Source organism: Hyperoodon ampullatus (genome assembly GCF_949752795.1).
Source record: "Hyperoodon ampullatus genome assembly, chromosome: 2".
NCBI classification, from domain to species: Eukaryota; Metazoa; Chordata; class Mammalia; order Artiodactyla; family Ziphiidae; genus Hyperoodon; species Hyperoodon ampullatus.
Genome location: NC_136915.1, coordinates 122,613,205 through 122,848,311, shown reverse-complemented (window position 1 = coordinate 122,848,311; position 235,107 = coordinate 122,613,205). Strand labels below are relative to the sequence as shown.

The 235,107-nt window shown below is 44.9% G+C and overlaps 1 protein-coding gene and 1 pseudogene across 2 annotated transcripts; one reads left to right on the top strand and one right to left on the bottom strand.

The window, feature by feature from the left end:
• Positions 1–27,936: 27,936 nt before the first annotated feature.
• Positions 27,937–177,670, top strand: LMX1A (LIM homeobox transcription factor 1 alpha; the record flags this gene model as incomplete). Its single annotated transcript, XM_079697864.1, has 8 exons — positions 27,937–28,016; positions 30,262–30,444; positions 132,746–132,978; positions 169,396–169,568; positions 172,499–172,576; positions 173,328–173,397; positions 175,350–175,520; positions 177,510–177,670. The coding sequence occupies 8 exons, from the start codon at positions 27,937–27,939 to the stop codon at positions 177,668–177,670; spliced, it is 1,149 nt and encodes a 382-aa protein (XP_079553990.1).
• Positions 102,439–132,737, bottom strand: LOC307048600 (small ribosomal subunit protein uS10-like; annotated as a pseudogene). Its single transcript has 3 exons — positions 132,718–132,737; positions 131,789–131,896; positions 102,439–102,828 (listed from the first exon to the last, which is right to left on the bottom strand). The product of its transcript is annotated as a small ribosomal subunit protein uS10-like (transcript).
• Positions 177,671–235,107: the final 57,437 nt, after the last annotated feature.

The window sequence follows — 235,107 nt, the reverse complement described above, 5'->3', positions numbered from 1 at the left end:
TGGTAATTCTATTTTTAGTTTTCTGAGGACCCTCCACACTGTTTTCCACAGTGGCTGCACCAACTTAGATTGCCACCAACAGTGTAGGAAGGTAGAACCTGGTTCTTGAACTCTCATCCCTCAACCACCCTCATCTATTCTCTCCTATACTTTACCTACTTACACCTTCCTGCTTTTGAGAGTTCATGCAATTTGAAACCCAGATTGCCATCCTTGGTTTGACCCCCTAGAAGCCATTTCAGGCCCCATAGAAGCCATAAATATGTATCCATAATAATAAATACCCAGCCCAATCACTGCAAACTATAATCCTAAAATATATTACTCTACATATGGAATCTAAAAAAAAAAAAAAGGTTCTGATGAACCTAGGGGCAGAACAGGAATAAAGACACAGACGTAGAGAATGGACTTGAGGACACGGGGAGGAGGAAGCATAAGCTGGGACAAAGTGAGAGTGTAGCATTGACATATATACACTACAGGTATTGAAGAAGGCTAAATGTAATAAAATAGATAGCTAGTGGGAAGCAGCCACATAGTACAGGGAGATGAGCTCGGTGCTTTGTGACCACCTAGAGGGGTGGAATAGGGAGAGTAAGAGGGAGATGCAAGAGGGAGGGGATATGGGAATATATGTATACACATAGCTGATTCACTTTGTTATACAGCAGAAACTAACACAACATTGTAAAGCAATTATACTCCAATAAAGATGTAAAAAAATAAAATAAAATTGAAAAAAATATATATAGTACTCTAGCTTCTTATAGAAATATCACCACAAAATGACAATTTATCATTGTTCTTTCTAGACAAGTCCCTTTTGGTGAAACTAATTTGGGAGATACTATTTCATCATTCAGTGATATTTATACAAAGATCTTGAAAATAAAATGTTCTCATCATTTCAGAGGTAGGAAATGCTTGTCTTTCCACACCATCTCTTATATTTTCTCTTATAGAAAACTAAGGACATTGTAATGTACCCTCATTCCTATTTTTTATGTTGTCCATCAGGATGCTTACGGTCAACTGTGGGAACACCTTCCATTTGGTCTTCTGATACAATCACTCTTCTTATCTCCTCCTTTCACCCTAGCCTTCTTCAATACCTGTCCCTTGGCCTCCTTCCTTTCTCTTAATAGTTTGATGGGTAAAAATGTCATTTATGGTACATCTCTTCAAATTCTTTTTGGAGGTTGACAAGATGCAGAAACTAATTAAGTGGGTGATGAAATCAAGTTTTGGTACCATGATGGGCAGATAACTGAGTTATTTGAGATCTCGGGCTTCGTCAACACTTCTCAAGTCACACCACAGAGGCAGTGGCCAAGATATAGGTGTGGCTTGTGGCACCAGGACTGTGTCCAAAACATGAACCTCCCTGGCACTGTGTAGCATGGAGGAGATGGAGGTTGCATGAGGTTGCTATGCCAACAAGGGGAGCAAAGGCATCCATTGGCTGATGGATGCCCTAAGTATCTTCAGACAAGAGAGACTGGCCTTGGAGAGAAAGACCACACTGCTGATACCACCCTGGATGTTCCTGGTGTGACTCAGGAGCCACAGGGAGGGATGTGGAGCCAGGTGAGGCTTTTCCTCTGTTATATTATGCAACACCACCTGTGTTGATGATGAAGTAGGTGTTAGCCTTTGGTTGCCTTAATTGGATGGCTAATTTGCAGCATGATCCTACTAGACTCCTAGGAACCAGAATATACTCACACATCAAAACAGCCACACACTCTGCCCTCCACTGTGGGGTCTGGCACTAGGGCTGGGCAAGTACCCAGCAGCTTGGCTGTGACATGTCAGCCAAGAGGCCACCCTGAGCTCTGCCAAGAGGCTGCGGGGAACTGGAGGTTGTCTCTGCTGGCTCACTGGCACTGCTGTGGTTTCTCCTCCAATGAGCCCACAGCTAATGCCCCAGGTGTCAGGAGGACAGTTGTAAATGCAAGGAGGCCCTGGAGTAGGGCTCTATCGAGAGGCAGATCTGAAGAAGCTTGGAGGTTGGCTGCTAGTTCTGTGTGGGTCAGGAAAACATGGCCTGGAAGATGGGACTTGAGAGTGAGAGTGATGTCCAAGGCAGGAGTGCAAGGACCATCTTCATGATGAAATCTCTCTGGTCCAGAAGCATCACCTACCATGCATGTTTAGGTGCTATCCCCAGGAAGCCTTCTGCTTACTAACATTCCTAGCCCCACCAGGTCTTTGTACCCAGAAAAGGAGGCCTTGTTCACAATGGTATCACTTGAGAAGTGGGTTTGGGGCCCCTAGGAACCCCACTGCCCTTCTGGAGCCTCTGACTTTGAGTGGCCCCCAGAGTTCTGATGGACCTGTTACTCCCAGAGGTCTGAGGTGGACTCTGGAAATGGCTGGAACACATTTGACCAAAAACAGACCCCAACAGTGCTAGTCCAGTGGCCTTTCTGAAATAACAGAAAGGTGTCCTGGAATGATCTAGTCCGATGATACCCAAATCTGCCCATGTATCAAGTCCTTTAAAAAAAAAAAAAAACCTTTGAAAACTATGTAGTCCTGTGTGCTGCCCGAGCCACTGAATCATAATCTCTGAGGGTGGCTGGATATTTGTCTGTTTAAAGCTCCCCAGGTGATGCTCATGTGTAGGCCGTGTTCAAATCCAAGATACTTCTTCCACTTCTGGGCAATGGGCCCAGAAAGGTGACTCACCAAGACTGGAGGGGCCAGGCCTGGAGCCCGAGACTTCCAGCACCCAGGCCAGTCTTACATCACCCGTGACTCTCAGGCTGCCCTGGCTGAAGCCTGCACGTCCACCCGCAATGCACCCTCAGGGTCCCCCCTGACCAACCCCCCAACCCCACTCAGCTGAACAACAGTGCTCTTCCATGGGTTCGTGCTGTGCCTGCTCTTTAACCTGCTTTTTAGGAAAAAAATGTGTTTACTTGTCTCTCTGATTCCCTCATTAAATCACAAAGTCCATGAGGCCACAGACCACAACAAATCAAACTCTAAGTCTTCGTTCCAGGACAAGGGCTGAGGACCCCATGGGGTCTGGAGAAATATAAAAGTTGACTCTCCTCCAGAGTAGGAGACGTCATAGTATTGTGGAGGGGGAATCAGCTTTGGAATCAGTTTCTGAATCTGAGCTTTGAATCCCGGCCTTGCTGAGCTTCAGTTTCTTCAAGTGTAAGATGAGGCTCAGAGGGTTACGGTGCCATCACAGGAATTAACGTAGGTGGAAGCATCTGGCTTATTAGGTATACGATATTGGTCAGGATAGGCTAGGTTTGCTGCTACAACAAAATCTCAGTGCACAAGACAAGGCTTTGTTTCTCTCACACACTACCTGCTCAAGGAAGGGGAGGTAGATGGTGGGACTCTGTTGATGGTAGGCACTCTGGGACCCAAACTGGCAGGGTCTCCACAACCAGCTCAACATCAGGCTTTGGGGTTCACAGTGGCAGGGAAACAAAACACGGAGAATCACACGTCGGCTCTCAAAAGTTCTCCCCTAGAATTAACATACATCATTCCATTCGCATTTCATTGGCCAAAGCCAGCTGCAAACACACATCTAACATTGAGGGACATATGCTCAGAAGGGGAAGAGAATCTGAAACCTTGATGAGCACTAGTAATGCCCACCCCTGTATGGAAGGACTTATTATTGTCCAGGTAGCAGAAAGAGACGTGACCACACTGAGGCTAGAGCCCAGCCTCCAGGACTCTCTTCAGAGGCTGACTCTCATTCCTAGCATCACACAGCTGTCAATGGGCAGTTTTCTGTTGCACGAACTCCTCTCCCTTCTGAGTCGTTTGCTTCTCCACTAGTCAAATGCCAAAGAGAAACATTTCCAATGCATTACCAAAATGTCTGAGCAAATAGAATGAAATTCCACTGTCAAGCCTTCCAGTTCAAGGATTGTTCCTCCTTGCAGGGTTCATAACTCCTGGTCATATTTCTAAATGGCTTATGCTTGTCAGTAATAGTCCTTCCTCTGTAAACAGTGGAATTTGAGGTATGACTTAACAAAAGATATATCGTTTTTCAATACATGCTTTTGACTTGGGGTGTAAGTTTACATTATGGGTCCCTGAGCAGTCATTTGCAAAGACTTCCTCTTACAGCCAGCGTCCTCCAGAAGAATTGTCATCATTCTCACTGGGGGAGCCCTGAATTTTGGGGGGTGTCCCAGCTCTGCAGAAGCTGCTCTGACAGCAGGTCCACTGAAACACTGATGAATTAAAATAAAATCAAAAAGCTCAGGGGGAAGAGGGGAGAGATTCAGCGACCGAGACTCTCCCAGCTTACATAAGATTCTTCCCTAGGAATCACAAACATACCTGGAAGTTCTTTTAGTGACTGATTATATATGCATATTATATTCTGCTCCTGCTATAAGTCAGCTTTTGATTTAGATTTCAGGATGTGCCAATGAGTGAAACAATTCTCTGCTCTCATGGAGTTTACATTCTGAGAAAAGAATAGAAAAACAAACAGGGGGACCCATAGGTAAAGAATTCTATTTTATGTAGAGTCCATGAGGAAGACAATAGTGCAAGGTAAGGGAAGAGAGCATGACCTGTGTTGGGGGAGGGCAGCGCTATTTAGACAGAGTGGCTAGGAAAGACCTCCTGAAGAGGAGACGACTGATCAGAGAGGTGAATGAAGAGAAGGTGCCAGGAATGCTAAGATATGACAGAGTATTCCTTTCAGAGGATGTGTGTATGTAAGTGTGTGAGTGTGTGTATAAGTAGCAGTGGTCACAGGCAGGGCAGGTTATAAGCCATCATATTTTGTGCAGTTTGGCACATTCTTGGGGCACTAAGTTGTACATGCCATACAGACAGGGGTGACAGCAAGTTTCAAGGCCCTGAGGCAGGAAGTAGCTTGGCTTGTTTGAAGAGCAACAAGAAGGTAACAGTGACTCAGTGACCTGGTGAACAAGAGGAGGAGAAGGAGGGGATGAAGGGCCACATTGAGGGGAGCGTGTTGTCCGTGGTGAGGCTCAAATTCTGATGCACCAAAATGTAGCCCTTTTCAAAGCCCACACAGACCTTCATCATCCAGCACCACTCTGCTGTACAAAGCAGCACGGTTGCCATAAACAACTGGGGAGATTCTGGTCATGGCTGGCCTTAGGGTTCCGGCAGGAGAGAGTGGAGCTCCATGAAGACCCTCAGTGTCTCCCGGAGGCATTTTAGCATGACTCAGTGGCTGGCGTGGGAGGAAGGCAGATCCCCTCCCCACTCTCCTCACTTCTACCTACCCCATTCCACCACCCAGCCTTACAATTCTCAGTGTTTTTTAATCTACTTTAACTTCTGGGAATTTTCCAGGGCTCTTACTGAGCCCTGCTAAGAGCTTGAGGATCTGAGGGAAAGACAGGAGCCTCTCCCTCTTTGGATGGATTGTAGGACCCTAGACCTCAGTAAGTGGGGAGCTCTGGGAGCTTCCAGCCAAAGGTCCTGCTGGTCAGCCCTGAGGTGGAACGGGAGTTCAGAAAACAATCCCATATCCTTGTCCAGCGCATCCTCATCCACCATCTGCTGACTGAGCTCCATCGGCGGCCCGGTAATTGTTTATCTTGGCATTCCGGGGTAGTAGGTCAGGTTAGATTCTTTTCTTTCAGATATTCTCCTGACATCAAAGTGGAAGGGATGTAAGGTAAAAAGAAATAAATCGGGGAGGATTCCACGTGCTTCACAACTGCTTTCATGTCTGGGATGCGCAGGAATGCCGGGGTGGGCACAGATTCTCTTATCTCCCCCAGTTCAAGGAAGGGTGGTGGGTGGGAGTGTGGTGTCCAAGGGGAGAAACGATCTGGACAGATAGCAGGGCAGCAGGCTGCATGAAAGCAAGAGTCAAGGGCAAGATTTTTCAAATTGAGATAGCGCGGTGGATAACACAGGGCTCAGGCTGAGCCATAAAGCATGCAAACTGGTGGGAGGTGGCCCATGGTAGGAGGAATGCAGAGTGACTGGGAATGTCGATAGAGGGGGCTCTATGGCTTATGTGTGACCTCTGGAAGGGCCCAGCCCCTGCTGCAGCCCCCATTTTCTACCTGTGAAGTAACATCTTTAAGTATGGCATTTTCGTGTATTCAGATCTTCTTGAATACTTCTGACTTGGGGACAATTAATTCTCTTCCAAAACAGCAAATGGTTAACCAAAGACCTCAAAGCGAGTTCATTTTCCTAGCTTAGTTTTGGTCTTGGGCCTCAGAAGTTTACAGTCTGATGGAGGAGACGGTGGGAGCATGTGGCAGAGGTTGCAAAAATCTCAAGCTACACACGGTGAAGAAGCAAAGTGTTCAGTAGAGAAGGGTGTTAAAGAAGGGTTCCCTGGAGGAAGCCATAGAGGATCTGTCTAGGAATACTCCACGGAGGAGGAAACTTTTAAGAGAGGGAGGGAGCTTGTGGAGAGAAGGCTGGGGAGCAGCCAGATGACAACATTTGAAAGGCTGGGAGGGTTCACTTCTGTCCCTGTTCCTGAATGCGTCTGTGACAGCACTGGCACACAGAGCTCAAGGCAAGTTCAATTTTTAAAAAATTTCTCTGTACCTCCTCCTTCCTTTAAATGAAATTTATACAGTTTTTTAAAAAAAAGTGCAACTTGGCAGTAGCCTCAAAGAACTTCAAAATGGTCAAACCACTTCACCGGAAAGTTCTACTTCTAGGAATGTATTCCAAGGAAATAATCAGAGTTAACAACTACCTAGGTGCAGGCATGATCAAAGCAATTATTTTATTATAATTTATTCTTTATTTAAATAAAAATTTTTTATTTTGTTCTCACAATAACCCTATATGGAAGATACTATTATCACCATGCTGTGTGTGAGAAGAATGACATCTATGAAAAGTTAGTTAATTTGCCTAAAGTTATAGTGAACAAGTGGTAAAGCCAGGATTTGAATCCACATCTGAGTAATCCAAAAGCCTATTTCCAACCTCCACAATTTTCTCCCTTTTTAGGGACAAACACCATGATTTATGTATAAGGATTGATTAAACCAATTATGGTTCATATGTCATATATTATAAAGACGTGAAAAATGGCATTGTGGAACACTTTGATGTCATGGAAAACAATGTATAATATGTTATACTAAGTAAAAAATAGGTTATGAGACATTGTGCACAATGTGAGTCTAATTTTTGGAAAAAACAGAACAGTGGTTAGATCATAATAAAATAAAATGATATTTATTATATGTTAATATTGGAATTGTGGATGATTTTTATTTTCTTATTTATGCTTTCTGTAGTTGCAAAACTTTCTTAAAAGAAATGACAGAAAAGGTAATTTTTTTACCTTTATTTTTTACTTTTTGATAACTGTTATCACAAAACAGTTTGTTTCTTTATTATAAAATGAATATGTGATCAGTATTAAAATCTTGGAAACTACCTAAAAGCAGAGGAAGGAGATAGTTACCCTAATCTGGATACTTAGCTGTCCAGGGACAACTATATTGGTGTATTTCCTTTCAGTCATTCATCTGTGCATGTCTGTTTAATGGTTTATTTTACATAGCTGTGCTTAGGTTTAAATATGAGCTATGTCATTTCAGTAGCAATTGGGAGCAAGAAAATTTCATTTCTTTTTTTTTTTAAACTCTGTAGTGACATATATATATATATATATATATATATATATATATATATATATATATATATGGTCTTCATTGGTACACACGGGCTTACTCTAGTTGCAGTGAGCGGGGGCTATTCTTCGTTGTGCAGGCTTCTCGTTGCGGTGGCTTCTCTTATTGCAAAGCACAGGGCTCTAGGGCGCAGGCTTCAGTAGTTGTGGCACGCTGGCTCAGTAGTTGTAGCACACGGGCTCTAGAGTGCAGGCTCAGTAGTTGTGGTGTGTGGGTTTAGCTGCTCCGCGGCATGTGGGATCTTCCCGAACCCGTGTACCCTGCATTGGCAGGTGGATTCTTAACCACTGAGCCACCAGGGAAGTCCAAGAACATTTTCTTTCTTAACTGTCTTGCTCACTTGACCCTACAGTCTGTGAGGGCGGAGGTGATTTTTTTTTCTTGTTCTTTATTGTATTTGCAGCCCATAGTTCAGTGTTGTCACTTTGTAGATGCTCAATAAATACCAACCAAATGACTAAGTGGTGGGACAGGGGAGGGAGTGGCTAAAAAGTTTTGCGTAATCGGAGCAGTTCTGCATTGGAAGAGTTTGGAGAGAGGGCCTCGAGGTGGGGCAGGCAAGATGGGGAGCTGTGGAGGAGGATCTGAATGCATGGTTAAAGACTGAGACTTGACATATAAGGCCACTGGGACTGAATCCGATCTTCCACGTGGGGATGTTACAAGATCAAAATCGGGCAACGGAAACGCGATTCTGGCAGCTGTGCCGTGGCTGGAGGGGGAAGGGGAGCAGCAGAGGGAAGGAGGCTGGAGGCAGGGAGGCAGAGAGGCTGTCCTCGCTAGTTCTAGCCAGAAGACTCTTGCCCAGATCACTGCCTGAGGAGGTTGGGCTGGGACTGGGACTGTGAGAGCGTGCATGGAGAGGAAATTTCACTCTGAGCTCTGCTTCTCGGGACCCGTCGGTCTGAGCGGGGGAAGGAAGAGTCCAAGAGGATGTGGGAGGGCGGGGCTCAGAGCTGGAGAAGCTCCGGTGCCAGCAGCAGAGTGAAAGTGCCGTTTAGGCAGCACCCCGATCCCCCCACCTCTTTTGGCTTCTCGGTTGCCTGGGTGTACAGAGGAACAAATTTGTGGTGTGGAAGGATTCCAGGCCAGTCATCCATCATCCACAGTGAATACTCACTGAGCGCTCATCACACACTCTGCAGCCTCACCCTTTCCAAGAGAGAGTTCTGGAAGTGGTCCAGGGGTCTGCCCAAGGTGACTCGCCAGATTCTCCCTTGAACTTTGCTCCCTCTCTTGCTCTGTTCCCCGGTTTTCTTTTAATTCAGAAAAAGCAACAACAAACAGTTCCCAGCGCCCTCCCTCCATCGGCCTCGTCCCTCCCTGTGGTTTGGCAGGAAAAGCGCCTTGGCTGTCCCGGAGATTATCTAACGCCGCGTGCTAAGGGCTGAGCGGCTGAGCCTGCGTGGCGGGACCCGAGCGCCCCCGGGGAGCCCCGAGTCTCGCCAGCGCCTGCCCTCCACGGGGCGACTCCTCCCTGCAGCGTTCCGGGCCCAGCGCAGCGGGAGAAGCTGGGCTGCCTGCACTGGCCACTGAGCGCCAGCCGCCCTGAGCAGAGGGGAGGAGCGGGGCTCAGCCCACCAAAGGCAGATCGACAGCTCATCCAAGCCTCAGTTTCTTGATCTGTAAAATGTGAGTGATAGAACCCGGCCTACTTACAGGTTTGCTGTCAAACTCGGATGCAGGAAGACTTCTTGTAAGCGCTCTGAGTACTGTGATTTGTATTAAACAAGTACTAGTTTTTCATATTATTAATTATAAGTGGGAGTGTGCTCAAGCACTACCTTGAAAAGTAATATGAGGGGTGCAACGGGAGATTTTCTTCTCATCCATTCTTGTAATGCTGTGCTGGCTTGTCCTGACAATGGGCTCGCATGCTCCCATGTCTTAGAACTTTTTACGGTGATGTTTTCCATTGATTATTTATGCACTATTATGGACCGATCAAATAAAATATTTCATGTTTTAAAAAGCAATCACATTCAAAGCACAATAAAAACCCATAAAATTAGAAAACCTTGCTTAATGGGCTTATCAAATTTAACTCAATAGACATATGGGACAGTTGAAAAATGGAGATATAATAGCAAGGAAGGGGATTTAACACAAAATGCTAGAAGGCAAAGCCATGCTTCAAGGATTCCATGAACAATTTTTTGAGGGTGTCATCCCATGCCACTTTGGGATGACTGAAAAGCACACCTGGCTGGGTCTTACTTGGAGGCATCACCCTATGCTCCCACCACACCTGTGTCCATCTTGAAGTACCCACTGCCCTGTTCTGAAACCTCTGCTTTCCTTGGCAGTCTCCTCCAGCAGTCTGTGGGCTGCTTGGGGGCAGGGAGGGGCTGGCATGAGGCAACCTTGCAGCCAGCTGGGAGCCATAGAAAGTGCCCCACCAGAGATCAATTTGCATACTGAATGGGTGGATAGGCGTGGCCAGCGAGTACAGTGGGGGTGGGGCACATTGTGGAGGTGGGTGGGATGAGAGGATCTTTTACCCAAAAGGTCCCCTCTCCTCTCCTTTCTTCTCTCAACACGCAGGAAGGCTGCAACATCTCAGCCACATCAGGTAAATACAACAAAGGTGAGATGTTTGCTAGTGCGATTGACTCAAAAGGAAACAAGCTCTAACTGTTGCCAGGCTTATCTTGTGATCCATTTGGGTAATTTCCTTTTGGAAGGTGATTAACTTGTGAGCGTTCATGAAATATGTTTTCAGCCCCTCTCCTGTCGGCTGATGGAGCCCACCCTTGATGACTCTCAAGGGAGTTTGGGAAACATATCAGATGATCACAGCCCAGGGGGATCTGTCTTAAAAGATGGGAACAAAAACCTGCTGTCAGTACTTCATGAACTGGGAAATCCAAGGGCATTCCACGCCCAGTAGCTGGGTTTTCTCACCTGAAAAACTGAAACTACTGTGTCTGGCCTTTGTGCATCTCTCAGGATGAGGGAAAACATGAACTTACAGAATTTCCCATGGGGAGCTTTATGGACAGAACATGCCAAGTCTCAGGCCTGTGTGCTTTGCCCTGCCAGTGACAGCCAGCCAGCCAGGAAAGGGAGAGAAGGTGCCGCCCCTCCCGCTTAGGTGGATGGAGGCGAGCAAGTCTGATGATGGACATGCGCAGAGCTGAATCACGGATCTTCCAAGTAAATAGGCCAATGTATGAAATATCAATATCTACTCTTAAATAACACAGACTTGGAATAAACCATTGGACATCTCTAAAACACACACGGAATCAGTTCATAGCAAATCTAAACCCTATATATTTCTTTTTACTAAGGAAAGTTGTTTTTCTTACTGAAGGTAATATGTACACATGAAAAATTCGTGTTCACAGAAAAGTAAATGGAAGGGAAAAAAAAATCCATCCTAAGTCGTCTAACTCAAACTTTAACCACTGTTAACCTTAGGCAACCGAAGTCATATGCAAAAGTGTTGGAATGCTGCAAAACGTCACCAGCGTGATCTCTAAACCAAGCCTGAACACAGGACTTCATCTGGCTCTGTCTTTTGGAGGCTGGAATTCTTTGGGGGTCCCCAGCTGAGTCAGCAGCACTCTGGAGAATGAGCTAGATTCTCTGGTCTCTGTTAGGCCTCCTGATGAGGACAAGCAGGTTTGAGGGCAAAGGCCATCTGCTACTGGAAGGGGTGGTGACACCCCAAGTTCCAGTCCTTAAGGGGAAGGGGGTTTGAAAAGAGGACATAAGCCCCTGGAAACATCAGTATACATGGGCACCACGAGGCAACCGAGACTTTAAATATCCATGACTTGATTTGGCTCCAATGGGGTGGTGATGGTGGGAGAACCAATCCTAAATCCTGGCTTGTGATTGGAGAGGAGACTCCAGTGTGCTATGAAAATGACGAGGCCCAGCTGGGCCCCTGCAGCCCTTAGCGATCCTGTCTTACTACAGACCCGGTTTGCTCTTACCCTTGTCCTCCAAGAGCAAAGGGATACATTTTAGGCTTGGGGTCTGCCCTGACATTGAAGTACTCATGACATGTGTGGGTGAGAGGCTTGGCTTACATAGGGTACTTTGGGGCCACACTATAAATTAAGGGAAGAACTGAGACTAATTTATGAATAGAAATAATAACTGAGAGTTGCTTCACAAGTTACTCAAAGAAATCTGGAGGGGAAAAAGCAGTCCTGGGCAAGAATGTTTAATATGCCGTGGACCAGATGTAAGGGCTAAAAGGGTTTTTTTTAGGGATTGTTTAGGACACTTCCCAGGAATTGTAGGCTGTGTATCCCATCAGCTCCGTATGAACAACTTGGAAAGAACCATGGCAACCTAGAAAATTTCACTTGTCCTGCTTACAATTCCAGGCTGAGCGTTGACAGATTTTATGTAGGAGTGGCAAAAGTCCACTTGTCATGCCCTAAACCTCCAAATTACCACCCACCCCCTGCCTCTGCTTTCTCCCAAAGCAATGGGGAAATTCACTTTTGAGGGTGGTTCCTGCTTGCAAGAGCTGATATCAGCTTTTGTCAGAGGATTCTGGACAGCCCAGGTTTGCGGGAGAAACACACACACACACACACCCAGTCTCCTGCATTCAGAGTTGGTGATCATGCAGAAATGTTCCCACGTGAAATCCACCTTCACACTGAAAAAAGAAAAGGAAATACAGGTGAATGGCGAGAATAAAATTATGGAGATTGCTTAAACTACTTGAGAGCAAGTAACATTCGAGGCATTTTAAGGATATTCTTTGCATAAAATAAAATGTATTGGTTACAAGAATTCAAAAGTTTAAAGCAGCTCCTCAATAACTTGAGTTGTCAACACATCTCGCTGAGAAATTGTAGACAAGTAATATTCTGGATAATTGGTTTATGAAAATTCAAACAAATTGAGTACCCTCTCACCTTAGTAATCACTCTGGAGGTTTTATGGGAGAGGGCTGACTTAGAGACTCATTACTGACCTGTCCAACAGAATAGCAATGCCCTTAGAATTACTGAGGGGGCCGGACACTGAATGCCCCTCTTCTGAGCTTTCTGTGTAGTTGATGTATTCAATTTTCTTCCCCTCTTGGCCACCTGTGTTCTCCGTTGTCATTTCCTTTGATTGACAATGTGTTTCTAATCTAAATTGTCATTTCAACCTTTGTAGTCATAACTATCTAAAATTTGGTTCCTTTATTTTCTCTTTTTTTCCCCTTAATTGCTATATTTTGTGCCTCAGTGTCCTCATCTGTAAAATGGGGACAATAGTAATACCTATCTGATTTGGTTGTTACATGGATTACTTATGTAAACTGTAAAGCAGTTGGAGTAGGGGCTGTCATTTAATAAGTTCTCAATAAATATTAGTTGTCAATGTTGTTTGATGTTACTAGTATATAATTATTATGATATTTATTTCCTCCTGCTCTTCTTGATTTGGATGCTGGCAGAGTTTCACTTTATAGGCATTGACAGTCAGTGAAGCCCCCCTTTCTTTTGGTTAGCAAGATAACCAAATCTCAGCAAATTTCCTGCTTTTGGCTATTTGGGGGTATTTTCATTGCTGCTGATGCCTGAAGGACTCTTTGATTACTTCTAGGTTTGTGGGTTTTCTTGGCAGTTGAATTGCATTAAATTGAATTGAGAGATTAAGTGTCTGAGTGCTGAATAATGAGTGTCCCTGAATTTGAAAATAATAACAAAAATATATTTCATTAAGAACTTTAATAGTCTGGACTTTCCAGTAATTCACTTATGCCTTATTTCCAGGGTAAGAATGGGACAGGCATGAAGAGAAGCAAGTGCAAGGGCCCTGAGGTGAGATTACATTCAAGAACATATGGAAGGAACTAAGACACCCACATTTTCAAAAGGATGGGGAGGGATTTGAGATATCTACAAGGCCATAGTTAAGCAGATTTGGAACTCAGATTTGGAATAGTGAATGTACCAGATGACAATAAATCACACATTTATGTTTACATTTATATTTTAAAATAGGCCAAGATCAGCGAGAAGGTTTTATCTCATTTGTCAAATCCAGCTGATTAGAAGTGGCTGTGTGGAGCTCGCTGTGGAGCAGCGAGTGCATATCAGCTGAGTGCTGTGAGCATTTACTTGTGTGTCTGTATGTGGGTGGGTAGGATGGAAGGGAGGCCTCGTATTTGCCATCCCGGAAGTAGGATGGTCTCAAGAGAAGGCATTTATGTTATATTCAGGTTTCCAAGAGGTCTCTTTGTTAGCTGACACTGGAATAAGAGCTGGGAGAGATAAATACCTACAGCTATTCCTGTCCTTTCAGCCCTGACCGTGTCCACCTCACCCTGATCTGGCCACTGCACACACCTGCGCCCTCTAATGGGACAGCCAGAGTGAAGAGGGAGAAAGGAGGGCAGAGGAAGATCAGAGAGGTGCTCAAGAAATATTTGCCTCCCCCAAAACTTCTTGGGAAGGAGACTCAAGCAAGAAAGTTGAATTCTTATTGTTCATTAGAAAATGAATTCTTGAAACAGGGATCCATACCTAAGTCTGCTGGGGATGGGTTGTGTTTACCCAGGCACATACCTCTTCAGAAGAGGTGAGAGTGGTTGACCAGTTAGCTTCTCTGGTCGGTCCTAGGATCTTGGAGCCTGAGGTCAGCTGAAAAGTGGGCCTGGGATGATTTACCCAATGTAGTTTCAGTGCCCTAGTCCCTAGGGTTGGTTGTCTTCTTACAGGCCTCTAAAACCTCCAATAATACAACCCCTCCCATCAATGACCCAAGAGCTACTCTTGGTAGTTGTAGGAGCCAAGGCTTGGCTGGGTTAAGTACTCAGCCTTCAAACAAAAAGGGGACTGAGGTGGGCCAAGCAAAGCAGTGGCCAGATGGAGAAAAAGCTGGATAGAAAAATCAGAAGGAAGAGGGAGACGAAGATGCTAAGATTTGCTTAACTCCATAGGAATGTGGGAAAAAAGCATAAAGATTTGGGTAAAGTAACTTTCATCTTCAGTGCAGCTGAGTGCTCCAGTGGGCATGGAGGCTGGCAAGATGGCCCTCATGCCTTTGCGGTGATCTGCCACCAGGGGGCGCTCTAGTTCACAGCAATGTCCAGTGCTGCTAGAACCTGGGTGGGAGGCATTCTGGGAAAGGAGGGGCAAAGACTTCATTAAAAAGAACCCAGTAAAGTACTTTGGTTGAGTCTGTGCTTCCCAGCGAGGAGGTTCTGTTTTCTAAATGCCATTGGCAACACTGTCTTTTCAGTGGCTCCTGAAGAAAGGGTTTGACTACGCTGGTGGAGTTGATCTGCAAAGAGCCCAGCTGGGTTTTAAGTGGAGACACATCAACCATGACCTCCCTTTCCTGCTCAGTCCCTGCCGGCCTCCTTTTCCCACTCTTCCCCCGGCACTGATCCAAATCTGCTGCCAGGCATTGTTATTTCAAGTTTTATTTTTCACTGGAAAATAATTTTTAATTGAGATCCTATCCGCTCTAAAATCTGCTCCTGGCATTAAGCTCCTCCTTCCTTTGTAGTCTGGTCTTTCTTAAATGGTAACCACTAGACAGGTTTAGTCAGGTTTGAGCAGGTAGGGAGTTCTGTGCCCCCTTCTCCTCTGCCCAAGGTGGCTGCTTGCTCTTTTCTCAGTTATGGTGCTGCCTGGAAGGAGCCATGTCTGAGAATTAGGGCTCTCTGACAGACCGGAAACAATTTCACAGCGAAAGATCGACTCTCTCGCACCAGGCCATTGTGGGGCACTGGGTACTTTTATTTTTCTGGGTTCCTTTGTCAGGATGGTGGGGTTGGGTGGGCTGGGTGAGCCTGAGCAAGAGGGACAAAGGCCAGCTAACCTGCATTCTTTAACTCCACACCCCGCCCCCCCGGCACAGTCACAGAGCCGTCCTGCTGGACAAGGGCAGAGAGAGCTAGGGCCCCAGGCCGTGTGGAGGGTCCCAAGAGTATGAGACCTCGGACACCCTGTGGTGCCCATTTCTCAGCTTCAGGCCCCGTATCTTTCCCATGTAGGTGCATATTAGGCATTTGTAGACTTAATTTTTCGGGTGAGCCTTAGGAACGTCTGTGATCTAATAATCACAGTTAAATGTCTTGTTAGTTTTAGACCTGAGAAGAGTTATGTATCAGTCAGAGCCAGTTAGGACACAGAAGCCACCCCAGTTACTTGAACAGTGAGAATTTAATATAAAGAATAGTTAACTAGACATCACATTGCTAATTACATCACTGAAGAGGCAGGAAGAGAACACTAGGTTATCACATATGTAGCAGTTGCAAGAAGCTCTGCCACCCATAGGGCTCTGGGGACAAAGGGAAGAAGTTGGAACTATAAAAATTAGAACCTTGGAGGAGAGGCCTAGGGAACCCAGGCCCCTGACCTTGGAGGATGGGGCACGGCCAGCTGGTTTGAGTGTCTCTGAAGTGGACACGGGTAGCTGGCTCTGTGATGTGGAGAAGATGCAAAGTGGATTCTGCTGCTCTCAGGGGAAGGCATCATTACTACCAGGGTGAGGAAGCATTGCTGGGGCGTCCCTTAGAGCAACACGGAGGAGAAAGGAAGCCCAAAGAAGCAAACTTCTAAGACGAGGTGAATCCCTTCTTCTACTCTCCTGACCTAGCAGAGCCTAACATGGAAGCACCTGGAAAACAGAAATGTGGTTCTCAGAGTCCTGGCCCCAGCATGACAAGGCTGAGTTTAGATCTGAGAGAGAACAGCCTAAAAACGGGTACAATGTGCTTGACTGGAATAGCAGAGGGGGGTCAGGAGTGGGCAAGATGGGAGAGGGACTCAACCAGAATTTTTTTTTTTTTTTTCGTTTCCTTTTTTTATTTCTGACACTTCAAGACCAACAGGTTTGATGATCAACCAATAAGATGTCAGACTGGCTGCCTGGGGCCAGGAGGCTTATGTGGGTTCCTGCACTGTAAGATGGCCCCATTCTTGACCATCAACCTAGAGAAAGTTCTGTGGAAGCTGGCAAGGCATTGAGGTCTCTGAGGGCTGCTCTCCAAAGCTGGGAAGGCCATCAGAAATACTGCAGACAGGAGAGGGCCGCCCTCTTGTGGAAACCTGTGGTTCTGCAGGAGGGTGCTGTGACCTGTGGTCGGCTGGCGACTTCACCTTCCCATCTTGAACTCCAGGAAGGACCAGCTGGGAAAGGTCAATTTGATCCCCTGATGCAGATGAGAGGAGCGCTCACCACTGATTCATGGTGGCGATGCCTTTCTTCAAGAGGAATAAAAGTCTCATCACTGAGATCTGGATCTACTGCCCAAAGAATCTAATGGTCTGTTTGTCCAGGTATAGACACTCAAAACTGAGAGAGACAAGACCATCTCACACAGATGTCTGCTTTGGGTCTTGGAGCATCTTTTAACACAGAGGTTGGCAAGCTTTCTCTCTAAAGGGCCAGATAGTAAATACTTCAGGCTTGCGACTATACTGTCTCTGTCTCAGCTACTCACTTCCACCATCGTACTGTGAGAGCAGCCATTGCCAGTCACCAAATGAGAGAGCAGATTGTGTTCTGATACAATTTTATTAGGGAAACCGAAATTTAAGTTTCATATAATTTTCACATGCCACAACATATTATTCTCCTTTTGATTTTATGAAATTATTAAAAAATGTTAAAACCGTTCTTAGTTTGCAAGGCTTACAGAAATAGGCAGTGAGCTGGGTTGGGCCCATGGCTAGAGCTGATGGGTCCATGACTTACAGTCTTTAACAAGTCATTCATTGGGTGGTGCCATTGTGAGCTAAACTCACTGAAGCAGCTTCTGTGTTACCTTGCAATTCTAGGAAGTAGCTGTGTACCAACAGGATCCGGCTCCTGGGGTCCCATGGGCCATGGGGCCAGCCATCTCTTGGTCCCCTGTTTAAAGGTTTGAGGGGGCGTCCGTGGGAGAGACTAAATTTTACCCTTTTCCTGACTAGACTGAGATCCTCATTCTCCTTGAAATGTGTCTCTGGGTTCTAACAAATCGAGCTGTTAACAAAGCGGAACCTAATATAGTTTGAGAAGTGCCACAGTACTCAATTTCCTGATTGATAAGAAGAATCACACCTGGATATCTTTAAACAATATACCCCTTAACCAAAAATATGGGTTTAATGACAATGTGATTTTTATATGGTTTACTAGGAACTCAATCCTTTTGAAAAGCAAACTGCACCTGTACTGTAAATTGCATTAAACGTGTGGTTTTGTTTCGTAGCTATTGAAACCTACAAGTTGGAGATTTAAATGGAGACAGGATGAATATGAAGAGCTTTGAAAGGTTTAAAAGGATTTCTTGGTGGAAAAAAAAGTTTCGAGCAGTATTACCTTTTAGGTAACAAAGGGTGGAGTTAAGGATCTGTATCTGTGTTTTGATGTACTTACGTAAAGCAACTCTGGAAGGATACAGAAAAACTGTATATCTGATAGATGTTGGGGAGAACTGTGGGAAGGGTGTGCAAGGGCAGCCTCCCTGCATCTGTTTTTATTCCCTGATTTTTGAACCCCATCAGCATCTGCCTTTTCCATTCTTCCTCCCCACCTGTCAGCAGGGCCTGACTCTGCCAGGCTCTGAGGACACAGAGCTCCATAGGACACAGATGTGTGTGTTTCCAGTGAAGGAGGCAGGCATCTAAAGAAAAACTGGTCATGTCATATGATAAATGGGAAACAGCCTGTGAAGGGACCCAGAGGAAGTGCTAATTACCTGTCGGAGAGCATCAGAAGTAGCTATTCAACAGGCCAGAGAAGAAAGCTGGGTGGAGGTGTTCCTGACTGAGGACACAGCCTGCACCCAAGCACAGGGATGTGCTGGGGTGATGTCCGGGCAATGTCTGTCTGAGGCACGGGTGGAAGCAGAGAGTTAGTGCATGGAGTTGAGTGGGAGAGGAGACAAGAGAGCAGGGCAGAGGGAGAGATGATGCTAGAAAAGTTGATTGGGGCCAGAGAAGAAAAAACTTGAGACTTTTCTTGGGATGGGGGATGCATCAGAGGACTCCACGTGTATGTCTGAACACCAGTGATGATGGCATGGGGCAGCGGCTGCAGCCCGGAGGTGCCCTCATCTTTGAGGTGGGAGGTGGGACTCGCTGAGCCTGGCGACCCTTCCTTCAAGGGCTGACTTTTCATGACTAGGTCAGTGTTTCTTCTGTTTATGTGATTGCCAACCCTGTCAGCTGAGGCTCTGCCAGGTGCACGCAGAGCCCTCTTGTTAACGCCCTACCTTCTCAGGGCGTGAGAAATACTATCTGCCCTGGGGCTCCGGGGAGAAGATGCAGCCCGGAGTGAAGCCACTTTGCTGTGCCTGGGAGTGAGTCAGTGATGAAACCGAAGCCCGCTACCCAGTGGGAAGAAAGATGAGACGCTGAAGAAACTCCAAACTCTGATGGCTGTGCTCCGCCCTCCCCACCCTGCCCAGATGTTCTGGGAGACTCTGGCTGAACTTTGGGGCACACCCATCCGTTTTCCTGGCAAGCATGGCAGCCCGGGGTGTTTGCACTACCTGGCTTTGAGCTGCTGCTGGCCCAGAACCAAGACGGTGGCTTAGTCCTGGTGAGGACACTGGGCCACCTGGAATGTGTCCGGCACCTGCAGGTAGGTGCCCTGCTGTCGCCGTAAGGATCCGAGGCCAAGGTTTGTCCTTGAAACTTGGCAGCTCCAAACAGGGGCAGCGTAATTTTTCAGGCTGACGTTTAGGGTGGGTCTTACTCCACTTACATATGAAATCAATGAGATAATGAATGTGAAAACATTTTGAAAAGTCACCAAACTTCTTATTGCACCCCATCCAGCTGCTTTTCCTCCTGCATTTCCCACTTCTGTCTCACCATTACCCCAAGCTTCTTCCATTCCTTTTCTCCTTCCTTCCTCCTCACCTCACAATTAAACAGACACTGAGCTTTTCTGACTTGGCTTCTGAGATGTCTTTTACATTCATCCCCCCACCTTGATTTCATGTCTGCTGCCCCTGGTCCATGCCCTGGATTTCTTACTTATACTAGAGTAGTAAAGTGTATCTGTCTACCTCCCCTTTCTTTTTCCTTTGAATTATCAGCCACACTGTTACCAGATTTAGTCATCTTAGACTATATGCCTAAGTGTTTTACTCCACCAGTCCCAAACTTTCAAAGGCTATTACCTACAGAGTAAGAAATTCTAAGGTCCGGTATTCAGCCCTCCTGGCTTGCCTCACTTCCCTGTGTTCACAGAGATCTTCCAACTCACCTTGGCTTTTTGGCCTTTGCACTTTTACTCAAGCCCTGCCATCTGCCTGGAATGCCTTCATTTTCAATAACCTCCTGACAAATTTCCCCTCTACTCTTTAAGGTTCAAAAAGGATTGTAGATAAATTATTTATGGGATAAGAAAGGTGGAAATGACTATATTTTAGATGCATCAAATAATCTTTCTTTTTAATGGTCTTGTTAACATATTCATGCAGGAAATATTCATTTTGTGTAAGAAACTGTGCTGAAGATTAGGGTGGAAAGTTTCACTGTTTACCCACTTGGGCACAGGGATCTAGAGCTATGAGGATTAAGGTTACAAACAAACCCACAATCACAACTCTAATACTGGTGCAAAAATATCTGTAGAGTAGCTGTTTCCCTTTTTGCTCTAGCTACCAGGAAGCTCAAAGGCAAATTTGACTCTCAGTGTTCATTTGCTCATTCAGACAGTCACACATAACAGGTGCCAAGAATGTACTCAGAACGATGTTAGATCAAACTCGGTGAGCAAGACATAGACATAGCTGCTGCCGGCAAGATGTGACCATTAACTCATATTCAGCATATCAGCATTATCCATTTTCTCTTCCCAGTCTTGTAGTTCTATTTTATTTGTTTGTTGTACACAGCTTCAGTTTTATGTTAAATTCTTTTCGGAAAAAGGGAGATACAATCAGTATATAAAGGTAAAAATGTTCCAGCACTGTTAATAAGGTCACAGATTTGATCTCTATTGCCATGAGCTATATAGTTTTGTTCTTTTATTATAGACTTTCTCCTAAAGCCAACTAGACATATAAATATAATTGATACACAGTTAGATGTGATCAGAGCAATTTTGTAGGGCTTTACTTTTCTCTGTTTCGCCTAGTAAACTCAAAGTGACATTTAACATTCTATCACGATCAAAATATTAGCCCCGGGTTATTATTTTGGGGGTGATTTGCTTTTCTGTTCCCAGTTTATAATTTTAATTTTTATAAAATCCATTTCAATATTGATAGTATTCATATGCAACCTCAAATCTTTTTTGGAAACCACATGGGATATATTATGTAAATAAATTAACAGTTCAATAAACAGGGCATATTCATCAGAAGAAATGAGAGAGTATGTAGGCTAAGGGGTAAGGGGTGTCCTCAGTGTTCTGGCAGCAGCCACTCTGGCTTCATATCCTTGATGGGTGAAGATGCAGGTGGGGTCCCTTCAAAATACCTGTAAGTAGCTGGGGTCTTACTCCTGGGTTGATGGAGGCGGTCTCTGCACCTGCTTATTGCAGAGCTGCCTCTGGGCATTGCCTGCCTGAGGGGCTTGTTCAGAGCTGTTGTACCCTAGCACTGGACACCCCAGTGCTGCAAAAGGCTTTAGCCAGGCCCCCCAACTGTTCCCCTGGGCCTTGAGTCCAGGGCTGTCCTCCCAATCCACATACACATTCACCATTCACTGCACACAACTGAGGTGAGGTGGGCAGGGGAACCAGGCACAGGATGCTAACAGACACGTCTCTTCACAGATCATTCTCTATTTAGGTGCCTGGGGAGTTTACTCCTTGTAACCCGTCCCCCATTACATCCAAGTTCCTGGTACCTAGTGTGAAGTATCACATGTAGATGTCAAGAGGGGGCTTGTCAGAGCCCAGGAGTGAGAGGCTTATGCAGGAAGCCTGCAGTCTGGGGGCTTGTTAGGAGCATGTGGGATTGTTGCAAACGAAATCCCTTCTCAGACTGTAGGTGGAACTGAGAGCCAGACAGCACCTGAACTTCCCTCAGGGCCAAAGACTGTCTTCAATTGAATTCAGTATTCAGTTCAGTTTAATTCCAGTCATATTCTTTGGATACCGCTGCCTAAGTGCTAGGTACTAGGGCCACAGATGTATATAAAACACAGTCCTAGAGATGCTTGTTGTCTGATGATGGTGATGATGATGGCAACTGAAATTCACTGAACTCTTACTACGTGCCTATTACTTAGGTTGCATGTAGTTTTCATTTAACACACAGAGAAACAACTCAATTATTTTATCAGTTTATTAAATGGGGAAACTGAGGATTGGAGAGATGAAGAAACTTTGCCCAAGGTCGTCCTAAGTGGCAGAGTCAAGGCTCAGTCTCAGGTCTGTGTGACCCCAGGACTCATCCTGTAACCACCCTTGCATCCTCCCAACCAGAAGGCACAGCCTACCCCAGGCACAGAAATGCCTCAATTACTCAGTGACAACTATTGTCATTAGACACATGGGCTCTGTCTAAATTCTGGCATGTCTCCTGTTCGCTCATGAGAACAGGGCAAAGCCAAGATAATTTTCCTTGAGAAACTATATCTGCTCATTCATGGGGAGGTTAAAGCGAGACGGAGAGGATATCTGAACTTCAGGTTAACCAGACAGATAGTTAGATGTTTCACATCCATCATCTCTATTAACTCTTGAGGAATATTTTATTCCTTTCCTTGTACAGGTAAGGAAATTGGAAAATGGAGAGGTTGGGTGATTTAAGATTAAACCATTTACAAATGTCCCAGCGGGGATTTGAACTCAGACCTCTCTGTTCCCAAAGCCCAGGCATGTTCATTCCAGTACACCCAGTTATGCCATGGAGTAGACTAAAACTTTAGGGCATTCCCCATGGAGTCAACACATATTCATTGGGTCTCTTTGGTATGTAAAGCATCTTGCTGGGCACAGGAGAATCACAGATGAATCCGACATGGATCCTTTCCTGAAGGAGCTCACAGTCCAAGAGGGAGATGAAGTGGGCACATAGATGAATCGACTACAAGATCCAAAGAATGTGGTGCTTTAAATGGTGCCTTTGTTAGCCAGGATGAGTCTCCTCCGTGCCTCGGGCTGTCCTTGTCACGTTGGTGGGAGAATCTGGCATAGACATCGCCTGATTTCCCTCCTTTTCAAGCAGCTGGTTTGGGATACCCCCTTTCACCCCAGAAATCCCCAAGGCACCTTGTCCTCCAGTTCCTTCGAGAGATCTGAGTGTCAACACAGGGCCAGGAGGTTCCCGGGAAAAGAATCCAGAGGTCAGGAGAGTTTGTACTCCCAGTGTGTCCCCCGCCACACGAGTCTTTAGCCGCCCCCGTTAGCGTACTGCCTTCTCTGTCTAGGCAGTAATGTGTCTGCTTTTTTTCCTCTCGCTTGAAATGCACTTTGACATTTTTTAACAAATAACACAATTTTCCCTTTGTGTTTCCCTTAATAAAACACAGAAATGAGAGCAAGAAAAGGAAAGTAAAAAAACATGTTCCTGTCATCTCCACTCTGTAGCAGGACGTCCTTTTCCCTCACTTTCTGTCTCCCTCCCACCAAGCATCGGTCTTCCCACCCCTCTCCCCAAATCTCAGCCACAAAGATTCATGAGTCTGAGGGTGTCGCCTCTCTGTTTTCTGCCATAGAAAAGGGGTAGCTCCACAGCTGGTCTACATGTCTCGCCCGCCATCTTCCACAGATCGCTACTTGACTGGAGACAGATGATGGGAGAGAACTTGAATGGGATCAGGGCGCCTCCCACTTGAAGAAGTACCCCCCCACCCCCAGTTACGAGGTCCCTGCACACCCTCTTGGGGCCCCATGGTTACTGCTCATTCGTTGCCTTTGCCTGTCCTCCCACGATGGCAACTTCTGGACCAGCCTGACAAGGACTCTACATTTTCTCCTTAAAGCAGAGTACTAGGCTTAAGACACAGTCCCTGGATCTCTTGGAATCTGCTTGAAGTTGCAAGATTCCTGACGTTTGGAACAGCTGCCTATCTCTTACCAGGGATAAATGGAAGTTTCCACACTTGAGGCCAAACACCAACTGTATAATTGCAATCTGGGGAAGATGTGGCCTACCAGCAGCCCGTGTGAAAAAGGACTGAGCAGGTTTTGTTAATAACATGTACAATGTGAGTCAACAGCGGCCAGCCACCGAAAATGCTAACATAAAATCAGACCATGCTAATGAATGTTTTATGGCCAGAGAAAGGAGAGGAGGCCCTGAACATAGGATCACTGGAAAGTTGCAACAGGTCTGGCTGCCATAATTTATGAGAGATAGAGAAAAACTGGAGCGGGTTCAGAGAAAAGTGAACAGGACAGGGGAGGCTGCTCTGCCCACATCTGACAGATCTTGGAACTAGGATTTGACATTGTGAGTGTCCAGCCCTGAGCAATCAATGGACCTGAGGTGGCAATTCTAGGGGAATGAACTTGACCATATAAATAAAATAGTTGTACCAGATGAGCTTTAAGGTCACTTCCAATTCTGAAAGTCTGTAATTTGGGAAGTCTCTCCTACAGCCTGTTTACCTCGCTTCCACAAATTCTTGGAATAAAATACTTCTTTCTGATAAAAGGGAGAACACGGCTTATTTTTCATAAAGAGCTTCTGGACGGTGGCTCTGTGGTAACTTTTTTTCATTAAAAAAGGTAAAATAATGGTGTTTGAGTTAAAAATGGAAAACCATGAGGCATGATCAGGAGGATTGTTCACAGATGGAAATATGCCTGTTCACTCATTCATGTCACTGAGTTGACTAAGGGCCAAAGTGAAACAATAAGGGGTAGGAGTGGGATTCATGATCCCTAATTCATTGGTAGAGGTAAAATAAATCATAGAAGATAAAACTCTGAATAAACAAGGTGTATCTATATTGGTTTAGACACATCACTTGGACACATCAGCTAATCCACACCCAGACAAATTCTGCAAAGCACATAAGGATCCACTGGTTCTACTTGCTATCCCATTGTCCAAAGGAAGTCTGATTCTACAAACTTTAGACTGTGGGGGGACTTACAGACCATATAGTATAGCCCTGTCATTTCAGAGAGGAAGTATTGCTGCCCAGAGAGGTGAACGGATGGCCTGACTGATCCAGTGGCAGAGATGGGAATGAAACTGAGGTCCTTTGATTCCTGACACACTGTGTTTTCACCTTTACTGCAGTGCTTCCTCCCTCCCCCCCAGACAGTGAGTGCATCCCTCATCCATCAGTTAAGTAAAGGGTACTTGTTGATCACATATATGTGCCTAGCTCTGCACCGAGGACCCTATGACTTATAATGTATCATGAGATACAACTCTGTCCTGGAGGTGCCCAAGGGCCAGCTGGGGAAAGACATTCCTACCAAACCCTTGTGTAATCTACACTAATCAGGCTGCCTTCCAGATGCAAGGACCACTGGAAAAAGTTGGGTCCCAGCTCCAATGAGAATCTACCCACTTTCAGGATATTCTCTAAAAGAAGCATTCTCACTACTAGTTAACACATTGCATAAATTCAAGACCTTCAGTGAAACCAAAACTCTGCTGGACATTTAAAAATATTCTTTATGATTGTATTTGCCTAACTCTTTTTTTCTTGCCTAACTTCTATTTTATGTATTCTCCTAAGAATACTTGTCATTCATATACATTTTCTTCACACCCTGCTCTACCTGGGGTGACAGAAAGGACAAAGGACAGGTGTCAGGGGACATGCCACTAGCCATCTGGTCAACATCAGAGAAATCTCCCAGCCCTGCTAAGCCCCCCAAAATCATCTGAAACAATGGATAAAACTATTTGTTCTGCCTACCTCACGGGTTTATTGTAAAGATCAAGCAAAATCATGTATGTGAAAGTACCCTGAACAGTATAAAGCAGCGTTCAAATGTAAAGTATTAAACTCTTTGCCCTTTTCCCTTGTTTCTCTGAAGTGATATTCAGTGCTTGGCTTGTGCTTGCTGGCATAAAGTACTGAAAATGGGGTCACTGCCCCTAAGCACATTGCAGCAAGTGCTGCCAGTACTTTTTCTTTAAAAATAAGCAAGTGGTCCTGTCCTTGGAGCAGGTAATAGAAAACGCTTGCTCTGTGGCATGTCCTCTGCTCAGGTTCACCTTGCCAAAGTGCGTGGGAATTCCAATTCACTTCTGTTCGGTTCAGGAACTGAGGGGCCCCCAGAGAACCCCAGAGAACTGAAACTTCCCGTAGTATTCAGGTGCCCTCTGTGCTCTGTTTGCCTCACCTGTAATATTGGGATAATGTCTCCACCTCATAGGGTTGCTGTAAAGATTCAATGAGTTAACTATGTAACCAAGCCTGGAACAAAATAAATGTTCCATAAATGTTAGCCAGTGTCATGATTTTTTTTTTATTGAGCCTCCACTTGAAGCCCAGGACAGTGGTAACCTCCTGGGATACACAGGAGACCCAGTTTCTGCTCCTGCAGGGGCTAATGTTCTATCACTGGAGGCTAGGGTTAGGAGGTGTAGTGAGTTAACATTTCCCCCCAGATACTTTGCTCCCCTTAGAATGTCCCCTTAGATGACTTCCAGCGCAGTGTTACTTCGAGCTCACCTCCTGGGGGTCAGATCCCACCAAGCCGCTACCAGGAGCCTGATTCAAGCTCTGGCCTTGGATCCTAGGCATCTGCAACTGTGAACGGCTTTCGAACTGAAACGGTGAACGGGGTTTTGAGGCCAACGGAAGTTGGAAACTTGCGGGAGCCCTGGGTGACCAAGAAGGGGTTTGAATAGCTCGGAGCTGCTGGGTCCCGCAGCCACGCGCGGCAAGTAGCTTCTTGGCCTTTCCGGCGGCCCGGGTGAGGTTTGCGGTGCTTTTATCACTCGCAGTGGTTGGAGAGCGTCCAGGGAACCAGGGTGCCGGCGCCGCGGTCCAGGTGGCGTGGAGATCTCTGCGAAGGCGCAGCGGGGACTCGGGGCCGCGGGCGGCATTGGGGCCAGCGCTCCCGGAGGTAGCGATTACACGTGGAGGGGAGGAAACTTTGCGTGCCCAGGAGGTTGCAGCGGCCGAGGGGCGCACCCGGTGGTGGCCGCGAGGTTGGGCTGCTCAGCCAGGCTGGGAAGCGAGCACCACGGGCCCTCCACGGGACGCGCTCCCAGCCCCCTCCCTGCGCACCCCACCCCCTTCCCTCCGCCGCGCACGCAGCGCCGCGGCCCCTGTCAGAAGCGACCGGATCCGCCCCAGCCAAGCAGGGCCCGACTCGCACCCAGGACCGTGGGCCTCCGCCTTCCCTCTAGCCTGGGAGAAGCATCGGGCCCTCCCCTCCTCCCGAGGAGCGACGCGGGCGGGCAGGACGTCCCGAGAAGGCCGGCCGCCCGCGGCCACGTCCCGGCCCGGCCCGGGCGCGCCGAGGAGCGGAGCCAGGGGCCGGCGCTCGCTCCGGCTCCCTCCCGGGCGCGCCGGAGCCGGGGGCGGCCGCTCTGGCTGCAGCCTCGAGGGCCTACGCCTCCCCCGGCCGAAGCTTCCCGCGGCGCTCGGCAACTTCATTCGGCTCCTGCCACCGGGAGCGAGCTCACCCATCAGGTAAGGAAGACTGCCTGTTCCTAGGCTCCAGCTCGGGCGGGCGTGTTTCTGAAAGTTGATTTGAAATGCATCCAAGAGTGAGCAGGGCCAGCCGCGGCTCCTCCCCGAGGCGACTTCTTTGCTCCTGCAGACATTCCCGGCACCGGCCGACCGGCGGGAGGACCTCCCCGCGCGCCCAGCACGCCCGCTCCTGCGCGCCCCCAGCAGATCCCAGTGCCCTGAGTCCGGGAGCTGGCGGGACGCTCTCCGGGTCGCTTACTCTGCCCCTCCTCGGTCGGGGCAGGTGAGGGACGCAACGCGGCCGGTCTGGGCGCGGGCTATAGACCTCGTAGTTCCGCGTGCCTGGGCCGGGCCCCGCGAGGGAAAACACCCACTCTTTTTAATCTCCATCTTACCCCAGTAGTTGGGTTCCCGCAGAGGCGTCCCTAGGGCCCCCACTAGTATAGGTTGGGGCGGAGTCGGACTCGGGATGGGAAACCTGGGCTGGGGACCGGGTGGAGGGGGTTGGGGGGCAGGGGAAGGAGAAACGCAGTTGGGGGGCGGAGGCCTAAGTACTTAACGCGTTGACTTCGAGTGAAATCAGATCAGTCAGAGCAGTTCGCTGTGACTCGTTTCTCTCCTCCCACCCCACATTTCTCTTGGCTGGACTCTACCCTCCCAGCTCATTCTGGTCACCCTGGACACTCCCTCCGTCTTTTCCCAAGAGTGCAGCGGCTACGGGCGCCGCGTCCCAGAGAGCACAGACGCCTAAAGCGTCGTCTCCTCTCCTCTACAGGTCCTCCCGGCCCGGCCCGAACATGCTGGACGGCCTGAAGATGGAGGAGAACTTCCAAAGCGCCATTGAGACGTCGGCCTCCTTCTCCTCGCTGCTGGGTGAGTATTCAGGCCATGCGCCTGGGCGCACCGTCTTTCCGCCAGGCCCCAGCTCTGGAGCCCAGCTTGCTTGGACCCGGTCGGCAATAGGGGAGCTAGCGGCCCGCTTCATGCACTCAGTTGAGCCCACTCCCTGTCTAGCCGTCAGTTTCTGTGGGTCCTTCCTACCCTTAACCGACAAGCCACCCCAGGCCTCACGCATCGGGCACCGAACTCCCCAGAGCCGCGAGGGGCGGGCGAGATTGCTTGCAAGCGTTTGAGTGGCAAATGATTAAAAATACCCAGGACTGGGTTTTTAATCACAGAGCTGATCGACGTCTCATAAATGCCGCCGTCTTCTCCGAGGCTTAGGGACCAGCACACAAACCCCAGTCACGGAGCACCCAAGTTCGAGGCGGCTTCTCGCCTCCACCAACTCCAGCCCCAGTCTCAGCCTCAAGCACCGCGGAGAGGCTTTTCCGGGCCGGTGGGCAGAGCAGCGCGGGGATTAGCCCGCGCGGCAGGGCCCTTGCCTCGGCTTTAATTAACTGGAGCCGGATCTCGGGTCCGGCGTGTCGCCCTCCCTCCCGGGTCTCCCCAATCTCTTCGCAGTGACCACGGAGGAGCGGCGAGCCCAGGGCCTCGACTCACACGCGCGTCTAACCGAGCTGAGGCCAGGGATTCCCACCCTCCACCCCGCACCCCGACCTCGATGCTTTTCAAGTTTGGTGAATGGGTGTTTTAATTTTTTTTTAGCGGGAGGGGTTTTCGTTTTGTCAGTTAAACCTCTTGCCTCTTTCCCTAACTCGGAACCGCTAGAGCGGGGTGGAGGCGGAGGATGAGGCTGCTCGGCTAGAGAAACCAGACTGAGGGAGGAATCCTCCCCAGCTCCCCAGATGAAACGAAATCGCGTGCACCGCTTTCCCCTTTTTCAACCGCCCTTTCGGAAACTTACCGACCCAATACAGCCTCGGAAGATCCAGGGCGTCCGAGCTGGCCCAGACCTGGCGCAGGGCGCGCTCGAACTTCTGGCGTTCAGCGGGCGTCGCGGCTCGCCCGGTACTCCCTGCCCGGCCCATGTCCGCTCTCTGCGCCCGGGTCGTGGCCCTACACGCCGAGACCGGGCAGAAAGAATAGGGAATATTTTAAAGATCTCGCTACTTCTAGTCCTCCCTGCCTGAGCGCCAAGGTGACCGGCCCCGCTCCTGAGCCGGTGGCTGCGTCTCCTGAGGGGAAGGCGACCGAGTAGCAGGGAAACTGGGAAGGGTCAGGCCCTTTGGGACACCACGCGCAAAGGTATTGTTACCCGGGGGAATAGGCCTTCTTTAAATAGCTGTGAAACGTGCCGACATAGCGACAAAGGTGGCTGAGCATCCCACCACCCTCAAAAAAAAAAAAAAAAAAAAGCCCCCGCACACTCAAACTAATGGGACAAAAGTGACACAAGTGCAAGGGTTGGGACAGAGAGGAGTCCCTTTCGCGCTGAGTCGCTTTGGGTGCGGTTTCGCCCTCACGCGTGGCTGCTGAGCTCGCCTGATTCCTGGAATCCTGGCCGGACACTCCGCGGCGTCTCCGAGTCCTGCTTCTTCCTTTTTTTTCTTTTTTTTCTTCCCTCCATTTTGATGCTTCTTAATTATGAAAAAAAACCATCTGTAATTTGCGCTCCAGCCAGCAGTTTGGGGTTCATTGGTTTGAACAATACTTAGTTTGCCTAGAGCGAGAACAGTATTTTTCTGCACGCACGGGACTTTTTAGGAAGCAAAGAAAATGTAAAGTTTTCCTTCAAAAAATAGAACAGAATTGCGTTTTAGCAAAAGACAAAACCAAACAACAAAGTAGAAAATTCTTTTTGCACACTCACAGTTTTAATAATAGACAATAGAGACAAGAATAGTGAGTGATTTAGTGATTACGTGATAAACCTGGGAGCACAAATTTATTTGCAGGCCGATTTTACAGGATGTGCGCACGTTTGCACGCATACCAGGGTAGGTTTGATCATTAAAGGCCACTTATTGATTTCTACCCCCTCCCCTGGTAGAACTGAAACCTTCCCACATAGTCCCTGTTTATTAGAAATGCCATTTGGTTTGATTTTGCTCTGCTCTCCAAAACTCAGCTTGGATGTTTTGCAGGGGGCTTCCCAGGGTGGGAGGACGCGGGGGTAAATCCGTGGGTGTGGAGTGATCCATAGCTGGTCCGGGCCGGGTTTGGACGGGATGCTGGGCCGGCTCGGCTCACAGGCGGACGTCTGTTGCTGCTGTAGGCAGAGCGGTGAGCCCCAAGTCTGTCTGCGAGGGCTGTCAACGGGTCATCTCGGACAGGTTTCTGCTGCGGCTCAACGACAGCTTCTGGCATGAGCAGTGCGTGCAGTGTACCTCCTGCAAAGAGCCCCTGGAGACCACCTGCTTCTACCGGGACAAGAAGCTCTACTGCAAGTATGACTACGAGAAGTAAGTGCCCGCGCCTCGGAGCGCGTCCCACACACTGGATCAGCGGGCGAGGGAGACTTTGTCCTTCTTCACCCCCTCATATGCTTCTGGAAGGAGCAAGAGGCACCCGAGTGCCCAGATAAGCAGGTGCCCATTCACCCGCATCCTCTACGCTCCCCAGGGCGGCAGAGGACTGCGCGGGTGCACGCAACAACGGCCCAGGCCCCGCAGGAGCGCAAGGGATGGCTCCCGCTGTGGTCTGCTCGCCCAGTTTTCCCGACCTGGCCATTCCCCGAGGACACTCCTTTGTGGGTACTCCCACCCCATCAACGTTGTTTCTCCCCTCCCTGCTTCACGGGGGTGCCCTTGGGGGCGGCCAGTGGCTCACCTCTGCTCGCCGGCTCCCCCTCTACCTTACCCACCTGTCTGCGCCACCCACGCGCTTATGCGCAGAGCTGAGGTGGTCCTGATTCCATAGCTTGGGTCCCCTGTGCTCCTACCTCGCTTGGCTTTGTCCACTGGGGTCCCCAACAGATTGGGCTCAGAAACACCGCTGCTGCCCCTCTGATCTCCGCGGCAGCGCCCACCCCTTTTGCTTTTTCTCTCAGTGTATTCTCCCCAGCCCCTTCCCCGTTGTCTGCAAAACCCTCGGGCCATAAGAGCAGTTAGGCCAGGTCCTCCATCCTCCGCCTCCTCCCTAATTCCCATCTGGGTATGCGTTTCTGCCACGCCGCAGGTTCAGTTCCCTCCCGTCGACGCGAACGTTCTGGTATGTTTTGAGGAGAACTGGGAGACAGGTATTTAAGAAAGTGGACTATTTCGATTCTAGATCTCCATAGTGAGATCTAAAGACTGGATGAGGCTGGGGAGTGGGAGTTTGAAGGATTTCCTGGTTCTGGCCAGGCAGGCCCGGAGTTGCTTAGTAGAGCTAAGAGGGGGTAGGCTGGTGGGGGTGGGGGGGTGGGAGGGGCTGCCTTTCCTGGTCAAAGTAGCTCAGTAACAGGGACACTGACTTCACCGAGCTGTGCGGGGTATTGAAGCAAAGAAAAGTGGCTGAAACGGAGGCCTCTGTTTTTGTACCCGAGGACTGGATAAGTGACGGAGTGCCCTCGGGGCATGGGCAGGAGAATTCTGCATTTGTCACTGGTGAATGAAAGGGACAGCACTATATGAGGATAATCAAGGGAGGGTTAGTGTTCCTGAAAAGCAGTTCCTATCATGTTATTAAAAACACACCATGAAAGGAGGTGTCCAGGAGAAGTCTCAATATAACAAAAAGCTCTGAGAGAGAACAGAAATATCTTCTTGTCTGATTTGCCTGGGCTCTGAGGTTTACTACAGACTGACAAAGCAATCAGATCCAGTGACCACACACACAAAAAAATTCTTTCTGCTGCTCAGGCTCCTTTGCTATAGCAAGCTTGAATTTTACCCCCATGTGGATAGAGTACTGGGCATTTTGTTTTGTTTTGAAAAGATAATTTTACATCTTTCAGCACACAAAAAAATAAGTGTTTGATTTTGGATGAATTGGGCAATACAGAAATATATAAAGAAGTGAAAATGCATCACCATTACCCAAAGTGGTGATTACGGTTTCAATTTTTTAAAAAAGAAGATGTGGTTGTATCTGTTCTTGATTGTTTAGTGCTCTTGTGTCTGAGCGAAAAGTGCTGTTTTTAGGTAATTAAGCAGATTTTGTGCACACAACTTCAAGTACCACCTTTGGATAAAGCTTCTGGTTGATTGCTCTTTTTTTCTTCTTTTCCCCTGTTGCTTTTCGTCTGAAGGTTTTGGGATTGTGTAGTCCCAATCTTTATCTTTGTGCTTATAGATTACTGAAATGTCCACATCTTTCAGGCACAACACTAGCAAATTCAAAAGTATGGGAGCTTAGGAAAGGATTTGGGTGGTGAATTTCTATTGTTTGTGAAAAAAAAAATCACGAATCAAAGAAGGCTTAAGGGTCAACACAGCTGTCTGGCCAGTCAAATCTTCTTTAAGGAAGTCAGGCTGTGTCAGGAGGAGAAGAAACAGTTGTTGTAAAGTACTTAACACAACAATGTCCCCTCCATTTCAGCCTCCCAGGTTTGGAGCGGTTTGGGCTTATTAGCCCACTAGGGTCAGTTCTCCCCGCACAAAGCTATTTCTGCAAAGGGAAAATTGCAGGGATCAACTTGCCAGCTGTTGGCCAGAACCAAGCAGATTTTACAGAGTAGTGTGAGCTACATTGTTTGGAGAGGTGTTGATGCTACAGTGAGGGTTTTTAATTTTGATTTTAACATATATTTTGGAAACACAGATGGCCAAAATGGAGTTGCTTGTCTCTTTAGTTCACTGTCAGCCCTTGTCTGTGCCCAGAGCCTCCACTGTTTTTTCTGATTAATTTTATTCCGTTTTTCTCTCCTCTGTTCCCCATCCCAATCCCGTTCTTCTTTAACCAAGCAGGGCTGTAATATATTTAATAATCTTAATGGCATTCATCTGCGTGGTAGTTGCTATAAGAGAAGAAAGCGTGGTTTGTTTGTTTGTTTGTTTGTTTTAAAATTAGGCTCAAGACAAATTCCTTTATTCAACAAGCTCTTTGAGCTTCTACAGGCAAGGCACTAGGCTAGGGGATAGGAGGACACTGAGAAAAAGTCTCGGAGCCTGCCTTCAGGAGGCTTATATTATAGCCTAGCACTTTTTCCATCTATATTATCCTAACTATTGGGTATTTCTTGAAAACCTCTACTGAGACTGCAGGACTAAGTATTGAATAGAAGCTGTCTGGAATGACCAGAAATTTATCCTCCAGGAGGATGCAATTCAATTTTAGATAATAGTCATGAAACAGTCACAGAGAGCACACTTCCTCTTTAACAAATACATTTGTAAAAATAATTTTTGCTTTTTTTCTTTGGATCTTTTAAAAAATTTGAGGCCCAGCCAAGGCAAGTGGAAAGGAAATTAAGATGGAAGTTAAAATGATAGGACAATGGTGGTGGTAAATTATGGAACAGTTCATCGAAAATGAATATTCAGGCAGTGCCCTTGTCTCCAAAATTCATGGAGTTCAAATGCTATTTTTACACATCAAAATAAAAGAACATGTAGCTAATGTACAGTCTTCAGTGAAGTTCATAAACATAATATTAACAAAGTGGGCTTATCCTGTTTATGTTAGCCATTTGTATGTGCATTTCTGGCCATTGAGCACTGTTGCATTTGAATTATTAGCTGCCTATTCATGGTGTCAGGCAGCCAGTTAAAAAGTGAAAATTCTACTCTGTCAACTAGCTGTTACACCTTCTTGATGTCAAACACCGTATTTGTCTAATTTTAAAGAATTGAATTGACAGTGGCGTCTTAGACGTACAGCCATTCATTTGAAGACTTCAGGGTATTTTGTTAAATATTTGTCTCATACACTGTGACACTCTTAGGAATAATTTATCTCCTCAGCATCCAAAACAAATAAGCATTTAAGGCTGGAGTACAGAAAACTGATTTATGAATGTCCAGAAATTGAGAACTGGAGGTGACCTTTATGGTTCATGACGTGCCGTCAAAGAAAAATAACTAGTTCGGTGGGATGGTACATGCACAGAATTGATGAAGGGGCATCATGTCATGTAAAACATCAGGATGCTATAGGTGTGGGTGTTTAAACGTTGGACTCAGCTGTCTTCAGTGTTCCCGAAAGTTAGCAGACAACCAAAGTATTTTCCAGCCTGGGGAACTTCTACTTACATAACTCTTGTTCCCTATTTAACTGAGTCCTCTAGGATCTGGTTAGTTTGGAGTTTTCCCTGAATTTGTTCCAAACAAATACTGTAGTTGGACTTATACGTTGGAGAAAGAAGAGGCTGCTGAATAACAGGAATGTGGTAATACAATAGATAATTAAGCCTTCTGGAAGGGATCCCACATTTAAATCAAGTTTATATTGTTTCTTTCATGTGCCTGGCGGCTCTGTGTGTCAGGCGGGGCCCTCTCGCCTCACATATGAAGTTTATCATTACCTCTTAGATTGTTCTGGACATCCTAGGAGCAGTGTGGGATAGTACTGCTGTCATCAGGGCTGCTCTTATAACATCATAACTCCCCACATGTCAGCAAAGTGCAGGCCTTGGGAAACCTTCTCTCAGAGGGCCAGTCCATGTTTTCTCCCCTTTCTTTTGTAGCAGACCAGTTTTTCTGGAGAAAGGGACTCCAGTGAAGCAAAGTACATATCCCTCACTTAGAGCTTTCTCTGTACTTTTCTTTCGACCTGCTGATTGGCAGCCCCGAGGAGAAAATGGCCGAGGTCATGATTTCTTTTAGGATCAGTAATGAACTAATACTGCATTTTATCAAGGTAGTGTAGGCTGTATGTGTAGGGAGGAGGGTTAGTTTGGTTTTATTACTGTGACATTACTAGGAGATCAAAATTGGGCATCAGTTCCTCATAAAAGAAGCCCACAGATGAAATTACAGAGGCAGTTGTTAGATTTTTACTCTATCTTTTGTTGGCCTCACTCCTGGCATAATAAAATTTAGGAATATAAAAATCAAACACAGCTAGGTAATAAATTGATGTCTGCATTAAATTGCAGGGGGGCTTAGCTTGGGATAAGCACCGTCCATGGGCTGTGGCTGGGTTTGTGCAGGCTGACTTATCTCTTTTTTTATTTAGAGGGTGATTGGAAACACTCCTTGTTCAGAGGTGTTTTCTCTTTTTATATGTATTGGTCCGTAGGTAGGACTTTCTGAATCTCAGACTTAAAATGTTGAAATAAAATTAGAGAGCAGGAGTAGATATTAATAGTATTCTGGGGATTAGATATGAACATTGCCTTTCAGAGTAGACTTGTGGGATTCTTTTGATCCTTAACGTAAATGGAGCACATTAAAAAAGTTACTTATCCAATCCAGTTTTACATATTGTAGAGTTCTGGGATTTTGTCATCCACCTGGCTAAGGAGTTGCTTTTGCTGTTCAGATTTCAGTGACAAGAGCTTTTCTGATAGTTCATTGTTTGTCTTGCTTTTTAGTTTCATTTTTCTTATTTATAACTTTTGTGTGACCTAAAATACTGTTACTAATTTTAGAGAGCCCTCTTTATTGTTGTTTTTTAATTCTGGGAAGGTTTTTTGGAATTAATGAGTAGGTACTGTTTCTCTAATGAGAACAATTCCATTCATTAAATTCTCAGCTAATTAATTTTTATGGTCAAAGAAATTATTTGGGTCCTACTGTTCAGAAGTGAGAAAATAGACAAGGATTTAAAATACTCATTATATTGCCGGGAATTTATTAAAGCTTCTTAAATTGATATACAAAATGTCATTGTTGCTTTATATCAAGATCGAAGTAAACCATATTGAATCACGTTAATTTGATTGTTAAATATAGTTGTACAATACTGGGAAATGAACTATGGGGGAAAAAGTGCAATCACATCCACCATAGAAAGGTTTAAAAGTAATTTCCACCTTAACTATGAAATCTTAGCTTTACTTTAATGCTTTGCCATTTTTTTTTATACCTTTCTAACATGGAAGTTTAAATGCCCATATCTTCAGATGGGAGTTCTTGGTAAGCCACTTGCAGGGTGGGGTATGGAGGATTGGGGGCTGTATGGGGTGGGCAGTGCCACCCCTCAACCCACCCTGCACAGAAGCAGAAAGGGTCCTATGTGGGAGAGCCCTGTCCAGTTTCCAGCATGCCTGAGGCTTCCCCCTAGGAATGAATGCCCTGTATGTTTTTCTGAAAGTTTCTTAGCAATGTGTAGATCAGCGTTGCCAGCAGCCTTTTCAGATTCAGTTTGGGGAAGTTGGTAATTTTAGGAACAAAATGTGGAAAAGGTTCCGGAGAAAAGAGGCCCTTTTCTCCTTTGTGCCTGTTTTCTGGAACCCACAGAAAAACTTGGTACGCCTCACGATTTACATTTTCTCCTTCGTCTCCTTGACTAGTGCGATGTGGGACAGTTTAGTCAATTTATCACAATTAGAATTAGTTATGTTATCATTGACCAATGTCAGCGGCAGCTTTGTGTCTCTTTGTCGTATATTAAATGAAACCCAGCCAACTGTCTTGCTGAAATGAAGCAAACACCTTCCAAATGTCAAATTGTTATTTTAGTCAAGCACAATTATCTGTCTCTATATTTTTAACCAAGATGAAATTAATAAAATTGCTGTGGCCCTGGCATTAATTAGCAGGAGGATTAGAGCTATATCAGCTAAAAAGGAGGTGTAAACACTATAATCTTGCTGCATGTTTGTTTTCACACTACTGAAAATAAATAAAATGAGACTTAGGATAGGGATTAAGTTTCTTTTGGCATTAGACAGCAGATGCAATTGGAATGCAGCAGAAACAGTGAAGTATTAGTGAAGACATTATCAGAGGAATAAAACTGTAGCCCAACACTGGTTTCCTACCAATTTCTGGTAGACTTGGTCCCATTGCAAATAGCCCCATCTGGGCAGTTAAAAGAGGATTTTAAAAACCTACTTCCGTGCTGTACTTTTCAGTTGCGAACGAAGGCGACCAGATCATCTGTAGAGCTTGTCACCTGGCTGCCATGCTCGGGTTCGCTAGAATTTAATGGAACCCTTGCCAGATCCCCCATTATTGCACCGTAATGTCATAACAACTAAAAATACAAAATGGACTGTGCTTCTCTTAATCCTTAACTGAAGTCGCATGAAAGAGTTTGGTCTCTTCTAGCCTTTCAAGATTCCAGTTGGAGGATCCTATTTTTGGATAACAGTAAATATGTCTGGCTTTTCTGACTCTCTAGGCCTCCAGTGGCTTTCTACCCTGATAGATTTGTATTTTATCATCATTACCCTATAATGGACAAACCCTGGTAGGTATCTGGCCACTGTGGATTGGACTACCTTGTCTCATGGGCCAGTTAAACTCTCCATATTAAAAAAGATCTTTGACATCCAGCAGTGCTAGGAATGGGCCACATGCCGTATCTGACTTCACATCTAGCCCCATCCCATTCTGCTGCCTCCGCCTCGCTCCCCTATGTCCTGTGGAATTCTACTAACTTGACTCTTGCAAGCACATGCTATTACTTAACACCATCTCATCAACTGCCTCATTTCTCCCCCATGCCAAGTTTATGGACTGTTAGTCCTCTTTTAATTTTTCTCACTTGGAGGAAACAAATTCATCTTTTAGATACACAGCATAATGGTCTACCCAGTTGTGGAGCAGGGCTCAGCTACAATACCTGGTGAGGGGCGTTACGCTCAGGTTTGCATGATCCCATGACCACAGTCTTTGGGTGACCAACTGGGGCCCCTGAACATCTTTCTGAGTGTGCCTGGCACCTTCATGGATGCTGGGTTATGGTTTTCAGTGGGTCGGAGAAGTGCCTGAGTCTGATGTTGTCACCGGTAAACCAGGACGAGGAGTCATTTGGTGAGAAGCCTGGCTAGCACTCTGATAGAGTGTACTCACTCTCAACTTTTTTTTGCTGCTTCTTTGAGTGTCACACTTCTCCACGCTGGAAAGAACTATCCCTTATCTCTTGAGCACCAGGGTCTGCTGCTGCAGTGAGAAGGGATCTTTGGAGCAGCCTCCTCTCCTAGTTCCATCTGACCCCTTCAGTTACACGGTAGCCACTCCTTGACTCACAATTCTCTTGCCTGCTCCCTGTCAAGCCTCAGGAACTTTTAAAAGGATTTTTCAAAACAAAACAAAACAAAACACCCCCTCCTGAACTCCAGATTAGCCTCTTAAGCTCATTAAAGTTGCTTTAAATACCAAAATGTTGGGCTCCTGGGGACTCTCCCCCCAAACCATATTTTCATTCTTACCATTGTTGTCATCATTTGGTGTGCAGCAGATTAGGGCCAGCTCCCTCTGGGCCCATAAACAGTCCCCTCACTCTCTGTCGGAGGGTCCAAATATATCTTTGTTTGAGTACTCAACAGCCTAAACCTAGTGGAAGCGGATGCCGGCTTGGCCTGGGGCCCCCAGCTCCAGGGTAGAGAAGAGGTTGATGTCACGGGGGACAGGGTGGGGCCCGGAAAAGGGAATGGGCAGGTGAGTGCACAAAGTGTGGCTCATACAGTTTTCAGGAGTTTGGTAGTCTTTGAGCCCTCTCCTAGTCGCTGGGGAGACCCAGTAATGGGCGAGATTTAAAGGATCGTCCTTGCCCTAGAGAGTCAGCATGGCTTTGGGATCCCTTTTGACTAGGACCCAACAGAAACACTAGAGCCCAGTTTCTGTTCAGCTGCCAGGCATTGCTGGCCATCATCATACAGAGGTGGATTTTTACAGCTACACCTGCCTTTTGCCTGATGCTCTCTCTTTTATTGCAGCCTCTTTTCCAAAGGGCCTCCTTAATACATCCCACCCCGGTCTCTGTCATTTCAGGCTTCCTTCCTTAAAGCTGGCTCTTGGGGAGAGCTTTCTGGTTTTGACAGTGGAACAAATCCTTTTTAACATAACCATCGAGGGTTTCCTCCCCTGCTGCTGGCCCCCCCTCCCCGCTTCTCCTCCTGTCCCTCCTCACATTGTAGCAGGGATTCCTGTTGTGCACGTATCCCCCAGTACCACGCGCAGTGACGGATACCGTCTTCCCAGGGATAAGGGCTCAGCTCTTCAGAGACATAAGCCATGCCATGCTAGTGCCTCATGGGCGGTACCATGAAGTAGACATTGGAAATCCAAAGGGGAAGAACATCCCAGGAGAGCCTTCCCTGCGTGTCTTTGGCTGGAGTGTTGCTTGGTCTCTGCAACTATCTTTCCCCTGGGTCTCTATGCACCTGGAAGCCCCGAGTTCAACCACAGCATGGGTTTTCCAACCCCATTTTCAGAATCTCAGCTCAGCCTTGCCTTCTTACGTGTCTTATGCTCAGAAACCAATCTCATGACCTTTTAATTTTCAAATTATGCTGTGTGCAGGCTAGAGCCTGCTCTCCGCTAGCTGTCAAAATGGAGAGGATGTTATGAAATAATTCACATTGGGATGTACTGTGATATTCTTCCAAAGATACTTTTTAACTGGAAGGGTGTTCAGTCAAATTATTTTCTTTGTGTTCTGTTATTGGTTGGGTTCTTCTATTTTAAAAGTCCACGTCCATAGATGGAAGGGGTTGGACAGGTGGATATGAATGGTTTGGGCACTCCACAGCTCTCTGCATTACTGGAAAAATAATATGAAACACATGTCCTACTGTCAAGAGATATCCAAGCCACAATTTCCTCATCTATACAAAGGAATAGAATAATAACAACCTCATAGGGTTATTGTGAGGATTAAATAAGGTAATGAACTTGAAAAGCCTTTTGGTAAAATGTGGAGAACTATACAGGCTTGGGTATTATTATTGTTGGTTTTTTAATATGAGTAAAAGAATACATATTCTTAGAAGCTGTGTACAATAACACAGTCTAGTGGTTAAGAGCATAAACTCTGGAGCCAGAGTGTCTGGGACCAAATCCTTGCTCTGCTGCTTGCTAGCTGTGTTACCTTGGGTGAAGGTCATGCTTTCTCTGTGCCTGTTTCCTCTGTCTAAAATGGGGATAAGAATAGTACCAACCTCAGAAACTGCCAGTTATAACATAAACAAGTACTAGGGATGTAATGCACAATATGATAAATATAATTAACATTGCTGTTTGTTATATATGAACATTATTAAGAGAGTAAATCCTAAGAATTCTCGTCACAAGGAAAGATATTTTTTTCCTATTTATAAAAAGTTTGTATCTATATGAAATGATGGATATTCATTAAACTTACTGTGGTAATCGTTTCATGATGTATGTAAGTCAAGTCATTATGTTGTACACCTTAAACTTATGCAGTGCTATATGTTAATTATATCTCAATAAAACTAGAATAAAAAAATTGTACTAACCAACATCATAGGGTCATTTTGGGTTAATATTTTTATAGCATGCAGATCAACGATTGGCTGGCTCATAGAAAATGCCATCAAAGGATGTGTTGAAAAAAAAAGTATCTTTTTGAATTTTCAAAGAGCCTTCACAGATATTATCTTTATTGGACCTTACAACAATTTAAAAAGTTAGATAAGGAGAAGTGTTTTTTTGTTTTGTTTTGTTTTTTTCCCTTGCATTTTGTAGCCGAGAGAGAAGCTGGGATGCTATCCGAAGCCTCTGACTCCTGGTCCAATGGCCTTTCCACTAAATCACACCATCTGCTCCTTGAATTCTGGTGTTCACACCCCAGTGAGATCACAATTCTCAGTCTGTCCTATTGAACTAGCTCTTGGAAAACAAGTCCCCACCTGCTAGATACTTGAGCTTTCCGGCAGCCTTCCGACGGTCAGCTGTTTATATATTCTGTGGTTTTAAAGGAAGTTTTTTGGATTTGGGGAATGCCTGAGTGAGTGAGTGTGTGTGAGTGTGTGTGTGAAAGCTGCTAGTGTACACTCATCACTCCTGTTTATCAAACTCCTCCGCAAGCGCAAAGCTGTCCTACCCATCCCTCCTATCCCATCCCATCTGCATTGGTCTCCACTGTCCGCCAGCATCGCTGTTCTTCCACACCAGAAGAATGACACAAAGGGAGACAAGCATCCGTTTTCCTCCTCTCCAGCTCCCAGAGTTTGCTATTGGTGACTTTTGTTCTGGGAGCCTGTCTGCACATTTGGCAGCAGAACTGTTAACTATCAGATCTGGAGCCTTCTAGGCATACTTCCATTGGGACTAGCCAGCAGCTGTCCATCCATTCCTCAGATAACCCCTTTCCAAGTTTTCTTCTGAACTGTGCTGTATTTTCAAACAAGCCTCAGCCTCAGCTAGGAAAGTTCCCACTGTGCCCCCGTGTGAGGCTGATTTCCCAAACTATTCACTCCCTCTTGTTTATTACTTGGCCTGGCTGTATCGAAAAAGGGATAATGGAATCTTGGGTTTTGAGGAAATTAAGTATTCCTGTATTGTATTATTTCTCTCACCACTGCCGACACTTGGTTCTCTTAAAGGTAGGTCCAGTCAATTTTAGAGAGATGAAATGTACATTTGAATTTAATCTCTGTAAACTGACGTTTAATGAAACTAGAGATTTCAGGTAATACACCAGCAATTGGAATGCACTTTACCTAGTTGTATGTGCATTTCTCAAATTTAGAACTAAATGGAATCTTATAAACAGTTGGTTCATTAATTAAATTACTCATGCATTCCTTTAATCATCAGACTTATTAAATTCCTGTATGTGACAGATACGTAAAAATGAATAAAACAAAGCACTGATGTATTAACAGTCTAGCAGAGATTGCTTAGAGACATGAATTAAACAGAGGCTTGAAAGAAGAGTAAACTTGTTTTAAGAGAGGCATGGCCACTGGGACTGAGTACCAGCTTGTCTAAATTCCTTGGTTCCCTATTGCTATGTGCTATTCATTATCTCTATAGTGCTTATCATAATTTGAAGTACATATTTATTTGTTGGTTTACTATCTGTCTGTGTCACAAGATCATAAGCTCAGTGAGGGCAGGGACCTTCCTCTTTCTGTTTCGTTTTGTTTTTAAACTCCTGTATCTCCAGCATCTCGCATGGTTCTAGACAGATAATAAGCATTAGACATGTTGGCTGAATGGATAAATGAATCAATGAATGACTTGCTTGGGGTTGTTGAAAAGGCTTCATGGAAGAGGTGATATGTTAATTGGCTCTTGGAGCATGAATGGGAATATGAACCATTCAGGTGATGTCCAGGAGGCAGTTGTAAAAGAAGATCTAGAAACTATCCTGGACAAGAAGCTTTAGGATATGTTATCATATAAATATGAGAAGTGACCAAGGGGATCCTACACAGAGTGAGAAGAGGCCCAAGGGTGTAGCTTTGGGGAGCCCTGGGAGAGGCTGTGATGAAATGGCACGGATGCAGGAGAAAACGCCAGGGTGAGTGGGCTTCTGGAGGACAGGGCAGAGGTGGGGAATTTTAAAAAGTAGGGCCACCTATTTGCTCTTGGGATTGCCAGTTAGTCAGTGGTAACCTTATCAAGAATAGCTTTGTCAGAAGCTTGGAGGGATCAGGACAGCATTTTAATGGGTTTTACAATAAAAGGAAGAAGAAACGGAGTGATATGGCCAACGTTTTTGAGAGGTGGAAGAAAGATGGGAGGGAAAACAGTACCTGGGGTAGAGGTAGAATAAAGGGAAGATGTTTGAGGATGGGGTAGTTTTGAGGCTATATGATGGCTAAGGTGAGTTTTGCCAGGAAAGGGAGGAGGCTGAGGATCTGGGAGAGAGAGGGGCCTCCAGTTGATAGAGGAGAAGCTTGGGGAGGGTCAGGGATACATCTGGGGTCCATGTTGAACTCCTGCTTTGGTCTTTCCTAACCATTCATTCCCTTTGTTCTTTTGTGCGTTTCTCTGTGGATTAGCCAGAACTGATCGTCACTGAACAGAGGCCAGCAGAAGGTGGGTCCATTTCCCATCTCTCCTCAGGATCTCTTGTAAGGTGGCTACTGCAGCTTCCCACGTAGCTTCTTTCTTGAGGTCACCCTGGTTCATGGGCCGAGGGCTGACGGCAGAGTGGGGCTTCAAGCTTGAGTCCTTCTTCAGATCCAGTTGTCTTGGTGTAAAACTTACTTATCATCTTCCTGTTTCTGCTCCTCGTCCGTGAAGATCTGTATTTGGTTACAGCATAGTCCAAGGTATACAGTATGCGGCTGATTCCCCAGGACACGTGTTCACATCTCCCCAGGCCAGGAACTAGTCAGTTGTGCTTGGCAACTAGACCATCCATACACCTGTCCATTGATAGGCTTTTGCTTCCTGTGATTCTCAGGAGAACGATCAAGAGAGGGGAGTCCAGGATGGGGACACCATCCTCCTTATTGACCAGACCTCGGTGGCTTGGTCTCTTAACCCACCGTCACTCTGTTTTACAGTCTTATTCATATGGTTGGTTCGTATATTTACTTTCCCAGACTGGAGGCTAGAGTGACCTATAGTGGAGAACCGTGGGTTTTCAGAATCCTTGAGCTTCAGTAATTCCTTTGCCTCTGCTTTATCTGGGTGGGCCTGGGCAAATCATTTAACCTCGTTGAGATTCTCCCATTAGCCTCAGCGCCTTTACCACGAGCTCTCTGAGGTCTGGAGCCTGATCACAAACTGCCTGATGTGTACAGTGGCGGAGTGGGAATGTTTTTGACAAGGAGTGGGAGAGCGGTGTATGGTTGGGTGGGAATCCTTCCTTAGGTCTAGGGCTGCCGTATCTGTGTGACCCTAGGAGAGGAAAGGTGACGGGGTCATAAGAGGCCTGGCCACCTAACTTAGAAGGAAATTAAACTAAAATTGGTGCTGTCAAGGAAGCTGAGTATTTTCCAATGGCTCTGTCTCTGTGGGCAGTAAATTCAGTGGAAAATATATCATTCAGTGATGTTATTTGATATCATAGACACCCAACCGCTTCATGGGATGAATTTTTCTGCTTGTCACCTGGCTGTAAGAGCTCCATTTAGACCGAGCTCAGTAGTGCTGGAAGGGAGACTTGGGTGGAGAACTGTAATACAAACTGCAATACTTCATGATGTATTATTTTTCAGTTTCCCTCTTGACAGCGACAGGGCAAGGGCCACATGGAATGTACTCTTTTAAATGGCAACATGGACACGGTGGGATCGCTGGAAAGCCATTGGTAGCCAAACCTGGTTAATACCAGCTCAGGTAAACGCTCTTCATCACGGGCCCCTTTTCTCCAACTCAATGATTAAGGGAGTCCCCCAATGAGCTCCTTTAAAATGTTAATGATGTACGGTATTGCAGAGGTTGAACTGTTACGATGAGGTGATTTCAGCTTTACCCTGACGTTGCTGGTTAATTAGAGAGGAAAGAAGGTTCTGAAGCTCATATTACCTGTAATGTGCTGAGACCCACCATCAATAAAGTCACATGCCATGGAATCCAGGGAGCTCATATTCCTGCCTTTTTACCAGTTTGAGCTAATTCTGGGGACAAGATGGAGGGAGAATATGTCCTGCCTGGGGCCCTCCAATTGTTTGTGGCTTTCGTCCAGATAGCACTTATTCTTAGAATTGAATAGTGTTTTTAGGAGAAGCTAATGGAGAGATTTGTATCCAGGGCCTTGGTTTGATGTTGTAATTGTGCCTGAGGAGGTCGGTCAGTCCTCAACAGCCACCTGTAGCCTTCTTGAACATGAAGCATGTGCTTTGAGTTGCTCTTTTTTGGGGGTGGTAACACAAACACACATAGACCATATTCTGTCCCTTTGTGTAGCTGAGCACGTACATAAGTGGGATCACTGGGCAAGGTCAGAGTTGTAACTTGTGGCCAGATAACTGAGTCAATGTCTCTTGGTTTCCATGGAGACCCAGCCCATGTCTTCAGACTTACCAGCACCAAGGGATAAGTAAATGAGCTAATCAGCCACAACCAAGCTTAAAATCCAAGGGCATCAGTACACAGTGAGTGATCTGCATTTTCAGGTCTGTAATAGGGAGTACAGCTGGGGGTGAGGATGGTGTGGCACAGTGGCTGGCACTTTCCAGGTTGGTGGCTTCTGTCTTACATGGCACGTCTCCATGTACCTCACTGAGAGCCTAATTGAAGGATCATTCAGCATTTAGGAGTCCTGTATTTCAAGGGTCATTTATAATTTTAAAACCCTATTTGGTATTGGATATCCTGGGGCTTTTTTAAAAGCCCATTTCTTATTTGGCTCTTTAAAAGTGGGAATTCAGATTATTATCATTTTTCATGTAAGGTCAGTTTTCAGTTTTCCCTTCTAAAAGGTGACCCCCAACTTGACTCAGTTTCTTTTCTCTTTGCTTTGAATTTACCGTTTAATTAAGGAGGTTGATATATTCAGGGTAAGATTTAGGATTGTGGCCCATCCCTCAGTTTTGGTCAGCCTGAAAGTAAATTTTAACTTTCATTTACTTTACTTATTCAGCTAATATTTGTTGAACACCTGCTGTGGGCATTGTTATAGGCACTTGGGGTAGAGCAGTGAACAATAAGAGAATTCCTGACTTTACGGAGCTTACCTTCTAGAGAGGAGGAAACACAATAAACAAACAAATAAAATATGTCTCCCCCCAGATCTCCCCAAGTTTGACTCCTTCATGTGTTTACTCAGATATCCAGGTATTTAATATTGCAACCCACCCTGACACTCTTCATTCTCCTATAACTTCTATATATTTCCTTTTACCAGCTGCTAATCACCTTCTAGGTTACACTGTAATATATTTCTTTATTATGCCAATATATTGTTCCCCCCATTAAAATCTAAGCCCACGAGAACAGTGATACAGGTTATGCCTCATTTAATCAAACACTTTGCTTTATTGTGCTCCGCAGAGATTGTGTTTTTTTACATATTGGTTTGTGGCAACCCTGCATCGAGCAAGTCTGTTCGTGCCATTTTTCCAACAGCATTTGCTCACTTTGTGTCTCTGTGTCACGTTTTGGTAATTCTCGCGATATTTCAAACTTTTCCGCTATTTTTAGATTTGTTATGGTGATCTGTAATCAGTGATCTCTGATGTTACTATTGCAAAAAGATTACGACTCACTGAAGGCTCAGATAATGGTTAGGGTTTTTTAGCAATAAAGTATTTTTATTTATTTATTATTATTATTATTTTTTGCGGTACGCGGGCCTCTCACTGTTGCGGCCTCTCCAGTTGCGGAGCACAGGCTCCGGACGCACAGGCTCAGCGGCCATGGCTCACGGGCCCAGCCGCTCCGCTGCATGTGGGATCCTCCCGGATGGGGCCCGAACCCATGTCCCCTGCATCGTCGGGCGGACTCTCAACCACTGCGCCACTAGGGAAGCCTGCAATAAAGTATTTTTAAATTAAGGTATGCACATTTTTTTAGACATAATGCTATTGCACACTTAATAGACTATAGTATAGTGTATACGTAACTTGTATATGTACTGGAAACCAAAAAATTCGTGTGACTCACTCTGTTGTGCCAATCGCTTTATTGTGGTGGTCTGGAACTGAACCTGCAATATCTCTGAGGTGTGTCTGTATTTATTTTGTTCACTGATGAGAGCCTGGAACATAGTTTTGTTTACTAGTCTGATGCCTGGAACATAATAGGTACCCAGTGATCGTTGTGGAAGGCTTGGAGTAATTTGATTCATCAGTAAAGCTGTCTTAGACCCGTGGTGGACAAAAGTGAAGGCAAGAGGATGATTCCAAGATATTCCACCTGAGCTGAGTACCTTTACTGAGATGGCCAAGATGTGAGGAGAGTAGGGGAGAGGCAACAGTGGGGGAGGCCAGACTTTTCTTGTGTGTGGACAAGATAACACATCTACTTCTTAGCTCCATTATTTTATTCCTTAAAAACTTACATAGAAACCAAAAAGGAGGGGGAAATGTAAAGGAAGTGAGTGAAAAACCCAGCAGTGTTGATGTTTGGAAACCCTATTTGGAATAGAGATTTTTAAACCCAGGTTTTGCGTCATGATATTCATGAATCCCTTGCCTTATTTTCCCAGAAGAGAAACAGAGAGAGAGAGAGAGAGAGAGAGAGTGAGAGAGTGTGTGTCTGTTTCTGGGGGAGAGGGTCCATAGACTTTCATCAGATCCTGGAATCTTCTTGTGGTCCCCAAATGGTTAGGAGTTAGTAATCTGAAAGAAAAGGAAAGTTTTAGGCAGATTCTCACATGGAGATTGCAGCATCTTAAGAATGGGCGGCAGAAAGACCCCCTGCTTCCCCACACGGACAAGGGTTCAAATCCCAGCTCTGTTACTTGGCAAATTAACCTCTGAGAAATCTTTCTCCTTATTGCTAAAAGGCAGAAATTATCTCTTTACCTATGTTATAGGGATTAAAAATTATGCATGTCTATCCAGCATCTAGTAAAGATCCTCACTAGATGGCAGCTAATATACTAATAATTTACTCACTAATGTTTGCACTGCCAGCCAATTGTAGATTATGCCCATATGGGCAGTTTTATTCTCAAACCAGTGGTTTGTTTCTTTCATTACTTTTAAACCTCAGCATTACTTTTCTAAGAATTCTCAGTGGATATACCTAATATTTTAAAAAGATATAAAGGCAGACGGATTGCCTTGTGAAGTAAAAACACACATCAGATTCCAGAAGGAAAAATCAAGAGCAAGAAGTACTTGGTTTGAGAACAGGAACTTTAAAACAGGTAAAATCTACTTACCCTTGTTGGTTCATATGAACTGACTGATAAACTTAAGCTGCAGGCATCCAGTATTTATTTGTTACATTAATCCTAAACTGAAAGATAATTAGCAAATTTGTTAAGTAGGCTTATGTTTACTCCTCCTTGCCAACAATTATGATCATTTGTTGGCAACTGAAGGTTGAACTGAGTTCTACAGACTTGATTACAGCTGTCAGGAGGAAATAATGCATTTGAATTTCACAAACCTGTGAACTTTCCAGGTCTGGTATGATATTTAACAGAGGCTCAGTCTCTCTCAGAAGGTACCTGTAATGACAAGACTTATCAACTTATTGATCACCCTTTTTAAACAAGGCCATAGAATAAACCCTAATTAATCAGTTTGCTAATAGTAATTTTGTGAATGGGCGTATATGCCAATTTTCAAATGTATCTATGGCACTAATTAATTTATGCATATGCTTTTGGTTAATGGAATATTTTTTTTAGAATTTCATTTTTATTTACTTATTGGCTTTTTAATTATACCTCCTTAGATTATTATTAATTTTTTCTTGGTGGTTGCACCCAGGATTACAGTATGCATACATAACTATTCACAATGTCCTTAGAGTTAATATTGTACCACTGCACATAACATGTAAGAACCTTGGAGCTGCTGTATACATCTATTTACTCTTTTACCCTGTTCTTTTTTGCTATAGTTGTTAGTCTTTTTAATTTTTTTCTTTCTGTTTGTCAGATTGGATAATTTCTACTTACCTATATTTAAGTTCATTAACACTTTCTTCGTCATCTCCAATCTGCTGTTAGGCCAATCCAGTGAATTTTTATTTCAGATAGTGTACTTTTTAGTTCTAGAGCTGCTCTGCCCAGCACAGTAGCCACTAGCAACATGTGGCTATTTAAATCTAAATTCATTAAAATTAAATACAGTTTAAAAAATTAATTCTTCGGTTGCAGTAGTCACATTATATGCAGTCAATGGCCATATGTAGGTAGTGACACATTGTTTTGGACAGAAAAGATATAAAACATTTCTATTATTACAGAAAGTTTTATTGGACAATGCTGTTAAAAATCCCCATTTGATTCTTTTTTATAGTTTGAATTTCTGTGACGTTAGTTCCTATCTTTTCATTCTCTTTAAGCATGTTTTTCTTTATGTCCTTGAGCATAGTTATAATAGATGCTTTAAAATCCCTATGAGCTAATTCTAAAATCTGGATCATTTTGGGGGTGATCTCTGTTGATTTTCTTTTCTCTCGAGTATGGGTCATGTTAATAATTTTATATTGTATCCTGGACATGATACATTAGATAACCTGAATCCTTATGTTCCCTCAAAGAGTATTTGTATTTTATTTTAAGAAATTTCCAGTTGGTAGTTAACTTGGATGAACTCAAATTGCAAACTCTGTCTTCCCTTTGGTGGGCCACACATGGAATCTCAGTTCAGTTCTCTGATCCTTAATTGGCAACTTGGAGTCTACCCAGCACACATGGGGTTCAGGGACCAGCTAGAGATTTGGGGCTCCCCCTCTCTGGGTAGTTCCAGGTTTCTTTTCTCACTTTTAGCTGCTGTGGTTGCCCTAAATTCTGTCCTTTGGTCCTTTTGGCCAGTAAGACTGTGGCTTTTTCATTTGAGTTTCTGAGTCACTCTGTGTGACTAAAAGCTGTAAAAACAGGAAAATTACCCAGTTCTAGTCAATTCCTCCATGCACTGATTCCTCTTCAATGTCTGCCTGCTTTGGGTCATCATCTGGTGTCTTCACATAGTTGTTTCCTATATTTTGCCTAGAGTTTCTAGTTATCTGTGGGAGAGCTGGTTTGATGGGATCTACTTAGTCATTGCTGAAGAGGAACCTTATTTCAGATCTTGAATCAGCCACTTACCATATGACCTTATGCTTCAGTTCTCTTGTTTGTAAAATGGGAATAATAATACCTACTTTGTAAGATGAAATAAGTGCAGTAAGGGCACTTAGAGTTATTTCTGGCATAGAGACATTGCTCCAAGTTACCTGCTGTTAATATTACGAGGCCCACCTTCTCATTTAGCATCTGTGGAAATCATATAGCTGATCGGTGACAGAGCCAGCACTGGAACCCTAATCTCCAGCTGGGCTGCACATACACTCCATGTACATACACAAGAAATATAGTGGTCTTAAAGATAACCATTTGCCCATCAGTAACATTTTTAATTATTCAGTGTGTTATAACTCTATAAATTATTTTGTTTCCATGAGAATGATTTTTTTTGAGAGGTGTTTCCATGGAAATGATTCTTTTGAGGGGTGGGTGAAAGGCCAGTCTGAGAGATCCTAGTAATAATAGCCTTTTCTGTTAGACTCCACCAAAACTTTTGTTTCCCATTTTGTTCCCCATTTTGTTACCCTTTATTCACCTACATCACTGTGAGGCTTTTTGGGGGGAGTTATTTTGGCATATGGGCACTTACTACCTTCAACTACATTGTTCTGTTTTCTTTTCCTGTTTAATGGGACTGTTCAATTCCACTCTCTTTACTTTGTGCATGAATTAATCTTTCCAGACCCATGTCATGCTCGTTGCCCTTCACTGAATGGCCTTCAGGTTGCTGACCTGATTTAGGGACAGAGAAGCCCAGTCTTGCTTAGAGATCAAGCCAGGTCTTTGTGTATCCAGCTCTCAGCTCAGGGCTCTCTTTTACCCTGGGGTAAGGTCTTCCCTGATGCACGTTGATACAGTCATGCCCACCATTTTGTAATTTGAAATTTCTGCCCCAGAGAAATAAATTGCTTCTCTCCTGGCAATTGTACCATGAGCTGAGATTGTCCTCGGAAGCCATATTCTTTCCACATGGGCTTGAGATAAAACAGGAGACCCAAGAGAGTTGGGGAGTACAGTATGCGTTTCCCTTTGTTATGGAGCAGGAAACCTAGTACACACTGGAAATACATTGGAAACCTAGAACACACTGGAAAGGTGAAGTCTGCCCTAATTGTGAGTATGACTTAATTGCATAAACTCAGTCACTTTGCAGAGCCTCATTCTCACAGTTGGGCCTCCAGCAGGATGCCGGCCATCATGGGCACAGGTGCACAAGCCCTAGAGCTGGCCCTGCCAGATGAATCACCTGTTTGTCTTTGCTGGGTTCCTGGCCAGGTGCTGGGACAGACTTGCAGTGGGGTGAGGGCACCGTGGAGGTATAACGGAGAGCTTGCTTTCCAGCCTGTGGGGCTTGTATGTTGGGCTCACTTGTACCCACTTGTCCACATGTGGGAGATAGCCCTGTGCCCAGCGACAAGATGACAGCCATGCACATCCCTCTGCGTCCACATGCTGACAGGCTGTTGCTGTAGTTGGGATTGACATCAAGACAGTGAACCCACAGTCCCCAGCACTAAACACAGGAGCAGATACTTGGCCCGGTAGGCACCTGGTCACAATACAGACGCTTCTGTGAGAACTTGTGAGAAAGAGCTGAATGGGGGCGCAGCTTGGCATTTTGGTTAATGAGTTTTCCTTTCTCCCACTTTGTGTCTCATGCTTTCCTCTCTCCTTCCTCTCTCATTGCTCTTCCTCTCCCCCAGTTTCCACCCCAGAGCCAGAATGAATGAAGCCATGCAATTTCCAGGCCTCCATGTTTGATGGAAATATTTTTCCATTAAGGTTCCTTGTTGGACTCGCTAAGTAGAGATGGTGGCTGCAGGCAGCTTTGGCCTCTCCTCACCTTTGAGAATTGCCCAGTCATGGCCTCTTAGGGAGAAGGATTTACAATTGAGACAATGCGGCTTTCACAGCTTTTAATTACACTTGACTCCTTCCAAAGCCTCCTGCTGGCAGTAGCTACCTTGTTGAAAAGGGCCTGGATTTGGGCTGAGAGCAGTGTGGGAGGCCCTCCCTGGCTGGGCCGTGTGTCCAGACCCTGAGTGGCCCCTGCCATCCAGCTGAGTTTCTCTCCCTGGCGGTGGAGGGCTTCAGGGAGAGAAACCCGAGGCTGTCCGTGGGGAGGTGAGCCCTAAGGGTGGAGTGTTCAGAGCAGCTGAGGAGGGCTGCCCTCGTGTCCTGTGTCCTTTTTGTTTGTTTGTTTTGGCCGTACCGCATAGCTTGTGGGATCTTAGTTCCCTGACCAGGGATCGAACCCGTGCCCCCTGCAGTGGAAGTGCGGAGTCCTAACCACTGGACCGCCAAGGAATTTCCCCCCATGTCCTTTGAGGTGGATGCTGGGATAAGATTTGGAATTTGGTGCTACACTCTGAGATTCAGCAGCACCTTGGTTGCCCTGCACACCCAGAGGGCTGGCGTGACAGTCCATGGCTCTCTCTCTGAAGTCAGGCTTGGTTCTGTTGAGGTCAGGAAGACCTGGGGCCTTTTCTGGGTGTCTATATCTGCTGTCACAGCCCCTTGAACATGGCCTGGGCCTGTAGCTGTTTCTGGATCATGTGCAAAGGTTGAGTTAACCCAGGGTTTGGGTTGCATTGGGGTCTTTTCTCTCCTTGGGGTGCTGCTTCTTTCTCCTCTTGGTCCCTCTGTGGTCCTTTCCCATAGTCCTCTCTTTCTCTCTCTCTGTCTCTCACCCGCCTTCTCCCAACCGGTGAAAGCATCCACTCCCCTAATTGCAGCTGGCATCCCTTGGAGAGTGATTTTTGAATCCCAAACGTAAAAGCTTACCTCTACCTTAGTTTCTGGACCCATGTTTTCAAATTTCTAGCAAGGAGATTGAAACCAAGTTGTTGAACCAGTGAGTTCAGTAGGGTTTCTTCATCTCAGCCCTGTTGACATTTCGGGCTGGATAATTCTTTGTTGCGGGGCACTGCCCTGTGCACTGTAGGGTGTTTAGCAGCTTTCCTGACCTCTCCCTACTAGATGCCAATCTCAACTGTGACAATCAGAATATCTGTGACCATTGCTGTGTCTCCCCTGGGGGGGCAAAATCTCCCCATGGTGAGATCCACTGGGGTGTAGTGATACTAGTTACTGAAATGGGGACCACATGGAACTGAGCAGGTTTGGGGAAATAGATGAGTTAGGTTTTAGAGCTATGATAGCAAGGGTGTTGGTGGCAGACAGGTTGAGGAAGGCCTAGGGAGAGCTGGGGAAGAAAGATGTGGTCACTTGCAGAAAGAGGTCAAAAAGCCAGGGTCCAGACTCGGTGTTTCTCTTAACCAGCCAGCCTAGTCACTTGACTTAGTTGAGCCTCCGTTTCTTTATCCATAAAACGAGGAGTTGGCCTAGATGAATGTTCAGGTTCTGCTGCCCGGGGACTCTTTCTCCACTTGTTTCATTCCATTGACCATTTCGAAAAGGCTGCCTTCTTCATGGATGGAGCGATTCCTTCAAAGGGAAAGAAAACAGGTGAGGGAGGAACACACTTGCTGGGAGGCTGGAAGGCATTGTGGTTAATATTGCCCTTATTTGCAGGTATTCCTAGTTGATCCTAAGAGAACCACACATTGCCTAGAGGGTGCAGCGAAATCCTGAGCCTCAGAAGCCATCATATGGAAATTGGACTCCTGACAGCTCAGGCATGTCCAAAACCCAAATATCTTCCCTCCTATCTCATCTGCCCACTTCCCCTCCTCCCCCTCTCCAACTCCTTTAATCATCATTTCCATCCAGCCTCCTCCAGCCTATTGGAAAGATCTGGGAGGCCGGTGATGGATTTGACGGAACGGTGTGTAATATGAAAGGGCAGAGCTGAGCCTGAAGGGACTGGGGGCTGCCCGAGCTCCAATATTGCTTCCTCCACCAGGGCAGTGCTGGGGAGCCCCTCTGGGATTACTCACACGATATTACTGCCACCGGTGAGGGTGGAGGGAGGAAAGGGAGGCAGGCAGGCGCGGGGGAGGGGTTTAGGAGAGCTGCCGCCGAGGCAGAGAATAACAACAACACAGATAACGGCAATATTTGAATAATAGTAAAAATAGTAATAATTGTGTTTTCCAGGTTTATTAACTTTGGGAAGTCTGGTTTATTAACTCTCCTGGCTTATTAACTTGGAGAAGTCTATGCTGGTTGCTGCAGATGCCTGAGGCTGGTGGGTGTGTTTGAGTTCATCTGTCTCAGGCAATCCAAGAGAAAGAGGGGCACAGGAGAGAGGGAAGGAGGCAGGAGCAGTGATATTTGAAGTAATTAGAGAGACTTTATTGAAATCAAATGCACAGGCAAGAAATGGTAATTAACTGAGGGAAGAGGATGCTCTGTTCTCTTTCATCCAAGGACCGTGGGGCTGTCATAGATAATCCGCATCTTGGGGGCACTGGAGAGATTGTGTAAAGGCAGTGCTGGAAAGAATACTTAAAAAAAAAACCAAAACAGAGATCTAAATTGAACAGAACAGGAAGGAAGCATACTTTTCCTCCTCTAGTTACCATTGGTACAACATGTCAAAAAAGTAAAAGTAAAATAAAAACGATAGAATGGTTTAATTGGAAATTCAAGTTCCGTCCCAGAAGTTATTCACTCCTACGAATAATCCAAGACTCACTAAATAAGGGAAGAAACTGATTATACAGATCTGGGAAGGTCAGATAGAAAACTTTTGATGAGAATTACAGTGAGGAGTGGGATCTTGGGGGGGAAATTTCAGTATTTTGAAACTGACATCATGGTATTGGCATTAGGAATCCAGAAGGTTGCATTTCCTTGGGTTCCCTTTGGGGGCTGTGCAGGTGCCTTTGGAGGATTTTGGAGATGAAGGGGTGGTGGCCATCGGCGCTAACGAGTGGGATGGGCTCCTTGGAGAGACATTCAGCTTAACCTAAGGAAGACTTTCTAACATTGCTTGTGAACTTAGAGTCAGCCCTTTATTATGATGGTGGCATAGAAGGCACTACAAAATCCTTATACTGAATATATATTTATTATCTACTGTCTTTCAGTACAAAAAAGAACACTAGCTTAACTAGATGAGTTTGAGATCAAAAGAGCACTGGATTTGGAGACAGAAAAGCCAGGTTTAAAGACACCCTTTGAACCTCAGTTTCTTCAGGTGTAAAAATGGGGCAAATTCTGTCTCTGGCAGGGTTGGTGCAAGGATTGCAGGAGATAATGAAATCTGAATAACGCTTTGTAGGCTGTAAAGAGCTATACACCTTTAAGATTAGAAACAGTGATTGCTATTATTACTAGGTATTGTTGTTTTATGAATATGAGGCTCCATGGTTCTAGTTGCAAACACTCTTTTTCTCCCAGCATCTCTGGTGGTTTTGCTTTATGTTCACCGTCCTGGAGCTGGACTATAAGGAGCTGCTCTGTCAACATTGACACAGGGATTGCTCTGTGTCTGGATGTATTCAATCGGTAATTTTGCTTGCAGCTTCCTTTGTCAGTGCTTTGAGACTCATGCCCAAAATACACTGTGGACACGCAAAGTCTCTCCTGTATTATAGGGATTTACTTCTAATTAGGAGAGTATCAAGTTGAGAACTGGGCCCCTCATCAGGGTAGAGCCACTCTTGGGCTGGTGGAAGGAGGCTTAAGCTAGAGCCCTGGGTTGAGCTGTGTGGTCCAGGCTCCCATTAAGCCCAGACATTCAGCCCCAGGTGGGCCTTCGTCTTCCCACGCTGACTAGTCTGTTCTCATCACTCTTACCTTCTGCAGGTGGTCTGTCCGAGAAGGCAGGGCTTTCTAACTATTCATCCCACTTATTCAGCATTTATTCCCCCAAATCTACTGAATGCCTGTTATGTGCCAGGCTTGAATCTTATTTTAACAAACCATCCTTCTCACTGATTGGTGTCTGAGTTAGGCTGTTGATGCGGCCACACTACAGACTAGGAAATGATGTGGGCGAATTTTGCTCTGTCTTTAAAAGAGAGATGATAAAAAGATAACTACAAGTATTTAGTGGGCACTTTTCATTCATTTAAACCTTTATCCATTCAGCAAATGTTTGCTGTACTGTTGTTGGGCTTATGGGAGGGAATAAAAGAAACAAGATAAGATCCTTGCCTTTCAGTGTTTTATGATCCAGTGAAGGAGTTGAAAGCACAGATGGGAAAGTATTGGGAACAGTGAAATCAACAAGTGCAAAAGTGATGGAGTATAAATTAAACATGCAAGGCCTTATCATTTAGGAGCAAAGGAGTCACTAAAATGGACTGAAAAATAAGTCAGGGAAAGTTTTCTAGAGGAGGTAAGTTTTGACTTATGTCTTTAAGAAGGCAGTTGGCCGAGACCAGTGCTTCCCAACTTTGCTGCCAGTGGCGGTACAAATGGTGAGTTTACCTGGCACGCAGTTGCACATTTTGTATTGCAATAGGACTGTTTTTACTTTTAATGTGTATAGAAAGATGGTAACATCAAACCAAGGATGTCATGGTAGTGATATAAGGTTTCTGTTTTAAAATATATCTGTTTAAGTAAAATAAGTGAATTGATTACAAATAAAGGGTTACAGTAGTACAGGTGGTGAGAGGCTTGGCGTAAACCATGTCTGTGACATGAAAATTCTTGGAGCTTAGGAAACACTGGCAGAGATGATATTATCACCTTACATAGGTTTAGTGCTTTACAGTTCACAAAACATTTTCATATATTTTATGTGGTGTATCATCATAACTGCCCTAATAGTCCAGTCCACTGACTGGGCAGGTAATATTACCCTGGCACAAAGTAGAATTTTAATATGTATGTTTATTAACTGAATTTTGACTAGCCATTTACACGTAAGGAAACGAAGCTTGGAGAGGTTGACTTACCCAAGGTGAGACACCTAGTAAGTAGTGGACTGGGATCAGATCCTGAGCCTTTTGGTTCTGAAACAGTTACTCCATGGCGGAAGAGTAAGGGAGGTATTCCAGGTAATGGGGATGGCATTTGAAGAAATGGAGTTAGTATTAGCAAATTGTGGTCTGACCTAATGGGTACAGCAAGACACTGGTGTACTGAATTAGGGCACGATTACACATGCATTGAAAAATCAGGAAAGACAAGGATGGGAATAATTGGAGAAGAGTTTTCAAAGACTAGGTGTTCAGGAAACGTGGTGGGTTGTTCATTATTATTATTAATATTGTGGTAAAAGTCACATAACATAAAATTTACCATTTTAACATACAATTCAGTGGCTTTTAGTACATTCACAATATCTAATTACAGCACATTTCCATCATCCCCCAAAGAAACCTTGTATCCCTTAAGCAGATATTCCTCTTTCTCTCCTTCCCCAGCCCCTGGCAAACACTGCTCTGCTTTCTGTTTCTATGGATTTGCCTATTCTGGATATTTCATATCAATTGAATCATACAATATGGCTTCTTTCACTTAGCATAGTGTTTTCAAGGTTCGTCCATGCCATAGCATGTATCAGTACATTAATTCTTTTTATGGATGAATAATATTTCATTGTATGACATACCACATTTTGTTTGTCATTCATTCGTCAGTTGATGGACATTTGGGTTGTTTCAATCTTTTGGCTGCTATGAATAATACCGCTATGAACATGCACGTACAAGTTTTGTTTGAACACCTGTTTTCAGTTCTCTTGGGTATATACCTAGGGGTGAAATTGCTGGGTCATATGGCATTTCTATATTTAACTTTTTGAGGAATTGTCAAACTGTTTTCCACAGCAGCTACACCATTTTTTATTCCCACCAGCAGTGTACGAGGGTCCCAATTTCTCCACATCCTCACCAACACTTGTTATTTTCCTTTTTTTTTTTTTAATTATAGTCATCCTAGTGGGTGTGGAGTGGTATCTCATGGTTTTGATTTGTATTTTCCTGATGGTAATATTTTTATACACAGTTGACCCTTGAACAACATGGGTGTGAACTGCACAGGTCCACTTTATACGTGGACTTTTTTCAATAGTAAATACTACAGTACTACATGACCCTCAGTTGCTTGAATCTGAGGATGTAGAACAGTGGATGTGGAGTAACTGCCCACAGGGAGGGAGGGCTGACTCTAAGTTATAAGTGTATTTTCGACTGTCTGGAGAGTTGGGTCCCCTAAACCCTGCATTGTTCAAGGGTCAACCGTACTTGTTAGCCATCTGTATGTTTTCTTTGAAGAAATGCCTATTCAAGACCTTTTTGAATTGTGTTTTTTGTCTTTTTTTATTGAATTGTTAAGAAGCTTTATATATTGTGGATACTAGATCCTTATAAGTTATATGGTTTGTAAATATTGCATTCTGTGGGTTGTCTTTTCATGTTCTTGAACATGTCTTTTGATGCACAGAAGTTTTTAATTTTGATGAAATCCAATTCCCATTTTTTTCTTTTGTTGCTTGTTCCTTTGGTGTTGTATTCAAGAATCCATTGCCAAATCCAAGGCCTTTAAGATTTACTCCTGTGTTTTCTTGCAGAAGTGTTATAGTTTTAGCTCTTATGATTGGGCCTTCGGGTCTATTTTGAGTGAATTTTTTGTATATGATGTAAAGTGAGGCATGATTAGGTTCTTGACTACAAAACGTTACCCAGCAGTAGTATAAGGAGGACTATTCTGGCAGTTATTTTTCGAATGAAATAGAAAAACTGGGAGAAAAACAAGGAAGCTGTTGTGGAGAACAGAGCATTCAAACCATGTGGTTTATTTTTAAAGTAGAAATTTTAGTGAGGTACAATTCACTTACCATAAGATACGCTCTTTTAAATTATACAATTCAGTGATTTTTAGTGTATTCATAGTGTTGGGCAACTATCACTCCCACTTTCATTTTAGAACATTTGCATCATCCCCCAAAGGAACCCTGTACCTATTGGTAGTTACTACCTATCCACAACCCCCCAGACCATGGAAAGCACTAACCTCCTTTCTGTTTCTGTGGGCTTGCCCTGTTGCAGACAGTTCTAATAAATGGAATCATAAAACATGAGGTGTTTTGCATTTGGCTTCTTTCACTAAGCATTCAAAGTTTATCCATGTTATAGCAAGTATCAGTACTTCGTTCCTTTGTATGGTGAATAATATTCAATTGCATGGATAGACCACATTTTGTTTTGTTCAGTTGGTGCACATTTGGGTTATTCCCAGTTTTTGGCTATTATAAATAATGCTGCTATAACCATTCATGTAGAAGTTCTAGTGTAGATGTAATGTTTAGCTTTTATGTGATACTCATATTACATACTCAATAGTATTTTGTCATCACTTTCTACCTTTATCTTTCCTTATGATGTCTTTGACTAATCTGATGGAATTATTATTCAGGCACTCCAATGAGAGTTCCTGTTGCTCCACATCCTTGCCAGCATCTGGTGTTGTCAGTGTTTGGATTCCGGTCATTCTAATAGATATGCAGTGACATTCTCATTGTTGTTTTTCATTGACCAGTTTTTATTTACAAATATGTGATGATTGATAGTGTTACATTGCATTTTTAGATTACATATGTACTTGAAGAATTTTTCAAATGTTTAATGGCCCTTTGTACTTTTCTGCTTTTCTTATTCCTTCTTTTATAATATACTTTTCACTCTCTTTCATGTGTATATATAAATTAACCCTTTATTGTATTTAATAGATATACTTTCCCCAGTTTGTAATTTGCTTTAAAATTTTTATCATATACATACATTTTATCTTACAATGAAATATTCATTTTCTTTTGTGATTTCTTTCATGGCATTAATGCCAATTAGTTAGTAAACAAATATGTATGGAAGCCCTTCTCTATGCCAAGAACTGTGCCAAACACTCGAGAAATTATAGTGAAAGTCAGATGTGGTGCCTGTCTTCATGGAGCTTGGAGCTCCTGAGATCACTTATACTTAATTCTTGCCTTTAGGGTTTCATTTTTTACATTTGACTCTTCCATCCATCTAGAATTATATTACTGTATATTGTCAAGTGAAGAAATTACTTTTCTCCAATATCCAGTTTTCCTGATGTCTTTTGTAGAAAAGCTTCTCTCTTCTCCATTTGTTTATGATGCTTTTGTTATCATCAGTTGAACTCATAGCCATAAGGGAATTTTTCAAGGGGACTTAAATTGTTTCATTTATTTGTCTATCAATTCTAGGTCTGTCAGTGTCATACTATTTTAACTTATGTAGCTTTATAATATATGTTTTAATATCTTAATAGAGCAAGACTGCCCTTGTCACCATAGTTTTTTTTTTTTTTTTTTTTTTTTAGTAAAGACTTTTTGGTTTTCCTTGATTCATTCCTTATGCTGTATGTTTTATTCATTTTGTCAAGTTAGAGAAAAAATATGATTATGATTTTGACTGAGATTGTTTTAAACTTTGGGAAATTATTGCCTTGGTAAACCACTCTTCTCATTAAGGAACAGGACATGTCTCTCTATTTATTCAAATATTTTACATCTTTCAGTGAAGTTGCATTTCATCATAATGATCCCACATATTACTTTTTAGGGTTATTCCTATATATTGTATGTTTTCCTGCTGCTGTGATTAAAATCCCCCTTTCTCTCTGTCATAAATTTTGTTACTAACAACATAGAAAAATTATTAATTTTTACACATTGTCCTCTATTTTACTAAATTTATTAATTTCAAGAGTTTTTCATTGCTCTCTTGGTTTTATTCACTTTCAAATAATGACTGTAGTATATTCTTAATTCCAGCTGTTGTATGTCTCTGTGTCTGTTTTATCTACTTTTTAGACAGAACTTCTTTAGTGGTGGTAATAGGGAATATTCTTGCCTTTTCCCTGGATTTTAAGGGGAAATGAATGCCTTTTGATTTTTTAAGTATGGTGTTGGCTGTAGGTGTAAGGTTGACATTCTTTTCTTTTTTAAAATTATTTATTTATATTATTTATTTATTTATATTATTTATTTTATTTATTTATTTATTTATTTATTTATTTTTGGCCACGTTTGGTCCCCTTGCTGTGTAGGCTTTCTCTACTTGCAGCGAGCAGGGGCTACTCTTCATTGTGGTGTGCGGGCTTCTCATTGCAGTGGCTTCTCTTGTTGTGGAGCACAGGCTCTAGGTGCGCAGGCTCAGTAGTTGTGGCTCACGGGCTCTAGAGCGCAGGCTCAGTAATTGTGGTGCACAGGCTTAGTTGCTCTGCAACATACAGGATCTTCCTTGACCAGGGCTCGAACCCATGTCCCCTGCATTGGCAGACGGATTCTTAACCACTGCACCACCAGGGAAGTCCCCTGACATTCTTTTTTTTTTTTTTTGCGGCACACGGGCCTCTCACTGTTGTGGCCTCTCCCATTGCGGAGCACAGGCTCCGGACGCACAGGCTCAGCGGCCATGGCTCACGGGCATAGCGGCTCTGCGGCATGTGGGATCTTCCCGGACCGGGGCACGAACCCATGTCCCCTGTATCGGCAGGCGGACTCTCAACCACTGTGCCACCAGGGAAGCCCCTCTGACATTCTTTATCATGTTAAGGAATAGTTTTATTTTCTATGAAAAGGTTGGTGGGCACTGGTGTGTGTATGTGTGTGTGTGTGTGTGTGTGTGTGTGTGTGTGTGTGTGTCTGCGAGAGGGAGAGAGGGAGATAAGAGGTGGGGGAGAGAGAGAGATCTCAGCTAAATTACTTTTAGCTTCAAATAACAGAAACCCAATTAACCTGGCTTAAATGGAAGTGGAATTTGTTTTTTTCCACATTATAAGAAGTCTGGGGGTAGGCAGTACTGAGACTGTGCCGCGGCTCATCAATGCCATCAGCAATCAGGCTCTTTCTCTATTTCTTCTTTCCATCCTTAGCTCATAGACCTTTATCCTCACGGCCAAGAAAGGCTGCGCAGCTCAGCCTCACAATCACATTCAAGGCAGGAAGAAGAAGAGGATAGGGCTAAAAAGGGAAGGGTAAAAGGCCAAAGAGTCAAACCAGCTGAGTCTTTTCTCCTAGGAGCCACCCAGGGGCTTTCACTTTATCTCATTAAGTCAGATGGATAACCCTTAACAGTACAAATTGGGAGAAGGGGCGTGAGCACGTGGGTTGGGTCAACCAAGCAACAGCAGTGCCGCAGCTTGGAAGCAAATGGCTTGGAGACCCTAGAGAAGAGAAGTAATAGAATGCCTTAGCATTCAATACTCTGAACCGGGGGTCATTGGCTTTTGTGTGATTTTGAACTTCTCCTCTGACCCTCTGTGCCAGAATGGGTAAGTTACTTAACCTCTCTGTTCATGGGGTGATGTCTGCCTTGGCTATCTAGGAGGCTGCCTGTGAAGTGCAGGTGAAGTCAAATCCTAAGAGTGCCCCTATTTTCATTCTTTTTTTGCATTAGGATAAATTTTTTTGTGTTTATGAGTACACTTCTCTTTCTTCCTGATTTTTATGGTATTATTAAATTACTTTTGCCTGAACTGAGCCGGAAGGTGAACAGGATGTCAAAAGAGGTAACATGGACGGCTGTTAGCAACAGGGATGATTCCTTTGAAATGGACTGGAAATAAGGTGCTAAGAGAAAAAGCCAGAAAGTCATACCAACTTCTGCCGAACCAGGGGAAGGAGGCGGATAGAACATTAACAAAGCTATTTAGTACTTTGCCCCAATCTGCTTTGCCACCCTTCTCTGCCTTGGGGTAAGAGAAGTGCCTTGCTTCACAGTTTTATTGGGAAAAGCACCCTCAATCATGTTGCTTTGTGGCAACTATTAATTGCTTCCTGAATTCAGACAGCATAAATAAAGTAGGTTGCCAGGGAGTGAATTACCCAGCGGATAAATGGTGGGTCATTAATGTAGTGTTGACCCTGAACCTGGAGGATGACGTGAGATCTACAAGAGCTCTCAGGAAATTTACCAGAACCCATTTCAGCTGGAGGTGATGTGTTTTAAATCCCTCTGTAATGCAATGAGGGGAATCAAATTAGATAATAGTTTGCAGAAATCTTCTGGGCCTGGAGCCCCACTCAGAAGGATTTTATCCTCTTGTATTATCATACTTCACATTTTAGGACTATACCTGTGTCCCAGTGTCTCCCAGACTGGCTTGATTTTCTCCCACATGGTGAAACTCAGAACTGACGCATCTGAAATGCCTTGCTCTGTAGGTGTTCTCTGTGCTCCTGTTTTTATAGTTATTTTGTATTAATAAGTAAATTCCAGTTTTGTCTTATTCTGAAGCTCAAGATTTTAACCAATACAAAGAGAAGGGTAAGTTTAATATGTAAGTTTATCCATCCTCCTGCCTTCTTTGTAGCTTTCTCCTGTAAGAGTATGCAAGATTTCATTCCCCGGGTAGGTAAAACATAGTCGGAATAGTTGCAGTGTGTGTATTAATTGTATTTCTGGGTATTTGTATTTATATAAGTCTTAAAAACTAGAATTGGAGCTGTTTGGGGGTTTCATCTCTTTACTCTCTTCACTCTGCCTGGGTTCCACAAAGTCAGAGCACCCTCGAGGAACAGAATAATTAACAATGGTTGAGGGCTGTGTGTGATGTATATGCTGAGTACATGGTGATGGGGTGGGCGGGGTCAGAAATATAGGAGAGAGGTCACTTTCTTCTTGGGCATTTACAAGCATCAATTCCATAAATGATCCTATCAGGGTAGTTTTTTCTTGAGTTTTTTTTCTTTTTTTTTTCTTCTTCTTCTTCTGGTTCTTCTAAACTCACTTTCACTGAACCAGATCCTGATCAGGAATGTAAATATGCCAAAGGGGAAGGGGCACCTCAGTCCTGTTGAGGGTAGCAGGAGGGAAGGTAGAAGCCTTGCCTGGGTCCCGGGTGCACCTTGGGACCCAGGTGCCGACTCCTGCCGGCTGCTGGACTTCCCTCAGCCTCTACCTTCTGCACGTCCATTTTTCCTTGTGCTGTAAAAGGACAGACACATCTGGCTCCACTGCCAGCTGCATGTGTGGAACTCAGGTGTCCCTGGGAGCCCCACCTGCATGTGCATGCAAATGGGGGCAGATTAACACTAAAGATTCCTTCCTCTGGCTCCACTACCCATGTGGGACCTTTAGGACCCTGCAACTCTCCTCAGGCCCCTCCGCATCCCCAAGACACACACTCCAAAGTATTTCTGCCTGTGGCTCTACCGCCTGTCAGCCCCAGGCTCCAAGCAGAATTCTCCCGACCTTTCTGTTCTGTTCCAGCTCCCTCTGCATGAAGCATCTTGAGGGAGAGTCACAGGCCCTACTGCCAAGGGTGTCTACTGGGAGGCTGCTGGTGTGGGTCCCAAGAGGCGGTGCCAATCCTCAAGGTGACGTGGGGTGATGGTTTCTCGCAGAAGCGGGTGTTGTGCTCTGTCCCTGGGCCCTGAGGCAGCAACACTGGTGCTCGCAGCCCTCTCCACTCCGTCCTCACCCATCGCCCCGTCAGCTCTCAAAAGAAGTTCTTGGGGCAGGGACAGGCGCTGTGTGACCCCTTCTGTCTCCCGGTGTCTGCCTGTCTCTCTCTCAGACCTGTGTGTGGTCTCTCTGTCTCTTTCTCTCTGTCACACGCACACTTGTACATACACAAGACAAAAAACCCACCATAAATGACTAAGCCACACAACTAGATAAGAAGAACCTTCCTTTTTTTTAATCAGGAAACGAAACACCCCATGCCGCCATGCCACACAAATAGACTGTGGGTGACGGGTGTCTGGTCATAACAGCCTGACTGATTCTGGCCCTGCTTTGAGAGACAGACAGCGGGTCCTCACCTGAACAGCTCTCATCTGCCTCTTGTGAGTGTATCTGAGACACTACCGTGGAGAATAGCCCTGTAAGAATTTCCATTTTCAGAACTCTTGATTTAAACCCACTACTGCTGAGAGGGGCACTCCTTGAATACTTTTTAGGCAATATCGTGGTGAGGATTAACTCTCAGCTGCTAGAGTCAAGGTTTTCTAGGAGAGGGGCAGAGGTACTTGGGGGGCGGGGTCACACGTGTCAGGAGATGTGTCAGGAGCGCACGGGACTCTCCAGAGACTCCTGTGCCTCCTTAGTGGTTTTGAGTTTCCGCCAAGGGCCCCTGCCAGCCAGAGGGGCCAGATCTCGGCGCTGTCAAGCGAGTAAGTACAGGATGGGGAAACCCTGCTCTGTGCTTCAGACTAACACAGAGTCAGGGTGACAAGGATTTAGTTTTACAGTGTTGGATTAAGGACCAAATACAAGTTGACTTGGATAATTTTCTCCTTGCTGGCTCCTTAGCTACAAGTAATTTATTCTAACCTTCTTCCATAATGCCAATTACAGCTGTTAGCACATACTTCAAAGGCAAGATTCAAAATACAAAGCTATGGTTAGGATTTCCTGCTCTGATATCCCAGGGGGCTTTAAACCAAGGTTGAAGTTGGTGGAGATGAAAGGGAGTGGGGCTTTTCCTCAGTGTTCTTTGGTTAGTGTGGATGTTGGGGGAGCTTAGGGAGGGTGGGTAGAGCCAGCCCAAAGAGGGTGTGGCCAGAGGCAGGACCAGTCAGGAGCTATGGATGTGGCCTGGGCTGACATCGCCTTCCTAAACATAAAGGCTGTGGTTTACTAGAACCCTGATTTTCACTAAACAGGGAGGGGTAGAGAGCACAATGAAAGGCAAAGATGAAGAAAGAAAACAGGGCTATTAAGAGACGGAATTAATTGATAGACATGTCTTGTTGGACATGGCAAGAGGAGCAAACAGTGGAACTTCTGGCTGTCCTTTCTAGGGCAGGATTTCTTATCTGTCACTTAACCTGGGGAATGGGTGACAGAAAAGGGAGCTGTGTAGCCAGTCCATCAGGAGCCTCCGGGGTGTTGGTGTCCAGGGCTTCTGTCTGGGAGGAGTGGTCACTGTGCCACTAGTTGGCATGAGATGGACACCATGGACTGTTATCTGCCGGCTGTGCCCTTAGGCCAGTCATGCTCATTATTATTGGGTGCTTGTTGTGGGGAAAGGCAACAGGCTTGGCCACTGGAGAAAAGAGAAACTGCCAGTCTTGTATAAAGGGAGGAGGTCCTAGAGGTCTTGTGGGTCTGGAAACCATGGGCATCTGTGCTCTTTGGTCAATCACTGAGAGGCTAAAGAAAAGAGAAAAGGGAATGAATCTCAGAATGGGAGGTAAAACAGAAGAATAAAGGGTATTGGGAGAAAAAAAATATTTTTTTAAAGGTAGAGCAAAAACTAGAAGAAGTCAATGAAGAGAAAGAGAAGCTAAGAGGCAAGGAAGGAAAACAAGATGCAGGACTAGCTAGTAAGGGGGCCAGTCTGTTCTCTAACCTTCGGTTACTGTACCCTGTCTCTTGTCGGATCATCAGACCAGGAGAGGGTGACTTAGGAAAAAGCTACCACTGACCCGGAGGTACCCTGCACTTAAAATGCAAGCACAAAACCAGGGTTCCTTGAGCCCATTTTAAAGCATCCTGGGCCATTTGATTCTTAGAGGCTGACTCAACGAAGCCCTGTATCCCTTTGGCCATGCTCACTACTTTGGCCTCCAAGGGACAAGCTGACAGTGTGTTCTGAAGCTCAGAAAAAAGCATGTGATGTCTGTTCCTGACCCCCACCCCCCAAGGCATCTCCCACACAAATGGCTGAGACAGTATTTATTTCTCATGGAGGTGTCAGCTTGTGGAGATGTTTGCTGCCTCGTTTAGGCGCTGGCTTGTGTCCTCTCTCTGTTTGCTGTTAACCCTCCCTCTTGTGGCTGTGGGCTGAGGGCTGGCCCCGGCCAGTTCTGGCTTAACCCCTCACTGCCTTCATCCCCTCACTGCACAGTCCAGCCCTGGCTTCTGAGGGCAGAGATGGCAATCAAAGGATTCCTCCAGTGATTTTTTCTTTTATCTTAGATGAAAAAAAAAAAAGGGAAAATGTTGAGATTTTCTAAAGAAGGCTTTTCCAGCTTCCTAATGAATAAGACTTAGCTGTCATGTATGCTCCCATGGGACTGACTTGTGTGCTCTGCCTCTGTGGACTCACCTGGCCTCTGGCTTCTCTTGGGTTTGACCTGAAAGAGGCGATGATAGAAGAACTGAGGCCAAAAGGAGGAGGAGGCTGGGTATCTATTCCCCTGACTCCATCCTTCTACAGTCCTGACATGTTGGCTCTGTCCTTTCACCAAAGCCATAGCTGCTGTCAGATGTGCTTTTCACACAGCTCTCTGGGTGCCCGTAACTGCTTCCTCTCCTCCGCCCGACCCCAACCCCCAGGCCTAGGGATGGGCATGCTCCCTGAAGCTCCCAGCCGTGGGCTACTGTGCCATCCTTGGTTGCTTTCCTTAAACCCTACCCCACACCATTGTAAATGTTCTTCTAAAAACTCCTCTGTTACCTAACCCAACAATAACAAAGAGGAGAGGATATGTGTTTGCCCAAGTATGAAGTTTGTCAATCATTTCTAAAATGGTTCCTGACACTAGGCAGCTTCTTCTGTCAGTTTTGTCCGGCTTTTTCTAAATGAAAATTTAAACGTGAGTTGGGGTAAGGAACGGAGGAGGTGGGTTTCTAGAGTTTAGGATATGTGTGCCTCTGATGTCAACCTGCTGGTCCATTCAGCTGGGATGCAGGGCCAGCTTCATGGGTGTGGGACCTGTGCAGTCATGCAGAGTCCTGTGTTCAGAAGGGTCCCACATTTGGTTTAACTCTTTGCTGTCCCATCTTGAAATTCTTAATAATTGTCTATAATTATAAGTCTTAATTTTTATAATTCCTGCATTTTCACTCTATCATGGGACCACATAAATTATGCTGGTCCTGCTGGTATAAACTTGCCTATGGACTCTATCTTGTCTCCAACTGGCATAAGTTGAGCATGACTCATCCTCTGCCAGCCATGGGGATATAAGGCTGCAACTAGAGTGTCATTTCTTCAGAAGACATTTTTATTCCCCCCGCTGGTATGTAGCCTCTTTGAGACAGAGAGCAACCATTGAAAGATAATTCCTCTGTATTTTGTTCAGTCTCCTTTTCTCCACTTAAAAGTCTGAGTATAAGTTCCCATTATTTATTGCTGCATAGCAAATCACCCCAAAAGTTAATGGCTTGAAACTATAGCTGTTTGTTTTGCTAATGAATTTGCAATTTGGGTAGGGCTCAGCAAGGATGGCTTGTTGCTGTTGGATGTGATGTCGGCTGGGATGGCTCAGCTGGAGACAGAGGACCTGTTTCCAAGATGGCTCACACATATGGCTGGCAGGTTGGTGCTGGCTCTTGCCTGGGGGCTCAGCTGGGGCTGTTGGCTAGGGGGCCTGATTCCTCTCCATGTGGGCCTCTCCACACAGGGTTGCTTGGGCTTCCTAACAGCATGGTGTCTGGTGAATGATCCAAGAAACAGGAGGTAGAAGCTGCCAGTCTTAAAATCTGTACCCAGAAACTGGCATGGTGTGACTCCCATGGTCGCTTTTACTGTCACAGTGCCCACCCAGATCCATGGTGAGAAGATATAATCCCAGCTCTTGATAGGAAGAGAGTCAAAGAATTTACTATCAGATATCTTTTTATTTTTTTACGGTACACGGGCCTCTCACTGTTGTGGCCTCTCCCGTTGCGGAGCACAGGCTCCGGACGCGCAGGCTCAGCGGCCATGGCTCATGGGCCCAGCTGCTTTGTGGCATGTGGGATCTTCCCAGACTGGGGCACGAACCCGTGTCCCCTGCATCGGCAGGCGGACTCTCAACCACTGCGCCACCAGGGAAGCCCCAATCAGATATCTTTAATCTTCCACAGTAAGCATACTTATTTTATATATGAAAAAATTCAAGGCAACAATGCAATGAAATCTTTCTCAGGACAACCGCAGATGTGGGACAGAGCTGGACTCAGTGCCTGTAAGCTCCTGATTTCCCAGACTGTGCTCTCTCTAGCATATCATACTGATATTTTGCATAATCTAATAAACCGTAATAACTCTTCTCTGTCCTTGTGGCCCCATTTTTCAACCTCAAAGCACATTAGAATAGTAGTAAGGGAGATATTCCAGTACTTTTGTTTTGAAGTGCTGAAACAGAGTCTAGACATTTAGAAAACAAAGGAAAACACCAAAACCATAAAAATAGAAGCAGTTCTCATTTGTCTTGGTTGATTAGGTGATGTGGGGAGGATGTAACAGCACATGGTAACCTCATGTTGTAATGGCAGAGTGGGTAGACCAGGACCACCTGCTTGAATGCCCATGATGGTACTAGGAGGCCCCTTGTGGGTCACTTTGAAGCTATAAGTTAAGATTAAAGGCTCTTGGGGAGCTCTCAGGCCTCATGAATGGCATGCCACACACTGTGCCCTCTGAGAAGCTCCTGGGGGAGTCGGGCCTTATGGCAACAGTTGCCTCCCATCCTCTTTCAAAGAGCTTGGGTACCTTTGTGCTGATGGAGCCCAAAGATGAAGAGCTCACTTTCCCAGGAGCCTCCGGGGCAAGCATACCTTTATCCTTCTCCCACAGTGCAGGGTCTACAGATTAGAACTTTCCCAGCCCAGGGTGATAGCCCTTAATCTTTGATGACAATTCTGGGAAAGAGATTGATGATCTCCAAACTCTGGAGTGTACAGCCCTTTGTTACGGTACTTGGGATACCTTTTCTATCTTCAGGCATTTCTATGCAGTAACTGCAGGGCCATGAAGTAGTTAAGAGCTAGCTAGTGGACCTCCACATCTATCAGTTATAGTACCTGGGGTTCTGAGGGACAGGGTACTCCTGTCCTGCCATCTCTTAGGTGGAAGCAGAATGGGCTTGGGAACTTCCATTGGTTTCAGAATCCAGTTGAGTATAGGCTTCTTGCCACACAAATCCACATGAAGCTGGGAATGTGATATAAGCATGACTGGGCCCAAGACTCTTTTTACACATAAAGATACTTTTCATGTGATTATGAACCTCTGATAAAGTACTTATCACTTCAGGCCTATGTGCCTCTCATGTTGAAAAACCCAGATGAATAGAGGCACTTTTATTCTGACCACTCTGATTCCAGCCAGGCATTCCTAGGGAAGAGTAAGGGACCCCGGGGAAAGAAAAAATGTGAATCCTGTTGATTGCAATGCTTAGTTCTTGGGATTCCATTACATCTGCGGAGGAGATTCCAGATAAGTCTTAAACTCCTAGAATGTCAGAGGAAGTGGGAAAGTCAGAATAGAAAGAGACTCCCAGATTTGGGGGACGTTATAGCAAATAATGTCAAAATGGCAACTTTTGTATAAAAAGTTCTTTCCCTGTCCTGTGGATGATTAGATTTACCCAAGACTATTCTAGGAGTCATAATCAAATACAATATCCTTTCCCAAGTCCTCGTTCACATAGCATCCCATCTGTATTACCAAGTACCTAAGTCTGTGCAGATGAAATGCGCTGAGCTCTCCCAACTCTTGGTTCTGCCATTCAATTATAATTACTTTCCAACCGACCTCAGGGACCCACACTGCATACCTGCATGACTCCCCAAATCATTTGCTAGGATGTGACAAGACCAAAAATACAGGGGCAGGGCTTCCCTGGTGGCACAGTGGTTGAGAGTCCGCCTGCCGATGCAAGGGACACGGGTTCGTGCCCCAGTCTGGGAGGATCCCACATGCCGCAGAGTGGCTGGGCCCGTGAGCCGTGGCCACTGAGCCTGCGCGTCCAGAGCCTGTGCTCCGCAACGGGAGAGGCCACAGCAGTGAGAGGCCCGCGTACCGCAAAAAAAAAAAAAAAAAAAAATACAGGGGCAGAGAGAAGGAAGGGCGGGAGAGGGAAGGTATGTGGGCCACATCTGCACCTCTGCCCTGTTGGGTGCAGGGCCCCTCCGTTAATTGTTCATTTTACACAGGCACTGATCGGCTTTGTCTCCAGTTCCCTCGGGGTTGTGATGATGTCCAGGTACCCTTGATAACTCACTTTGATGTGCTGCTCCATCTTGGGTGCCCTGTGGATTTTGATGGAGGCAGCTTTGAGGTTGAAATGCTCCATCTGGTGACTTTCTACTAAGTAAGAAACAAAAGGAACAGGCAAAGGAGGTGCTTCTTATCCTCTTGCCCTCCTCATTTATTTTATAACTTGAAGCATGCCAACTCTTCCCATCCTGGAAGAGAGCTTCGGTGCGGAACAAAGTGAGGATGAGCAAGAGACCAAGTCTGGGTTGGAAAGCAAGTATCATAGTCACCCATCACTGGTGAAGAATTTGAATTTATACTGCATAAAGCTAGGATGAGTCAGTGGGGCATCAAGGGTCCTTGCCTTCATGGAACTATCAGGCCACTGTAAGGGACAAGAGTCTAGAGAGCCTGAAACTCTGTGAACTAGGCAGAAGGCAATAGCCTTTGGTCACCAGACCAGGATTCATATGATCACTGCCACTTACAGGAAGTTGAGCTTTGGGCAATGTCTTGTATTCCTGAGGCTTTTGTTCATCTGTAAAATGGGGAGAATATTTGTGCCATGAGAGTGTTGTGACTATATGACACATCTTTGAGAAATGACCATTCAGTGTAGGTAGACAAGCATTTTTCTCACTTCTGTTTCCTTTTTCTCATTGAGGCAGCAAGATCGGACATGTCTTCTCTCTGGGCCTTTGCAGTGCGGTGATTTTTGCAGAGGTTGGATGCTGTGGTTTGCTTTGCCAAGACCAGCCCCCCTACCACCAAGTTTCTAGCTCCAGACACAAAGAAGTGTTGGTTCCCATGGGTCATGGGGAAGGTGGATGGTTCACTGGTCTTCTTGAGCACCTGGCAATGTCAGATGCCCAGCAGTTTTGGATTCTTCCCTGGAGAAGCTTCTGAGAGCCATGCAGGGAGTGCAAATTACCCTGAGAGTTTATAGCAGGAGATGAACCTACAGGAAGAATTGGGTGGAACTTGGCTAGAGGCGGGGGAGGGGCGGTGCGGGGGTGGGGAGGGTTCCTCCAGGGAAAGGGGAAGAAGCCATCATGCAGACCATTGTTGCTATTGTTAGATCCAAGGCAGAAGCCCTGGGAGAAGATCACAGGGTGCCCTTGCATCTTGGACTGAGAGGTAACAAATGAGCTGACAGTCTGCCCTCCAGCCCCCCACCAGGACTTCTTGGTTTTGCCACTGGGAGCTCTTGCTAGGCAGCGATTCCTTCCCTGCCAGGTTTTTGTTATTAAAGTTGATCCCATGTATCAGAGAGTGGAAAGCAGGCCTTGGAAGTCAGCATCCAAGTGGGATTCGAGGCTCTCTATAGCAGCGTGTGCCAAGGGCTGGGGGTGGGGACGTGCGGCGAGCTCTCCGCTCAGCATCCAGGAGCGAGCCCTCAGCATCATTCACTCTGTCAGGGTATCTCGGTGGTAATCACTTCCAAATGGCTGTGGGGTGGGGAGGGGGCTCCCCTCCAATCACCCAAGGAATGCCTTGACTCAGGACGGAAAGGGAGGTTTTCCATAAGCAGCTCCTCTTTCCAAAGGGGACGGAGGGTAGAATATGAGACGCCTGTGAGCCTCTCTCAGTGTCATCTAGAATACTATCCATGTCATCAGAATGAAGGGGGAGGGAATGATCATCAAGGGTACTGTCAGGTCCCATCATCTGACCTGGGGGGTGCTTTCAGGATGAGCAGCTCACCCCTCTAGAAACGACCACTACGTCTTGAGCGTCTTCTGGGTGGAGATTGTAAGAGTGTGTGCACAGACACAGACTCTGTCTCTACCTGATAGACAGGTGCTGTAAAAGTCACCCATCATACACATACGGACCAGAGCTGGAGAACATAGTGCAAGGGAATCCAAATCGCATATCTGGGTGACCAAACCAGCACTGTTCCTTACTAGCTATGTGATTTTAACTGAGTCACTTAACCTTTCGATGCCTCGATTTCTCTTACCTGTAAAGTAGGGAGTATAATGTCTGTTTGGTAGAATTGTTGCCAGGACTCAGTAACAACACTTGGCAGAAAGTGCAACTCACCAAGTGCGTGCTTAGCATAGCTTACAAACCTGCTATGGGAGATTCAGTGCCTTTCCCAATGCATTACCTTATACACCTTGCTGCCTGCAGTTCCTGCTGGGTGCTTGGCAGTGTCACACATGAACGTCAGATCCAAAACCTGTCTGGAGCTTTCTTGCATTCAACACTATTTCCTCTGTTTCTCGCTGCAACCCTTATCACTTCCATCTGCGGTGAGGAGACGAGAGGACCTGGAGGGATTTGGACATGTGGCTCATGTGTAGGATATCCTGGGTGTTCTCAGTTCTCCTCCCAGCCACGGGTCCTCAGAGGGCTGACCCTGGGTTCTCTGGAGTTCACTGAGGACCCACAAATGGCCGCCGGCCTGGCCTCCTGCAGTGAGGATGTGTTAGATGCATGTATTTCACACTTGGACTAATCCTTTCTTCATTAATATGCTGACTGGTTTTTCCTCAGAACTCTTTCTTCCATGGGTGATCCTTTTCTTCTTTTCCCCTCACGTTGGCAAGCAGTCTCCAGAAGTCCTTCTCTGGCTGCTCAACCTCCAGAAATGGTTCTGTGTCTCAACCTTTATTAAGGAGGAAGGGGGAAGTAGCATTCCTAACCATGGTTAGTGGTCTTCACTGTCTTTTTTTGAAAGTTAAAATTTTAAATGTGCTGTTGCTCAGGGACTATTTTCATTTAAGGCCTGAGTCCAAATACCAACGGTGGAATGAGGTACGTGCTGTTAACTCACTGTACTTCTCCTAGGTCCTTCCACGCATGGGTCAGGCTCCTCTGCGTGGAAATCCCCAGGAGGTATGTGCAGAGTTCCAGGACCAGCTGACCTAGCAGAGGGTGGCTGCTTAGCTGCAGACTCAGAAGGATCTGTCAGAAGGGTATTATTGAGGTCCAGAGGTCACAGGCAAATCACCTAGTATCTCACCAGCATCTTTATTAAGTATGTACACACTGCACTGCATATCACCCCAGAATTCCTTCTGTGCGTAGCATGACCCTGGGGATGCAGGTCCTGATAATCTTCTTTATTCTGTCTGTGGCACAGGCATGTTTGTGGCTAATAACTGTCTCGAGTTGTACTATGGCCTTGGGCTTGTTCAAACCAACCCCTCCCCCCACCCCTTTTTAATTTCTATCTGGCACCTGCGCTATCCAAAATTCTTGTGGAATGGCAGTCCAGTTTTCTGAACAGCAGATATCTGTCAGATTTAAGCCTTTTTGGAACTAGATTCGGTGAGGTTTGGATGGACAGAGTTATGAGGGCCAGTGATGTAATATAGATTGATTTTCACACAAAAGTTAGAGTTCCTCTCTCACTTTCTTTGTCTCTCGTTCCCTATTATCTTTCCTCTTGCTTTCTCACCACTTCCAGATCTGTGCCCTGGCATTGCTTCCTGTGTTGGTCAGCAGAATGAATTTCCTGCCATTTGTTTCACTGTCATTTCTGGAACGAGAAGGGAAGTTTGGCTTGCCTTGCCTACACCGCCTGATTCCCTTGCATGAAGCCACAGGGAGTTCTCATTACCACTGCCCATATGCACAGACACAGCATCTGTCTTCTGCCCGGGAGGACACAGGGAGAGTGGCTGCCAGCAGCTCAGGCCTGAGCCCCATCTCCTGCTGACCACTTCACTCTGCATGCTGCCCGGGCAGGGGGACGGGGAGGAGAAGGAGGAATGTGGCGTGGTACACACAGCTTCCAATAAGGACTGGAGTGGAAATCCTGCTGATGGTGGGAAGTCGGGCAGAAGCAGCCACCACCAGCCACCTTATCTCTGGGCAGTATCAGGAGCTGTATCCTGGGTGTGAGATGGTGTGAGAGCCGCCGGCAGGCTAGCGGTGAGGTTCAGAGACCATCTGCGCGGACTGCACTTGGGAAGGAGCCATCACCGTGTGATGTAGATAAATGGGGGGAGAACAAGCAGACGATCACGTTTAGCTTTTAGAGAGTGTATTGGTTAGCTATTGCCACAGGAACGCAGCATAACAAAGCATCCTGAAACTCAGGGACTTAAAAAACCAAGCGTTTACTTTTCTCCCTCGTGGGTCTCTGGGTTGGCATGATTAATTTGTTTCAGGCTTTGGGCCACGTGGACTTGGCTCCAGGTGTCAGTTTGGGTTCGGGTCTTGTCTACATTCCCTTTGGATCAGTAGGCACTCAGCTGTGTTCCCATGGAGGATGATGGCGGCCAAACCACATGTGCACATTTGCTCACATTCCATTGGTCAGACAAGTCTTATGGTGAAGCCCAAAGTCAGTGGGGGAGGGAAATTTACTCAATCTCAAAGGGAAGTGGTGGGAGGGGAGTGAATATTTATTGTGTGTAGCTGGGGTACAGGTCCAGGTGGAATTTGGGCAATGAGGAAGTTAGCTTCTTTGTACACACATCTGGGTGTGAGGGCTGCACTGGTTTCCCATGTGCCGTGCCTCTTGGCAGATCAGTCCTCGTCCTCCACACTGCACCTTATCACTGCACCCGAAATCTAGTCTTCATGCTCACCCTGCTGTAGTTTTCAAGGAGCTGCCATTATGGGCTTTATGCCTGTCATTGAGACCAGTAATAAAGGTAGAAACCAGGTTTGAGTTGGATGCTGCCAGCACTTGGGTTAGATTTCTGCATCTTTGTACAGTTGGACCTCTGTGTCCGTAGGTTCTGCATCTGGGGACTCAACCCTGAGGATACAGAGGGCCAACTGTGCTGCAGCGTTTTATATAAGGGTCTTGAGCATCTGCAGATTTTGGTAGCTGCAGAGGGCGGGAAGCTGGAATCAATCCCCCGCGGATACCGAGGAATGACTGTATTTCTTTTGAACTACCAATGGGTATCCAATTTGACCTTTCTGCTGTGGAACGTGTATTTGGCCAGCTCCACCCAGGAGCCGTGTCAGGAAGAAGAGTGGTTGTAGGGTCTTTCCTGCTTCCCAACACTTACCCAGCAACCTGGTCTTGCCTCAGCCCTGAATTGGAGGGGTTTCGTTTTAGGTGCGATACTTGGCCTACTAGGTCCTTTCAAACTTAAGCCTCAAAATTTTCCTCTTGGAGTCTTTTTTTCCCCTCGTGCTAGTTTTCTAGAACACTCCATCCCAGATAGTGCCCCTTCTCCTCTCTTGCTTGCTCAGTCATGAATTTCTAGCAGAGGGACCCTTTCTCCAGGGCCCTGCCACTGCTGGCTGGCAATGAGTCCATCAGATCCCGTTACTTGTGCAGTGTGCTATTTATCTGAGTCCCTCCTACCTGTAGACCAATCCAACTGCATATTTCTATCTCCTTCCTTCCTGTTCTCCTTTCCATGAACACCTACTTTGTGCTGGCACCTGTGTCACACACACAAGCCACACTCCTTGCTCTTGGGAGACTCATACTCTGGAGGGTCCATGAGACAGGGAATAAAGATCAATATAATTCAAAGTAGTAAGTGTAGTTATGAAACAATGTACAAATCACAACTGGAACTTGAATTAGATGCACCCCAGCCTGCTGGCGGGGTTTGGTGTGGGGTGGTATTGCGTGGAAGGTGTCCAGGAGGAGGTACTGACTGAGAAGAATTGGCCAAAAGGAGAGGAGAAACTTTCCAGGCTGGTGGGACAATGTAAGTTGAGGCATCAGGCAGGAGGAGTATGCCAAGCACCAAGAAGGAAGCAGCAGTTCAGCAGTGCTGGATTAGAGATGTCAAGAAAGATGGGGACTGGCAGGTGATGAGGCGGGGAAGGCTGACGGCAGATCACAATCCTTGGATGTCATGGAAGGAGGTCTGTTTGGGGACCCACTGAAAGTGGCATTTGAAGCAGGGGAGTGACATGGCATATAAAAGTGTTAACCACGTACAATTAGTTATAATTATCTTGGCTTGGGGGGTAGAAATAAGGCATAGACTCAATAGCAAATAATTTCCATCTTTCACTGCATGTCCAAACCAGTCCTGCATGCCTCACATGACCAAGTTTAGAGGAGGCATATCTTGGTGAGATGGTCCCACAACAGGAAACGTAACGTTTTTGCAAATAATGGAGAGAAGACTGAACTAACTCTAATGGCGATTGTGTTCCTTTTTCTTTCTGAGACTGAGCTATAATCTTGGAGGACAAGACTTTTTTGAGAAGGAGAGGCTAAAATTTACATGGCACTTGCCCTGAACCCAGCACATCCCATGGTCCTCTCGATCCCATGAGGTGGTTTCCGTTATTGTTCCCATTTTACAGATGAGGAAACCAAGGCATGGAGAAGTTAAGTAACTTTGCCAGAGTGACCTAGTTAGGAAAGAGTGGAGCCTGACTTCACCACCTCAGTTCTGACCCCACCTCCAGACCTGAGCTTCAAACCAGTATGTGGCACAGGGTCTACCTGTCACCCTCTTCTCCCTCCAGGCCCAGAGTCTGTACAACTTGGATGGAGGGTGTGATAAACTCTGCATTTTAAGAAAATAACATCTGGTCTAGGATAATCCCACAGAGATACCAGACAGGACATCCTGTGTAGAAGACATGGAAAGTTTTATGTTCTGTAGCTACTGCCTTGGAATCCCCCCTGAGCTCCAGAGCTTGGACCAAAGGCTACTTAGAGAGATAATTGTTAGGCAGAGGGGTCTTAGAATCTGGCAGAGCACCGAGTATGGAGGAAGTGGCTTCTTTCTCAGTCTTAACCTTGGCTCCTTACATTCCTTTCTGGTACCTGTCTGCTTCCCATCATGCTTTCCCTCCTCGGGACCTGGAGAGCTGGCTGTTGGAGGGGAGAAGGCTTGGGCGTAGGCGCTGCCTGGAGGAACAAGTCATTGGGCTGCTGAAGCCAAGTCCGTGACCAGCAGGATCCCAGGAGGGTCAGCAGTTTGTGGTTACTTGGCCACTCTTCCAGCTGAGGAATGTGCTTCCCCCTTCTCATCTGTCTTGTGCTTTTGTAAATTTTGACGAGGATCCATGAACAACCCAAAGCTCCAGAGTGGGTACAAGGTCAGCCAACCACAAAGCATTCCCAGCCCCCAGCACATTTGGAGTAAGTCAGATGCCACTTGTGAGCCATAAAGGAGATGATCACATGTATGGATAAATGCCACAGGGCTATGGAAAGATGGGTGCACAGGGAGCCTGTCCCAGATTTACCTTCACATCTGGGATCATCTTGGAGTTCTCTGTCTGTCTGTCTGGTATTGTAATCTCAGCACAAAAGGAATGTTCTCACCAGCTCTGCATTCCTGGTTTTGGCCCAAGATGTGTGAAAATTATACATTATCTTTCTCCTCAAATCTTGAGAGTTTCATTAATATTATTTATATGATACCCTTCCAAAGATGATTTGAGGCATTTATAATAATATCAAATGCTATGGACCAAATGAATTTGGGGGAAGGGACAGTCATATGTTGAACCTTAATCCCCGATGTGATGGTATTTGGGGATGGGGACTTTGGGAGGTAATTAGGATTAGATAAAGTCATGAGGGTGGGGACTGCATGGTGGGATTAGTGCCCTTATAAGAAAAGGAGGAGACCTGAACTCTCTCTCTGCCATGTGAGGACACAGCAAGAAGTCTCCATCTGCAAACCAGGCAGCAGTTTCTCACTAGAAATCAAATCTTCCAGCACCTTGATCTTGGACTTCCCAGCTTCCAGAACTGTAGGAAACAAATGTTTGTTATTTAACAACAGTCTGTGGTATTTGTTATAGAGTCTGAAATGACTAGGATAATGATTCAATAAAATGATTGACATAAGAATAAAAGAAGGAGAACAAGGGTGGTGTGGAGCAAGAGGTATTCCATAAAACACAGGCTCAGAGGAGTCATTCAGGTGAACATATGAAACTTAGTTCTGAACATTGGAAGCCAGAGGAGAAAGCAACTGTTCTGAGTTACATGGGGCTCAATTGCTAGCAATTGGCAGCCTCCCTGGGCATCTGGAGAGAGAAACTTCCCCTGGATCTTTTCTCTAAGGAGGAAGAATCATAGGGACGATTATCCCAGGGTCACTGGGCAACTCAGTGGGCAGTGATTTTGTGAAAATACCTTTGCCACAAATTCAGTAAGAACTGCTACCTTATCCATCTTCATGGCACTCAGGTAAAGTCAAAAGAACGGGGCACAGACATTTTTGTTGGGCGATAGAGGACACTGAAGGCAAGGACATGCAATATCACTGTCAAGGGTAGTCAGGGAGTGAGGAGGAAAGGTGAGACCAGCATCACGGACATCTCAGAACATTCTCTTCTTTCGGTATGCCAGTGCGAGGGAACACGAGAAAGGCGGGGAGGGGTTGAGGGTTTCCTCTTGTCTCTGCTGTCAGACTGTCTGTCTGTGTGGTGTTGGGAAAGTCACTTAACTATGGTCCAGCACAATGTGGGCCTTGCAGTCCCCTCTTCTATAAAATGAGAAGACAAATGATGTCCTGAAGCTCCCTTTGTACCCCAGCCTTCTATGATTTGGTATTTTTTCCCCTTTCCTGAGAGCCATAAAACTGGAACCCAGTGAAAGAAGTCATCCCACAAAGAAATACTTCACCTTGAAAAAGCAAGTGGCTTTCCAGGGATAAATAACTCGGCAACAGCTGAAAACAAAGGAGAAAGAAAAAGAACCGATTTAATCCGTGTTCTTTCTTTTTCAGTCCTTTCTGTTTTCACTATCCCATTGCTTTTGCTCCTGATTTTGTTTTCTTCTTTAAGTACCTCTTGGAACCTGGCTGTCAGTTTTGACACTGGGGGAGTGTATTTAGCAAAGCGTTCTCACCTTTTTTTTTTTTCCTTTTGATGCTGAATTCCATCAGGTTGGAAACTGCTTGTCTGTGTAAACAGGGAGGAGGGCAGTACTTCGGATGGTGTTGAGGAAGCAGAGAATGGTTACGTGAAGCAATGCGGTACATTCCCCAGCTCCTTCTTGTCCTCTGTGTGGGCATGTTTATGTAAACTTCAGGTCTTACAGAAATCATAGTATGTTACAGTATTGCATTGGCAGAAGAGTGTATGCTTGAGGCGAGTGTGTGTTGGACCCAGGCTAGTTTGGGGGTATGTGTATGTGCATGTATATATGTGGGGGACCTGTGGGGTGGCAGTATTCAACCATACAGGCGCCAGGTGGGATGACAGGCAGGTGGTTATAACACCCGATAGAACCCAAGCCTTAGAAAGTTCACTTGTTAAAGGGAAAGTGATATTATTATGGCCCATTGGGGGCTACCACAGATGGCACAAGGTAGCTGTCCCATGGCTTCTCACCAGGTTTGGGATTGTGTTAAGCCGGTCCTGAGAGTTGGCAGTTTTGAGTCAGCATCGTGCATATTTGCACAGTGGGCGGTGAGGAGAATTTTACAATGATTTCAAAGGTAAGGAAACCAGATAACTGGGCTCTAATTTATTCGAGGGTCAGAACCTACTGCCATCAAACTCTTGATCCTCAGATTCTCTTGCCCTTAGATGCCACCCAGGAGCTTCTCTGGTTCAGTTCCCCAAGATGCTAAGTCCCTCTGTAATTTGCCTGGGTCCACAGACGTCCTGGGATTCGTGGATGCAGAGAAGCAGGTGGGGTGGGGAGGGGGAAGGGAGAGTTCTGGGCATTTCTACGATATTATATGCAAGTGCTGTGCAAATAAAATGCAAATTAAAACCGAGTGCTCGAGCACTACGCAAAGGTGATGCAGATTTGCTTTTAATTTCTCTTCTGTGCAGTTGCGAGCATCGTGGAGGCATCCATGGAGCAGTTGTGGGGCGGGGGAAGCAGGGAATGGCAGGGAGAAGCTGAGGCTGCTTTGTGGTCAGTTGTGGACTTGACAGTGGGTCTTCCTGTTTGATGCTTGAGTAAAGTATAAAGTGCAGCTCTTCTGAGAAGAGCTTATGAGAACTGCTTTCACCCTGGAGTTTTCTCTGTACTTAGAAATGAGTGAGGCTTTGGAGAAGGGAGGAGAGGACTTAATTGGGCTCAGGTCAAGGTTCCGATGGGGAAGAAGGTTGTGTTGGGCATTTCTTGCACGTCTGGAGAACTCCACTGAGGAAGGCCCTGGAAGCTGCCTGATCCAAGAGAACATCAGTGATGGGAATGTCCTTTCTAGAAGGTCAGTGGGAGAGTTAAGACAGTGCTGCGTCAGGCCTAAGGTTGTGAGTACATTTTAGTTGATGGCAGCCTCTGATCGGCTCTGAGCTCAGAAGGATTTGAGAACTCAGGATGTCAGCTGAGAATGGTATGGGTTGGGAAGGTTGGATTGGTGAGGCGCTGGCCTGCTCCCATCTCTTGGTGTCAGGCTCAGCAAGCCTTCTGGTGAATCGGAATTACTGCATGACTAACTCTTCCCAAAGGGGCCTGGGGGAAGAGTCTTCTATCGCAATGTCCTTTGTCCCACAGAAGGTTCTAGGGCAGCCTGTCCTTGATGTCTAAACCAGTGATCTGACAGTCATGCTTGGTCAAGGCCAGGCCTCTAAGCAGGACTTAAAATTTTCCTGCCTGGGAGGAGGTCTAAGGGGGCAAAGAAAGGATTTGGGAGATGAAGTCAGGCGTCTGTCATGAAGAGCTGACTGCCACCTCTTGGAAGCTACTAATAGTATAGTTCCAAAAAGAATACTTTTCTTTCTTTCTTTCTTTCTTTTTTCAGTGTGTTTCTTCGTTGCCCCATTATCAGTCATACATGCAGGAGCTCCAAGAGAAATATGTTTTAACATCCTGAAACTGAATTATTAAATGGGGATTAACTTGGTATTGACTTTTCTTCATGGCTGATTTGCAGTATAAACTGGGTTTAAGGCATCTTTTGCTAAACCTTCTGGATTTTAGTAGATCGCATTGGATGAGCCATTCATTAAAGATTTCATGCTGATGTTATTTGTTTAGGCTTTGATGCCCTTTTTCTGTCTTCCCTCCCCTTTCATTCAATAATGATATCTTTCAGGCAGAGAATACCTTCCATCCTGTGGTATTAAGGGCTTTCCATGATGGAGAGCCTGGCCCCATGGCCAGCAGCTAGGCAGGAAGTCAGAGTACTTTGGTGCCCTCACTGCCTGACCTCCTGATAACCAAGCAGCTAGGTAGGATTGCAAGGATGGAGTGGGTGCCAGGCTCCCTGTTTGGTAGATGTCTCCTCCAGCTGCTTTTTAAAGACTGGATCCATTAACAAGGGAACTCACCTTTACATTTTGCTCTTAAATTTTACTCTTAAATGTCCAGAGAGAAATAATGGCTTAAATTCATATGGATATGTAAATGTCCATTACCGCATTCTGGTCAGAGAGCAGATATTGAAGGGAACAGGAAGGATAGGGTGTCTGGGGTTGAGATATACCAGAAGGACACTGGCTTTTTAAAAATCATGAGTCTGAAACATGAGACTCTTTGAGACTCATTTTTTTTTTCATCTACAAAATGAGAAAAATAAAAATCTCTTGGAGTTGTAGGGATTAGTTAAAATTATTCTTGTAACGAGATCAGCAGAGAATAGATGCTCAATATCCCCTTCCCATGTGCAGACACAGTTCACATAGCTGAAATCAGAGTGTTGGCATCACTTTACATATCAACCTTACAAAACAAGCACCTTTTTTGATTCTGTAGTCCCTCTCTTTTTCATTGTGAGTTGCTGTGCAATATTATGTATGGTAATTTGCTAGACTCATTACTGTTGGTTAATTTGGCTGTTTCTAAAAGCTGCAGTCCCTTCTGTGGGCTTTGGAGCCTCCCTTTTCAGCGACGATTCAACCTCATGGGGATTCGTAACACAAAGTGCTGCCTCACTTTACTTTGGAACACGGTGGAGAGAGGTGATCTTAGCCGGCATGGAAGCATTTCACACAGACCTCAGCCACATCACACCCTGGTCAGAGGTCAGCCACCAAAGTCCAGAATGGCACTTGGAATGTCATTCCCAGCCCTTTGGGCCCCACATTCTGCAGCTGAGCCTTCGGACTGTATGTGTTGGAGCCCCGGGCTGCAGCAGCACGGACATCCTGCTGTCTATTTAGAGCCCTTTGGCTGACTGTGCAGAATTCCTCCCTTTGACCCCACTGACAGCAGCCTCAGCCCCTGGGCCACACACCTTTCAGCCGAAAGTTGCACTTGAGCCTCCAGAGTCATTTCAGCCTTCAAGTGATGGAGGCCCTCGCTGGCCATAAATCTTTGAGATGTCTACTCATTCATACAAGAAAGAATATGTGTGAGAGGGAAAAATGTCCAAGGCCTGGACCCCACTGTACGAGATCTGATTTAGTAACTTTGTGATGGGTGGCAGGCATCGGCTGTTTATCCTACATTCAAGGTGTAAAGAGAATGCTCTAAAGGCGCGTGGAGAAGAAACAGTTAATTCTGAATGGAGGCAGTGAAGAAGGCCTTGCAGTCAAGGTGATGTCTGGAGCTGGCTGTCTAAGAACCAGGCTCTTCTCCACTGAGCCACACACATGTGTCACGGCGCTTTGACCGGACATGACGTTTGCATTTTGCAGATACCTCTCCTTTGAGATGGTAAACTCTAGCGTGCCCTCCAGGACCTTCCCAGTTTCCTCTCCTGCCATGCCCTGCCTCACTGTTTGTGCTCTGGTGTGCCTGTCTGTACCTTGCGTATGCTCTTCTCTGTCTGTGATTCCCTTCCTGCTTTTTCTCAACTGACTGACACCTGTTTGTCGTCAGACTCCTTTTGCACCGAGATTTTGCTATAGTTGATGAACATCCTATACAAGTTTGACGCTCTCTGTTTCACTGTTTCTTTTGAAAAGAGATATCTAAGGATGGACAGGATTTGACAGGAGGAGGTGAAGGAGGTTGGGAAATAGCATTCAGCAAAGGGGAAAGGTGTAAGCACCAGAGGACAGAGTTTTCTCAAGGACTGGCAGGCCCCAGCGGGCCTCAGCGCATAGGGTTCGGTCGGGGTGGTGTATGAGGCTGGGATGGGGGTTTTAACAGGCTAAGCTTGGACCTGGGGCTCTGGTGTGGGGTTTTCAGCAGTACTATGAAGTGATCAAATCTATTTTAGAAGAGAAAAACTGCACTTTCAATGGCAACTTGGAGCATCTGATTGCTTCAACAAATCTCGGTTGGAAAGCCATTTTGGAACTAATTAAAAATAAAGAGAAGAGGCCATATTTTTCAAATGTGTGTCCTGTGTGTGCATGTGTGTGTGTCTCTGTGTGTGTGTGTGTGTGTATTTAAGCAAGTTAAAAGAACTCACAAGCAAGTTAGATTTTATCAGTTTCTGTTTATGTATGTATTTTGAGTGGGATTGCTAAACTGGATTTTTAGTCAATTCTCTCAAGGTTTCAACTATTTCCAACCAGACTTTTCTAGCCAAAGAAATATTTAGGTGGAGAGAAGAATAAACATGCAATATTTTCTCCTGTTGTTCAGGGTGGTGCCCCAGACTTGGTGTGCAGATTTCAGGTCCATATGTTCGATTGGCTCCTACCAGCCACGTGAACTTTATGTTTATCCCGGCTCTCCTCCCATCTGCCCCTGGGGAGGGAGTTTTCTCCTGGGCTTGCGGCTGAGAACCGCCACTTGGAGAATGTTTGCCTTAAAGAGCTGGGAACCCCTGCCTTTTCATTTATGGATTTGATATCCAGTGTTTCACCCTCTCTCTTGAGGAGAAAAGTATCTCCATTTTTACATATAAGTAGGTGGAATTTACTATTATCCACTGATCACGCACTTCGATTTTTTTTTTTTTTTTCCAACACAGCACAAGCTTTATTCAGTGGCCAAAGAATGGAGAAGCGGGAACTAAGTTCACAGGTCAACTTCTGATTTTGGTTTTGACGTGGATTCCCTTGTCCTTGGGAGGCCTGGGAGCTTATATTTGGCAGTGGGAGAAAAATGAAACTTCATGCTTGTTTAGGTGATATCATTAGATTCTTTCTTTTTAAAAAATCATTATATTTGATTATAAAAGGGCTTCATATTTATTATAAAGAATTCAGAACACGTCAAACATCATGAAGAAGAAACTAAAATCATCTATCATCTCACTTTCCAGAAATCTCTACTAATGTTTGGATTCCAGCCTCCCATATCCCATGGTTTTTTTTTCCCTCTGCCTATGTATTTTTGTAGGGATCATATTATAACATTTTATAATCTGCTTTCGCATTTGACAATTTATCATGAACACTTTCTCGTGTCATTAAAAGTTCTTTCACATTTCCAACATTGTTTAAATGGCTGCATAATATTAAATTGAATTTATGTACCATATTATCCAGGTGTTGGACATCACTGATTTTCTTTTCTTTAGGGATTCGGAGCTGAAACTCATGGATAGGTTTCAGATTGGCATCCATGAATCCTCTGTAATTGCATGCAAACATTCACGCACATTTGATTTTTATGGGGAGAAGGACCATATCTTTTATTAGAGAGTCAAAGGCTTAATTGCTGAAGGGTCAAAAATGGAGGAGACATTTACTTAAGTCAAATTCCTAGAAGGGAAATTACTGGGTCTAAATGGTCTGTACACTACCACCAGCAGTATCTAAGGGTGCTTGTTTCCCTGCACCCTGGCCAACCCTGACCAACCAGGACCAGCCCTCGGCATTACCCCATTGAAATTTGTTTGTTTGTTTGTTTGTTTTGTTTTGTTTTTTGTGGGCCTTCTGGTGTGAGGTGGTTCCTGCTGGGTTTCTCACATTTTTATGATGTGGGCCTCCTGGTGTGAGGTGGCTCCTGCCTGGTTCCCATCCACTTGGTGATGCGGGCCCTCTGGTGTGCGGTGGATCCTGCTGAGTGCCTCATCCCCTTGGTGAGGCCCTCTGGTGTGACGTCACAACTGCTGGGTTCCACACATTTTTATGATGTGGGCCCTCTGGTGTGAAGTCACTCCTGCCTGGTTCCCATCCCCTTGGTGATGTGGGCCCTCTGGTGTGAGGTGGATCCTGCTGGGTGCCTCATCCCCTTGGTGATGTGGGCCCTCTGGTGTGAGGTGGATCCTGCTGGGTGCCTCATCTCCTTGGTGATGTGGGCCCTCTGGTGTGAGGTCACTTCTGCTGGGTTTCTCACCTTTTTATGATGTGCCCATTGAGATATATCATCAGGTTATTACTCATTGTACTGGCTCTTTACTTGTAATTTACCCTCAAGCATTGTTGAGTTAGTGCTGCAGTTGGAGTCACAAGCACCCCAAAATGCTGAGGTGTTTGCCGAGGTTCAGCTGAAAGAGCCTGGGTTTGTAACTAGAAGATCTGGGTTTGTGTTCTGTGTCATCATGGCCACTTCCCTTGCTGGGTGGGCCAGACAGTGTGGTGGGTAGGAACTTGGTCGCTAGGTTCAGACTTGATCGTGTTTCCACTTGGTGCCTCTGCTTCCAGCTGTGTTACCTTGCACAGGGTGTGTAAGCACTCTGTGTCACAGTTCCCTCATTTATAGAATAAGGGTCTAACATTAGTGCCCATTTCACTTGCAGGGCTGTAGTGAAGACCAGCAAGAAAACCCTTGTATGGCACTTAGCTTTGTGTCTAGTGTGTAGCGCGTGCTCATCATTCATTACCAATCACTGTGGGGTGTACCATTCTTCAGGTCATTTCCTCTCTCTGAGTCTTAGTGCTGATGTTGAGAATCATAGCCTTTTAGAGTTGGAAAAGGTCTTAATGATCTTCAGCCCACATCTCTTTTTACAGATGAGATAACTGGGTTAGGCGTGGTGATGTGACTTGCCCACATTGAAACAGGGGTGATCATGCCTCCTTGTTCAGAGGATTCAGAGGACCAAATGTCGAGTGTGAAGTTCTTTCAAACTCCTACACATTAATCCGATGTTAATTAATAATGCACTGTCTGTATGACCCCTGAAAAAAAATAAAACTCAATAGAAATTGGCTAAGTGGAACTCTAATTGGTTAAATGGATGCTTCTTTAAGTCCTTTGTTCCCCTGAGGACACCTGCATATAGCTTTGACCCAATAAGTGTTTTTGATATTGCCAATGAGTACGTAAATCCCAAGACACCAGGCTGGTGTAGAGGGTCATCTCTATCCCTGGGTTGCATTTGCTTGTCTGTGTAAGTTCCTGGGTCTTGTTCATCTCTGAGAACCAACACTTTGCACACATTTTGAGGGAATGAGCAAACGAATGATTATATATCTAGAAGAAATAAAGGAGAATGATTTTCATCATCAGGTGTTTTTTAAAGTACAAATCAATCAGACCTGTTATCTGGTAGGTGTGGATTGATGCCACAGTCTGAGCACTCCTGCTGCACAGGTGGCCTTCCAGGTGAGAGGCTGCCTGCTCTACTCTGTATGGGCCTTAGAACCCCCTCACTTGTCTAACCTGTGTTTTACTTCCCTCTCTGCCTTTTGGTGTATAACAACTAATCCTACCACTGATTCACTTTCCTGAGCCTGGCTTCCAACTTTTAACACAGACCCCTCAGTGCGGTTCTCAGAGCTTTTATTTATTTTTAATTTTTATTTTTATTGGAGTATAGTTGCTTTACAATGTTGTGTTAGTTTCTGCTGTACAACGAAGTGAATCAGCTATATGTATACATATATCCCCTCCCTCTTGGACCTCCCTCCCACCCCCCCCCCCAGCCCACCCATCTAGGTCATCACAGAGCACCGAGCTGAGCTCCCTGTGCTAGACAGCAGGTTCCCACTAGCTATCTGTTTTACACATGGTAGTGTATATATGTCAATATGAAAACAATGTTTCCAGAATGGGCAACTATGATTTAGAGCTGCTGTGAGAGAGATGTTCCCGGTAGCTGTGCTCATTTTGATTCACTCCACAGTGTTCATTGCAGCACTGTTTACAATAGACAGGACATGGAACTAACCTATACGTCCATTGACAGATGAATGGATAAAGAAGATGTGGCACATATATACAATGGAATATTACTCAGCCATAAAAAGAAACAAAATTGAGTTATTTGTAGTGAGGTGGATGGACCTAGAGTCTGTCATACAGAGTGAAGTAAGTCAGAAAGAGAAAAACAACTACTGTATGCTAACGCATATATATGGAATCTTAAAAAAAAAAAAAGGTACCGATGAACCTAGCTGCAGGGCAGGAATAAAGATACAGATATGGAGAATGGACTTGAGGACATGGGATGGGATGGGGAAGCTGGGGCGAAGAGAGAGTAGCATTGACATGTATACACTACCGAATGTAAAATAATTAGCTAGTGGGAAGCAGCAACGTAGCACAAGGAGATCAGCTTGGTGCTTTGCAATGACCTAGAGAGGTGGGATAGGGAGGGTGGGAGGGAGGCTCAAGAGGTAGGGGATATAGGGACATATGTATGCATATGGCTGATTCACTTTGGTGTACAACAGAAACTAACACAGTATTGTGAAGCAGTTATACTCCAATAAAGATCTATTTAAAAAAAGAGAAAAAAGAAAAGAAAATCCCCAGAATCCTGCAGAAACATGATGCCAAATCCTGCTTTTTATAGTTGGTTTATGTTGGTTGTCTTTCAAAGCCAAAAGGAAGTGTGACTGCCTTTGCAAGGCATCACTGCCCATCTTAGTCAGCTGTGAGCAGCCGTACAGAAGAGTGGTTGGGAGTACAGGTTCAAATCCCAGTTCCACCACTTACTAGCTGTGTGATATCAGGAAAGTTATTTCTCCTCTCTAGCCTGTTTCTCATGTATAAAATGAAGATGATGACAGAACTGACCTTGTGAGGTTGAAATGAGGACCAAAATGTTTAAAACAGTACTTGCCACAAGTAAGCATTCAGGATTAAGCATCATCATTATTTTTAATAATAATAAGAGAAGCACACTTGGCCACACTAAAAGTCATAGATGATTAGATATTGTCCAGTTCACTTGCCTCATTTTCTAAATGAGTGATGGGCCCAGACTCAGTCAGCTGGTACATCACATACATGGAAAGAGGCAAGCCCAGGCCCTGAACCCTCCTCTTCACCTCTAAGCTAGGGACAGAGATATGCTACTACTTTACATCAGTGTTTCACATACCTTTGATCGGTTTCTCCATTCTGATGGTCACATCTTTAAAGCCACCACCTGTGCATTATATCTCCATCAGTGCCTAGGACTGTGCTGTAGACCAGAAGTTGGCATTCAGCATTAGCTGGCTGCTGGGCTACTCAAGCATGGGGCTGTGCAAATTGGAGTTATTGCTAAAATGGAGAGTATTAGCAACGTCTGGAGTGTGTAGGGTAACGATAATAAAATTCTTAGATCTTATATTAGTAACTTTAAACCATTTTAACTGTGAGCAATGGAATGGGCAGTTATATAAAATGGTGGGTTTTTTTTAGTTTTCTAAGAGTTTATTTGATCCATAATGAATGTGTGTTTTTTTGTTGTTTTTTTACTTTATATAACATTATTTTATTTATTTATTTATTTTTGGCTGTGTTGGGTCTTCATTTCTGGGTGAGGGCTTCCTCCATTTGCGGCGAGTGGGGGCCATTCTTCATCACCGTGCGCGGACCTCTCACTGTCGCGGCCTCTCCCGTTGCTGCAGACGCACAGGCTCAGTAGTTGTGGCTCACAGGTCTAGCCGCTCCACGGCATGTGGGATCTTCCCAGACCAGGGCTCGAACCCGTGTCCCCTGCATTGGCAGGCAGATTCTTAACCAATCTCTTGTGGAATCCTGCTTACTGCAGTACCGCAGGGAATGCCATGCTGCACTGAATTTGTGTATTTTATTTTTTTATTTTTTTTTGCGGTACGCGGGCCTCTCACTGTTGTGGCCTCTCCCGTTGCAGAGCACAGGCTCCGGACATGCAGGCTCAGCGGCCATGGCTCACGGGGCCAGCCGCTCCGCGGCATGTGGAATCTTCCCAGACCGGGGCACGAACTTGTGTCCCCTGCATCGGCAGGCGGACTCTCAACCACTGCGCCACCAGGGAAGCCCAATTTGTGTATTTTAAATAATGGTTTCTTTTAAAAACATTTTCCTTTTTCACATTTATTACGTATGTCTTTAATTCATCTGGAATTTATATTTGAATATTTAGTCCATCTAGTCTTTCCTCACTGAATTGCATTGCTCTTTCTATCACATATAATGTCCCTATGTCTACATTGGTCTATTTTTGAGACTTTTTTGTTCATTTTTCTATTTTTCCAACTCTGTGCTAATGCCACACTTTCTTAATTGTTGTAGATTTTTATAAATTTTGCTAGCTGTTTCTATCACAAAAGGTAAGGTAAACAAGGAGTCCTGGTCATCATCTGATCTGGGTAAGAGTGCCCTTTGCCAGCCTCCAACCCTCTACTGTAGAAGTCAAAAACCTCAGTGCAACCAGCCTCCATCCAGCCGTACAGCGTCTGTCAGCAGGAGCCCTGGAAATCTTCCCATGAGATGCAGTTAAAGTGGTGGTATTTAAGCAGAAGCTGGTTATAAATTTAGCAGAGATATTGGAAAAAGAAGGCTAGAATAAAGGAACTCCATAACCTTTAGTCCAGTGGTTCTCAGGCATTACCATGCATCAGAATCACCTTGTTAAAACAGGCTTGATAAAACATGGATTGCTGGGCTTCACCCCCTGAGTTTCTGATTCAGAAGAGAGGAAAGGGCAAGAATTTAGTTTTCTAACAAGTTCCCAGGTGATGCTGATGGGCTGGGGACCACACTTTGAGAACCTCTGCTCTAACATCTCTTAAGTCTGAGAGTCTGTAATCCTTAACACTCCTTGAGAGGCTCTTGTTGTCTGCTGTGTTCTCAGCACCTAGCACAATGTTTGACCCATAGTAGGTGTAGTGGTCTGAAGATGTCCCCACAAGCACATCAGGTCCTAAACCTTACAACCCGCCAGTGTGATCTTATATGGAAAAAGGGTCTTTGCAGATGTGATTTAAGATAAGGATCTGAGATGAGGAGATTATCCTGGATTATCCAGAGGGACCCTAAATGCCATCACAAGTGTCCTCATAAGAGACAGAGAGAGGGCTTCCCTGGTGGCGCAGTGGTTAAGAATCCACCTGCCAGTGCAAGAGACATGAGTTCGAGCCCTGGACCGGGGAGATCCCACATGCTGCAGAGCAACCAAGCCCGTGCGCCACAACTGCTGAGCCTGCGTTCTAGAGCCCGTGAGCCACAACTACTGAGCCAGCTTGCCACAACTACTAAAGCCCACGCGCCTAGAGCCTGTGCTCCGCAAGAGAAGCCACTGCAATGAGAAGCCCGCACACCACAACGAAGAGTAGTCCCCGCGCGCCGCAACTAGAGAAAGCCCACGTGTAGCAATGAAGACCCAACACAGCCAAAAATAAAATAAATAAATTAATTAAAAAAAAAAGAGACGGAAGGAGATTACACACACACACACACACACACACACACACACACACACACACAGATGATGTGAAGACAGAGGCAGAGATTGGAGTAATGCAGCCATAAGCCAAGGAATGTCAGCAACCACCAGAGCTAGAAGAAGCTTTTTCCCTTGAGTCTCTGGAGGCAGTGTGACTCTGCTGATACCTTCCTTTCAGCCTAGTGAAACAGATTTCATACTTCTGGCCTCCAGAACTATGCGGGAATAAATTTCTGCTGTTTTAAGTCATCAAGTTTGTGCTAATTTGTCACAGTGGCCATAAGAAATGAGTATAGTAAGTATTCAGTAAACATCAATGAAGTGAATCTAGATGCAGGTATTAGGATGCCCATTTAACTGATACATAAACTGGGGGCTTGATGTATCTGGTCCAAGTACTGTACATGTTTACTGCAAGGGAGACCCAGATCTGTCACTTGCTTCAGTTTCCATTCCTCCAGCCTGGTGGTTTTCACCCCCAGTTGCTCATTAGCACAGTTAAATTTGAATCCCTGGCCATGGGGCCTATGCTTTGTTATTTTTTAAAAGTTCCTCAAGTAATTCTAATCGATAGCCAGGGTTGAAACGGCTGAGACCAGGCTCGTCATAGAATCTGGCCGATCCTCACGATGACTATTAAGGGAGGCTCTGAGTCTGCAAAGTACTCCTATAAAATTTAACCTCCACCGCGGCCCTCTGAGGCAGGCAGGGTGGGTGCTGTCCTCTTTTTCCAGATGAATTATGAGGCCAAGGAGAAGTTAGATGATGCAGAGTGGCTGGTCCTCCACCCAGACTCAGACCTCTGACCCACACCCAGCGCTGCTTGTACCGTGTGGCACGTCACCAGCCCAAGCAGTAATTTGTGATTGTGTGCACCTAATGCCATATGCATGGATTGTTGGTCCTGAGATTCTGGACATTGGAAACAGGAACACTTTTGTATATTGAATCACTTAAAATGTGTGATGGGAGAACAGGTCGGTGAGCTTTGAGGCTAGGGAAACTTAGTGACATTTCTTCAGAAGGCATTTCCAATTCATCCCACATCAGTTCCTGGGGCACTTTGCATCTGACTCTTTGGCCAGGCTTGGGTGCCCAATGGCCCCAAATATGTGTTAGCATGCTCATCAGCCCTAGGATCCCATCTGGGGACAATTCGATCCGCAGTGCCATTTTGTTTGTATAAATATCAGGGCTGCTGGCTCTCGTTTTCCATCAATGATCAGAGAAAAGTAGTCGACCACACTTTTTAGGGACTTTGGGTCCGTGGTTTTTAAGGTGTATCAACAGTACCCCTCCTCTAACTCCAGATGGACACATAATCATAACTTCATAAATGTAACCACAAAAGATTAGATGAAGGCACAGGGCAAGGAGGCAGAGTCTCTGGTGTGGGTGTTTTGAAAGACACCCCCTGCAGGGGGCCAGAAGCCTGTTTGCTCTGTCCACTTGGCCCAGCTGCCAGCTCCTATGATTCACTCTGCCAATCGGATATTACCTAGTGATTTTTATGGAGTTAAAGCTAAAGGAAATTTGAGGAAGAGATCACTTCCTCTATTTTAATTAGAGTTCTGAGACTGCACCACTGCACATCTATAGCAGACTGGCTGCTGGGCCAGCACTGAGGCCCCTTGAATTTTAAATATCTGGAGAGGTTTATTTGAAGAGCTGGGTCATGACTGCCGCTGCCGAGTGAGTGTGTGTGAGCACGCGCACACACACACACACACACACACACACACGCAGGCATGGTGTACCTCGTACAGATGTTTGAACAGTCCCTGGAGAACACACATTTTGTGTTGTAATAAAGGAAAACACAGTCCTCAGCTGTAACCTAGGAGACATGGGATCCCACCAGAGATGGAATCTAACCGCATCTTGGCTGCTTGCAGGAGCAGCCCAGGAGGGCCTTTCCTCCTGCAGGCGTCCCATTGCCTTGTAGTTCCCGGTGGCAGCTGCCTGCTGTTCGCTCACACATAAATCCCTGGGGAGAAATAAGAGCTAAGTGGTTGTTACAAAGGGGCGAAGGCTTTGACTCCCACGGCTGGTCACAGAAACGTTTCTGGCTCTAACACACGACAGGCACTGCTCATAAGAAGACACCTTTCTGCCCCTCACCTCTGAGCATATTTTGGAATCACAGGACTGGAAGGGGACTCAGTGGGTGGGGACCACCTACCCATTCCCCCAGTGCCTGTCAATTCTTCCTCTGTGTTGGCCCAGCCCGGGAGAGCTGTCCACCCAGGCCCCAACGTGGGATGGGCATAAATATTGTTATCTCCATTTAATAATGTGGTGCTAGAGCGTATTTGTTCCAGGGGAAATGACAGCGGTTTTAAGCCTAGTGACTTGGAGGTGATTTAACCCCCCTCATCTCTATTTGTTTAACACACTTCAGTTTTATTATTCGGTTTTCATACAGGAAGTTAATGAATAACTCAGTCTGGCTCTATGGCTCTACAACCAAACAAGGGACCCTGGCTGGGAGTTCATTCTCAGGACAGGCGTACCTCGATTTACACAACAGTGGCATTCTTGGGAAATTGGCTCTACATCAGATATTTGAAATAAAAGAGTTTTTAGAGGAATTTAGTGGTCAATTGGTTTGTTGTCATTGTTACTTGTTTGCTGTTGTTTAGTAAAACCAAGAACATGGATAACTTTCCCCTAATTGACTTCTATAGATTTGTTGGGAATAGAGTATTCCTCAACAAGACTCTTGTATTTTCAAGACTCAGGCGGCAGGTGTGGCCCGTGTAGGAGGTGTTGCCTGGGAGGTGAAGGAAACAATACTGTTAGCGTCTAGAATTTTGGGATGGGAGACCTGGGTGGGAAGACCCAGCTTCACTCTTCCTGGACCAATAACTGGAGTCTACCAGAGCTCTGGAACACAAAGGAACAAAAGAGTTAACAGACGTAACTCGCTGAGGGCCCAGTTCCAACTAAATCTTGTCACTGCCTCATTTTTGGCAAATTAGTTTCTGAATTTGGGCTTCTCTCTTTAGGAGAGGGGTAGTCCATACGCCAATTTACCTACTGGGAGTGGAGTGAGAAGGACTTCGGTGCTTCAGGCCCCAGGGAGAAATGAATTTCCTTGTATGTGAAGAGGAATTCTCAAGTCACTGATCATATTCTGCCACCGGAATAGTCTTTAGGGTCTGATGAATTGGGCTGCATCAGATGGATTTTATGGAGGCAGCCTGGCCCACACTACCTGAGGCAGCTGCCTAGGCAGGGACTAGGGGGTCATTTAGACAATTCGTGGTTTGCATTTTTAGAGTTTCTGTGCTTCCTATTATCAAGACAAATACAATGGGGCATTCTTTTATTTTTCCTATTAACCTCGTCTTACTATTAATTCCCATTGCATGTATCTCCTGGAGTTTAACCTAGTTGGGTGATAGAAGGGGCAGAGAGATGGAGGATTTAAGGTAGATACACCTTGGAATCTTCAGTACTTAAGAGCTGCTGCTTCCCTTCCAGCATCAAATAGTCTTTGTAGACACAATCGTGCAAATGCTCAGAGCACCTCTTACAGGTAGTTAAAAATGCAAAAGGGGTTGTCTTCAGAGCTGGAGAGGCTGCAGTTGAATCCTGGTGCCACATGTGATCTGTCTGGTCTCTGGCAATGTGCTTTTGTAAACCTCAGTTTCCTTACCTGTAAAATGACTCTACAGTAATGACACTGCAGGATTCTTGAGGATTAAAGGAAAGTATGGAAAGTGCTAAGTTTAGTGCCTGGTACATGGTGGGTACTCTCCCCTCCACCCTAGATACTCTTGTTCCATCTTTCCTGAATCAAGGGAAACTGAGGCACAGAGACGTCAAGGGAACTTGATCAAGGCAAAGCCGAGTGTAGAATCCTGATTCTGGTTTTTGAAGCTGTGTGCTTTCATTGCCCAAGTACACAGCGTTGGGGTAATTTAGACCTGTTGAGGGTCCCTCACGAAATGAGTCAAAGGAACTGGCAGGTCGACCCACTCTGGCTCTTCCCTAGCTCCTGTCTTCCTGGTGTGACCTCTGAGGTCCATTAGGGCACTTTCTGCACAGATCCAGAGTCTGCCAGGAGGAAAAGAAGGACACCTATATTTACTCAGTGTCCACGTAACGGGTGCTTTACATAAGTTAACTCATCTAATACAAGAACCTTCCAGGGTGGGAATTATTGAACCTAATTTTATAGATGAGGATATTAAGGTTTGGCGGTTTTAGGTAATTTGTCACAGAAGTAGTGAAAATGGTGACGGGAGGGGTCAACTCAACCCCCTGGACTTGAGACAACAGCCCTGCTGCCAACCTCACCTCCCCCTGTACAGTGACTGCTCAGGGGTCCTGCCTCCTCTTGGACTGAGCCTTTGAGTCTGGATAAGTCCTGTTTTTTTTTTTTTTAACTGGCCAAGGAGAGGGGCTGCCATTTCTCTAATTAGCTAGTCACACTCTGACGGACTCCAGAAAGCGGCATCACATGGCTGGCAAAGGTGGGACATCGCATAGCCCCTGCCCTTCCTCCCAGTTTCACTCCAGACAACAGCCACCTCAGACATACAAGGGCCCATCAGGCCAGAGGAGGAGTTTGAAAAAGAAGCTTACAGTGCTTCTGTTAGTAACCCGTTGCTGTGTTTAACAACCGTCCTGGCTAGAAACACTTCCCTACTTGCAGCCTAAGCCCAGCCCATCAGGCGGAGCCCGTTCCCTTTCATTTGGTCCTCGTTGGAGATGGTGAACAGCTGGTCCTCACGGGCTCCTTACTAATCCTTCATGGGAAAGCCCATATGCATGCATTCACCTTGGAGATTTCAGCCTTCTCTTGTCTTCTGGGCAAGAAGACTATCCTCCCTGGCAGCCCTGAGACACAGAGCAACTCTTGACCAGAAAGGGCCTGCGGCCTCTCGGAACTGTCCCTTATTTCTTTTCAGAATGGTCCCTGGTTTTGTGGGTATCATGGGAAGGGACAAGAAGAATTATAGAGTGATAGTGTTTAGACTGGAAGGAATGTGACATGCTATCTCATCCACATCTCATTTTACAGAGGGACCTCATCCCACAGGTCCAGACTCACTCAGCTTGGGTAGTAAGTAGGGAATAGAGTTCTTGCAGAACTTTCTCTCCCTGAGGATTTCCTTCCAGGTGTGGGATGGGCCATAACTGTGAAGTGGAGATGAGAATTCTTTCATTTTCCTCATTGGATCCCTGCATCCTGGCTGGAGATCCTGCTGCGCATTGCACATGAACATTTAAATCTGAGAAATACATTTATTCTTTTTAAGAAGAGTACTCTGGGTGTGTGGCTAAGGTTTAAAGGACATTCTTCCAAACATCAAGCCCTTCTTACCTGTCAGAGCTTGGCAAGGTCAATTTCCATTTTTCCTGTCAACCCATTTCACAGATGGAGAGACTGAGACCCTCTGGTTCTCCTGAAGGCCATGGGTGTTTACCCCCTTTGGTAGCTCGTGGTGCTGGGGGCCATTGCAGGCCAGTCAGAAATCTGAACACTTTCTGCCAGGTCCCTACACGCTCTTCTCTGCGGGAAGGAAGATCACCCAGATGGAGCCTGCCTTTCTTCCCACCTGGGTGCCCAGGCGGGCACTGTGCGGCCAAGGCTTTATAAAGGGAAGGACTTGCGTGCTCTGGCAAACCTGCTTGCGCTCAGCAGAGGTGCCCATAAATCTTGCTGAAATCAAATGCTTTAAAAGAGGAGGAAAGTTTAAGAGGCCCTGTGGGCATATTCTAATCAGTGCTCGCTAATATCAGCCAGCTCGGATTTAGAATGTGGTGTTCCCAGCGGAGGGGGCCTGGGTAGGCACCATGTAAAATGCCGCCGGCTGTAATTAACTCTGACCTCCTCCGCCTGCCGGCTCCTGGCTCTTAATATTAGCTTTGACTCCCAGAATGAGCCTTCCGTGTTTGTTGTTGGGATGCGTTCTTTAAAATTCATGGCTAGCAGCCCTTCTTTCGCTCCCATCCTGACCCAAAATACACACACACACCCTGAGCCAAGGTGATCGATGGTATCAAATGAAATCAATAATCAGGTAGATCTTCGCAGTCACTGAAAATTCCATTTATCTCAATAATGCCAATAATCCCTACATTTATAGCTTATACTTTACAGTGTGCAAAGTGATTTCATATATTTCATTGCTCCTCATTACAACCCTTTCAGGTGGGCAGGGCTGGTAGTATGTTCATCCACCAGATGAGAAAAAAACAAAGGCCAGAGAGGGGGACGGGTGTTTGGCATCCCCTGTGTAGTGAGTGGCTGAGCCCCTGATTCAAACTTAGGTCTTTCGATCTCAAAACTGTTCCTTAAATACTGGTGTTCAGATGGACCATAGAGATAGTTTGTCATGATGGAGGTTGGGGTGAGGGGGAGCGAATTTGGTCTTTTCCTTACTTCTTGCCAATTGAGGCAATAATTATTCAGCAATTTCTTTCTTCTGCCTCCTGGCAACAAAAGGATATTAGACATAAAGTAAGCATAGGCTTGTGGTGTGTAATATCTTGTGGACAATGAGAATGATGAGAAAATTCTACCTAAACGTCTGTGACCATGAATGTGTGTTTGTGTGTATCTTATTGGCTAGAAGAGCCATACATTTGAAAATGTTCTGAGAACCTGCTACATGCTGGGCTCTGTTCTGGCCACTCAGATGTGATATCTCTGTTCATTGAGTTACATTAGAGCTGGAGGAGACAAACCAGGATAAAGATGCAAATAAGAAAAACAGTGCTATGTAGGGTGATGTATAGAGTGACCAGATGGGTACTTTAGGGTGGGTGATCAGGGGGCCTATTGGGGCTGAGATCTGAATGCCAGAAGGAGCCATCCATGTAAGGGAGGAGGAGGAAAGGGGAGGGGGAGGGTGAAGAGGGAGGGGGAGGAGGAGGAGGAGGAAAGGGGAGGGGGAGGAGGAGGAGGGGAGGAGGGGGAGGGGAGGGGGAGGAGGGGAGGGGGAGGAGGGGGAGGAGGAGGAGGAGGGGTGGGGGTGGGGGAGGAGGGGAGCAGAGGGGAGGGGGAGGAGGGGAGGGAGAGGAGGAGGAGGAGGAGGGGAGGAGGAGGAGGAGGAGGAAAGGGGAGGGGAGGAGGGGGGAGGGGAGGAGGGGGAGGAGGGGAGGGGGGGAGGGGAGGGGGAGGAGGGGGAGGAGGGGAGGAGGGGGAGGGGAGGGGGAGGAGGGAGAGGAGGAGGAGGAGGGGTGGGGGTGGGGGAGGAGGAGGAGGAGGGGTGGGGGTGGGGGAGGAGGAGGAGGAGGGGTGGGGTGGGGGAGGAGGGGAGCAGAGGGGAGGGGGAGGAGGGGAGGGAGAGGAGGAGGAGGAGGAGGAAAGGGGAGGGGGAGGGGGAGGCAGAGGTGGCAGTGGTGCTGGTTGTTCCAGGCAGAAAATATGGCCAGTGAAAAGGCCCTGTGTTGGGAACAAGCTTGACCTATTTGAGCCCAGAAAGAAGGCAGTGAGGCTGGATCTGAGTGAAGGAGGGGAGAGTGGCATGATATGGGGTTGGAGTTGGTGGCAAGGATCAGACTGGAAGTTTAGTAAATCAGAATAGGGATTTTGGATTTTATTCCAAATCCAATCGGAAATCCCTGGAGGGCTTTACACAGGGGAGTGAGCTCTAATTTACATTTTCACAAAGACCCTCTGGCTGCCCTGTGGCAGAGTTTAGGAGGGCAAGAAGTGGAGGTACTAGTGGAGACAGTGAGAAAAGGAAGATCTCTGGACATGATTCAGAGGCCTCACGGGACTGGTTGACTTAGACGGTAGGGTGTGGAGGATAAAGTGACTCCTAGGTGGGTGGAGACCCCACTAACTGCCACGTGGACAAATTGGGGAGTAGACAGGGGCAAAGAGTTCTGCTTGGCCATGTGAAGTTTGAGATGTGTGTTTTACATCCAAGTGGAGATGTCAAATAGCATTTGGGTATGAGTTTGGAGTTTGGAAAAGTGTCAGAGATAGGGCTTTGGGATTCATCAGCCTGTAGATGGTATTGAAAACCATGGGGATGGATGGATGAATTGGGTAGAGTGTGTGGAGGGAGAGGAAGCAGAGGCCCAAGACCCAGGGTTTAGTCTCCAGCAAGAAGCAGGAGTGTCAAGGCAGGGGGCTGGGGGTAGAACACGCTATGAGCTTCCTTCTATCCGCTGCTGGAACCCCACTCAGCGGTTTCACAACTGTGGGCTATTGATCACCATGTCCTGAGTGAGAGGTTGATTTATCAGTGAAAACCCATTGCGATCTCTTGTGGGAAGACCCTTAAATTATGTGGATAGTTTAAAAGTCTGTAGAATCACTTATCAGTCAATAGGTAACTTACTGAACATACACTATTGGTTAGGTGGTATTATGGGCAATATAGCTTCATTTTCAGAGGACAGTGCATTGTGGCTTCACACACACACATACACATTTACACACATATGTGTGTGGTATTATTTGTGGGTCCATGTGCCTGAGTGGGCATTCTGTAACAGACAATCACTGTATACACATAAATGCAAAAATGCAGTTGCAGCCATCATCCGTAAAGCTTGCTTTCTGCTGTGTGGAGCCACCCTGAAAGTTCCTTTGTCCTCACCTCCAGCAATCCTAGAGTCTCTTCTGTCTCCTGGGGATGGAGCTGGACTCTGTTGTTAAGCTCTGTGTTTGACATGTTTCCTGGCTTCCATGTTTGCTGTGGTCACCTCTTAAATCTGCAAACCTGAATCGGTGAACATTTAGGTCAGCGGTCCAAGCAGACTTCAGCTCACAAACTGGTTGGAGGTTCTGGTCTGTGCTTTGGGGTTGGGTGTAGTTTGTCAGCTGCAACTTTTCAGTGGAGATGAGGGTTCAGGGAAGCCACATGCAAGAATCTTCAAGAACTAGAGTCTTGGAAATTTTTTAGGAAGTTTAATATCTTGCATTTGTGGATGAAAAATGTCACCTGCTATATCAGTAAACAAAGGATGTTGCAGCCATCAAACCATTAGCCACTGTAGCCGCCCCCAGCTATGCACTGTGAGGGGATTCAGGATGGAGGGAAAAGCAGGATGCTGGCCCTAGATAGTTAAGGTGCATATCAAAGGAGTGATTTTAATAAGCCTAGACTTTTGCATCTTCCCATACATAGGAAAGCGCTAAATTCATTTACTTGAGATGTCTGTTTTCTCTTTCATTAATAGTAATCTTCTGATGTTCCGACTACCTGATTTTTGTTGCAAAAACTCCTATATATCCTGGCCCCTCCCTTACCTCTTCAGAGCAGTCCCTCAGAGCTATCTGAGAGACTGCCTCCCGGGTGTAAGTCCTCAGCAAGTTTTCCGAATAAAACATAATTTAAATTTTAGGTTGTGCATTTTTTTTTTTCAGTCAACACATCTTTCTCAGAGGCAATGAAAATATTTTCTACTTCTTATCCCATTCACCCCTGAGAGAGCCCTGGAAGTTCAGTGAGAGTAGGAATTGTTATTCTGAGTTTATGGAGAAGGCCCCTAACAAAGAATCCCGTGTGAGGTCCCAGAGTTAGCAGGGGATGCTGGTGGGACTCTAGCCACCAGGGCCAGTTCTCCATATCTTGGAGTGAAGAGGTGCTTTCTCCTACAGGAAAAGTATTGCTCTCATGAAATTTGCAGAGTCCATATGTAAGGACCCCAATCTAGTCTCCAGACCTTTAATTCCTGTTCTCCACCAACTGTTACAAAAGGGTCCAACTAATACACGAATCCTGGGGTATTTGGGTACAGGATAAATGGGATAACATGGAGGGGGGAGGGGGAAGAAGGAGTGAAAGCTGTACTAAGTAACAGTGGAGTTCAATGACGTTTATGTTTGATCTGAGATCTATAAGCCCGCTTCCATACCTTTTGCCCTTTCTACCTAGCCTTATTATTCTGCAGCAAAAAACGGACTGGACCACTAAAACATGCCTACTAGTTTATCAAGCTGGCTTTCTACTTGGGTACACAAATGCTAGTAATACTAATGATAGCCATGGCTTTAAAAATAACACTGACAGTGGCATTTCCAAAAATAAAAAGAACTTCAAGTTTGAACTTTCACGATCCTGGTCATAGAAAGTCTACGACAGCACTGAATAAATGTAAGAGGTGTCATTTGAGGTGGAATGGTGAGACGTGGAGGTGAATTCCAGAACTCCACACCCTTCGTCTCTAAGCGGTCAGCCTGCAAACCGCTGAGGACCGGCCTCAGAAGATGGCTCGTCAGAGCAGGGGGCTTTGGGGTGGGGGGCAGTTGTTCTTCAGGGTTAGGATCAAATTTGAAAGCACCACCATTTACCTTGGTTGCTAAGCCCTCCTGAGCCCGAAGCGAGGAATTCTGATTGGCAGAATCTGTAGGAATTTAGACAAGGGGAACAGCACGGAAAAACGGGAAGCTTAGGATGGGGACCCTGGCTGCAAAGCAACTCAGTGCTTCAATAAGCCCGAATCTGCTGAGAATACATTTTACGAACATGCAGCTAAGTTGGCTGCCTTTGTTTGGGGGTTTGTTAAGCATTATCTAAAGAATGCCATGGTTCAGCCTGCTCGGTGTGAAGTCTAATTCTTCCCCTTTCTGGAGCCACGGCCTGGTGTGTTCAATTTTTCTCTCTCCGTAGGGCTGCAGGCGCTCTGGTACTCCAGCCAAAAAAACACTCATATTTTAGCAAGCTTAGTCCCAGTCTGGTTGCCAGGCAGTAAAACGAGCACTTGCCTGCCCCAGGAAGAGGGGGACCGCGAGATGGAACGGGGTCATGTAAACGGCTCACTCGAGCCCTCCCCCTAAATCTCCACTTGAGAGTCTTTGGGGCAGTTGATATGTTTATTGATGTGGAGAGACACTGCTGCATAGGCCCAAACTGTGGTCGTTTGTCAGAACTAATACTACAAATTATTTTTATTATTATAGAGATGCTAATCAGAGGATAAGTTTGCCCTCTGCCGCTTCTGGAGGGTGTTAGATACACTCATTTGACTGATGTGGTTCTGGATACGCAGCACGGACCCCATTTAACTAAAGGGCAAACTGAGGCATAAAGCAGCTGAGTTTCTTGCACTGAGAGAATAGATGAGTCAAACATCAGCATCCCGTTGCCCTCAAGGGAGGGCAGCATTGCAGGTGGAGTTCATGTATCTTCTCTCTGAGATCTTCTCTCCAGTTTCCCTGTGGTGCAAGAGGCTGCAGGAGAGATGCCCTTCAGTCCTGGAAATACTTCTCTGTGACTGATATTAAGAAGAGGGTGTGGGCTTCCCTGGTGGCACAGTGGTTGAGAGTCCGCCTGCCGATGCAGGGGACACGGGTTCGTGCCCCGGTCTGGGAGGATCCTGCGTGCCGTGGAGCGGCTGGACCCGTGAGCCATGGCCGCTGGGCCTGCGCGTCCGGAGCCTGTGCTCCTCCGCAACGGGAGAGGCCACAATGGTGAGAGGCCCGTGTACTGCAAAAAAAAAGAAGAGGGCACTGAGATAGGCCCTCTGGCTTTTCTTCCAAGTCTCTGCTGGAACAGGAAGCGGACTCGGGCCAGTGCTTGCTGACTGCAGTGCTACTTTCCAGGGACAAGACCTCTGCCCACTGGATGAAGTCCACACCCATTTATTTTTCACAGACCGTGGAGTTCCCGTCAGGGAAGAACCGAGTTCAGCCACGACTGGACAAGTCTGGTGAGTTTGTGACCCACAGTGGAAAGGCTCCTAGTTCTGGCCTGGAACTCACTGACCCAGGAAAACGTGCTGAATGCCCACAGGATGTACAGCTGGTGGTGGACATTTAACTTCCGAGCTCCTCAAGCCCAAATTCCAGAAGAGGCCCTCACAAACAGAGAGGAGGCTGCCTCCTTTGTCTCCTGCCTGGTGCTCTCGGGGCTGAGGTTCCCCGTGGGCCTCAGATAAAAAGACTCACGCCTCACCTTCAGGACCCTCGGCACTGGGTCCCCTTTAACGCTCTGATGCCTTCCTCTTGGCCTGCAGGTGAGTTTTCTCTGGGTGAAGGCTTTTTGATGCTGTGCTCCCCACTGAGGGCCTGTGTACTGAATTTTTTTTTAAACAACTGATTATCAATTTATTAAAAATGTTGATTTAAGCATCTGCATTGGTGACTTCAACCTCGACTCCTGGCTCAATACTGATGGAAGTGATCTGCTTGACAATCTCAGGAGGCCTGTGCAGGTCAGTGAGTCGCCTGTGGATCCTCATCTGGAAACAATTCCAAGTCTTAGAACCTTCACCACCAGGAGTTTTCCTTGTAGTCATTCTCAGAGTCTTGGTAGGCATCCGAACCGGTCCTTTCACTTTGGGATTCTTTTCCTTCGCACCTCTGATCAGGTCAACACATACCTTCTCCAAAGACTTCACGTTGCGGCTGGTGAGGGTGATTCTAACCTGGTGAATTGCCACGCCACCTCTGGCTCCACGGAAGTCTTTCTGGTATCTGTAAAAGCTATGGCTGCGGCGTGGCTTCCTGACGGACTTGTTCCTCAGTGGGGGTGAACAGCGGTGAGGCAGGGACAGGAACGGGTGGCCCGAGGCTCTGCTGCAGTGGCGACCGCATCTTCCTCAAAGAGCCTGTGTACTGAATTTTATCTTGTCCTGCCACCTCCCATCCAACTGCCAGTCAAACCAGGAGGTAGTCCAGAATCGGATGGTATGGACTAGCCCCGGGGCATATGGAACCAGTGAGGTTTGGAGACACTGCAGGTGAAGAGGGAGGACAGCAAGAGAGAGGATGCAGCAAGCGGGCAGAGAGAGAACACCTGTGGCAGGGAAATTCCTGTGTTTGATGAAGAGCTTGGCGTGATGGAGGTGCCGGGAAGAAGTGAGGGGATGTGAGAAAGGTTGCTCTGAAAGGCAGGAGAAACCTACTGAAGGAGAGCCTGGATTATCGTCACTTTTCATTCTTTCATAGAGTGGCTGTTGAGTGTCTCCTGGGTTCCAGGCGCAGTGCTAGATTCTCGGCATACAAAAACTAATAGGGCACAGCCACATGCTAGATGTTGATAGCTAGATGCCTCCAAGACAGTTAAATGTGGTGAGGTTATGGACCTCTCTGAGAATGTGACGTAAACTAGGACAGTAAGGCAAGGTGGTTTCGTGAGCGGGGGCTCTGCAGCTAGAGCCCCTGGTTTGAATCCTGGCTCCACCGCTGGTTGGTTCTGTGACCTCAGCAAGTTATTTAGCCTCTTGGTACTACTGTTTCCCCATCTTTAAATGGAGGATAAAAGCAATTTATATCTCCTATGTAAGGACTAAATTAGCTGCTATGGGTTAAGCCTTTAGAATAGCAACTCGTGCATGGTAACTGACATTAGGTATGGTAGTTATTCCCAGAAATTCACATTAAGCACCTACACACAAAATCATACAATTTCTGGGGGGTTCATAGACCTCCTGATGCCCAATCATAGACCCCTGACTAAGAATCCTAGTTATTTCTTCACTTATGTCACCCAACCAATCAGAAGAATCTGGATTCTTGCCCTGAAGGACAACAGATCCCATTCTTTCTCTGCCATTCTAGCAGGAAGCATTTTAGGTGCTGTGGGGTGCTGTGGAGGGTGGAGGTAGGGTGCACCCAGCAGAAGGATGAGACCTGCCTGTGGCCACAGTGGATGGAGGGAGGTAGATTCCAGGAATCTGAAGCCCAAAGAGGGCTGATGGAGCAAAGGAGGACTTGGGTATTCCTGGCAGCCAGGTGCTTTGAAGGATTCACGTGGAGCAGTGACAACCCATGTTAGATCCGTCTCTGATCCGAACATACACTTGCCCGCGGTGAGAGGGAGTGTGAGATGAAGAAGACCCAATGAGTGACGTTATCCCAGGTCTGGTTACCCTGTTTGCGGCCCCTGAACAGTCTCCCAGACGCTGCCACGGCCCTGGAATGCCCCTTCCTGGGCGGAAGATTTGGCAGAGATGCCCTCTCGAATGAAGCTGGCACTCCTGGTTGTGAGCCCTGGCGGAGAGTGGAGGGATGGGCAGATGCCAAGACAACTTCATCGAGTGGACGTGCCACCCACAGAGCGTTTCTGACCCCCACCTCCTCCTGTCGCCAGCGTCTTGCCACTCAGCCCTGCCCGGCCTTCGGGATTCCAGCAGCCCCAGCAAACTGGCCACTCCACCCCGACTTGACTTGCAGCTCTTACCAATGAGCCCTGCAGGTCCCTTCCCCGGCACTCCCCATTCCTGTCTCAAACAGTCGAATATAGGTCCCAGAGCTGTTCCACAATTGCACCTTACTTGCAGCTCATTCGTACCCTCACCGTACATTGCTAGGAATCATGAACACAGTTGTGGCATGCCTTGAATTTGACTGATTAAAGATTTTAGTTCCCAAATCTTGGGCTCAGTGGAGGCCCTTACCTCTACCTTTCTATATCTCTCTACTGCTCAGTGCCCCGTTTCTCCTGAGGTCAGTTGGAGTTACCAACAAGAACGCTCACGACACCAAATGATGTGTATGGAGTTCCCACGTCCTTTGTAAAGTGTGCTTACGTGCGATATCTTACTAATATCATCCTCCGTCTTCAGTCATGAGTAAATGCTTTTTTCCAACCACTCTCTTAAGAGCTGAGGAATTTATTCCAACCATGGAAGCCTGTCATCAGTCACACTTTAAAAATCTTTTTGCTTTTCATGACAAATGTAGAATAACACTGTCCGAGGTGATTTTAGCAGCCGAAGTCAGGAGAGAGTGGTTATAACCTCCAGTTTTGAATCCTGTGTTCACCCTGGGTTCGAGCATATGGTTGTGGGACCACTGGCCATCCATCCTCTTTAAGTTACCCATCAAGGTGCATGTGCTGATTCTTCCTGGGACCCACGGCTGCATGCTGGGGCCGGGCTTTGCCAAAGACTGCATGGGGGAGAGTGGAGGGCAGCTGCCTCTTGGGCATCGCAGTCTGGCTGGAATCTTTTTATGTTTCAAGAGCTCTTCATCAGCAAGGTTCTGATTTTAAAATGTCGGCAGGCTCTTGTTATCAGAAAAAGAGGGACTTGTCTTAGCATAAAAGACCTCTTGAAGGGCAGGAAAAGGCAGAGAGGGTTTTCCAGGATAGACTGTGACCGGGGAGTTGAAGTTTGGTGAGGAGAATCAGAAAATGCATTCTCAGGGCATGATACTGAGTGCAGAGGAGGGGCCCTAGCAGGGGTATATGTGAAGGAAGGTATTGCGATGTGGTTAGAAGTCACCTGTAAGTGAGGAGACTGCTGTCACCCCCGTCAGGTTTAGTGTGACATCCTTTGGCATTTTTTCCTGGGGTATTGCTCACAAATGCTAATGGGCAGTTGCATTGGGCTCTCTAGCAGAGCCCAGACTGCTGCTTGTTGGGGGGTGGGACTGTTATTCACACTTGCTAATGAATAACTTCCCTTAGTGTATTAACCAACCAAGTCAAACAGGTGACTGTGGGCACCTAGAAGCAAATTACTTGCCTGGTAGAGGCCCAGCCTGGGACTGAGATTGGGAAGACTTGAGTCCTGTAGCTCTTCAGTGGCAGTTTCAGATGTCAATCTGGCTGTGTTTGATCAATGTGGAGGCTCACTGATTGGAAACCAGAGGGTTCCTTCCACCATTAACCCCAGGGTTCCCACAAACCCTGGTCTAGTGTGATTAAATTAAAAACTGAACTAAGACCCAAAACACTTCACTCTGGCAAGGTGACAGGATACTAGACCTCCTAAAAACAGGTAAGGAAATGGGAATTGCTATCAATTATTGAAGGCCTACTATGCTTCAGCCAGTGTGCTCTCTCTCTATTGTTGTATTAAATCCTGCCAACAACCTTATGAGGCAGGTTATCATCTCTACGCTACAGATAGGGAAACTGAGGCTCAGAGAGGTTAAGTAACGCACTCTTGCCCGTGAATGGGTTCCCACCAGTGTTTCACCTCTAGGGGAGTTTCAGTTTTTTGCCTCCATGGCACGTTACGTCCGTGACCGCCATGGCAACAATGCCATAAAGTTTCAAGGGACTTAGCAGCCCTGAGGCTGTGGCTGGAGACTGCATCCCACAGCTCTTTATGAGGGTGGTGGCCATCCATCAGTCCCGCTGCCACTTCTGATTTCTGCAGTAAATACTCACCCCTGGAGTCCAGCTCTGGGAAGGTGGATTAGCTAAGGGTAGCATAGTCATGTCTCAGTTCTTGGAGAGAATCAGCAATCAGCCCTGACTTCTCTGCCCCAAAACCAAAATCCCATGTTAGTTCAATTCAGTTCATTTTAATTCAATCTGACAAACAGTTAAGTACCTACTGTACTGTACATGGCTAGGTACTATGCTATGTACTGGAGATTAAAAAAAAAAAAAGGAATATCGTTCCTCTAGGGACACAGTGTAGTGAGGGAGACAGATATAAGTTGATAGTTATAAATTCAGTGACATAGACCAAAGTAGATGCGTAAAGTGTTCTTAGACCATGAAGATGAGAGTGTAAATACATACGTGTGTAGAGGTCCTGAGGATGGGAATGGAGGATGGCCAGGGTAGGCCACAATTGGACCTGAAAAGTAGAGAAGAGAGAAAAAGTCATTCCAGGAAACTAGGCAGGTGCGCGCTGCCCAGGACTCAGGGGACTCAGGGCAGATACATCACCGTCAGGCTAGGATGAGATTACGCTCACTTAACCTCTCTGTGCCCAGTTGCTTAGTCTGTAAGATGGGGATGATCACGGTGTCTGACTCAGGGTGGCGATGAGGAATAAATGACTTCATCTAGCACCTTGAGGAGTGTCTTGGGCATGTAAAGCTTCAGCGAGCGTAAGTTGCTAGTGCTTTTTGTTTCTTGTCTTCACGTGGTGCTACCTTGTGGCATCGCTCTGTGATCCTGTGTGTTCTCCCAGAGGTGCCAGATTTGTGGTCAGCAATCCGTTGAATGTCTTTTTGCACCCTCATCTTATTTAACTCTTGTAACATCACTTAGCTTTTCTCACGCTTGTGCTCTGAACCACCAACTAGATGTTAGACTTCCCTGTGTAAGGAACAATCTATGTTTTTGTGATACTCATCACATGGAGTGACTCAATACAGTGGGTGCTTAATAAATGCATATTTATTACAAATAAGGTAATGTATGTAATAAGATGCAATGTGTTTGGTGGGGGCAACATTCATATCAGGAGAGACAAGATAGCAGAATTAGGCAGGTAGGTGCTCATTGTATAGGAGCCCAGATGGGAAGGTGAGATTTGCCTCAGTGGACAGGCTCCAAAGGATCCCTGATGGGTTGACCTGCCTTTCTTGAAAAATTTCTCCCCTTTGAGTCAATTGCACTTTTTTTTTTTTTAAATGAGATAACAAATTTCCTTTTTAAAAAAAAAAAAATTAATTAATTAATTTATGGCTGTGTTGGGTCTTCGTTTCTGTGTGAGGGCTTTCTCTAGTTGTGGCAAGCGGGGGCCACTGTTTATCACAGTGCGCGGGCCTCTCACTGTCGCGGCCTCTCTTGTTGCGGAGCACAGGCTCCAGATGCGCAGGCTCAGTAATTGTGGCTCACGGGCCCAGTTGCTTCGCGGCATGTGGGATCTTCCCAGACCAGGGCTTGAACCCGTGTCCCCTGCATTGGCAGGCAGACTCTCAACCACTGCACCACCACGGAAGCCCTCGATTGCACATTTGTATCTGCTGGATGAATGGTCTTTGTATGGACACAGAGTATCTCAGGACTTGCTGTTAGGGGGTGCTTCTGGGTGGTATTGGGTTCCTATGAAGCTGTCAAGCAGGCTCCCTTCATTAGACCACACATGCTACTCATCCTTTGTACAGGGTGGGGGAATGAGTCCCTAGGCATGACAGGTCACTCAGGGGTGGTGATGGCTTTACACATCCCTCCTCCAAGAGCTTGCTCAGAAAGAGGTCTCCATCAGCTGGACACAGCACATTTGGACTTGCCTAGATGGTTAGTGCACAGAATCCTCCTCACACACCCTCAGGGGTGCTCGTACCTGCGCCAGAGCAGTTAGTGCTGTGGCTCCTCCCACCTTGTGTCTCCAGCTGGGCTGGTGCAAATCCAAACCACGAAGTGCTCCTCCCAGGACAGATGGGAATGTGGGTGCAGTGCATAGGTTGAGCTGTAGAAAGTCCTCTATTTCCTCTCCCCGTGCTGCCAGGGATGTGCTTATAAATACCTCTCTGTGGGCCATAGAAGAATGTCACGGAAGTCCTGCCTTCTTCACAGCCGTCACTCTGGGGACTTCCCCAGGGCTGCATTCACAGCTGAGGGCCTTGTCAGCCCCAGGCTCACCCTCACTAGCCTCTTCCTAAACCACACCATCAATAACTATCGCTCATACCTCCAGGCGGGCCCCTAACAAACTAGCCTGACTGCTCTGGGCCTCCTGGGGGCTTCTGCGTTTCTCTGTGCCTCTTATTTCACCACTCACCGAACAGTGGAACACAGCCAGCTCACTTCCCAGGCCATCCTCATCCTTCCGCCCCTTCCTGCCATCACCTCTCCCCACCCACGCAGCCCCTGTCCTTCCAACTCCCCCACAGTGGTTTTCCATCTGTGCTGATGGAGGTGAGGGCTGTTGCACACTCTTGGGCCTGGGGTATGCACTTGTTTGAGCCCAGCGGAGGTGGAGACAGGCTGGATGGCAGGGGAGGGAGGAGTGGGTGAAGGTCCTTTCCACAGTTTGGTTGCCACCCTCACGTTGGCCCTGCTGCTTCTGATGAGTGAATGAGGCTGGTTGACGCTTTAGCCACCGGTGTAACCAGATCTCCCAGGGCTCTTGAAAAATGGAGTCCTCTTCAGCAGCAAATGTTTGCAATTAACTTTAACATATGGTGGAATTTGTTTTTGCATCCGTAAAGCATGATAGGCAGTGAGGGTCTGGCAGGGAATGCACCCAGCTTGTCACGCCCCGGGCCGAGCTGGTGGGCGGAATCTTTCCACTCGATTTACAGCACGGAGTCACTTGGTGAACTGAGTGGTCATCGATGGGTCAGCTGGGGCCCTGAGCCCTCCCTCTGGCTTGGTGCATCCTCTTCCTTCCAGGTGTTTCTACCTGCCCAGCAGCAGGGTAAAGTGTGGTTCTCTTCCTTTTTTTGATGGGGTCAGCAGCCGCTGGTCTTAGTGACCCTTGCTTCTCAGTTTTGGCCACTGTCCGGTTCCTGTGCTCTTGGAACACTGTGCCTTCTGCTGTTGGGCCATCCTGCAAGATCCACAGGCTTTGATCAGCATGCAATAGAAAACATAGGTCAGCTCTGGGACCAAATCCCAGGTGAACTCTATGACTTAGTAGGTATTGGGCTGCAAGTAACATGAAAATGAATAATCGTAGGTTTATACCAATGGGAGAGTGATTTTTACTTAAGCAGAAACTGGGAGGGATGCATTTCTGTGTTGGTTTGGCAGTTCAGCCATGTCATCCACAGTTTGGATCCAACCTCTCTCCAAATTCCTACCCTCTATCCTCCGTGTGTTGACTTCATTGTCCTGCTTGTCACCCAGTGCCTGTAAGGTGGCTTCACATCCTCATAAGATAGGGCCCAGAGTGAGAAGGAAAGGGCCGGGACTAGAGCTTTCTTCGTTGTTTGCTTCTGAGAGGAAAATCTTTCTTTGAAGTCCCCAGCAGACTTCCCCTTATATCACTTTGGCCACATACCCCGCCCCCCCAGGTTAGTCACCGGCAAACGGGGAGAGATTGGTCTGCCTGGCTAAGATCACTTGTGACTTATCCCTGGAACGGGGTACATTGCTGCCCATCAATATTGGGGTTCCCTTAGTGAGGTAGAAGTGGCGACTGGGAAGGCAACCAATGGTGTCTGCTGTGGTGCTCCTCCACTGGCAGAAAAGGCAAGGATCACTGGGCTCGAAACTGCAGGAAGGGGAGAAGTCACTCCTGGGAAACAGAAGTGTGTGGGCTATGAGATGGCAGTGGTCCGCACCTCCCCAGGATCCTTTTGCATCTATCCTGCATGCTGGCCTGACAGAGTTCCTTCTACAGTGCTGTTTGTCTCTGCTCAGAAAGTGTGGACTCCCATTTCCTATGAAATAGAGGTCAGACTCTGCTTAGCATTCAAGGCCCTATCTCTCTGGCTCAAGACGGCCTCACATCTTGCAGGAAACACACATTTCCTGTTGTATCTCTTCATACTCCTCTGTGCCAAGCAGGTAGCAATCAAGCTAGTCTACTTTTTTACTTGCTTACCTCACCTTGGGCTTTTTGTCTCTGCATCCTAACTCACTCTAGAGTCTCCATTTGGCATGTATGACACTGTAACAGGCCGTTCAGATTTTCTACGTATTATTTAAGGTTCTCGTTTAAGTCATCATTTCTTTGGAGAATACTGCCTTGATTGTCCCCAACTGGAAGTTTCCTGAGTCTTCTGTGAGTTTCTGTAGCTCTTGTTTTCAGTGTACCTACATGAGCCACAGAGAGTGCCGAATGGGCAAGGATGACTTCATAGCGGCGTTTGAGGCTTGAGCTGACCCTTAAAGGCCGGGCAGGATTTAGTTTGCTGAGAGGACAGAAGCCATGCCACGTAGTTGAGGGGCCAGGATGCAACTGTGAATAACACACCAGGGTCTTCACATTCCTGCTTTTGCCTCACCTTCAAGCATCTTAATACTTTCTCTAGGAGCATGTAAAATTGGCTCATGGCCACCATACTGGATAGCACATATATAGGGCATTTATATCATTGCAGAAAGTTCTGTTGGACAGTGCTTATCTGGAGGGTCGCCTGGGGAGGTGTCTAGTGGGGCTGAAATCCTGATGTCCTCTGGTGCAGGGACAGTTCCCACGTTTACTCTATTAGTTTGCTGAACTCTGACCTGGCAATCTCTAGTGTGGGGATGGAAATACAGAGCTGTACAAACAGGCCTTTGAGAAGCTGGTTCTCAGCAGGATATTCCCATGTAGCCCTGCTCCCAGCACTGGGATAGATAACACCCTCTGGAGCCAGTCTCCAAATTGAGAGTCCAGAGTATCTCACCCTCTTTTGTCTCCAACCCTCCAAGGGACTGAAGTGTGCTTAAAGAGGTAATAGGGGTAAATGATGAAACAGGAGATCCATCTCTGAGTAGCTCTTGGTGAGCCTTTGGTGGCTTAGCCAGGGATGAGGTAATGAGTCTAGGCTCTTGAAGAGGCCACACACCTGAGCTGTTGCGGATTTCTCTCTGTCCTGTTCTTCAACTTTGGGTCCAGTATATAGAAAGCATGGCTCCCTTCTGGAGATTCTTGTTGCCTGTCACAGGGTCTTTGCAGTTGCTTTCAAAATTTTTCATAAAAATATGAAGCACATCTAGATAGCTAAAACCAGGCTATGTACATGTACATAAAACCTGGTACGTGGACTGTTTTACAAACTGTTTTTAGTGATATCCTCTCATTTGCTGCTGGAAACTGGTGACGTGGTTTTCATTAACCCCATTTTTCAGTTGAGAGATTCAGGCTCAGAGAATTAGTTAGCTTGACTGAGGTCACACGGATAGTAAGTGGTAGAGTGGGGTCTCAAACTCATGCCTTTCAGTGCTCTTCCCACTACACTATCATTTCCCTTTAAATTATATTATAAAAAGACATTTAGCATCCCTTCCACCTTACTTCCTATTTGTACATATTGCAGTAGGTGTGGGAATATTTACTAGCAATCCTACTGAGACAGTAACAATCTCTCTCAAAGCCATTCCTAAGGCCTCAGTATTTTGCATGTTGTGTGAGGTGCAGGGCTTTGTTTATCCAGTCTCTCTGCTTACTCTTGAGCCAGCTGCTCCACCATTCATGACTGTGGCTTTAACGTTAGCCCAAGAACATCACAAGAAGTGTAAATCTGAGGCAAAGGAAAATTACTTGGATAGAATTACCATATGACCCAGCAATCCCACTACTGGGCATATACCCAGAGAAAACCATAATTCAAAAAGACACATGCACCCCAGTGTTCATTGCAGCACTCTTTACAATAGCCAGGTCATGGAAGCAACCTAAGTGCCCATCAACAGGCGAATGGATAAAGGAGTTGTGGTACATATATATAATGGAATATTAGCCATAAAAAGGAATGAAATTGGGTCATTTGTAGAGACATGGATGGACCTAGAGACTGTCATACAGAGTGAAGTAAGTCAGAAAGAGAAAAACAAATATCATATATTAATGCATATATGTGGAATCTAGAAAAATGGTACAGATGAACTGGTTTGGAAGGCAGAAATAGAGACATGGATGTAGAGAACCAATGTAGGGATACCAAGGGGGGGAAAGTGGGGAGGGGAGATGGTGGTGGTGGTGGGATGAATTGGGAGATTGTGATTGACATATATACACTAATATGTATGTATAAAACAGATAACTAATAAGAACCTGCTGTATAAAAAATAAATAAAATTAAATTTAAAAAATGAAACTATAATTTCAAAAAAAATTAATAAAGCCCAAGTTTTATCAATTGTCATTTAATCAACCAAGCAATCAGTCAAAATAAAAGTTACCTCAAAAATCCCATTTAAGGAAAAAAAAAGGAAAATTACTTGGCATATTCATTGCCAAATATTAGTGCTTTGATTTATGTGGTTTTGACTTAAGCTTGGCTCTGCTTTTGATTAGATCAAACAATCCAGAGTGGTCCAGACTTGGGCTCCTTTCAGTATGACTTTCCAAGAATTCTACCTATAGCACCCGAGAGGCTTACCTCGCTCTAAGTTAAGGCCAGTTCTTACTCCATGTGTGTGCTGGGTCCCATGGGATACCCACTCCTTCAGCTGGATGTTGCTCTAGCATGTCTCCCCTACCTCTGACGTCCATCCTGAAGATTCCCCTCATATCACATCATTCCTGTCGGCAAACGTTCCATAATTACTCCCATTGAAACCATCCTGGACCCTATGTCCTCCTCCAGCTATCACTCCCTTTCTCTGTGCTATTTCATAAAACTCCTTGAAAGAGCTGTTTACTCCTGTGTCCCCATGTCCCCCACTCTATTGCACCCCTCCCCCGGCCATCCACCCTCCCTCACCACATTGCCGAGCCCAGTGGTCAGTGCTCAGTCCTCATCTTCCTGGACTTGTCAGCAGCACTGGATGGGTTTCATCCCACTTGTTTCCTTGAAACATTCCCTTCACTTGGTGTCCACTACACTTTCCTGTTCTTTCCCCTGTCTCCTGGTCACTTCTTCTCAGTGTCTGTCTCTTCTTACCTGGAGTATTTAAAGAACCTCCTATTGGCTTTCCTCCTTTTGACCTTCCCCTCCCTACACATAACTCTCAACACAGCACTGATAGTGATCCCATTAAAACTTTATCCCATTAAAACTTCATCCTTATACCCCAAAGAATTGAAAACAGGAAGCCAGTCAAGTTCATGGACATGCATGTTCATAGCAGCATCATTCCCAGTAGCCAAAAGGTGGAAACAGTCCAAACGTCCATCAGTAGATGAATGGATAAATAAGTGTGGTATATCCATTCAATGGAATATTACTTAGCCATAAAAGGAATGGAATACTGACACATGCTTCAACATGGATGAACCTCATAAACATGCTAAGTGAAAGGAGCCAGGCACAAAAGGACACATACTGTATGATTCTATTTATATGCAATATCCAGAATAGGTATATCAGTAGAGACAAAACACAGATTGGTGGTTGCCCACGTTTAGGGTCAGGGGAGAATGGAGGGAGGAGAAACTGATTAATGTGTTAAGGGGTTTTATTTTGGAGTAATGGAAATGTTTTGGAATAAGATAGAGGTGGTGCTTCTACAACACTGTGAAGGTACTGAATGCCCCTGAATAGTTCCCTTTGAAATATGTTATGTGAATTTTACCTCAATAAATTAAAAAGGAAAAGAAAAACTTCATCCGGCAAATCACTCCTCTGCAAAACACCCTCCACTGGCTTCCGGAGAAAAAGTTGAAGTCCCCACTGTCATCTGCAAGGTCCTCTCTGGTCTATCTAGCCTCTCCCCCATAACTTCTCCAGTCACAGCTCTTACCACTCTACCCCTTGCCCACATCATCCAGGCACACTGGACTCCATGCTGTTTCCTGCTTCTACCCCAGGGCCTTTGCACCTGCTGTCCTCTCTGCCAGTAAGGTTCTTCCCACAGGTAGTGGTAAGGCTCACTTACCTCACCAGCTCCTTCAGATCTTTGCTCAAACAACAGCTACTCAGTGAAAATTACAACTCCTCACCCTGGCACACTTCTCATCCTCTTTTATGCCTTCCTTTTAATCTACTGCACTCATCTGACATTCTATTTTGTGTCTGTTTGTTTTCAATCAAATGTAAACCCCAAGGGCTGGGATTTTGCTTGGTTTGTTCACTCTTATATTTCTAGCACCTAGAATGGTGCCTCGATATCAGCAGCTAGAATCGTAGGCACTACACAGTTATTTGTTATATGTGTGAATAAAACCTTTTCCATAAGGATCTATAATTTGAGTTTCCCAACTTCCTTTTCAGTATTTGCTAGTTGTGAAGACCTTGTGTCCCTTTGTGAGGAATGCTGCAAAATTCATTATTTTTTCCCCAAGCGTGCCCATAAAGTAGGTGGTCATGACCTTTATGTTGTTTTCTGGTTGGTCAAGATGTGTTGTGGTTTATGTTCCCCCTCTTTTTCTCTTCCCCTCCCATGGCTGCAGTTTGGGCAAAGAATTTTTTTTTTCACGGGGCTACTGACCTGTTCTTAGAGGGATTCAGCCCACGACTATAGTCTAGGTAGCAATATGTTTCAGTGGCAATAACAATTACCAAATGTTCTTCCCATGTGGCTCTTCTTGGTACAGTTGGGATGGAGGTTGATGCTAGTATATGCAGCTCCTTCCTCACAGTGAAGAAATAAGCAGGGCTCGGAGAAACACTCATGTTCAAGTGCAAAATAATTCTTGCCTTTTCCTTAGAAGTCCCTTCTTCCTGGTGGACTGGGGCAAGGTCTACAGGCCTTTTGAGAGGCATCTTTGCAAAAGCTTCTCTGCCTACTCCCTTGCCCACATAAAACACAAACCCCTGTCTTTGTGCCTAGTTGAAGTAATCTGCCTGGCATCCAGTGATAAAGGCAGGCATTTCTCCTGTAACCGGCATGAGGTCCCTCCAGCCTTAGGTTTTGGCTTGGAAGAACTGGTCTTCAAATTCCTAATTGTCCTTAAAATTCTACCTGGGAACCTGGAGTCTCTGAGAAGCAGGGAAGTGGTGGACTACTTTATTAGCATCCTCCCTTTGATCCCTTCTTATAGACTCTGAGAGCTCACTGCCCTAAGTGGAACAGAGACACCCCTAAAAGCTCATGTTCCCTTCAAGACTTCCTCTGGCTTGGGGACACCCTAGCTGGTCATTATTTTATTCCCATGGAAGGGAGGGGTTGTTATAAATTATTTTTTTTAACTTCTGGCTGTAGTATGCTATGAAACCAAACTGGATCCCCAATCTAAGGGAGTGTGTATGCACTCACATCTGTCCACATAACTTGTACACATAACTGGTCACTGTGATTCCAAGCCAGGAATCCTGTTTCACAGAGATTTTTGTGGTTCTTTCGCTCCTCATGTCTGTCCCTGTTCTCTAATCCTCTGAATGGGGCTGGCTGTGGGGAGCAGAGCCATATGAAAGGCATCCAAGATGAAATTATATCCCAGACTTGCACACAAATATTGTGGTTGGGGTGGAGGTTTGCTGGCTGGTGCTGCACACTCGCCACTGTTCCTCCTGGCTTTTCTGTTTTTCCCCAATTCCCACTCGCTTGTTTCTCACACGAGTTCCAAGGCTGATGCTCTTCTGGGTTAGACCTGGCCTGGGCCTTTGATCTCAGTGCCTGGGCTCTCTCTCTCTCTCAAGAAGTGGAGGGCAACATCTGGCCTTTCCTTTCTAGGTATAATATTTCAGTAGAGTTTACTGATATTACAATATAGATGTAGATGAACTTCATTCATCTACCTCTACCTTATCTGGAGCTTGGGTTGATAATGGTGGTTGATAAGCATTGCCTTGTAGTCACATAGACTACATTTGTAAAGTACCATCCTACCATTTGATTAGGCAGCCCTCAGAGCTAAGTTAAACAATGATACAATGGATCTTTGGTGGGTTTTAGCATTGACAGACTTGATTTGAATCCTGCCCCCCGCCCCCAATTACTAGCTGTGTAAAGTTGAGCAAATTACTTAAACTTTCACAAGCTTCTATTTTCTCATCTATAAAATGGGAATAAGTTTTGAGCAGATGAGTGACAGGCTCTAATTTAGTTCTTAATGGGATTGCCCTGATTCCTGTGTTGAAAATCAACCTGGCAGGTGGCAAGAAGAAGCAGGTGGTCCATTTAGGAAGCTGTTGAGGTAATCCAGGGAAAATATGATGGAAGCACGGCCCACAGAGGGAGTAATGGAGATAAGTGATCAGATTCTGGTTATACTTTCAAGGTGGAGCAGAAATGGCTTGTTGACAGTTTGAATATGAGGCGTGTGGTAGAGAGGAGTCAAGAATGATTATGAGATGTTTGTCTTGAGCAACAGGAAAGATGTAGGTGCCATTCATCAACAGAAGAGTGGAGACTGTGCTTGGTTGGAGCAGATTTGAGTCAGGGTGAGGTAGGTGGGAAAAGATCAGGAATTCTACTTTAGTTTGAAGTTTGAGATTTAGAAATTAGAAATCCAAGTGAAGGTACTGAGTGGATATATAAGTTCAATTTAGGAGAGTGATCTGGGGTGGAGATAGAAATTTCAAAGTAATTTAGCAGATACATGATACTTAAAGTAATGAGATTGGATAAGATCACCAAGGACAATGAGTCTAGGCAGAGAAGGGGATGAAATATTTCTAGGTTAGGGAGATGAGGGAAACTAGAAAGAAGACCAAGAAGGAGTGACCAGTGAGATAGGAAGAATACCAGAGAGTGAATGGTCCTGAAAGCCAAATGATCCCAATGTCAGATGCTGCTGATGGGCTCAGTGAGATGAGGACTGAGAAATATGGAGGCCATGAGTGACTTTTACAGGAAAGTTTTGTTAGAAAGAGTAGAATAAGTGCCTGATTGGATTGGCCATAAGAGAGAGTAGAAGGAGAGGAACTGGAGATAGAAAACAGAAGTAGGGGCTTTCCTGGTGGCACAGTGGTTAAGAATCTGCCTGCCAATGCAGGGGACATGGGTTCGAGCCCTGGTCCGGGAAGAACCCACATGCCATGGAGCAACTAAGACCATGTGCCACAACTACTGAGCCTGAGCTGTAGAGCCTGCGTGCAACAACTACTGAGCCTGCGTGCCGCAACAACTGAAGCCTGCAAGCCTAGAGCCCCTGCTCCACAACAAGAGAAGCCCCCGCAATGAGAAGCCCATGCACCGCAACAAAGAATAGCCCACCCTGATGCAACTAGAGAAAACCCATACACTGCAACAAAGACCTAATGCAGCCAAAAATAAATAAATAAAATAAATAAATTTGTTTTAAAAAAAAGAAAACAGAAGTAATTTCTTTTTGAATTTTTTCTACAAGGTTTGTCAAGCAAATTAGGACATAGTTGGTGGAGGAAGTAGGATCAAGAGAAGGATAATTTTTTTCCTAACACTGGAGAAATTAAAAATATATATATTAAAATGTTTACAGAGAGGGAAAATATATGACATAGCTTTTGAGTAAGCCTGAAGTGGTGAAGTCTAGTGTCTAAATGGAGAAGTTGCCCTAGATAGAGCTTGGATGGGATGAGGAAGTCCTTCATATAATACTTAGCTTCATATAACTGTATCCTGACTACAGTGGGTTAATTAAAAAGGGATTTTATTTTTCTCACTGAAAGGGAGTCAAGAAGTAGGGAGTCCAAGGATGGTGCAACTGCTCACAAAAGTCTTCAAGGATCCAGGCTTCTCTTCTCTTGCTTTGCATCCTTAACAGGCAGCTTTCATCCTTTTGGTACCATGATGGCTGTTTCATCTCCAGATGTTATATTTTAGTTCCGGACAGAAATAGGGAAAGGGTGAAGAGCAAAATGTACACACCCGCTGAGGCTGTCTCATTTCATCAAGAGAACAATAGCTTTTCCAGAACTTCCTGCTCATACCTCCACCCCCAGTAGAGTCCCATGTACTGCTTCATGTGGCCACTCCTAGCTGCAAGGGAGCCTGGGCAGGTGAGATTTTCAACTGGGAACACAGTTACCTAGATTTTGGTTACAGGAGGTAGAGTATGAACAATCATTGTGTCTTCCAGTTTTTTTAATTATTATTTTTTTAATTGTGGTAAAGTACACATGACATAAAATTTACCATCTCAACCATTTTCAAGTGTACAGTTCAGTGGCATTAAGTACATCACATTGTTGGGCAACCATTACTACCATCCAACCACAGAATTCTTTTCATCTTTCAAAACTGAAACTTTTTACCTATTAAACTATAACTTCCCAATTCCTCCTTTCTCTACCCACTGACAACCACTGTTTTACTTTCTGTCTTCATGAATTTGCCTACTGAGGTTATCTGAGTGAAATCATATAATATTTGTCCTTTTGTGACTGGCTTATTTCATTTAGCATAATATCCTTATTATGTTGTAGTATGTATCAGAATTTCCTTCCTTTTTAATGCTGAATAATATTCCAATACATTCCAAAGTATGTACCACATTTTGTTTATCCATTCATCTGTTGATGGACACATGTGTTGCTTTCCCTTTTTGGCTATTATAAGTAATGCTGGTATGAATATGAATATACAGACATCTGAGTCTTTGCTTTAAATTATTTTGGGTATATACCTAGAAGTAGAGTTGTTGGATCATATGGTAATTGTATTTTTAACTTTTTGTGGAACTACCATACTGTTTTCTGTAGCAGCTGCACCATTTTGCAGTCCACAGTGCACAAGCATTCCAATTTCTCCTCACCAAACTTGTTATTTTCCACGTTTGATAGTAGCCCCCCTAATGGGTGTGGTGTCTTCCAGTTTTTAATGGGTGAGGAGAGAGATGAAGGATAAAAAAGGGTAAAATGTTGAAGGGTAAAAAGAAAAAAAATAAAGTATAGAGATAAAAACTCTCTCCCTTCCATTGGGTCATACTTTGTTGAAACCTTTCTTCTGGAGCTCTCAAGACATATGGAGTCTAAGTCAAAAGGAAAGCAATGCAATGTTATGGGAAAGAGGCTGCATCAGAGGTTCAGGACACCTGTTTTTTTTTTTTTTTTACTCTGGGCTCCACCACTGCTGAATTTTGGTGCTGTTATACACCCAAAATGCCACACCCTGCTGTGATGCCAGTTTTTTGTGTGATGAAGATAATAGAATCAGATAATAAAATCTGACACCCCACCCCCTTTACTTCAGAGCTGAGATGTTACATAAGATTGCATATGCTTTGAGATCTTTGAACTAAAGGCATTCTGGAAATTCAGATTATCCGGAGATATTTTCCACCCCTCACATGGAAAGGGAAAGTTCTACATGGCGCTCCCTTTGGCTTTTATGCCACAGTGGGAGATTTTTACTCAGATGGTCAGTCAGTGTTTGTCTTTCCTTGTCTCCCCTTTGCCCAAGAGTGGGTGATCCTTGAGGAGAAGTATTACAAGTGAGGAGGAGGAGGGTAGTAGTAACTGGCAATGTTTTAAACCAGGGGTCCCCCCCCCCAATCCCTGGACCATGGATCAGTGCTGGTCCCCGGCCTGTTAGGAACCAGGCTGCACAGCAGGAGGTGAGCGACGGGCAAGTGAGCGAAGCTTCATCTGCCGCTCGCCATTACCCCCCTTGCTCACATCACCGCCTGAACTATATCCCTCCTAACCCCATCGAGGAAAAATTGTCTTCCATGAAACTGGTCCCTGCTGCCAAAGAGGTTGGGGAACCGCGGTTTTAAACATTATCGTGTGCTGGTCACACTGCACCAGATGATTTAGAATATCATCACTGGTCTTCAGAATACATCTAGTTCCCAATATAGTGCAGTTGATATCAGTTGGTTCTATGAGGAGCTTTGGATTGTGACAATATGGCTTTTTCTTTTTTTTTTTTGGACATATAGCACAGTGGTAATAATGAAAAGTGATGGTGACAAAAAGCAAACGGGATTCATGGAGAGCTCGGTGTTACCCCTGCTGGGATCTCAGAATCTTTCCCATCAAAACATCATCAATAATGTCCTTGTCCTTCTTACTATTAATACACACACACACACACACACGCACACACACACACACGCACACACACACACACAGAGCCCAGGAAACATACATTCTTTGTAAGCGTATACATTATATTGGCCACGTGCCATCCAGTCAAGCCAAAAATTGTGGAACAATAGGAATCTGTGCCCAGAATATCAGCTAAAAATACCTCATTCCCTCTGCTCTGTTCTTTGCTGGGTATGTTTAAGAGTGTCCCAGGAGGCTAATGAGGATGAAGGGAAAGGAAAACTGACATTTTTCAAAGGAAACCAAACCTTTAATTCCCTAAAAAGGAAACATGTATTTTCTGTATGTCTGTTTTATGTTTCTTGCCATTTTTGCATGTCTGTGTGACAATATGGAAAGTCTGTAATATAAATCGTGCCACCTTGGCTTGGATTATTGGAATCCATGCTTTTACCACAGTCTTTTGCTTCATGGCCTGAATGGTAGACAGCTTCCCAGGTTTCGGCAAAGAAGAGGGAGAGAGGAAAGCGAGAGCTTCTAAGCAGGAGAGGCTCACTGACACACACTGTCTGCTCATTCAGCTGGTTAGGAGACTACTTAAGAGCCTGGGGGACACATTTCCATCCCTAGCTGGACCATGTTATAACCTCTTTTTTCTTTTTTTTTTTTTTTGCGGTACGCGGGCCTCTCACTGTTGTGGCCTCTCCCGTTGCAGAGCACAGGCTCCGGACACGCAGGCTCAGCGGCCATGGCTCATGGGCCCAGCCGCCCCGCGGCATGTGGGATCTTCCCGGACTGGGGCACGAACCCGTGTCCCCTGCATCGGCAGGCGGACTCTCAACCACTGCGCCACCAGGGAAGCCCAACCTCTTTTATTTCTTGATCGTTAACCGAGCCTCAAGTTCTGGCTGGTCCTCTCAATAATCTGAACTTTCTCTGTGGTCAGGGGTAGTCACTGCTCCTTCTCTGGCCTTGGTTTCTTTCCATTTATAAAATGAGGGGAGAGGTGGACTGATCTTGGGGTGGGGGGTCTGACAGTTAGGGGCACAAGGCAAGAATATGGGCATCTCAGTGTAGGTCCATACAGTGGTCAGCAGCCTCCATGAGAGGCAGTCATCTGAGAACTGAAGTGATACGGGCAAAGGGTCTGTTCCAAACATTTGTCAGATAATGTCAGCATTAACCAAATAGCAACTGTTGGCTCTGGTTGGTCAAACATGGAGCTGCCGACTTCCTGAACATATGTTGGGTGTTGGGCAATGAAAGTGGGTGTTGGTCGACACTGGTTGGCTAATGTCAATATTGACTTTGGGTTAGGGTAGACCATAGCCATGGTTGCCTGAATGAAATGCACCCTGTTTCCTCTCGAGTATTTGTCCTTTCATATTTGTCCATTTGTCTCTTCTCTGATAACATATGAAAAGCTTGTTGAAGTTTGATTTAATTTGTTATAATAATGAAGAACAGGGCCTTGAGATGCTCATGAAGTTCTATTTTTGGCTCAGTTGGCTGTCTTGAAATAAATGATCTTATACAAATATGTACATGGGCAGATATGTTAAACTGATTTCAATAAAGGGAGTTAAGAGCTGCCACTTACTGAGAGCAGCTAGTATGTATCAGATCCTTCTGATACATTATCTTATTTAAGCTCCAAAACATCTTGTGAGATAGTTATGATCTCATTTTTAGATAAAGAAACTGAGGCTCCAAAGGAGTCTATAGCTTGCTCAAGTTCTCAAAGGTGGAATCAAGACTTGAATCCAGGTTCTATCAGACTTCAAAAGCCAGGCTCTTCCCACTCTGTCTGGCTGATTCTGGAACAGATGCTTTGTGAGAACAAGAAAAGTACTTAGTCCACCATTTCGAGGTAAAAGCTGCCCATTGCCAGCAACATTTGCCATCAGTGATGAGCTGTTTGTGTTATCCTGCACTTCTCGGTGAAGCCAGAGCCTCACGGAGCCTCTGGGACGTGCAGACATCACACTTAGCAGTTCTCATCCCATTGTATGGTCCTTCTTACAGCTCCCCAGGAGCCCCAGGGAGACCGAGACTCTGATTGGCTCTGCCGGCCACTTATTGTTTTCCATTTTCTCCCCACTGCAGAGTCTTGAGACTGTCTCCTATAGAAGATCCTGCCACTCCTATTGTCCCTGCAGACTTTCCCACCGCCCCAGGACCACGGGCTCCATTGCTTATTGTGGTGGTGTTGGCTCAGCCTCAAGGACAGAGACCTTGAGCCAGCTGACAAGGTTGCTTGTGTCACTACTTCTAAGGCCACAAGCCATGCTTTTGGTTCCCAGTACTTTTGAATACTCTTCTCTCTCACCATCTCTCCTTCTTTTTAGCCACATGGTCTCCCAGACTCCCAGCAGCAGATTTTCCCGACAGACAGTTTTGGCATATGGCCAATCCCTGTCTCGGTGCCTGGATGACCTCAGTTACCAAGTCAACATGGCAGTTAATGCATGCTGCTATGCTGCCCCCTGGTGGAGAGGGTGGAAACTGAGTGATAGGCCGATTATTGCGTTCTTCTTAAAGAGCTGTACAAAAAACCCCCTCCTACTTTCTAGACCGAAGTGTTCATATATCTGATTAAATATAGTGTTGTCAGTGTCTGTGGAAAGGCTGCATGATCTGTAGTTGTCTGCTGTCCAAGGCTAAAAGTGGCTCTGATTTCTTATTTTGTTGGGAAAAAAACAGTATCCAGTCAGTTGGCCTTAAGTTGGCGTTAGGGTTTTTCATGTGTTTATTTTGTTTTCCATCCTTCCACTTAATTGTCTATGGTGTGGAGGCTTTGAGAGGCTCCCTTTGAGGTCTGCAGTACTCTGGGTCAAGGTTAATGAAGACCTCAGTCTTTCCAAACGTACTCTTGATTTAGGAACCTTCTACAGTATCATAATGCGGGCTCCCCTTATATTTCTGCTCAGCCTTCATGAGTCTCAAAGCCCTTACCCTGGGATAGATCTGGGTTTGCATGAGGCTGCCATGTTCTTTTGTATTCCTGTATGTTGGAAGTTGTGTCATCAGCCTGGAGAGTAGATGTAGGGATAACATGGCATCTAGTGTCTGGTTTCTAGAGGATGATGTGGCAGGAGGTGGGAGAGATTGGAGGGAGTCATGGGAATTCATGGGTGAAAAAATCAGATGCATTGATACTGAGAAGAAAATTAAGCCTCAATCAACCTCCTGGATTTTACTTTGATACACAGAGCAAGGAGGCATTTCATCCGGCCATGCCAGAACCGTTAGTTGGGTAAATCCAGACAAATCCTGTGTGGATAGGCAGCATGCAAACCCTACCGTGAGGCCATTAAACCATGTGGAAACTCATACCCTAGTTCCATTATATTAGCAGGACTGGCCCCCAGATCCACAGCCAGCACCACCAAAAGGCTGACTGCTGACATTCTTGCATTGTTTACAGCCTTGGTCCTAAACTGTTTTCCCCAGTCCTTCTCTTTCTATGCTCCTTTATCTCATCCTGATTCTCCCAGTCTCTGACATTATGATCCATTATCTCTTCTTTTTTCACTAATTTATCTCTCCTATTTCATATTCGGCTCTTTTTCTCCATCCTCCTCCTCCCCCTTCTCCTCATCATAATGGTTACCCTTTTTTTTTTTTTTTTTTTTTTTTTTTTTGCGGTACGCTTGCCTCTCACTGCTGTGGCCTCTCCCGTTGTGGAGCACAGGCTCTGGACGCGCAGGCTCAGCGGCCATGGCTCACGGGCCCAGCCATTCCGCGGCATGTGGGATCCTCCCAGACCAGGGCACGAACCCGTGTCTCCTGCATCGGCAGGCAGACACTCAACCACTGCGCCACCAGGGAAGCCCAATGGTTACCCTTTTACAGAGGATTTACCATGTGCCAAGCACTATGCTAAGCAGTTCTAATGTGTCAGTTCAATTAATTCTTATTGTGTCTCTCTGAGGTAAGTCCCTTTATTATTTCCATTTTATAGATGAGTAAACTAATGGCGCCATAGCCTGATCAAGATCACATAGCTAATAAGTGGAGGAGCAGGGACTTGGATCTAAGTTTATTTGATTATACCATGTTGCCTCCTTGTCCTACAGCTCAGCCTTTCTGGATGGGCTTTCTTGGGTCTTTCTGGGTCCAACCCCCATGGCCTACATTTCTGCCTATACTCTGAAAACAGTGACCCACCAAATCCCCAAGTGACTGGGATTCCAGCAAGAATTATCTTGTTTCCCAATCTTTATGGAATCAGAGTAGACTCTTGGGCATGGTGGTGTTGGGTCTAAGCATCTACTGGACACTGTTTGTTCTTAACCTAAATCCACAGAGGAGAGAGCTCTTTTGGGGATCCCTTCAGATACTTTGGGTTCCAAGAGATGAGTAGCTTGAAGGAATCAACTTGGTTCCTAACTCCTGCCTTTCACCTGCATGTGGGCAGCAGGGTCTCAGGACCTCCTACAAAGCCATGGGTCTATCCAGGAAACTTCACAGGAGCTCAGGCCTCCGTCTTAGCTGCTTGATCTTTTTACTTATTTCTCCTGTGAAAAGAGTGCTAGAGAGGATGTATAAAGAAGAACCTATGGATCAGCCCTCCCAGAGTCTCTCTCTCTTGTGGAAGAGAGGCATCATGAACCAAGCTGAGCTGAAATATGGCGAGGTTCTCTTTGAGTTCATAAAATAGTCCTGTTTGCTCTTACCCCATAAATTTAGTAAGGTAATGAATATAAGAAGCGCCACAGTTCTTGGCACCAAGTGACTATTCAATGAAGACCAATTTCCTTTTTTCCTATCTTCTACAAGCTTCTTTTTCTTTGTAGTAAAATAATTTGGGGGATGAAATATATTCTAACCATTAGGACCCCAATATTCTGAATGTGGAATGATTTTCTTGAGCTCACATAACCAGCATCGAAGTCCAGGTGTCCACAAGGGGTCCTGGCACATGGTTGTCTTTCTGTTATAACTCCTTCAGTGCAGGGTGTGCTCTTGCTTCCCAGAGGTCTGGCCTCTGTCTTGATTGCCTTAGACATGTTCTCTAGGAGTTTCTCAAGTGTCAAGCCTTCATATCTGCTTTGGAAACATTCTTATCTCCTTAGCTACAGAGCAGGATCCCCAACCCTATAATAAAAGCATGAATCATAAAAATGGGAGTGAATTTAAAAAGTATGTAGCCTATGGGCTTCCCTGGTGGTGCAGTGGTTAAGAATCCACCTGCCAATGCAGAGGACACTGGTTCGAGACCTGGTCCAGGAAGATCCCACATGCCTCAGCGCAACTAAGCCCGTGTGCACAACTACTGAGCCTGCACTCTAGAGCCTGCAAGCCACAACTGCTGAGCCTGCGCGCCACAACTACTGAAGCCCGCACACCCTAGAGCCCATGCTCCACAACAAGAGAAGCCACCACAGTGAGAAGCCCGTGCACTGCAACAGAGTAGCCCCTGCTCGCCACCACTAGAGAAAGCCCACGTACAGCAATGAGGATGCAACACAGCCAAAAATAAATAAATAAATTAGTTTAAAAAAAAAAGAAATTATCCCACCTAATGGGTTTGAAACACGCCTTAGGAGCAAAGGTTTCTTTGATTTCTTCTTGTATATTTGTATAAAATATATCTATATATACATATATCTATATACGTATGTAATATAAATCCTTTCTGGAAGTACGTATATATTTGTACCATACAGATAGGAAGAAAGAGACTATGTGAATGAGTTGTTGGTTTTAGCTGGTGTGTATGTATGTATGTTTTGTGTGTTTGTGTGTCCGTTCATACATAACCTCATTTGGCCTTACCTGTTCCATATATGTATATATATGCATATATATAGGTGTATCTGTGAATGATATGGTTCTGGAAAATACCTTGTTTGGAGAATTACCATAGCAAGGCCCTGTCATGCTGAAACACCATCTGGAGACCTGGATTTAGGTGCGGGTTCGCGGAATAAAGACTCTCCCCTTCCACAGCCTCTAAATTCTTGATGTAACACACTGATCTAGGGCAGTACTTTTCCATTAAAGATAAGAAAACTGGGGCTTCCCTGGTGGCGCCGTGGTTGAGAATCTGCCTGCCAATTCAGGGGACACGGGTTCGAGCCCTGGTCTGGGAAGATCCTACATGCCGTGGAGCAACTGGGCCCGTGAGCCACAACTACTGAGCCTGTGCTCTAGAGCCTGTGAGCCACAACTACTGAGCCTGCGCGTCTGGAGCCTGTGCTCTGCAACAAGAGAGGCCACGATAGTGAGAGGCCCGCACACCATGATGAAGAGTGGCCCCCGCTCGCCTCAACTAGAGAAAGCTCTCGCACAGAAATGAAGACCCAACACAGCCATAAATACATACATACATACATACATACATACATACATAAATACATAAATAAATAAAAAGCTGTCTGCCCCTTCTCAAAAAAAAAAAAAAAGATAAGAAAACTGAGGCCCAGGGAAAGATGGTGGCTTTTCTGAGGCCTCTTGGTAAAAGAAGAACCCATGAGCCCAAGTCTTCCTATATCAAGTCCTATGCTCTTTCCCTGAATCAGGTCACCTTTTCTTTTCTTCTTTGCTACCCTCCATGGCACCTAATACAAGAAACACTGTTTCGCTTGCATTATCTTGGCACATTGTGGTGGGAGGTTGTGCCTTGTCTAAGGCGTGTGCTCTGTGTGGCAGCCTTGCCAGCTGTGCATCCCCGGGTTCATCTCCTGGGTCAGTGCCACACTCTTTGGAGAGGAAGTCATGCCAATGTCAAAGCTGGGAGAAGTCAGCAGAAGGACTCCGGCTGCTGAGGAAGAAGTGTTCTCTCAGTGTAGGGCTCAGGAAACTTTTGAGCACAGAGAGCCACCTTCGGGGTAAAAAAAAAAAAAAAAAAAATCCACAAAGGTCAAAAGACAGAGGCCGGGCAAATAAAAAGAACTAAAAATTGTGCTCTTCCTTATAGGTCACAAAGTCCTTATACCTGTTTTCATTTAGTCCCCAGTAATCCAGGAGTGTCAGCATCATCATCTCCTCTTCCATCTGAGCAGACTGAGACTGCCATAGATTAAGTGATGAGCTCCAAGTCACACTGACTGCTTGGAAGTGGCAGAGCCTGCCGATTCCGGCTCTCTCACCAAAACTACAAGTTGTGCATCTTAGAGCTTGTGGCTGTACTGGGAGAGAGGTAGGCAAGGCATAGAATGGAATTTCAGCCAGCCTCTGTTTCTCTGCCTGGTAGAGGGAATGGGAAAGGGCCAGAGGGAAGAAGAGAATAGATACGTGTAGAGGGAGGAAGGGAAGGAAGAGAAAGAAGACTCGGTGACCTCTAGCCCAAGTCAAGTGGACGGGGCTCTGCTTTGGGCCATTCTGGCTAGTCCTCTCCTACATACCCCAAACACACCCTCCTGTGGTCATTGGCTGGAAGCCTGCTGCCTGCTGGAGAATGTGAGCTCCCTGAGGACAGGGCAGCCTTGTTTAGCACTCCATCCCTACGCCTGCCCCACGGAGAGTGCTCAGCAGAGAAAGGAGAGCATTATTAGAGAGCTTGGGCTCTGGACACTTCTCCACCAGCTGGATCCTGTTATCCCCATTTTACAGGTGAGGGGATCAGATGCAACAAAGAGATAAAGAATCATTTGAAGAGATTTCAGGGGTGGGTGAATTTCTAACAGTGGGCAAAGTTGAGAGCTGTTATGTATGCCCAGAAGAGCTGGGCATTTCTGGAAACCGTGCTTAGCTTTCTAGGGCACAGGCAGGCTGCCAGGCTCTGAACCCAGAGTGAGGTCTCATTAGCATTCAGAGGCCAAAGTCACCGTGGGGGCTGCCATCCAGGGCATTGGGAAGAGACAGGCTGTGTTTTAATTACGACCTGGACTTTTGAACAAATCCTTTTCTCTGCTTGTCTGAGCCTTAGAGAAAACAACTTGTGGGAAGTGTGTAGTCAGCAGCTGGGTCCACAGTGGTACCCATACAGCTGTGTACACATCTGGCACACAGGTGGTGGACTGCGTGTGCCTTTTCTCCTTGGGTTGCCCTGGGGTTAGTGAGGGTAGCAAGAGCCAAAGCAGTAAGGTGAGGTCAACCTGGTCTTTACCCAGAGTGGGGCAGCCAATGCAGAGAATGGAGAGAAATGGGACTGCTCCCCCTCTTCTGGGTCTGTATCCCACCCCTTAGCCAAGCATGACCATTTCACGATCTGAGCCCAGACAGTCCTGCCACTTCCTCTGGCCGTTCCTGAGTCAACATGGTGAGATTTCTTTGTTGAGCTCACCCTAACCCTCCCTTCTCCAACTTGGGGGACATTTTTGGAGTGGGGGATGAAATTAAGAAGGGAGGAGGAAGAGGAGGAGATTAACAGGGTAGAAGTTAGACAAGCACAGATGCCACCACCTGCAGCTGTGGATTCTCAAGAGCTTGTTGACTCCTGGGAGCGTTTGCCTTGAGTCTGTTTAACAGTTCATTCCTGGGGAAGGGGAGGAGAAGGAGGGCTTGGGGACAAAGGGCCTTTGACCAGCTCCTGTTAAAGTACTGATTCGTTTGCTCAGGTTGGCAAACAGTGTCTAGAGACTCCAGGCCAGGGATGAACTGGGTGGGTTTTCTGTCTGATGCACAACATCCAGCATGGGGGGAGGGGAGTAAAGGCAGTTGTTCAAGGGCCTGGGGCGCCCTGAGGTTCAGATATGGAGAGCAAAACCACCCTGGGCAGCTGGGGGAAGGGAGAGGGCAGGGGCAGGGCTGCTAGTACCTGGGGTTCAGTTTTGGGGGCTGTCACATACCTTGTTAGTGGTGAAAGAGCCGCAGCAGCCCTTGAACTGTCTCCCAACCTCACCCCCCCTTTCTGAAGCTGAGAGGCAGAGGGAAGGTATATCAGGATGGGTGTTTCTAATGTGCTTCTGATGGCCAAGGGCAGGGAGGATTGGTGTTGGGGCCCAAGGCCCGGGTTAAGAGTGAGACCACACATGCACTTCTCATCCCGAGCTGTTCTGGAGTCACCTGCAAGCTGGCCTCTGTCCAGGGAGGCTGTTCCCTAGTAGATTCATGGGAGGCGGCTTCAGTCCCTTCTCCAAGCCTTGGCTTCCTTCACTCAAAGAGTTTGAATGGCCTCCCTCTTTCTTGTACCAGTTCCCTCCTTGGGAATTCCTCCTTACCTGCTTTTCCACTCTACCCTCAAAACTCTTTACTTCATCCAGGAAGCTTCCAAGATAAACACACCGTGCACGTGTATAGACTTAGGCGTCAACTAGTACAGCTTTAGAGCTGAGAAGTGATTAAATATTATAAACAGACTACGGCTTTATGCCACTCTGTTTTGTATTCTTGAAACATTGCTTTGTATCATTCTTATATTCTGTTTCCCAAAGGTCAGTCCCTCTGGGTAGACATTATTTATCTGTTTGTTTCTTTGTTTGCTGTTTCTCTCACTATCACATGAGCTCCATGGAGGACGGGGACTTTGTTTTGTATCATCTGTGCCCACGATACTGCCTGACACATAACAGACACTCCACATAGGCTGGTTTATGAACATGAATGTTGCTGGGTGGGGCTTTCTTTCCCCACCTCCCTGTTAAGACACAGTGTCTTGTGTAGTGCACAGTGGATGCTTCTGAATCAATGAGAGAATGAATGAAGACTAAATGAGTGAGTGAATGTATGAACGAGCTTTTGAGATGGGATTGGCCACACTTAGGCCATCATGGCGGATGGCCTGTCTATAGAAAAATGCTCTTCAGTTATTTGTTTCCTTGTCTCCTGCCGAGGTAGGGCTCATGAGCAGAGCAAGGTGCCTTCAGCCCCCTGATATCCTCTGAGTCAGCTTGTGTCTGCCTTTGTGATGAGAGGAGGGGTGTTTGGAGCTTTATGAATTCACTCTGCCCATTTTGTCTCCGCTTGGCACCATCCTCTCCCTTATACCATCTGACCTTCCCATGTCTAGTGACACCTCTGGTATGTGGAGACAAACAGAGAGAGTTTTTGAGAGAGATTTCCCCCCCTATTGCGCTACTACTTTAAAAAAGAAAATAACTCTTTATTTTGGAAATAAAAAAATGAATGCTATAATGAATGAATCCCAGAGATATTTTTAGGGTCTGTTATCTCTGTGCTTATACCCAAGGCTTTGACAAAGGCGATTATGTTATCATGAGGCAATTTAAAAAAGAGAAAGAAAAACGGAGAAATCTACTTTAGATTTTAATCTTTCATAGACTGCCCTGAGCTCTTACTGATCTGGGGTGACCGGGAAGAGATGGGCCACCTTTACTGGGAGCCTACTGTGTGTCAGCTCTGAGGCCAGGCTCTTTGCACATCTTATTTCAGAAGAGGGTGAGCAGGTGAAGTCAACAGGTCAAATCAAATCAACTTTTATTGAGTACCCACCATGTGCAAGAGGTTGTAGGGCATATAAATATTCCATAGGCCTAGTTCTTGGAATACAGGCTGTTGGCAAGATAAGTTATAAACATGGGAAAATTGAAAAATAAGGCAAGATTAAGATTTTTTTTTTTTTTTTGCGGTACGTGGGCCTCTCACTGTTGTGGCCTCTCCCGTTGCGGAGCACAGGTTCCGGACGCGCAGGCTCAGAGGCCATGGCTCACGGGCCCAGCCGCTCCGCAGCATGTGGGATCTTCCCGGACTGGAGCAGGAACCCGTGTCCCCTGCATCGGCAGGCAGACTCTCAACCACTGCGCCACCAGGGAAGCCCTAAGATATTTTAAGTCAGCATTAGGAAGCAATGCTCTTGGGACTGGAAGAGATTGTCTGGCCTCACATCTTTAACAACAGCAAGGTTTTGCAGACAGTTGTCTGCAGAGCGGGCAGCAGAGCCCAGGCTTCCTGATCAGCTATTCTTGTGTCTTGAAGCATCTCCAGATAACTACCCAGTGACCAGCACAGACAGGTCATGGTGAAAGTGTTCAGGGGAGGTGTGGTCACTCCGGAGGGGTGTAGGGGAGGTCTGGGCAGGATTCAGGGAGAAGGTGGGAGCAGTTGTGTCCTGAAGAGTGTGTTGTATTCAGGTAGATTAAACAGAGAAGAAAGGGCTTTGCAGGAGGGCGACAAGGCATAACAAGGCCCAGAGGTAAGAAATCAGGAACGTTGTGCGCAGGTGTGGTGACATATCACCATCCTCCAGCTCTGGCCGCCAGGAGCCTGGGAGCCGACCCCACGCTTCCCAGTCTCCAGGCCCTGGATCTGTCCCCTCCTGTCTGGCTTCCCTGCTGCTGCCTTAGTGCCGCCGCTTGTCACCACTCAGCTGCTCTCCCTCACTCATCTCTCCAACCCCAATTCCCCTCCACCTTTCATATTGCAAAGAGTTCCTTTTCTAAAACAGGCTCTTAGCGTGTTGAAATTGTTCAAAGGCTTCTGGTTGCTTGTCAGATGCTGTCCAGCCCCAGTGTGCAATCCGGTCATGACTTGCCTCACCTGTCACCCTTCTCCAGGCCCCCAGCCTCCAACCTGGTGGAGGACACAGCATGCTCCCAGCAAAGCATGTACTTGCAGGACGTCAGGCCTTTGCCCAGGCTGTTCCTTCTGTGGGGAATCCACTCCCCAACCCCTTCAGGCCTGCTGCCTGCCCACCTTCCTGTCTTCCGTTTGACCAAGATTTATTGAATGGGTAATAAAATGCAAATCCCCCTGCTGACTCCCTGACAGTTAGTTGTCTTCTCTTCTGTGTTCCCGGGACCCTCTAGTTATTTGGACATGTTTATCTCTCCCATTAGCCTGAGCTCATTTCTGGAAGGGATTTTCTTTTATTCACCTTAATATCACTAGTACCTACTGCATCCACCTGGCATAGATAGACACCCTCTTCGTGGTTGGTTGAAAGTAAGTGAAATGAGATAAGAGTGAAGTCCCGAGAGCTGGGCTGAATGCACTGAACGTCAAGATGGGAAGTTGGGATGCAGTTTATCTCTCAACTAGATTACACCTCAGAATGCCCTGGGAGCTTGTTAAAAATTCATATTCTGGGGCCCATCCTTTTGCATGCTGATTGGAGTGGACCTGGACCTTTTTGTTATTGTTATTTTGTTTACATAATCACCCCCCTGGGGATTCTGGGCAGCCTGCCTGGCATCAGTCTGTAGGGCATCCTTTGGGAACACTGTGCCATGGACCACACCAAATACACACTGGGCTTCAGCTCACCCTTCTTCCAGCACCTCTCACCCTGCTTTTCTTAAGCCTTTGAAAGAGTAACTTAACTGAATTCTTTGGTGCAACCTCCTCAGGGAGTAAATCATCTGGATTTAAAACCTATTCCATTCCAAGCCTCTTTGTCCCAGTTCTTGAAGTTCCTTTCGCTGTTGACTTGAGAGGAGACCTGGGACCCAGCCATCTTTCTCACCGACCTTGCTTTGCTTTCTCCCATGCTGCCAGGCTGTTTGCTGTCAAATGCGGGGGCTGCTTTGAGGCCATCGCGCCCAATGAGTTTGTGATGCGGGCCCAGAAGAGCGTGTACCACCTGAGCTGCTTCTGCTGTTGTGTCTGCGAGCGGCAGCTCCAGAAGGGCGATGAGTTTGTCCTGAAGGAGGGGCAGCTGCTCTGCAAAGGGGACTATGAGAAGGAGAGGGAGCTGCTCAGCCTGGTGAGCCCGGCAGCCTCAGACTCAGGTGAGTGCCGTGTGGTGGGCAGGGGGCGTGTGGGAGAGTGGGGTGCGGTGGCAGTCTGCATTGCTTTCTCTTTTAGGGGGCCAGCCACCAGGGCACCCTGGTCCCATGGCAGAGCAGCGCTGTGCATTCCAGGAAGTTCCTTTGTGAGCTCGGAGTAAGCTCTTATCAGTCAGGTATTGCCGTGATGATGCTGCATAACAAATTACCCCCGAATTCTATGGTGTACCACCAGAAACACTTATTCACACATCCACAAGCCTCTGGGTTAATGGAAGTGACTCTGCTTCACACTGAAGGTCTTCAAGTCACCTGGGATCTGCTGATCTCAGCCGAACTTAGCTCTAGGCTGTAGACCAGGTTCAAGTCTGCTCTGTGTGGTTCATGCTGGGGTCCAGGCTTGAGAAACAGCAGCTATGGGGCATAATTTCCTGACAGTGGCAAAAGTGCAGGAAGGCATGCTCAACCATGCAAGTACATTTCAAACCTCTGCTCATATCATGGCTGCTAATATTTCACTGGCCAAGTCAAATCAGAAGATGAAACCCAAAGTCCAGGGAGGGGAAATACACTGCATGTACTGCGAGGCCCTGACAGGGTAAAGATACATAAAACTATTAAAGAGAATGATGGATTGGAACCAATAATTCCATCTGCCACAGTCACTGAACTACTCTCGCCTTTGTTTCCTCATCTGTCAAGTGGGAAAGCTGGAATCTCTAAGGCTTGGTGGGTCACATAAAGAAAGCATCTAGAATATACTTGTTCCACTCACCCAAGACCCACCCACCCTCCCTGGAGAGGGAAAAGAGAGGAGGTGGCAGAGGTTCAGAGTCCTTTTAGAGCAGGTATTACAAGGCCAGAGAAATTAAAACTGCCCAGGTGAAGCATGGAATGCCTTCCCAGGGTGTCTGTCCCACAGGGCGGCGTGTGTCTTAGCCTGGCCTCCCTTTTCCTGGAAGAATCTGGAGATCCAATTAGGTGATATCCATGTAAACTTACTAGTTTTTGCCACTGCCAATTACAGTCCAGTTCCAAACACCCTACCATGGCTTACAAGGCCTTTGGAATCTCACTCTGCCCAACTCTTCAACCTCGTGGGAGCCTCTGACCCCTCCCCTCTACACTCAGCAGACATCAGTGTCTCCACTCACTTCCACATCTCAAAAGTTTCTTCCCTCTCTGCCTCTTTCCCTCACTCTTTTGTCTTGCTTGCACATCTTTTAAGCTTCTTTCTAGGGCCTGCTTCATCGAGGAAGACTCCTATTCCCATGTGCCGGGTGAGTTTACCCTTAACCTCTCCTGCCGTGAGATGGATCCTACTTGATTGGAGTTGCTTGCCTGGCTGTTTGTTGTCCTTGCCAGAGTGCTAAGCCCCATGAGGGACCGTGTGTGTCTTTTTTACCACTGTATCCACAGGGCTTAGCACAGGCCTGGAACGCTGAGGGTGCTTGACAAAATCTGTGTTAAAGGGTGAATAAACACATGGAACAGAAGTCCTATGGTGTGATGCTTGAGTCCGAGAGCTTTGGAGGTAGTCAGGTGGGCATTCTGACTGCACCACTTAGATCTGTGTGTCTTTGGGCAAGTTTCGGAGCCTCTCTCAGCCTCAGTCTCCACGGCTGTAAAATGGTGATCATCATGCCTACCTAATCATTTTATTTGGGGGAATAAAAGATAAATGTATGTAAGTGCTGGTGCTTATTTACCAAGTGCCTGCTGGTGTTGGCATCTTCATCACAGTTGTGTTTTGCTTCCTTTACCTCCCAGCTGGTTCTTCTTGCCTGACTCTGCTTGCAGCCACAAGTAAGCTGACACCAGGACAATCCCAACTTCTATTGGATTCATTAGACTTAAGTTTTCCTGGATGTTTTAATCTGAGGGAAATTCCTCCTTGTCAGTAACACTGCCACTGACAGATTGAATGTCTCACTCTTGGGTAACTGGGCCCATCCTAAACTGAGCTTCATGGCCTCCACTTAGTGGGTCATCTCATCCTACTTTTCCTTTAGGTGTCATGCCGTACCCACTCACTAGGTCTCTTCTGCAGAATATTGCACAATCTTCAAATTCCCAAGGGGCTTAGGTGCTATGGTGATCAGAATACCAGCATGACCTCAGAAAAACATGCACACCCAGAAGGACATACCATTCTTTCTCACGTGGAAATAAATGCTGTGGTCTAGCCTTTCTTGCTACACAATTGTGTGGGTCTTGACCAGTGTTTTCCAATTACAGATTTTAATTAGCTACAAACAGTATGAGTCACTAGTGTATTGCCCTCTCCCCATGTGCAAAGACAAAAATAAGTTGGATCTAAGGAGTATTAAAAGTATAATGTTCAAAGACTTGTTGTTGCCAAGGGGGAGGGGTCTGGAGGAAGGAGGGATTGGGAGTTTGGGATTAACAGATACAAACTATTATATGTAGAATGGATAAACAACAAAGTCCTACTGTATAGCACAGGGAACTGTATTCAATATCCTGTGATAAACTATAATGGAAAATAATTTTAAAAAGAATGTATGTATATGTATAACTGAATCACTTTGCTGTACAGCAGAAATTAACACAACATTGTAAACCTACTATACTTCAATTTTTGAAAAAGTATAATGTTCAGAGTAGGAAAACTGCAATGGGTCCACTTTTCTAACCACATTTTCAGCAATATGTTTTGTAGTTCCGGGCATTTCTTTCTGGGGCTGATATTCACAAACTGGAGCTTTCCAGGTCACTTATTCATGTATTCGTTCAGTAGACGTATCTTGAGTGCTTGCTTTATGCCAGGCATGGTGTCAGGCTATGAATGACAAGAATGGCATGGAGGTGGGGAGGTCTCCAACCCATGTCAGATGAAGGAACTGGAGATATTTAGGCTAGAAAAGTAAAGACTAAATAAGGACATAATTATTGCCTTCAAATGGTTGGACCAGACCTGTTTTTTTTTTTTTTTCTAGCTTCAGAGAGAAGAATTAGAATTCATTCAATTCTTTAACAAAATCACTGAGTATTTATACTATAGATGAAAAGGCAAAGGGAAGTAATTTTGACTCAACATAGGGGAAGTTACGATGTCATTCTAATTACAAGGTCTAACACAGTGTAACTACTCAGGAGATACCCAATTGTTGTGATCAATAAGTACCTAATGAGTTGAGTTAAATCTTCAAGAAAAGAAGTCCACCTCATATTTACAGAAAACAAACAATTTTAGGATCTGTCCCAATACAGATACAATTTTTCCTCTCATTTCTGTCCTGAGTGTTCTACATATTGTAGGTGCTTGATTAAATATTTGTTGAGTGAATGATTGAATGACTTGTCATCTTTAACGTTTTTATCAATGGCTTGGATGAAGACACCGAAGGCAGGATTATTCGATTTGCAGATGACACAAACCTGTCAGGGAGTGCTGGTGTGGCAGCTGATATTCACGATGTTCAATAAGATTTTGACAAGCTAACAGAACAGTACAAAGTCAGCAAGATGAGATCTAACCATTGGGTTCCAAAATTCAACAGTAATTATATGCAGTGGGGCCTCAGAATTTCACATGGGGTTTTAGTTGATCATAAAGTCAATAGGAACCAAAAGGCCATATACTGCTTTACTAGAACTATGATGTCCCTAACATGTAATTACAGTTCCATTTTTTTTTTTTTTTTGCATTTGTCAGAGTACATTTAGGATTTTTGGTCTAGGTTTAAACAATGCATTTTAGGAGATCACAAACAAATTAGAGAAAGTCTTGAGGAGAGCAATTGGCTCGTTAAATGATACATATCTAAAGAAACTCAGTATATTTAGTTTTGTAAAAATAAGACTAAGGAGATATGAGAGTCACACCCAAGGGTGTAGACCCATGTACTGGGAGTGAAATGACAGATTTTGGTTCAATATAGGATAGAACTGTGTCCAAAAAGGGTGCAGACTAGACTCCCTTTATGGGGAACAAACCTGCTTGTCTTTTAACATTTTAATTACAGTGGGTGGGTGACTGGGTTAGTGACCTCTAGGGCTGCTTAAATCTAGGATTTTAGAATATATGCTGCTGACTGTTCCAACTTACACAAAAGCATGTGACACGTTTAGAGCTATATGGGACACCAAACTCAGGAGATACTCAGGTGCTGGATGTTCTTTTCTTGTGTGGCCAGAAAATCCTCCTTTTGGTCCCTGCTTTGCCAGTGGCCTTGAAGGACCCTCCCAAGCAGTGGAATTGTATTTGTAGCCAGAGTCAGACCGTTTTCTTTGGGTTTATTGGGCAACTTGGATGCCGAGGGCCTCCAGGATAGACCTGGCAACATTCATGCCTGTGCTTTCTTGATCAGAGAATCCTGGGCTCTGACCATAATTGGTAGGCACATTAGAGGTTATCTGGTTCAGACTCCCACCAGGAGCTCATCCAGCCTCTGTTTGAGCCTGTCTGACCATGGGGAGCTCTTGACCTCACATTCTCAGTGTGGATTGACAGAATTGTTAAATTGAGCCCCAATATCTATTTCCATGTGTAACCTCGGCCTTGGCCTTGGTTCAGCTTTCAGAAACTCACAAAATACATCAGTCTCCCTGACATGTGGTAGCCCTTCGAGTTAGAGACAGAATCCCTTATGCTCCCTAAGTCTTCTCTTTTCCTTTCTAGTTCTTCCTCTTTCCTCCAGCTATTCCTTAGAAGAGACTCTTTGTTCTATCTACAAAAATACTATATTCTCTTTAGAATGTACCACCCAGAAGGGAATAAAATCTTCCATATGTGGTCTGAACTAGCACCATGTTATTATTACTACTTGTCATGGACATCGTATTCTATTGATGTCATTAGCTTTTTTGACCTAGGGAAGGGGGTGGAGACTTGGGGGCTGACTATAGGCCATCAGGGCTTCTGGCTCGTCCATGTTGCATTTCTTAATTACCTAGCCCTCTTATTTTCACATTTTCTTTTAACATCAGAGTTTGTCTAAGAATGTCTTGTGTAGTGATTTTTAAAGACTTTTAAAATTTTGAAATAAAATTTTAGATTTATAGAGCAGGTGCAAAGTGGGACAGACTTTCCCATATACCCTTCACTTAGCTCCTCCTAATGTCAACATTTTACATTTAAATATACATTTTGATAAACGTACCACATAAACCAAGAAATTAACATTGGTACAGCTCTATTAACCAAACTATAGACTTTATTCAGTTTCAGGAGATTTTCTACTAATGTCTTTATCCATTCCAGGATCCAATCTAGGATACCATGTTACATTTAGTTTTATGCTATATTTATGTTAAATTGCCTTTTTTCTTCATTTTTGGGATCACTAGAAATGCCTAGTCAGAATTTCATTTTTGCCTCTCCCCCAGCAATATCTGTTATGTTTTATTTCCTTTTAACATCTCTCACCATAGGATCCATCTGTTTTTTGCTTATTTGTTTTGGGGTTCGTTTGTTTATCATTTTAAGATTTTCTTAACTGAAGAAGGGAATGCATTTTAGATCGTGCCCAGGGTTTATTCCTTGGCTATGATTTTCTCCCAGGGTTCAAACCATTACATCCTCTTCGTACCAGCTCTTCCTTGGTCAGACCAAAGTCCAAGAATAGCTGGTCTTGCATTTCTTCCTTTATCTTCTTAGAGTTCAAACTGTCAGCAGCCTAAGGCAGGATTCTTTCTGATGCTCTGCTTTTGTAGAGGGATTTTCCCAGAAGAAGCCTGGGTCATGAAGTCCCATCATGAGAAGCCTTTCTGCAAAGGAGGTATTATGTTTTGGACGACTACAGCAATTTAGTGGCCTCTGTTTATCGGGTTGTCTGGACAGCACTGAAAGGCTTATGCTGCTTCTCTCCTAATGGTCTGCACTCCCCTGGCCCTCGCACAGTGTCTGGCATGCAGTAGGCACTCAGTAAATGTTTGTTTATTGTGTGAACACCTGTTCACGTTAGCCTCTGTGGTCCTTAGCAGAGAAACACCAACCAGAAGTATGACTTTCTTCTTACTGGAGCAGGAATGAAGATTATTCACACATACCAGAGTTTACGAATCCTTCTTCCTTCTTAATTTTTCTTAGGATGTGGGATATTGCTGCTTTGAATGATCCAGATGACTCTCTTGTTCTCCTTGTGTAATACATCTCTCTCTCCTCCTCTTTTCATTACCACTGATATTTAGATACTGGTTTTCATTTCCTTCTACAACCTTGGAACTGATTTTTTTGTATTCATTACAGAAATATTTCAGCCTATCTTGGAACTCTTCTTGTTCTTCAATAAATTAGAATAGAGAGGCAGCAGTTACCTCATGAGTTCTGGAAAATACTTGACTGTCCTGCGGGATTATCTTGTCAGCTCATAGTCATGAATTTTAAAATGCAAGGAAAAGTCAGCAGGAGGTATGAGGAAGTCTCATTCTCCACCTGGTAGTACAAAGGGCTTGGGATCTAAAGTTAGACAGATCTGAATTTGAGTCTTGCCTACACTCAGAAGCAGTGTGATCTTGGGAAAAGTTACAGGCACACCTTGGAGATGTTGTGGGTTTGGTTCCAGACCACCTTAACAAAGAGACTATCTCTGTAAAGCAACTCACAAGAATTTTTTAGTCTCTTAGTGGTTATAAAAGTTATGTTCACACTACACTCTAGTCTATTAAGTGTGCAATGGCATTATATCTAAAAGCACAATATACATACCTTAATTAAAAAATACTTTACTGCTTTAAAAAAATGCCAAAACAGTTACAATAGTAACATCAAAGATCACTGATCCCAGATCATCATAACAAATATAATAATGATGCAAAAATTTGAAATATTGCGAGAAGTACCAAAATGCGACAGAGACATGAAGGGAGCAAATGCTGTGGCCAATACAGCACCGACAGACTTGCTCAATGCAGGGTTGCCACAAACCTTCCATCTGTAAAAAAAAATGCAGCATCTGCAAAGCGTAATAAAGTGGTACACAATGCAATGAGGTCTGCCTGTACTTCTCATCTCCAGGACTCTATCTGTTAATCAGTAAAAAGTGGATCATAACACTTATTTTGTGGATTGCTGTAAGAACGCAGAGAGGTAATGCATATCAAGGGCCTGAAATTTGTTGGATGCCCAGTAAATGGCAGGTGTCATTATTATCTCCTGGTGCAGAGGCTAGCATACTTCTGGATAGCTCATGGCTCATAAGCTTATTTCTCCAAAGATCTATCATTTCACAAACATCTCATCTTCTGTCTTTGCGCTTCTATTTTAGATGCTTCTGGATAGCTGACCCGAGGGCATCTCAGGGTAGTACAGAGGGCCTCTCATTTGGGGTGGCTAGGATGATGGGCTGGAGAGGGATCGATTCGCTCCATGGGCCTGCGTGTCTCAAAGGTACTCTCCAGGCTTTGAACATTAGAGCTAGCATTGCACCCTGGAAAGTCAGTGCAGAAGACCAGGAGGTCTTGCAGTCGCTTCTGGGACTCAATAGGAATTTCAAGCAAGAATGGAAAGGATGTGTTGAACTTAGCTGCCGTTCTCTTCTGCAACACCCATCTTTGAGTTCAGGAAGGACACTGAACCTGACAGGTACCCGTTAGAGAATGCACTGTATTCCTGCAGAGGCCTCAGCATTGCTCTGTTACATGCCATGATCTATTTCTGTCCTTCCAGGCAGCCACCTAACCAACCTTTAATCCGAGAGATATTTCTTACAAACGCCTACCCCGTGTCAGGCTCTGTGCTAAATGCTGTGTTTTCATTGCAGAAAAAGAAGGGCAGAGGAGTTAGAGAATACTGAGCAGCTCAGATCAGGAAAACATCTCGAAGTCAGCCTCCTAATATCAGGGGGAACAGAGAGGCCAACCTAGTTGATATAAAGGGGCTGAGAGCTAGGAAAAGAGACATAGTCTGGAGATCAGCCTTGTCATCTTTTCCTTTAAGAAACAAGGGGGTGAGCTATTATAAAAACAAATACAAAAACAAAAAACCTTGAGTAGATATTAAAATACTTAGATAAACATTATAGTTGTTAAGAAATCCATTTAAATTCTATTTTATATTTTCTTCTAAAGCAGTGTGTTCAAGACTCCTCTACAAGAGCATTTTCCAGAAAATTTTAACTGCAGCTCAGTAAAAATCATTTTTAAATCATGCCCTAGCATACACATTTATGTGTGTATAGGAAATAAAAATGCAACAGTTATATTGATTTACTGCTAATCTACATGCTGATATTAACCATTATATTTATTTTTTAATTCTAGTCTTAGCCACTCTATTAATTTCATAATCCATTGATGGATCATGGCCTGAAGTTTGAAAAATACCGCTTCAAAGGGCAGTTACTTTCAACCCTATCCCCAGGTTTTGGAATTACAAATTCCTCAAATTTCAAGCTAATGAATATGTTTTAATCTTCTGCATATACCCACACTGTGTCAGGTGCTGAGACTAACACCAAAGACTCAGAAGATATCGTCTGGCCCCAAAGACTTGGCTCAATGCCGTGCGTAAACACGCAATAACTGTTATCTGTTTTCATCTTTGTTGGTATTATTAAGGAGACATGAAGAGCACACATATTTATATCATGACTAGCACAAAGGTCTTTGTGGACATTTTTTGATTTACTAATCTGGCATCTCTGGATAGTAGGCAAGAGGCAGTTATAATTGCCTGAGCCTCTCAAGTTTTTTCCAAAATCAAGTTTTGTCTTTTGTTAGTATCACAGCCATGAAATTGATGACCAGAATTATTTGTTGCCCTCAGTCTGAGGCTCAATGCTTCTTGCCTCTTCTGAACCTTTGTCTTCTAGTGTATTTGTTTTGTCTCCGTGTTATAGATGGAAAAATAAGGACACAGGATACTTGAGTCGGGGATAAGCCAGAATAAGAACTTAATTCTACCAATTACCGAGTCAGGATACTTGATACTCAGCCTTTGCTGTAATTATGAGTTGGGTAGAGTTTATCTTTGGTGCTTGAAAAGTTACAGGCAAAATACAGATTATGCATTATCTCTTTTCTGCTGAACTGTAATTTAATTTTGGATATGTGCTCACACTTAATTTTGATAAAAACCAAAATTTAAAACTAGTGCAACGGTTTCAGAGCATATTTAATCTATAATGGTGTGTTGTGTGCGTTCATTTCTTTGCACAATCCCTGTAAGAAAAAAAATTGGTCAAGTGGACAATTGATCATTGTGATCTTTGCATGATGAAGATGATGTTAACAATTATGGAGCCCTCACTCTGCACAGAGCATTGCCTTAAGCACTTTACATGAGTGAACTAACTTAACCTTTATATCAAGCTGATGAGGAAGGCAATGTTATGATTATTCCCATTCTACAGATTAGGAAGATGAACATGGACAAAGTATTAATTTGCTTAAGGTCCTACAGCTAGTAATGAAAAGAGCCAGCATTCAAACGCAGTTCAGCTCCAGTCTGTTTCGTTAATAACTAGGCTGTATTGCCTAGTTGATAAAAATGTACACGTGTATTAAAATTGACCTCACGGGGCTTCCCTGGTGGCGCAGTGGTTGAGGGTCTGCCTGCCGATGCAGGGGACACGGGTTCGTGCCCCAGTCCGGGAAGATCCCACATGCCGCGGAGCGGCTGGGCCCGTGAGCCGTGGCCGCTGAGCCTGCGCGTCCGGAGCCTGTGCTCCGCAACAGGAGAGGCCACAACAGTAAGAGGCCTGCCTACCGCAAAAAAAAAAAAAAAAAAAAATTGACCTCACGTTTTGTTCTCGTGTTTCACTGACAGCTCTCCCTGCTAGTTATGGCAGGGCTCCAGGTACTCTGTCAGACTTACTACCTGAGAGACCCCAACTGAAAAATCTTTTCACGTACAATTAAAGCAATGAAAACAAGGTGATTTGAACTGAGTCTCCACTCCCTTTCAAATCAATCACAAGTTTGCCTTCTGTTCTAACCTCTGGTTTCTCCTTAATAATTAATATAATTAATAACTATCACTATACTTCACATGCACACCTTTTATAAGGAAGTAGGAGGCTTTCAAGGATCCAAAGCCAACATGATGTATGAATGTGGAAGTACTTTAAAAGTATGCATAAGTTACTATTATTGTTTTTTGTTGTTTGGTTTTGTTTTTACAACTATTCAACAAACTTCTGTTCTGCTCCCTATGGCTTATTTGATGGCAGCAGGAAAAAACAGTTGCTCTTTTTGTCCAGATGAGAGGCATCAGCCATCCAAACCACAGTCCTCATTAATTAAATGGATAAAAGTACAACGGTGGAGTAAATCAGTACATATAAAAACTTTTTCTAACAGGCTTCTACAGGCTGACCTGGAATGTCCTGCCATCTGCTATAACCCCACTCTCAGGAGAACTGCACTCAGATTAGTTTTTCCGGCAGCAGTGATGAAATTTGTGCTTCTGTCTATCCATCTTTGTATCGGATCCTCTTTGGGTACAAGGGCAGGGCTTTGCAGTGTGACCGGTGAGTGTTAGGAGTGAAGTCTCTGGCCATGCAGAGCCAACCCATGACTTTGACCTTTCACGACCTGAGCTAAATAATCAGAGACTCACTTTCCTTTACTATCATGTAGTAAAGATGGGGGAGGAAGTGCAGAAAAGACGCCGGTTTTCTTACGTTGACTTTCCAGCCAAGTCTATCAACTTTTAGATTTCCTACCAAGAGTTTTCATGATGGGTCTAAAGAAGATTTAGACAGTATATGGAGCAAAAGGAGGAATCACCTCCAGTAGTTCCCTGTGTCCTGGTATCAGTGACCTAGGAAAAACCCAAAGTCCAGTTTACGAAGGATTGGTGGCAAACCAGGTTATGGCTTCCTCTGAGCACTTTGATATTTGATGCTGTAAAAGTATATGGAAGACTGAGTAATTTAAGAACCACTTGGATTCTTAGTGGTCCAAATCCAGGTTTGCACATTGGGATCCAGAGCTGTGCTTTTCTCTTCTTGGGGATTTGAGTAGCATGTGCATGCGTGCATTGGGTAGGATCAGTGGACCAAGCTGGTATTCAAAGTGAATGTCCAGGTATTCCTTCTTAGGAATCATAAGCGGGGGGGGTGGGGGGGAAGCAGTGACTGAACCAACTCAACATTCGTTCCATCCATAGAAATTTGCTGAGGGCCTGCATCAGGCAAGGACTGGGTTGGGGGCATGGCGGGGGCGGGGAACATGTAGAAGTATATGAGGTTTGACTGATGAGCAAATATTTTAGAGCACAGACTGTGTAGCTGGCCTATTATAGGTGGTTGAGTGAAAGCTCTGCACTTATGAAACATACTCTAATGGAGGGAGACAGTCAATAGCCAAATAAATAGATAAATGAGATTGTATGTTCAAATGAGAGTTACTCTTCAAAGTAGTCACCCTATAAAACTTATTCTATGTATGTATTTTAAAAAATACTTTGGACTCCTGTGGAATAGGCCTTGAGGATTTAATGGGTCTGTGGGTACAACCTGGGCTTCAGGGATTTTTTGGAAGATCCGTGGTTGACTCTGATGTACAGCCAGGGTTGAAAACCACTGATCTAGGTGAAGGTGAAGCTCAGGGGGACAGAGTTGGGGCACCTCAATCAGCTGCAGAGCTTTGGTGCTGAACCAAAGAGGTTCTAGAATTAAGACAGAAGGCAGCTTTTTCATTAGAGTGAGAAGGGTGGTGAGATTTAGCAAAGAAAAATCCAGTTAAATTTGAATTTCCCATAAATAGTGAATAATTTTTTTGGTATAACTATATCCTATGCCATACAAAGTTATTGTTTACCAGAAATTCAAATTCAACTCTGTGTCCTGTATTTTATCTGGCACCTCTAGATACAGTGAGCATCTAGTGGGGAGGGGGTGGAACCAATAGGGTGGTGATTGGTGCTGGAGCCTGCACAGGTGTATAAATAGATGATTGATTTGACTGGTTGGTTGATACTAGCTAGATAGGGAGAAATGTAATCCTGTCCCAAGACACGCGAGTTCCCATTTCCCTTACGTGTGCGGGTTTGGCCCCAGCCGGGCACAAGGAGGCTCCCTCTCTTGGGCCTTAGAGAAAGGCGGCGAGTGGGACTCTCCCGTTACCTTGGCAACTCCCTCCTGCAGTCAGTTCACAACCCTTTGAATGACGCTCCTGCTAGGTGCTCACCAGTCCGATTTCTTTTCTTTCTCGCTCTCGTTTTTGCTCCCAGCGCTCAGGCTGAGCCAGCGAGCCGAGGCGGGGCTCCCCGTGCCATCAGGCCGGGAGGGAGAGCGAGGTGGTGCCGGGCGCCCCAGCAGATCGGGGCACCGCATTCACCCGCTCCTCCGAGGCCCTTTAGAAATGTACAAGGGCGACCGCAGAAACACACACGGACGGCAGTTTTATGAGAAAAATGCAGATAAAGAGCCCGGCGGTAGGGCCATATGTTCCCCATAATCTCCAAAGCCGTCACTTCAATTAGAGCCTCCCCTGAGTTCTAATGCCCGGTCCTGAGTAAACAAGCCGCTCTGAAAGCAGAACTCGGTTTCCAATTAAAAGTGTACTAACATTTCTCCTTCCCTTAATTCCCGCCGAGCAAAGCCCCGCGCGGGCGGAGGCGCGCCCGGGTCGCGGCGAGGTCGTCGCCGGTCCCCGCCGCCCCGCGCCACCGCGTTCCCAGGTGACGTCAGGCGGGCCCGGGATTAGGGCCCACCCTGCGCTCCCCGCGCCCGCCGCAGAGTTAATTAAAAGTAATGCCACGGTAAATCCGCCGCTCTCTTCTGGTGGAGCCGCCTTCGCCCGCGGGCCAGCCTTGGAGGGAGGGCTTTCCGAAGCAGGTGCTGGGGATTTGCGTGCGTGAGTGTGTGTGTGTGTTTGTTTTAAGAGGGAGGGGCGTGTTGTTGAGTTTTCGAGGCTGAGATGACCTTTCCCCCCTCACCCCGTGCCTCCACCCCTGCACGTGCACTCGGATGGGGACAGACAGAGGCACAGACACATGCCACCTGAACTGGGCTTTCCTTTTGGCTCCCAGGGGGCCTATGCATCCTGGATTGGATTTTGTTCCTGGGACTCAGGACTCCTGCACACTGGGCTACAGATACCACTTACTGATTTGTCTCCCCCCACCCCTTTCATGCCCCAACCTTGAGAATTCTAAGAGCATAAATAAATGGTGGCCAGATCTGAGCTTATTTAAATAGCAGGAAAGCAACTTAACACCAACTGGCCTTCTTTAGGAGCTATTTGGAGTGCTGAATCTGAACCTTGCAGGTCCTTCAACCTCTACATTACGGCATTCTAAAAACTTGGTTTCTATGGATGCTTTCTGTTCAGCACAACTGGTTGAAAGTTGCCTGGTTTCAGATGGGAGAGTGATTGCTAGATTAACTTTCTGGCCTACTCTCTATACTGTGAAAGAATCAAAGAATTGAAGCCATTATCTGAAAAATTCCAGAAACATCAACAAGCAGAAAATCCTCAGTAGATCATTCAAATGCAAATGGTTTCCTTCTTTCATGAATTAACGACCCAAGTAATTACTTCAGTTTTCAGCTTGGCCTTGATGGTGAAGACCTCAGAGAATTAGTCTCACTAAGTCCATGACTGTTTGTTTATTCCTTACTCTCTGATTGATGCTAACTAAATTAAATTGAGGCCATCAGCAAACATTTTGAGGACCTATCTATCTGTCAGACTCTGGGTTAGATACTAGTGATTACAAGAGGAAGGGAAACAGCCTCTGTGTTGCAAGCTCTCAGGTTCCTCCGTGGATAAGAAACTCCAGTAACAAAATAATTACAGTAAAATATAATATGTGTGTATGTTATAGTGGAGGTACAAAGTGCTGTGATCGTAGAGATGGGATCAGTAATTCCTCTTTGGGTGTTTGTACGTTATTGGGGCAGAGGGATCAGAGGACTGTTTTTCTTTGTTGCTTGTTTGTTTTTGTTTTTTTTGCGGTACGCGGGCCTCTCACTGTTTTGGCCTCTCCCGTTGTGGGAGCACAGGCTCCGGACACGCAGGCTCACGGGCCCAGGCACTCCGCGGCATGTGGGATCTTCCCGGACCGGGGCACGAACCCGTGTCCCCTGCATCAGCAGGCGGACTCTTAACCACTGCGCCACCAGGGAAGCCCCAGGGGACTGTTTTTAAAAATGCTCACAATGGATGTGGCATAGTAGAGTGGTTTTGACAGAGTACGTGATTTTCAGGTGATGAAAGGCAGATGAGTACATTGTTAGAGTGGTATAGCTTTGCATGTACAGAGTTGCAGAAATAGGAATGTACCTGGCATGAGAGGAGGGCTGGAATGTAGAGTTCCTCTGCGGCAGTGGTCCCCAGCCTTTTTGGCACCAGGGACTGGTTTTGTGGAAGACATTTTTTCCATGGACAGGGCAGGGGTGGGGGTGGGCAGGGGGATGGTTCAGGAGGTAATGTGAACAATGGGGAGTGATGGGGAGTGGCAGACCTCCTGCTCTGTGGCCTGGTTCCTGACAGGCCTCGGACCAGCAGTGGTCTGAAGCCCAGGGGTTGGGGACCCTTGCTCTGGGGGTTTGAGATTCTGGTGTTGGTGAACGGTAAGAATGATGCCAAAATGCGAAGTGTTTTGTGTAGCATCTTATCTTATCCTGATGGTCATTCAAAGTCTGATCAGAACTTTGTAAACACAGTAGTGACGTTACTCAATTTGTGCTTTCAACATAGAAGTATGGAGGGTGGGTTGGAGTTGAGGTATGACTGCAGTCAGGGAAGCTGGGCAGGAGGTTATTACCATGTTACAGGTGAGGGATAAGGCTTGAACCAAGGCACAGATTAGAGAGAGGTTTCAGAGAATTCTTTCCTTCATTTATTTATTCAATACCAAGTGAACCTCTACTACGTGCCAGGCATCATTCTAAGTTCTGGGGACATAATGGTAAACAAAACAGGCCAAATATCCACCACTGGGGAGCTTAAATTCTAGAATTCAATGATGTTAAATATAGGAAGAAAAGCTGAAGTTGAGGGTGACTTTGAGGTTTCTAAATTGAATGAATGTTGTTATCACAAGCAGAGATAGAAAGTTCAGAAAAGAAGGAAAGATCTAGATAATGAATTCGGGTGGGTCGTGTTGAATTTGAAGGTTTTTGTGGACCACGTGCATGTGGATGTCTGGTGGGCAGTTGAACACATCTCTGGGATTCAAGAGGGAGGTCAGGTGTGGATTTGAGGATCACAGAAAAGCTGAGGGTTTAAAACTAGGTAGTTTTTCACCAGTGTCTCCACTGATGCAGTTGTTTGAGTCTGCATGGCTATGGGAAAACAAATAAACAACAAAACAATTACAACAACAGACATCAAGTACAACAGTGGTTCTCAAAGGAAATATATCCCAGGACCAGCCGCATCAGCATCTCCTGGGAACTTGTTAGAAATGTGAATCCTTAGACCCTACTCAGACCTCCTGAATCAGACGTCCTAGGCATGGGGTCAGAAATCTGTGAGTCTGTTGCCCTGTAAAGTTTGAGAACTACTGAACTAGAGCAGCCCGTACAGCCTACCAGATACAAGCCACGATGACTATAGCTCACGCATGAGCAGTACTTGTTAGGACTACTGTCTACAGAAACTGATGTCTCTACATCCAGGACACCTGTGGGTTGTTCTGATTCCCCCAGGGAACATGTGGACACAGACATTAATTTACACCCTGAAGTGTTATGCCTTGATTCCAGCTTCTTTTTTCATTCTAGTGTAATCTATGATATTGTGGGGCTTCTACCCTGTCTCATTCACCTCAGATTCTGATGAATGCAGTCTTCTGTTTGTCCATGTTTTTATTATATCCCCAACCATACTATGAACGAACAGATATGAAAGGACCTAGGCATCAGATAAGGCTTGACAAAACAGTTTCTGAAATTCCTTTTAACTCTGATTCTATGGTATGAATGATGCTCACACACACACACACAACCATTCTACAAGTCCCTCTTTATTACCGTCACCTCCAATGTCATTCATTCAGGCAACACTTGAACCCATCCTCTGTGACTAGCCTCAGACTGGTCACTCAGGGAACATAAAAGATTCAAAAAACACCGCCTCCATGGTCCAGATGGACCTCAACACACTCGAATTGACCAGCAAATAATACATTATTGTCTGAATAAATTGACAGTGATTTGATGTACGTTCTAGGTGTTTGAATGATTTTAGAGAAGAGAGAAATTGATGAGGACAGGAGTAGTCAGTGATTCAGTTAATGCATTGTTTTCAAACAGAAGCTGTGCACACCTGGATTTAATTTCTAGTTCTTCCACTTGATAGCTGGTGACCTGGGGTAAGCAGTGGGAGCTTCCCTTCCCTCACTTGTAAAATGGGCTGTTGTGAGGCTTGTGTAGGATAATATGTATAAAGTGTTTATTGTGGTGTCTGGCACAAAGTAAGTGCTCAATAAAGAGAATTTGTCATTGTACATATGCATGGGGGACATTTGCTTGTCCTTTGGACATCCTATTCATACACTGGCAAAGGAGAGTGAGGAAATCCAAGAAGTGGTGACATTTCAAGGACATCTTCCGACTCACCACAGTGCCCTTTTCACATGGTTGAGAAGCTGTGTGTTAGGCGGCCTGACAGTGATTCGAGGAACCACAGCTGGCATTACCTCATCTAACAGCTGGGGTGTGATGAGAGGGAATTCAGGCCCTCAGAGGAGGGACAAAGGACACCAGACGCAATCCCTGCAAAGTGGAACGTGCCAAAGGGAGTGTGACATTGATTCTAGCACTTTCCCCAAGAATTCGTTTAGATTCATGTATATGGGGCAGTCTGGTTTGAATAGTGTTTATTTTCTTCATAAACGAACTACAACTTGGGAAGCTTCTCACCTTTGCAGAAGTACGTGCCTCCCCCAGCGCAGATGAGGCAATGATATCAGACGTTTCCTACCCTGAGAAAAGTACAGGGAAGTGTTCACTCTCCATCACTCCTTCCTTTGCTCGTGTCTCCTGGTTCTCCGGGATGCTGTAAGCCTACTCCATACTATCTGTAAGAGAGATCCATGGAGACTGGGTTTTCCCTCCAAAAGGCTGGTAGAACCATGCACTGGCATTTTTCTGGTGCTTTTCCTGGGTTGAGAAAGGGAGTGGAAAGGCCTCCCTCTCTTTGATGAACCCTGGGTCTTTGAGCCAGGACACAGTAATTGCCAATGCGAAGGGCTCAGGGCAGAGCTGGACCTCTCCCCAGAGTGTCAAGGCTCCCACAGGCCTCTGCACACCCTCATCTGGAGCCTTTGCTGCCCCAGCACAGGGGCATTTCCCCAGCTTCCCCTACACCATGAGCCATGGAGGCAGGTTTTACAGAGTGTTCCCCACGCTGTTCATTTTCTTTGACTTTGGGTGTGCCCAAGGACCAGAAGGAGGTTTTTCCTTCTCCTTGTCTGAGAGCTCGTCCTTGAGAGTACTTGGTCAAATGCATACGACAGACAGACTGGTTTCAGTCACCGTAATGCCCTAAATGCATTTGGATAGTCTATGTAGGCAAATTCCCTGTAACAACAGATTTATAATCCTTAAGGTTCCAGAAAGTTGGGTGAAACTTGTATCTCAAAGGCTAGAATTCTCAAGTTATAAGCTATAGAATTTATGATTTTCAGAACAGGTTAAAATGCCTATTACATTAGTGTAAGTAGGGGGGAAGGATTATTCAGATATAATAACAATGGTTATAATTTTGCATCAGACATAGGTTCATGTAACCCAACTAACTTGAACTCTCAATGAAGCAGAATGTCATTTGAAGTCCTCCTGTAGTATAAAGAATGAATTAATCAGAAAATAAATGGATATTAAAGATTTATTTCAAGCAACAACCTTGAGAAAGTGTTTGGAGTTAGTCCCCACTCAGCCCAATCTTCTAGACTTTCTACCCTTGCAGTTGTATAAAGCAATTTTTTATGTTTAAAACAGTATCCTTCAGGACTTACTAAAAAAATGAGAACCATACAGAAAAGACTAATTCGGTCTATAAACTTAGTGAAACAGAAAGATGGAATAATTTACATTAGAAAACTTTATATCAACAGATGTTAGGCGTGTTGGTGCTCAACCCTTCAGTTTGAGCACATGGTGTTAACAAGAATAGCACTTTTCTACAACATCAGTCCTGGGGTTCCTGCCCCAAAATCCACAATTTAAAACAAATAATGAGGAAACATCAGCCAAACTCAAATTGGTAGACTTTCTATAGACTATCTGGCCTGTATCTTTCATGAGTGGAGCCTCACGAAAGTACAAGGTTGAGGAGCTATCCCAGATTGGGAAAGGTTATGGAGGCACAGCAACTAATTTCAGCGTGGGTTCCTGGGTTGGATTGTGGACCAGCAGGAGGCCATGAGAAGGACAATTAGCAAAATTTGAATGAAGATTCAAATTTGTATTGTATTAATGTCACTTTTTAATTCTGACAATTGTACTGTGGTTATGCAGAGATATCATGATTCTTAGGAAATATTTAACTACTTAGAGGGGGAAAAAACAGTAGCCCATTCCCTGGGCAGTGGGTCAGCAAAGTTTTATGCTGAGGTGTTCACCTATCAGCTGAGCCGGAGCCTGACTCAGAACTGTCGAGGACTTTCCTCCTCTCACTACCTGTGATGATACTTGGTGTGAGGAAAAGCACTGGACTCTGAGCCAGGAGACTGGGAGCCTGCAATGCAGGCTGCTACTACTAGGTGTATGATCTTGGACACGCTCCTTCACCTAACTGGGGCTCAGTTTCTTCAACTGTAATGTGAAGCCATTGATCTAGATATTCTCCAGGTTCCTTTATTCTTTGATGGTGACCTGATTCTCAGCATGTTCCACCAAGGGGCAGCTGGAAGGTAAGTCATAATGCTGTGTTTATGTGCTGAATTGTGAACAATGTGACATGGCAGTGGAAACCTGTTGGTTTCACTTAACTCATGCAGGGAGTTATTGCCTTATATGTAGGGCTGATCCCATCACCAGGGAAAGTGAAACTTGAAAAGTTTGTGAGAGAATGTTAAGATTTAGATTGTCATCTAGAGAGAAAATTGGGGGGTGTGGTCCTTAGGCATTGCCTAAGTGACAGTCATGTTCTCTCCCTTTTATAGCTATTGATATTAAGTCATTATAATAAAATTAGAAAAAAAATCATAATGGAAACAGAACATAAGCACAGAGGTTTTTTTCACCATCATAAACACCTTCTCAGAAGGTCTCAGTCAGCATTTTTCAGTGTGAGCACTATTGGCATTTTGGGTGTGACAGTTTACTATTTTGCATCTATGGCCTTCATGCACTAAATGCCAATAAGGCCACCAGTTGTTGTCTCAACCAGGAGAAAACTGTACATTTGCAGATGACACTGTGGGACCGAACATTCCTGATTGAGAACCACTGGTCAATTGAGTGATCATAACCAGATAGCAGGTTTGCTAATATTTTCTTTTTTCGTTTAAAAACATAGAAGATTGTGTTGAAAGGAATCTAAGACATCACTTCATAGTTGAGGAAACTGAGGTTAAGTGCCTCATCCAAGGCACTGTAATTATTGACGGAGGCACGTTTAGTATTAGGCTGTCTCTCACCCACTGCAGGGCTCACCCATTGACATGGTCAAAGAGATGTTTGGGACCAATAATTTAAATGACTGGAGAGCTATCTATAACTTCTATTAATGGATGCCCTCCTCAAAGTCCTGAGCCTGAGGGTTTTCTAGAATGACCAGTTCTTTAACCAGTTTATCTGGGAAGAAAACGTAGGTGTCTAAGCAGAGCCAATGCTGTATTTCATATTCTAAGACACTTTTACTGGCTGCATTTTAACATATCCCTAATTGGGACGTGACTCACAGTTGATGTGATGAGAAAGCATTGTATCAAAGTTTAATTTGTCACATTTTTTCCTTGGTGGTCCATAAAACAATGCCATGTTTTCTGATTAAAAGCATCTTATATTTGATGAAATATGGTAGATAATTTCCAGGACAGGTTGTAGAGATCATTTCAGTTTTATCTATCCCTAAAGGGGATGCAGCATGTGGCAAAATCTGTCCTTTTAATTATTTGGTCTCAATGTGACACAGTAGTACAGGTATTGGAGACAAATTGAAGAGAGGCTCTACAAGTACAAATGATAAGCTGTCCAATTTCTCTCTCTTGTCCCTGGAATAAAGTTCCATTGAAGTCATTTCTGGCCTCCAGTTTTTGTCTGTGGCCTTTTGGATCTGGCCATGGTGCTGACTGCTCATAGGCCTTTACTACTGATTTCCAGCAAATCCTATACCTAAAATCTAAATCCTGGGGCAAATAATTGCCATGTCTTGTTACTTAATTGCTACTCTGGCATAAGCCTTCAAAAGTAGTTCCAAGGAAAATAACAAAGGAAGTGAGAGTGTGATTTAAACTAACTTAGGTTTCATTATGGCTAGTGAAATGGAGTGTCTGGAGATACTCACTCACCTGGCAGATGAAGGGACAATTGCCAAACCTGTGAAATCGCTTGTCAATCTCGAGATCTGTATCAGCCAGGGACCAGCCAGGAGGACAGAACCAACTGTCAGCATTTAAAACAGAGTTTGACACAGAGAATTGGTTACACGGTGATGAGATTGTTGGGATGCAAACAGATCGGGGTGGTGAGACAATCTACAAATTTGCAAAGGAGAGAAGCCTCAGAGTGACAGGTGATGTGACTTCTGTGGACATCTGGTGGAAACAAAAACTACAGTGAGATTCTTAGGTGTGCCTTGGGGCCATGCAGGAGATGCAACAGCTACCAGAAACCACCCAAGGCAGAAGGGGGTCGAGGGAACACCTTGGTTTCTCCCTTTCCTCTGTTTTCCTTGTAAATGCCTCCCATTGGCTGGACCCAGGCAGATGTAGCAGCCTGCAAGGGTCAGCCCCCAGGTGATACATAGGACATAGAGGAGAGGCAAGGAAGAAATCTGAGTGCCAAGGAATTGCACTTAACCTGTGAAACCAGTAAAACAGATGAAGAAGAAAATTAGAGACATCTAAAATGGTGGAAAGAAAATTTAAAAATCAGTGTGTGTTCACAAAAGTGGAGGCCTTCTTTTGTGTTGAGGAAAGGCATGTCTCTTGACTTCCTAGAGACAGGGAGCAAAGTATAGAAAAAAGCCCTGAACTAGGAAGGTAAGGGACGGGGACTGTAACTCTACTTCAGTCTTTGCCACTGACTCTCTATGGCTTCCCATAGTACTGAGAACAAATCCAAAGTCTCCATCATGCCCTGTGTGCCCTAACCTGGTCTGCCTCTGCTTCCTCACCTCATCTTCTACCTCTCTCCTCTTCAGGGACGAGGACATGGCCCTAACAGCTGAGTCCACCTGGCTCATTCTGCTCCTCTGCTGGGGACATTCTGCCCTGAGCTCTCACGTGGCTTACTCTTTCTTGTCACCTTCAAATGTCACTTTCTCAGCAGGAGCTCCTCTTATCTAAATGTCCAGGACCACTCTATCTAAAATGTCATCCTTAACTGTGGATCTCTCCATCACAGTCACCCTGTTGTAAATCTCTTTCATTACTTTTCACTATTTAAATTCTGGAATGACCTAGTTCATTCTGATTTGTTATGTTTTCCCCAAAGATAGGTAGGTTCCCCAAAAGGAAGGAGTCTCATCTGTTTTATTCCCCACTGTAGTCCCCAAACCTAGAACAACAGTGGCCAAAACATTATGTGGCGTCAGTAAATGTTTGCCAGAGTAGTGAACCAAAGAATGCCTTGAAATGACATTGAAATTAGCTGCTTGTATGACGATCTCTCTAGTTTGAGACTAAAGTGTTTTCCCCTTTCTTCCTTTTTTTTTTTTTTAAAAAAAAAGCAAAAAATTTTGGCCATTCCTCATGTTAGTAAGACCCTCTTGGATAGAGTAGATGATATTAGTTTATGATTACGTAGTTGTAACTGAGAAAATTAACATTTTAAATTTCTTAAATGTTTACTGTGTGCCCAGTACAGAAAACTGAGATTTGGAGAAATTAAGTAATTTGCTTCCAAAAGAGCCAGCATTGAACCTAGGTCTCTTTGATTTCAAAGCCCCTACTCTGAATCATTTCACTGTGTTGCTTCTGCATTTTATTTATTTATTTATTTATTTTTTAAACAGTATTTTATTTTATTTTATTTTTTTTTGTGGTACGCGGGCCTCTCACTGTTGTGGCCTCTCCCGTTGCGGAGCACAGGCTCCGGATGTGCAGGCTCAGTGGCCATGGCTCACGGGCCCAGACGCTCTGCGGCATGTGGGATCTTCCCAGACCGGGGCACAAACCCTTGTCCCCTGCATCGGCAGGAGGACTCTCAACCACTGTGCCACCAGGGAAGCCCTGCTTCTGCATTTTAGAAAACTAAAATGCAAGAGCCCTCTTGACCAGCTCCACTTCTTCACTGTCCATGCTCTGCTCTCTCTCTTCTGTCTAGAATCTCCTTGCCTCTTCCTCTTTTATTTTAAATGTACTTTTGTTAAATCCGGCCTATTCTTTCCACAGTCTTCTTGAGTAATGCCGCCCTGATCCCCAGTGACCACATTTGCTGCCCCTCCACTGACTTCTGCCCAGCCTCACACTCTGATGGGGAATTCTCCCCATCAAAACACTTCTCCTGCTGCTTTGTAAATGCCTGCTCACCTGCTGTCTCCTCCACTAGCCTGTACATTCTTTGAGCCAGGACTCTTGTCTTGTTCATGGATGTATGCTAAGTGCTTTGCAAAGTAAATATTTTAAAAAATAGAGAGTAGAATGCTGGTTACCAGAGGCTGGGGGTGGTGGGGGATTTGGGGAGATATCATTTAAGGGTACAAACTGGGAACTAGTAGATAAATAAATCTTGGAGATGGAATGCACAGCATAGTGATTATAGACAACGATACTGTATCATCAACTTCAGAGTTGCTCACAGACTACACTTTGTTTCCACCACAAAAAAATAAATGATAATTATGCAACATGATAGAGGTGTCAGCTAATGCTACGGTGGTACTCATATTGCTGTGCCCCTTAAATTTACACAGTGTTGTACATCAATTATATTTCAATTAAAAATTGTTTTAATTAAAATTTTTAGGTGAGTGCATGAATGCTGGAAGTATTAGGATCCCCCTGTATATTGAAAAATATTTATTTATTCCTTTAAATAAAGAATCTATGAAACTGAGAACTCTTCTTCACTGAGAGGATAAAATTCAGCTTTGCATAAAGAGTTTGATCCATGCACAACTTCTTAGGTGCACATTCATTCTGTAGAACAAGATGTGTGATATAAAGAGGAGCTATATTAGCTTAGAACCTGATAGCAAGGTTAAGCTGCAGCTGCTGTTACAGCCCATTAGCCACCTACGTTTTCCCGAAGCTCAGCTGTATCTGTAATGGTAGGGTATTTCCACATTGTCAAGCTTCCCGATAACCTCTTGCCCCAGCTCTCACTGGCATCAGTAGCGATGAAACAGCTGACTGCAAGGGAGGACTCATTTAAAGACTTGGTCTAGGACATTAAGCTAAAGGGACACATCTGATGACATCCGTGTTTTGTGAGCAGTGCATAGCTTTGAATCATTTGGGTGAGGCAAGCAGAAGGGCCGCCCAGCCCTTTGCTTCAATCCTGGAAGAGGCGATCCTGAATAGAGGGGAAGAGAGCAACTCCACTCGAGGGTGAGGGAGAACTGAATCATCCCCCTGAGTCCTTTCAGGGGCTCACTTCTCTCTTACCAGCTTAGGTGTCCCTGGCTTTGGTGTTTAGTGGCCGTGACACTTGACAAAGAGGCAGATCTGACCCCCATGCTTGGTAGGGTACTTCAAGACGATGCATACCAAGGGCTGTCCCTGCTCATGTCAACCTTAAGTCACTGCACACTCAACCCCACCTTTCCTCTATGTGCACCATTATTATTTTTTAAATTTGTTTTAGTGAGATCGTTTAACTCTCTTAGCAAGTTTCAGTTATAAAATACAGTGTTATTAACTCTAGTCACCATGTTATATGTTAGATCCTCAAACCTTATTCATCTGGAAGTTTCTACCCTTTTACCAGGCTCACCCTATTTCCCCCACTCCCAACCCCTTGGCAACCACTTTTCTACTCCCTGTTTGAATATCTGGTCGTTCTTAATGTTGCTAATTCATGTAACAACTTAAAAGCAAAAATACTTTGAGGGCCAACACTGTCAAGGCCGAAGTAGCTAGTTTGCAACTTCTGGTTTACACTTGCACACCATTATTTTTAAAGAGGGAAACATTTTTAATCATAATTTTATTCTCCCCTAATTATCAAAACTGGCAGGAATTACTCTGAAGATTTGGAGTAATTGAAAAGATGTGAAGGCCTCTGTTAGCTGAAAGTAAGAATGTGTTATGATTGCCAGACCTCCCTGTGTATGCGTGCAAGGGTAGGGGTAGGGGTAAGGGGGAATGTTCTAGATCAGTGATTTTCAAAGTGTGATTCCTGGACCAGCAGTATCAGCATCACCTGGGAAATCATTAGAAATGAAAAGTCACAGACTCCATCCCAGACCTACTGAATCAGAGACTCTGGGTGTGGAGCCAGCAGTCTGTGTCTAACCAGCCCTCCAGGTGATTCTGAGGTGTGCTCAGATTTGAGAACTAAGTTTAGACTTGAATTCCAGTGGTCTTAGGTTCAGTAAGACCTAAGTCAGTAACAGTATTCTTCCTCTCTTCAGTAACAGTATTCTTCCTCTCATCCTCATTTCAACAGTAAACTCCATACTTTACAAGCAATGACGGGATTGCAAAGAAGAGTTTTTAAGTTTAGAAATTCAAGGCTAACTAATTACACGAAGCGTTCGTGATGGTGCTATTAGCAGTGATTTCATCAATATCGAAACCATCATGGGACACACAACTTCACTTATGGGTAATAACCACAACTACTCTGCAAATTGTTGTAATGGAGTTCACTGCACACAGTTATACTCAGTTGATAGTTAATTTAGGGAAAGCTCTGCCTGTGATAAATATTTGTTTTCCTCACCCAGTCTGTGTTCTTACCCGTGAAGAATCACGGCTATGGAAATGTCTGCTGAAGATCTCTCGGTTAGGAAAGGCAGCCCAGCTGGAAGGAGCTGAGGGCCTCCTGCCCTAGGGCCCCATCCTTCCCACAGCTGTCCTTGGAGACTGTGCCTTCCAGTCCCCTAAGGAGTGGCTGGAGGACAAATTGCATGGCACCTGCCCCACAGTGTCGTCCTCCCTCTATCCCATTTCCATTTTCTTTTCTTTAGTTTCCTTCCTTCCCCTTTCTATCCTTCGTTATTGTATTTTGGGTGTTTCTTTTTCATGGCTCACTTTCCTGTTCTCCTTGTGGAAACATAACTGGATGGGCACTGATGAAACAGTGGGCCATCAGTGGAATCAATATCAACATGAAAGAGAAATACAGATTGTAGTGTAAGGGAAGTAAATTTCATTCCAGCTGAGCCCCAAGTATGGAAGTAGCTTGTAATTCTATAATAATTTCTGTAACCACTGAAGTTGGTTGGCATTGGCAAATCTGAAAAATGGAAAGACAGGAAAGACTCTGTAGCATGCCTGTCAGTGCAGTGAATCACTTCATTCTGTATTAACTGGACACCAACTACTAAAACGATTAATCTCCTGAGTGTTCAGCGTGGTGTTGTATGTGGAAGATACAAAGATGATTTAGATTTGATCTTTGTTTTCTAGAAGCTTATTCTGGTTATATAGAAGGTACACAAAATTATAATGATGATAGTTAGCCAGCATTTGTGAAGTTCTTATCATGAGCTTAGTGCCATAAATACTGCACATAAATTGTCTATACCATTATTATAATTATCCTATTGGGTAGGTGCTATTAACCCCATTTGACAGATGGGAAACCAAGACTTAATGCAGAGGCAACTTGGCCCAGACTCCTAGCTAATAAGTGATGGAGCAAATATTGATATTTAAGCCCAAAGCACTGCTCTTAACCACTCTGCTGTAGCACCTCAGAGGGTACGTCATAACGGAATTTCTATATTAGTCCAGTGCAATTTTTTTTCAAAAAATCTTAGCGCTTGTAATATTGTTTTTGGCTAAAATAGTTGGAGAATAATGTAAGGCAACATATAAAATTGTCTTCTAATTTGCATGTACTTGAGTAATGAAAACAGTGGAGGTAGACAAACATGTGCTCCAGGTATGTGGAAAGGGAAGAAATTGACATGGGAAGGAATTGAGAGAGGCTTCAGGAGAAGATAGATTTGGATCTTCTTGGTGGTACAGAACTATGAAACCGAAAGAAGCTTCTCCCACTGCCCCCAGTCATTCTTTGGCACATTGCTCGATTTTATTCTATTAGCATTTAACATGGTTAAAGAATAAATTATGTGTTTCTTTATTCCTTGTCTCTCTTCTCCCGCTAGAGGTAGGAGAGCAGAGGCTGTCTGGACCTTGTTCACTACTTATCCTGTGTCTAGAAAGGTGCCTGTACGTAGTAGGCACACTCATGATGTAGTTGTTGAATGACGGGAGTTCCGTATGAGGAGTGTGAGTTTCATAGTCAGTGGAAACAGAGTAAGTTCATGAGCACTCAAGAGGCATAATGAAAATAAAAATATTTAAAAATCTTACATTTTTATGCTATTTTACAAAATTTTTTCAAAGTGCTTTTACTTACTCCTACTATTGAGTTCACAGCCCTATCAGGGTAGCTTGGCAGGTCTTTATTCCCCTGATTTTACAAATTAGGAAGATGGGGTTCAGAGAGGTTAGGTCATTTGCTTTAGGTCACACAGCAGGTGAGTGAGTGGTGGACATAAGAACAGAGGCTAGGTGTCTGACTTCACTTTTCCCTTCTCTTTTGAGCCTATTAGCAGTTTGTGGAATGGTCTAGAGTCTGAAGGCACAGACTTGGCTGGGTATTGGCCTCGGCTGCCGTTCCAAACCAGCAGAGGGCCTGCAGAACCAGGACGTCTCCACCAAGGGGGCAGGCATTCAGATCAGCTGTGGTCCTCTAGGCAAATTCTCTCTGTGGTCAAGTCCAAGGTGAATTTGTCCAGGGAGGACTCACTTCTGTGATAACATTTAGAGTGTGAGCCAGTTCACCCCAGCTCCGCAGTAACCTAGAGCAGGGGGTCCCCAAGCCCCAGGCTGGTCCAGGGCCTGTTAGGAACCAGGCTGCACAGCAGGAGGTGAGCGGGCAAGGAGCCATCTGCCACTCCTCATCGCTCATACCGCCTGAACCATCCTGACCCCCTACTCCCACCCCCACCCCCCACCCCCCACCCCCCGACCGTGCAAAAGTTGTCTTCCACAAAACTGGTCCCTGATGCCAAAAAGGCTGGGGACTGCTGCTGACCTAGAAGATTGTTCGTTTGGGTCTTTTTCACTTTGGAAAGATAATTAACCCTTTGTCTCCCATCCCAGATAATTTTATCCTCCTGAAGACTAGTGATTAATGCAGCAAAGTTGGACTATTCCAAAGAGATATGGTATTGATCCACTTAAGTCAGTTCCTAAATCGGAGCAAACACACTCCAACCTCATTAATATGAACCGAATACAATGTCATGCATGTCACACCCATGCCTAGTGAACCATCGGGCTGGCGGATTAATGAGCTTTTATTGAGCCTGAGAGCAGAGCCCCGAACATCTGATTCATCTTGTTATGAGCTTCCCGGTCTCCTTCTCTGGGGCTAGCCGAATCAAAACGAACAAGTTATGGTTTTTATTTAGTATATGCATCCATGCTTGATTGGAATACAGTGATGTAGGTGTAGAGGTGTCTTCTGATATCTCGATTACCAGGAGTTCCAGTATATGACAAAGCTATGCATAGGTGCTTTGAGCATTTACACCTCTGCTTATCAGTTTGGGCTGCATGTGGCCACGTTTTCATTAAGAAGGGGAGGAGAAAGAGATGGAAAAACTCAGAGAGGAAAAGATGCAGAGTGTGTGTGTCTGTGTAGAAGGGGGGAGGGAGTGAGGCAGGGTAGATGCCAGCACAAATCCTTTTTGAATGCGAAAAGACCCCAAACTGATGCAAATTCACAGTAATTCCACCAGTCAGTACCAATACTGTCTCTTTTCCCTACAAACCTCCCAGGCACAAGGTTTCCCTTTCAGGAGCACCAGCCAGCCGAGAAAAGCAAAAGGAGAGGGGTCCAGGCTGTGGCAGGCGCCAGCACTCCCAGAGTGGAGACCCAGCTCCCCTCGGGGGGCTGCCTGGATGTCGGAGCTGGATGCCCTTGCTCTGACCTGCCTTCCCCTCCCTCTGCCTGGCACAGCAGTCTCCATCCACAGTGGGCATCGCTGAACAAAGGTGTCTTTCTTGGGACCCTTTACCCACAGCCCGACTCAGAAGAGCAGCTCAGCTTCTGTCTGCCCTGCTCTTGAAATGCCTAGTGCCCTGTGATTGGGGATTGTCCCTGTCCCTGAGTGGCATCACAGTGGCAGGGGGTGCCTGGGGAGGGTGGGTAGGAGTGGGGGGAACCTGGATTTAAACTAAACTCTGTCCCTTTTGGACTGAAAAGAATGGCTTTTCCAGAAGGAGCTCAAGAGTGTGAGTGGACGGTCCATACCCCTCAGAAAGCTTTCCCTTTTCTTTCCTCACTCTTTAATAACAGGGATGCTGCCTGCAGTTGGGCCTCACCTGATGTTCTGCAAGTCACAGGTGTCCTTGGATCTTCACAACAACCCCAGAGGCAGCTTAGGCAGGAGAGGGGAAGTGGGAGTGGAAGATGGAGCATCTCATCTGTGTGCCCTTGGGCAAAATATCACCCACCTCCCTGGGACCTGGTTGACTCATCTCTCATCTGTAGTAAAAAAAAAAAGGGGGGGGCGTTGGATAATAACACATTTCCTGCCCCCTACTGTTCGAATAGAAACAATGAAACAACGCAATTGTAAGGTGAAGCCCAGTCAACTATTAGCTAAGGGAAAGGGCTTTTTCTTTCATCTTGTAGATGAAGAAATTGAGTCTCAGAAATGTGAGGAATTTCATTTAGGGGCATATAGCTTAGTAGCAAAATGAGAACTAGGGTGTAGGTCTCCTATTTCCTGGCTAAATTTACTTTCCACCACTCCATGTGTTCTTTGGATATAAAGAGTGATCTTTTCGTGGTCTTTGGCAACCTAGCATCTAGATTGCCTCCACTCTTGGGCTGGGACATGCACAGGTGACTGTCATTTGCTTATGCCTGATTTGCTGGTTAAAAAGCCTGTTTCTCTGCTCCCTGTAGGAGTGTCTCAGGCCTGGGCTTGGACGCAGACAAGCTTTGCATGAAACCTGGCCCTCCCACCTAGGCCCTGTGTGTTGGGGGAGGTTCCTGAAACTCTCTGAGACTGTGTTTATTCCTCAGGTAGGAGAGGAGTTCCGCCACTCCCTGCCATGCTGTGTTGCCCCGGAGATGAGATGAAATGTTTACCCTGGACACGGGGCCTGGCACACAACTGGTGCTTGGGATGTGGGCATTTGCTTCTTCTTTTTCAGGGCCCTTGTCTAGTGCTGAGACCTGAGAGACTCCCTCAGCCCAGTCTGCAAAGTGGACCTGGTGTCCTGGTGGTGTCACCCACACATGGACACAGGAGTCTAGCAGATGGTGCCTGTGCTTTCCTGGTCCATGGTGCCCTGCGCTCTGGGTCCACAGTTTTCCTGTGTAGCTCCAGCCACAGAACTCCCCCCATGTCCCACCATTGCTAACAACATCGGCTCTGGAACATCAGGACCCCTGGAGTAAGCTCCACGTGGCCTCTCCACCCTGCATTTCTTCTCCCCTCAGGAGTGCACCCTCTGCCAGGGCCTTGAGGTCTCCCTCATGCCCATTCTCTCCCCTTTTCTCCAGTTCAAGGCTGAACCATTCTCAGAACCCCTGCCCTCTCCCCTCTGCTCTTCCAGATCCACTTCTCCCTCCTCTCTTGCATTTAGGCTCCTGCCTTTACTAGCTCCTCTGGCTCTTTGACACCTCTCTTTCCTATATGCCTACATTTTTAAATTGAAGTATAGTTGACTTACAATGTTGTGTTAGTTTCAGGTGTAGAGCAAAGTGATTCAGTTTTATATATATATATATATATACACTTCTACAGATTCATTTCCACTGTAGGTTATTACAAGATAGTGAATATATAGTTCTTTGTGCCATATAGTAAGACATTGTTGTTTATCTATATACTATCGTATATATGCGTATCTGCTAATCCCTAACTCCTAATTTATCCCTTCCCCCCTTTCCCCGTCTATATATACCACGCCTAAAGAGCATAACCAAATACTATTTTTTTTTTTTTTTTTTTTTTTGCGTTACATGGACCTCTCACTGTTGTGGCCTCTCCCCTTGCGGAGCACAGGCTCCGGACGCACAGGCCCAGCGGCCATGGCTCACGGGCCCAGCCGCTCCGCGGCATGTGGGATCTTCCCAGACCGGGGCACGAACCCGTGTCCCCTGCATTGGCAGGCGGACTCTCAACCACTGCGCCACCAGGGAAGCCCCCCAAATACTATTTTATATTTATTGTTTCACACGTGCTAACTCTAACACAGTTTTCTGTTCCTTGAGAGCAAGGGGTCATCTCAGATCTCACTCATCCCCTTGTGATGCAGTGCAGGGTGCTGAGTACCTGATGATATTCAAGGTACTATTGGATGTACCTCATCTATTGGATGAGCCTCACTTCCCGGGTCAAGGTCTTGCTCCCACGCTATTAGAAGTTCTCTCTGGACCTAAAACGCCCTCTCTGTCCTTTCCTGCCTGGCAACTTCGGTTCATTGTCTGTCATTCACCTTCACCTCGAGTGACACCTGTACTATGTCACCTTCCCAGTCCCCTCCTCCAAGTCCTCTAAGCAGAGCTATTATTTTGGCATTGTATCTTTCTCCCCTATTAATCTGGGATCCGTGAGAACAGAGGGCAAGTCTCAATCATCTCTGTAGCCCAGAATTGTCCTTGTTCAGTGCGTGATACACGAGCCCACGATAAATGCTTACTGAGCAGATGATTACGCGAGCGAGGTGCAAGGCAAATCTTTTCCGGGAACTTGATTTGGGTCTGAGTTGAGACCTCCTTGAAGAACTCTGTGTGAGGCATTTTGAAAACAGTAGCTGCAGGGACTTTGCTATTCTAGAGAACTTTACCTACTGCCTCTTGAATGTGAAACGCTGCCTTGCATCCAGAGTTATGCTCCGGGAGAATGGAATTCTGATCCATTCAGTGCAGGGCAGCGACTGAAATAGTTTCCTATATATTCTGTCTTCATAAATTCCTCCCTTACTTCTTTCCCTCCCCCCTCCACCGACCACAAGTCCCAGACCCTTCCTCTTACTCCCCCGGCCTGAAGGACATTTATGAGGCCCATCACGTGGGAAGCATGTGAGGCCTGTTCCTGCCTCTCCCTTCCCTAGCATGAGGGTCTCTGGTCCTCCTCCTTCACCGTCGCCTCCTGGGCCAAGCTCTGCTATCTCTTGCCCTGTTTATGAGCTGTTGGGATTTTTCCAACAACCTGAAATGAATCTGTGAGGCCCCACAGGTAGTACAGCCTGTCTCGGGGCCATAAACCATGGCTGGGTCTTTCATCTGCCATTGCTTATGTCATAAATGAGTGGGAGGACCAGGCAAGGGGGAAGCAACAGCCCCCAAGCCATTCCAGATTTTTTTTTTTTTTTTTTTTACAAGAGATGGGAAAGAAAGACCCTGAGAAACATGTTCCAACTTTGTGCCAAGCAAATTCATTTCACCCTGGTAGGCTGTGCGTGGAGACTTAATCTCTGGACTTTCCCTCTAGGAGTCAGATTTATGCTGCGTTTGTGTCTAAATGGCCTCCAGGGATGCTGACATTTGTTGCTGGAGACAGCAAGTGGTGTTCCTTTCATCTCCGCTGAGGGGTGTCAGCTTAAATTATGAGGGATCGCTCTGGCCTGCATCTGGGTGTGGGAGCCTCTGGCAATGCCGAGGGGCTGCCCCTCCTTCTGCTTCCGCGATGTCTCTGCTGTTGGAAGGTTTTTCTGCATCTCCTGCTCTCCAGTATTCCTGCTGGTCCTGGGAGAAATCTCCTGGCTCGTTTAGAACTTTCCTTTCTCTTGGACAAATCAGTAAGTGTATATTTCAGGCACTGCCTGCTTTCACGGAGAAGTTGGCATCAGAGTCAGGCAGCCCTGCCCCTGCCGAACGAGGAGATGGGAGCCTCCCTGAGCAGTCTGGAAGTTCCCCGAGGGAGTCAGAGGGCACTGCTATGCTCGTAATATTTACAATCCGGCAGACCGAAGCTGGGTGACGGTTAGCGATGGTCTGCATTCCCCTTGGCAGCTGGGTCGTGACATCTGTCTGCACTTTGGGAAATGCCCAAAGGCCCTCCGTTCCTCTATCTTCAGAGTTTCTCTTGCTCAGATCTGCCAGGACACCTGAAATTCCATAGTGGTGACTGTTTGGTTGGAGGCGTTCCATGTCTATGTGTTATTGACTGTGGGAGAGGACACTTCAGACCCTGCTAATCCCTGACTCAGTGTAGCACATGAGCAGTGCTTCCTGCCCCCAGAGTCAGAGCGTGAAAGCCTGGAACACAGGATATGTAAGTTTTGATGGAGAATGGGTCAGGAGAGGTCTAGGGCAGGGGCCAGCAAACTATGGTATGCAGGTCAAATCTGGCCTGGTGCCTGCTTTTTTTTTTTTTTTTTGGTGGTACGCGGGCCTCTCACTGTTGTGGCCTCTCTCATTGCGGAGCACAGGCTCCGGATGTGCAGGCTCAGCGACCAAATGGCTCACGGGACTAGGCGCTCCGCGGCATGTGGGATCTTCCCGGACCGGGGCACGAACCCGTATTCCCTGGATCGGCAGGCGGACTCTCAACCACTGCGCCACCAGGGAAGCCCAGTCTGGTGCCTGCTTTTGAAATGTAGTTTTATTGGAGCCCAGCCATGCCTATTCGTCCTGTCTACGGCTGCTTTCGTACTACAGTGGCAGAGTTGCAATAGAGGCCATAAGGCCTGCAAAGAGTAAAATATTTTACTCTCTGGCCTTTTACAAAAAATAGTTTGTAGATGCCTGGTCTAGAGCATCTAGTGCTTCTTGGAAGGCAAAATGGGGCCCTTAGCAGACAGAAGAGAGAGATATTGAACAGCAAAAAAGGAGGAATCAGAAGAAGAAAATGCACCACAAAAAAACGATAGAAACACTCCAGAGACAAATCTTATTCTCGTCCTCCCTCTGCTCCCACTTCTGCCCCTCCCTCTTCTTCTGAAAACAAATGTTTTCGTCTCTTTCTTCTCACAGGGATGTAGAGAGAATGAATGAGCAGTCGCCTGTGATGCTCTTTACATCCTCCAAAAATGGGCACCAAGGGCTGCCCTAGGAGATGGCTCTTTCCCCCACTGCTCCTTTCTGCTGTTCTAGGATGGGATAGCAGGTCTTGGGGAATGTGCATGTGTCTTAGGCAGGGGTAAGTCCAGAGACAGTATGAAGACATCAGGGACCTCAGCCATCCACTTCTAGGGCTCTGAACAAACTTCAGCAATCACATCTTCCTTCTGGAACCAGCCCCCCGACTACCACCCCCCCTTCTTTCCCACAAGCACTCACACACATACTTTCTATAAAACCAACTCTTAGTGTGAGCTAGGGTCATGTCTGCAAAGAGAGAGGAATGAACGCTTGTAGTGTAAAACCTTAACTTCAACTCCCATCAGTGTGCAACTGTTAATAACAGAAAACATGGGTCTCAGATTAAGATCCCTTCTTTTGAAATGATGATGATGATGATTTACTAAACATCTATCACACTCTAGACAGTGCTAAACCCTTTCCATACATCATCTGATGTAATTCCAACAACACTGTTACTTTCTCCAATGAGAAAATTGAGTCTTGGGGATTTGTTCAGAATCACACATCATAACTGGCAAGGCCAGAATTGAAACCCAAGTTAGTATGGCTCCAGAGCCCGTGTGGACACCGTGCCATCTTGCTTTCCTGAATGTTGTCAACATATATGAGCCATTACCATGGAATCCACATTATTTTAGATTTTGCATTTTGCATTTTCATTAGTTACATCATCCTAGTCATCAGTATACACTTGCATCAAGCTATGTGACTGTAAAAGAATCAGACTGACCCCGTGAGATGTTTGCAAATACCATTTTAAGGACAAAACTGGTATAAGACAAGTGGTTTCTGAAGATGATACAATTGCATTTTAAAGTAAATTCTGTGCTTTGGACTTCTCACTTATTTGTTCTAGACTCAGTTCCTTATAATCACCTGCCTTGCAGGAGATCTACACAATCCTTGGCATGGGGTGTCAACCACGTTTCCTCAGAAATATTACTGAAGGCATCACCAGTACCAGAGGAGCATCCTTTTGACCCCAAAGAATCCACCAACAGAGAGAATTACTGACGTCACTAAAGACTGGGCTCGGGGGGGTGGGGTGGGTTGGTCTCTGAGTAGCATGAGGTAGGGCCCAGCAAGGATGAATCTGCATAGTCAATGGCCTCCTTTTTTCTACCTTTCTTCTCTTGTGGGGACTTCTTGGTTCCCTAAGGCTTTTAGTTCTTACATGCTTATTTTTTCCTTGCCATTCTGAAAACCTCCTTCTAGAAAGATCCTAAATACCCTTCAATACTGAGGTCTGACTGAGACCAGCTTACTGAATGCCCCCCCGCTCCCATCAAGGAAAGAGCATCCTAAGAATTGAAGATGCCAGAGTGGCCACTCCTTGTCATAAGGATTCTTCTTTAATCTCTTCTTCATTCATCTTGTGGGTTTTTTCGTCTGTACTATCAAGGGGAGTGAGGCAGAGGGGGAAAGACATCCTTCCCACAACATCTAGTAAGAGCCTTCTCTGTGCCTCTGTTAGTTGCTTTGCACACAGCAGCACTACTCCTATGCTACCCCCTGGTGGGTATTCTTGTCTCCAGTGCAGGCTCAGTGCAGGACTTCCCTTGCACAGGACTGTACTTAAAACAAGGGATAGAGCTGGATGGAGACCTAGGTCTGCCTACGTCAGACCCTGTTCAAGTACACTGCAAAGCTTGTGCCCTCAAGGAACTCAGAGGGTCGTCTTCCTTCACGTTCAAATCATATGCCTAAAAGTTCATAGAGGAAAGAATCTTAGCCATTGTTCTTTCAGATAAAATAAGGTTTTTTGGCTCTGGCAGAGCCAAAAATTAGAACTCAACTAAAGTCTAAACTAAAACATCATATGCAAAGAGCATCTTTCCAGAGGAGGGCGGGATGAAGAACAAGGATGTGTAGCTCGCACACGGTGGGTCGCCTCATCTTGGATTTCTCTTTTTTTTTTTTTTTGTGGTACGCGGGCCTCTCACTGTTGTGACCTCTCCCGTTGCGGAGCACAGGCTCTGGACGCGCAAGCCCAGCTGCCATGGCTCACAGGCCCAGCCCCTCCACGGCATGTGGGATCTTCCCGGACCGGGGCACGAACCCGTGTCCCCTGCAGTGGCAGGCAGACTCTCAACCACTGCACCACCAGGGAAGCCCATCTTGGATTTCTTGAAGTGGCCAGAAGGAGATCAGAATCAGGGGACTGGAGCTGGGGAAGCTCTTGGGACAAAGGTTTCTACTGGAGGAAAGAGGGCAGCTGAGCTCTGTAAAGACCCAAAGAGAAATGAGGGTCTCATTAGGGTAATGTGGGCACACAACTGCCTATGGCTTTTCATGCTGAAGGTAGGAAGGAGTCTCTCTCACATGGGTATTTCCCAGATCCTAGAAGCATCTTCTTAGGAGTGTGCAGTCTGTGGGATACAAGAGGTAGCCTGGGAAAGAATGTCATATATACTGAAGGCTTTATTTCCTTCAAGTTACTGCTTGTATTGATCACTGCTTATAGAGTTAAAATACTTCACGTAAATATAGATAAATACAGTTACTTTAATAGAGAGTTATTTATTTTATAGACAGGCAATTTTGACTAACTGCCTGTGTTATCTGTACCTGCACGTAGTCTAATGTTGGTCTTCTGTGGCCTCTTAAGCAGTATTGTTTTCTACATCCTGGCAGTGGCTAGAATTTCAGACATAGTATCTAGGAAGTTATATATAACTTATCCAGGTCTAGAGTTGAAAAATGACATTTCAGAAATATTAACCACCAACACTTACTGGGCATTTATTATAGGCTAAACAGCCTTCTGAATGCCTTCTTGGTAAACTCATTTAATCCTCACAGCAACCCCAGTGAAGGAGGTACTCCTATGTCTCAATTTTGCAGATAAGGAAATTGAGCCATAGAGAGTTAACTCACTTGCCCAAGGTCACACAACTAGTAAACGTGGAGCTAGGAGAGCCTCCTGAGAGAAAGTCCTGAGCTGTGATGGTGGACTTCCTGGTTCCTGTCTCCATGTTTTAGAAGTTTTTCCTTAGCCCTTCCTGGGGGCTTTGGGATCAGTATCCCACAGGGTGTTGCATTCATGTCTTAAGTCATCCTTGGAACGTGGACCCAAATGTCTTGTTATGGAATAACAGACAACTCCAGGAAGTGGCCTTAAGGGACTCAACACATTGTTTTCTGCTTCTTTCAGGCAAAAGTGATGATGAAGAAAGTCTTTGCAAGTCAGCGCATGGGGCAGGGAAAGGAGCCGCTGAGGATGGCAAGGACCATAAGCGCCCTAAACGTCCCAGAACCATCTTGACAACCCAACAGAGGAGAGCATTCAAGGCCTCGTTTGAAGTATCCTCCAAGCCGTGCAGGAAGGTATGGTGGGGGGTGTGGGGAAGAAGGGAGGAAAGGGGACGAGGCCCCTCTTCTCTGTGTGCACCCTGGACTCCTCTGGGGTGTCACTGGGCACCTGGGGGTCAGGGTGGGAGATGCTGTTCAGACAGAGTCTGGGCAGGTGGCCTTGAGCCCTGTTGGAGACTCCAGGGATCACTGCAGCTGTGGCCGGGGTCATGGTAGAATCTCCCTGTGCTTTTCAGTATGCATACCCACTCCAACTGGCTACTTGCTCATACCTTTCATTTCATGGAGAGCAATGGGGAGAATAACAATAAGAGGTTCCAGTTGGGATATAGATCGAAATGTTATAACAGAGTAAAAATACAGTGGCTTGTAGCATGTATTCTTTTTTGGTCCAGTTTATTCTGCTTGAGGTAGTGATTTTGGCATTCATCCATGTTGTGGTTCATCCATTTTTGTTGTTGCATAGTATTCCATGGATATACCATGGGCTGTTTGACCATTCACCTGTTGATGGGCATGTGAGTTGTTTCCAGCTTGGGGCTGTTACAGATAGGGCTGCTGTGAACAGTTATGTAAAAAAAAAAAAAAAAATACAGTGACTTAATGAAATAGGAGTTTATGTCTCTCTCACATCACAGTCCGGAGATGAGCAATCCAAGACTGGCTGAGAAGCTCTGTTATCCATCACATGGGTCCAAGGGGCTGCTCCAGGTGTCACCATTTTTTCCAGCCACCACCATGGTGGAGAAAGAGAAAGTCAGGGCAAGCAGCTGCCCTTTTAGGGACATACCCTGGGATTTTTTGCATCACTTTCACTCATGTGTGTTGGCTAGGGTTTAATCCTGCGGTTGTACCTCTTGCAAGGGGACTTGGGAAATGAGTCTATCTGGGTGTCCATATGCCTTGCTAGAACTTGGGGATAACGTTGCTAAGAGGAGGAAGGAGAGAATGGATATTGGAGACAATTAGTAGTCTCTGCCACAAATAGCTGTGTCCGCTTATTAAGTACCCACCATTTATGGACTCCCTGCCGTATGCTGGGTACTGTCTTTTATGCAATAAAAATAAGAAAAGCAAGCTTTCTTGAAATTGAATTGAAATTCATAGAAGAAAGACATTTTCAATTTCTTAGCATCCATCCCTAGCATCCCATCCCTTAGCATGCCTCCCTCTCTGTATGAATCGGCTTTTGCTGCGCTAACAAACAAAATCTTAGCAGCTCCCAGCAAACATTTATTTCCTGCCCCTGGGCTGTGGGTTGGCTGTGACCCAGCTGGGCTCAGGTTCAGGACTGCCCCACCGGTCTCTCATTAAAGAGTCCAGGGCAGTGGCCACCTGGGGCACACGGGTCTCATGACAACGGCAGAAAGCAAGAGGCCAAGTCACACTGGGCAGTCCCACTGAATGGCTCTCCTTGAATATCACCCACTTCACATCCACTTACATTCCATGGGCCAAAGCAAGTCATGTGGCTAAGCCACTGTGAGTACAGGGGGAGGCATACACCCCTCCATGGAGGAGGGGCGGGAAGGATGGATATTTGCTGAACAATAATACAGTCTCCCACCACTTCTGCCTTTTGAAAAAAGTTCTCCCACCTGCAGAAGACTTCCTTTCCCTGCCCTCACTGCCCTCTAAGCTCTGGGAGAAGAGCTGGTAGAAAGTTGAACCAGCCCCAAGGTAGACCTGCACAAGGACCAGTTCCCACTTCCTCATTGGTTTACTTGTTCTACATGTACTGAACTCCCAGCCTCTGTATGGCCTGTGCCCAGTGCTTGTCCCTGGGCAGCGTCTAGGCCACCAGAGGGGAGGAGATGTGTGCACTGGAACACGGGGGAGAAAGCTCTGAGGACCAGAACAGAGGGGCAGCCAGGAGCTGCCGGAAGAGAAAGGTCGCCTCTGTCTGGGGGATCAGGCAAGGCTTTGTGGAACAGGTGGGTTTTGAGCTGGGCCTCTGAAGGCTGGATAGGGTTTCAGCAGGTGGACGTGGGCCCCTGGGCATACTGCTGTTTCAGTTGGCGTTGCAGAAGGATGTGCCTGTAAAATCTTCTCTAATTATCCTGCTTCTCCTAAGCCTCAGCCCCAGTGGCATGATAAAGATGAGCACTTCCCAAGGCCTCCAGCTTGCTCTACTTATGTGTTTATTCAAGGAGCTCCTACCATCTCATCTCCTCCTCAGAATCTAACCAAGAGGGGGCAGTGTCTCTCAGGACCACTCTTGGGAAATCTGTGCTTCTTTCCCCTTCCCTTCTAGCCACTTTGCCAGCCCCTCACCAAATGCCTGTATAGAGGGCAGATGTTGGAACACGACTCTTCATAATAGGGACCCTGATTGTCCTGTCTCTTCACAGTCCCAGTGCATGTGCCTGCATCAGCGCTGTCTCTCTTGCTCTGTTGGATCCCAGATGGCTCTTGTCTTATTTCCTTTGGGCAGGGCTCACAGTGAATATGAATATTCATGAAACACCCAAAGTGACCTAAAGCTATGAGGGACAAAACCAAAAATTTAAGTCAGTGAATTTAGACAGGAGAAGAGAGCAAGAGAGAACCAGTTGTTTTTGCAAAGTGATTTTCACCCTCAGTTCTCCTTAAGTAGGTTAATGCATATGCCTGGCATACAGCTAAAAACACAACAATAGATTTTGCTAATATCTAAGAACCACCTGAAGGCCTAATTTCCAGAGGAAGAGAAACCCAGGAACACCTCTTGGAATGCACATCAAAATTAATGCTTATTCTTCTCTTCATTTACCTGGGTAGGGACCTTCTCTCCGCCTGAAGGAGAGCAATGTTCTTGTGTTTGGGATTTTGCTGAACACTGAACACTCGCCAGCTCCTATGTAAGATGTAGCCTGTTGGCCTCCCTGTGCACCACGTATGGAATGTTCTGCCTTCTACTCTGAGATGCCAATGTTTCTATATTTCTAATGTTCCATTTTTTCAAGGTGAGGGAGACTCTGGCTGCAGAGACAGGGCTGAGCGTCCGTGTTGTTCAGGTGTGGTTCCAGAACCAGAGAGCTAAGGTAATCTGCTTCTTGCTTCTGTCTCTGTGGGGCCGGTTTCCTGAAACAATAGTAGGACATTGTTTTTGCCAGCACGTTTTCTAACCTCAACTCACTGGATAGAATAGTTCTCATGATTCAAAAATGTTATGCTCAGCAGTCATTTCAGCTATAGCAGCCCTGCAGAAGGGGAGAGATAGGGCAATTGTACTCAAAATGTATGTTAATGTCTCATGGAACCCTAATATTCCACAGAACACACTTTGAGAAACATTGGGTTACAATGCTCCTTCTGGGAAGTTTGTGTGTTAACAGGGTGCTTTGGGAGTCAAGCTCCTTACGTAGAGGTGTGCATCTCCTGGTAGGAGTCTCTGCCACAAGGGCCAGCAGATAGGGGACTGGGGGACCAGCCTCATCCCACATCATACTCTGTCAGCAGGCCCTTGGTGCACATCTAAGCTGGGCTGAAGACCCTACATCCCCTCACATAAAACTGTCACAACATAAGCACTGAGAGGAAATCCCTCTTCCTGCTAAGACCAGCCACACTGTTGCTTCCCAGCCAGCTGTCTTTCCACGGCTGCGGTGTAAAAAGCCCTCAGCCGCCATGCATCGGGCTCAAGGCGCTGTTCCTGAAGTGTGGCTCCTTTCCTGAGTAAAAGCAGGGGAAGGGGTCCCTCTGCTTTACCCACGAGCCATTTCCCCCTGGCCTAGCCGCAGGAACCTGCTGCAGGCCCCCTGACTTCTAATCCTGTGGTCCTCCCCTCATCAGATGAAGAAGCTGGCCCGGCGGCAGCAGCAGCAACAGCAAGATCAACAGAACACCCAGAGGCTGAGTTCCGGTAAGCTGGAGCCTCTGCCAGCCAGGCCTCTCCCGCCAGGGGCCTCCAACCACCCAGCCCTTGGAATGACATTTCTGAGCTCTGTGAAGGCCAGTCCACACCTGCTTGGGAGATGGGACCTTCCAGGGAGGACCAAACCATGACAACTGTGAGAGGGTTCTGCAGGCCCAGAACTGCAGATTGGAGGTCGCCCTACCCTCATGCAAAGCCCCTTTGCCTGGGCCCTGCTGCAGTGTCAGGGCCCTGTGTCAGGCCTACCTACAGAGTCAAAGACATGCCCAGTTTCTCGTCCTGCGTGGCCCTCCTCCTTCCAGGCAACCACGGTCCTAGATCAATAAGAGATGGAACTGGGGCTGGAACCTGTCTCTCTGATTCTGAGTTCCGCTCGGCCACGCTGCCTTAACTCACCCTTACCTCCATGTACCTTCATTTGCTGTTGTTGTTTTCAATAGGGGTGGTGTGGGGATTAGGGAGGGTGTGAAGAGGGACAGGTTGTGGGACCCTTCAAGGAAGTGAAAAGAAAAAAAGCAAGAATAACTATATTAGAACAATCATTCTTAAAGGGATATGCACTGCCCCCTCCCCATCTCAGCTGTCCAGCAGAATTTCCTGAGTGGTCTCTTTGTAACCTAGAGCAGGGATTCTCACCCTTTAACATACACCTAAATCACCTGGTATTTGGTAATGTATAGATTCTGATTCTTAAGGTCTTGGTGGGCCCAGAGAGTCTGCATTTTTAACAAGCTCTCATTGCTGCCAGCCTTGGACCACACTTGGAAGGCCGTGGAATGTGACATTGGTTGTCTGGCCTCTAAACAGAGCCCCTTGTCCTTGCATGGACCTTACCTTGTGCTTGATACCTGGGCTAGGCTCCAACGAGAATTTGACTCTTGCAGTCAAGGGTTCTTTTTGCTTTTGACCTTCTAGGCCAAACAGTATCTTAATGGCAAGATAGATGCTCTGGGAGAGAAGTGAAGCAAGGGCACGGGCCCTGGGGCAGGGTGGAGCCGCGAGCTGGTCAGAAGACCTGAATTTGCCCCAGTTCCACCTTCCAATGCTGTTTGGAGATCTGGGACCTGTCTTTCTGTCTCTTTGCACCTCAGGCTTGCATTTCTAGGGTAGGGTAATGGGGCCTGCTAGTCCTATATCGCACAGTGCTGTGCACCTCAGAGAGGGTCACAGATGTGAGAGGGCTTTAGGAGGAGCCATGTAAGTTGACCCCATATAGGTCAACACACTCAAAGGGAGGAGAACTCATGAAGGCATTATGAGAACACAAACTCCTAGTGCTTGGAACTTTGAAGAATTCTATGGGCAGCTCCTAGGGTAGACTTAAGAAGGTGGCAGATTGAGTCCCTGAGAGTTAATGGAACTGTGTTCAGAGAACCACAGCAGGATGTGGAGGCAGGAACGGAGTCCTCCTTTTCTCATAAAATTCTGTACACGAGTGTAGCAAGTTGTCATTCCAAAGCACATACACACGATCTCATGGAGTCTTCGTATCAGCTACACGAGGTCCGCTGGGCCAGTGTCATGAACCCCACTTGATAGACGGACTCCTAGTGGCATAATGCTGGAAGGATCTTTAGATGCATCCACTCCACTGGCTGCCAAGCCTGTGTGTAGCATCAAACGCCTTTGTTTTAATGATGTAGTTCAAGGAAGCTCTCCAAGTACAACACCCGCCATGCCAATCCTTCAAGGCAATCCCTGATGGCCCTTGGTAGGGCACAGACTGGGAACCACTGATGTCACCTCAACCCTTCCGTTCTATAAATGAGGAAACCAAGATCCAGGAAGTAAAATGATGTAGCCATGGTCACACAACTTGTGTGGTCACAAGCCAGTGGGGCATGTGAAGTTCAGAGCTTGTTCTGTGGTCCTCCCTCCCTCCCAGCGTGTGATGCTGGCCTGCACATGGAGAATGATCTGCCTTCTTCTTTGTCCCACAGCTCAGACAAATGGTGGCGGGAGCGCTGGGATGGAAGGGATCATGAACCCCTACACTGCTCTGCCCACCCCACAGCAGCTCCTGGCCATCGAGCAGAGCGTCTACAGCTCAGATCCCTTCCGACAGGGTCTCACCCCACCCCAGATGCCTGGAGACCACATGCACCCCTATGGTAAGAGGGACTCAAGCCGCGCAGAGACCTCACATGACTTGGTTGCGTGAGTTTTTCATCCCCGCCCAGACACCTCTACACAGTTCCTAGATGCTCATTAAAGTTCCAGAGCAGAATAAGTGTCCCACAAAATACTGCTAGAATCACCTAACTGACGGCTCCAGAAGAAAGACCAGCACACATACACATTAATCATGCTTCCATTTATGCTCCTATTCAAAGCTTCTTTTTTTTTTCCCCAAAGCTTCTTATTTGTTAGTTTGAATAGGAGGTTGTGTTTTCATTGTAGACCTGTTTGTTGGGATTGAACTTCCCAAGTCTTTCATTTCATGCCAGGTACCACACTTACATGTTCATGAGCATTATCAGCAGTGATATAGGCAGAGGCCTTAATTATGCAAACTCTCACATAAGAAAAAAATATATTGAAAAGCACAGAAAACAGATGTTTGAAATGGACTCTTCTATTATGGATACTAGTAGGTGTTCTAATGTAATTCCTGAAACATAAACTGACTTGTGAAGTGAAAAGTATCTTCTCCCAGTCTCACCCCAGCCAAAACGGAGCTGCTTTAAACGCAGGGAATGGGGACAGCTGAGACTCCCCCATTTTCCCAGTTTGCTGCTTAAGCTGAGGTACAGAAGCTGGGGCCTGGGCACCCTGATGGGATGGGCAAGCTCTGGAGTGGAAGGCTGAAGTTCAACCTCAGTGCCAAACATAGGCCACTGCATTTTTATGCAGAGAAGGTAAGTGGCCTATGTAATACATTCATCTGTACTGTGAAATCTGCAATTGTTAACCCTGATAGCTAAAAATAACATTTTATTCCGCAAGCCTTCAAAACATTAGTATCAGAGATATATGCCTCAGTGCACAGATTATCAACTTCTTTTTTGCCTTCATTAAAAAAAAATTATCTATAATGTTAAAATCAGCCCTATCTTCCCATGTGATGCATTCAGCAAACACTTATTAAGATCCAGCCATTTGCAGGAACGTCATTGACCAACTTCATTCATTCATACATACATATATATATATATATATATATATATATATATATATATATATACGCTCCAGTGACGGCCATCCTCTTTGCTCCCTTAGAAGACTCACGTAAGGTCTGTACCTGTCTTCACCACTATGCAAAAACAGGGCAAATGACTTTTTGGGTTTTTTTGCAAATTCTTACATTTTCAGAATCCTAGGGGTCTTGTTACATAAAGGACTCCTGTGATGAATCCGTCAGTAAAATGAATAATTAAAGCCACATGACAATTTTTATAAACTGCAGTTTTCATCTTTCCTATTTACTTGAAGTAGAGGTGAAACGTACATCCTCAAGGTTCCGGTCACAGTGGTCCCCCAGCTGTTGCTCAGTTTGCCCTCCTGGTTTTTTTTTTTTTGGTCAGAGATGTAAATTAGTTGAGTCTGGGCACCTAACCTCCCTTTCCTTTGCAGTACAAATTTGGGGAAACAGCCGGCACTCAGTATACTTGTGCTATCTGAAAGGACAGGTGTTACCACCGGAGGTTTCGTGTGCATCATTCTCAGAGCTGATGTTTGTTTTCTTACCATCCCTCCTTCAAGAACCATTTTTGTGGCCAGAGTCCTCCAGAAGCCCTTGCCCCTGTCTCTCCAGCCTGTGGTGCTATGTCTTGCCCACTCCCCACCCTCACTGTCTAGACATTCTGACATTTGCTTATGCTGCACTCAATTTAGCACTTTGTTATATCCTAGTTCATATTATTTTCAGTTGTTGCACTTTAGACGTGAGCCCCCCTAAGGAGATCTTTTGTGGACAGGGATTATGCCCCCTCCTACTCTTCTATGTAGCTCTACCCTCCCCCACCCCCTCCCCAGCACCCACTAGAAAGCGCCCCCTGGGGGACGTGCTCAGACCACGCTGGTGAATTCAACTGAATTTCCCAGCACTGAATGGGTCCCTTCTTCCAGACCCTCATGCCAGTGTTTCCTTTCCATTTCAGGTGCTGAGCCCCTTTTCCACGACCTGGATAGTGATGACACCTCTCTCAGTAACCTGGGTGACTGCTTCCTAGCAACCTCAGAAGCCGGGCCCCTGCAGTCCAGAGTGGGAAACCCCATTGACCACCTGTACTCCATGCAGAATTCTTACTTCACCTCTTGAGTTCACCCCTCGAGTTCTCCGGCTAGGCTCCCATTCTGGAACAACCCCATTACATGAGGGGTCAGCTGGCTTTAGGATGGGGAGGCAGGGAAGAGGTGGGTTGGGGAGGGAGTTGTGTCCGGGATGCTGTTGTATAATGATATGGTGTAGCTCGGCATTTCCAAAGACTGAATACATTACGGATTGCATAGTTTAATGTTTCTAATAAGAGTCTTAGTGTTAGGTATGAAGATGTGTTTATCGTTAAGGACAGGGATTTTAAATATAGGCATTTTCTTGCAAACTAGATACCTAGAGAGCCCTAACAACTTCCCACCATTTTTGGGGAAGCTCTTTTCAAGAGGTGCATATGTCTACCCATCCACACACCCACAGACAGACAGACAGACAGGTAGATAGATGTGTGCGTGAGTGTGTAACCTTTCATACTTTATCATCAAAGTTTATTCCTAATTATAACAGACACCAACTGTACAGCAAAAGTAACTTTATTTTCAGTGTGAACTATATTTAAGGAAATGCTTGATGCACTTAAGTTATAAAATGAGATAATTTACTTTTATAAACTTTATTTTGAGTTTGAAGAGACTTGTGGGCAGGGCAGAGAGCGCTGCTCCACCGAGGCCCCGTAGCTTTGAGTGCTTGAGTTAATTCTGTTTTCAGAGAGTGTCACTGAGGTCTGGAGAGCAACTCTGTGTGGCTGACAGTATTCACTGGTGGATTCTTGACTTGCTCTGTTTGAGGTGGAATCACTGGGCTTGGGTGGGACAGAACAATCCCTGATCATGTCCTTAGAAAAGTTAAAGCCTAGATTCTTCGGCTTTCTTTGAAATTCAGACATGTGGCTGATGGGCAGCATTGGGAAAGTCAATTCTGCTCTTGAACTTCACCATCTGCAAGTGTGAGACGAGGCTGATAGTATGTACCTACCTCACTGGGGACGCTGAGGCTTCATTCAACCCCAGGACACATGAGCAGGGCTGAGACTAATATCTGATATTTGCTTAAAATACAACCAGACCAGCCACTTGGCAAAGGAGGATACCTGGGGCTGCAGAGCAGGAACCTGAGGGCAACTCTGCCTGCCACGGTCCCTTCTGCAAAGCCTGTGCTGCAGATACCGGCTCAGGGCAGCTTGGGGGGATGCCAGAGGCCTTCGATGGGAAGGAGGCTGTAATGGATGGGTTGGACAGGGCATCATCATGTTCTAGACCAGGGGCTGGCAAACCACAGCCTGCAGGCCTGTGTTTTATGGCCTGCCTCCTAAGAAGATTTTTTACATTTTTAAAGGGTTGTAAAAAGCAAAGAGGAGAAGAATATGCAACAGACTGTATGTGGACCAGAAAGCCTGAAATAGTTACTATCTGTCCTGTCTGGCTCTTTTCATAAGAACTTTGTTGACTCATGTTCCAGACGCTCTGTTTGCTAACAACCTCTTGGAGTTTGCAGAGGTGGAGGGGGTCCAGTTGGAAAGCCAGGGCTCCTCCTTCTGGCTCACTTTCCGGGCCGCTGAGCACAGAAGACCCAGCTGCCATTGTACACAGGGACAGTTCCACACCCTGTCCTCCAATTGTGGTGCTAAGATGGGCTACTTCTGTGATAGGAGGCCTCCTGAGAAACCAGATGGGGAAGACGGAGGACTCCTCCAAGAGAGGCTGGGACAGGTTTGGCCTCACCCCTAGAGATGTCATCAGTCATCAGAGCTTCGGACACAGCTACTTGTCCCCATCATTCTCTGCACGGCCAGAGGGAACACGCCCCCTTATGGTAGAGTTGATGTTGTATGATTTTTGTGCTCTTTTTTATAATTTATGCAAACCACCCAGAAACCCAAACCAGTCTGTTGAGTAAAAATCATGCAGATGCTATATGGCTCCGCAGGCTTCCGTGGTGAGGATCAGTTGGAGAAAAGTAGCAGATATTTTGTGAGGGAAAATGAATAGAGATCCTATTCCACTCCTTAATGGCATACCAAGATGAAATTAAAAACCTCTTACAAATGAGCTGGTGTTTATTCAGGGGCAGGGGTGATGGGCTGGGGACTGGGGGACCAGGATGTTTTGTCAACAGTGGGGGAAGCTTTGCATGAAGGGAAAGTGTGACTAAGTGACGACAGCAAAACAGAAGGAGAAAGCAGCTTTTACCCTCCTGCCAAGATGGACTCAGAGACCTCACTCCTTACAGACACCCCTCCAGAAGGAGGCACTGGCAACACTCCATCCTCCCCGGCAAGTTCACTCAAGGCAGAGCAGCTGTGATACGCATTGTGGGAGCATTTACTTGGAAATCAGAGCAGAGTCATGGGGCAGGAGAAAGATTCTTCATGCAGGACTGAAGGCAGATGCCTTGCCAGGGACAGGGTCAGAGCAACAGACAGTGTGGCTCCCCTGATAGATTCTCCCAACACTCTCAACAAGTTTAAATGTGATGTATGGATAGGCAAAGATTATGCTTATGGAGAAAAGAAGTCAGGAAACAGTGTGACTGGAAGACCAGAAGACATACTCAGAGGGGAGGCACCATTGTTCTGCATGTTCTCTCACCCGCCTGCAATTGTTCAGCCCTTCCACCCCTGTCCCTGGCTCATCCACCCCATGGTAGAAGCTGGCTCTTCTTCTCACGAGGGCCTGGAAGGAGAGAGATGTGGGCAGGTGGAACCCACTTAGGAGGCTTCTATCTCAGACCTCCACTAGGCCAGCCCTGGTTTCATCTCCAGCTTTCCAGACAGAGCTTAGGGATGAGACCTTCACCCCTCATATTTGCCTACTTGACAACTACTTATCCTTTAGCATCAGCCTAGACTTGGCCTTTCTCAAAGGAGTCTGCAGGGCTGGATTAAGTACCTGTGTGGAGGAAATGGGCTAATGCTACCTTCTGTGATCACCCCTCCCACTTTTATAATAGCTCCAACACAGAAGAGAAATTTCTATTTTTGCTCATATGAAAAGCCTGGGAGGGAGTGCGTGTGAGAAGGGCACCTTTCTTCCATCCAAGATTTCACTGGGGAATGGTTGTTTCCATTCTTCTTTTCTCTCCCCTTCCAGCTGAAAGTGGGTGTGTCTAGATCCAAATCCAGCTCATCCCCTTACTAACTGCATGGCTTTGGGCAAGTTACTTTCCCTTGCTGAGCCTCTGACTCCTCATCCAAAGGACAGGCAGGATCCTTGTCACTAGCTACCTCAGAGGGGTGATGAGGATGAGTGAGAAAACACATGCAAAGCACTTAGCCTTGCACTGGGCACATGGTGAGTGCCCCGTGTGTTAGCTGCTGTGCCAAGGACCAGACTCTGCTCTCGGGGTTTGGTCACTGATGAAAGGCTTCTGGGAGTCTCAGACCACATTTGAGGAAGAAGAAGAATACATCCAGTTTCACTTGAGAGGGAGGCTCCTAGTCAAGCCTCACTGGAGCTCCTTTAAATCTCAGTGTGGGTCTTCTATAGCCTGACTTACAGTTGTCGGGGAGTGGTTTGTTGTTTTGTTTTTTAGAAGCGTGAGGATAAAATTCCAATTCCAAAGACACATTAAGAACTCTGACCCGCAAAGAGAAGCAGTCAGGTCATAGGTGATTTCTCCAGCCATCTGTCCTCTGGGGCCTTAGACATTAGGGCTGAGATGAGAGTGAGAGACCAGAGCCACAGTCTGAATAAGAGAGTTCTGAGTTGACCTAGCATGAGTGAAAATGGGAAGAAAGTGGAATGAATTTGTCAATTCCAAACTCAAAGACAAAATAAATTTTTAACTGAACCTCCAGTAAAATCAAAGTACTTCTCTCCTTCTCTCCCATGTCCTCACATACAAATCCAAGTATATGCAGTCAATCCAAGTTGACCTGCGAACTGACATGATTTCACTAGAATAAAAGCCAAGTTAATACCTTGTTTTCCTGCATCCCTTTGTTTTCCATGTTGCAACATTCTGTTCAATGACAAAAAAGGGGAGAGCTATCTTTAGGGCTCAAAAAAAAAAAGGCCTTGAGACATTTATGCTAAAAATACAGTCCCTCTACACATGGATGATGTGGACAATTGGCGATTCCCTAACCTTGAAGTTTATGCCATGTTTGAAGTTCCCTAAATAACCTTGAGCAGGGCTCTGAGGCTCCATTTCTTCATCTGTAAAATAGTGCCAGTGACACTTGCCTGTCTTACAGGTTGGTCACGGTGAGCATCAAAGGAAGTAATTACGAAAGCTCTTTGTAGACCACAGTGCTGTAAAAACAGGAGGGCTTCTTGGTATCTTGTCTCAGGAGGCACCTGCAGATGGACCACTTGGGGATCATGGCATCCAGGGGAGCAGTGCTCCTGCTTGGGTGGATGCTCCCCGCAGGGATGGCCTGGAAGGAAATCAGGGTGATGTTATCAGGACGGTGAATGGAGGATCAGAGTGAGAATATCTTATTTCCTCTCTCAGAAGCTGTGGATTACTTCTGCCACTGCCTGATGGGTCTTCTCCCCTCCAGGGGTGGATTCTGGGAAAAAAAAAAACAAAAACAAACAACTAGGGTGGCCCAGCCCCTAGTGGATGGTGCATTAGCTACTCCGGCACTAGTTATAATCTCCCCCCCATCACCCCATGTGCCTAGGATGGGAACAGTGGAACCTGCCCCTGATTTGTGGTGGGAATGACCCTCCCTAGATAGTCGTGCAGCTGATCACTCTGGCCTTTTTAGCACCTTATGTATTCATGTATTTAAGTCAGTCAGTAAGTATTTACTGAGCATCTAGACTGTGCCAGGCTCTGGGATGGATCATAGAAATAGAGGTGAGCAGAAAGAGACATTGGCCCTGCCCTCGTGGAGCTTACAGCTTAGTGGAGGAAATAATCAATAATCAAAAATGCTAATAAATTTAACTTGCCTAGTATCGAGAGCCACCAAGAATACTAAGAGCTATAAGAGAGCAGAATGCAGGGAGGCGTGACCTAGTCAGGAAGGTCAGAGAAGGCTTCTGTGAGCCAGTGATGATAGAGCTGAGACGTTTTTCATCTCTCCTAGTGCCTTCCCCCCATCAAGTATGTAGCTCTGCATCTCCTTTCTGTAAGGTCTTAGTCTAACTACCATGGGTGGAAAGAAGCTGATGAACTAATGCCCTCCGAGGTGTTCACTGATAAGGCCTAAAGAAGTTGCTTATGGTATCTTTAATGCAAAATGCCTTCAGAGTCAAAGGAACGGACCACTGTCACTCAATCAACACTGTTATTAAGCGGATGGTGGACATTTGCTGCTTTTTGGCCGTCCAGCCTCCATTCACTCTACTGATAACATCACTCTGATTTCCTTCAGGACTTTGACCTTTCTCCATCAGGGTGACTTGGGTTGCTGTAACCAAGAAGCAGGGACATATAATCAAAGCTAGGCCAACAATTTCCTCCCAGGATTGACATCTGCGAGAGTGGCACACAGTTGGAAACTTGTTTGGAGTTAGTTCATTTCTGAAGGTGCTCCTGATGAGATGGCCAAACAGTTCCTGTTGTCTGGTTCCCAGAGTTGCCCGGCTCCCCATCTGTTGCCAAGACTGAGTTCCAGATACTTTATGATTCTGTGGACAATCTTTCCTGCTCTTCCAATGAAGACCCTTTTTGCCCAGGTTAGCCTGGGTTGGTTTCAGTTGCTTGCAGTCAAAAAGCCCTGACAAACCTACTTACCTACAATTTGTGTGGTGTTTTGCCTTGTACAAAGGGTGTGTGTGTGTGAGGTCCTTACCACAACCCTCTGGATTAGCCTGGGCTGGTGTTCCTTCCTTTTATAGGTGAGAAACCTGTAGCTCAGAGAAATTAAGTCCAAGGTTGTAGAGCTAGTTATGGTCGGAGTGCATTTTCTAATTTATTTCTCCCGGATTTCAGTTTTCTGTTGTTCCCCCAGCCCTGACTTCTAAGTGTCAAGATACTCAGAAGTTTAGAAGCACATTCATGACAGGGATGGTGAGAGGTACAGAGAAGTTATGATACCTTTCCTCCTACAAGGAGCCTACAATCTAGTTGAAAGTAAAAGATGTGCAAACAAACTCAACATATATGCCTATATATTCCAGGTATCAGGTTACTGGCATAGGTAATGTGTGCTTTGGGCATTCTGAAAAGAGAGAAGTTATTGGGAAAAGGTAAGGAGAGAAGAGGCTTTACCAAGAAGGTAGGGCTTGCACTGAGCCTTCAAAGATGGATAGAATTTAGAAAGGTAGCAAGAAAGAGGGAGGACATTCTAAACAAAAGGACCAGAGTGGGTACTAGTACAGAGGAAAGGTTGCAAGGTGTGTTCAAGTACAGATGCATAGAGACCATTCTGGTTGGAGTGGAGGGGTGACTAATGGTGGAATTTGAGGCATTGAATGAGGTTGATGGTGAAGCTGTTGGTGACAGGAGCTTGTTGCCAGTGATTTACTAACACAGATCAAAGATATCCTATTTCAAGGTGTGGCTGAGGCTGCTAGTCATTTCCCTTAATCTATTCTCTCCTGAAACAATACCTTCCATTTCTAGCTGGTACAAGGTAACTTGGAATAAAGCCTACATTTCTCAAAATCCAGTGCAGTTAAGTGTGTTCATTTGGTTAAGTCTTGACCAGTGAGATAAGCAGAAGTGTCATATGGCATCTTTGAGGTAACTTTCTTAAAAGACAACTGGTATGTGCCCTTCCTCTCTTCTTCTGTGTCACTGTCTCCTTCCTGGCTGGAATGCAGATATAATGCCTGGAACTGGAGCAATTGTCTTGAGGTTGTGAGATGAATTTGTGAATGGAGGCCACACATGGTGACACAACAAGGTAGAAAGAACCTGGATTCCTGAGGACTTCTGAGAGACACACTGCCATTCTAACCCTGAACTATCTATGTTCTAACATATATATGAGAGAAAAATAAACTTTCTTTTTTTAAGTTACTGTAGTTTTCTGTTTCTTTGACTCATAGTTAAGTCTAATCCTACCCCAGTTAGGAAGAAATCTAGGCTCATTTTGTTCCGCTCCTGTAGATAAAAAGTGAAATGTCCAGACAATATATTCCTAGGTAATGGGAGTCAACTGAGGCAAGGCAGATAGACGGTGTGATGATAGTCTTATGATTTTAGAATATACAGATGATCTAAAAAGCACAGACTTTAGAGCTGGGTCCTCTTGTCCCTTGAAGAAAGGGATGTCAAGGTGGCTTTTTTATCTGCTCACCTCATCACAAATTTCTCTAAATATCTTACACATATTTGGGCATCTACAACCAATGTGGAACTTGTTCAGATTACCCAACCTCCTGAAGGAGAATGAACAGGCAATTCTATACACTGTTTCCTACATACCCCAGTTTTAGCCACCAGTGTAGCTGTAAAAATCATTTATATATATTTATATATATATATATAATATTCATTCATATTCATGACTTATTCACATATATATGTATACATACATGCATATATATGTATGTGTATAAGTACCTGTATTTACATATGCATATGTATGTACATAATATGTATACACACAGACATATAACACATATTTATGAGGATATTTGGCCAGAAGTCACACTCTCTCATGGCTGGCCAGGTATTTTTTCTTAATCCTAGCCCTAAGCTATAATTTGGACAAATCCTAAGAATGCTTATATCTGTGTGAGTTGGGGACCCAGAAGACATGAGAGTTGAAAAGAAGCAAAATGCTCTTTTAATTTCCTGTGATACACAGACTGCTTCCTCCAACCATCTGCTATAATCTGGGTGAGAAAGCAGAAAACAGGAGGCTGAACTAATTAGTCTAAGGAAATTTGCTCCTACTCTGAAGTAGGAAGAAAAGGACGTAAAGACACCTAAGGCATCTGGTCTACCTTATTCTGCCTTGAACAGATAGGCCTGGGTGGAGGACCAATCTAATATGATAAGAGAATTAAGGCATTTGGGAGGCCAAGTGGAGTTGATTGATCACAAATCATACATCATGCCAATAACAAACAATTTATTGATTTTAGAGAGGAAACTTTGTTCCCCTAGTCTCATGTTTCTGTGAGGAGAATTCCACTGGAGAAACACTTCTGACCTCTTTCCTCCCCTCTAACTTCCTTCTCCCTGAAGGAGTTGCATGAAGTATCTGAATGATGGTTTGGGGAAAGGAGCTGAGCATTCATGGCCCAGCCCTGCTGAGTCTGTGAGTCTTTGCTGTCTCTCTGTGGCCTGGACTCAGCATTAGGTGTTCCTGGTTCATCCATGTGGAAGGTTCCTGGGACAGAAATGCAGTTTGGGGAACAGTTCCATTTAAGGCAATTGTGTTATGGATCTCGAATGTGGCTACAGATCTAAACTTCATCCTTTAATTAGATTTACCAATAAAGCTGATTTTAAAAAAATCTCCATTTGGCTGATTCCTTTGTAATATTTGCTGGTTAGTCACAAACTTGGGAAACAGAACCAATGATGTTATTTATTATTCCCCCAAACTCCAACAATTAAATACCCATTAGATGTACCATAAAAGTTTAGCAATTGCGTGGCAAATCTAAATAAATTTATTCATTCATCCACTCAACATTTTAGGCAAACTTTTTCAGAGCTATCTCTGTGCCAGTCACTAGGCTAGAATAGTGAGTATGAATTTTAATTTGAAAACTCAGCTTTATAAGAAGCATATCTGTCTTATTTTCTATATGGCAACCTAATCTAGTTTCAATCCCTTTTCCTCTAGGTTGGGTTTCCCTCTCTTTGGCCATGTTATAGTCTTGGGTCTTGGGCAGGGTCAGTGTAGCCAAAGATTAAGAGAAAGGGGCCCATCTGTGTTGGCCATCATCCCAAGGTGCCCATCACCATGGTCAATGCCATCTACATTTTTCATAGCTGTCAGGGTCCTGACCCACCTTGCAGTGGTTTCTGTTGGGTCTTCTGATAACATTACTAGGAAACCTATGTGGTATCCCACCCTTTTCCTTCTCCTAATCAAGCCAGGGATCCCCCTTTTTTTTTTAACATCTTTATTGGAGTATAATTGCTTTACAAGGGTGTGTTAGTTTCTGCTGTATAACAAAGTGAATCAGCTATACATATACATACATGCCTATATCTCCTCCTTCTTGCATCTCCCTCAGGGATCCCTTTTTAATATGAGAAAAAGCTTTTCTTCATTATGTTTTCAATCAAGACATTTCCCCCCCCATGTCCTGAATCCTTACTTGTTTGCCTTTATTTAATTCTGCTGCAATAGAATAAAATAATATTTTAGAGTCACATATTTTCCTGCCTCACTAGGTTCTGGAAATAATTAATCTTTCCCCACAGAGCATAATTCTAGCTGGTGAGAAAAGGTTTGTAAATAAATCCTTATGATATAATTGGACTTTTTGCAAGGGTGTGTGCAGAGTTCCACAGAGGCAAAGTGAAGAAGGAGGGTTAGGAATGACATCATGGTGGAGGTGATATATAATTGGGACCTTGAAAGATGAGGGGAATGCCAGGAATAGAGAGGAGGACAATCCAGAAAGAGCAGAACACAGTGTTGGGGGGACTGCTATTGTGGCTAGAACACTGCAGGCAGGGGAAGAGGGGTTGGGGAATGGCTGACCCAAGACTGTGAAATTAAATTATGGCCTTGTGGGCTGGGAAGGACCTCAGATGCTTCCTTAGCAGATGGGACCTCATCTACCAGGCATTAGAAGTTTTTCAATTCAACAAACATCTCCTGAGCATCTACGAGAAAGAGACACTGCTATGGGATGCCATAAAGATTGACACAGCTTCCATTCTTATAAAGCTTAAAGGTTAGTAAGGAGGCATGGCATATTATTAAGAATTTTTAGTATATTTATTTAAGAAAATATTTGACAGTTTATTTAACAATCTATATGAGACAAATAGATACAAAACAAAATACAGTCAGCAATACAAAACAGAGACCTAAAGTATAGATCCCAAGAAGTCAGGACTCCAAACATGTCAGCCAGCTGGGTCCCTACATCCCCCAACAGTCAGATGTTTGGAAGACCTAGGGTGATGGACTAAACTTTTCACTTTTCATTCAGACATTGACCAATGGAGAAACAGACACAACTTAGACAGATATGACCTCGGTTCTCTCTTTCTCATTCCACAGAGATGGGGAAACCAGTGTAGAAAGAGCACAAGAGCACTTTGGATTCAGACATGCTTGCTTTGTCATTCTGCCACTTCTAGCCACATGTTTTCCCCCCCAAACCTCTGTTTCTTATCACTCAATGGGGATAAAGATGCCTGGTTGCCAGATTGGTATGAGGTGTAGAAGCATGAGATCAGTAGCAGCATTTAATCTGGAGGCAGTTATTGTGGTCTCTCTGGGCAAAGTAATGGCCTGGTGTAGGGGGATGGGAAAGGGCAGAAAGGGTATAATGGGGGAAGGATTTCGTGGCAGAAGTCACAGGACTTGATCACTGATCAGACAAGGGAAGAAGAGAGAGAGATTAAAGACCTTTTGGACCTGAGTGACTAGAAACATGGGGATGCCTTTTAAAATTGGCAACACCAAGTAAATCTTAGCACGTCCTGTCTTCCTTTGTGGAGGAAGATTGCCTTTGATGAATACAAACACAGAACACGGAACTGGGTTCGAACTAGCCTTTGTGGGATGTCAGGCTCCTGTCTGGGATCCAGCCCGGCCAGGGGAACGGCTCAGAGGGAGTTTTTCCAGGGAGGCTGCTCCATGCCTGCCATGATTCCAGGGCTGCTGCTGACAACTCTGGCAGAGCAGTAAGCTGGAGAGGCTCAGAAATGGGCGTCTTCTGGGGGGAGATTCCAAGGGAAATGAAGGTCTCCTCAGGTGCAGGAGGGTGCAGCGAGGAGAAAGGATGAATTCGGGATTGACCTTCCTCTGGGGATTGGGACATTCCATCAACAACCCCTCTTTTGTCCTCAGACCTTGCCTGATGGCCAGGCTGAGATTGGCTGGGAGATTATCTTTCAGGTGGGGAGTTCCACGTGATTTTATCAGGAGAAGGCAAGAGCCTGCTCTGAGTGATCTTATGTTAATTACCTCGCTTTGCAAAGGCAGGCAGAGACCTTGGCTTGGAGTTAAATGGAGGGGTTTCTAGCCAAGTGAACAGTCATTATGGGCCAGAGAAATGACTCGAACCAGGGCCTCTGCTAACCTGAACATCAGACGGTGAAGTGAGGCTGCAGTATACTGCAGTGTCCACTAGGAATATAATATGAGCCACTTGTGGGTTTTAAAATTTTCCATTAGCCATGTTTTAAAAAAAAGTAAGAAGTAATGGGTGATATTAATTTTAGTAATACATTTTATTAAATCCCATATATTTGAAATATTATTTTTCAACATGTCCCACTAGCTATGTTTCAGCTCCTCAATAGCCACATGTGGGTAGTGTCTACTGTATCAGACAACACACATGTAGATAATTTGGGCGAAAAAAATTTCAAATACCAAGTGAGCAGCCAAAAGGAAAATGCTGTAGTTCTAGCTTGAAATATCTGAAAAAGCTTTTCCATTGCAAATGCAATGTATTAGCATTTCCCTCTGTTACTGGCTAAGGGCACCGTAAGTTGAATTCTCTAATTTTCTTGCATCATCTCTCTCTTTTCTTCTTTCTACCTCCTTTTACCCCATATTTGTCAAAAAGAAAATGCTAAAATATTGAGAGAACAAGGACTTGGTCATGTTTGTGTATCTTTATTCAAGAGGAATCATAGCACGTAGTTGTTGGATCTGGATAAATCTGACCATCAGCCAGCATAAAATCTCTTCTACATTTCATTCCTTAGGGTAGCTACCTACAGTTTTTGAATTCACTGGGTAATTGCTTGCTCCTTGGCCTATTTATGCAGCTTACTGTTCTATGTCAACTGATCCTGGATGCCCTTAACTAGGGAAGACATATCAGGGACAAACATAAAAATGACCAATTATTTCCTGCTAGACATCATCTCCACACCTCTTACCTCTAATTCCTAGCACAGTGCCTGGAATATAACAGACATTTGAAAACTATTCGCTGAATTAAGTGAAATTTCCAAGATGTAAACACTTGGCCTTTGCCCTAGAAAAATGGAGAAAGGTATATTTCATTCAGATGTAAAGCCAGCAGGGGAGCCTGCTCAGTCACCAGAAGAGATGGGTGTCACTGGGTCAGCTGTTCATTTATTCCTTCAGCAAACGTATCTGAGCTCCAAATATGTGCCTGGCATTACATTCTGCATCAGTGTATAATGATGAATCACATGAGCCCCTGCCCTTGTTCAAAAGAGAAGCAGGTACACAAAATTACAATCAGTACATGACACACATTGAAATAGAAATTTGTACCAAGGAGCGTGGGAATATAGGAGAGGGCAAACAAATCTGCTTGGGGACTCGGGGAATGCTTTGCAGAAGACATTCAAGCTGTGTCTTGGGAGGTGAGAGGGAGTTGGCCTGGAGACCAGGAGAGGAATGGTGTTCTGGGTTTAAGCACCAGCATGATCAGAGGTAGGCAAGGGTGCAGGGAAGGTGAAAGAGGCTCGAGAGAGATGACAATTATCTGCTGTGGCTAGGCCAGCAACTTCCAAACCTTTTTCTCAGAGCCCATTTCCACTTTTAAAAATTATTAAGAAACTCAAAGAACTTTTGTTTATGTGACTGTATGTATTGGGATTTACCATCTTAGAAATTTAAACCAAGAAAAATGTAACATATTTATTAGCTCCTATAAAATAATAATAATAAACTATTACATGTTAACATAAAAACCACATTTAAAAATAAATAACTATATTTTCCAAAAGAAAAATAATTTGCCATTACCTTTGTTTTACACTCTTCACATCTCTTTAACATCTGGCTTCACAGTGACAGCTGGACTCTCATATCTGCTTCTGCACTCAGTGGCCAAAGCTAGAAAAACTTAAGCAACGAAGTTAATAAAGAAGTATTGGATTATAATCCAAAGTATAAAGTAAGTATGAATCCATATTGATATATATACATGAATGATTGAATAAACAAATAAATGGAGGAGAAAAGATAAATCTCCCGTGTGAACAATTTCAAATAACTTATATGCGTACTCTGCCTGCTAGGAAGGGGAACTTAACTCCCCACTCCTTAAGTGTGGACTGCAGTTAACGATTTCCTTCCAATAAGTACAGTATGAAAATAGAGAAAAGAGTAACTTAATGGTGGAGAAACCTTACAAACACTACCTCAACCAGGTGACTAAGACGAACCTAACAGTCACACATCAGGTTGACAGTATATACCTTTGATACGATGTGATGAAAATACCACTTCTGTGGCCTTTATCCCCAAACCCATAACCCCAGTCGAATCATGAGAAAAATGTCAGACAAATTCAATTGCAGAACGTTCTTCAAAATACCTGACCAATATTCTTCAAAACTATCAGCGTCGTCACAAACAAGGAGAGTCTGAGAAGCCATCAAAGCAAGGGGAGCCATAGTGACAAAATGTAATGTGATATCCTGCATGGGGTCCTGGAACAGAAAAAGTTAATTAGGTGAAAACTCTAGAAATCTGAATAAAGAATGGACTTTAGTTGATAATCATGTGTCTTTATTGGTTCATTAATCATAACAAATATACTATGCTAATACAAGATGTTAATAATAGGAGAAATTGGGCACAGGTTATGTAGGAACTCGCTGAGCAATCTTCATAATTTTTCTTTAAATCTAAAACTGTTATAAAAAATGAAGTTTTTTTTTAGACATAGAGAACAGACTTGTAGTTGCCAAGGGAGAGAGGGGGTGGGGGAGGGATGGATTGGGAGTTTGGGATTAGCAGATGCAAACTATTATGTATAGAATAGATAAACAACAAGGTCCTACTGTATAGCACAGGGAACTATATTCAGTATCCTGTAATAAACCATAATGGAAAAGAATATGAAAAAAGAATATATATATATATATATATATATATATATATATCTGAATCAATTTGTTCTATAGCATAAACTAACACAACATTGTAAATCAACTATACTTCAGGGAAACAAACTTTAAAAAATAAAGTTTATTTTTAAAAATTTATGGGTCAATCTTGCACTTTGAATAGATTTTTTAAATCCATGGTTCATTTTGTAACATCGTTCATTGGTGTTTTGGAAACTATTGATTCTCTGAGCTAGACAACTCTTCCCAGTGTTGACATATTTCATTACACCATATTCAACATCACATTTGTTAATATCACCGCCGATCTCATCAGAGCAGTCTTTGAGGACTGGGGAGATGTCAAGCTCTCAAGCACATGGGAGTTTTCAAGGGTCTCATTTTCTTTTGAATGCTCGAATTTTATCATTGGCAACAAAAATTGTCAGTTTGTTCCCCTTGAGTTGACAAATTCACTTTGCTCATTTTTGAGAAAATGTCTAACAAATACCTAAATTGGCATAACCATTGTTTGTCAGTCACTTTTTCAAGTAAAAATGGTATCCTGCAAGAAGAGCAGCTTGTTCAGCTCACACCTTGAACAATCACATAAGAGCTTTGTGTGGATGCAACATCATCCATCAGTAAGCAGCTGAAGCACTTTGTGTGTACTTCCCATAGCATCATACCAAATCTTTAAAAAGACCTGTATTCAAGGGTTGAGATTTAATAAAATTAACCATTTTTACTAGCTCATCTATTACATTCTTTTTTGTTGTTGTTAAATATCTGTTAGATGAAATCATCAACTTTTTAAAAATAATTAATTAATTAATTTATTTATTTTTGGCTGCGTTTGGTCTTCATTGCTGCATGTGCGCTTTTAGTTGTGGCAAGCGGGGGCTACTCATTGTTGTGGTGCGCAGGCTTCTCATTGCGGTGGCTTCTCTTGTTGCAGAGCACGGACTCTAGGTACGCGGGCTCAGTAGTTGTGGCTTGTAGGCTCTAGAGCACAGCCTCAGTAGTTGTGGCATAAGAGCTTAGTTGCTCCATGACATGTGGATTTTCCCAGACCGGGGCTTGAACGCGTGTCCCCTGAATTGGCAGGTGGATTCTTAACCCCTGTGCCACCAGGGAAGCCCCTCATCTATAACGTTCTTAAATGAAAGTGGCTTTTAAACAAATGGGAGTGTGAGGAAGTGAAGAATGCGATGACTACTAGTTCAATGTGGGGCTACTGCCTTGATTCAGGTTAAGGTTTCAGCGGTGTTACCAACCGTTTCTTTAAGAGCACTAAGCAGACCAGTGACATAGGGGCTATGTTTTATACCAGATACCTCTGACAGCAGTGGGGAGGATGGATTGGAGGGAAAGCGACACACACGAGACACAGCTGTCCCAACAACAGCTCTGGGCTTGCCCCCTGCCCTGGTTGGACCTGCCAGGCCCAGGGTGGTGCCTGCCTGTGGATGCTTCTGTCAAGGGCACATGGATCAATACAAGGCAGGTTGTGGGTTCTTGCCCCATGAGCCTCTAGCCAAAAGACCTGGTCCATCTTTCTCCAAGCTGGGTGCTCTAGGGCCTTGGTGCGTCCTGTAGTGCAGTAGAAGGAGGCTCTGCCAGGCTTCTCTAGACCGGGGGGTCTCCAACACCCTGTTAGGAACCAGGCCACACAGCAGGAGGTGAGCGTCGGGCGAGCGAGCAAAGATTCATTTGCCGCTCCCCATCGCACCCCATTATTCTCATTACGGCCTGAACAATCCCCCCGCACCCCACCATCTGTGGAAAAATTGTCTTCCACAAAACCAGTCCCTGATGCCAAAAAGGTTGGGGACTGCTGCTCTAGACACTTCCCAGACTCTACTTTTAAGCCCCACCCCTGCATCCATAATAACAATGGTGTTTATCCCATTGTCCACGCAAGCAGGGAAGGCTGCTCTTTCCCTATGTGTGCCCTGAAGCCAGAGTGATCTTTCTAAAGGCAAACTGGACACCATCGCTGTGGCTTTCAGCACCCACAGCCTTGTCTTCTCCCGCTTCCCTGTGCCTCCAAGTTCTTGTCCCCAGACCTCCAATCACCCAGCCTGCTGCGCCTTCCCCTGTCTCCAGGTTTTTGCCTAGGTTATTTGTCGTACAGCATTCTACCACCACCGCACACCTGACTAACTTACTCATCCTTCAGGTTTCAAATTTGATGTCATGTCCTCCAGGAGGTCCACTGCCCGTCCTTCCATGTCCAGGCCTCTGCCCTTTTTCAGGCTCTTGGAGCCTCCACTGGACTGTGTCATGGGCTACAGGAGGTGGGACCCGGTCTGTCCTCCACTTTTGTACGTCCGACCCCTAGCTGGTGCCAGGACTTACAGGGGTTAATATCTGCCAGAATGAAAGGGTTTGGCCTGTCTCTCTTCCAGCTCTGCCTTGGCCTTGGTTTCTTAAGAGCTCAGGGCCTGACACACTGTGGTCTCAGATCAGAAAACCAACCACAGAAACAGATTTCTGTTCTCAGTGGGCATAAGAGCAGGAGGGAGTGAGCAGTAGAGAGTCAGACACCCTGAGCTCATAAGACTGGCTCTGGACTGGACTCCCATGTGACCTTGTGAGACTCTCTATGCCTCAGCAGAATGGTCATAATGCCAGTTTCTGTACCTAAGGTGACTGCAAGAATTAAAGAACACAAGCATGTAAAATTCCGGGCACATAACAATCATCCAAGAAAATGTGGTTCTTATCTTTTTGTTATTATTCGTCACTGCCATCTCTTTTTGACCCTTCAGTGCACTCAGGGCTGACTCCACCCTCTAAGTGTCACTATATCCCACCCTCCTGGAGACTTTCGGCTACAGCAGTTGTTGCTGTGCCACCCACAGCAGCCTGAGTCCCATTGATCCTAGAAGTCTCTCAGCCCTGTCCCAGTTCCCGGCCCTTTGGGTCTGAAGCACACATGCTGACCTGGGACTGGTGCCGCCTGGTAGCGGGGAGGGGTGGTGGGACCGGTGTTCCAGCAGTGTCTCTGCCAGCCGCTGGTCTCAGGCAGACCGCCTTGGGGCATGTGGGCTTCTCCTGCTGTTGTGACCCTGGGAGGTCTGCCCCAATTCTCCTGACATGTATGGATGGAAAGGCCATCTTCCTGTCCCTGTGTCCCTAGCGGCCCAGCTGCCTGCTACTGTGGCTAAGCCCAGGTTGGATAACATTCCTAAACCTCCAACCTTTTAGACTGGGTTCAGGGGGGAGAGTCAGAAAGGGAAGGCCTTTCTCCTAAGGTGAACAATGGGTTTAGATTGCTGCCCACCCCCAGTCCCCAAGGCCCTCTCAGTTTCTTGACCTGGGCCCATGCGTGACCTGACTCTGCCCCCAAGGGAAACAGGTATCTCTGCCCCATCACAGTCTTCATTCACGTTCATTCAGCGATACAGGACCTGCCTGCTCCCATGAGGCCGGTGAAGCTTATTGTCAACACCCTTTCTGCATCCTTATCTTTGCAGGAGAAAGATTTTGTCTGCCATTCAAGAGGTACAGACAGTAGCCAGAAGGAGGGGAGGGGTTTATAGCCCTAGAGGCCTCTGGAGGCAAATGATCCAGAAACATGTTTACAGGGAGGTCTAAGACCTTGGGGCCAAAGCATTCGGGGACCAACTAACATTTGCATAAGGCTTTAGTAGGTGAGCAGCCACTTTCCAAGCAGAGCTGCGCTTGATCCTCACCACCACCATGTGATGGGGTCTGTTCCCTTTAAACTGGGGAAATGGATTCCCGCTGCTTAATTGACTTGCCCAAGGTTGTAAAGTTTAGGGCCTGGACTTGCCTCAGGATTTCATCTCCACAGACTACAGACTTGAGATTTAAGGCCCTAAACATGCAAGCACCTAGGACATAATCTGTGCTCTCAGTCTTTCCTCCCTTCCTTTCTCTCTCCCTTCCATCAAATATTTAATGAGTATATGCTAAGTGCCAGGCATTATAGGTGCTGAGAATATAATGAGGAGAAAAAAAACACCATCCCTTTCATGGAGTTTATTGTGTAGAAGTTCTCAGTGGTGGCAGGGAACCCCTTGAGAATTCCATTTGGGAAAGTAAAAGTATTTCCCAACATAATTATACAGGCCATTTGCATTTTACAAGTTACATGTATCTTATTCAGAATGCTAATTTTTTGAAAAATTGGCTAATAGTGAAAAAGTTTTTGTTGTGATTTTCATTTCTCTGATTACTAATGTGCTTAAGCATAATGTTCACATGTGTGTCAGCTGTTTCTGTTTCATCTGTGAAGTGCCTAGTTGAGTGATCCTTTTTAAAAATTGTTTTGTACTGATATGTAGAGTACTGTTAGGAATCTGGATATAATCCTTTGTTTATATACATTGCAAATATATTCTCCCAGTTTTGTGGTTTTCTTTTCACTCTCAATCCTACAGATGAACAAAAATTTTTAATTATTTTACAGCTTTATTGAGGTATGACTGAAGACAAAAAACCTACACATATTTAATGTATACAGTTTAATGAGGTTGGACATTTGTATACACCACCAGACATCATTACCAGAATCAAGGTAATAAACATCTATCACCTCTAAAATTTCCTTGTGCCCCTTTGTGTGTGTGTGTGTGTGTGTGTGTGTGTGTGTGTGTATGTATGTATGTTGTAAGAACATTCAACATGGGACTTACCCTCTTAAATTTTTTTGGTGCACAACCCTGTATTGTCAGCTAGAGATACTATGTTATAAGGCAGATCTCTCGAACTTCTTCATCTTGTATAACTTTAGCCTTACATCCACTGCACAACTCCTTATTCTCCCCAGCCCCTCTCCTGGTAACCACCTTTCTATTTTCTACTTCTATACTTTTGACTATTTTAGGTAACTCATATAAGTGGAATCATGCAGTATTTGTCCTTCTGTTACTGGCTGATTTCACTGAGCATAATGTCCTCCAGTTCCATCCACATTGTTGCAAATGGTAGAATTCCCTTAATTTTTAAGGCTGAATAATATTCCATTGTGTATATATATATATATATATATATATATACACACTACATTTTCTTTATCCATTTATCTTTTGATGGACATTTGGGTTCTTTACATCTCTCGGCAATTGTGAATAATGCTGCAATGAACTTGGGAGTACAAATATTTCTTGAGATCTCAATTTCACTTCTTTTGGATACACACCCAGAAGCGGGATTGCTGAGTCATAGGGGTAGTTCTATTTTTAAGTTTTTGAGACACCTTGAAATTGTTTTCTATAGTGGCTCTACCGTTCTACATTCCCACCAAGAGTGCGGGAGAAATTGAGTCAGAACTCAAGGTGGCTCTCCTCAAGGTTTCCCTTGAGCTCTCAGTTAACATCATTTCTTTTTATTCCTAAAGGTGTTCATTCTCACCCTCCCAGAGACATTATCCCTTGTCAAAATTCTTGCTTTGTCTCACTTTTCAGAATATCTCCACCTTTATAACATACAATCACATTTTCGTTTTCCAGACTTCTCAGTGGTGAACAAGGCTCTCACCATTGCTTTTGTTCATAAAGAGCACAAAATGGAAAATGTTGACACGCTTTTAAAAATTTGAGATATTATTAACATATAACATTATATGAGTTTCAGGGGTACAACATAATGATTCAGTATTTCTGTATATTGCAGAATGATCACCACAGTAAGTCTAGTTAACATCCATCATCATACATCGTTACAAAAAATGTTTTTCTTGTGATGAAGACTTTTAAGATCTAATCTCTTAGCAACTTTCAAATACACAATACAGTATTACTAACTATAGCCACTATGCTGTACATTACATCCCCATACCATAATTATTTTATAACTGGAAGTCTGTACCTTTGGACCCTCCTTCACCCATTTCTCCCACCCCTTCTCCCCACTTCTGACAACCACCAATATGTTCTTTGTCTAAGAACTTGGTTTGCTGTTGTGTTTTTTGTTTAATTGTACATATAAGTGAGATCATATGATATTTGTCTTTTTCCATCTGACTTATTTCATTTAGCACAATGTCCTCCAGGTCCATCCATGTTGTCACAAATGTCATGCAAGTTTTTATGAGATGTGACAAAGGGAGAATTCATTCCAAGTGAGAGGATGGTATTTCAACTGGGTCTTAAATGATGGGTTTCGATAAACAAAGGATAGGTAAGTACATTTTAGGCAGAGGGAACAAACTACTTGGGCAAAGGCAGGGAGAGGTGCAGAACATTAAAGGTGAGAGGGAGCTTGAAGGCTGAGTATGGTTTTGCACTGTGATGCAGTGAGAGGAGAGTGGCGTCTGCCCTCAGACTTGTACTGATGTTGGAGGGTGTGGCGAACTTAGGGCTTGGCTCTTCACACTGAAATGGAAATAACAATACTTCACTTATAGTATTGTTGTGGGTATTCAGGGAAGTTCATATAGCAAGCAAGGCACTTAAAAAGCACAAACATTGCCTACAGTGTAACCCCTACTCTTAAGAGGAAACCAAGATTCAGAGAGGTTGTGACTAGTTAAAGCCTCCTGATGGGTTAGAGGCAAGACTTCTTTTTGCTATATTTTTGCTGTTAACCCACACTACTTCCTTCTTCAGAAAACCTGTCCTCTTTTTTTTTTTTTTTTCTGCGGTATGCGGGCCTCTCACTGTTGTGGCCTCTCCCGTTGCGGAGCACAGGCTCTGGACGCACAGGCTCAGTGGCCATGGCTCACGGGCCCAGCTGCTCCACAGCATGTGGGATCCTCCCGGACCGGGGCACGAACCCGTGTCCCCTGCATCAGCAGGCAGACTCTCAACCACTGCGCCACCAGGGAAGCCCCTGTGCTCTCTTTTGTTAACTTGTACGGTGACTGTCTACACATACAACTGCTCAAACATGTTGACCAATGGATGGGTAACTGGTTGGATGTTTGGTCCGGCCACCTGTATTACAGGCAGCACTTTAGGATTTTTTCTTAACTGTGTCTCCTCTTTACACCTGTTGTAAATTCCCTTTGCCTGAGAGAAACTGGGCTGGATTTTTGTATGCGCTGTTAGTGTTAAATGGAGTAATGACTTTCCTTAGAAAAACCCTACAATATCCAGAAAGGTGTGCTTGGAAGCGTGACATGAGCTCCATGTTTGGAAGGCACATGAGAGCAGGGTATCCCATTTTGGCAGGCAGGCAGGAAAGCAGCAATAGGGACAGGGAACCAGATCCCTGGTTCCTGTATCAGTTTCCTGTTGCTTCTGTAACCACTGATCACAAATTTAGTGGCTTAAAACTGCACAAGTTTATTCTCTAGCAGTTCTGGCAGTCAGAAGTCTGAAATGAGTCTTCTAGGGCTAAAATCAAGGCGTCAGCAGGGATGGTTCCTTCCAGGAGGCTCCAGGAGAGAAGCTGTCTCTTGCCTCATTCCACCTTCTAGAGGCTGCCATGATTCCTTGGCAATCCTTTGTTCATTACATCATTCCAGTCCATCCCTTCCCTTGTCACATCTCTTACTTAGGTAGTCAAGTTTCCCTTTGCTCCCTCTTGTAAAGACCTTATGATTACATTTAGGACCCACCTGCTTATACAGGATAATCTTCCCATCTCAAGATCCTGACCTTAAACAAAGGCTCTTTTGCCGTATATGGTAACATTTACGGGTTCCAGGTACCTAGGGTGTGGATATATTTGGGGCCATTATTCAGCCTACCGTGCCCTCCAAAGTGCCTCCTATCTGGGTACATCACCTCTCCTGGGCACAGGAGGATAACATAAAATCTTCCTCTTGCAGGTGTACAGCCCTGGACAGTGTTCCCATGTATCGTCTCATTCCACCCCCACGACAACCTTGTGTCACTTCATATATGAGGAGAAGTGATGCTCAGGGAAGTTAGTAGTTTGCTCATTGTCACATCATGAAGTCAGGAATCTTGCAGCCTTTTCTTCTACATTTTCTTGAGCAATTAGGTTTACAGCTGGGGCCCCCTCCCCTCACTAGATCCGTGACATAACAGGCCTGGTGTCCAAATGTTAGGTGTTCGCAGAATTAAGAAAAACCACAGGTTCTTGGACCTCAGCTCTTTGAGAAGATTAAGAAAAAGGGATTGTGAGGTTCCTCAGTTCTCCTACTCTTACAAATAGGAAAGAGATTAATTTTTTCTAACATTCTCAAGATCTAGTCTTTGACCTTTCTGTACGTACATGGTCCTATGTAGAGGCAGTTCAGGTGCAGAAGTAGAACACGATCTGCCTAGGAACTCAGTTTTCTAGACAGAAACAAAATAATTTCCAAAAGTAAGAATACTCAAATTAATGTGATTTAGGCATAAGTTACTGGACCCTTTTCTCAGTTCTATGCATCTCTTGCCATCAAGTAACCATTTTAGAATAGTTTAGACAAGAAGCTGAGATAAATTATAAATAGTAATTGGTTTCTATCTGCACCCTAATCAAGTCAAATAATTGATTAAAATGCCAAGAGTTTGGTTAGGAACATTCATAAATGGACTTAGTGCATTTTAAAATCAAATTGATTGGTATCAGTATAACCCCTGACAACTGGTTGATGGTTTCAATCCATGAGAAACAAAACGAAGTCAAACTGATTCACCTTAACTCAATGGTAAGCCCATCTGGGTACCAAACAGTGCCCTGTTTTGATTTTATTCCTCACTTTCATCCATTAACTTGGTGTCATGTTGGCTCAAGTGCAATAAGGCTCTGAGCTCTCTACTGATGTTTTACCACATTCCCAGCTCACCAAATATTTGCACAATCTTTCACTTTTCTATCTGAACATAGCAGGGCATCAAAATGTGGGACAGTGTGTTGACTGGGTTAGGAGTGCAAGCTTTGGAGTCAGTCCCCACTGGGTCTAAATCCCCAGCTCTATTCTATATTGTTAAAGGGCTGTATGACCTTCAGGAAGTTACTTTATGCCTCTGGATATCAGCTTTCTTAACTATAAAATGGGTAATAATAATAGTACTGTACCCACATCAGAGTTGTGAATATTAAAAGTGATAATCCATTAAAGTACTTTAAATTGTGCAGAGAGCATTAAAAAATACCCTCAAAAAGTTACTTATTAAACTTTAAATGTGTATACTTCTGAAGCTGTGGGGAAAAAGAGTTACCCATGAAATTCAATAGAAAATAAGCAAGTAATTCTTAGACTTACTTAGACTAGTGATGTCAGAGACTTCCAGGCATTGTGATTGGTGATGTAACTATTTTCCTCCTTCCAATAGTATTTGTGCCTCAGCTCTGAGCAAATGGTTACCAATATACCACAAACAAGTTATTTTTTATACCCACTAAAACAGTAGGTACATCCTAACCAACAAACTTTGAAATTTTCTCTCTTCCAAATTATGGTGAGTATGTTGCATGTTATCCAAACTTTATCAAATAGGTCTGGGTTAGGGGAATCTGGAAATCTGAGGATCAGAACAAGCCTACTACTTGTGGCTTTTTGCTAAGAAAGTTTTCTATCCATCAATCTATTCCTGGTAGGTAGGTCAGTCATTAAGATCTCTATTGTTCTTATTTGTGTCTACAAGATACTAAGTCATTCGGTTAGTACACGTCTCCTCTTGGCTTCCTCAGACAGCAGAGCTGAGTGAAAGACTTAACAGAGGAGAAGAAAGGAAGCAGGAAGCAGGAGTGAAGCAAAAGCAGAGCAAAGCATGGGTGGAGTCAGCTGGTCACCAATACAGGTGACCCAAAGCACAGCATCAACACAGAAGGAGCTGGGAGGTGAGTGGTGAAGTCTGAGGTGAGGGCTGTCCCGTCAGACCTCCATGAAGCCGGTTGCAGCAGTTAGGGAAGAGAGTCTGAAGAGAGGCTAAAGGGGGTGTCCAACAGAGGGCATTAAACACACATACCAGTAAATGTTTTTATTGTACCCAGGACGCAATGCACCTGGGTTAAAAGGATGGAATGTTTTCTTTTCAACCAGTTCTTTTGACACTGCATGGTCGGGCTCTGAGAAAATGTACGCAACTAAATGTTGATACATTTGTATGTTTTTTCCACTAGTGGACTTAGTACTGAAACTAAATCAAACTCCTTAAGGCCGTTCTTGCCTCTATTGTCCATTGAATGTGTCTGTTCTATTAAGTGGCTACACCCAATGCAGTGCCAGCTGATTTGAGTTGCTTTCATGCTGGGTTCATATTAGCACTCTTCTTTCTTGATGGGGCCCTGGTCTTCACCTTCCCATTCCAGTATACTGTGCCCTGGGCCTCTGGGTCGTGCTTGATGGACAGTTGTGAGTGCCCCACCCCCAGCCCATCTGGTAGGTTGCTGGGATCCATCCAGACCCCTCCCTTGCAGAGCACACTTTGCTCTCAGGATGCCATCCTGTGCCAGCCTCTCATGATGGAGGATGATGTGCCCAGCATGGCCCTCTGTTCCAGGTGCGCACACAAGACATTCCTTGCCACCTCTGTGCCACGCTCCAAATGTGCTGCCCCTCCGTTTGAAATGCTCTTCCCACAGTCTCTGCCATATTTCTTGAACCACCTACAGACTCTTACTTTTCATGATGCTGTCCTACTCGGACCTCATCATGCAATGATTCTTCCTTTTCTCTGAATACCAGCCATACTTGATAGATGTTTGGTCTCTATTTATACTGTGTCTGAGGAACCATCAGTTCAGTCGTAAAGCTGGTTAACCTGCTGTCCCTTTAAAAAAAAAAAACAGAAAACCCTGATTTGTAGTGCTTGCTGATTTCCATGAAGTAAATACTTCCTTTATGGCCCTTCAAACTGCCAATAGTATAACAACCAGGTAGCAAAAGTCCTGAATATCTTACCATGGGCTCTCGACAGAATTCTCTCCTTGTCTTTGACTTTTGAGAATTTGATTTTAAAGTTTCTTGGCAAAGTTCTCTTTATATTTAATCTATTTGAGGTTCTTTGGGTTTCACAGATCTGGATGTTTTTCTCCCTTTCCAGATTAGGAAAGTTTTCTGTCATTATTTCCTTAAATAAGCTTTCTGCCTACTGCTCCTCTGGGGCTTGCAGAATGAGTACACTGTTTTGCTTGATCATATGCCATAATTTCTATAGGCTTTCTTTATTCTTTTTCATTCTTTTTTTTTTCGTTTTTCTGGTTGAGTAATTTCAAATGATCTGTTTTGAGCTCATTGATTCTTTATTCTGATAATTGAGTCTGCTATTGAGGTTCTCCATGAAATTTTTCAGTTCCACCATTGTGTTCTTCACCGCCAGAATTTCTGTTTGGTTCCTTTTTATGGTTTATATCTCTTTGTTAAACTTCTCATTTTGTTTATATATTGCTTTCCTGATTTTGTTTAGTTGTCTGCATCACTGATCTTCAAAATAATTATTTTGAATTGTGAGGCAATTTGTAGATCTCCACGTTTTTAGGGCTGGTTACTTGTGCTTTATTTTATTCCCTTGGTGGTGACCTATTTCCTTGATTTTTTATGACTCTTATAGCCTTGTGTTAATGTCTGTGCTTTTGAAGAAGTAAGCATCTCTTCCAGTCTTTACACACTGTCTTTGGCAGGGAAATCCCTTTATCAGTCAGCCTGTCCAGATATTCATTTGGTGGTATCCATGACGTGCTTGCTGCTTGAAGTTCTCAAATGGGTCAGTCTGGTGCCTGGGTCTGCAGGAGCAGGCCTGGAACCTGGGTCCACAGGGGGCAGCTAGGCACCAAGGAGTACTGGGTTGAGCCTGGTAACTGGGTCTGTAGGGGTGGACCTGGAGACTGGACCCACAGAGGCAGGTCTGGACTCTGGGTCTGTGGAGGTAGGCCTGAAGCCTATGTCTATGTGAGCTGACCTGGAGCCTGGGTTCATGAGGGCTGGCCTGGTCCTGGGCAGGCCTGGAGCCTGGGTCAGTGGGGGCCAGCCTAGCCTTGAGGTCTGCTGGGGCATGCCTGGACCCTGGTTCCCCGAAAGCCTGAGAGTACAGGGGAAGGTGTGGCACTAGGGAAGGCCTAGACCCTGGGGCCGCAGGGGCTGGCTTGGAGGCATGGTCTGTGAGTGCTGGACTGATACTTGGGTGGGAAAGAAGCCTGGAGACATGGGAACTTGCCTAGAGCTTGGATCCATGGGAACCAGCCTGGCGCTGGGGCTAGCCTAGAGCCTGGAACTGCAGAGGATCTCCTGATGCAGGGGTGAGTCTGGAAACTGGGTCTGTGGGTGCCTGGGGTGATGGGGACCTCATTCTGGGGTCCACAGTGAAGTTGGGTGCTCACTGCACTCTCTTTCTCCCATGGGGTGGGTGTCTGTCTCTGTAGTGCACTGCCCAGGCTTGCAGGAGGGGTGATGAGTGTTACGTGATACTGTCCTTTCTAACCTCTTGAATTGTCTTTTCTTATTTCTGTGCTCCACCCATGTGCTGTAATCTCTCATCTGGAATCCTTAGCTCTTGTGAAGATATTTTTGGGCATGGTTAGTTGTTCAAATTGATGTTTTTGTGAGAAGATGAATGTGGAAACTCCTATATCTCCATCTTGTTGACATTACTCCTTTTTTTAATTTATTTTTTCATTTTTATTTTTTTAAAAATTTTATTGGAGTATAGTTGATTTACAATGTTGTGTTAGTTTAAGGAGTACCAACTTATGGTTACTGGGGGTAAGGGCGGGGGAGAGATAAATTGGAAGATTGGGATTGACACATACACACTACTATATGTAAAATACATCACCCCTTCTTCTGATTAGGGACTTTGACTCCATCTGCAAATCCCTTTTGTCATATAATATAACTTAATCACAGAAGTGACATCTCATCAGATTCACAGGTTCCACCCACATTCAACAGGAGGGCATCCTATAAGGTCAAGAGTCATTGGGGTTCTCTTAGAATTCTGCTTCCCACAATGGGGCAAAAAAGAGTATCTTCCTCAAAAGGTTGTGAATTATATATGAAAAGCATTCAGAATAGTTCTTGGCACATAGTAAGTGCTCAGCAAACTTTAGTCAAAAAAGCGTTACTGAATGTGAGAGTTTTTCAAAGAAGGTTTCTTGGATTATTTACCTTGACTCCAGAGCCAAGTATCACTGGGAACTCAATAGATGTTTATTAAGTGAATGCATAAATCTACCTCATACAAGTATATAAAATAAAATTTCACCAGTATAAGCAATTTGGGGGTCAACTGGTCCAACATCTGCATTTTAAATGTAACAAAACTGAGCCAAGATTGGTGAAGTGATGGTACGAAACCACTGACTAGGGGCAGAATGTCCTGTAGGTAACAGACCTCATGATTCTCTGTCTAATATCTTTCCCTGTATTCAACTGCACTGCAGACATTGACCTGGAATTACTCTCTCAGTTATTTTATCCAGTAAGACTCTCAACTGCCTTAGGGTCAGGGCAATGGTTTCTACTTTAGTGTCTCCTAATAGCACCCAGTGTAGTGCTAGGCGAGCAAAGGGTAGGTGGACTGAGTTACTCTCTAGGTGACATCATGGGAGTTATCTGACTATATAATCAGTTACGGTGCAAAAGACCAACTCTATCTTTCCCTACGTACCAGCGAGATTCTCAGTATGATTTTTCATAGCAAAACAGATGACTTTAAGAGCAGATAAGCCTTTAGACACTTTCCAGTAGAGGGATGCCCAGGTTATATTTTTGTGCAACATCAGGTCCAGAGATATTAATAAGAATTATTCTTAAAGAATATTGGTCACTCACACCTCCCTTCTACCAGCTCTCTTCCCTGGTTTATTTTATTTCATAACACTTTTCATCACCTAATATCCTATATACTTTTCAATTTTTTATGTTGCTTTTAGTGTCTCCCCCATTAAAATGTAAGGTTCTGTGGGAAGGCGTTTCAGTGTGTTTTTTTTCCTACTTAATCCCTAACTCCTGGAACACTGCCTTATACAAAGTAGATACACAATAAATAATTTTTGAATGGAGAATGAAATGGGCTTGGGAAAAGTTGGGTTGAGAAAAGTTAGACTAAATTCTTTCCTTCAGAATTTCTCACAGCCTTTATTACAAGAATATGTGTCAAGGTTCTCTGAGATGGGATGTGGTGTATGGCAGCATTTCCCATGAATGATCACTAACATAAGGCACATCACTGTGCAGAACACAGTGCATGAAGCATTCAAATTTTCTGTCTTATTTTTTCAATGAGGGAACTGAGACCTGGGAGGATGAGTGACTTACCCAGGGTTCCAATCTCATTCTTTGGGCTGGAACCTCAAATCTGCTGACATTCAGACCATTGCTCTTTCAACTTCACTCTTCCTGAGACATCATTAAATTAATTTCTCTGCCAGATAATAGCTATGTTTTAAATGATTACCTTAGTCCAAAAATCTTTTATCAGGTGGAAGCATGAAACTTGATAGAACAGCTCCCAACTATAAGGAAAAACATAAGATACTTAAATGGACATATAGATCAAATCTCAGTATTAAGAAAAAAATGCCATTAGTCATCTAAATTCCTTCTCCATAATGAAATTTAATTATGATTATACTCACCTGAAATTGAATTTTCAAGAATTTAAAAAGAACATATCAAGCATTTAACCTTCATGATGAATTTGAAAATAAGAGAAAATGTAATGAGTGTAGGTAGTAAAAGAGAGACATCTCCTTCTCTCTCCCTCTCTCTCTTTCTCTGTTTCTGTCTCTGTCTCTATGCTCTCTGTGTCTGTCTATCTCTGTCTCTGTCTCTGTCTCTGTCTCTGTCTCTCTCTCTCACACACACACACACACACACACACACACACACACACTTATTTTACTTCTTTTGCCTGAAGATTCTGGAACTCTTTTCTTCAGTGGTGAGAACTCTTTGAAAGAAGGATTGATGGTGGTTGGAGGGTCAGACAGCACGGTGCAGTAGAGACAGACCTGAACCTCCTAACAGGGAATTGGGTTTCCTTCTGTCTCTGTCACTAATCAGCTGTGAGCCTCCTGGCAAGTCATTTCTTGGGTCTTAATGGATGGCGGAAAAAGGTTATCTTCCTGCTATGAAGAGTCAGTAAGAGCTTATGAATGCTTTTCCCTTTGTTGCAATAGTTAGTGTAGGTACTAAGCTTAACCTGTAAGACTAAGTTTAACCTGTAAGACAATAGCTCTCATGAGACTCACCGGGAGTGCTTGGCAAATATTGGCTTCCAGACCACATTTCCAGAGATCTCTATTTAAGAACTCTGGGATAGGGCCCAAGAATCTGTAGTTTTGGCAAACGCTCCTAGAGATTCTGATGCAGCTAGACTGAATACCATGCTTTTGGAAGCATTGTTCTAAAGTTGTGGAATTTCCATTGAAATTGATCAGGAAAAGCACCTGTGTTTACAATACCAGGCTGCCATGTTACAGACTTATTGCAACCTAATTAAGAACACTATTATAGGGGGAAGAGTAAAGCCAGGGAAAATGAAAAGATAATAGTAAAAGTGGCTGACAAGAGAGATTAATGATCTCCAGTCCCCATAGCTGAGCAATGCCCAAGGGTTCACTGAGGGCTCTTGTTAGGCCCAGATAAAGATAGAGGGGAAAGGAGAAATGGTTTGCTGTGACCCAATCATATCAGCCACGCTACGTTGAGTCTTGACAGCTCTCTGCTAGGTTGGTATAACTTATTATTCCCACTTTCCAAAGGAAAAAATAAGACTAACGACTTGTCCAAAGTCACATAGGTACTAAACAATAGAAGCTAGATAAACAAAGCTTTTGTGCTCTTCTTCATATACCACACAGCCACTATGTTAAAGAATGCCTGTGAACATATATATGGGTGTTTCTCTGGGCTTGGGGTAGATGGATTAGAGAGAAAAGAAGAGAAGAAATTGAATGAAAGAAGAGAAATAATGGAGGGAGAGAAGTAGAAAATGCAGAGAAAGAAAACAGTATCCATGGTGAAGAGTATCATAGGATTACTAATATTTCTAGTTGGGGCAGGGACAAAGGCACTTGGAAAAACTGAAAAGGAGGGGACAGTGACTTTGGGGCTTGAAATCCTCTTTAGAGTACTCCCAACTTCCCTGACTCACATAGCAAATCCTGAGGTCAGGAGTGGATTATACCAAGTAATATAAAGTGTAAATGATGGATACGGTTCAAAACACAGGCTGCCAAGGATATTTGTATTTTCACAAGGAAGGAAATACTAAGCCAAAGGAATGCATGTCTAACTGTGGAATTTCAGACCATAAAGGACAATTAGGAGTGAGTAAAGTGACCTCCCCATTGCATCTAAAAGAAAAAATCCCATGACAGAGGCTTCCTGCTCTGCTTCTGCCTATGCATAGGAGAACAGGGCTTTATTCAAGCACAGATTAGACACTTCTCCAAAGAAAAGTGGATTTGTTGGCAACACCCTGAGCTTGAGAGATGAATTTTGGAGTTGAAAGAAGGCTGACCTCAGGCCATTATCTTCTGATTAATGACCCATTTCTTTCCTCCACTTCTATTCCTGTGCTCCCACAGCAGGCAGAGTCCTTCTTCCTGTTCAGAGTAGCCCCAGGCTGGCCACTGAGTGAGCACCACACCTCATACAGCCACCTGCAACTCCTTTATGTGGCTGGTTACCCAGCAATCAGGGAGGCCTATGTTTTCAGGGCACCTGTCCCTGACCTGTGGAAGGTTCCTTCATTTAGTCCAACAACTTCTGCAAACCTTTTGAGGTCTGGGATCAATGACTCTAGCAAATGGTATCCATGCTCCTTGAAGAGGTGCTTTTAGGGAGTGAGGCTTTCACCCTCTGTCATTTGATAGGAGAAAGTTTACTTTGCTCTTAAGCCAGCCGACTGCCCAAAGATGCATCCCAGAGGGTGTTGCCTTATGCTGCTTCTTCCAGATGCCACTAAGGGATTGCAGGGTCAGGTTTTTTTCTTATTTTCACTTGTATATTCATTGACAAATAGTTATTGAACACCTAGTGTTTGCTAGTCATGGCACTAAGTACTGTGAGTCCTCGAGGAGCCCACAGGCTAGTGGGGGAAGACAGATAAACGAGCAGGAAATTACAATCAGTGTGCTAAGTGCAGAGATAGAGGAAGAGCAGGATGCTCTGGGACATGTCGGGGTGGGGTGTACCATGGACCAGGAAACACGTAGGACACAGACCAGGGCTTCAGAGACAATGTCCTGGAGGAGGCGTCAGCTAAGCTGCATCCTGCAGGACCATCAAAAGGTAGTGAGCTTCCCTGGTGGCACAATGGTTAAGAATCCACCTGCCAATGCAGGGGACATGGGTTCGAGCCCTGGTCCAGGAAGATCCCACATGCCGCGGAGCAACTAAGCCCGTGCGCCACAACTACTGAGCCCGCATGCCACAACTACTGAAACCCGCGCGCCTAGAGCCCATGCTCCGCAAGGAGAGAAGCCACTGCAATGAGAAGTCTGCACACCGTAACCAAAAGTACCCCCCGCTCACCACAACTAGAGAAAGCCCGCGCACAGCAAAGAAGACCCAACGCAGACAAAAATAAATAAATAAAATAAATTTAAAAAAGGTAGTGAGGCAAACAGGGGGAACGTGGGGATAGGAGTCTTCCAGACGGAGGGATTAGCATGAGAAAAGGCCCAAAGGCCAGAGAAGTGTTGCATGGTGGAGAAATTCCCTAGTGGTTCAGCAGCAAGAATGGAGTAGGGGGGTGTTGGAGAAAAAAGTTTTAGAGGTGAAGTAAGGTGGGAGAGGTAAGCAGGGCCAGCCCATAAAGGGTCTCATAAGCTTTGTTTAAAAATTGACTGCTATTCTGAGGGCAATCCAAGGTCCGTTCAGAGACTCACTTGCTTCTTTGTCCCCTATGTCATAACCAATGAGTATGAAGGACACATCCACTGCCACTTCCGTCACCAGATCTGCCATGGGCATGGCAACTGTTTGCTGGTTTTCAAGAACCTTCCCAGCCATCACCTCACACCATTCTCCCAAGAGCCCCAGGAACGTTCTCTATTTTACCCTCACTTTACAGATTTTCAAACTGCAACTCAGCAAGGGTAATAGACATGCCTCAAATCACATAGGTAGTGAGTGGTAAAGACAGGACATAAATGCAGGATAATGGTAAGTGACAATATAATAGGTTAATCAAGAAAGGTAATATAAAGGGGGCAGAGTTCCTGTGAAGCTAATGAATCTGCAGTCTTAATACAGCTCACTTCCATGGGCGCCTTCAAAGAGCCTTGGAGAAGTTCTAGGAATGTGTTCAAGTGGTCATGGGCTTTTGTAAAATTTGCACAATGAAATGGAATTAAATGGAATAAATTAAGACCTTCTCTTCTCTCTGCCTTTCTTTCCATCCTGTCTCCCTCAATGTTGGGTGGTGCTACAAGAGCAATTTTGAGTTTTGGTTAAGGAGCAGTGGATTTGGGATTACAGTTGTTTGGGGATTAGTTCTGTCTGCGGTCACTTCTGTGTACAGTTACTCTAGCCAAGCTGGTACAGAAATGGCTCCCACGAATATGCCTACTACCCACGTTCCAGTTCATTGACGAAATGAAGATGCAGGGCCAGAGATCACATCACACCTGGCGCCAGAAGTGTGTAGATCGTGGGAGTGAAAGAAGACTTGAAATATATGGACCCAGAAACTAGTCTTTGGAAAATCCTTCCAAACATCAAACTGGAAGTGGGGGATTTGGCTCTCGTCGATGACTAATCAAAATGTAATTTTCCTCAGGTCAGGAACATAATTAAGGATGGAATACATGCAATTATAAATACACCCACACCCGCTATACATATATAGGTAGAACGTGTGGGTGTGTGGGTATGTGGGTGTGTAATGAGAATTACATGATATAGAATCTATTAGAATTCCTGATTCTTGGGCTTCCCTGGTGGCGCAGTGGTTGGGAGTCCGCCTGCCGATGTAGGGGACACAGGTTCGTGCCCCGGTCCGGGAAGATCCCACATGTCGCAGAGCGGCTGGGCCCGTGAGCCATGGCTGCTGAGCCTGAGCGTCCAGAGCCTGTGCTCCGCAACGGGAGAGGCCACAACAGTGCGAGGCCCGCGTACTGCCAAAAAAAAAAAAAAAAAAAAGAATTCCTGATTCCTGTGTTTGTAGGAACAAACTGTAGTGGTAGTACAATACTGAGTAAATCTGTGTGTGTTTATATGTTTTATGCATCCCACCTTTCAATAGTAACAAACTTTAATTAACCATGCTAAAAGAAAGATGAAATTATCTTTTTCTCCTCTTTGGTAGAAAACATTACAAAAATATGTATGCATACAAAATAGTATGTAGCTAAAAATGTAGGGAACATATAAAAATGTATCAGGCAGTCCATTCACAAAAATGTGTTTTTTTCTGGATTTTGCAATGTTTGTTGTACCTGCCAGCTTTTTAAATTTTATAATTCATTATTTTTCTTCATTCTATATAAATATTTACTTTCCTATCAAATTTGAATTATTATTTTGTTTCTTTCTTTTAAAAAGCCCCTCTCTCCCCTCCACCTATCCTAAACTGTATAACCTGATCTGCTCTGGCTACATGTATTGTGTAAACACTGGGCTATTATGGTCCGGGGGAGTTGAAGCTTTGGCTGAGGAGGTGTTGTTTGAGCTGGGCTTTGATGAAGGATGAATTTTTTTGTTAAATGTCCTAACCAGTTATGTACCAGTGAGTTTTAGCCATGAGACCATTTTGTAGAATCATAAGAGGATCCTATAGAAAGAAGGGGATTCTAGACAGCCAGCATGGTCCAATAGAGCCATAAGGAGATAGTGAGTCTTTTATCCATGTGCCATGTGAATGTCTCGGCTTTCCTCACACATAGAATTGAAGACAACTGCTGGTAATCTTTGTCAGTAGGATCTTCAGTGCTGCTTTAAGTGGGAAAGGTGGTCTAAGGCTCAATAATCCAAGGTTATATAGTTCCAAATCTGCCCTCTTTCCTGTAAAAGACACTATTTCCCTCTATGATGACCAAATCTTTTCTGGTCTAACCCTGCTCTATCAAGCTTTCAGTCCTATGGTTCGTCCACACAAGGTTTGCTCTGCATCACGAATTACAGTGTGCTCAGTGTCCTGATGGGCCCACAAAGACTGAAGACAAATAAAGCCACATCATCTTTTCCATCCAATGTCAACTCCAGGGTTGATCCGCATCCTACAGAAGCCTATACAGGGTTTTGGCACTGGAAGTCAGGAAAGAAAATGCTCTAATGACTGCAGTGTTAATAAGGAACCAGCCTAAATATGATTTGTCCCTCACAAAGGCCACTCTGTCCTCGGTCGGCCGCATGGGAATCCTGTTTCAGCTCCAGGTCCGGCCACCCTGGCTCGGCCGCTGTCTTAGCGTGTGGAGCAGGCCAGGCCCGCCTGATAACATCACGCTGGCATAGTGGAGCTTTGTGTACTTTGAGGGCTCTGGTTACCTGGGGCAGGCAGGATGCAGGCTCGGTGCCGGAGGCCAGGAGGGAGGCAATGACTAAGTAAAAACAAGCATGAAAGGGGAGTGTTTTGGAAACCCCAAAGGAAGCTTTCTTCCCCTCTGTATCCTCAAGGTGCTTCCCAAGGAGGCTGTTCGATCATTGCCATCAAACTCAGCCAAGAAAAGGAATTTGGGCAAGATGTTTCAACTGTCAGCTGCTTTGGGTGGGTGCGTGTGTTCCTACCCACAGCTGGATGTGTGCCAGCTTGCTAAATCAGGCGCTTCTCCTTAGTCCCTGGAGCCTTCTCCGTGTGACAAATCACAGGCGAACTGGCTTCCAAACTAGGGTTGGGTTGCCTGCGACTTCTTCATCTGAAGCCAATAGCCGTTTTTTTGCCTTCGAGCACCAGTCAGATGGTTCTTCAAGCTTTCACTTCAGATAAATGCAGCCTGAGAACGCTTTTCATAAATCATTTTGCTCAGCCCAGGGCCTATTCCAAGGAGACTGAGTTGGATCAACAGCTCTTTTGGGGAGAGCCAGAGTCCTTCCTGGGAATGAGGTCCATTCCCTGAGCTTTGGGCCAGAAGCTGCAGTGACATAAAACTGCAGGAATATCGAGTGCAGGCCATGGGGACGTAGAAAACAAACTTATGGTTACAAAAGGGGAAGGGGGGTGCAGATAAATTGGGAGTGTGGGACTGACACTACTATACACACCACTATATTTAAAATAGATAACCAACAAGGACCTACTGTATAGCACAGGGAACTCTGCTCAATATTCTTTAATAACCTAAATGGGAAAATAATTTGAAAAAGAATAGATATATGTGTATGTAGACACACACACAAAAAACCCAGCTTTGTAGAACATATGTGAGTTCAGAATAAAGACCCCTGGTAAATTCATGCAGTATGCTTTGTACACTAGTAAAATTCATCAGGGTCTCTTGGAATGCAAAAAATTAAATAAATAAAAAAATAAAAATAAAGGCCGTCATTTCCTCGGTGTGAAAAAAAAAATGTGTAGGCTGTGGGGTTAGCTGTCATCATCCCTCAAGGGCCCAGGCCCTGCCTACCTCTTCTTGTCACCTCTCACCCCAGGTTCCCATGTCCTCCTGTTCCCCAGAGTATTCTGGTGTGACCCATCTGCCACATTCTGTGCCCTCCCTGGGTCTGCTTGTCACAATCCCCTTCACCAACATTTCCTAATGGCTCCATTTCCCTTCCCTGTGAAACATGAAAATGTCCCACGTCTCAGAGCTTTGAGGTCCAGAAGAGCAGAAGAAGCAAATCTAATAAATATAATGCTAAATATGAAATATAATGCTGAGGTGTTATATGAGTTTCCTGGGATTGCCGAAACAAATTACCACAAACTTGGTAGTTTAAAACAAAAAAATCTTATTTTCTCACAATTCTGGAGGCAGAAGTCCAAAATCAAGGTGCTGGCCAGGGCTGACATTCCCAAAAGCTCCAGAGGAGGGTCCTTCCTTGCCTCTTCCAGCGTCTGGGGGCTCTGGGCATTCCTCTCTGCCTTTGTCTTCACCTGGCCTTCTCCCTTGTGTGTTTGTTTTCTCCCCTTCTCTCTCTTATAGGGGCACTAGTTCTAGTCACAAATTCTGGGGTTAGGACATGAACGTACATTTTGGGGGCCATGATTCAACCCACAACAGGCGCAAAAAGCAGATAACGCACTAAAGGGTTATCAACACTGTGTCATATTTGCATTTTTTAAAGTGACACTTTACTATTTTAATTTGAAAGAATGTTACATGGTGGAAATTTCCGGCATCCTCATAGGGAGGCCTGTGCGGTAGTTTGGGGCAGGTTTTTTTGCTTGGCTGTTTATTTCCTCCGATCACACCAGTGCTCTGCCTTATAAGTGCCACTTGAGGAGAAGAGCTTCAGGGTTGCCTGAGAGTGAGAGAATGTGGCCCCTGAACCAAGAGGGGAGTAGCCAGTGGGAAGCTTGCTTTCCTAGGTTGCTTTGGAAGAAGTGTCGTCATCCTCCGAGGAGCTGGAAGGGGATGGCGGGGCTGTTAACAAGGGCTCTGCACAAGAGATCCGCTGGAACTGAGGGCCTGTTTGCAGCAGTACTCTTGAAAAATCGCTGCCCGCAGACAGGTGGCTACATTCCAGCTGGTCCTGGAAGGAATGAGGAAGAAAAAAAGGGGTCCCGTTTTCCTAACTCTCAATACTTGGTCTTTCCAAGACAGAGCTGGCCAGGCCTTCACACTTCTAATGTTTCTAAAGGAAGCAGACTTTGGGAGGACTTTTGGCCCCTTTGGAAATGTGTACAGAATGCAGTTCATGAATTCAGAGAACGTACTGTTCTTCCTGCTCCCTGGATTGCCTGTCCCCCAGGCATCCACGTGGCTCTATAGTGACCACCTTACCAAGAATAGCATCTTTATCCTCTTTCCTGCTCATTTTTTCCTTCTAGCACTCACCATCCACCTTGAGGATAAGACTTTGTCTGGAGCTGTAGAAGTTTGGGAAATACTTGTGACTAAATAAATAAATTATGTCCAGACAATAATGGGTATGCACTATATGATTCTATCACGTAAAGTTCTAGGAAATGTAAAATAATGTATAGGGACAGGAGGAAGAGACTACCGAGTGTGAAGAGAAAAGTTTGAGGGTGTCGGATGTGTTCATTATGTTAATGGTGGTGCTGGTTTCTTGGCTGTATGCATGTGTCAAACTTATCAAATTGTTTTCTTTAAATATCTACGATTTATTGTATGCCAGTCATATCTCAATGAGGCTGTTAAAAAAGAATAAAAATTAGATATAGAAAAAAATAAAGGAAATGTGGAACTGGGAGGGATTCATAAAACCATCTATTTGACATAGTCACCTGCCATCAGATAGGAAACATTTCATTGTCATCCTTATTTTCTGGTAGAGGAAGGTGAGACCTGGAGAGGTGTGATCCTTATTTTATGGTAGAGGCTTGAGATCACAGTATTTTAGGACATGAGGAAATAAAGCTTGAATCTTGTGATTTCCAGTTCAAGGATCTTTCTACTAACCATTCAGCCATTACATCAATTTCTCTTTGGTTTAATTCAACCTAACTCTCCATCTTCATTAACAATTGGTTTTCCACTGGGGATGAGATAAGGAAAACTGTAGGGATAGTGGGAAAATATGTGTAGAGGTGTCCTACAGACAACGAATGGATACCAAGTGGAACTCAGCGTGCTGAGAGCAATTCTCAAATACTTTGATTTGAAACGTGCTGTTATGATGATAATGATGATAATAATATCAGCTGCTGGTGTGTGTTAGGGGGGAGGGGCGGGGGGTACATGAATGTGTATTGGGAGGAGACAGTATAGAGAACAGAGTAGTCAAATGTTTTCATAGTAAGCTAGTAATTTTATTGACTCTTCCCTGCCTGTCTTATCTTTGCAAGGATCACATTTTTTTCCCCAGCAGCTTTATTCCCCAGGCTCTTTGGAAATTAAGATTTCATTTCTTCTCTCACTCCCCCTGGCTGGCCAGCCCTCGTGCTCACTGATCCTTACCAGGACAGATGACCTGCAGGGAGGCAGCTAGCACGCATTTCCTTCTTCCCTCACTACAGTTGCCCACGAGCAGATGCATGTTTATTTCTCTCCTAACTCAAGAATCACTCTTTATATGAAACTGTTCCTTAGTTGGGCTTCAGAGACTAGTAAAGATTAAAAAAAAAAAATCCAGAGAGACCTGTGGAGTTGATGAAAGGCTTGGATAAGCACCCTAGAAGAAAATGGAAAGAATTGGTGCTCTTTGCCCCAAGGAGAGGGGAGCCTGGAGGAGGCGATCCAGCAGGGCTGCACAGGCACATGGCAAGGTACCTGATGAGGCCTTGACTTGGTGGGTGAAGTGGAAATGGGTCTGGACAGGCGGCCAGGTCTAGTTCCAGCCACCGAACACGGGCAACTTCCATTAACATTCCCAGATCTTGATTTCCTTATTTTTAAGGTCTCTAAACACTCTTGCAGCTCTGTCTTCCTGTGATTCTAGACATCCCATTCATCAATCTTAAAATTAAAAGCAGGGAAGGAATGTTCTAATTTTTTTGCTTCTTCCCTACCCAATAAAGAAATAGTGACATTTGCAGTGTTTGTGCAGATTTGAGTTGAAGTGCAGTGTAGTTCCATGAGTGTGGACTCACCTATCAGGCAAACTCAGGTGAAAATCTTGGACTGACCTCTTACTGGGGAAAAGTACTTAAATCCTCTTAGACTTGTCTTCTAGGAAATGGAAATAATGATGCTTCCTAATTAGCTTGTTGGGAGGATTAAATGAGATAAGTGATAACAGCTGGTATTTATTGTACTAATTTAGGTACTGGGTTAAATGCCTTTTATGCGTTTTTCATTTAACCTTGTGAATTTAAGTTTTATGGATGAGGGAACCATTTAAGATCAGAATAATGCCTAGGTTTATCTGGATGCAAACCCCAAATTCATAACCATGATGCTACGGCAACCTCACTAACCTCCCTCTCATTAGGAATTTGCCATAAATGTACATTAGATTTCTTTTTAGCCTCTGTAGGCTTCTGGGTGACATTTTATTTTTACAACTCTTTCCATAAAAGCAAAATAAAGAATTTTCTTTGATTATGAAAATAATAAATGCATAATATTTATGTTTTTAAAAAAATGCAAGTCTAAAAAGCCAAAAGAAGAAAATGGAAATTATTTAGGCCCATTTCCTAGAGAAAGCCATTGTAAACATTTTGTTATATGTTCTTCCATTCTATTATGTATATTTTATTACATATATGCACTATTTTCCCCCAAATAACATCATTTTGCTTTTCTGGTTTTGTAACTGGCTCTTTTCCCACAACGATATATTATGAATAAATTTAAATGGCAATTTTTAATTCAACAAATTGTCTTGAATATCTATTATGTGTCACGTGATACATCATGGAAGTAAACAAATTAAAGTCATACTTCTTATGGAGTTTACACTGTGTTGTGCCATGCAACCAACAATAAGCATAATGAAAAGCAAATCATATAGTCTCTCAAAAGATGATATGTACCATCAAAAAGAAAATAGAGCAGCATTTGGGTTACATTTTTAACCAAAGACCTTATTGAGAAAATGGCATTTGAGCAAAGACTTGAAGGAGGTGAGAGATTTAGACTGTGGCTGTCTGAGCTTTCCAGGTGGGGAAAACAACCAGTGGTGGCATAAGAAGGGTCAGAATGTGATTGGTTTCTGTATATGCATGAAAGCAAAACCAGCAGGATTTTCTGACAGATCAAACGGGGAGGCGTGAGAGAAAAAAAAGCCATCATGGAAGACCCCAGGGTTTTGGTGTCAGCAAATGGAAGTTTGGAGAAGACATCAACGGAAATGGGGGAAGGTTGAGGTAGAATAAGTTCTGGGGGAAAGATCAGTGGTCAGTTTCTGACATATTGGATCTGCAATGTCTACTGGGCATCCAGCTGAAGATGTAGGATGTACACTCTGTAGTCCAGTCCAGTGAGAGTGGGGCTAGGGAGAGACACAGACAACGGGGGTTATCAACATATACACGGTACTTAAAGTGATGTACCTGCCTGAGATCACCAGAGGAGAGCAAGTACAATAAGTAGAGAAGAGAACTAGGGTTGAATCCTGGGGGACTCCAATGTTGAGAGTTTGAGGAGAAGAGGAAGAAAGCATAAAGGAGCCTGAGAAGGAGGAAGCAATGAAGTAGAAGGAAAGCCAGGAGAGTGTTGTGTCCTGGAAGTCAGAAAGTGTTTTAAATGTTTAGAGGAGGAGGGAGGAATCAACTGTGTTGAATGCTGCTTCTGAATCAAGTAATATGAGGGCTGAGAACTGACCATGTGCCTACAGCTGTAGTGAGTGCTGAGGGTGAAGGAGCCTCCAAGAGCTTCTCTGGTTCTTAGTTTATTCAATGGATTATAACCCATTACTATTATTATTAATTTTAAGGTTCATGTTGTCCTAGATTTGGTCATTGGGAGCCCCTTCCAGCTGGCCTCTGTGTCCTTTTCACAAGTCCATACTATTCTTGGAGCTCATACTTATTTTCTAATGGACATTTCCAATTGTCCACTATCATAAGTGCTCTACTGAATATCCTTGAACAGACGTCTTTGTATCTTAGGCCATTTGTTAAACTTGCTCTTATTTCAGAACATATACTGACTACTTTCTTTTAATTTTCTCCCATGCATGCTTTTTATTAGTATTGTCTACTTCATTCCCTTATAATGAGCATCTGTGTTTTTTTTTTCAAAACAAAAGTTGCTTTATTGTTTCTGATTTTCATGCTTACTGAAAATATGTCAAACAAAATAGGAAAATAAAATTTGAAAACGGAAATTCACCAGACTGAAATAACCCACTAATAACTTTTGGTGGAACACTCTTCCAGACATTTATTTCTCATTGTATAACATGTAACTATATCTGGTGTGATGTGTACATCCATAACTTTGGGTAATGAGATCATAATCATACCAAACAGATGTTCTGTAATCTACTGGTCCCCCACTCAATAGCATAGAACGTGCATTTTAATATATACTAAAACAGAATATAACTAGCTTTGCAAGTAGAAAGATAATGACAGTAGTTTCCCCACATGGGTGCTACATTTTCTCGTTTTATTTATCTGATAAATATTTATTGAGCATGTACTTTGTGCCAGCCTCTCTGACACCCTCTCCCTACTTTGATATTAGGTGTGAGTGAGTATTTGGGTAGTCATTATTGCTATTCATTAATGTTTAGGTTCTCCTCTCCTCCCAAACATATAGTAGGATCACATGTCCCCATGGAGTTTGGGTGTGGTCACTGGATTTGCTTTAGCTAATGAAACGTGATCAGGTGTCACTTCTAGGCCAAAGCCATGGTACCACTGCAAGACTTGCCACCTCTTCTCCTTGCCGTGGGTCTCTGGAAGCACATGTTAACATAGAACTTCTATCAGCCTGGCTCAACAAATGAACCAAGTTCCCTGCCAAGTCCATTGAGGAAGAAGTACACTTTTGCAACATTAAGTCACTGGGATTTCATGGTTAATTGTTACTGCAGTCTACGCTCTCCTATGCTGACTGATAGTGTCTAACCAGCTATTAATTTACCTAGTTGTGTTAATAAGAGATTTTGACATTTGCCTTGCTGAACACCAGATATATGATATTTATAATTTGTCACTGATCTACCAGGCTAATAATTTTCTGGGTGTGAAATGGCAAATTACCCTGAACCGAGAGCATGATGGGAAAGAAGGCTGCAGGTTAGTCACTGTTCATCAAAGTGTGGTATGAGGAACATCAACATCAGATTCACCTGGGGTGCTTATCTAAAAATGCAAGTTTCCTGACCCCACCAATAAAAGAGTCAACAGCTCTGTGGTGTGCATTTCTAACAAACTCTCCAGCTGGGATTCAAAGCCACTAGTGTGAAGAGTGATTAAGGTCACACACTGACACAGCAATTTGGGGACTGTTGCAAAAGGAGTTCATTAGTGCCAAATGAGTACTTCCTACGTGTCAGAGATTATGCTGGATCCTGGAAACACAAAGACTGACAGAGTTCCTGCCCTCGGGAAGCTCAGAGATGATTACTGTGGGAGACATTTGTATAAATAAATAACTTTAATCATGTGTTAGGTTGGAAGCTTCTACAAAGATGCAGTGCAGGCCCCAGGGTAGAAGTGGTGGTCCCTTGGGGTACAGTAAGGCACAGAAGTGATTTAAGCTGAGGGGAACAATTGTGTTTTGAAAGCTGTTATCAGTAACATGAGCTTAATATGATGTGGAGTGAGGAAGGAATCCTGGGGTGGTTTTTGAAAAGAAAGTTACATGGTTAAGGAGTGGCTGGGCACTATATTTTCAGCTTTGAAGAGAGTGACTAAACTCAAATACATCATCTTCAGAGATTTGTCTTTGGAGATGGCAAGGAAGGGAAGCACTTGGCTATTTGGGTGCATTTTGGTGGAAGTGAAGAGAGGGGGCTGGATCCAAGCAATCAGGTTTGATTTGGATAACCATGTCTTTGCTTTCTGTGTCATTTCCCCCTCCCATTCCACCTCCCCCCAGAGACGTCTTGGTGTTCTGCAGAGGAAAGAGACCTGATACGAGAGATGCACAGATATATTCACGTTCTGGCAGCATTTTGCAGAGAAGATTCCTACTTGAAAATAACTGAAACCATAATAGATCATAGATCCAGGCAGGACTAGAAAAAAATGCTGATTGACCTACAAATAAAAAACTGGGCCTGAGGATTCAACACTAGTGACAATAATCTTCTGAGGATGGTGTGTGTGGCCCTTTGGTCTCAGGTTTAATTTTTTTTAATTTATTTTTTATTTTTAAATTTTTTAATTAATTTTTATTGGAGTATAGTTGCTTTACAATGTTGTGTTAGTTTCTGCTGTACAGCAAAGTGAATCAGTTATACATATACATATGTGGGATGAATTGGGAGATTGGGATTGACATAGATATACTACTATGTATAAAATAGATAACTAATGAGAACTTACTGTATAGCGCAGGGAACTCTGCTCAGTGCTCTGTGGTGACCTAAATGGAAAGGAAATCTAAAAAAGAGGTTTAATGTTTCATTAGCTGGGACATAATAAGATCTTCCCTTGAGATTGGCTTGAAGGAAAATCAGATGTCCTACCAAAGTACTGTGGCTGGTACTTAGGAAAAGTGTTGACCTCTTTTCCTAAGCCTTTGTACTTGCTCTCTGTAAGATTGAGCAGCTGTCACATGCTATCTGGTGAGCCATTGCATTCCAAGGACAGATAATAGAACTCACCACATGGCTCTGAGTTTCCTTAGCTTCTCCAAAGTAAACCCATGCAGAACTGGGCAAATGGAGAGCTGATGTCCTAAAGCCACATCATCTGAGGAACTATTGCAGAAACCAGGGGGGGTTAGCCTGAACAGGAGAGTATCACTGGAGCCATGAGGACTGCAAATATCAGAAGGATGGTTAATGAAAGAATAAATGGATTTTATGTAAAGTTGTCCAGCAGAGTGTCTAGCAAATAGGGGAAATATGATCAGCTCTAGTTTCCTGTTGTCCCTTTGCCCAGGGGCAGAATAAGGACGACTGTGTGGAAAATGCAGGAAAGAAGACATGGGCTCAACATAAGGATGGATTTTTAAATAATTATAGCTGTTTAAATATGGTATGAGCTATCTTAGGAGAATGCACTCATCTTCATAGTCAACGACAATTACTGAAACATCATCTAAGTGTCAGGTGTTGTATTAAGAGTTGAGGATACAATGACGAATAATATGTAGAGCTCACTCTCTCAGAGACCAATACGAGAGACAGATATGGATGTAAACAGATAAATTCCAATGCAATAGGCTCTGATGGACTGAAGGGAAAGTGCTGAAGGATCACAAATTATGAAGTAACTGATCTGCCTGGGGGAGTTGGGAGAAGTTTTACCAAGCAGATGACACTTGATCAGGATCTTGAAGGATGAGTAGCAGTCTGCTATTCACTGGTATGGAGTGCCTTATCACTGGAAGGGTTCAGACAGAGACTGAATGGCCGCCTGTCAAAGGTGTTGCAGAGGGATCTCTGGGGAGGTGGGAGACTGGCCTGGGTGACCTCAAGGTCCTTCCAAATCCAAGATTCTATGAAAGAGCCACAGTAGTAGAACATTAGTGTACTAGCATATATGTTACCATCCATCAACACATAATTCCCTATTCTCTGCCTCATGGGGCTAGAAGGGAGCTGCTGTCAACCTGAAGAGGGTTTCCGATGGGATCAGGAAGGGGCAGGATTTATCTTTTCAGTTCCCTAAGGGTATGTATCTCTTTACACTTCTCAACTGAGTGTACTGAAATGGGACAGTAAGATGGACTGAATGAGAAAACAAGGAGAGCTGGGGATGGAGGAGAAAGCTTTGCCCCTCTGCACACTTGGCAGAGCCGGGGGGTGTTCCCTCATGCCCAGGTGGGCTTATATGACTCCTGGCTATACAGAACAGCTGAAGCTGCCTCCTTTGCTGCAGCTCTGCTTGCCTGAGCCAAGGCAGCCATCTGAGGCTCTCCTCCTGCCATGCAGCACAGACTGTGTCCTGCTAAGGAAAGCAATGGTGGCAAAGGAGAAATTCCCAAAGAGAAAAGTGCATCCAGAGTCTCTCAGCCTCGCAGCTGAGTTTCTCGGCTGGAGAATACTTGAATTGTTCACATTCTTGACTCCGCTCAGGTGAGCACAGGTGCACTCAGGTGGAGCCACCGTCCTTTTTCTTCACCTGTGGGGCTGAGAGGCCCCACTGACAGGAGGGCAGACAGACCTGCTATTGTCGCCTGCACAGGGTGGTATATCAAATGCATCTTAAGAAGGGCTTGGGGCTCGAGACTCTTGGGTCTCCTAAGCACAGCCCTATGGAGAACCCTAAAAATGTAGGCTTTTTTCTTGGGGTGGAGCGGGGGAAGAGCACTGAAATAACTGAGTCTAGCCACTTTCTGAGTGACTTCTCATGGTCAGTCAAATGTAGAAATAAATCACTTTACTTCCAGCTTCTCAAACACAAACCTTGGCTTTCACACTCGTTAAACTCTGGAACTAGTTAACACATCAAATTTCTTCTGGGATGCCTGTCAAGAAGGATTAGCAGCCAGTTGATGGATGTGGGTTCAGACTGCAGTGAACTTGTAATATCCAGTCAGCTCACCCGAGAGCTGGCTCTGTGTCCCCTGCTGACCCCTGCAGGTTCCTCTGAGTCAGTAGGAAATGCAACCTGATCTGATGGACTGACTATATGGTGTGTACCGATTGTGTCTTTCCTGTAAGCCAGTAATAATCCTGCTATTAATTTTTCTAAGGAAATATACATGCATCTGCTTATTTTTTTTTTTTTTTTGCCAAAAGAAACACAGAAAGAGTAAACCTCAAACTCACGAGATTAGTTATTTGCAGGGAGTGGTGGCAATGGAGTGCAAAGAATTGGGGAAGGACAATTTAAAAATATCTTTTTGTATGATAACTTTTGGAACCAGGTCAACGTTTTACTATGCAAAAAAGTTAATCAGGAAGGATGGGGAAGAAATGGAATAAAATGGAATACAAACAGAAACAAATGGGTCCATTTACATTTCGTTTGAAAAACATAATCACACCAAAGGAGGAAATAAAACTAATCCAAGTGACATTTGACCACAGTATTTTCACTATATAACCTCAATCTAAAGTAGAAAAGAACCATAAATAAATATTGAACTCTACTTAGCAGGTTTGTTTTTCATAGTGGTGTGGGTTAGTAATTTTTTTCCTTTTTTTAAAATTGAAGTATAGTTGATTTACAATGCTGTGTTAGTTTCAGGTGTACAGCAAAGTGATTCAGTTGTGTATATCTTCTTTTTCAGGTTCTTTTCCCTTATTACAAAATTTTGAGTATATTTCCCTGTGCTATACAGTAGGTCCTCGTTGGTTATCTATTTTTTTTATACTGTATGATTCCATATTTATGAAGTTCAAGAAGAGGCAAAACTAGTCTATTGGGTTAGATATCAGAATGATGGCTGCCTTTGTGGAAGAGGACAATTAATAGGAAAGGGGCACAGGGAACTTTCCAGAGTTATGGCAATGTTCCTTGTCTTGAACGTTTGTCAAAATGCATCAGACTACGATTTGTTTGTTTCGTTGCATGCCATTGTATCTTTTTTTTTAACACGAAAAATTTGAAGCTTTTATTAAGCAATTACTTTAAGATAATTGATTCTGTACTCAAAAATGTCAAAATTTCTTGCCTCACATACATCCACAAACACAAATATTCAGTCCCATTTTTTTCCTTTTTTTCTTTTTTCTTTTTTCTAGAGATATGGATGGACCTAGAGACTCTTATACAGAGTGGAGTAAGTCAGAAAGAGAAAAACAAATATCGTATATGAACGCATATAAGTGGAATCTGGAAAAACTGGTATAGACGATCTTATTTACAAAGCAGAAATAGAGACACAGATGCAGAGAATTAACATATGGATACCAAGGGGGAAAGGGGGTGGTGGTAGAATGAATTGAGAGATTGGGATTGACATATATACACTATTGACACTATGTATAAAATAGATAACTAATGAGAACCTACTGTATAGCACAGGGAACTCTACTCAGTGCTCTGTGGTGACCTAAATGAGAAGGAAATCCAAAAAAGGGGGGATATATGTTTATGTATAGCTGATTCACATTGCCATACAGTATAAACTAACACAATACTGGTGATCTATTTTATATATAGTAGTGTGTATATGTTACTCCCAAACTCCTAATTTATCCCTCCCCTCCCTTCCCCCTTTGGTAACCATAAGTTTGTTTTCTATGTCTGCGGGTCTATTTCTGTTTTGTAAACAAGTTCATTTGTATCATTTTTTAGATTTCAGATATAAGCGATATCATATGATATTTATCATACTAAGTGAAGTAACAGACAGGGTTAGCAATTTTGAAACTACTGTGTGAGTGTTTCAAGATTGGGCAAATAAGTATTTTGTGAATGGAAGCCAGGTTACTCACTGTCAGAGAAGGAAGTTACAAATATGGGAAGGGGAAGGGCTAGAATGCACTGGTAGTATAGATTTGAATGGAAGTACCAGTATAAACTCATGTTTTCTCTATATGTATATTATGTTTAATATATACACAGCTTACCCTTGGACACCACAGGTTTAAATTGTGCAGGTTTACTTATATACAGATTTTTTTCAATAAATACATACTACAGAACTATACAATCTGCGGTTGGTTGAATCTGCTGATGTTGGTAATTGTACTGGGGTGATATAAGAGAATGTTTTTGTTCTTGGGAAATATATAGTAAGTTATTTAGGGATAAAAGGACATGATGTCTGCAATGAGAGAGACACAGAGAGACAGAGAGACACAAAGAGAGAGAAAGCAAATGGGGCAAATTATTACCAATTGTACATCTGGGTAAAGGACATACAGCTTTCTTTGTACTTTCTTATAACTTTTATGTAATTTGAAATTATATCAAATAAGAGTTATTACATAAAGGGATAAATTTTAACTATTATGGTGATGATTATCCTTGCTCCATCTTGCACTGGCTTGGGGAGAATTAAGTATTGATTACATTAAAAGAATTTCCATTTGTATTCTATTTCTGCATGTGCAACATGCTTTCACATTTGTTCCTTCATTTGATTCTCTCAACAGTCTTTTTTTTTTTTTTTTCTTTTGTCCTGGTACTGAATTTTATTTTATGTTTTTAGCAAAACAGCATCCTTTTATATGTGAATTTTGTAGTCTCCTTGACATAAATGTGATAAATGGTACGAAGGTTTTGACATAAATGATGAGATTTCTGGTTTGATTCCTTAGTAGTTATTCTTATTATTTAAAAACATGATTCTTGAGCTAGGCATAAAGGTCATGTTTTTTGTTACGGTAGATGAAAACAGTAAACCAATCATACATCCTTTGAATTATGCAATTTCCACAGGAAACATCTCACAGATTTTCAACTCTTTCCTCTGGTCAGTCTTGAATTATCTTACTCTTCTGTAAACCTTTTCCTAGAGCTATGGCAAAACTGGATAAATTTGACTTCCTCACAACAGTCTTTTGATGTAAGCAAGGCAGATATTTTACAGGAAACCCCAGTTAGATACCTTAACTGCATTTCTCAACATCACAGAACTAGAAAATGCCGAGGTCCAACTAAAAGTTGGACCTAGGCACTCTAACTTTTAGTACCCAGTTTTCCTTGCTGCACCGAGGTCATGCCTTTGACCTCAGCAGCATGCATGCTCCCTACCCATCAGGCATGGAGGGCAATGATTAGACTGTGATGATGTTTGGACACTCTGCCCTGTGTCGCTGCACCTGTCTCGGATGAGATCTTCCCACAGTGTAGCACAGTGTCATATGCATTGTGCTATTTAATAATTGTCTTGTAGGTGGTCATACCAGTATCAGAGCCTGGACTTTACTATACATACAGATTCAGGTCCCTTTCCCCTCATACATGCCCACAACCTTTTTGCTGTCTATTAAGTAAAAGACTGGCAGCTTGGGATACATTGAGCTTCTTAAATTCTATGGCTCCTTTCTTTCAAATTGTTCGATCCCAAGTAATAAAACTCTGCCACTGAGGAAGGGTCCTAGGCATGTGGACAGGTATTATAGTATGGACAGGAGGTGAGCCAGTGGGAAAGTCAACAATGGGCCTTGGTGATTAGTTAAAGGTGCAGGTCTTGAAAATATTCATGTTATAGTTCTAGACTCTTTTGCTCAGAAGAGTCAAAATTAGAATTTCAGAGGGCTTTCTCTCAGTGCTAAAGGAGGCAGGGAGTGTCCTGGAATAAGACTTTTTAAACTTGTAACCAAACTCTCCAGATTTAACTCCATTGAGGCCTATTGCAAGCCTCGATTTCTCTGTATAGCCGTTCATGGTCCAGCCTGTTCCACAGTGTCTTCCTGTTCTGAATATTTAACTCTCTGATCGTCTGAGCCCTTCGTTTATTTCTGATCACATGTTACCGGTTCCCAGTCTTTTTCCGCCACCATTTATCTGAAGCAGGCCTTCTTAACCTTTGAGGCTGTGACCAGGATGCAAATACGCACATACACCATTTTACTTGTAATTTCAATCACCTCCTTTTTCTTACTCGTTTCTAGTAGGAGTATTAGGCACAGGTGGTGATTTGTTTGTTGTTTTTGGTTTGTTTAACCATCTTACCTGACTAAGTACAAAGAATCTCAGTGCTTGGCTTCAGGCCACAGCACTGGGCATCGTGTGCATTGTGTTCGGCCTAGAAGCAGCCAGCAGGTCGCCCACTTCTGTTTGTCCCTGACCAAGCTTGGTTCTTGATGGACCTTGGTTTAGCCACTATCCCATCACACTGGGCTTCTATGAAATATTGAATTCTTTGTTCACTTGAGAAAGGTGGGCAGATAAAAGGTAGAGACAGAAGCATGTCTCCTGACTCAATTTTCACCTCCAGATTCTTTTCTACTCATTCAATCCAACCTCAAAACACCTGGATCATTTTCCTCTGTGATGCCAAATACCAAAATTGAATGCTGAGTTCTATGAACTGATTAAATGTTTCAATACCGGGCAGACATAACTTTAAAAATTATACTGTGAGCTTCTGAAGTACATCCTATTTCCTAGGGATGTTTGGAGATAGATTACACCCTATCTGGGAATGAACTTGGAGCTTCTTGGGAGAAATTATTACCCAACACTCTTTTGAAAATCTTGTCCAGATTTGCCAGGTGGCCAAAATTTTAGTCATCCTACAAAATTGATGTTAACCCCCCGCCCCCATATTTACCAGTGTTACATCTTAATCACCGGGTTGTCTCCTCCTGCTTCTCCTCATTTCATGAGGATGAGTGAGAATTCAAGGCTTCTGACTCCATGTCCAGAGTATTTTCAGGGCACAATGCAGAATGAACAATAATAATGTGGATACAAAGAAATATACCCTACAGTTCTGCCTTGAGGAAGGTACAATGTAGTTTGAGAGGGAGATTTGTGTGTGCCGTGTCTAATTCTGTGTGTCAGCATTTTCTAAAGTAAGTTCCTTGGCATTCTAATTTCCCAGAAATCTAACAGATGCTACATGGGAGAGAAAACTCACCCATTTATTCATTAAAAAAATTTATTGAAGTATAGTTGATTTACAATGTTGTGTTAATTTCTTCTGTATAGCAAAGTGACTCAGATATACATACATATATATTCTCTTCCATTATGGTTTGTCACAGGATATTAAATATAGTTCCTTGTGCTATATAGTAGGACCTTATTGCTTATCCATCCTATATATCATAGGTTGCCTCTGGCTAATCCCAAACTCCCAATCCTTCCCTCCTCACCCTCCATCCCCCTTGGCAACCACAAGTCTGTTCTCTATGCCTGTGATTCTGTTCCTGTTTTGTAGATATGTTCATTTTAGATTCGTATTTTATGTGGTGTATTTTAGATTCCACATATAATTGATATCATGTGGTATTTGCCTTCCTCTGTCTGACTTACTTCACTTAGTATGATAATCTGTAGGTCCATTCATGTTGCTGCAAATGGCATTATTTCATTCTTTTGGATGGCAAAGCTCACCTACTTATGTACTTGGTGACACAAACAAGCCAACCATTAGCCAGCCACTCACAATCAAGGACTTTTAGGAAACGTTAGCACATGATAGAAACTCAGTAAAAAATGGTTGAATGAATGCATCAATAAACAAAATCCTGAGTGAAACAGAGTTAAATGGTATGGTGGGTCAGTTGCCCCAGAAGTAGACCCTGAGGTGAGGCCATATGGGCAGGGATTTATGAAGGAAGTGCTCCCTGCAGAAGGCAGTAAGTGAGGCAGGAGACAGGACAGAAGTGGAAGAAGTGAGGCAGGGTATAGTTTCAGGTGATGTCTCAGCCTCAGTCTCAACCTCAGAAAACTCTGAGGCTTACATTACTTGGCAGAATTTGTCTTACTCCAAGGCAAGGAGCTAGGCTTCCAAACTCCTGCCCCAGTCATCACTGGCCATGAGCCTCCCAGGGGAATGTGAACTCAGTACTCCAGCTCTCAGGGCCCCTATCAGTTCTCTGAAGAAATCTGTGAGGGACACAGAGGCTGGCGATAAGCATGAAGTACTGTAAAGAAATCTTGGAGGTCTGGATAGAGCACTGACAATGCAGCTCCTCAAAGCCTTTACTGTAGTACATTGATGTAAATTGTAAGAGTCAGGAGAAAGTTCAAACGCTCAATGTTCTCCAAAATTATTTGGCCAGGAAGTCCATTTTGTTTTTCTCAGTGCTCCTCTTACTGGTTTTCTGTGAAACATTCTTTGGGAAATGCTGCTTACATTTTGCTCTCTCTTGCAAATTCTAAGGGTTTAGGGAGACATAAGATTAAGATTGTGTAAATGGGTTTGGGTTGGCCAATAATTCCTTAATTTACAGTACTTTCCAACTGATTAGCCTGCATGTGGTTGATTTTAGGTAATATTGAATACTTTTGAGGATGGATGATATTTAAGGTTGCCTGAGGAAAGTGAGGGAGTGATGGTTCTGTGGAATTTCAATGGCATTTTGGTCTTCGATTTCAAAGACCTAAAGAACATGTATATCAACAAAATGAGTAGATATAAAACTTTTATATATACACAAAATTAAAAATTATAAAGTACTACCTAACAGGATATTTAAAAGATCTTTCAATTCTAAATATCCAGCTGAGGAAGGGCTAGTAACTTTTTCTCTTTGTTATACCACTGATCGCCATTAATCCAAGGCTGAAGTCTGGCTTTGTCCACTTTTTCTGGAGAGCTGAGAATTAGGAGAGACTGTTCCGATTTTGAGAAATCAGCCTCAGATTGAAAGAAGGAGAGTAGAAAGAGAGTAGAAGGGAAGGAGAATGGGAGGACAGGAGGGAGGAAAACCCACACTGATGATCATGGGACAAAACAACCCGCCACTGTAAAGGCAAGTTACACTTACACCCCTGTCCTGAGGGGCTTCCACTTCCAGAAGCCTGTGAGTTTATATTTTTAACCCAAAACATTTCCACATTCAGGAATGGAAGGATTTTATCTTAGTTCCTCCAAGTGCCAAATGGTAGAGGCAAGAGATGTGTCTTGTACAAAGTTATTCTGCAAGTGTAAAATTCACAGATTGGTTTCTCACATTGAGATTTGCAAAATGACAGCAATACATGCACCCAACTACAATAACGGTCAACTTTCAGATTACAACAGCTTTTCATGTGAGAGGATTCACATGAAAAGTCAAACAGTGAAACATAAATGCTCTCATTGACTAATGTCCCAGAAGGGATGGAGATTTTCAAATGTTTTTGGTATAGTTCCTCTCCCGGAGATGGATAATTTGTTCACTAAGATCCTGCTGCCTTAATTAGAGGGTTATCTCTCTGAAATGCTTGTGAAGCACGGTGTTTTGGTTTACTATATTTACTGGTGGAGGGCAGGGATGGACAATTTCTGTGCCATAGGACTTCAGCTTTTACATTTGCATGGTATCTGTGTATACACACATTAATCTGCTTTAAGTGTGTGCCTGTATATATCCGCACATAAATGTGCTGAGATCCAAGATGACCAAGAAGGGAAATTTCCCCCAATTATGAACAATTTCACAAGTGGGAATAGGGTAGTTCCCATGGAATTTGTCATATAAATCTTTGTTTCCAGACACTTCTGTTACCCCCTGTTTAGCATTCAGTGATTCAGCATTGGATGCTAAAAATGTATTTTGATCCTTGAGCTCTTATTTCAGTGTTGTTTTCTGGGGTATGTGAGTGCCCTCTGGTGGGCATTTGGCTGGAAATGTTGAGCTGAGGATGCTCGGCGATGGAGGACAGACATGCATGGAACTTCTGTGAAGAGCAGGGACCAAAGACAATGGGATCCAGCGCTCCCTATTCTTCTCCACTCCTGCGATCTCTCCACAATCGTTTCAGAAACCATGCATTGTCTAAATCATAGGTGTCCAATAGAACTTTCTACAGTGATGGAAATATTCAGTTTAGCTGGGCTGTCCAGCATGGTAGCCCCTAGCTACTGAGCCCTTGAATGTGGCTACTGAGCACTTGAGGAACTGATTTATTTTTTATTGAGGTGAAATTCATATAACATAAAATTAACAATTTTAAATTGTGCAATTCAGTGGCTTTTAGTCCACTGTGCCACCACCACCTCTATCTAGTTCTAAAACATTTTCATCACCTCAAAAGACAATCCAGTAGGTATTAAGCAGTGGCTTTCCATTTCCACCCTCCCCTCAGTCCTTGTCAAACACCAGTCTGCTTTCTGTCTCTATGGATTATCTAATCTGGATATTCCATATAAAAGGAATCACACGATACATGACTTTGTGTGACTGGCTTCTTTCACTCAGCATAACGCTTTTAAAGCTCGTCCGTGTTGTAGCATGTATCAGGACCTCGAACCTTTTGATGGATGAGTAATAGTCTTTTAAATGTATGTACCACATTTTATTTATCATTTCATCCATTGATGGATGTTTGTATTGCTCCAACTTGTAGCTATTGTAAACAGTGCTTCTATGAATATTCGTGTACAAGGATCTGTTCAAATACCTGTTCTCAATTTCTTTGGATACATAATTAGGAGTGGAATTGCTGGGTCATATGGCAATCCTGTATTTAACTATTTGAGAACCTACCAAATTGTTTTCTAAGAGGTGAATTTTTAGTTTCATATAATTTTAATTAACAATTAATTAAACAATAATTAAATCATTTAAATCCCAACTTTTCAAAAGCCCTAATGATTCTGCAGCACCTTGATTCCTTTTGCGCAATAGAGCAGGATGCTTAAGAACTATCCAGGCAACATTTAAAAACATACTCATGCATGGAAAAAAATTCCATAAATATCCACAGTCTTAGCTTTTTCTGTCCTCTCTGCATGATAGGGAATTAGATCACAGGTCAAAGAAAATCAGGATTGAAAGTGACCTTAGAGGACAATTATCCCAGCCCTGGCATGTTACAGATGAAGAAACAGAGGCCCAGAGAGGTGACACTTTGTTCATAAACATTTGATGGGCACCCCACTCAGGGCAAGCTGGGGAGCTTCTGAGGCATCATGTGAATGCTGGATGGCAGCTGAGAGCAGGGGGGCAATAGGAGGAAAGGGAGGATGGAGGTGGTTGATGCGGTGAGACCAGCCTACTGTATTGGCCAGAGTGTGGGCTCTGGGTGTGGGCTCACCTACCTAGGTTTAAAACTAGACTTCACTGTATCCTAAAACCAATCCTATTGGTCCTACGTTCAGATATAACCTGAATCCAGCCAGTCCTCACTACCTCTATCATTACCAAGCCTAATATACTGCTTTCCACTTGAATCACCAGCACACACCCCATCCCTTTCCACTATTGTCCATTTGCAGTCTATTCTGCCCCAGCAACCTGATATATTCTCATTGCACTTAAATTCCCAGGTCCTTGCCATGGATGTGGCAAATGTATGTATGTGCTCCAGTTACTCTTCAGTCTCATCTCTTACCATTGTCCCTCTTGTTCCCTGCTCCAGAAGCAGCAGCTTCCTCAGTCTTCCTCCAACCCACAAGTGCATTGTGAATTTGCTATCCTCTTTGTCTAGGATATTCTTTCCAAAGATATCTTTCCTTTGTAAAGTTTTTTTTTTTATTGAAGTATAGTTGATTTACAATATGTTACTTTCAGGTGTACAGCACAGTGATTCAGTGTTTTATATATGTATATATATTCTTTTCAGATTCTTTTGCCTTCTATGTTATTACAAAATATCGAGTACATTTCTCTGTGCTCTACAGTAGGTCTTTGATGGTTATCTATCTTACATATAGTAGTGTGTATATGTTAATGGTTCCCTCCTGCCCTTCACTCAGGTCGCTGCTCAAATGTCACCTTATCAGAGGGCCTTCTCCTGAGCATCTATATTAATGGATGCCCTTTCACCACCATCATCACTCTCTCTCCCTCTCTCAGTCATTATGATTCTCCATAGCTCTCATTACCTGGAAGTATGCTATACATAGTATCTTCTATATAAAGTTATATTATTACTCCACTAGACTGTGAGCTCCATAGGGACCAGAACTGTCTTTTTGTTTTCTGTTGTGCCTAGAACAGTGACTGACACACAGAATGTAAAGAAAAGAAGTGAAGAAGAAAGGGAGGAAGAAAAAAAAAGAAGGAAATTTGGCAAATGAGCTAATCTTCCTTAAATCTCAGTTGTCTCATCTGAAAAATGGGATTAAGAATCATACCTGGGGCTTCCCTGGTGGCGCAGTGGTTGAGAATCTGCCTGCTAATGCAGGGGACACGGGTTCGAGCTCTGGTCTGGGAGGATCCCACATGCCGCGGAGCAACTAGGCCCGTGAGCCACAACTACTGAGCCTGCACGTCTGGAGCCTGTGCTCCTCAACAAAAGAGGCCGCGATAGTGAGAGGCCCACGCAACGCGATGAAGAGTGGCCCCGGCTTGCCACAACTAGAGAAAGCCCTCGCACAGAAACGAAGACCCAACACAGCAAAAATAAATAAATTAATTAATAAACTCCTACCCCCAACATCTTAAAAAAAAATCATACCTATCTCATTTGAAAAGTGCTCAGTAAATACAACTCCTTGTTATAACTTTTCCTTTGGAGGTCGTGTCCTCATCCCCTGTGCTCTGTGCGTCATCTCTGCAACAGCCCGGGAAACGCATTGTTGACCCTTATTCCTTTCACTTCATTCCTACCCAGCTTGACCCGTCTGACCTGCCATTTTCTGCTCTAGATGGCGCTCTTGACTCCGCCTCTGTTACACCTCGTTCCTTCACCGCTTTGCTCAGGATTCCTGGTTCCTTCAGGTTCTCCACTGATTTCTTACTATGTGGTACATTAATGCACTGCTGGGACTGATTTCATATTTAGTATACACACGCACTTCTCAACTTTTCAACTTCTCAGCACCCTTTAGATCCATTGAGGGAATTCCTTGGCAGTCCAGGAGTTAGGACTCCGAGCTTCCACTGCTGGGAGCCGGAGTACACTCCCTCGTCGGGGAATCGGGGAATTAAGATCCCGCGAGCCGCTTGGCATGGACAAAAACCGCCCCCCCCAAAACCAATTGCATCTCTGATTTATATAATAAGGTAATATCACTTTATTACATCTGCCTCTCCAAACAGTAAGAATGAGGCTAGGTGATCTGTCCACAATAGACAGTGACTGGGGCCCCAATTGTCTAAGATTAGCTACGATATCTACTAGGGGGTCTCCGTAGGTCAAAGTTTCCTGGGCTGGTCTCTTACCCTGAAGAAGAATGGGGCTGGTGGCCCGTCTTCTCACCAAGACATTGTGTCCTTTGTGACCTTGTTTCCTGAGCCGGAGGACCAGTCCTCTGGGGTACAGAAGATTAGCTCCAGAATGAACATTGCAAACCTTCCAGGAGCATCAGTTTTCGGGGTATAAGTAATTTAAGTCATTGCTGGAGGTGGAGCACAGATATATTAAGAAGTAGACTGTAATATCCTCATAAATTTTCAAGATCAAATATTAATCTTCACAGAAACGTCTTACTTGTGGGGACTGGCTCAGCCTACATTCCCAGGCTCCTGGCATTCTTCTCGTCCCCCAGAGGTACACGTTCTCACTCTCTTCTGCTCTTTGAATATTTCACTGGAATAATCTGAGGTGAATTATTGAGATAATATGTGCTGCTGTAGATATCTGCATGCTTTTCACAATCACAATGTGAAAAAGAGCGGCCCATTGCCAACAATTTATTTGATTAGTGACTGTGGCTCCTATGAAATAGGACCTAGTAATCCTTAAACCAACACCTATTCCCATCTCCCAAGAGCATTATCAAATGAACAAGCCTGGAGTTGATGTACGTCTTTTGTTTTTAGGGGCAGGGAGAAGCTTTATTTATTTTGCAATAATTAATATTGGGAAAGAATGTTGCATTAAACACATCTTTAGTGTTTTTAAGTGGGGCCTGGGTGTGCTTAGCTTTTAAGGTTCTAATGATGGATGTTTTACATTCTTTAGGATCCTATCAAGGTTTTTGGGCATTTGGAGCCTTCTTGACCCAATGATCACCCAGGAGTTCATAATCCCTCAATTGGTAAGATGATTGTGCATGAAAAATATAGCTTACCTTGGTGGTACCTACAGCAGCAAGCTCAGGTCCTCTGTAGGGGTCCCGGAGCTTGTGCTTGGGACTGGTAATTACACTTAATAATAAGGTTGGTTCAGGGATTGTATAGTCAAAAATGCAGTCTGGAGAGTTCAAAAATTCATCTTGTGGCTGCTTCCCCATTCTTCATTCCTGGACCAGCTTTCTCAAGTTACTCTTCTTTTGACCAAAGAAAATCATAATCACAGGGAAGGAACTTCAACCAAACATCTGCTGGGGAAACAAGTAGAGCTATTCACCTGCGTAATCAAAGAGGTTTCTAAATTACATGGGGCACAGCAGTGACCTGGAATCCAACCACAGGAGCAGCCATACTGGGGGTCCTTCTCACTAATAGGAAGAAATTGACTGACGGGGAAAATTGCTTGTGGAAGGTGCTTAGGCCACATAACCCCCAAGTTACCTTAATTCAGAGTCCCGGGCTAGCACAACTCCTCTCTTAGGTAGAATTCCACTTAGGGAAGGGGGAGGAGTGGGTCGTAAGAGACTGAAGGTCGTAAGAGATTGAAGAATGATGCTTAATGGAATACACCAATGACAAAAGAAAGTTGAAATCCATTTCGGAACTGGAATCACTTCTTTGATCTTCTAGCTGTTGAAAG